Source organism: Gymnogyps californianus, chromosome 7 (assembly GCF_018139145.2).
Source record: "Gymnogyps californianus isolate 813 chromosome 7, ASM1813914v2, whole genome shotgun sequence".
In the NCBI taxonomy this organism is placed as follows: domain Eukaryota; kingdom Metazoa; phylum Chordata; class Aves; order Accipitriformes; family Cathartidae; genus Gymnogyps; species Gymnogyps californianus.
In genome coordinates, this window is record NC_059477.1 from 12322021 (window position 1) to 12610378 (window position 288358).

A 288358-nucleotide genomic window follows, 5' to 3' on the forward strand; every position below is an offset into this window, starting at 1 on the left:
TTATAAATGTAGTAGCATCTGAGTAAAATTGTAAAGCTTATCAGTACTTTAATAAATGTCCTAGCAAATGGAAGAATTATGTTACAATCCGTTGTTAAATCTGATAATGTGGTTATTAATAGGAAATACTAAATAGGTCTCCTGAGAAATCTGATTCCTTTATGTATTATAAAAGCATAGTCCTCCAACAAAACACCATAGATGTGTGTCATATGGAAATATTAATAGATCTCCAGTTAGGTGAGTGAAGAGAAAATTATCAGACTCCTCATTTACTTTAACTTAGTGTGACAACCTTGATTGGCTTTTCCTCTCATTTTTTCCCTACTGTGTTTCCTTTAGTCAAACAAAAATTCAACGCTTATCCTGAGTGTGATAAATTTTAGGTTTTTAATATTCTTTTGCAGTTGTCATAATATTATATTTTACATGTTTCACTGAACTGAATATAAAATTCTGCAGACAGAAATAAATGAGTAGAAAAGACTATCAACAATTGACATGTATTATGAAACACAGATGGGAAAAAATACTTGCAAGAAAGATAAAGCAACAGGCTTTGCTTGCTCTGGAAGTGTAAAGCTACATGGATACAAGTGCAATTTAATAACACCTATACACTGCCATGATGTTAAAGGGCTCTTACAAGGTAAACAGGTTCTTCCTTTCCCAATTCATTTGACTGCCATCCAAGAAAATGGCTCTGGGTTCTAATCCTACCTTTTACAACTTGATTCTTCAAATGTCATTATATGTTTAGGTATCGATTCCAAATTTAAAAAAAAAAAAAAGTGAAGAATCATCTCACTGTAGATAGGATGTTGCTAATCTATTCCACATACTTGGGGAAATTTAAAAGTCATGTTGTAATTTTCTTTATTGTCTTTTAGATCCAGTTGTCCAAAAGGGCAGGAACTTTTCTCTCTGTTGACTTCAGTGATTTGAAGTAGAATGGCACACATAAATACAGTAAAAGAGCCAAGCCATGTTATTGTTGCCGATTACAATTTTTTTTTGTTTCTTTTGTGTGCATGTGGTAATTTATGCCGTACATGCAGTTTTTCAGATTCAGCTAAGGCAGCTGCTTCTGTTTTAGCAGGTGCCTCCTTTATGGGGGAATACTTGCATATATCCGTATACAATTCTGTTGCTTTTGTTCTACTATCTGCTACTCAAAACTTCTACATGTAAAAGTGAAAGAAAAGTATAACATAACGTAATTGCTATTGCTTAGAAACACTATTCTGAGTGGTTGAACATAGCAGTAAAATAATCAACCTTTACTTCATTTTGTCTTGTTCTTTCCCACACTATACTGTATAGAACTGTATGGAATGGAATATATACCAACCTACCATCTACTTTTCTCCTGTGAATGAAGAGCTTCTGTAGTTGCAGCCCCAACCGGCATCAATTCAGGATGGTTATGAAGATATCAAACATATCAAGAAGTGTTGTCTTTCCCAGTGTTTTCCTTCCTCCTTCACATGAGTTAAGTACCTAATAGGAGTCAAAAGAGAACTGAAATGGGATGAAGGCAGCTGAGTACAGGAAGAAAAGCTTATGCTTGGTCTCATTCTATGCATTATGGTTTGATTTACTTTCCATATCAGTTGATTGAAATTAATATGGAATTTAATGGTGAAAAGGAGAATTGTGACTGTAAAATACGAGTTGCAGAGATGAAAGTACTTACAACCTCAGACTTTGATATCCTTTTTTAAATACTTGGTTTCTGATACTTATTAATCAATTTTAGAGAAATAAGCCTGGCAAACTTTAATGGGCAACACTTAATCATAATCTACTTGTATAATGAAATAGAGTATTTTATGTGGTGATCTCAAATAACTATACAAAGAAGGGCCCTTTGAAAATTTCTATTATTTTTAAAATATTGTTAGACATGTAGGAAGAACAAGAACTCAAAGCACTGGTTGTCAAAAACAATTGCTAATCTTTCCCTACTTAACACTAAATTTGAGTTGTTTTTATGTAACATGAAGAGATTTTTCCATATTAATATTTCAGTTCGAATCAAGCTTTATAAGATCACTTATCTTGCCTGTGTGAGTGATAAGGGGAGTTTTTTTCTTTGTTTCTTTTTTATTTTGCTAAATTTGCAATTCAGTTTTTCTGCGTTTTGTAGAATTCAATATCAGAGCATTTGTGAGCTCTGAAATGGTTTTTACTTTTGCCTTCCATTCAAATCAAGGGTTTCTAAGTATTTGGACCAATAGGTAATTTATTTTATTTTTTGTTTTATTTATAGTGGCTCCTAGGAAATAATTCAGTGTAAATTTTGGCCCACACTATGGACCCGGGGATTTACAAAACAAGAGACATCATTCTTCCTTTTGTTTTTCCTATCCTCCCCAAAATCACAAACCTTTGAGAAGTGCTGTGTTCAAGTATGGTTCACTGAGCCTCATTGTATATAATATCTGGTCGTAAAAACACTTCTTGGCATCTTTGGACATCACACTTGCAGAGTATATACAGGAAAAGTCCTGCTGTCTTTTGCCAGCAGCATAGCCTGAAGAGTTAATACATTTCAGTTTTTTATATCCCCAAATCTTGCTACTGAGTCTGACTGTACATCTGAGATTAGATGAAGAGAGGGTAACTGGTTAGAATTAGAGGATTCTTCCAAACCACAATGTAAACAGGTGTCTTAAGTCTGCCCAACACAGATATAATTTTCCACTTTTATTGTGGATTTGTCTGTAAATCTCTGCATTTGGGAGTAAAACTCTCCTGGCCTTTTATTTGCAGAATGCTTCACTTTTGCTAATCCTGCTGTAAACTACAGTGGGAGTTAGTATAGGCTATGGATTTTAACTACCAGCTTATTTGACCCCACTCAGAAAAGATATAGATAAACAGTGGTTAACAATGCTTTCAATTTATGCACATTAGTACTCTTGCAGTGGCAAATCTCAGGAAAATAAGCTTACATAGATTAGTCATTAGCCTTTCATTTCCATGTCCTTAGAATATCTTCTAACCTGACATTAAGGAACAAGAGGTTTTGCAATAAAAGATTAAATATACTTCATCCCTGATGGAAAGTATTTTCAATCTTCTTAAAATCCTGTTCAATTAATACCAGAGGAATTTAAGTTATTTTGAGGATTACATTTTGATCATAATTATATAGCATGGGTTTTTTTTTCTTTGAGATTACTTTTTCTAATGAATTAAGAGAGATGGGCCAAATTTGCATGCATGAGAAACAACCAGACATAAATGTTTTTAGATCGATTTGAAAACTTGCTATCTAGCTACATGGAAGCTTGCATTTGGAAGTGGTATCAAGGACTAGGCCAAAGTCTGCCTATAAATTTAGTTCCAGTATAAAAAGGATAGACTTTACAGGCTACCTGTTCTCTGCTCGCATCTACTACCACTTTAAGCCAGTGCAGAAGCTGTCAAAAATACTGCTGGGAAATACTGCCTTGACTTTTTTCATAGGAAACCAGCTTTCTTTGAAATGAGGCAGATGTGGGTATAGCTCTTTACAGTCTTTCCTTGGGTAGCCAGTCAGGCACAGGCGATCTAAAGATAGCAATGTGCTTCTAACACTGATACACTTTGGGTGCATCTGGTTTAGCATTTTTGTTTGGATCAAGGGTGCAATTTTGAAGCAAATCTCCTGATCATCCTAACTTACCTACTTGGTTCACATCACAGAGCAGTTTCTGAGTGTGCAAACTGACTTCTCAGTTGAAACTAAAAGAGACATTGTGCCACAGGAGTGCTGCTACTGTCCTCTATGTTCTATCCATGGGACTGGACGAGGGCTTTTCCCAAGTAACCCCCACCCAAAATGCCTATGGTATGGATGTCAGGCTCTCAGCACCAATGCTCTCCCTGTACAGATCCACTCCTGTTAGATTGGTTGATACTTTTCCTCACATCATTGTCAGGAGCCCCCCGAAAGAATTCAAATGAGTAGTCTTTTCTCCTGATGGTCGGGCTAGTGCATATCCCCTCAGTAGTCCAGGCTGCACATGATTAACTTGTTTATGACCAAACCTAGTTGAGCAATGCAGAATCTTTCAGAGCGCGCGTGTTAAGAGGAAGGTTGTGTGTCTGATTAACAGGCAGAAGAATAGCCTAAATTCCAGGCTTGGTATACTAACCAAATTTCCTCCGAAGTCTTTAACTGCAAAGTAGATACGAATATGACTACTGCTGACGTTGCTAGCAATTTTCTTCTGAGGTGGCAAGATTAGAGACCATAACAGTACCTTTTTAATTGGGATATTACCAGAATGCTTTCTATCCTCAGTAAGAAGAATTCCTGGCTAATAGGTATCATTTAACACTAATGCTGCTTCCCCAGCAGCTGCACAGTTCATGGTAATCCAAATGTTCCCAAAAAATTGCATGTAAGCGCATGGGAACCATGGTGCCACGTATATTTCTAACACTGAATATAGCCATTGAGCTAGCAAGGATGTGAAAGGCTGTGACATAGTACGCTGGCATGAAATTGTACCTGTTGATAGGTAATTAGCAAAGAAAGGGGGAAATGGCATACACCTATTGGATCATACTGTTCATAGCAGTTAACAAGTAAGTTCACGTAGCCTGAAAGGTAGCAACAACTACAATTAGATTTCTATGCATGTGTCACAGCCAAAGAAATACTAAAAGCAATGATCAGAGGAGTTAAAAAGAGCTCTGTGAAAAAGACAGTCATTGGTAAATGTTCTCATTAAGTGGAATTACCACCTACCTTAAACAAGAGCCATTATTATTAAGTATCATTAGACTTGAATAAGAATTCATCTTTAAGACTCCTGCAAATCCTCAAGACAATTTCTGTTATAATGTATACAACATGCCTTCTCTTCCCTCCCCCAAACTTAAGCAACTAGCAACTAAACATGGGGAACTTGAGAAAGCTTCACTAGTTGCACAAATGAATAAACTCTATGTTTTGCCTAGGTTGTAGCACCACTTCTGGGATTATCTGATGCTATCCATTAAAAACCTTATTTTCAATTACTTGTTAACTTCCTGAACTTCAATCACTTTGGCCAAAAATTTGAAGATGGGTGTATGACTCATGTTGTGATTCTTTGTTTATATAAGGAAATGGATTCTTGTCAAACATCTACCCTTGAAAATCAGAATAGGAAAAAAATGGGTTTTAATTATTTACAAAAGCAAAACAACACATCACATTTTACCATCCTCCCTTAGAAAAATTCTCATGTCACCTTCTTTTACAACTGATGCTAAATTCAGTAGGAGAATCACTTCGTTATCAGGGACGTGCTCTTTCCTGTCTACAAAATTTGGTTCAAATGTTGCTACCTGCTATACCTCTAAAAAATTTGTTTACAGAATCTCTGTATCTCAGATTTTACTCCCCTGTTCATGCCAGGCATTACCTAACCCGGGCTCCATTCAGTCTTCTCTGCAGCTATGGAGCAGTTGTGCTGTATCACGATCAAAGTCAACCAGCAGAGCCATGAGCAACGACCTCCCTCCTGCTTGCAATGACCCATCACTACGCCCAGGTTGGGGGTGAAGGACACTATGTTGGTCGAATGCACAGTGGTAATTACGAGCTGAGCCTGCAGGAGAGGGAGGAAATGGGTAAAGCAAGTCCATAGCAGGAGCAATGAAAGCAGTACTTCCAACAGTGGCAAAAAATGCCACAACCATTCTGGCAAGGGTGTCCAGTAGTCCTCTCAGGTCTCCTGTGTTGAGCAGCCCACGGCAGCTGGTGAGCAAAAGGTCGTAGCAGTAACTAGGAGGATCCAGGTAGGGGAAGGAGGGAGAAGAAGAGATGCTGAGTGCCAGAACACCTTGCTACAGCTCGGAGGACAAGGAGGTGGGTGACAGTAAAATGTCGTGTCTGGAGGAAGGTGAGAAGAACTGGGATAGGGCTCAAGGTGAGGAAAGCAGTCTCATTCACAGGGATTATCCCATGCAGTGAGAGGAGCCACAGTCCTATAGCATTTTACATGATTGCAACGTTCGCACCGAAGGATATTAGACTGCACTGGGACCACTAACCTTAATTCTGGTGTTTGCTAACTTTTGGGTGGCTCGTTGCAGTGCTATTGATCTTTTCATATGCACTGATCTCCATATAGAAATCAATACATTCCACTCCAAGGGCTTGGGCCTGCCTCTATATAGTAAGCAGTGGCTGTAAAATAGGATTGAACATGACCTAACTGAGGTCCTGATTTTACCCTTTCTCATACTTAATTGGCATATCTGTTTGGGCAAACAATACTGCTAAAATAAAGGATTATTCCGCGGAGCTAAGAACTGGCAGGAATCTTCCATAACCACAGTATTCTAATTATTAAAAACACTGGATTTGCCTGAAAGTACTATCAGACAGTGAAAAGAATTCATCAGTGACTTCTGCTGGAACAAGAACATCATTAAGATAGAGGCATATCACAGAAGTACTTCTTGCTAAGTTAGAGAAGACACAACATTTATACTACCTAGAAAATAAAATAAGATGTATAAGTATAGTGAGGCTTTTTCAGCAAAGTAGGAGGCAAGACAAAACAAGATTTAACCACAAAATTAGGAGGCATTGAATCAAGTAGTGTAAATATTTTTAAAAATTTAACAACAATTGAAAACATACACAGTATATTTTAAATTAAAGATTATGACTTTTTGACCATATTTCCTTTATACTGACTTGAATTTGCTCCCCCCCCCCCCCCCAGCCTAAACACTTAATAATAGTTTTATAAGCAAAATATGACTTGGGGTTGTCTGGCCAAAACCTGAGTGAAGCTTAGCAACAAGTACATCTTTGTATAAATAAATTATATCATTAATATGTTTTTTTGTTTTATGATACATGTTCAGGATATAACAGCACAAACAGACACAATAACCACTGAGACTTAAAAAAATCACTACTTTAAGAATTACCTAGCAATACATTTTCTCATCAATAGCTTTGCATAAGTCTCATCAATTCTACAATGAATTATGATTTGCTATCATTGTGAATGCATACTTGAAGAAATGACAACTTGTTCCCTATTGCTCTTTCCCGGTCTTGCAAATTAGATGTTCCTGACACAGGAGAAGATGTCAGTTTTCACACTTCATTAGCCATGGTCAATTGGTACAGGAGCACCACTTTCAGCTCCCAGCAGAACACTTGATTTTAAGAGCTTCCCAAAATGTACTATCTAGGTGGAAACTACTGGCTTATGTAAGCTATATTGCAGCACAGCTCCAAGATGACTGTATTTTCAGCTGTTTTATGATACAAAATACGCCCACTAAGGAACAATTGTGTGCCTTGAGGATGGAGTAAGTTGAGTGTACAAAAAACCACATTAAAATAGACACTGCAGGCACGTGCTGACTCGTGTTCAGGCAAACACAAATAGATTTTTTTCATCTATCATCTTGCCTTTCTTAGCTTGAGTGAATTCCTTGACTGTTCTTGAAAATCTGTTCCTATCTCAAGTAATTGTAGACAACACTGCAGGGTCTTTGTACAGTGGGTTGCACCAGATCATCTTAAAACTGAATATGGAAACCTGTTAAATACACTTATCACCAAGCAATCTTGATTTTTTTTACTTTCTATGCAAGCACTTTTAGTGTTAATCTTCCTTTTGTTAACTTTTTTTTATTAGATATTAAAAAGTATCAAAACCAATTGCTCTTTTCCTTCATAATTCATGGTTCTTCACATTTACAATCAGAAGCAGATAGATACAGATGCCTCAGAAGCATCCAGAGATACATAGTCAGAAATATAGTACTAAAAAATAGTCAACCTTTTATTCTCTTCTGGAGAGTTTAACTAAACTCTCTCTTAGCTGTACCATACATAATTCTAAAACCTCTGCATCTTGTGAACAAAACAAATATGATTTGTTTTGTGTTCCCTGTAGGCTTGATGTTTATGAAACTTAAAATCTGTAGGTTTCCTGTAGACCCTTTTCAGTTAAAGACTTCAGATGTCAAAGTTTGTATTTTAAGGTGAGAATTAAGTGACTTTAAACTTTTGATCTCAGAATACAAATGCATTTGACAACAAATATCTCTCTAATTCAAAATGTGTAAGACATATCGTAGAAAGGATGAAGTTCTTTAATATGTTATATGCATCGGTCTGTTTGTGCAACATGCTACAGTTAGTTTCTGGTAGATGCAGGAGATTCCAGCTATGAGAGTACTTTGCTGTTCCCAAATAATTAAACTGGTGATTAAACTTTATATGATTTCACAGAATATATGAAAAAGTTGCAACATATTTCTACAAGAAGTAATAATTCCCTTTAATAACAATGCATGGTAATTACCTTTTCCATTGTCTTTAAATTAGTCTTCTTAGGTCAGTCTCTGTGACAGTATGTGGATATGTAACCATAAGATTTTATTAGTAGTTTTTTTTTTTTTTTTCCCTCTTTGCTGCAGTGACTTGGTATCATGTTCTCTCTCTTGTACAATGCAGGCTGGGGTTGAGTCCTCCACTCCCTTACCAGTCTTTTCTCTCCAGTATTTTTTAAGATAAATGTTTCTTCAATGTGAATATTTTGTATCCTCTTTTAGTGTTACTTATTTTGTGGCCTTTCTCACTGAAAAAAACCCAAAACAACTCTTGTGTACATGTATTATGACATATTTCTTACATCAAATTTAGATGGAAGCTCATGAAAAACAGTTCAGTGGTATTTAGATCTGTCCCTCAATTCCCATTTCTTTGTGTTCAACGTGATAAATGCCTCAGTAACCTTGACAGTTCTGTTTTTTTACATGGAATTATAAATATTATATATTGTGTGTATATATATATATATAAAAATTTCCCATCCTTTAAGTGGCAATTATGTCCTGTAGCTAGGCATTTGTTAGTAGCTAATGACTGGCTGGGGTAAGGAGATTACCTCTTACTCTTTGCTGCTTAATCTTTGACTGCCAGCAGGTGCCCAACACATTCATTAGGAAATTACTTTAGAAACCAGAGAGAAATGAAACTTTCCACTGAGTCTTACTGCCTTTAAAGCTGATAGCTGTAATTTTGAATAGTCTTACATCTCCAGTGACTATCAGCTTGCCCAGCCCTACCCCTCCTATTTTTCATCTTTCTATATAATCTCTTTCTCAACTGTCTTTCCTGCTTTCACCCTTGCTGCAATCCCCTTTACCCCATCTTTCCTGAGGTCTTCATGTAGGTAATCTCATTATAACTAAATACCACCTGAAGAATTGCGAAGGACAGCACCACGCTCGCACTAACTCTTCGTGGCTGACCACGGCTCTTGGCTTGGCTGCCAAGGGATAACCTTTCCCGGATGGCTCCTCTCCTCCGCCTCACGTTCAGACACCGCACCCGGGACCGCGCGGTACTTGGGGCCGGGGCCGCGGGAGCGGGGCGCAGGAGCCGGCCGCCGCTGTCCGCCGGCAGCGGCTGTTCCGCCGGCAGCGGCGGCCCCGGCCCGGCCGCGCCGCTCCGCGCCGCCAGGGGGCGGTGTTGGCCCTGCAACGGCGGGCGCCGCGTGCTGGCGGCCCTTAGGGGCCCGAGGCTGCGAGAGGCACGGCGGGTGCGGGCCCCCGCCCCCGGGCCGGCGGCCGTGAGGGGAAGCGAGCTGAGGGGAGAAGGCGGCGAAGTCGCAGCCCCGCATGACTTGCCTTGTTTTGGGCTCATTTTCAAGCGACGGAGGGTCCCAACGTGAGTCTTTGCCGTCTTTTGCGAGACCCCCCTCACGCCCCGCACCCGCTCTGCTGGCCCGCCCTCAGCAACCGGGGCCTGAGCGCGGCGCTCCCCTGCACAACACCAGCCCTGCGGCTGGCGGTGCCAGCGCTCCCTCGCTAACCGCGCGCCGCCGACCTGGCAGCGTCCCTGCCTCTCCCCGGCCGCGCTCCTCACGCCAGTGCCTCCGCACGAACGCCGCAGCGACGCGGGCTGCGGGCTTGAAGGGGAGCTAGCCTAAATTCCCCTTCCTCACGCCCTGTTTTTACTCTGCCACGGGCACAGCCCAAACCTTCCTAAAATACGCGCGGGGAAGCATTCACGCGGCTGTCCCAGCACAGACGCACGCTCCCTGGGAACGGAACAGCCCTTATGCTCGGAGCTGCGGTGGGTGCGATCGGGTTTTATAGCTCCCCACGCACTCACTCACAGCCCTACCTGCCGCTCGCCGCCGCGCACCGCCCAGAACGCCCATCCAGGCGTCCCGCGGACACGCCCTTCACCAAGTCTATTGGCCGCCGCGGCGCCCCCGGGGGGCCGCCGCAGCGCTGAGTGGCCCGTCGCCCCGTCCGTCAACGCCGCCTGTCAAAACACGCCCGGCTCCTGTCACAACAGAGCGGTGCCGCGGCGGCACTTCCTGCGCGCGCGCCGCCCGCACGGCGCTTCCCCGCGGCCGCCCCGCCGGGTGCACGGCCCCGCCGCCCCGCTTCCCCCGCCCCGCCACTTTGCGCCGTCCCCGCGGCGCGGAGCGCTGCCACCTTCCCCGTTCCTCCGGCACCGCGGGGGCTGCGGAGTCCCGCGCGGGCGCCCTCAGCTGCGGAGGACGGGGATGGTCCCTCCGGGGAAAGTTGGCGCCGCCGCCGCCGCGCCGTGAGGGGAGCGCCGCGGGACGCCGTCCGTGAGCGTGTGTCCCCGCCCTCTCAGCGCCCCGGAGAAGTTGACACCGCTCGGCGGGGCGATGGCAGAGGCTGCCGGCAGCAGACAGCAGCAGGCGGCGGGCCGTGCCCCTCCCGACGCCTCTCACCGTGCCGAGGAGGAGCCCGAGCCGGCTTCGCTGGACGCCCCGGCGGCGGCCGCGGGCAGGAGGCGGGAGCGCCGCAGCGGCGTCTCAGCCGTCGGTACCGCCGAGCGCTTCCCCGGCGGCAGCCTGGGGCCGGCGGCAGCACCCGACCCCGACGCCTGCCTGCTGGAGGCGGCCAAGGCCACCCCGCGGAGGAGCAGCATCATCAAGGTAAGGGCGGGCCGCTCCGGCCGGGAAGTTTCCGCGGGTCCCGCCGCCTCTGGGTTGCCCGGGCTGAAGCCGCCCTCTGGTGCGCCCCTGCCCGCGGGGCGGCTGGGGCTGGCAGGGGAGGGAGCCGGGCCGGGCGGAGGTGTGGGGCGAGCCCGCGGGGAGGGGCTGCCCGCACCCTCCGCGCAGGTGGAGCAGCCGCCCCGGGGGCGGCGCGGCGCGCAGCTGCCCTGCCTGCACCGAACAAGGGCGATGGGGCTGCGGCGCTGCCTCCCCGGAGGAGCCCTCCGTAGGAAGGTGCGTCCCCGGACCGAGCGGCTGCTGGAGGGGGTGTCCTTGCGGGGCCCGGCCGGCCGGTCCCGGAGGAGCGGGCTCCGGAGCTGGTCTGTGGTGGGGTGCCGCTCCTGCCGCCGCTGAGAGGTGTTGGGGTCCCGCCCGCACTCGTGCGTGCCCCGTGAATTTCGCAGCGGGGCAGCTTCGCACGGAGTCGTAAAGTTTTTGTGTAGCAGCTCGTATCTGTTCTTATTTAATATTTATGAAGTACCTGGAGGCAGAATAAATAGCTTCTGCAGCGATGGTTTTCTTTGCTCTTGACTAGCAAAATATGCAGTGCCACAAATTAACAGAAGGCGTGTTTGGAGACTGAATGTAGTACAGATTGCTACGGAGCAGCACCGTGTGTTTAACACCCTTGATGTGAAATTAACAGGTCGGGCGTCATCTTAAAAGCCTCCGCCTTTGTTATAATCTGGTAAGGGAAATGGCCTTATGATTATGTTTATCTCGGGTTTTTTCCCAGTTTAATTTTTAAGAATAAACTATGTGGTTTCGAATTAAGTGGTATCTCCTTGCAAGTACGTAGGCTAATCGCTAGTTTCTGGGGAGACGATGAATGAAGTCTCCTGGGCAAACTTAATCTAGCATATGGTCACACGTGATCCTCTTGTAGTGATTTGCACTTGGAAGGCATCGGGAGAACAGTGGAAAATGAGACTTCACTTTTGTAAATGTGTGAAGGCACTGGGCAGAGCTCTAGCAAGGCAAGAAGCAAAGAACACGTGCGTAGCTCTTAGAGCTTGGTATATTCATTCAGAGGAGGAATGGATAAACAAAATATTTGCTTTTTGCATTTTAAAGCTTTAACATTCAGAGGAGACCGAGGTAGTTAAGTGCAAAAGAGCCTCGAGGATCCTTTGGAAGTTCCACCTTGAAATATTAACCCATTAAGTCCAACAAAGCATTGAAGTGTGGTTTTAGCCTTCTAAAGGCACCAAGTGAATGTGATGGGAATGCTTCCAATCTGAAGTTACGTAAATGCATAAATGCTTTACTAAATCAGGACTAAAGTTCTGTAAGTGTTCTGGTATGGAAATGGTATTTTCTCCTGGAATTGTATGAAGGTTTCAAAAATGGAACATACACATTCTTGGATTTAAATTAAAGAACATACTGTTGTTTTTACAGACTATACCAGTTCTATGTGGTAGATATGTTTTAATGTCACAAATGGTAGATAAGTTTTAATGACTGGGTAGTATTTTCACTACAGGTTGATATTTAGCAATACTACTAAGAGTGATCATGATCTGTCTTCCAACTGGAGGAAATTCCTTGAGATACATCCTGGGATGGTGTTTATCAGCAGAGAGATTTCTGACAGAGATAAGAAAGTATTAATGTTGTTATATAAGGAACTGGTAAGGCCTCATCTGAAATACTGGGTAAACTCAGTTTCCTGTGCGTAGGAATGGTGCATTCACACTGCAGCAGGTGCAAAGAAAAGATAACTAGGATGGGCTGATAAGCTCAGTGGATTGAATACTGTATGAGGGAAAATTTGATTTCTAGGACAGCGTTGCCTTTAAAACAAAGGATGCCTATGCATAGATCCAGTCTGGAAACTAGAAAATTATTCCAATCGCTGTAAGAGTCTGGAATGGTCTTATGATAGAAATGAAATGAAAAATACCATAATTCATCTTAAATTTAGTTGTTAAGCTGATGAATTAAATTAGATAACATGGTTGTGTCTGATAGCAGGTATCTGAACTTGAGAATTTGCAAGCTATGCATCTCTAAGGCATACTGTTGGGACCCCATCCAGAGCATTATGTTTATTTTCCCACAAGGTTGTCTCAGTGGTGTATAAAAGTGTTTTGAATCACATTTTTCCTTTGGCATTATACTAGTGAATGGGAAATACTTTTAACTTGGGATAGGAATTAAATTATTTATTTGTCTGCATCGTTCAGGGATTTCTAATGTCCTAGGAAATATTCATCAGGTGTTGAATGCAAATCTTAGATGGAATTAAGATAAAAACCCCCAACTTATTCTACCTTTTCTGTTTTTTCAGGACTCTAACGTGCAGGAGTTCTGTTTAAGCATTGTACGTTTTGCAGGGGAATTAATTTTACAATGTTTTATTATGTTTATTTTACTCTAAAAAGTCTGTATGTTCATATAAATCTATAGTCAGAATAGTATTCCATCGCTTTCTTTAAGCTGATCTTACCAGCTGAAAAAGGGGGTTTAAGAAAGCAAAGGAAGTTGTACAGTAAGGGCAAGCTCTTATTCTGCAGGAGTCAAACACTCTTGCCCTGTTTTCCCATTTGTCTCCCTATTATTTAAAGTTGTACTTTAAGCATGAGTGGTCTTGCTGAATTAAGCAAAAAGTTAAAATTCTGTAGATTTAGATAATCAAAGTATACTTTTAACAGCATTTTTTTTCCCAGCTATTTTTTAGAACTCTGCAAGTTTCAAGGTTAGCATCTGAGAGCGCAATTCCAGTGGAAGCAAGACTTGCTTACATTGGAGTGTTTTGGCATCCACAGTCTAACTGTGAAGTATAAAGGACTGAACAGGGACTTGCTTTAAAAACCTTTCCTGCAGCAAATTACATTTGGCACATACTGCAAGTAAAATATGAACCCTTCTAGATAATCTTCAGTGCATTCATGTGCTCTATATTTGGCTTCAGAAACAAGAGAACTCTTTATATAAAAAGAACAAAATGTAGCTGGAATATTTTTATTCCCATTTTGCTTTGCTAATGTTCACAGCTTTGTAGATTGAGGTAAATCTGAAATAGCATTAATGAGAAATAGTTGTAGCCGCTTTTGTGCTTTAGAAAATTTCCCTAATACATGTGCATTTGTTGTTGGTTTTTTGGGTTTGTTTTTTTTTTTTAATACAAGGAAGAGGGAGATGGTCCTACTATAGAACGGGAGCAAGAAAGAGTTTTTGCCATGAGGAGCCTGAAGTCAGCAGAGTATAATGGTTGGGAGACAAAATTAGAGAAAGGGCAAGAGAACGTAGAACTTGACCCATTTTGGAAGAAGCCTAAAGATGGACCATGCATTGGCTAAATTATTTGCCAAGTGTTTCCTTTTTTTTTTCTTGTGAATAATCCAGGGCCAATTGTTTGCAAATAAAAAGTTAATTGCAACCACTTTTGGGTCAGAATGGAAGACAGTGCTCGAAGAACTGGATTTCTTCTTTCTTTACATGTAATGCTTTGCAAGCCTTCCTGTGTGGGGTTCTAAACAGAGTTGACTGACGTTGTTTTCCTTCTGGCATGTTCCTTCTGACGCTGCCACGTACAAGCATTTTAATAAACGGGTAGGAAGGCTGTGTAATTTGTTACGTAATGCGTACTGAAATATTTTGTAGCTTTTTACCAAAATATTTCTCTGTCGCTTCTTATCAGGCTTCTCTCTCTGCTTTGTTTGCATGCAATACAAGCTTTCGGGACCATGTGGGTTTTTTTCTTCCTGGATCTTTGTGTCAAGATACTGTAGCAGATAACGCAGCTTGTATTATGTTAGTAACAGCAGACTATGCCCATGAAGTGAACTTGAAGTAGGAACTGCAGAGTCAGACTTTAGCTTCAGTCACAGTAGACCTATGAGGCCTCTCACTGAAGTTCTCCCAAAGACTCCGTGCTTCTGTTTCATGCACAGCTTTTTTTCTTTAAAGCCAGTGGAGTTGCCCTTGCTCGTCATAGACTAGTAGTCTAAGAACTGCAAGGATTAGGGTTTTGCAATTGAATTCATCAGTGGAAGTGTATCAAGATAGCCAGCTGTCTTGTTTCAAGAAGTTGTATTTATCCTAGTGACATTTTTAGCTTTAAAAAAACAAACGTACAATAAAAAAGAATGAGGCTTAGTTTCTTTCAGCTTGTGTTCTCAAGTGTGGTGACAGAATTTAAGTGTTTTAAATACATGATACATCTGTGTATGCAACATGACTATTTAAGAATTTTTTTCAGAAATCAGTAGAGTTTTTCAGGACTGTAATGGTTCTCCAGTAACTCTTACTTAGCTTTTTGCTGTGTAAGCTTACATTTAGATACTTGTTACTTAATAATCTAAAACTATGACTATGTAAGATTCATTAAAGCTGATTAATTAGCTGATAGCCCAATGGTGATTTTACCACAACTGCATTCTTTGACATATTCATAAGTACCCTAGAAAAAGAGGAAAATATTTAGGTAGTGAATACATTAAAGAATACAGTAGAGCCTAAAAAGGTATAGAGAAGGGCAAGAATGACATGCCTAGCCATGGAAAGACTGCCACAAAATGAGAAATTAATCAGATTGGTCTGGAAAAAGGTAACTGACGGGTGATATTTTAATGTATATAAATTCCCAAACGTTATGGAGAGAGAAACAGGGAACTGATATTCACTCTCTTTCACAGAACGTGGAGTAGGGGAAACCCAGTGATAGTTATATAGCAGCAGGTTTAAAATAAATGAAAGTATTTTCTGACGCAGCATGTGATTAAATCATGCACTTAACAGCCACAGAAAGCTGTGGCAGTCAAAATGTAAATGGGTTCAAGCAGGTTCAAAATGACAGATTGATGGAGGAGAGCGTCACAATGCACCAAAAGCATCTGGCTTAGGAAGTCCCTAAACTACAAGCAGTTGAACACTGGGAAGCTACAGCGGAGGATTGATCACTTTGTACTTCCCTGCTTCTTATGTGTCTCCCCATGCATGTACTCCTGTAGCTGGGATACCAGCCTAGATTGACCTTTATCTAACCCGGTATCTATTTGTTAAGAAAAAGTTCAATACACTGTTAAGAGACACAGAAAACTGTTTTCCATTATTGCTAGTGTAAAAATTTATTAGAAATGAAAAGAATCTTCTCTGTTAATTAGTTGTTTAGAATTTTTTTTTTTTGCCAGCTTTACAGAAGAGAAGCATTTTGGAGATATGTTTTGGATTGCTGCAGCATAGCTGTAGTCTTTAAATTTTCATAATGCTGCACCTGTATTCCATACACTACTTTTTTCATAAGCATCTACTTAAGACAGGTTTGAACAGAACCTCTACTGGTTGTAGACCTGCTTTTGTCAAATGAATTATATCCAGTAGTTAGTATTACTGAAGATGGACAGGTTTTCTATGGAACTGTTGCATTTATCACTTAGACACTTTCTCATGGAGGGCAGTAGGCATATCAGACTGGGGTTTAACTCCCACCTCTTCCCTGAAAACAAAGCAACATTGGTAGGTCCAGTATGGCTGTGCCTAAGGTGATAACATTGTAGTGAGAAGGATTTAGGTCTTGTGGAATTTTTTGTGTCAAGCTATCAATAATAATTATCTGTAGCAATGCAGACCACAATCCACGAAAGACTTAAGTGTATAAAATGGGATTCAGGTGCAGGATTTAGGCGTATGGGTCCCATGAAGCTGTCCCGAAGGCTCACCTAGCTTCTTATGCCTTTCAGGGATCTAAGTTTTGTCAGAAAAGTTTCTTACAGAGATTTTTCTCTTGTGCAGGTCCGGAGTCACACTTGCTGCTGAGCATTTTAGTATGGACCTCGTGCCCAAGTCAACCTATGAATAATAGGTGAAGGTTTCTTGCCATTCAATTTCTTGGAATTTTTCATGTTTAATTTAGACTTTGTTTCTGATGGTTGGATTTGCCACAAAATACAATAATTCCGATTTCCAGCCATCTCTGCACTCAAGTAAAAAGTTATTTAAATTAAATTCTGCTCAAGGAGAACTTGGGGCCTGGCTAAAAGTCTCTTAAAAATCAATGGGAGCCTTTACACTGACTTGTGTAAACTTTAGTTAGTACTTTCAAAAAAACCAAACCCCAACAACCTACATCCAGGGCAAACTGCTGCTATTAAAGTTTATAGCAAATTTGTCTGTTATGCTGACTGCTAACTCTGGAGCAGTTGTCTTGTCAATCGGTTCCATATAGCACATAATGTAACACTGACTAGTGATCTCATTAAACATGTGGGTAGAGATGGATAATAGCGTTGTGTTTGTGGTATCTTTCCATACAGGATCATAATAGTCAAGATTATTTGAATGTCTTCCACTGAAATTACCTAAAGGTGACCTTTTTCAAACTGGTGGGACAATATCCTTTCTGTAGGATACCAGCAAGTCCAGCGATGTGCAAACACAACAAGTTCTGGCAGGTCTTTTCAGGAAGTCATTTGATGATAGGTTTTCTAGGTAAGGGGTAGGAGCTGTTATGGTCACGAATAAGAGATGAAGTTGGTGATACTGGTTGATTTGTTTTTAAATTGTTATGTGCACAAAGACTGTTGTGCAGAAGTACATAAATAATGATTAAAAATAATGTTCTGTTGGAGTAATGGTGCTGGTGGGTAGAGCAGTGGCAGAGGAATGCTTTCTACTGCTTTCCAAATATGTTAAGCAGCTGTTAATAAAACTTAAGTTTTCATATCTGTGCAGAGATAGATGCAAATCCTGTTTGTTATGATAATATTTTATTCGTTTTGTAGTTCCACTGAGATCAACTCCATCTGTAACAAAAATGTTTTATTTGAGTTAATGGTATTTTTTTTTCTGTCCTTCCCCACAGTAGATGTGAAAATGCAGGCAGTTACTGTAGAACCGATAATGCATCCTCTGTGGTGAAGCATTTAGCTGATCATGCTCATAAACCTAATCAGCATATTTTTTTCTTTCCAGGATGCACCTGGTAGGTGTAATTTTTGGTAATACCTTGGTGATTTTTCTAAGAAATGGGGAGTGAAGATTAATATAACTTTTTATTACGCATGTACTCTAGCTTACTTTTTTCTTTTAGCCAATATGACTTGGAGGTTTTGACATGCATGACAATTTAGGAACTACTCAGACTTGATTAAAAAGTTAAGTTCTGCAAAAGGCTAAATGCCTATACCAAATACTAACAAGTTCTGAAGACTGATATCTTTGTATGTATTGGTGTAGAAGTGTATTTACAGTCAAATCCTTGTTCTTAAATCTTTCTGTATCATAAACATTTTTGGTTTTGAAGCCTACTTATGTAGAATACTGTCTTCTGGGGGAATCTTTTTATGTCAGAAATTTGCAGTTTTAGTGATTATTGAGCCCCTTCCTGAAACTTGTTTAAATTACTGAGATTATTGTAATGACTTCATTTAGTCTTGGTTCATTGTTAGCACGTGTATTAAGTTGAAAGTCTCCAACCATTAAGACTCTGTACGGGCCCTAATTTAAATAATTAACTGGAATCACACTGAGATAAAATATTCCTGTTCTAGAGCCACTTACATCAACAAAATTAGTCTTGGGATTATTTTGGGCAGCATGCATCAGGTGATGTTATTGTGACATGCCTATTTAAAGGTGCATCAAAGTCTAAAAGGTAACTGACACCCAAGTATTACTACTTTGCTACTGTACTGAGAGGATTTTAAAAAATATTCTAGCTGTAAATGTATACCGTGAAGGTTTGATTCTCCTCCTGAGTTGCATGCTCAGGAGAGTACTAACACTCACACCATGTCTTGGATAATCCTAGCAAAAACAGCTACAGAAAACATTCATTATATTCATACTGATAATCCCCCAGAGGTTCTCCATCCTGCTAGATCTGATTCCTCCTGGTTGATTTATGTCATACTGCTTTGGTACTTCTTTGAGGGGCAAAAGGAGCTCGTCTTTGCTCCCCAGTACCTTGTTCAGAGATTCATACAAAGTGGAAATAGTTTGAGTACTGCAAAGTTGTCATGTATTGATTTGCATGGATGTAAATGACTACAGAAGCAGCAGGCTGGTGGATAATTAGGACTCCAGAATCATCATTCTTCACTGGAGGTTTGTTCTGGTAACTTGGATACAGCTTCTGAATGAGCAATAAGAATCTCTGTTTGATATCTATCTGGTATGAAGTTGGCTACTTAATTACATACCTTTCAAATAAGTCTAGAATCAGAAAAAGTATAGTGCTCATGGTTTATTATTTTATGGACCCAAAGTCTGTCAAGCTATGTTGAGCAGTGATCCTCCCAGCGTAATTTGGATCTAATTACCTGTATTGTATTGTGTTGTGTTATAGGTAGGCATAGCATGTTTTTCATTCATTAGACAGTTTTGATGGATTGCTAATTCATTTTGATTGTAAGCTACAGAAGTTTTTTATCTTATTTAGCCCTTTCAGATAGTATGGGGGAAAATACAACAAAAAAGGAGTTGCTTAAATAAAATGCAGGGTGCGTTTGTGGTTTGAGAGAGGCCTGCTGCTTATGCAAACATGGCTATATCCATCTTGCCTTTGTGCATGCTGGTGTACCTTTCTTTGTGTTTTGTGTTGATGCATCTCCTAGAAAGTGTATCTGCTTAAAAAAACCAAACAAACCAAAGCCAAAAGAACAACCAACCAACCAAAAACTTCTGCCAGGAGTATTGATGAAAAAGACCCCATGAATTTAAGAAATTTTGTAACATTGGATCCTACTGCAAAGTCAATACATTTTGAGGAGTATGTGTGCTGTAGTGACCGAATGAGAATGTTAGCTATACCATGTTTGCAAGAAAAAGGTAGGAAGTAAATGCAATAGAAAATAAAACTCCTCAATCAGGAATCAGATGCTAGTGCTCAAGTAACTGGGAAAGCCATGGGGCAGAGCAGGGTGAGAGCATGTCTAGAAGCTCAAGTGAAATTCAGAAAATTGGGTTATATGTAATCCATATGCTGCTGGGAGGGGCAACTGTCATAGGGAGCAGGCAAGGCTGGGAGCTTGGGTACTGGAGTCAGGAGTCAGCCAAGAGTGCACAAGCAGGGTAGGGACAAGGCAAAGTGCAGTGACCAGGACTTGAGCAAGAGCTTGGAGCACAGCCACGGGGATCCCATTTGCAAACCCAGTGCTGAGCTCCCCCGCAGGGAAGGTCGTGCAGGGCAGAAAAATAAGTTTGTTGCCTGAGCTGAATTGCTCTGGTATAGTGGTCTCTTGGGCATGTACGGAGCTAGAGGTGTGGAGGTATTTAAGGGGAGTGGTGGCTGAATGACGTAAAGTTTTGGGGTAGAGTGGAGGTCCTGCAAGAGGACGCAAGGTAGCTGCCAGGAGGCCAGAGGGTCCTTTTTTGCCACAAGCACTTATGGCAGCTCTGGTGGAGGAAACAAGAGGAGGATGAGCGAGGGCTGCCTTGCTACTGCTCTTGCCACCTTGGTGCTTGAATCTAATTCCTTGCATCCCTCTCTTCCTGAGTGAAACTCACCACCCATTCTGGGCCAACTCCAAAGCCATTTGGGCATCTCCTATTAAGCTTTCCATACACCCATAGCATCTAGGCAAGTTTTACCATTGTAAGTTAATATCACGGTGGTGTTTTAATTTTGTTTTTGTTGTCAGGATAATTTTTTGAGAGAAGAGATATTCTTGGTGGATTCTGTCGGTTTGAGCCTACTGTTGCTATTTGCATAGAAGAATAAAAAGCATCACGTTTTACTTAACATTAGATTTTCTCTTAAGACACTTACAAAATAGAGTATAGGCAACTCTTGTAAATGTAGATGAGTTCTGAGTTCTTGCATTAAATTTTTTTATAAGCTGTACTTTTGTTTGGAAGAGCCATGTGATTTGATTTTTTTTGTTGTTGTTCTTTTAATTTAATTTGATAACAATTTTCATAAATATCTGATTAGAAGTTGCATTTTGCTCAGCTAAAGTGACTGCTGATGTCTTCAAGCCAGAGCTATCAGGGGAGAGCATTATGAATGAATTACAGTAAGATCTCTTCTTTTTCCAAATGAGATTGTGTAGAAGCTTATTAAATTAATTTAACAAATATAATAGTTTAATAAAAGAATTATATTCCATTGGAATATGACACACCTCCAGGCTACCTCATATAAATACTGTAATAAAAAAATTCTGTGAGCACTGGCTAAAAAATAGACATTGGAATTCATTAAACATATGAAAAAAGATTTTCTGTAAACATTTTGTGTTCTGCGGTAGATGGAGCCCAGTCCGGGAGACTGCATGGAAGCTGTGCAGCCTTCAGCGGGAATGCTGTGCGTGAGATCTGCTGGGGCGGCCTCGCGCTGCGGGCAACACCCGAGTCTTGGTGCTGGGGTGAAGACAGATTTGTTCTGGGAAATATGTATGGATGTATCCTGAAGGAAGTCTTGTCTTCTGGTGTTACATAAAATTGGTTGTACTTGCGTATGATTTGGAAATGCAAGTCATAGTACATATAGCTTGTGAATTTCTTTCTCAGAGTGTTATGATTCACAGTGGCAGTTGCTCCCTAAAGCAATGCAGATTTTGAGTATAAACAGAGTTTCTGCGGTGTCTGAAATAAGTGGTAATTTTTTCATTGCCATCAATGGAGGAAGGATTGGGTTGAACACAAATACCCAATCACTAAACCCTGTTATTTTACTTTGAAATTTTCTTTTTCAGGCTCTTAAAGACTTAAAATGTTGTTAATTTTATTATGCTGATCCTACTTTGAGCTAGGTTAGGTTTGTTTGGCGAAACTGTATTACTTTAAACCTGAACAATATTACTGCTGAAGAATGAATTTTAGGAGATTGTTTCCAGATAACAGTTGCTCTTGTTAGAAACACAAAAAAAGTGTAAGTTGCTATTAGAGCTGAGAAAAAAAGGTAGAGATGACTTAATAAACAGATGCACTTGCTGTGAGTTATTTGCTTGGCAGTGTTGCTGCGGGGTCTGTGTGCTGAATGCATATTAACAATTCTGTTCATATTCAATACTTTTTTTTGCTACATCTTTATGGATGAGAGGGTGGCACCTTCATACATAGTGGTGAGATACATGCGTCTGATGGACAGAAATAGTGCTTAGAAGTAATTCATTTCAGTGGACTGATCCAAATCTCATTGAAATCAAATCAGAGCCTGTTTGTAGACTTCAGAACGTTCTCCTGGTACCCTTGGTCGCCATGGAGGAGTGTTCCCTGCAGCAGTAGCTCCCGACTTTGAGGACTTGCTTTTTTTTAACCATTATAATTACTTAAATTATGTTATATTCTCATCCTGAGCATAAATTGCATAGACCAGTCCAAGGACTGTAGTGTCTTTCTGCAGAAGAAGCTGGGTTGCAGCTGTAGAGGGGGAGGATAAGTAAATTTTTTGGCTTGGGAGAGTGAAATGTGACTGTGTTCAGCAGCATGCTTTGCCTGGGCTCAGTAGCCTTGCTGGGAGGGTGTGGGGAGCAGGTAAAGCTTAAGTGATAGGAAAAAAGGTTAATTTAATGAAATGGGGTTAATATCCTCATTTGCTTTGATCAATATAAAGACTGTAAGTATCTTTTACTGTAACAATGTCCCATGTGCTGTGAAATGCTGACATACAAGCACTTGTGATGAAATCTTGCGACTGTTGGAGAGTCATTAAGAGGACTGTCCCTTTGGCTGAATAGCTCACCCTTCCGAGGGCTAATGCCCAGACTCACGTTTAGGTGTGAGCTGATGCTGGATGGATGATCCCATTTACCAAGAAGAGATGAGGCTGAAAGAGAAACAAAGAGCACGTTAAGCAGGGTGACTGCAGAGCAGTGCAGAGAAGCGAGGTGTTGGGAAGCTGCACCTTGTTGGTGCCTACTTATGGCAGTGCCTATGATGTCTGGAGAAGAGAGCAATTTTGTTGCTTTTCAAAGAATCAGGACTTACATTCTGTGAAGTAAAAACCCCGAAGCTTAAGAGTACACTTGGATCCTATAGCAGTACCTTGCCTTCCAAATAGGAGAGGACCATACATTTTTCTTAGCTTTCTTAAGAAAATTGGCATGTAGCTGGTGTCTGGCTTCCACGTATCCCTTCTCTGCAAAGAGGGAACTGCGTATTTCCTTCAGACCAGCTTTTAACTTCTCCAAAGATACTCAGCTCTCAGCTTGAACAAACTCAGCTATATCCTACTGCAAGTGCATTTGGCATTGTTTTTAGAAATTTGAGGATTTGAAAGGAACAGTGTAGGCACAGTGTTCCATCCACTGGGTGAGGAGAGGAAAGATCGGCTTTCTAACATAAAAAGGTTGCAGCATTTTCTGTCTTCTTTGAACAGTTGGGGCAAAAGACACAACCCTGCTGAGATGCACCATTTATGTGGTGTAGATGTGGTATAATCCAGAACTTTTTATTTCGTTTGAAATGCCATTTACTTTGTTTACCTATCTGTACACCTACTCAGGGATGGCAGAATGTCTCTAACTTGTGTTGTGGCATATTGCAGCCAGGAGCACATATTGCACAGTTCTCCAAATATCGTTCAAGGAAAACACTGAAGTGTTTACATGTCTGGATATCTGTATGTTCTAAAGAACATAGTTCCACTTGCTCAGTTTATTATCTTCCCATTCATCTACCTATGTATGTATCACATATACTTTGCATGCTAATAGAAATCCACAGAACATGTTAAATTGACTTTTTAGGCTAAATTTTGCTTTATTACACAATTTTAGCAGTGGGAAATGGTAATGTTGTTTCCTTTAGTGAACTCAGGAGCTAAACTTGGTAATTATTGCAAAATACAACTTCTTTTCAAAAGGAAAAAAAAGACTATTTTAATTCAGCATTGCAGCAGAGATATATGTATAAGAAGGCAAAGTATGGTTTACACTGCCAAATAACTTGTCTATATTGCAAGTACTTTTTTTTAGTTATCTCCTACTCTTTTTGGCCTACTGTAAATACAAGTTACAATGGTTTATTCAAAAGGATTTTTTAAAAAGAAATTGTGTATAGACAAGTGTTGATTTTAAACTAACAGTCATCAGGATTTAGCTAAAACTAAAGCTGGTACTAGGTTGTCTATATAGCGATTTGCATTAGTTCTTAATTAAAATAAGTTCCTGTGTGAACAAAGACCAAGGGCCCTTTTCTTGGAAGATGGAAATGGAAAAAAGTGTCAGAATGACCAGAGAATGCAAAAGAGTAAACGTCGCATCCCTAGGGCAGTGGGTTTGCTGGAAAACTGGTGCGCTTACCTTTAGCCTGAGCTGGTGGTTTCTGCAAAAAGCTGCTGTTTGTGTTGCGCTGTGAGGAAGAAGAGAGGTGCAGACTATCTTGTGCTGCTGTGGCAAACTGCAATTCAGAGCACTCCCTCGTGCCAACAGAATTGCTTGCACAGAGGTGTTGCAGGCCTGAGACTTCGTTTATTCTTATTTAGGCCTGTTGCATCGAAGTAGGATTTGATCCATACTGTATTTAGGTAGAAAAGACTATTCAGGAGCCTTTGGCAAAACTCTTGGTACCAGAAGTGAACATTATCTTCGTGAGTGCTGAATATTGGCAGTTGTAAATGAATGGCATCTTTCAGGATAGGACCCATGAATGCCCCTATGGAAAAATACCTGTTACTTGCAGTTTGGACAGTGGAAATTGTTCTTTAATCTTCTTGACTGTGTATATAAAATGTCAACTATACTGTTGAATTAATAAAACAGTACATGAATCTGGGGGGTTTTGGGGTGGTTTTTTTTAGTGGTTGGTTGTCATGCCTATCTGTATTTTTAGTGGCTGTTCATAGTGCATTTTCTCTTCACGAACTTTGTACATTTCCAGTTACAGGTTGATATCTGAATCTATGGGCAGTGTTTGGGTATAACATTGCATTACTCCTTTGGGTTTATTATGCTCCAATAAAGTAATTAATGGATGAATGCAAATATCGAGGTAAATGATATGAAAGAGAATAATATTGTAGAAAAATTATAAACACACTGCATGTTTGTATAACTTGATATCACCAGTTACTTCTCAGTTAGGTGACTTGGTTACTCATTAAGCTGTACATCAGATTTTGCTCTTTTGCAAAACTTGAAGATTTCCTCCCTTGTCCATGTTTTTGAAAATACTGCGGTTTTTGTTTGTTTCTTTTGGTTTGGGTTTTTTTGTAGTGTTTTGCCACTGCATGTATAATGCATGTTTTGGTTGCTGTATAAAAGATTTTGCTATGTCAAGGAAGTATTTGGCTACCTGTCACACTCAGCTGTACTGGTAGTGGCAGTTCCACTGCAATTAGAATTTTAAATCCCTTCTAGAAAAGGCTGGAGAAACTAACTTCACGAGCATTTAAGACTCCAGACATCAGGGAGGTATTAAGCATCCTTCTGGAAGGACCTGAGATGGCTGGACACATTACAGAGCTGTTAAATGAGCTTCTAATGATGTCAGATGAGCCACTAACAACCAAAGAATGCCAAGCTTTTTCTCTCTTTCTGTGATGATTTAGTGATCAATAGCAGTAAAATAATCCAGGCAATGCACTAGGGAGAATTGCTGCTCTTCTCAAGTGGTTGTTTAAGTTTTAAGATAAGCTTCATGGTGTTTCCAGTGATGATAATGATTAATGCTTCCTTTGCTGTTGACTGCTCTACGTTTTTTTTTCCCTTCGTAGTTTGTATACTACATGAGAAGTTTACCACTGTCTTTCCCAGCAGGTCACTCCCAGCCATGCCTCACTGCTTAATTAATTGACTCGTTACGATGATGGATTCGTATTTGGTTTTACAGATCTGTCTGAGTGGCTTCTTCCCTGAGGATACCACTGTACTTTGTTCTGGGAGGTGTAAAAAGCAAGAAGAAAAGTTTAACTGCCAAATAACTGCACCTAGAAGCATCCAAAGAGTTGGAAGAGAAGAGCCTAGGAAATAATTCCCTTCTCCTGCTCACTTTAAAGTATGTTGTGCATTGTGCAATAGTGTGCTTGTAGGGGAAGGACTATTTGGCCAGAAGAGAAAGCAGAGCTTATAGAGAGTTAACTGCAGGGACCTTTCCCACATAGTCCTATATAAATGTTCTGCTGAAGAAGATGCTGCTTGTATTAATTACTGTAGTGTATGCCTGGAGCCAAAACACAGGGAGATTCAGGATGGTATTGGAGTATCTATTAATATAAACTACAAAGGTTGTGATGGACCTACAAAATCCTTCCCTTGGACCGGAGCACAGGAAAGGGGGAAATGTGTCATGAAGCCAGTTCAAATTTTTTAATAACATTTCTTCTGTAATTTTTTTTCTGTAAGCAAGGGTAATTTGTGTGTGAAAGCTTCATCCTGTTTAGCCATACTTTGTCCATTCTGTGAAGCTAATGTCTGGTGTTAGAAGTCAGGAACAGAGGAGGCTGGCATCATTGAATGTGTCTGTCAGCTTGGGGGAATACACTGGATGTACAGAGCAGGGAAGCAGTGGAGCAAACTTGCAGTGTGACTTAATGAGGCCTTGACTAAGTATTTCTAACCTTTGTGAGAGTCTGCCAGCCATTTTTAAATAGCTGCTTTACCTCATTTTACGGCCAAATACTTCTGCTCTTTCCTATTTTTTTCAATCTTATCTTGCCACTTAAAAATAGAACATTTTATTTTATTGCAAAGCAAATGGTCATCAGTTAATGGTGAAGATCATTAATTACATTGTCAAGTTAAAAAACATACATCTGCATCCTTTTATCCACATCGTAATGTTTTTTGCCCTGTATGTTGGAATTAAATCTATGCTGCTTTGAAACCATTGGGAGTGTGCTCACTGTTTTCCAAATGGCTGGTCAAGCCACAGTGGTGTTGATCAACCTGTGAATTTTGACTCAGATTCCGCCCCCCCCCCCCCCCCCCCCCCCCCCCCCCCCCCCCCCCCCCCCCCTTCACTATCCACCATAACCTTGTTACTGTCAACTCAGGATCTGCTCCTTGATCTGTGGCCTTGCCTACACTGGGAAATTCTTGGGAAATGGAAGACAAATTGACTCAAGATGTAAAAACAACGCATAAAAGTCCAGATTAAATCCCATTTGATGGCTGTCAGAAAAAATAGTGCTTTTAGTTTACTGTCATTGCGATTCCCTGCTAGTGCAGGTTCAACTCTCAGTAACATCTGTTTTGATTTCATGCATTTAGCTGGTAAGTCTTACTTCTGTGTTGTCCTTCAGTAGTTCAAAGCTAGGTATTGAACCAGTTCTTTCAGTGCTTTTGGGGTTCTGCCTGAGATCACCTTGCACCACCATTACAATATCAGGGTTTGCCAAAACTTGTGGTAGTGATTCACTGTGGTACTAACACTGGGCTAGTAAGAGCGACAGTATCATGTTGTCAACAGACTTGTTGAGTATTAGTGTGTTTTGGTTTTTTAATCATGCTTTTTAAAACTTGTGTTATATTTGACAAAAGTATGGAGCTGCGATTACTCTCTCTGTAGTAGGCTCCACCAGTGTCCCAAGACTTCAGAATATGGAATGATAGTTTCTGCATGAAAACTAACTTTGGGTCATGTAGGAGTTACTGTGTTTATTTCTTTTACCCCCATAGTACTGTTTAAAGCTATATTATTTTTGTTGCCATAATAACGTAGTGGCAAGTCTTTAGTTCACATGTGTAACAATAATTTCAGAGATGAAAACCCCATGCTTTGCCTTTTTGGGAAGGAATACAAGGTGTTGGACAAAGAAGATAAAATGCTTTGTGTACAAGATTGATGGTAAGAGAAAGACAGGCAGACACTCTCTAATTTTAACATTTACAAGGACACTATGCAGCAAAACAGAAGTTCAGGGTTTTTTTTTAATAATCTTCTTCCCAAAAAGCAGTATGGTTACAACACTGATTAAGAATAGAAGGCTGGAGAAAGAAATGAGAAGGCACAGAAAAGACAGCAAAGAGATTCTTTTATTGAATGAGAAAGGAGTCTTTGTGATGAAGGAGCATCGCTCTCCAGAAGGATGAGACTTTTAAACCACTGTATTAGAACAGAAATTAAATTCTTTTTTGCTTCTCCATCCAGCTTTGAGGATGTCAGATTTTTCTCTCTTGTGTTTGCTGAGTGAGGTTAAAGAGGATGCAGCGTCTCTTGTGCTGGGCTGCTTGGCTGCAGCCCCAGCCTGGATAGCCAGTCTCCCTGCTGGCCACGGCTGTCCAATCTGCATGACGGGGGGGGGAAAAGCATTGCTCCCTTCAGAAAAGCTTTTATTGAAATTGATGTTAACACCTTTGTTATAAATACAACAAGTATTGCATGTACGACAAGTTGTTGGTTACTCTAATAGCAACAGTTGGTTTTAAATCTTAGTATATTTTTCTTGTTACCTTTCTGCAAATCATTCTTCCTTTTTGCATATAAGGATGGAGCTTATATATACATTACTCTCCTAACTAGCATGAAAAGCTGAAGAGTCTTGGATGCTGATCCTAGTTGGTATTCAGTATTCGTGTTTTGCTGGACTGTGTCCTGAAGCTATTTAGGTTTCTTATTTTTCCAGACTGATGGAATCCCTTTAGCCCCAGAATTTTCCTTTTTCAGTGGAATAATGACACTTTCTCAGCTTCATTGTCCTCTACCTTTTTACTGAAGCCAGTTACTGGAAATTTGGGGGGGGGGGGGAGGGGGGCAAGGCTGAAGCAATTTCACCTTGGGATTTGGTCAGCTCTGCTGGAATATGTATGTTCTTGCCGGGTTGGACACCTTTCCTTTGGACTTCCCCTCCCCTCCTGGAGCTGCTGTATACAGTGTGGCAGTGTGACAATCCAGGCAGGTCATAAATAACTCTTGACAGAGGCCTTGCTAGAAACTTAATTTCTTGGCTTTTTGGGAATCCTTCACTCGGAGAACCAATCCTCTTCCTGTCCCATGGTTTTAATTCTATTTCTCAAGTCTTAACTACTCAGTTTGTTGCTTTTAAAGGAAGCTTCCCCCCCCTTTTACTTTTTTTTTTTTTTCACCCCCTGAAGGATTATGATGCCAATATAAAATCCCTCTCTCTGTGAGGAAGAGGGCTTCTGCAGATGTGCTGAAAACCACCCAAGGAAAGGATGGAACCGAGGAAGACATTTCACAGACATTTCATTGCCAGTTCCTGAAATCGAGACCTCCTGCTGCAGTGTAGGGAATCAGAACTGCCCGTTGTTTCATTCTTTCCTGCTCTGCCCTGTAGAGTTGTATCAAACATGAGTTTAGTTGTCTTCCTATATTCGCTTTGGAATTTGCCAGCACTGTTAATACTCTGTTATTTTGGAAAGAAGCCTCCAAATTGTGTTATATTTTATGGGTCCTATAAATTATAATTTCTGACTATAAAGAAAAATACTAGGCCAAAAATATTTTCAGATTTAAATTGCCCATACTTAAATGGATGAGGAAAATAACTGAAGGATACAGGTAGTATTATGCTAATAAGTTTTACAGAAAACAATGGCAAGAGCTGCAGTGATTGAACAATGTAATGAGTTATTTGAATAATGTGTTTGAAAAGTGATAAAAAAATCTCAACCTGCAGTTTTTAGGAGGGGAAATAAACTTTCCTAAGAGGTTTACTTTGGATACAAATTGAAAGGGATTTCAGAATGATCACTTCTGCAGCCAAGCAAAAATACCATTCCTTAGAGGCTACTGTTACCAAAAGTCAGCAAGTTATTATTCTACTTAAAATCTGTGTAGTTCTGTTTTATTTTTCAAATATATCTGGTTTTATAAGGTTACAACCATGGGAACGGAAATCTGCTGTCTATGAAATAGCTATTCCTGCTGCTTTTGCAAAATACTTTGACATATGTGTTTCTGTAGAAAAGATGGATTGCTTTCTCAAAACCCTTGAGACTTTCAGGGTGGTGAAACCTCCTTCTCCCACAAGAGAGACCACCAAGAGAAATATGCTTGGTGTTGGGCACCAAACAGCCGTTATTCTGGATACTGCATGTTATGTATTGGATATAAATTTATATATTGCCAGAATATACAGATTCTGAATTGGTAACCTGTTTTATTCTTCAAAGATTCTTTTATCTATGAGAGGGTCTGGTCTACTGAAAAACCTTTATTTTAGTGCGTTGTCACATCTAAATAAGATCTCATTGAAAAATAATCTCATTAAAAGGTGTAATTACAAGGTATGTGAAAAGCACTGGGAGGACTCCGAATTAATGTAGTCCAGGTTTCAATGGGGTTTGAGTGTTGAAGTGACACTTTCATAGCATGAACTGCTTGATGAAAGAAATAATTATAAATTATATTCTTTCTCAGTTGTAAGTTTTCTTCAGACCCATTAATGCTGTGATCCTACAAGCCCATCGTTTTCCTGCCATGTATCAGCAAGACCCTTAATAATGGCAAGTTAAGCGTACATGTAACTAGTTGCAGGATTGTGGTTGAACATTGCTGTGAGCCAGATTCTGCTTGGGCCTCCTGGAGAGAGGAAGGATTCAGTACTGTGTTTTCCATTGTATCACTCCTTCCCACAGCATATACAGGAGAAGTACGCAGTCTGGCTACTCTGCCTGAAGCCACTGAGATGTACAAAAGGGGGAGTGAAGTGTCACACACAATGTATTGTCTTATTTTATATTCTCATCTCTGGACTTGTTTGGAGCAGAGCTTCACAGAAGCGTCGACCAGGGCCTGTAGAACCAAGTGCTGAAATACTTTCACTGTAACAACCTAATTCTCTGTATTCATCACCTTGCTTTGCAGGTTTATTTCAGGTGTAGATGGCCTTCAGTAGCAAGTCATCCTCTGTACGTACGCAGTAGGCCAGCACGGAGAGATGTTTAAGCCTACATGTATTTGCACCATGTTCTTTTTTTTTCTACATAAATAGAAATCCAGGTCTGGAGGTTATGGTTTAGTGTGAGTACTAGTGAGAATTGAAAATTCTGCAATTGAGTCTGGTTTAATTTCTTCCTGATGCTCATTCTCCTGAGTGTTTTTTGCATGTAAAAAGCTCATTTCTTTTTTTAAAAGGCGAAGAAATATCAGCTAAAACAACTCACTCCCCAAAACACCCCCCCAAGTCTGTTCCAGTAATGACATATAACTAGTACAAATAAAAGTAGATTTCTCAGTTCTTTTTTTCTCTGAAGAAGCAAATGGTGTAGGTATGAGCTTAGAGCATATAAAAAAGTTTTAACTGCTACTTTAATGTGAGTGACAGAGCCATAACTGTGGCACTTCTTATGAAGATGAGTTATTCATAACTAACTTCCTATTATAAATTTTTACCACCAGCACATTATTTAAGGCCGAGAAATTCTCAAGTCCTATCTGCAATTTCTAGTTACCAATTGATTTTTTTTTTTTTTAAATGGCCATTAGAACAATTCAGGTAATCAAGGGGACATTTTCTGGAGGCTTTCATTTTAGGAACTTTGTTTTCTCATTTCTAATTACCATACTTCGATCATGTAAGGAAAAGCTGTGCAAGACGCGTATTGCATAATATTCTAAGCAGGATTTTCTTGCCAAGGTCCAGTTGCTAATGCTGTTCGTGACTGTCCTTTTGAACTCACTGCCGATGCTGACAGAGGGGTGGATGCTGCAGAGTTTGTAACTTCTGGCAGAGTCCCTGTGGCTCTGCGCTTGGGTGGAGAGGCTGTCTAGGGAGCTGTGTGTTGGTGCTCTCCCTCCTGCAGTGGGATGGTCAGCCCTGCTGAGCGTGAGGGGATGTGGCGGGGAGTTGAGGGTATTTGAGGAGCAACTTCAGGCTCTCGGGGGTAGGGACTTGCAGTTGTAAGCAAAGACAGACGCAGAGGCTGAGGATGGTGCTGTGGAGCTGTGGAGATATGGGGCAAGGCATACAGGACACTCAGTTGTGTTCATTCCTCAAAGCTTTTTGTTCTGCACAATGACTTAAGTGACTTCCATCTCTAATTTTCAGAGGATGTTTATTCAAAAGTGTAATTTCTTATCTTTCTCACGCTAATTTATTTTGCAGTGGCTTATAATGACCATCCCAATTGCCTTGATTTTCTTCTCACTACAGAGTTGCTGTTTGGCCTCACCACAGAGTTTATGTACTGAATTGTCCTTTTGTTCACTGTCCCTCCAGATGCTTTGTTTTATGATAGCTATTTTCTGATGATCCAAGCCTTGTAACAGTTGAATCTGTAAATATTTTTATTGCGTCTTTGTTAAGCAACATATTACTGCAGAACATTTTATGACAGTCTTCCAATTCCAAATAAAGGAAGCTAACATGCTTTCCCTTTTTCCCTGGGAGCTACAAAATTTCGAATGTCAAATATACTTCCTACTGTAAAGCAGTATTGTAAAGCAATGCACTGCTTTCCTAACTAACATGACCATTAATTTAACAGAGTATGATGGTTTAGAACAAACACCCTCCCTTGGGTTAGTTTACTGGTAATTGCTTTCCTGCCCAATAGAAACCATTGGGTCAAATTCAGTTTAGATGCAATTAATAGTTCTCTTACACAGTTACAATTTGGGTAAGATGTATTTTAGCTTATTATTTCATATTAAGATATTTAAAAAATCCAATAAACTGAAAAACAAAGAAAATGTTTTATTTCTCAGTTTATCTTGTAAATATCAATGGAAACAGATTGCTTCCTGTTCTTTAGCTGTGTTTTTAGTGGGGCTGAAGAGGCCAGCTTTTCTTGTGCTGGGTGGGACCTTCCTCTAAATACTGTCTCAGTGATTCTTCCAAGATCTAGAGAGGTCTCAAAGCTGATGGATGAATTATTATTTCCTCTTCCTGTCTTCATTTTGTCAATTTTGTTGTGAAAGTAGGAAGTAGAAATAACTGCAGGCTTGGTTATAAATGAAATCCTTCAGGCTTTTCATGGATGTTGTTTGTATTAAAATAAATTTAAATTTAGAGTCCCTAAATTTAGCAAAACTTTGGTTTGGGGCTGTTAATCCAAGAACGATGTTTAAATGATTAGTTGGGCCTTACGAGAGTGCTTTAACAAAATATTTATGTACTTTGATCAAGATGAATTAGAGATTGGGTTTAAAGGATGAGTTTTTCTGGCATCAGTGAAGGATAACTGCTACTGTGCTGAAGCAACCTCAGGATAACTAGCTGCGGAAGAAACTGCTGGATCCACTCATTGTAATATGTTTCTGATTGACTTTTAGTCTCCTCATCACCCTCTCAATAATAACGCCACCTGTTTTAAAAATGTGTGAAACAAAGTAGTGTAAGGTAGCAAAGACCTCACTGCATTGGCAGATGATCATAGGCCCCACTGTAGCAGCAGTGTCTAGTCTTGGAAAGAAGGCTAAGCCTGGGGTATGAAATTGTATTGCTATTACGTAAGTTTCTATAAAAGTCAATTTAAAGGATAAATTTGGACTAGATAAACCTTTTTGGGGAGGCAACTATGTTATAAACAGAAGGTCATACAGTTCTCCCGAATGATACTTCCCTGCTGAAAAATGTCAGTACCACATAGATCCAGAATTTGTCACAGCTGTGCATCAGGGATATGTGAAGAAGAAAACATTGTCATTGAGACACAGAGATGTTAGTCTGTAAATACAAAAATAGCTCATAAATATTTTTATTCCTACCCAAGCAATTCATGTAGTGTAAACAGAAGCTCAGTATGTTCTGCTACAGAGTGATACAATATGGACTAGAGTACTTTGAGAAATGAGAGGCTTATCTCTTGGATTATTCATCTAATCAAGGCAATGGACTTTTAAAGCACCGCTTTTGTATGTGTGGGTCCGTTCTTTGCCCTCAGTGCCAACCAGACAACCTCCCACTGAATTTGTGATGTACATCACTACAAAAGTAGACTGAGCCAGATACTGCCTTCCTTTATCCACTTTATCCACAAACTTGTGGATGGGGCTTCATAGATATTAATGGAGGCAGTTTTTAAAATAGGAGTGAGAGAGGGCATTGAAACATTTTGCCCACGTGGACACTTAATGTCATCTTTAGATTGCTTACATCTCAACTGTCTTTGGGCAGTTTTACTGATTGATTCTAATGTTGGATTAGAAACATTTGGTAAGCCTGTGGCTCTAGTGTCATGATGGTTCATGTTAAAAGGAGAGTCTTCTCTGTGCCCTGGTGAATGTTTGAAAAAGAAGGTATGTCTTTGATGCAGAGTCTGCACACTCAACGTTGTTTGAATACAGAGCGTATCCTTGTGTGCTGCATCTTCTGTTAACGTGCAAAGATCCTGTTTTACATATGTCACCTTTGTAAAACCTTGTGTCACCTACTATTGCTAGAAGCTCGTAAAGTCAGCTCTGATGTATGCCATCAGCAACAAACACTCTATGGATTCAGTAAAGCTGGTTTGTTGCTAACCCACAGGAGTGTTCCCTGTGATTTAAAGCCTGTGTATATATAAACAAGAAGTAAAAGGACCCCCCTGCTGTGTGCAGTTCCTTTCAGAAAGGGGAAGTAGCAGAGATGGGATAACTTCTTTTCTATTTGTCATAGTGGGAATGATAATTTTATAAAACAAGCATAAATTCTTATATTGTAATCCCAATATATTATTATGGCTGGACTCGATGATCTTAAAGGTCTTTTCCAACCTCAATGATTCTATGATTCTATTTAGACCTATCTTTGTGAAACTCTTTCTGAGTTGGCAATTTTCTTGACTGGTCAAAATGTGACTGTATGTGGACAAATATATACAGAAAATGCCATGTAAAGGATAAAAATATACATGCTTTCATGCAACTGTATAATCTTGATCTTGCACATATTTGGCAAGAAGCCGGTTTTTCTAGAGGTAGAAAATACATTATATGTTCCAGTCAAAACTGATTTGATTTGAGTGATTTAATATTCTCCGGATAAAAAACACACCACTTTGTGTGAATTTAACTACATATAGCACACATTCAGCAGTGAAGCTGTTCTGTATGTGTGATGACTATTTGAGATGTGCAAGAAGTAAAGAAAGTGTGCGAGATTGCTCTGCCTTACACAAACATTCATTTAAAAACCAATGTATTTAGATCTAAAAACAAGCAGCTGCATTTGTTTAGCCCTTTTCTGATATCAACACAAACAAGTGATTTAACAGAAAATAGAAATGTGAAATGTTGTATGATCTAAAAGTGTCTTTGACATCACTTGGGTCAGGACTTTGCTTGGAGCCTCTGCATTGTGAGCCCATGTGTAGCAGATCATCTGTTTATGATTCTTCACATCCGAAGTCAAATGGCTCAGTATAAGACTAAATGAATGAGCATCAAGAGTTCAGAGTTGATCAGCACTACAGAAATTATTGGCACTCTGGATACATGGACTGCGTAAGTACCTTTGGCCCAGCTTCCAAGGTATACTTGGGCCTCTCATTCTTCCACTGAACGAAAGGACAAGCAAAAAATGTTCAGTGTCATTTAGGGTGGGACCTGTGTAGGAGGGTGTGTTATCCTTAAACTTTTAATGAGGCTTTGAAACAGGCAAGAGACGTAAGAGAAGTAACTTTTTCTTTACAAATAAAAATAAATTGAATGATTGCTTCAGTCTTAGCTGTTTTCCACTGAGTGTTAGTGGTCTTAAGTGTGGAATAGGCTTGGTAAGGAAGTTCAGGCTTATGAAAAGTTACTTTGCTCTTTTTTTAAAAAACAAAAAAGTTTCTTAATCTGTTTCACTGCACACTCTGGAGCTTGCAAACAGCTTTTAAGCTCACAACTTAGTATTGCATTTGAAAAATTCAGGGTCAGTCATGGTAAAGGAGTGTAATTTTTGTGGCTCTGTGAGCAATAACTTGATTCTATGAAGAAGTGGCATAGCTTTTAGGAATAAGCACCAGGTTAGAATTTGAATTAAAGCAAAATCTATTTGAGGATTGAGCTATTTGGCTTATCTCCATGCCAACTGCCATTACATGTCTTTGTCCAATTTTCATACAAACAGGATAAAAACGGTGAAGTACTGCAAGAGGAGCAGTTTTGCAGCTCATCAGAAAATGGAGTACTAGGCAGAAGGCAATGTTTTCACGAAGTTGAATTTTTTTCAGTCTCAAATCAGGGGGTTCACAGACAGAAGTTGTACCTGGGTGCATGCTTCAGCTGATAACGTGACCTGCAACATTGCTGAGGTCACCAACTAGCATAGATGTTGAAACCTGAACAGTAAACCACCGTAGCAGATGCACGGCTGATAAGGATGTAGCAAATACTTAGAGAAAGTAATTTTCATCAACATTAATCATTAAAGTATAGTAATGGGGTAACTGTTGACTAGAGTTTAGCAGCAGCTGCTGGCAAACAGGATTTGTAGATTTCTCCCTGTTTGTGGGCATTGTAAAGATAAACTGGTTTGTATGCAAGACTCATGGTTCAGTAGAAAACGTACTGTAGTGCTAGCAGGGAAGACCTGCTAGAAACTGCCAGTAGTTCTCAGGAGAGCTCGAGGTTTTATGTATGTTGCAAAGCTAAGGAGTGGTGCCCATAAAACTCTTTAATTGTGGAACACCCAGTTAATCCTACTAGTTCTGTTCCTCAGGCTGTACTCCAGCCTTATCAGCAGGGAAGCAAATCATCCTTGTCTCTTGATGGACAGGGAGAACTCGCTGTGTCGTACCCCATTGAGAAAAATGGTGGCTTTACTTTCTGTTACCCTCCAGCTCAGTCCGTAATGCTCCAAAAGAGAAAAGTCAGTGGAGCTGAAGGCTGCTCTGAAAGAGCCGTGTCTGAATTTGAGAAAAACCTGAGGCTTTGCTCATGCAGTTTCTGTGTCGTGTCCCCACGCCCTGCTGTTTTTACTGGACTTTCCAGCTCAGGAGGTGAGCCTGCAGCTCTCCTACTGCAGGGGTGCGTTCTGCGTGCACAGTTTCTGCCACAGTACATACTTGATCTGGAGTAAGACCTGAAGGAGTGACCATAGTGTTGATAATAAGTAATAATTCCAGGCTTTGCCTGCCTGCTCCATGCACATTTTCAAATAATTCACTTCTGCAGCAGTATTTGAATGGGCACAAAGAGCGACTATATGTTTTTAACAACATAAATACAAGGAGTTTAACAGTTTTTGCAATTATAACAACTTTAAGTCTGCAATCCATTATTTAATATTTATTTGACATTTTTATCACGTTTCCAGAACACAGTGACAATTAAAATTAGAGCTGACACAGTAAATCCTGCTCTATGACAGGCTTGCAAAATTCCACTCTCCCACACAGCTAGAGTGAGTAATGGGTTTTGATGGGTGTGTAATATATCATTAGGGATTTTTTTCCCCCTTTACTATCACTGTAGGGGTGTGTTCTGAGCTTGGATCAGTAAGTTTTCCTACCTTTCACTAAATGTTGCTTTACCATTAGTTACCATTCTTACTTATGAGAACCTGCTTTTTTATGGCATTAATTACAGGAGTCATGGCCCCTTTGTTTACTGTTATTAATTTTCTATTGGAAAGGCTTTATTTCCCTTGTCTGATTTTAGAGATGATTTTCGCTATCATGGGCATAGCAACTAGTTCCAAGTTACAGCCTCTGAGGGTGGTTTGCTCTCCCTCTGGGTGAGTCAGTACAGGTGGTGCACAGCCATGGGCAATCTGCTCAGTGCTTCATCCTGAAGTATTAGGAAACTGTATCTTTATCTACTATTAGATGAAAGGAAGAGTTCAGTGACTGCCATGCCAGTCTGAACCTCTTGAAGCTTTGATTGAAGAAAATGCCTAACATATTGGGTTTTTACATAGATCCTACTGCAGTGGGTGTGCATCTATTCCTGTAGGCAGATATTTATGGTTTGCAGCTGTAGAACCAGATTGCAGCAAGTACCCTTGACTGCAGAGGGGACTGACTGCGGTGCTGTCTGGCCTTGTGGGAAATGTGCTGAGGTAGGCACGATGTGTGCAGGGACGCTGTTTGGCAAAGTCCCTTGCTGTGTTCTTTTACTGGGTACAGTATGCCATGTTCTGCCCTCCTCTTTGCTTTTCTCCTGCTTACCCGGGTGCAGACACTTTCCCACACTTCATCCCTTTTTCTTTGATTACTTTTTTCCTAGCTTTGCTCTTGGAACTGCTGAATTATTCTGATACTTTTACATTTTTTTTCCTTCTTTAAAGGCAGGCACCTGATATGGAAAATTTCAGCTCAAAGAGTTGAAAGCTGGCAAGTGTGTAAGCAACTGAAAAAAGGCAAGCTCTTGCTAATGAGTAAAATTAGCAATAGATGGTTGCATCGGCTTGGCGTTCAACATGCATGACTTCTGACCATACAGTTCAAAGAAAGTTAAAAACATTTCCTCAACACTCTATATTTAGTCAGCATTTACCTGACAGCAGTCTAATCTGCTGCAAAAATCTTGATGACAGTCTCAAGAAAGTCAGCATCCGTTTGTTTTCTCTTTCAGTTTGCTCACAGCCTGTGTAGGTCAGGCTGATACCCTTGGATTCTCACTTTCATGAGTAATGTATTTGCATTAACATTATAAAGCTTTTACATGATGAAGAGAATATGAAATAAAAAGCATCTAAACCCAACTGCAAAAAGCCCCTCCATCATCTCAGCATTAGGAGAGTATTTGTGGCTCCGTTCGATCCTATTGTCTCTGAAAAATTCTGTTTTCTACTAAAGTTTTAGGGGTAAACAGGGTAGTAACTTTGCTCACATGCACATGTGACTTTGCTATTTGATTCCTATTCTATAGGCAGCAAACTGGAGAAAACTTCTCAGTGTGAAAAATGCAAAGAAAACATGCTGTCGAGCTTGTAAAGTCATCTCTGTCTTCCAGACCTTTTCTGGGAACCATGGCTCTGTCACCAAGCAGCTTTGGTTTACTGGGTCAAATGAATGTAGGCCCTCAAAGGTAGCATCACCCTGAGTGGCTCTGGTGGCAGTGTATTGAGAATCAGGATGATACGTAGGCACAGCTCAGTTCTTTGCTCACAACAGAGAATGTCACCCTGTAAATGGAGCCGTCTTCTCCTTAAGGATACAGCTGTTTCTTTTTAATGGTTTGGGAGCAAAAGTAAGACTTTTATACAGTACCTTGTCACTACCCACTCAGCATACCCCAAGGGTAGTGTATTTTCACAAGCATATATTGTTTAGGTGAAATAGAGGTATTGTAATGTTCTTACAGAATTTTCAGAATCTACAGCAAAGATAACTAACATGCAGACAATACATCTTCTTAGCACTAACACCTTTTTACAAATTTAAGCAATCGGATTAAAAAAATAAGGGAGAATGCATTCACTTTTTCCCCTTCTCAAAGCCCTAATGGTTTGGTTAAAAAAACCCCACAACTGGTCAATATTTCTTCACATAGATAAATGTTGTTCAGTTTGTTGCACTTTCAGGAAACAACAGCTTCCTCTGGGTGCATCTATCTTAGTGTTTCAGCTCAGAGCAAGATTGCTCAAGAACTCTTGAATTGAGCCCCCTGATTGTTCGCTGTTACTGAGCCTTGGATCTCACTGCAGAGTGGTTTGGGGGAGCATGGCTGGGCTCTGGGGAGGACAGGAGGGTGCGAGGATGCTCCGCTCCCTATTAAGTGTCCAGCCTGGGGCCAGGTTAGAGCTAGTCCCAGCAAAGCCCTTGATGTGTGTATGGGGGGGGGGGGGGCGGGGGCAAGGCCTCAACGCCAACTGTTTTGCTTTGCAAGCCTATTCCAGTTGGGCCATGCTGCTTTGCTGATGTACAGACAGCTTGTGTTTGCATGTTGAAAGGGTTTTAAAGATGGGCAGAACTAAGAGAGACTAGTGTAGTATAATACATAAAGCAAAATCTTCAAATGATGTTTGTGGTAGTGTTTTGATCTTGTGTGCATAATTATTTGCAAGAAGCTATTTTTATTTTTCAGCATAGATACTTTGTAATAATCACCGGTATTTTAAAAAATTAAATTGTGCTTTTCACTAGTAATAAAATTGAGATAATTTTGCCAGAGTGCTGCTGAAGAGCTCATTTTTCAAACTTAGTCATTTGGGTGTAATGTACCTATTTCTTCTTCAGTTATGTAGAATTTTTATTAAGAAGCCTGAGTTATGCAAAGTTCTGTTTTAAAATGGTGTTTATTAATAGATTTGCTTGCTCTCTGGCTTAATGCAACTAGTTAGACTGTTATTAGGCTGCTAATGTAGAAGACAAAATTATCCTGGAGTGCAGGATTGCTTGAGGAGATCTTAGACAAGCCATACATAGAAAGTTAAGGGTACCTTGGGGACTTCAGTGCTTTGCAGGATATGGCTGTTGTGCGGTAGCATCTTGAAAAGAAGCAATGCCAGCAAAGCCAAAATACTGAGAGCTTTACTCCATGCTTAAGGTCAGCAGGGAAAGGATAATCAGGTGTTGAACTTTCCTGGTTTGGGACTTGGTCCGCGGGTCCTGGGCAGTCACCAAGGTCTGAATTTGAGCAAGTGGGTGAGCTTAGTTTGACTATGAGGACTTACACATCAAAAGCGTAATCTTATTTACTGTCCTCACTGCAGGAGCTCTGGGGAAATACATGCTGCCATCTCCTCTGCTGAGACATAGTAGGATTTTGCACGTTCAGTTGTGTCAGTATCAGCCTGTCTTGCTGAAACTGAGGCTGGGCAGCTGGGTGTGTCACAGCAGCCACTGAGGCAGGGCTTCAGCACAGTTCATCCCCCTGTGCTCTGCCTTGCAGGGCAGCTGGGAGCACCGAGAGTCTCCCTTTTCGCAGGCTGTAGCTCTGCCCACCCCAGTGACCCTTGAAGACAGAAAGAGTAGTAGGGTATCACAGTGTTGCCTTGCCTGGTTATGTCCCTTCTTCGCTGGCCTTTTCTTTCCTCATGGGGGGGGGGGGGGGAAATTCCAGTCTTCTGCTGCTCTTTCTTTTAAAACCTAGTTGTACTCCCACCTCCACCCCCCTCATGTCGTCAGGCTGTTTCTTGGGTAGTGACTAGCTAACTGATGAAGAGATTCATGTGGTGGCTGCAATAGTCTATTTTGTGATGTACAAGGAATAACAGTTCCCCAACATTGAAAATTTAACTCCTGCATGTACCTTGAGTCCATCTGCCAGAGGAGGAGAATAGAGGTGGATGGTGAAGTGAGCAAAACTATCCCAAAAATCTAAATGAAGAGAACTTGATTTTCTTGTGTGTAAAGGGGGAGGTCGCTAACTGCTTTGGTGCAGATATCGGATGGTCTATTACGTACTTTGATTTGTTCTGCAATGCTTCACAATCACAGTAGAATTTAAATAAAAATTTGTCACAGTGGGCTAAGCACTAATGTGGCATAAAGCCTGTTTTTTGGTAACATTCATTCTACTGAGTTACTTGTATTGTACACACAGGCAAGAAAGCTATTTAGTCAAGTCCTTTCTGAGTGTCCTTGATGGAGAAAAAAGCCTTTAAGAGACCTATTTACTTTTATTATTCTTGGCCTGTCTTACTACTTTCTTATCCTTTAAAAGTGCTGGGATAGAAGCAAATTGGTATATAGCAATGTATTGTTAGGGGTTTCTTTCCTCATACTGGGGGGGGGGGGTAAAACATCAAAGTTATTCTCTCTGATTTTTGTGGGTTTTCTTGCAATCACTTTATCTCATTTGAAAATATTTTTTTCTGCCTGCAAGCTGTGTGAAAAATCCATATACAGCAAAGGAAATTGATTAATGCTCCTCAGGGGCGTAGTTCTGGCTATGAACAAACTGTTGCCAATTGCAGAATGTAAACAAACTGAAAAGTTAAGATTTCCACCTGCCTAATCGTTCTTTAGTGGTAATATTGGAAGAAAACCTGTGATAATAGCAATGAGACCTTTCCCAAAAGAGGCAGGAGTTTAAAGCCAATACAGCATTGTCTCCTATCAGTGCTGTGCTAGCATCCTGTCTCTTATTTTCTTACTCCTCCAGCCCCTACCTTGGATATTATAAGGTCGGTAGGATGCAGCATGGCCTGGGAGAATTTACTTGGGAAGTGGGGCTGCTTTCCCCTGTGAACCGCGGAGTTCAACTCTTCCTACCTTACTTACCATTTTCTTTCTCATAAGAAGAGTGTCCCCATGTCTCCATAAGGACTTGGTTGTGATAGTAGGCTGAGCGTAGACCAGGGATCTAAAATGTTGTGTAGTCAGATTTGAGAGAATTTTTTTTTTTCCTTCCTTTTGGTGTTTTCCCTTTCCAGGGCAGAAAGAGACTCTTCCTCCTGCTGAAGGGAGGGGAGGAATCTTTGCTCCATCCTCACAGCACTGTGGAGTTGTGGATGGGCCACCAGAGCTCTGTGCAAATGTGTTCCTCTGCCCAGTGCCAGCTCTGCCAGCTTTCTGGACCTGGTGGGAGCCTCCTGGCAGAGCAGCACACCTGCTGTGATTTGATTATTGGATTATTCTCAGCTGCAGAGGCTGAAGTATTAGTATTTTGTTTGTTTGCAGCCTGGCAGAGGGAGCATGTATATTAAAGCGTGGTGGTTTAGGACTGGCTCCAAATCTGAGTGCAATAACTATCCTTAATATTTTTTGTGGCTCTGTTCAGGCTATCTAAGGTAAGACCATGGTTAAACCCAGTCAAAGATCCATAGAAAGCATTTCCAGCTCTATATTTGTTAAATCAGTTCTGTTCCCTTTCAGTTCTAGTTTTTTTTCCTTCCTTGAGGGCAGCAAACATAGCAAAGGTGAGTGATGAACAGTCCTTCCCTGAGACTGCTGTCGTCTTCCTTGGGTCATTTGGCAGCGAAGATGCATTGACCAAATGGTTGATATTTGTGGAAGTACCTTGGAGCCACCGGGGCTTGGGAAGCTAGGCAGTTTTGAGATCCTGGCTTCTTCTGTGCTTCTGCCTACCTGACTGTGTACCCTAGGCTCTGTATTGGCTTTAGCACAAAGATTAACCTTAGCATGGAAATTGTCTATCTGGGCTGATGGCGGAAGCATCACGGCATTTGGATATGCAGAAGCACTGCCAAATCAAGATCCACAGCATGGTATTGATGTGCCCACTGTGCGAACCTGTATGGTCATGGTCAAGTTGTTTACTGAAAATATCTCTTAAAGAAACTCTTGAGATAAAATCTCTTCCAAAAAAGAAGCATCTGCAGCTGTCACACATATATTCCTAAGGAACAAAGTAATCACTGTATACCTTATCAGGTGCTGTTTGTTTCTCCAATTTAACTTGAACTGCTAAGGACAAAGAAAGCTTTTTGCTTGGTGGTGGGTGTGTGGGTGTGGGTGTGTGTTTTGGTTTTTTTGTTGTTGTTTTTTGAGTTTTTTGGTGGTTGTTTTGGTTTTTTGTTTTTCTTTTCACCTCTGATAAAGGAAATAGAGTTTGTAAACATTTTTTGTTTCATTAAAAGCTATGGATAAGAAAGAAATAGCATGGCACTGTCACCTCTGCAGTCCTTGTGACTTCATCCCATACATACAAAGGACAATATTCAAACCTGTATTGCTCTATAAATTACTGTGGAGGCAGTCAGCAGGAACTGACCTGGACTGTTCTTGGTGGTGAGGGAGATGAATGAGAAACTGAGAATCCTTTTGTGGTTGCTTTGTTTTCTTCTCGGAATTGGAGGGACTGTTTGAATACTGCATGCTTCCTAATGACTTCTGCCTTTTTTTTTCACTCCTAGGATTTAAAATATTTAACTTGCTGAAAGACTTTGGTTTGAAATCCTCTAAGTGGGAAAGCACTGATTGTTGGCGAGTTCAAGTGTAAAATTGGTTGTAAGTACTCGTGGGGGAACAGTGCAATGGAGCTGAACAGTACACTGAAAATGAGTACTCTACATCAAACCACATTTGTTATTTGATGTTCACTGCTGGTTTCTAAGAGCACAGCTAGTAAATACTGGATCCAAAGTGCATTTAAGTCAATCAGAAGAATCTTACTTAACTAATTTGCGCTGGATTTTGAATGAATTCCTTCTTCCAAGGTACTTTACCTTAAATTTCTATTCTAAGGTGTGGATCAGTTTTCCTTGGATGTTTCATGAACATGATTGTATAGTGGTGAAGGCGAATCAGACTCAGATATGTATCTTAACCACTAATTAATATATGCTATGGGAATCTATAATTAAGTAATTTTAATTCTCAGGAAGGAACAGGTAAACGTGGATTCTTTTCTTTGCATTTACACGTATTTAAAATAACTTTCTCTGAAGCTTTTAAAAAGAGGAATTAAAAGCAATGTTTTGGGAAAGCTCAAAGTAAAGTTAATATTGCTGCTTAGGGCTTGCTTTTGCCTGGTGAGGATTACCAGATGCTCTAATTTCATTTATTGCCTAAGCTTTGACCCCTCTTTAGAGGTGAGGGTTAATCCACTGAAAAAATTACTCTGTTCTGTATTGTATGCCATTAAATCTTGCAGAATGGGTTTGGGTTGTTGATTATATTCCATCATTCCTGTTACACTAATTAAAGAAAAGCAGTATTTGAGGTATGTAGTGGAGCTGTCTGATGCTGTGCCCCAACATCATACCATATAGTATTGAGGCATTTTTCTGTTTACCTAGAGCTGTGCTGAGAGCGCTGTCTTGTAGCGCTGGAAGCTTGTGCCAGAACTGTTTTGCATCTTTCTTTACAGCTCTCCACACAGTGCACCCTCTCTGGCTCTTCTCCCTCCCTTGTGAGTTGGAAGAACATGCTGGATGTTTCTCCCCTTACTGTTTCCATTTAATTTCCGTTTGCTTCATGAGAGCCAGGAAAGAAGTGCTGCTGCTTCATCCACCCCGTGAGCAGGTCCACTCCTTGGCCTGGCTGGGGGATGCTATGCTGGGCAGGGTCCTCCAGGGCTGGTCTGTGGCTGCAGAGCAAGCGTGATTGTCGTTCCTGTTTGCTCAGGGAGGCAGTTCTCAGACTCATGGAGGGCTTGCACATGGGGCGTTTTGCCATGTGTGGGTTTTTTTTCTTTAAAACTCTCCTAAAGAATTGAGGACGGATATATTTTTCTTTCTCTCCCATAAACATACAGCTTTCCCTACATTAAAAGACCATCAGTGGGGTGGTGAGGTCAGCTCTCAGAAGGGAGAAAATGGCAGATTTAAGATTGCCCAGGTAGTCATACTATGCCTTACCATGTGCGTGCATTTTAATGCTCTCCTTTATGGTCACATTGGCCACATACAATGTTTTCTCTGAGACTCCTATTTATCCAGCACACAGGAGGGACTCTTTACCTACTGATCAGCTCTTCAGTATTTTATTTTTGTCATTGTTGCATGTGTACCCCAGGCTATATTTACTACATGCTGTTGAAGTGATGCTTTCAGGATAGGATTATTAACTAACTCATTAGCTTTCTCTTGGTTCTCATTAGTATAATAGCGTAGTGTTGCTCAGGCAATAATTACTTTGCCTTCCTCACCTGCAAACTGAGGGTGTATCTTTAATTTTATAGACCAAGTAACTGAGACATGGAAAAAAAAGTGTTACTTGGAATGTTTGATTTAAAAGGCTTTTATTTTGAAGAGTCCTTAGTATTACATATCTTCAGGAATGGATCAAAGAAAGGGTCATCACATTTTTCTGACACATGAAGACAAGGAAGAAGGGCTGGGGTTTTTTTCCCATCTAATGTTATTCTTGTAAATTGCAGACCTGTCTGATTTGAAATTCAGCTGGTGAAAGATGACATTTAATTTAAACAAGGTCACATAGCGGAGACTGTTAAGTAACCTTAAAAGTAATCAGTCTCACCAACAATTAAGTCTTTGTTTTATCAGAAAGATGTCTGCTCTTCCTCTGCTGTTTGTCCGCTCTGTGCTAGTGATGTTCTGCACTTTGGAAGGAGATGATTGCTACCTCCTCCGTACCAACCCAGGCCAGAATTACAATCCTTGCAGCAATGAAGTCTAAGAGGTGGCATCAGGATGCTTCCCACCTTTCCCTCCTCTGAACATTGTTTGCTGGAGCTCCTGGGGCTTTTTGGACGCACAGCACCAAGCAAGGCTTGCTAGTCCATGGTGTGGGAGTGGGTGCCCTGGGCACCTCTTGGGCAGCCTGGGAGTCCCAGAGTGTGACGCAGGATGGCACCATGGCCTGGTGTTCCTCTGAACTGCATGGCCCGGGGCGGGGGGTCGTATTACCATCTTGTTCCATGTGATCTCATACTAACTTTTCAGTTCAGTCAAGCAACCTTGGCATTTTTGCATTGTTTTCCTGGGACCTAAAGTAAAATGATGATAATTACATTTGACTGTGGGTTTTTGCCTTACAAAGTTCTTGGTTTTTTTAAAGGGCATAAGAACTTGGTGGGGGGTAGAGTGTCTTAGTCCAGCCTTGTGACTGTGACAGTGTGAAAACGGATGTTTGCATATGGATATAAAGCAGTTAAATGGGGACCAGCTGGATTTACAGTTGCTTTAATTTTTCTTTTTGCTGCCAGAAGAATGTAAAGGGCTTTAGTGTAAGGAGAACCGTGGCCAGAGTGGTGTAGCTCTCCTGGCTGTGAATGCTTTGTGACTACAATATAATACCCATCTGTCCTGGTTTCAGCTGGGACAGAGTTAACTTTCTTCTCAGTAGCTGGTACAGTGCTGTGTTTTGGATTTAGTGTGAGAATGATGTTGATAACACTCTGATGTTTTAGTTGTTGTTAAGTAGTGCTTATCCTAAGCCAAGGACTTTTCAGTCTCCCATGCTCTGCCAGCAAGCAGGTGTGCAAGAAGCTGGGAGGGAGCATAGTCGGGGCAGCTGACCTGAACTAGCCAAAGGGATATTCCATACCATGGAACGTCATGCCCAGTATACAAACAGGGGGGAGTTGGCCGGGAGGCATGGATCGCGGCTCAGGAACTAACTGGGCATTGGTCAGCAGGTGGTGAGCAATTGCACTGTGCATCACTGGTTCCCCCCCCCCTTTTTTTGTTATATTCCTTTTCATTACTATTATTATTATATTTCATTATTACTATTGTTAGTATTATATTTTACTTTAGTTATTAATCTGTTCTTATCTCAACCCACGAGTTTTACTTTGTTTTTTTCCTTTCCTCCTCCTCACCCCACTGGGAGGGGGAAACGGCTGCGTGGTGCTTAGTTGCTGACTGGGGTTAAGCCACGACACCATCTAATGCAGAAACATAAATCGTTCTCCTCAGTGAACCGTGGTGTGAAGGCCAGTGGATATGGTATGACTGTATTAGCATGTGTCCTTGTGAGTAAATTGAGATGTGTATTGCAGTGATAAAAAGAATTATTTTTGTATGTATTAATCTTTCATGTAGATTGGGCAGGTAAGGAAGGCTGTTTGCAGGGCAAAACAAACAAAGCATATGTGTTTTGTTCCATCAATTTCCTTGCTTATATCCTTGATTTGTATCTTGTCAAAATTTCACAGCAGCTGTACCTATGCAACTGTGTTGGATGTGTACTTAGCATCTGTTTATTCGGTGCCAGTTTTTGTAACTCACTGACATTTGTTCTTTCTATTCCTTTTTAAGCAATGAATACAGAAAAAGAAATAAATTGAAAAGACCACAAATGTCAAGAAAAAGTACAAGATTCAAAGAAAAGAGAATCTAAAGTAAAAATGTCCATCTGAGATGAAGCAATGGGAAAGGGAGTGGTGTTTTTTCAGTACAGTATACTCTGCTATGGTCCATCCACTGTTTGAGAAGAAATAGATTAAACCGAGTGTGAACTTGATATATCTTGTTTCATTGTCAGTGGCAAGGCTGGACCTGATGGACATCTGAAGTAGTATCTTGTTTTGGGCTCCAAAGCTATTTTGCTATGGATCCCAGGACAAAAAAGCAGCACTGTATGGGTAGTGGCAGAGATGCAGTTCCTGGTTGGAGGGGTGTATTTCTGTGGTGGTCAGTTTTGTCTGGGACAACAGCATGGGAAGCGTGTACAGCAGCAGGCACTGCTGCTGGTGAGAACTGGCTTTGCCCTTCTGGTAGTTGGTTAAATTGATAGCTTTGACTGCAGTCAGTCTCATCTAAGATTGGAAGATGGGTCTCCTGCTGGGAGCTTTTAAAATTTTTTTCCGAAAATGTTTTAAGCAGTCCTCCAGCAGGTGAATTAAAATAGATTTTCTGTCAGGTTAAATAGTAAGTTAAACATTGTATTTATTAGATAGTCTTTTAACACCATGAATTTAGATTTGTTGTTCTGTTATTCTGCCCCTTCCTGCATGGGTACCTCTGACAGCTTTGAGTAGAGGATACTGAAACTGGTGTATAGAGGAAAACTGTTACTGGGACACAGTCACAAGCCAACTATTTCACATGGCACAAAGCAAGACAGACATGAATTGCCTACCTACAGATTTCTAAGTCAGCAAAACATAGTAATTGCTGCAAATGCATGATTTTTTAACACAAAAATTTATTTCTGAAGTGCTGTGAGAGAGTGAGATATGGTGTCATAGTGTTAAACTATGACTTTGTCTTGTGTTTCCTCTACAGAGGCATTTGTGCTCTGTAAGTGGCATTTCTATTCAGTGTTGCAAAAGCCATGCTGACCTTGACAAGGAAACCCAAGGAAAGAAAAACAAAATGTGTGAATGCAAAATGCAGGCTCCCTGGCCTGATAGGTACATTGAATAACAGAATCCAGGGATTTTAAGAGATCATGAATGAGTCAACTGCATAGTGCTAGTGGCACTTAAAAGAAGGAAAATTTTGTTCTGGGTATTAGCAGGACTTGTGTACGTAAGATTCAGGTGTAGCTCTGTGTGTAGTATTGATGAAACCTCACCAGAGAGCCATATTCAAGTTTTGTGCAGCACGGTTTAAGAAAGAAGCAGATTGATTGAAAGTGGTTGAAAAAGAGGTTCTTGAGAGGACTGGAAGACTTAATTGTGAGGAAAATGGGGAAATCACTTGGTTTGAGTTGCCTCTGTCCTGAGTCTGCTTGCTTTTGGCATGCAGTAACCTGGGAGCTGGAAGGCTGCTGCTGTTTCGCCAAGGGTTGCGTTTCCCTGGCCTTTTTAAGGATGCTTGTGGGAGGTCAGACCACGTTCTCTGCCTGAGGAGCTGTCTGAGAAGCTGAGGCACTCCTCTGCCTTTATGCTTGGGAGACCTCTTGCTGAATCACTGAATTTTTAAGGTACTGAACCTTTGGTAAGAGTGGTGCTTCTGAAGTCACAGGCACCTTGCTGTGAAGTATTTGGGAGGCCCAGTTGGTGCCTTTCTTCATGGTGCTGCTTGCTGTCGCTCACTGCACCATGTTTCTTCTCTTAGCAGGCAGGATTAAAACTCTTTACTGAGCCAAGTCACTCATTTACATGAATACATCTCCTCTTGGTGATCACAAAAGACATAAATTGAAACTATAAGTACCAAAATGAAAAAAAAACAAACCACTAATACACTCCTGGGGCCACTGATCTTAATAGTAATTTACAATTGTTTTTTTCCTAAGTCCCCACTCCACCTGCCCAATCCTCAGGGTTGCAGTTCCCTCACGGCCTCAGTTCAAGAAAGCAGTTAAATATTGGTCTTAAGGATATTGTTATTCAAGACAAGCCTTTTAATATTTTCCTAGTGTTAAACCCCGTGAGAACTGGACTTAATCCCATTTGAACTTTAGCATGTCCTTTTCTATTCTGAATATGGATGCTTTTTAAACTGAAGCCTGATTGGGTAACGGTGTGGGGAAAAAACTACTTCTTTAGACCTCAACTGATATTTTGTTGTATAAAGAGGGGGAAAAAGTAACCTTTAACAAGAAGGCTGTTTTTCCCATTTCCCAATTTTACCTTTTTATTACTTATGATCTTGTTGATAAGAGTACCCCGAGATCTTTGCAGTACAGGCGGAGGTTACAACACTAAAACAAAACACATGCAGATGAGTGCTTTGTCCTTCTCCCAAGAAATCCCTTCTGAAACGGCCCGGCCTGGGCATGGGAGGGAGGCAGCAGGGCTGGCTGGGTGGGTGCATGAGGGAGCCAGGCGGCAGGAGCTGCTGCACCACGCCTGCCATACACCCCAGCCAGTCCTTGCTCCCCCCTGCCAAGCTCCCCAGGGCTGCCCTCCCTTCGGGGGGGACGGGACTGCTGTAGGCTAAGACCACCACGTCTCCCACTTCCTTTACATCCACTCTGCCCTGTTAGTATTCAAGTCACTAGCTGTTCTGACTGGTTTTCTGATTTAAATAGGAGCCCTCTGTGAATTAAGTGGAGACCCTTGGTTTCCAGGGCAGCTTAAGCTAGATTTTTTTTTTTTTTTTTAAATGTCCTCTATTGGTAAATGGGAAGGATATTCTGTTGTACCGACGGGCTCCCAAATAACTGTGTGTTAATTAGGTAGGTTAACAGTTGGTCCTGTTGCAAATGTTCTCTGGTCCTTCTAGCTGTTCTGTTTTTTTGAAATTAAGATAGAAGTATTTGCAATAATTTTTCTCTTCCAAAGTTGCTGTTTATGCAGTAGAGCTGCAGACTGTTCTGGGTTTTTTTTTTGATAAGTAATAACGCACCTCAAAGTTTCTTAATGTGTTGTGCACCCCATCAAGTGAACCAAAAGCATGTAGCTACACCATTTGTTACCATTCATTGCTGTTAGGATTTGAAGATGTTGCATACAGGTAAGTGATTGCTGTGCAGTTGCTTACATTTTGATTAACATACATATCTGGCTGGAATGATTTTGCTGCCTTGTTTTTGCACTGCTTCCCTTTTATTTTAGACTCAAATACCCAAATCACAAAGATACACACTGTGGTGCAGAAGCCTGGAGTTCCTGAGACTCCTGTGCCGTATTTCCAGTGTGGGAAAGCAATGAGGATAGACAGTGTGTTTAGCTCTGCTGCTGTCACCCACCCAGGCGTGCTGTGTGGGCAGAAGGAAACTGTCCTCACAGATTTTAAGCACCCTTATGTTTTGTTTTTATTTCTCAGAAGAAGGGACAAGAAAAAGAAGGGAAGAGGTGAGAGTGTGTTGGAAAAGCAGGGGAATGGGGGCAAACTGACCAAGTGTTTGTTTCATTAATGTACTGAGAAGCCCCATCAGAGTGGCACATGCAGCTTTTGGTGAGGGTAGAGAGCTCAGTGTCTTACCGTAGGCGTCCTGTCATCTGAAGTAAGGAGGTGCTCAGCTGGGTACTGGAAGGGGAAAACTGCTTGCAATATGGAGTCAATGTAAAAGGCAAATATTTGTATGTAAATATTTGTATGTAAAAGGCCTAAGGTAAAAAGGCAAATATCCTGGAAAATAACTTTAGCTGCTGCTGTCCAAAGAAAAGAAGAGACCCTAGCAAGGAAGGGGTATGCAGAAAGATATGTGGCAAGAAGGATAGTCTGGAGAGATGGAACTACATCTGGGAGTTGTAGTTCTCCAACTCACAGCTACTGGGAGGTAGAGCTACAGGAGTGAGGGCTCTTGGAGATGTGGTTTGTAGGTGGAGAAGGAAGGCACTACAAAACGAGTAAGTTGGATTTGCTGACTGACTAACTTTTACCTCATGTCCCTTTGAGTTCTACAAGTCTTGCAAGACGGAAATCCAGAGGCAAGTTGTCTTGTAAGGAAGAGCATGAATGAACGCACACCACACTCGCTAAACAATTTTCTTTTCAGAGGGAAAAATGCAAGATGCATTTGGTTTGTAATCTTCAGAGAAAACAGTTGTCAGTGAAGACCTCGATAATGCTCTCACTAGTGTAATAGGAAAACTATGTATTCATCATCCAGGGAATCAATGCCTAGAGTCTACAATAAATGAGGCTTTTGCTCACTTAAGAGACTACTAAGGCTATGACAAACTGGCAATTAATGTCATTAATGATTAATGTTTGATTGTGTTAGAAGCTGTATTTAATGATTAATAGCAATATCAATGTATATTTATAAAAGAAGTTTATGGCTGTAGAACAATTTACTGGCTGAGGAGAAAATTAGTTGCTTCCTGTTAAATATCAAGTTAATGCTGCTTTAGTCAGAGATGTATTTGTAAGTAGGCAGCATTGTTTATTTGTAAAATCAACATAACTTTGAGAAATTGCCATAAACACTTTTGACAAAATTAAAGCTAGATAAATAGAGCTGAAAGAGAACCTGAAATTTTTCTATTGTCTCTGTCAACATCTGTAAGTGAACTTAGTTTTGTATTAATGTTTTTCTCGTCCTTATCATGACTCAATGAAAACGAGCATTAAAAAGTTCAGCAAGAGGGAAAACTGCTTTTAAGTCAAGTCAAACACTCCCAAGTGTTTTGCTGATTTGTAGTGAAGAAAGACAAACACTCTGATCTGTGCTTTCTCGGCCCATGCAATTGCACGTTAGTTTCTTTCATGTAACTTAAACTGTAGATTTACTCCTCTTAGATTATTTTATTCACATAAAGATTATTCACCAAAGGATTATTCTTTGATTGTGCAACACAAAATGAATGACATCATACATGTTTTGAGCTGATTTTCCAAAGCTGTCATTTCCATAATCAAACCTGGATTGCTGTCCAAGGGAGCCTGAGTTTTGATTAAATGAAAATACCTAAGAAGCACAACTCTATGCCAGAGAAGGAGGTGCCATGGTGAAGAAAATACTGTGTTTGTGTATTTGTTTAGCTTTTCAATACACACTCTTATCCCAGACAAAAGTAGTGTCTCCAGTCATGTCTGCCTGGTTTAGCCTGGAAGGACTGGGTTTATATTACAGGCACTCTGAAAACTAGACAGATCACCTTTTTGTTATTTAGGTTTAAGAGTTTAAGCAAGATTTAACAATCTCTAAGACTTGAGTATTATGATGGGTTTGAGACTGTATAGGAAGCTGTTGTAGGTACAGAGACTGCCATTGATTGTAATTATTCTTCGGAGCTTTGTAAGGCAGCCAGGCGGTTCTTCTCTGCATTGTTCCCCCTCGTTAGAAGCTGGATGTTGCATTGTAGCAGTGCCAGTGGAAGGGGACAGTTGACTTCTTTTTCTCTACATTTCTTGGATGTAATCTTCGCATCTGGCATATTTCTTCAGGAACTGCTTCCCAGGGAAGGCTTTTAGGCTCAGCATGGGCTAGTGCATGGGAAGCACAACACATAGGCTTTATCTTGGGCTCTTCCAATAGGTTCGGATGACCTCGGGTAAGTTGCTTGATATCTTCATGCTTTTGTTTCCTCTCCCGCTCTTTGCCCTTGTTGTTTGTTTAGTTGGGATGGTATCTTTTACTGAGCACAATGGAAAGCTCATCTTAGATTGGTCATCAAAGTCAAATTATCTTAATGCAAATGAAAAAGAGGATTTTTTTTTTTCCTCTTTAGTTGTAGAACATCGACCATGAAAGGCGCTAGCATTCTTTTGTTTTCCTTGTTACTTTTTAAACTACTAGTCTTCCTCTTGTTGGGCTTTTCTCTTTATTTTGGATCAGAAAGCATCTACTTTATGCATACTTTATGATACTTCCAGTTGATCAAACTGGGGGGATGGGGCAAGAAAAAAGAAAAAGTGAGGTTGGGCTAGTCTGATTAATATTCAGAAATGTTTTCTTACTGAAATGAAGGGAAACTGAATTTTTCATTTTGGGACTAATGCAGTGTTTCTGATGTGTCAGAATAGTTTATTCTGATGTATCTGAAGCTAATTGTGTTGACATCTGCAAAAATGTGTTGGTTTCCCTTTCCAAGGGAAAGTGAAGTTCTCAAAAAAGGGCCAGGAGCTACGTTCCCCTTTATGCAAGGGCAGTTAGCTTGAACTGAGGGCACCGTGCAGGGTTTTCATTCCTGTTGGAGGGACTGTGAAGCCAGCTCCCAGTGCTCAAATGGCAGGCTATTGGGCAGCCACCATCTTTTGTCTGGTTCAGAGCAGGAATTTAAATCAGGATTTCCAAGATTTTTCACATGGGGGATGAGAGCAGTGCGAACAGGACAATACGGATCCTCCACAGCCAGGGAGGGGCCAAGGTCGTTGGGTAAAAGGGAACAGTGGTTTGTAAATCTAACATTAATTTGGGGGTGGGCAGGTGTTTATTACAAAAGCTTGAAAATTTAATGTTGTGGAAATGTCAGTATAGTTTATTCTGGAACTGCTGGAATAAACTGTTAAGAGGTTTGGGTTTTTTTCGGTAATGTTTTGCTGAACCTGAACCAAATAAGCCCAACAGTTTGAAAACACTTTTTCTTTTGTCACAGCCAAAGTGTTTGGCAAAATTCACCTGTATATACCTGTTGTTTTGGTTACCCTGAAGTACTAGTCCTGACAAAATGAATTGCCTAAAACGAGCTGAAAAATATTAAGTCTGGTTCTCACAGACAAATGCCAACTGTCTTTTCTACCGGCTATGCATTTTATAAATTAATTCAGTGGTTACATGAATTAAAAATAAGACTGTTAGCATAAAGCTTTGTGATAATATAAAAAAAAACTTTTAATCTCCATTGCATTTCCTTGATTGTAGTACACACAGCACAGTAGTCATTGAACAGTAACAGTAGTGAACTGATTATAATTCACAAAGTAGTTGAGACTGAAGAGTTAGAAATATGGAGTGGGAATGACATTTATAGTGTTGGCTGTGAAATACTCATGGAAATCCACTTCTTTCATAAATATTAATTTGACATTGGTTTAGCATTTAGTAAGTGGAATTGCTCAAGATGATAAAGATGCTTTATTACATCTGGATAGCCTTAGGAAATATTTCTGTCTGCCACTTAAAAAAAAAGTATGAAAAAGATATGAAAAGGTTTTAAGTTATGAAAAGTAAAAGAGGGTTGAACGTGAAGTTAATTGGGATTTAGAGTATATCAAGTAGGGCCAAATTCTCCTCTACGTTTACATAAATGGAGTCAAAGCCCATTCTGAATGAAAAGGGAATGCAGCTTGATTTCTTTCTAAATTTGTCAAATGTCTTCAAGGCATCGTGCCCTGAGTTTAAAAATGCCTACGTGCAAAATATAGGCTTTGTTTTACTGTAGCACACATAAAAATGTCTTAACTGAGGGACCAGAATGACTCAGAGGTGACCTTTTGATTCCTTGACTACTTTAAAGGCAAGTTATTTTCTAGCCTGTTGCTTTTGGACTATGTTGGATGCTGCAGTACGCAGTCAAAACTGCTGGTTATTTGTGTTGCTGTTAACAGTTCTCATTATAAGGTAGGCTACATAGTAAGTGATACTATTTTTTTGCATGCCTAAGAGTGAATCAGGTGGTCGCTACCACTAGCGGGCTGCCGCAAGAGGACCTAAGAGTATGTAACAAATGTTAAGCTGAGGGACTTGTGTGTCTTTAATCATTCTTGTGTGCAAAATAATACCAGTACATGAGTTGTGCAAGCATAAATGTCTTAGGCCATGAGAAAAGATAAAAACAAGAGAGAACAGGAAGGGCAGAATAATAGTATTTAACCTTCTTACTGTATTTTCAATACCCACAGCGTTCTAGAAATGTTGATCTTTGTAAGTTCCAGGGAGAGAGCTTGAAGTAATGCTTTCCCCATTTTAGAGGAAGGGGACATTTTGACTACCATTCTGTCCTACCTGATGGGTCCCTTGTTCTGAGGAGCAAAGCAAAGTAGCTTCAGTGTGAGCTTCCTTTGGTGGCTTGTCTGCGTATGTGGTTTCCCACTCTGTTCCAGCAGAATCAGAGGTGCCCTTTCAGAGGTTTTGTTTGCACTATTGAGAAGTGCAAGTCTGGTCTGGGGTGAAATCTTGGTCTGTACTTGGAGTCCCTCTCTGAACTTAAATGAAGTCCCTTCATCTTTGTTTCCTTGTTAAGTGGACCTACAGATTTTCTGAACTGAGTTTCCTGAAAAAGGAATATTTCCAGAGAGAGGAATGCTTCCAGAATTGTTCTTCATTCTTTGTTTCCTTTTGTTGCTTTTTCTTGCCGCATTATTTTATGGTATTCTCCAGGTCATAGGTTTGTTGTCATAGTGATGATACTAATCTTTGTAAAATAATAAAATGATTTAATTTTTTGACAGCAGGAAGAGAAAGTAGATCAAGTTGTTGATATGCAATATCATAAGCATTCTTCTTGGCAGGAAACTTGTACAGATGAGAGGTCTCCTAACAAAAACCAGACTCTTCATAGGGAGATTTTAATCAACTTTTAGATGAATAAAGGTTAAGACTGTTTAAAGCTATTGTTTACTTGTCTATTCTAAAGCCATGCCTCCTTTTTTTAAGGCACATGGTACTACATTTCCTTTTAAAAAAAAAAGGCAACAAAAAAAACCTCCTAAAAATTGGAAGTTAAAAAAATGTTCCTGCAGTGTCCCTTGGTAATTATTTTGCTTTGACATTTTAATTATAGCCCAAAGGCCTCAACATCACTTCAAACCTGGTACCTATATGTAGTAGAGAATTGTCTTTACTCCCAAGAGCTTGCAGTCAAAGAGAACAGACAAAGCAGGTGTTTGAAGCAAGCATGTGGGCTGGGGTCACTTCAGCTGAACCTGCACACTCAAAGCTGCCAGTACTGGCTTGTATCATAACTTCCTACTAGTGCCAAGGTGCAGTTGGTTCTGTTGTTACAGATACAGTGGTTTAAACTTGTTTTCATATGAGCAGTCTGTTCACTGCACAAGGCAGGCAAAGCTGGCTCAACCAGGAGGTAAGTTTGCCTGAAAATTCACTGCTTTCTTGTTGTGCTTTAGTCGTATAGAATTTTTTTTTTCCCCTGGACTTTAACCTCTTGGGTTCAGTTTCTTCTTGCTGGGCTTATACTTCAGGCCAAAGATGTTTAAGAAAAGATTTTATTGAAAGTCCCAACTAAAATAGCTCAATCTTGTGAGAATGCACAAGAGAGGTAACAGCTGCAGATCGCTCCATGAGAAAGATCCTTCCAGCTATCCCAGGACACTTCTAGTATGATGGGAATGCCTGGAGGGGTATTCTACAAAGAGAGTCCTTTTTAGCTTGTGAATTTGTAACCCCTTTTGGCTTCTGACGTATAACAGCTGGGAAAAGTTGATTTTCTTTAAAACCCTGGGGGAGGTTCCTCTAACAAGGTAAGAAATGTGATGATAGGAACCTCACTGTGACATTGCAATTAAAGGCAAACCATTTATATCACCATTGAAGACAGCTACTAAGTTAGTCCTGAACACTCTCCTTACTTAGTTTACTTTGAAATAAAACTAATGATGTGACTCGTCTCCACAAACATCACCTTGCAGGAAAACATACCTTTGCTGTCAGTGAAGAGCAGCAGTCAGTTCCTCTTCCACCGCAGAGCCCAGGGCACGCTGTACTGCAACACCCAGGTCATTGCAGTGACTTCTCCGTGAAAGCATTTATCCAGTGAGTTTCAGTTGCTGTGTTGTCCCTCTACCCCTGAGGACAGTATTTATTGTTACTAATGTGGGAGAAGGGATTAGATGGTTTCCATTTTATTATGAAGTCTAATAATCTTTTTTTTCATTTAGTGGGGAAAAAAAGTTTTAGAATTAGCTGAGTTGTATTTTGAGAAAAAAAATGAGCGTCTCACATGTTCCTATCAGCTGTGAAACAGTTGGCTGTTACCCTGTGCATATCCCAGCTGTTAGTGCTAATGGTCTCTGAAAACACTGAAGAGCAACAGTTACTGCAGGATCAGAAATCCCAGCAATGCATAGTTTGGTCCTTGACTGATTGTTATAAAAAGCATCTTTGTAGGAACATGAGCAGGCTATACTCCAGAATGCCTGTTTGTTGTATTTGTTTACCACATGCTTTGACTGAATGCTGAACTTGATAAATTTTTGGTTAGCATATTGGGGTTTTTTTTCTGGTTTTGCTCCCCCTTCTACCTCCACTGAAATCTGGATTCAGATATATTTGAATTTAGCTATTTAGATAACTTATTTCTCTCAGAACATCTTCTTAGCATGAAAATGAAAGTAGAAGCTATTTAGAGGCAAATGTGGATAAACTATAGTGCTAAGTTTGATCATATGCCCTTGAAAATATAAGACTTGTCAACTACTCATTCTTTTCATAAAATCACTATTCAAATGTTAATGTGCTACCATGAATTTGAATGTGAGAGAAAATATTTATATCCCTCAGATTTTCTGAAAGTGCTAAATGTAACTGATAGTTTTCTTTTGTTTTGTTGGGTCATGGACAGGAGGTGGCGACAGGTGGGTAATTTCTTGTTTGGGCAAGGTATAAAAATAACCACAACTGCTTGTTCTTCTGGTTTAAATACACTGTTAAATGACATTTATATTTATTGTCCTTTTCATGATCCACTTAAGATACGCATGACTGAATTATTTACAAGAGGAAAACCCTAGGGACAGTGTGGCTCAGAAGTGGGCCTTTTATCTCTAGGTTGAAAGTTCAAATTCAACCCAGTTTGGAAGGCTGTTTTAGCATATGGCAAACTGGATAGTTAATGCTCTCATATGGCTAAAGCTTAGACTTCCAGCAGGGTTCCCAGGCATCCAAGAGAGAGCTGAGGATGGCCGGGGCACTGAACACTTTGCTTCTCTTTTTACTTGGGGTATATTGCCTTGGAAATGAGACTGGGGCAGTATTTTGAACAATTCCCACTGCTGTAGCAGTGTGTCTTGGTTATCAGTCCAGTCAGAGCCCAGCAGCTGGAGGAGAAAGAGAGGCTCTAACTGTGATCGCATTCACCCAATCCTTGTTTTGATAAAGTAGCAAAATGGTATTTTGTCTATAACTGAAGGTGGGTTTTTCCTTCCCAGTTGTACTGCTCTACTTTCCAGCCTGCAGATTAATTCCAAGTTTTAAAAGTATTTCTCAAGTGAAGTCTGAATATGAAACCTCCTTTTAAGGGCCTCCCTCTTCAGGTAAATTGGCTGAGTACTGTCTCCATGCATGATGCCTTTAGTTTTTTCCCAGATAAGGCTTTTTGTGTGTGTGTGTGTGTGTGTGTGTGTGTGGTAGTCACACTCATACTTTTTTTTTTGACCGGTTTTCTATAAATCTTTGTGGAGGCAAAGAGTATATTGAGTGGTGGCAGAAAGTGACTGTTTAGTATTAATCTTCTGATTAATAATTAAAATAACAGGGAGAGCCAGTTGAAATAAACATTTGTTTTTTCTTCCAATTATGACTAGATGAAACTTTCAGCAGTATCAAGCAGTAGAGAAGAGTACAGCATTCAGACCTTAACCACTCATCAGGAAAAGCCCTTGTTATTACTCAGACTGATTCACTATCTGCTAGATTTTAATCTCTAGGTGTTCATGTAAGAGCGCCATCAAAAATTGGCAATACACTTGTGATTACAGGGTTAGGTCTTTTTTTCTCCCTTTTCGTTGCAAATTAGGTCCTTCAAAATAGAACCTAATTAAAGTAATGCTGGGTGCTAGTCCAATAATATCTTGTGCCACTTCACTATCAGTTTGAAATGTAGTCATGGATTAATTCAATTCTTTGGATTTTATAGTCACTACAACACATACTGGTTTGCATTCATGCATACTTTATGAATGTGATGCTATGTGTGTTAATGGGTTCACATCATTGTACATCTTGTTAAAATCAGGTATGCTAGGATTTGCTATGTTAGAAGGACAGCTGCCTTAAAATTAAGACCGAAAAATCAATAATTTAATTTAAAAAAAGGTAAATGCGTTATAATTGCATTTAAATTAAACTTCAAAATTGTGAAGTGCCAGATTCTGATAGAAGGTTTTCTTCATTCTTCTTGTTCTGCTTTTATAGGAAGTAGGCAAGAAAGTGGCCTAAACATTCACTCAGCTCTTAAAACAAACAAAACCCAAGCAAACAAACCCCCCCAAACGAACAAAAAACCCAAAACCTTTTGAAGACTTTCTGGAAACTACTGCTGTTTGTGGATGGAGACCAGAGAAGAGGGAAGCAGTTGGTAACACATCTAAGATGACCCATATCGTGAACATGGAATGAAAATGTTAGTCTTGACATCTTGTGCATTTTGAAAATCAGATTAGTGGGAAAAAGAAGTGGCTTCAAACATGCACGCAGTTTGTAGGCTTGTCTGATTTAAAGTTGCATGTACCTGTTAAAATAACTAAGAACCAAGAAGGCAGGGATTTACACAGATCAAAAGGCCTGCTAAGTAGAAAAGCTCTATGGCTTTCCTTATTGTAGAGCTGAAAAATGGTAGTGTTGAGATAAAAGTTTACCTCCCACTGATTTTGCAGTAGAATGTTTATTGACTTTTCACAGACATCAAATAAGTGTTCACTTGCTTTTTAATTTATCACCACGCTCATGAGCTGAAGGGGCCTCTGTCTCTCAGTGCGGAACTCATGCAAGCTGTCCGAGTGCCTAGCAGTGCTAGGCTCAGTCAGCAGCCCCACCCAGCCTGATTCAAAGCCTGATTATTCAAAATACAGCAATGGGCCTGGGCTGCAGCAACATGTGGACTGTGCCAGGAAGGGCAGTTAACTCTGGAACAGGGCTCAGGTTGTCAGTGAAACTCCAGACTCAGTAAAGGGATTGGCATTTGTCCTCTCCGTGTGTATGAACTTTGAGAGCAAGCTTGGGATAGCAGATTTGCCGAGCTGCATGCATATTCTAGAGAAAACCAAGGGACTGCATTGGCCTTGGTGGAAATTTGAGCACTGATGGTAGAAGCAAACTCTGCTGTGGAGAAAGAAAAATTTTTGAACATCAGGAAGCCCTTGGATGCTTTTGCTGTTTAAATATTTTTGCATTTAAACTGGTAGATTACTAATACATTTGTTTGGTTTAGGAAGGTAACTCATCAGCATCCCTTAGGTAAGTCTGTCTTAGCAAAAAATCGTATTAGGAAGGTATTGTTTCTAAGAATTCCTTTACCCATTTGAAAGGAAGTAAGTGGAGACCAAGGCAGTCAAGTCTACTTTGCAGGATGACAGCCTTGCTTTTGCAGCTACAGCTGTCTGGTCCCACAAGCTACCTCTTTTGGTGAAGGTACGCGCCCTACTGACGCTGGCACAGCACTTTGAAACTACTATAAACCACATCTAGAAGAGGGCTTTAGGCAGAACAGAAATGTTGCAAGTAATCCTACTGCTGCACTTTATCTGCAAACTTCTCTTGTGTGGGACTGGCCCTGCTGGTTCTGGGAGAAGATAAAACTGAGAAATTTCTCAGAAATATGTGTGCACTCACTTGCGTATACGGAGACCTGCATCAAATGGTTTTTCCATGTTTGGTGATGGAGTTTCTGCCAGACCATTTGGCACACATTTAATCAGGGATTAGAAGAGAAAGGAAATGTCCTTGAAAAAAATTAAGCAGTTAGAAAACACTTTGAAGTTACATTGCTGTTGCTTTCTTCTTTGATCTCCAGATGTACCAGTCATTTTTGTCCCCATGCATGCAATTATTAATTGCTTTTATATTTAATGTTTTAAGGGGAAACACTGTTTTACCTTTAATCAGCAATGAAAGCGCTGTGATCCCATCGGTTCACTCTGGAGCAACAGAACTTACTCAAGTAATAAGATAATGAGCTTTAGGTTTTTCCTAGAGAATTGTGGCCCTGTAGCTGTCACTTGTAACAGTGAATCCTCAGCTTACATCCTGTTCCTTCTCCAAGGTTTTAACCTTAAGAGTGTACATTACAGTACCTCATTGTAAAATATTACAATTTGTATTTATTTTGTCTATGGCAGGCAGTTTCCCACAGTAAGAGAGGAGAACTATGGAAATATCCAGATTCCCCATGTACTGTTAAAAAGAAGTGGGGGAGGGGAAGTTGTTACTCATGCCCTCTGCTACAGTGATTTGTTTCCTGGATCTGCCATAAGCCACACTTTCAGTGTAATTCTGAAATATTTGCAATGTAAAAGGATTTATACAAACAGTTTACGCAAAGACCCAATTTTATAAACAGTTCTAGAAACCAGACCACCAAAGTGAAATCTAATTATTGTTTCAATCCGAACACTAAGTATGTTCTGTAGAAATCAGCCCATCTGGAGAAGGAAACAGAGCTACCATCCAACCCAGTAAAATTCTCGAGATGCTAATGTTTTGTGAGACTCCCCTCTGTCACCCAGACTACTGACTCGAAGAAATACTGACAAATACACAGTGCCCTTCACTCTGCTTGGAATGACTCTGGACTGGCTGTGGACTCAGGCGAATATTGCTGTAGGAATTACACATAGGTCCTACTTTCAGATTTGCCAGTTTGAGGGCTACAACATCATTTTTATAACTAAAAACTGAGGGTTGATTTTTTTTTTTTTTTAAGTCATCACATCACTTAATGAGCTGTGCTTAGATTTGGTCCTTCTACTCTCAATTTATAGTTCTTTGAAGTGATTTCTCTCCTATTTGGAATAAAAGTGAAATGGTCTAAGAATATTTTTGGTAACATTTTTTGTACAAGCAATGCAGGTCACTTTGTATGTGGTGCTTAAAAGCCAGTAAATAGTACTGGGTTTTCTTTGCGACAGCAGAATGCAGCAGTCAGGGCTGTTTGCCCTGAATTATAACACAGACTGCAGGACTTGATAAGAAGGCACTGTGTGGGAGCAAGATAAAATTATATCCTTGGGATTATACTAAAAATACGTTTGTGAAAACAGTGTTTTCATGGCACGGTTTGATTTAACCTGTCCTTGAAGACATCACACCTCTTTTTGCCTGGTACTGTTCTATCTTGCTTCACAGATGGCATATGGGGAAAATAAAGCACAGTGATAATGGTCAGTGTCCTGTGTAGCTAAGGCTTTGCAAGCAGCAGTTGCACAGTGTGTTTATAACCTCAGGCACTGCATGATTTTTATACTTATCCCTGCTTGTCAGACCAGGATTCCCACTGGGTATAAGGGCTTGTTTGGGCTTCTCTCTTAGGAGCAATAGAGGAAATGATGTCTGTTTTTGAGAGCACCTTGCTGGAGCATTGCCCCTATACTTGTATTCTAGAAATGACAGTTGGCTCAAAGTTAAGATAATGTTGTGAAAACAAATAGGCAGAGGAGCACTCCAAAATAAACATAGCTTTTGTTTTGCATTTAAAAAAACGTTAATTAGAATATTTGCTGCTTGGAGCTTGATGTATAAAAATCAGTATGAAGTAAGAAAGATCTGACTCGTTTTTGTCATAAATCAAGGTGCAAAGATTGTTTACTCTCTTGTAGTCACCATTACGCTCAGGCTGTGGAGTCCTATGTATCTTAAGTCTTTCCCAAGGTCTTGGGGCGTGTGTGAATTTGCTTATAAACCTTGAGCCATAACCTAGTATCCATCTTGTCTGGGAGAGGGAGGAGAAATCTACACATCTCAGTCTGGCATTATGTCCCTGGAACATCTTGTATATCCAGATTACATTGTTTTTCTTGGTTAGAAATGAATAATTTAATTTTTTAAAAAGTGCATGCCCTAACTCAGCTCAGTGCCTGGAACTGAATTACTCTTAGTAGAGAGAAGGATTCAGTCCCCTAAATGTGGTTTGTTGTTGCAGTCAGAACCTGGACTACCTGAAAGCAGGAGAAAAGCACCAAAAGTTTGTGTTTCCAAGGGTGTTCTGGAGTGAGTTTGTGGTAGAGCTTCTGGCTGTGCTGTTGTTGCATCTTTGTCTCTTCAGGGCTTCACGTAACCAACACCGTGAGCTGAAGAATTAGAGGCACTTAATGTTTTACTGCAAAACTCTCTTTTCTTAGGATAAAATCGGGTAGATAGGGTTATATGATGCTGCACAGACTTCAGATGATCGTGTCAGATGAACCTTGTGCATTTTAACCAGTAACACTGAATGCATCATGGCCTATGCTTGGATGATGTGATCTTCTAAATGGAGCTAATAAAAAGTATTTTATGGACAGCAAAACTACCTTAAGATCATTCAAAAAATTATACTTAGCCTGCACCATGAAATAGGTGTTAATACTAAGCCACATCTTGTACTTAGACATCTGCGATAGAAATGGACCGAGGGTCTAGCAAGCGTTCAGAGGAGGTGCTCTATGGTGCTTGTGATAGCGACCAGCCCGTTTGACTTTTAAGAAATACTGCTCGTGGTAAGACAGATCGACAAGGAGTCTTAAGTATACATCGTACTTCTGTGGGGCTCCTCAGTCACCCACCCTGTGCATGATAAAGACTAGGTCTAGCACTAAATGAGTACGTAGTCTGAGTCTCTCAATCTGCAAGAAGGGTACAGTGTTTGGTCTGATCTGCATTCAAGGAAAGCTTCCCATGCCTTCACCTGGCTTTAGCTCAAAGCAATGAGGTCGGAGGGAGACACAACTGTTCCCTTCCTTAAAGGGTTTCTTAAGTTAACGTTCTTAGTATATTCTTTCACTTTATTTTCTTGTCAGCTAATAACATTGCTTGCTCATTCTGTAAGGGAAGCTCTGTTGCTGTTTAAATACTTCTGCAATGCTAATAGGCAAGAGTAGGATTTGGTGGTGCATCCCTTTTCCAGTTTGATTTTGAGTTACTCCCTGTTCCTATTCATTCTCCTTCCACCTCTGCCAGTAATCATGAAACAGCCAGTCTTCTATGAAACAAAAATTGAAGATTAGAGAGATTAGTAGGCAAGAATTATCCAAAGCCTTTCTATGAGAGCAATAATAAAACCGAAAGTCTTTTGTGTAATACTCTGCATCCACTGAAGTTATTCCTTTAAATAAGGAAATGGGGTATTACTGTCAGCATTTGTTGTGCATGGTGAGATGCTGTGAATTTGGAGGAGTCCAAATGGGTCAAGTCTGTGATGCGGTACTCCCAGGGCCATGTAACTCATGAGAACTATATAGAACAGGTTTCTAAATGTTGTTCCAGAGCGAGTAGAGCACATATTCATTAGATGGAGATGGAAACGGACCTTTCAAACTTCTCTTTTTATCACTGAGCTGTGTTATTTTATTTTGCCCTAAGCAATGGTTGTCTTGCCTGCTGTTGCAAGAAAGGCTAGAGCAGTGGCTGGTGGAACTCAGGAGTGAATGGCCTGAAACTGCTGTGGGGAGTGAGTCCTTGTTGGGCTTAACTGTTTAAAAACATTGTAAACGTATTTCAGTAAAGAAACGGTGAAAGCAGCATCCATTTAGGATAAACTATTTAAGAAGCAAGTCTTCCTGGCTTCACCACCTCCAGAGGGATGAAGGGGGCTGAGGGGCTGGCAGTGATCAGAGCTGAGCAGGGCAGGGAGTTGGAGAGAGAGTGGCAGGCCAGGAGCTACCTTCAGCTTTCCCAGAAGGACAGAACAAATATGGGGTGAAGGATGGACCACCTTCTTATTGCCTCCTTCTTCTCCCTGCTTCTTCTCTTTGCTGCTCTAGGTGAATGAGTTGCTTAGACTGAAGACCCAATTTCAGCCAGGGTAGCATGTGGACCACAGACACCCGGTCCATGGGCTACTTCTAAGGGATCTGTTGAAAGGAGAAGCAATTTTCCTAGTCAGACTTAAATACACTTCAGAGCACTTCACACTGGCACTAGAAAAAGTATAGAGTCTAGACATTAAAAAAAATTTGAAAACAACTATTTAGACACAGCTGTTTTCCCTGGTGCTTTCCTATCAGCATCCAAAAAGTTCCCTTTTCTGCCTCAGTGAGACACGCGTCTGTGGGAGAGGAGTGGATATGCCATTTCTGCGCGCTCCTTGCTACTTGTCTTCTGAAAAAATGTGTTCCTCTTGCCGAGGGGCTGAGCGGGGCACATGCCAAGATGCAATTAGGTTTTGCTTCATGGGAATAAAAGATCAATCTGACTCAGCATTTTTGTGTCTAATGATGTGCTTGCTCTCTCCATCCCCCCAGACATCTGGTTTATGCTCTAAGCAATGTGATAGCTCGTATTTAGACTTTATTTCTGTGCTACTTAATTTAGCATTTAAGATGTTTTTGAACACCTATGTCAAACAGTAACTTGTTCCACAGGCTAAGAATGACTGGATTGTGGATGTGGTTGTAGCTGCTGGCACTGCCTTTGCTTCCCTGCAGAACACAAGAGATCATTCAAATGCTACAGTAAATGTTGAGACGAGGCCTAAACTTTAATTCCTGATAGATTTCCCCCTCCCACGTTTTGAAAGAATTTGAGCCTTTTGAGATTCCAGTTTTGCTAGAAGTCATAATTATTTACAAACTACCTTTATTCACACCAGGAAGCAGCAGGTGAAGTCAGAACGTGGCTGTGTTCAGAGCTCTGCCCTGATCCCGAGACAGGTCCTGGCACAGCTCCTCACGTCAGAGGTAGTGCCTGGCTCCTCACACTGGCAGGTGGAAATTACCCAGGAGCTCTTAAGTGTGTAGTGTTCCTGAGAAACAGGTTGTTTGTCTGGGATCCTACCGTAAGTTTTTGAAATATCCTCTCTTCATCCTAAGTAATCTTATTGAATCCTGGGGTGAAGTGGAATTTCCCTCAGTACCTTCTCTGCACTGTAACCAAAGAACCAAAGGCATCTATAGGTGACCCGCAGTTTTGTCTTTTGTGGTTTGGTTTTCTTTTGGGGGGGGGAGGCAGAGGAGAAGCAGAGCCTTTTCAGAGAAGGATCAAAATTAATTTAGGTGGTTAGTTTATAGTACAGCTTGCAGCTTTTACTTTCTACTTATTTGTCTGACTTCCTCATCATCTTGCCGGTTTGGTTGTCTTTGATTTTGCAGTTTCAAAATACAGTAAACTAGAATGATCCCATTCAATGTTTACTTGGTTATATCAACAGTTTATCTTTCATTCTAAAATCCCCATTGTGCCATAATATGCAACAGAGTTCTGCAGAAGAGTTAATCATGACAAAAAGGAGGCAAAACCAAAAGCCCTGGAGTACACAATAGACCTAATCAATCCATGGTGTGGTTTTTCTTTGCTAATTTTTTCTAGGTTTATTTCCTCTTTCCTTTTATTTTCTCCTTGTGGTTTGACAGAAGATGCTAGGATGGGAAGGATCCAATTTTGACAGAGGTCTATTTAATATCCTCCTCTGAGTTGTTGCCAAGGCAGTTGTAAATATAGTGTGGCCAGCACTTGTGGTATACTGTGTTATACTTTACACAAACTCAGTACCAACCATCTCTTCGGTTTTTGAAGGTCTGCCTCCTTTCCTGGCACTGCTGATTTCATTTCACAGGCTGTATTAAAACCCTTTTTTGTTTAGAAATATCTTAAAGCCTTAAAATATTCCTGTATTATACTTCTGCTATATGTCTTCTGAATAATGCATGTGACGCAGGTTTGTCCAGATTTGTCTATGGAAGCAATCAAAAAAACACATTTCTTAAGAGCTGTTGTAGTCTAGTTTAAACACAGTACATAGCAATTTGGCATTTCACTGAATTATATGCAATCACGTAGGTGAAGCTGTTTCTCCTGTGTGTATTTTCCACAGCCCTCTGGATTTTTTTTTCTTAGAAAATCTGCCTCATTGTTAATTTGCAATTGCAAATAGCTCCGCTGCAATAGCACCCAGAGGTGCTTTAATAAAATCAATAGCAACTTCTTAAAAGATGACCATAAATGAGTAGGTCTCCAGAGCAGATTTAGTGGTTTGGATATATTCCAACTGAAATTAAAATCCCAGTATTGCCATTAAGTTTATTAAGAAAGTATGTTGTGGAGATGAGAAGCAAAAAAATGAATATATAAAATGTAGCCAAGATAGGAGAAACTGCTATTATTAAAACATAAATGCTTTGCTTCCTACACTGGTAAGTAATTATTCCCCAAAAAAGAAGTGCCAGAGGCTTCCACTAATGCATCAGGGACTTCCCTGGCATTGATTTTTACAAGATGATACTCAGCTACTGCAGTAAGGAGCGACTGTAAAAAAGAGGGAGAAAAGGTAATACAAGTTGTATTGTGTGACACATGGATTGCTAAGCATTTATGGCTATAATACAAGAGGCATGGCTGCTGACAGCACTCTGCTTCAGCCGAAGTCTCAGGCGCATATGCGGCTGGGCTGGGCTAATAAATTTCCTTACCAAACTATTACCATTTTGAGGGGCAGATCCTCAGCTGCTCGGTTCAGTGGTGATGTAATTATTTAGAGCACGCAAGAGTCTGGTTGGGATTTCTGTCCATGCTAAAAGAAGTGAGCAATAGTGTGGTGGCAGACACAAGATAATGTTCAGCAGGAGGTGTTGAACACAGGCTGTGGAGACCTCTGTGTGCTGTGCCATTGCAGGGAGCAGATGTGAGCGCTCTCCTTGAAGGTCTGAGCGAACACAGCTGTGTGCTGAGCAGCAATGAAACGCAGGCATCATATTTTCCCTGGTGCTCACTTGCGCTGGCAGAGCTACACAGAGTGATGGGTGCTGCTGATGTGGGCTGAGATTCACAACACTGGGAAATGAGGAAGTCTGGAAAAGCACAGCAAAATGACTGTGGGGGATTTAATGTTTTCTGGGTAATAGTGTTGTGGAGAATTTATCTGCTTGCACTTGGGCAGAGGTCACTGTAGTAATTCAAGTGCCTCATGGGGAGGGCAGGGGAATCCAAATTGTTGGAATACTACTGTCCCTTGGGTTATATCATACAGACATCATCAAGGAGGTGTTATTGCTGTACAGGACTTAGCAAAAGTCAGTCAGTCTGGAGCGGAGGTGACCTGCTGGTGGGGACAGCGAGAGAAATGTTTTAAGTTGAGAATGACTGCCAGCCTCTGCATCTGATGCTTGATCTGTGTTGGAAGGAAATTCAGACATCTAGAGTGCAAGGAAGCTGTTGTGTACCTTCTCCAGCTCCTCAGTCTGGCTGAGGTTTGCCACAAAGTCTCAAGCAAGCATGGAGAGCTGTCTTCCACACTGGTGCATCAGAAACGAGACAACTTGCAGACCATAGCGTACTGACAGGAATTGCACATGCATTTAAAGATGGAGAAAATAGCAAAATATGGCAGCTTGAGACATGAGGAACATGAATAAGAAACAATGAAATTCAGCCTCGTTTGTAAGCAAGTGTATTCAGTAGAAGTAAACCAAAGCAGACATTTAGTTGGGGCAAGACCCTTGGCAAGCAATAATGGCAAAGGAGACTTACGTGAAAGTTAAACAAGAGTCTGCCTGTAGGTTATAGACCTGCTTTGTAAAGCTGTGGTGCCTGCATTTAAAATGCCATTTTATTTCTGTGCTTTTTCAGTGTCAGAATGACATAGACTAACTGGAAGGAGTTTAGATAAGAGCAATAAATTGAAATGCTGGAGGGGAGTCTGAAGAAAGAAGCAAGTACAGATTAAGTTTGGCAAAGTGTAGACTAGGGAAAGCTATAAATCTACACCGCTTTGAGAGTAATAGCAAGGCAGGGAGTACAGCATTGCTGTTGGGTACACGTGAGCTGATTCTTCTGGCCATTGGGTATGATGAAGCTCTGTAGGCCTGGGTCTGCGGGGGTCTGCAGGGCTCTGCCTAAACAGGTCAGACTGCAGGAGCAGGGCCTACATGAAGCAAGAGCACAGACAATCATGAAGACTAACAAGATGCAAAGCTCAGGGGATACCAGCTGGTAGAGAGTGAAATGAGAGTAATTCCACTATTTAAAAATGGTTTAGCTTAGAATTAGGCTAGAGGAAGCATGATAAAATACCAGATATTGAGAAGAATCGCGGAGAGGATGAGGATAAAAAAAAACAACGTAGAAACTGGGAAATGCAGGAGATGGACCATAGCCTTTCTTCATACTCATCTGCATGGAGACATTTGCAGATATGGCCCATCGTACTATAGGAAATGTGTGTGTGTGTGGGGGGGTTAAATTATTTTTTGTTTGTTTGTTTTTTGGGTTTCTTTTGTTTTTGTTTTTTTACAAGCTGGAAAATGGACAGAGCTAGATTGAATGCACAGAGCTGCAGTTTCATTACTGAAATGAGCTGTGCTCCCACAGATTGAATGGGATTTTCCTTAGGAAAGTAATTAAGGAAAGAAGCAGACTTGATAAAATAGCACAGTCATTTAAATCTGCTTTTTACAACTATTACGTTGCAGTAAATCTTGATTGAAATTAGCAATGTAACTAATCTTGATGTTAAAATTCTTTCTGCTGTGGAGACTACGAGTCTTGAGGCAGTCCAAGAGGTTTTCTCTGTTTTGCATAAAGTTTGCCACTAGTAAGGCTTTTACTTGTTTCCTAACAAAACAAAGAAATTAAAAATCCAGCTCCAGAGCAAACAAGCTTTTCTGCCAGCTCAAAAGATGTGTTGGCTGCACTGATGCCTACCTAGGGTAGAGCCAAAGGCTCCCTGTGCTGCGCCTGGAGAATCCCGCAGGGTTCTACCTGCACCCACCCAGCCGGCAGCCAGCTGTCTCCAGAGACTGCCTGCAGACGCCTGCCTTTCATCGAGCTGGGTTACAGCCACATTGTACCTTCTTGCTGCAAGGCACAGGGCTGGCATAGTCCCTAACATTGTACCCACATGGCAAAGGCAGCTTCAGTAGGAGAAAGAAGAAGCAAGATCTCCTCCATTATCTTCAGATAACCTGTGGTGTTTTGTTGTATGCACAGTTGGTGCCACCCTGCTCTTATTTATTACCTGACTGTAAACAGAAAGGAAACCAGCACAATCATCTTTGGTCTGGTGATACTGTACAGGGCTTGAATAATGCTGCCTCACCTGTAGACTCCTGCGATCCCTGCTCTGCTCCCCAGAAGTATATGCGAACCTCAGAGAACTCGCCTCTCGCCTGCAGTCGAGGTCAAGACAATGAGCTGCTTGTGTGATTGAAAAACGTCTTTTAGGACAGCTGCGGTCCTAGGCTGGAATGGAGCTGGTGAAAGCAGGGCTTGAAGCATGTTTTCCTACCAAAGGCACTGACCCTGGGCTGAGCTACCATACAAGATAAGATTGAGTCAAAGCCTGTCTGTTTTTGGAGCAAACTGCAACACCAGTCTGTCTGTCTGCCACAGCCCCTGCACTGTTGGCATCAATAAAGAATAAAGGGAAACAGAAGATGAACAAGAAGCATTTTAGAAAAACAGAGGGAAGCACTGTATGAATCTGAACACCCACATCGAGTACTTAGCCGCACAGCTTGAGATTCTGTACATACCTGCTGTCCGATATATGTGGAAATTAGACTTAATACTGTATATTTACCAGTTCAACTCAAAGTAATGCAATCCACCACTACCTGGCCTTCCCTGGGTACTTGATCGGGCAGAAGAAGGAGCAGAGTTACTGACTTTGATCAATCTTCTGTCCCTTTGCTGAGGCTGTGAAGGAGATGCTGGTTATTCTAGTCTTGTGGGAACCTCACCTATACACACTGAAGTAGAATTCCCACTGAAAATATGTGCTAGGGTAACAGCGCTTTTGGGATTAATCTGAGGACAGTGTGAATGGGATCTTCAAAACTGATGGTGCCTCAACACCCACCCTCCTGGAAAGGCTTTTCAGTCAATGTCATGACCTAAAATGCCCTGTCTTCAGATCATAAAAATGGGGCTGCCCTGAGAACACTGTGTTGTTTTAAATGCCATTAGCCACTGGGGACAGTTGTGTGTGTTGGATCTGGAGGGTGTTTGGTGGGAAACCACCTCTAGGTAACCCATGGATGTCTTCTGTGTCTATGATGAGTACAGTGAGTGACAGGGTAAGACTGAGGGGAGGGGCACGTTGAGGACACTGGGACACAGCTGCTGTAAATCTCAAGCACCTCAGCGTATTTGTGGAAAGATTGGCAAAATCTTAAGAATGTGGTATCTGCTGCCACCATCTAGTGATTCACAAGAGAGCCAGCAGTTCTGAGTTAGGTTGGATCAGGTCCTCATGGCTTATAAACCAACACGACTCTTGGCTGTAACACAACATGCAGATCCAGTAGTCCACAAAGTTCACTGGAGTATTACTAGTTCTTTATGCATAGAGGATAACTCAGTTGGCCTTTTCTGAAAGTTGCTTGTTTTTCTGACCTCCAGAGCTAACACTTCTTCAGTTTTCTTTGCTTATTTTGAAATAACAGTTGCAGTAATGATTATGTACATAGAGATTCAACAACAGGGAGCTTGCAGAACTGCGTATCATTTATGCTGATAAATGATACATCATTAATGGCTTGGGTTAAAAGAGTTTATGTTGCTAGTTACCATTGTTTTGCATTGTTTTTTTTTCCCCTTTGCTTTTTTATTTTTAAGACAGGTAGCATATGTGTGCTGTACAGGAGGTACTCCTGCTGTTTGTTCATACATTTTCTTCATATTCCTGAAAAATGGAGCAGTTACATGACCTCAGGATGTTGTTTCACCCTGAAAGACTCTGCCGAGACTTCCAAATGTGTGTTGCTATTTGGCAAGCTCTAACTTGTTTAGTGGGTGTAAAAAGTTCAAACTGATGAAACTGCCAAGAATAAACTCAAGATCTTGAACATTTTTGTTTACTGTAACTTCCCATGTTAGGATCAGCTTTGTTCAATTTGGTTTGCTGCATATTGCCAAGGAGAAATCTAGGGATGTTGGAGTGTGTGAAATGTGTATTTGGAGGGTGCGTGTTCCAGAAAGGTTAGGTATTTATAACAGATGTGTGTATTTCAGAGCATAAAAAGATTAGTGTGCTTTTCATTTAAATACTTTCTTCAGTGGAAGCAAAATAGCGAAGAAAGATAATGTTGGCAGAGACCAGAAGTGAACAGGATTGTATCACATCAAAATCATACCAAATCTGGATTGGCTGCCTAAACAAATATTTGCAGTGAAAAAAAACTTGTGCCTGTTGGAACAGACTGCGTTCTGGTCTTTTTTGGATTTGCAGGGTGATTGAGGGGAAGGAGGAAAAAATGGTTTATGTACTCTATTTTACAGTTGCTTTTAGTGTTATTGGACAGCGCAGGAAAAAAACTTCAATGCAAAGTCTTAGAAATTTTGCCCAAAGCAAGTCCCACAGAAAATATTCCATCTGTGTAGAGGCATAGGCATAGATACTTATGCTTTGATCCAATAAACTAAGCATGTACATAGTTTAAAAACTGTTCTAGAGTGTTTTAAAATTATGTGTATGCTGAAGGAATCTGCTGGACTGGGGATTTCTGCAGAGTACTGAAGGAGGCCACATGGAGTGTAGCCCACCCACTGCTCTGCATTTGTATAGGGGGAACCACAATCCAAATCCTTTCATATCAGGGTACAGACCCCCCAAAAGTCTGAAGAAAAGACTCTAATAAGAACAAGTTTGCCATGGCATTTGCAGGATCCAAGTACATTGCACACTGTCAGGGCTGTTCACTGTGGCTAAATGCCACTAAATGCTCTGGAGCTGTTGGAGGCAGCCAGAACAACTCCAAGGCTTGCTCAAGGATTAGCCCTTACCATTCTTCAGCCAAGGCTGTTAGCATTAAAAATAACAGCAAATCTCTTGCTTGCAGTGCCAGGTTGAAAGGATAATTTATTAGCACTTATTATTCTTTAATAAAGGGAATTTGTTAGTTCACATTTTGAACTTGAAATTCAAATTATGCTTGTTGCTGAGATGTTTTCTTATGATGTAGGTTTGTTTTAATTAGTGGTATCAAGTCAGAGCTCAGTGGCCTGAAGGCAGGAGCAGTTACCTCATTTATTTGTTGTTTTGAAAATGTCAAGCAGAAATGATGGCTGGTTTTGTTCTCTTCCTGAAGCAATAAAATTTTCTAGTTGTTGTAGGAATTCATAGGTGTGCATGTGATTTCCTTTGAGTCCCTTTAAAACAGAGAAGTCACCAGAATTTTTTATACAGGCACTTCTTCCCTTACGATGCGTATCACTTTAAAAAAAGTACAATATTCAAGTTGTCGTTATCAGGCTACTGGGAAATGAATAGTGATGCATTATTAAAAGAAACTTAAGAGTTGCTTTCTAGGTGAATATATAATTAGTTAACTGCAAGCCATTGCTTCAGTTACTGCTGGAAAATATAATAAAGATGCTCATTACCATTGATGAGCCTTTAAAAAGATGTGAGCAACTGAAATGTATGTCTCTGGGATGGTGTACAGAGATGCTCTTTTTTGGTTGAGCCTTGAGAAATGGTATGCAGGGATAGTAAAGCTGTTCCAAGCGTTAGAGCTTAGAACGTGGTCAGATAGCTCCTTCCACAAGACGGCTATGAAATACAAAATTACTGTTCCAAAAGGAAACATGAATGACTTCAATCACAAAAAGGATTGGTGCTAAGTAAATAGTTACTCTGGTTGAAAACCGCACAGGAGTCTTTACTCCCTCAGCTAACTATAACTCAGCAAACAAAAGTCCCTTTTCATCCAAAGCAATGCTATGGGTAGATGTTACTTTGTTAATGCCATCATTAAAATTAAATCCTCTGTCTTGGAGAAATCTCAGCTTTTTAGCAAGAGGCTTAATAATTTTTCTAGCCTGGCTTACAGCTCCAAGCTAGCCAGGCCATGGCTGTCGCACAGTGACGGAGTAGATGCTTCAAAGTGGAAAAAGGTGCAGCTGAGCCTATGTGAGAGCTGTGGTTTTGTTGCTGCAGTTGTGCAGGGGAACTGCAGTGCTGCACCCCAGGAGTGCTGGGTGGCTGACACCGCTGCTTGGCCTCTGGGTGCTTCCTCCTCTCTTAGGCAGAGAAAATCCAGTTAAGGCAAAGCTGACAGAGGGTCTGAATTGGTTTCAGCCTAGAACATATGTTAGCCAGTTTTTCACCCCCAAAATTAGCATGTAAGAGAGTAATGCATGGCAATGAAACAATTTTTTCGTAACTGTATAGGTTTGAGAAAGCATTTGTCAGTTTCTGTTGCAATTTGCTCTGGCACATTTCAAAGTGTTAGGGGATGCCAATAAAAAAATAATTAAGAACACTGAGGCCTTAAATCAGGTTGCAACTTCCACATTTAAATAAGTCACTCAAATCTGTGTTTATTTTAACATAAACAAGTGTCAAAAAAAGAAGCTTCCTTTCACCCTCCTATTTAATACTGCTCTTGCCTCTATTGTAGAAAATCCTAGACAGACACAGCACATTTGTCACATAGCTTAAAAATGGTGCTAGAAGATTTCTGTTTTGCTGATGGCACAATTCTCTTATGTGGCAACTCAACCAGTGTGAAAACAAAGACGCGCGCTACCCAGAAAGTAGTGGGAATGAGGAAGAGTAACAACTCTTAGAGGTTAAAAAAGTATAAGATAGGCCCTGTTTCTGTCTTCTTGCAGCATTGTGATTCTCTAAACTAAACATTGTGTCTTCCCCATCATGTTTAATATCTTTTGATAGACACTTCTTCCATGAACTTGTCTGATCACTTTTGAACCCTTTTATGTTTAGGGATCTAAAGCACCCAGGCAGTATTACTGAAAAGCAATGAGAGAGAGGAGCTAACTCTCATGCTTTCCAAGTGACTTGTGAACAATAGGAGGTAGTCATAAGAAATAATGCCACTGACTGGCAACAATGAATCTGTGATGCCGTTTTCATTCTAAGATATGACTGAGTGCAAAATGGAAGACTACCAAAAGGAAGAAGGTAATGCTCAGATCCATCAGAGATGAGACCTCAGAAGTACAGGGTAATAGGTGAATTGGCTTATGTTTTTCCTTTGGAAAGGAGAAAGTTTCTAGGATGCTTGGGCAAAAGGTGGAATGTTACCTTATTAATGATAGTCTTTCACGCTTCCAAGGGTATGCCTGTTCTTAAAAATAGAGGGTACTGGATCAGATTTTAGGAAAAAAACTTTCTCCCCCCCCCCCCCCCCCCCGGCAGTCCAGCAGAGGTGGGGTATGGTAAGTACACAAAGGTTTCTGCTAGAAAGTGATGATGCTTACTTTTAGCTTTCTTGAACGCCTTTTAAAAAGACATGTTATAAATGTGGTTTTCAGAAAATTAAAGAATATTTAAAACCACTGTATACTGAATGAATTTCGTGCTGAAGCACAGAGGTACTGTGATGCTGCCTGTAGTGCAAACAGCTCATTCAATTTAAGAAGCTTTAGGTATGTTTACAACTGTCTTGTTCATAGGATTTTCCCCATAAACTCCCAGCTATGCAGACCTGATTATTGAAAAGTCTTTTTCTGCATGTTTTCAGATAATTTTAAACAGCTAAGCAACTATGTCCAAGTAGTTCTGTTTGTGGAAGTTTATATGAGCTAAGCTGTTGCTGTTATGATATGGTGAATCCTGTACAGGGCTTAAATTACAAATGCATTCAAGTCGTCCTGTGGTCACTGTCCCTGCAGCCCCCAACATTGCCTCACGGTGACTGCAGAGAAGTTGCAGAGTGTTGAGTGGAGGTGTCTCCTCCTCACTGTGCCAGGTCTGAGATGTATGCATGCTCTGAAAACCCGAGTGCGCTGCTACCCTGGCCCAGAGATCAAGCCCGGGTCTCCCACAGCACCGTGTGTCTGTTCCCTGGATTTGGTAGGGTTAGCAAGCCTTCCTCTCTCTAATGCCCCGTTCTTTTCAGTGGGCCCTCTGGGGGATGAGGAGTGACAAGAACAATTAGACTTCATTAATGACTAAGAGACCTGCTGTCAGTGCTATTGCTTCCTGGATTAAAAAGCAAATTAATAAATACAATAGCAAGGTTGATGTGATCACCAAATGTGTTCTACCCAGTTTATCTGACAAATATAGTTTGAAGTGTTTGTCTAGTTATTCTTCCTAAGCAGTTATTTATGGCATACCGCATAGTGCCATAATAAAGGCAAGCTCAGTCTTTGTTTCTCTGCTTTATTAAAGCTACCAGACTGTGAGAGCTTATCAAAGCTGTGGGTGCGAAGAAGTGTCTGCTGGCTCCATTTAGATGAATGCTAGAACAGAAAGCCCTGAGGAACAAGGTCTCTGAGAAGTATTTTGGAGTCTTCTCCTGTTTCTGCCTTAACCCATATCATCCCCTTGCTCCCATTTCTGACAGTTGCCTCCTCTTCTTGCAAGGAGAGGGCTCTGCCAGCATTCCAGCTGGCTGTGGCCTTTCTGGGAGGCCCATCATAGAGACCTGGATACCATGATAACCAGCTCAAAGTGGTAGCATGAATTTAGCACTGGACCATGTGGACTATCTGGCTTGAGTCTCTCTTAGTTTGGGCATCCCCTGTAGACTTACTCTGTGAGTGCCTCTAAACTAGCGAAGCGCGGGTTAATGCAGTAGAGATCACTGAAATTCATCCGATCAGCACAAAGTCATGGTTCTTGCTGAGGTTCTCCAAGCACATAAAAGTACTTGGCTATTCCTGCTCAAGAGCTTACTTTGCTCTCCTTTGAGCATTTATTATATAAAACACAGGGCAAGATGCTTACCTGAGTAGTGGTTTTCTGAACAGTGTTTGAATTGAAATGCCCTGAAGGCAAAATGATAAAGTTTGAAGAAGAAAATCCAGGTCAGCATATGTGCACTGAATGCATCGCTATAGCAGATTTGGCAGTGACTTGTATGGTACAATACACACTGTAAGCATAGACTATTCATCCAGTGCTGTTTCTGTATTTAAAAAAAGGAAAAAAGAAAAAAGAATGCTGTTGTAGTGCCATAAATAACTTCTACATCTTCTCTTGGCTTTTCATACAGTCTGCTTTTTTTAAATTTTGTATTCATATTGACAGTATTTAAAGATGCATTTGAAACTGAGCTTAACTGTTTACATTTTTGTTACTTTCTGATTTGTGGTCCTTGCAGATGCTTGTTGATTTCTTCTCTGTGCTCCCAGTGATTTTGATTTATGCATGAAACTGCAATTAAATACTTACACTAGTGCTCGCAGAGCTTGGCTTAGATGAAAAGTACAAATATTAGCTCAATTTTATTTTTAAAGGCTTTCAGGATCATTTCTTCTTCAAGTCTAACGTGTTAAAAATGGAATGCAGCCATTGAAAAAAGAATGATATTTTCTTCTAGCTACAAAAATGAGGCATTGATTTTGGTTGCTTTGCCTTTACCCTACAAATTTTACTTGTAGACTCCCTGAATAATTATTTATCCACTTGATGTATGGTATTTCATTTCAGTGACATTGTTTAAAAATGTGAATTCTTGTTTATGGCATATTTCATTCTGACAGGAGTTTACAGAGACTTCTGTAGATATTTGTCAGAAAATATTGACGTATATAGGTGAAATAGCTTTTGTCAGCAATTCTTTGCTCCACTGGGTATTATGCATTGTTCTAATTGCTCCTTATAAAATTGCATGCTCTGCTGTATCAGAAAGCTTGATGCATTCTGGGGTCTATCGGTTTGTGGCTGTTGCCCTGACAATAGGATTTTTCCTCATCCTCTTTTTGCCACATTCTGGCAGGCTGTGTTGAAAAGGCTGAACTGGGGGCGAGAGGTTCTCCCCCACCCACATGGCCCTTTCTTTTTTCCTTATCTCCTGTGAAGATTACCCTATCCCCTCCGGTGTGCTAACAGCTAATGACAAGCCCTGACGCTGACAGAAGCAACGTGATCCCCAGACTGCAATGCCAGCTGTTTTGGAGTTGGGAAAAGATCCAGTTGCTCAGAGCAGCCTGTTTTGCAACAACAGCAGTAGTATTGGATTGTTTTGGGGCCTGTAGGCAATGGAGGCTCTATTCTGTTACTGGTTTAATCTTAGATGTCTAGAGATAAGAGGGCCAACACGTCCATTCCTATCTCTCTTGCTTGTCAGCAGTTGCTTGAATGTGGCAGGTGGTCTTAAGATAACTGGACGTGGATAAAATTAAGTTTTCCACACTTCATTTATAATTCAGAGCACCCCAGAACTGTAGGTTGCTTATTCAAAATGCAGCCTTCTGCAGAGTCAGACTGGCTCTCCAGTTCCTCCCAGATACGCATGGAGCTGGCGTCCGGAGGCATGAAACAGCAGCATCCAAAGTAAGAGGACATCAAGCTAGCATGCTGACATGCTGTGCTCATATGTCGATGACAACTGTAGTGACGGGTTAATAAGTTAATGGATAGCTACCCAAGAATTAGCTGAGAATCAGGGGACCATGTTCCCTGAGATTGTTTGCATGATCAGAAATTTTCCCAGAGTGGCACACAGGTTGGACTCCTAGATTGTGTAGTATCTATCACAGGGTAACAGGTAAGTGACCCTCTTAGTGGAGAAGCTGGAAAAGGGAAGGTTACACACAACCATCTTCCACTATTAGCGCTTATTGGTAGAATTTAGTTTGATTTTCATATTGTGTATAGTGACTGGTTAGCTATCATTTGGCTGTGTGGTCCAATCTATATCCTGCTACCGTTATTAAGAAATACTATCTTTGTGACTTTCTTTAAAGCATTTTACAGTTGTGGACATTGCTCTGTTTTGCAGAGAGGGGAAGTTGAGCAGAATGAAGATAATGGACTTTTTTGAGGCCATATTGAAACTAGAGGCAGAGTTTCCTCACAAGCCGCAGTTCAGCGCACAGGCTGTTTTGGCTACGTGATCTCTCAGAAAGGAGGCTTGTCAAGGCGATAGAGGCAGTCTGGGAAATTAGAACTGCAAACATCAAAATTAAAAAGGTTTGCCACTTTTCCCCAGCCCCTGAAGAGAGGATCCCACCTGGCATACAGTGTGGTGGGAGATGGGGGAGAAGGAGATGCCCTGCTCAAGAAACAGCTCTTCCTGTCAGCAAAATTTCCATGCTAGTTTTTGTTTGCTCTGGAAACATTTGGCTTTTCAGGAGCCACTGGGTGACTTAAGGCAAGAACATGATGCGTGTCCTCTGTGAAAGACTACCTGTATTCAGGCATCTGGAAGATCTAATTAGGTCTTTATTTGTGAAGTAAAAACCACTCAGTAGGATTGTCAGGTGGCAAGGTGATGACAAAGTATGCTTTGTTACCTTGTGGTGACTCATGTCATCCATATCATGTCATACTGCAATAGTGAAGAGCACGGAGGGGCATGGTGTATGTCATTGCTTTGCCTTGTGTGCTGAACTGGATGTGAGTTCACCTTTGGTAGTCCAAAAGATTCTCTAAAAATGGGTCCAAACTGTTTCCTTTTTTGGGAGGGTGATGGAGTGGTGGTGGGAGCAGCTCTGTAGCTCTGTACGTGTTTGATAACTGCGATATGATGATGTGGCTTATTCGTGAAAAACAGAGGTAACAGGTATACAAATGGGGATTTCTGAATTCCAAGTGGCTGTGATTTTAGGGTTTGTGTACCCCTGAAACTGTCACCTCCTCTGACTTCCATATTTTTCCAAGAGATGACATCATTTTATAATGCATCTTACTGCCAAGTGAAACAGTTGAGACTAATGAAATGATTGCATAATGCCATTGAGAATGTGCTGCAAAATATTTGGAAGACATGCCAAAAAATGAGCAGTCCATTGTGAGTAACTCTTGGAGCCAAGAGCATTGGTTATTTAAAAAAAGAACCCACAAAACAAAAAACCAACCCCATAGAACTTTGCTTTGAATTATTAAAAAATAAACACAAAAGAATATGGAGTACAAACCACTAAAAGATTAAGGGAGTTTTTGATAGCTGTGAGACTCAAGCAGCCTGCAGGAGTATAGAGTAATTGGAAAAGTGATGGTTGTAGCTCCACTGAGAACAGAATATACAAGATCAGGGTTAAATCTATTTAAAAACAAACATGATTGCTGTGGGATTGGTTTTGAGGTGGAGCAGAGATTGTATCTTCCTCATCTTCAACCAGCTCAACTGCAAACGACACACTTAACCTGTTCAAGAGCTTCTGTTTCCTGCCAGAACCCGGATGCTTCTATGAAGATGAATTTAGATCATATGTCAGCTTGTGTATGGAAGAGCAGCAGCACTGAGAGCTTCTGGAGCAAGACAGAAGGGCAGAACCTGTAAGCAAACAATTCGCTGAAGAAGAGTGGGTTTTGCTCTGCTGCCTTGCAGTGCTGTGTGTTTCAGCTTGCTTTGTGAACAGACAGAAATATTGCCTCAGGCTTGCAGTTGTCAAAGTGGGTTGTATCCTCTAGCAGAGCTGTGGGAGAGTTTAAAGGAGTTCACAAAGTGTTTAAATGGATCAGGAAAGAGCAGATTGTTGTTAATTGGCTTCATCTGCTCCGTCTGGTAGGAGCTGGGGAGTAGCTGCACTTGCAGCTTGTAATTGCAGGTGGCTTCTGGTTCCCTGCTCTGGAGGAACTGAGCTGCTGCCAGCTCTTCTGAGCCAAGGAAAAGCAAAAAGAGGTTGCACAGGGCAAGGAGTGGCTCAGAGGCGGAAGAGTGGGGAAAGAGTCAAGTCTGCAAAAAAAAAAAGGAAAAAAACCCACTGACTTAAGCTACTTTGCATGTGGCCACACACTTATTTGGAGCGATGTTTGATGTTGGTACAGGCATTTACAACCACTATTGGATTCAAAGATTTATTTGGGCTTGCCTCAATAGTTGTAGTTATCCCTCGGGGCAAAGGCGTTATGTGCTTGGTTTGGTTCCTTCCTTTTAAAAGCCATTCTTACTCCCTGTCAGTAAGCTTGCCTGACAAGATAAACAGATAGTAGGTGGAATGAATTTATGGATGGTTTACTGAGCATCTGAAGAGAGGAACTAGTCATAAGATCGTTAGTAATTATACTGGCTTTGCTGAAATAATTCCTTTCCAAGTAACTGCTATCAGCAGGCATAAATTGTTATCTGAATCACAAGATTCAATCTAAGTGTGGATTAGAAGAAGTTAATATTCCAGGGAAAAGATGGAACAACTGTATTTATATGGAAATCACAACATTTCATGTGATCCACTTCACTGTATAGCATAAGCCAACAAATGTAGTTTTCATATGTTTTTAGAAGAAAATTACCGTAACAGATGCTGTGAGTTAACTCTGAGAAAGCTATATGATCAATAGAGCTATGCAAGAGGATTGAGGAGATGTTCAGGACACGTGATTCTTTTCAATAGTGATAACACATTTCTTCATCCTGTTTTGGTGTGATTAATCCAAAGCAATACATGCTAACCAATAAAATATATAGCACAGCTAATGTGGGAATTTTAGCTGGAGTAAAGCTGTATAGCTCCATTGGTTTTTACTGGGGATATGCCAGCTTTCTGCACTTGAGTGTGTGGCCAGTAATCGTCTCAGAAACAAAATAGATCTCCCTAAAGGTGACTGTTTTGTGAAGAAAATACATATTCTGTACTAATTTTGGTCTCTAAAGGTGCTACAAGATAACCATGGAAAATAGTCCAGCTATTTGTTGAAATATTCCAGCTACTAGTTCGAAAAACTTTTGTTTGAAATTGCATTATCGTTTACTTAAACTGATAAATGAGTCTTGGCAAGAGGAGACAGTCAGGGCTGAGCTCAGACACATGCAAATGGTTCTTGTTTTCAGCAGAGCCACAACCAGCAAGGAAAGAATAGAGTGGTGCTCCCTGTGGTTAACGCAAAGCATTACTGGCATTGAGCAGTCTTTCACGACCTTGTTAATCAGGAAAAATAAAAAAGTGACTTAGATATCATACTAACCTGACATTCAGAATGAGACACGCTTAATTAGTACTAAAGTTGTGTGAGTGTTTTGTGACATTACTCCTGGAATTGTCCTTTGCAGTGTTTGTAATTTCTCTATTGGCTTCGTGTACTTTTTTTTTTAAGAGCACTTTTAACCCTCTAAACAAGGTCACTTTTCCTTTGAATTATGTGAACAATATCACTCATTGTCATCAGGAGGATTTATGTGCACAGTGAGAACAGACTTTGTAGAGTGTAAAAGTTTACATTTTAGAGTCTTTCCCACACACAAAGTAAGTTTTAACCGACTTAAAAAAAATAATTAAGAAATCCCCAGTGCAGTGGAAAGCAGTAGAAGTTATCACTGTCTCCAAAGGTAGTTACACCGTGAACTGATCTCAGAGAAAAACTCTGGGAAAAACTCTATCTGTACCAGAAAATCCCCTTTTGCCAACAGTGTATGAGCCAGTTTTTAAACAATGTGTACTACTTGGGAAGAAGGTTCTGGGCTATTTCACCAGCGACTCTACAGGAATTTGGCCTACCTATAGAAAAGTACGTAGAAAAATCATTAGCTCCCACGTGAGCCAGCAGTAGCTCCCAGTGGGGCCCTGCCTGGAGGGACAGGGCCAGGGGCATTGCTTTCTCCTGGGGGGCCTGGTGGGGGTGCCCCCCATCCTGCACCCTGCAGGGAGTGGGGGGAGTGCAGGCACCTTTCATGAGCCCCCATTTCCTACTGCTGGGCTGGGATTGAAGGGCAGTCCTGGGAGCAGGGCATGGCCTGGCAATGGCTGAGCAGAGTTAGCTCGAATGAGCTAGGGGTAACCTGTATTTCCTTGCTTCTTCACACAGGCCAAGGGGCAGTTTTGTCTCTTAAATGCAGGAGCTTCAAAGCAGCTGTTAACAGGCCCTTGAATGATCTATAACCCAATAACATTAACAGACTGGAGAACCCCTCCTTTCAAAAACATGGAAAAAAAATTGCCTTATGCAGCCACATCTCAGAAATGAGTGTTAAACCACACTTTATACAGAGCCAGATGAGAACTCGGTGAAAAGGAGGAAGAGGTGCTCAGAAAGGAGGATCTCAGGGGGATAGGGAGGGGTGGGAATAAAATCAGCAGGCCTCAGTCATGAAATAATGCGTAGCTCTGTAGCAGTGAGACAGTTTCTTGGCTCTGAGCTGGGAGGGGAAGTCTGGAGAAGATCAAGGAGCAATAAACAGCATCAGTTTATAAAGGACAAATTCTGCCAGGCAGATTTGATCAAAACTTCAGATCAAATTACACAAGAAGGCGATGAAGTGCTTGCTCTATCTAGGCAAGGATGAAACTGCATTGTAATGAAGGGATAGTCTTGCAGAAGCTTCTTGCCATAGCCTTCAGGTTGGCTCATGTGTGGGTATGTACTACCCCAAGCCTGTGGGATGAATGGGGCTGAGTGGCAGCTCCGGGGAAGGAGTGGGGAAGAGCAATATGCAGGACTGGGAGGAGTATCCAGCGTTCAGGTTTTGTATAAGGGCTCAGCTGTGGAAAATAAAGCTGATTCTTTACTGAGGCTGTCAGACATGTAGACTCAGGATCCTCCTTCCCAGACTGACTAGCCTGTGTTGTGCGCAAAGTCCTGACCTGGACTGATGGCTATTTCGTAAAATGCCATGTGCTGTTTAACACTGTTACTCTATGAAGGCAGAGGTGAGCTGCAGAGGTGGTTAAACTCAGCAGTGGAATTAATTTGCTCACGCTGCTTGGCAAGTCAGAGAAATAATGTAAATGGGAGAAGGTTTCTAGAGAGCTTAAAAACACACTCAAGAAATAAAAGGAGATTCAAAGTGGAAAAATACAAGTTGGCACATTTACGGGGAAATAATTCAAAACACAGATACTCCATGAAAGGAGAAGAGCCTTGGAAATCAGTAGTGCTGGAAAGGACCTGGAGTTGATAATGGGAGGGAGATCAATAGGAGTTTGGTGTGCAACAGGAAAGACAAGCCAGCATCTGTCAGATTGCCTGCAGGACTCTGGATGACCCTGCTGTAAGCCAGACACTTTTCCCAAGATTAGCAAGGAAGTATGATTTTAAAATTAGGATTTTGCATATTTCAAAATATTTTTTAACGAGTGGGCTGCTGGTAGAAAAATGTCTACTGGCTCTGTTAAAAACACTTCTTTTTTTAAATAAAAGTGTTTTTTTGGTTTGTTTTTTAGTGACAGCTTCTAGATTGTAGAATCAGAATGTCAGGAATGGAAGAGTCAGCTTTTGCCCTAAAACTAGGCTAACTGAGGCAACTGAAAATACAGAGGTCTTAAGGCAACTCTTTGGTACTGTGGTCGGTGCATGCCAGTCAAACCTTAGCATGCTTAAGTAAGTTGGTATGTCTGAGGAGCTTTGTGGATAAGGTCATTAAAATTCAGATACTGATCCATTTGCAAACTAAGTAAAGAACACCTTCTAAGTTTTTATTTTTATAATAGATCTTATTTCTTTTGGAGAAATGTCTGGTCTACATTATGTGACTTTTTTGACAAAAGGGCCTCAGCTACGTTAAGTATAGCAAAAAAAAAAAGTGGATACTAGTGTTTTTTCATCCAAATTGCGTAGTACGTGGTTAGTGTGAAAAAGGCATTAAAATAAAAGCATGAAGTAGTTAAAAAGATCAGAAGCTTCTGCTTGAAAGACTTTTGTTATTTTAGAGCTGTAGCAATTCTAATTAGCAGACTTGTCCTTCACAGAGAAGAATATATCCAAAGGGCATGGCTGCAATCCAGCTGTAATTGCGGATGTTTCTTATATTCAGCAATCACAACTGTTGCCATTGGGAAGCAGAGAATGCATTCACTGTTCAGGGAAGGATTATTTTAGTGAACCCAGCCCTCTAATGAACAGCTCACTATGTAAGTAATTTTACTACCCAGTGTTAAGCAACCCATGCACATGCATTTCCAAGGATCAGGCACTTTGCAGAAGGAGGCAGGGGTCGTGCTGACCTTCTCCCAGTATTTCTGTGCGGAAAACAGTGTTCTGCCTCAGTGGTCCCCCAAATTCTAGTTAAGTTTATGAAGCAGGTCACATCGTCGTAGAACGGCAAATATTTGTACTTCATTCATAATTTTCATAGTATTTGGGAGGATTCCCAGTGTAGTGGATTTCCTTCTCAACATACTGGTAGGATTGTTTCAAGTTTGAAGTTGGTAGTGATGAGGGCTTCTGTTCAGGAGCCCAAAGCCAAATATTTGCACCAGTAGCTTCCTGCTGTTCTTTCTGCTGGGAGAGTGGAAGGTCTTCCACATGCAAATTGGGGAATGCCACTGCTGGGTATAACCTCACAGAGACAGCTCTTGCTAAGCACACTCATTTGGGAATAGAGAGGGGTAGATAATCTGCACTCCCCCCCCCCCCCCCCCCCCCCCCCCCCCCCCCCCCTTCCTGTTGCTTTCTCACAGGAAAGAATCTGTCTCCTGCCCATGATCTGCTTTTGGAAATAAAGTGGTTCAGCCCAAGCAGGATAATCTCTCTGCATTTTTTCGGATTTTCACTTAGAACAGTTTCACGATGTTCCGACAGCTTTTATGAGTGTGCATGCAGTTTGAGAGCATTCTTAGAGGGACGTTATGCAAACATTAAAGTCAAGATATAAAACATCTTCAAGCTAGACTGAAGACAAAAGTCTTTTTTCTTTTTTGGGGGGTAAACGTGACTTGAGGAGACAGGACAGGAAAGTATTATCAGTATGAGCAGTCATCTAAGTTTAAAAAAACAAACTGACAGCTCTGCAGTACAGCAAAATGAGGATTGCTGTGTTCTGAGGAAGGTGTTTCAACTGCTTTTACTTTGTACTTGTTGCTGAGAAGAAGGAAGTTGCCTTAAACTATTGATGAAGGATAGTTTTGCCAGCCAATGTGCTGATGCTGGAAATACGTTGCACTTTACGCCTGGTAGTGAAGTTGCGGACAGACATAACTGTTTGTGGAACTGGACCATACCCACAGTGCAGGTACTGCTGCAGTGTGTTTGCTAACTATCTTGAACTGTTATTAGAGAAAAGAGTTTGTGAAAATCACAGTGTGGGGCATCCAGAGCTCTCCTTTGGTATTTGTGTATTTGGCACGCGCAGGTTTTGTAGTGACACTTCTGTTGTTAGAGCCCTCGAACTGCTCCTGGTTTATGCCCGCAGAGTTTAGATCCCTGGTGTCTGCCTGGGTGTTAAAAGGGCTTCGCCTTGGCATAGTCAGTGGACCCTAGTGCCACTAGATTATGTGATTAGCAGAAGGGAGTAAATACAGTCAAAGCATTTGAGATTGGTACTTGTGGTCAAGCTTAGTTCTGCAAGGCTCTTGCACAAAGAAATTAATGATGATGGACTTGGTAAGTACTACATGGAAAATGTTTATAATATTGAGAAGGGAGATTAACAATTCCTGTAAGCATGGGAATAATCCTACCCAAGGTAGCTGAACAACTCAAACTCCTGCTAAGGCGAGGCCTGTAGGAGCTTCTCAAAATCTGGCAGAAATACTTCAGGTTATTCAGGTTTATACTTCTAATAAAATAAAAGAGAAAATCCCATATTTCTCTCTTATCCTAAAACCTCAGTCTGTGTTTTCCTACTAGGATGTAGTACAAGTGATTGTCTTTTGAGGCAAATGTTTTACATCTGTCGTCTAGGGCTGACGGTCTAAATGACATGAAATGGAAAAAGAATAATTCCATTTATTGACTCTGTACAGCATTTTATCAGACTCATTGGAACTGAATTCACCATCTGTGCCTTTTTGTCAGGGTCAGTAATAGCTTTTCCTAAGCATTTATTTGTTAGAGGGCTCTGTTTTCCCTGCAAGGTAAGTAACCTTAATACATGTGCCAATGTACATCTTGAACAAAATTATGGGGTAGTTGCTACATTTTTAAAAGGCAGGTTTACATTTTTTTCCTAGTTCTGTCTTTGCAAAGAAGTTAAAAAACTAATTTTTTGAATGAGTGACTCTAACCGTCTTTTCTTTGCTTCTGTGCTATCTGAGAGAGATTATTCCCAGAGCACCTTGTGCATTGTGAGGCTTTCTTAAATAGACTTTGTTAAAGCCGGTAAACCAGAAATGTCACTTAGGAGTTATATTATGAGCTAGAGACACCTTTAATTGGAGCACCATGTCCCATGTTTACATCGGAAATAGGATACAGCTCCTTTGTGGTGTACTAGAAAAGACAAGTTCAGATTGTGTTGTGTGTGAATTTACCCCTGCTTGAATTTGACAGTCTTAGAAAAGGCAGCGGTTGCTTTTGGTCCCTACCAAAATAGCTCCCTCCGGCTGAGCAGTGGGGGTTAGCATTTAGCCCTGGATGTACCTGTCGATGTTGCACTTTCTCCTTCACTGCCTCCTTTTAAAACGTCTTACTTTAATCTCTTTAATGTACTTCCCTGCCCACCCCCCCCCCCCCCCCCCCCCCCCCCCCCCCCCAATTTTGGGACAGTTCTAGATCTCCTTGAGGAGCAGGTGCTTCTGATGAACTTCAGGAAAAATAATCTCTGCAGTCATGTTCCTCTTCCCCAGCTCCAGCCAGATCTGGCTGCTGCTTTTGCTCATTAGAGCGAGGATGCAAACAGCAGCAGATGCCTGTTGGTGGTAATTAGATAAAAGAAATTAGTACTGTGAATGCTGCAGTGAGAGGGGAGGTGCTTCCCAGACAGGTTGGAGAGGGATCATTCCCATTATGAAGGGCTGTTGTTAGACTTTACATAGCCCTGCTTTTCTGACTGTTTTGCTAATTAAGCAAATGCACCTCCTATCCGCTGTCCTTCTAGTTTCTTTCTCTCTTTCTGACTTTTACATGTCCCTCATTCTCCTCTCTTCCTATTTTCATTTCACATGGCTCTACTAAGTGTTAGTTGGTTATTGTTACTCTGCACCCCTGTGTAGTGACAATCACTTGGAAACACCGATTTCTTCCTGGCTTTCATTTCCCAGAGTGTGGCCTCAGCTGCCTGGGGACACAGAGGAGTAAGTGACCTTTATTGCAGCCTGGGCTGTGATAGCTGTGTTTCAGGGTGGTTCAGCTGCAAGCTCGTGGGCTGGCTCTGGCTTTTGAGACATGTTGTCTCCTCCTGTGACTGGAGGAGGTGGGAGATTGCTGCACAGAGCAGCATGGGGCAGAGGGACAGGGAGGAAAAGCTGTTGGTTAAGAAGCAGCAAAGGATGAGCTGCCTTACACTAGTTGCTGTGCTGGGCTCAGGGAGGGCAATGGGCCTGGGTATCTACTCTTTACATCCTCAGCCACAGAAAAGTCATCCTTGGATGTGGAGGGGCTGTGGACAAGCAAGCCTGGGAAGGGGAAGGACATGGTGACATCTTGCTTTTTAGGCCAGTGCTTTGACTGACCTGGTAGCCTGCAAATAAGCAGAGGTAGTTATAAATGGCAGGAAGACTGTTACGGCAAGGCTGCAGGAAACGGGTGCCACAAAACACTGGAGGCCCTCAAAAGCATCGTCTTGTGCTTTGTCCAAATTGACACCTAACCTGTTGGCAGGCTTCAACCCTACTGTATTCCTATCTCAGGATGAGATGTAAGTAGTTTGCGTTTAAGATTCTTTTTTTTTTAACAACAAGCTACAAGTAGGTGCTCCCTTGTGTATTAACACTCACAGTTCTTTGAAAACTGTGAATATGGTGCAAACTCACTTTCTGTTTAGCAGGAGTGTGCAAAGTCCACTCCAGCCAGCTGGCTTTGTGTTTTGCTATGACTTTGCGAGGTTCTTAGCTGTCAAGTGGACTTTATCAGCAGCTATGTGTGATTGCAGTGTTTCATTCCAGGTGTGGCAAGCTCTCCTAATAAGCATTTTTGCGTGGTGTTCAATCTAGGCTTTTCCTCTTCTGCTCTTGCTGTACAGGTTGGAAATTCCTCATCTACATGACCAGTTTCCTATTCTGGTTTGCCTGTTACAAACTGCGGGGCTGCTCGGGGTGCAAGCACTCCCCTGGCTTCTGTGCTGTTACCCAGGAGCGTGCCCAGCCAACACAGCTCACCTGAGACCTTTTCAATATAGACCAGGAGCTGATGTGTCCCATGCTGGCAAGTGCAGCTTAGTTGAGGGTGTGTGCAGTGCTTCAGAGAAGATCATGGGAGCTCTGGGCACTGAGAGGCTATTTCAGCCCTGGTTTTAATGGCTGCCTTGCTCAGAAGGCTTTGGCAGTAAGCGGAAATCAACTGTACCTCAGAGTAGCTAGAAGGAAATATAGATACTTATTTATGAAGTTTAAAGGGGACATCACTTTTACAAAGGCAGGGATAAACAGAAATTAAAAAGTCTGCACAATAATCCTGTTATCTACCTTTCTGTCATTTTGGGTTAGCTCCACGGTCTCCTCTGTCCTCACAGCATGTTCAGGGCCTCCTGGTGGAGGCTTTTATGTTCTTTATTTTCATCCAGGTATTGTGCTTGCAGAAGATGATCTGGATCTGTGGAGTCTTGGCTCCCTTCTAGGCTTCCAACCCAGCTGTGGGTTTTTTTCAGATGCAAAACCTTCCTTCGGGAATTTCTTAATCCTCACTTTGATTGGGAAGATATTTCGGTGTCCCTCACAGTAGTTAATTGGCTGTCCTTTTTTGGTTTGGGAAATCATGAAGTCCCTTGGACGTGGCTGGATGAGATAAGAAACTGCCTAGACAGTTAAATTGAGTCCATTCAGGGTTTAGCCAAGCAGAAGAGCCCTTCTTAGCAAATGAAGCAGAATGACAATAACTCTTTCTTTCCAGGCTATACGGTGACCAGCTCTCAGAGCAGATCGTTTTTGTGTTATGAATCCTATGGCCCCTATAAACACTTAACTTGCTAATGACATTTTAGGCGGTTATGTAACTGGGATGAACACGGGCAGCTTGCTTTGGGCTCTTATCCGAGGAAAAAAAAGTACAAATCAGTATGTTGTGAGCCACAGCTCCCAGAAAGTCAAGGAGACTTATTTAGAAACACTGTTAGGTAATTGATTGGTCTGATGTATTTGATGTAAAGTTCAGTAAATAAAGATGCTAAGTAGGTTGGTGTGTCATTTTACAGTGATGGTAATAAACCGGTCCAGTGAATTCTTTCTGTGTTTCCAATGCCATCCTTGGTTTGCAATACTCTGCCCTCACATTATTTTCTTACTTTTCACAATATGCCATGAAGTGCTGGTTATCACAGAGGAGTTAGATCTTCCCACAGATTGGCTTAGGGGAATGTTTTAATGCATCCGTGGCTGTATCGTTGACTGTCTCTCCTGATGCTGTAATTCGAAAGCAGATGACAGCTGCAGATAAAATGTATGACATAGCGTATGATTCACATGGGAATGGAAGAGGAACCTCTGAGAAATATACTCCCTATTCAGAGAGAAACATCAACATGTACAATTGAGTATGTCACTTAATGAGCTTCCTTAGTCTGCAGGTCAGACCTGACATTAACCAAAGTGACTTGGAATAATTTTGATCGGATGGCTTAAAAGGTCATACGTAAATTGAGTTTTGTGGTCGCAGATGACTTTCTAATGGATTACAAGCTTTATCATGAAAGCATTGGGTACAATCAGTTTATATTTACAAGGGGCTCTGACTAAGACTGATTAGGTGAAATTAAAAAAGCAGAAAGTCAGGCTGAATTTCTCTTAGGGTTCACGGGGCTTAATTTCTTCTTAGACACTGAGACCCCTTCAGTTTGGGGATTATCTCCCAAGCAAAATAATCACAGTCCATCTAGGGGCATCTGAAACTAAACTGGATGAAGTACTGGAAAAAAACCTGTCAGGAGCAATCCAGCACTAGTAGTAAAATGGACTGAATAACCTCAGACTGTTTGAAAAGGCCATGTTTACCATGTCAGCAGAGAGTACACTGCAAAGTCTGGCATATCGTAATTATTTTGCTCGTAGTGTACAAAAATACTGCAATGCCTCAGATATCTCCTGATAAAAGCTGATACAGCTGTGCTATATTTCTGTCACTTGGACCTCATATTAATGTAGAGGGAGGCCATTTTCACCCTGTATTTTTACCTTCCAGCTACCTCAGGACTGAGATATTCTAGGCAGTCGTACAGCTGACGAGGACATGGGGGCTTGTTTTCTTTGATCAGAAAACAAGACCCTCTTTTTCATGTTTGAAACTCATCGTATCGGGATGTGAACCTCTTCCTTCTTGCTACTAATAGAATTAAGGGAAAAGAAGTGTTCAGGCAGACGAATGTGGTATTAGTGTAGTAAAGTACACGCAATAAAATTTCTGTGGAAGGGTTGCAGGACCTGGTTAATGGTCACAAACATTTTACATGCGTGTTAATCCCACAGATGCTGCTGGCTGGTTAGCTGCTCACATCTTTGAAATTGGGTGTTTGTGAAGGGAGTGACTGTGATGGATTTGCGGGAAGTTGTTTTATGAAAACTCATTCATGGGAGTGTGGCTGCTCTTGAGGATCCAGTTGATGTATTCTCACAGACCAGGGAATGAATGTAGCACCAAGTCAAGTGGAGAACTGCATTCTTGAAAGTCAAACCTGAGTCTGGTTCCCTTTGAATCTATTTTAAATCGTATTTTCAGATTCCAAGGTTGACAGTCCTTGTTTGGTAGCCTTATTTGAGCCTGTAGGTCCTCCTGGGTTGGCAGGCTATATAAAAGCACAGATGTTCACTCAGTGTTTAGTCTGCAATTGCTGAAATAATTGCACAATCTATGTATTTCGTGTATTTATTCAGATACAGTATTTTTATTTACTATTTACTGTTCCTGCAGCATTTAGATCTGAATTAAAATGACTTCATAATTGGTTTGCATTACTAGGTAATGATGAGATGTGGGAATAGCTATATTTCAACCTAGAGGATATTTGGGTAATGTCATTTTAAGAGCAAACAATTTCTTGTCTCTCACTTTTTGGAACAAAAGAGCTAATTCACGTTCATTTGAAAGGGATTTTCATTTGTAATGGTAGGTCATGCTGAGTAGTGTGTGACAGTATGACTCAAGTTTTTATAAGTTACGTTGGCTTGTTTTGAAAAGCAGTTTGAAAAATAATATGGGCCAAAGCATAAGTCTCTACTGCTCCTTTTCCATCTTACTATACAGAGGAGAGTGCTTGGTTTTGGAATGCCCTAAATTAATTGTGATTTAGAATCAAAAGTGCAAAAGGTTGCATGTTATTTATACATTGTAATTTTTGTTTGTTTGTTTCTTACGAGTGGTACTGAGAAGTGTGAACGAGACATTGAAAGCAGGCTGTTTCTGTAGAGGCTGATCATGGCTGGTGAGCCTGCATTAAGAAACCTATTCAACTTTAGAGAATAATTATAGGGTAGTCAGTAAATGTGCCAGTCTTCCCACGTGGAGTACTCAGAATTCTGGCTGGTGGATATTTACTGAAAGAGTTTGGGATAATAGAGCATAGTAAATGAGAAGATTAATTAGGCAGAGGATACAATGAAACTGTAAAAAAATTATGATGAAAAAAGCAAACAAATCTTTCTCATAAACTTTTCAAAATCAATAGACATCTGGTTTTGACTCAGTAAACCACTGTCGTCATAAAACTGAGGAGCTGCAAAGCTGCCTGGGGCATGGGGTGGGGAAGATGGTTGGCAGTCTTTGGGTGAACATCTTTAGAAGAATAATAACTTTTTGCCTGAGTAGATGTTCTTGAGAGAAAGTTCCCATCTGTGAAAAAATATGGGGAATGTTTTTTGTTGTTCTTTTTTTTCCCCCACCAAGTTTGTTTAAAAGAGATGAAAATTTGAACACTTTAGATTTTCTGTAACCCAAGAACCAGACTGTTCAGCATTTGGTCATCAAGGACTGAAAAACTTTATCCATGAAAATCTGAGTGATTCTGCCAAGCAAGCGTTCAGCATAAAAGCTTCATTTTCAGATTCTTTGAAATTTGCTACTCAGTAGTGGATGCATAGTAGATATAGTAGATGTCCAGCCATATCTAGGCATGAGCATGGAATAACATGTATGAACCTGAGGAGTGCTTTAACTGCTGGGGAGAGTTCCTGGGGGAGGACCCTTCAGTGGCGGCTGTAAGCAGCAGGCTGGGAAGAAACTGCCAGCCTCCCAGGCCTGGGGAGCGCCAGCCCTGCCTTCCCAGGGCAGGGCGAAGGTCTGGACCCTTGGCACACTGTTATGTAGAGTAAGGGTCTTAACAAACTAACTGCTTTGCTTTGGGCTTTAATTTAGGGTTGAAATGTGGAACCGTCTGGAACGTTTCTGTTGCATGTAAGTCTTAAAAGCAGGTTTTAAAATTTGTTTTCAATTTTCTTTTAAAAATAAAGGAGATTGCAGCAGATAGAATACAGCAGTGCTAGAGCTTCCTATAGGCAAAAATGTTGCCACTCTGACCTTCATTTACAGGATTAATTTATCACATTAGTGGGAGGGCTGGATTCAGATCACCTTGTGGGATCCTTCAGACATTCATCTTACTGTAGGTAGTGCAAGCCATATCAAATGCTTCTGGATTACAGATCCTATAATAATTGCTCGTAATCTGCATATGGTGTGAAACTCAAGATGCCTTTCTGAGCTGACAAGCAGTGAGGGAGAAAACAAAGCACAGTAGCAAACAAAGGTTGAAGAGAGTCAGCGAGCACAGCCTGCAGATGTGTGCAGGTGACTCCCCTGTTGGACTGCATGTCAATTTGGAGACCTTGTGGCTGTTTTTAGGCTGTGGTGCTGCCCATCTCCTACTGTAGGAGTCTCCTGTGGAAAAAAGAGACAACACAGAAATAGCAGTGATCTTATTATAATGAAATGGTTATAAAGATTGACAAGCAGGCTTTCCATCACCTTAGGTCCCCTCTCTTACATGCTTTAGTTTGTCCATTCATTACCTTGTATTAGTAGGGCAAGATCCACAGTCTGTTAGACTGGGCTGCGTGGAAATTAGAAATCTATGTTTATTACACCCAAACTAGCTGAAGTAGGCCAATAAAGTAGAGGCTAACTCCAACAAAATCTGCAACTTAATATGATGACAGCAGTGGAAAACAATTCCACTTTAATTACAGACTAAAGGAACATCCTTATTTCTGCTTTTTGAATAATGTAAAACAATTTCCAAATTTTCTGTGGCTTTAGGTACTGAAATGAAGATCTGTTCAGTGGAAGCTTTCACAAATGTGACACAATGTGGAAACTTGGAATATTTTATGCATATAATAAGGCTGGTTTCTTTTATATGGAAAAAAATATTCACTGCTTCTGCAGTGGCAATGTATATTCCTGCAAGACTGCTGTCTAGATGAAGAGTCACCGTTTTGCTTGCAAGTGGAAGCAGGGGCTTAAACTGCTGCAGCATCTTCTTTGTATTACTCTTACATTTAATTTATTTGTAATACCACATGTAGTGATTTAGGCACAATATAGATCTAACAAGCACTTCATTAAGGATTTGGAGTCTAATCCATTAAGAGTTTCATATAAGGCTTCCACTATATTTATGGTGTTTCCATATGTAACAAGCAGAGAGGAACGAGCAAGTACTGATCTGGTCGTTTGGCAGTTCGGTTGTATCCCCCTCCTGCGATGAGGCATTGCATCTTTTCAGGAGTGCTTTTGTCAGCTGAGGCTGGAGGCATTGGGGGGAATGGGTCTTGCTCTTCCTCTGCCCCATCTCTCCCTGGAAAACAGACAGGGCTTGGGAGTTTGGGCTCCTTGTATGCCTCTCCCTCTCCCACGGCCGGGCTGGGGAGCTGAAGGGAGAGGGTGCTGGAGGGCTGGCTAACTTTACTACTAGTAAGGGTGAGGGACAGATTAATGCCAGTTTTAAACCTTGAAAGGAAGGGTGTACATCTAGGAGCAAAAGTCTGCCTTGCGCTGGTCTGAGGTGGTGCAACCAGGCTATCTCCTGCAGTGCATTTGCTAAGATTTTAAAGGATGTTATTTTCCTTCTGAAATAGAATTATCCAGAAAAACTTATTTGAGGAAAAAGGACCCAAACTGCCTTTGCAGAAATGACTCACTAACCATTTTAAAGCCTAGTGCTCTGTGCTGTCTCTCGACAACTGGATTTAGTATTAACAGAGAGAGAAAAGATGGTCTCTAATTTACTGTGTTTTCAGCTGAGACTGAGGAGTAATGGGGAGCTGATTTACAGTGGTGAGTTGGGTGGAGAAATCTTGTGCTCTGTAGAAGACAACCCTCTGCGTGCAGAGAAGGGTCTGTGTGACTAGCATTCCTTTGAGGGAGCAGCTGTAAATGGGGATGGCTTGCTGGGGTTGTCCCTACTGTGATGCAGTCCTTGAGACAATTTATATGAAAAATGAACTGTTGTTCCAAATGCAAATGGGGGGAAAAAGGGAGTAAACGGCTGATTAAAATGATAGTTTTTTAAAAGCTGGTTTCAGGGAAAACAAAACCCCTTGAACTGGACTAAACATTGTTTTAGTAAATACTTGTGTTATAGTGGGGGAAAAAAATATGACTTAAACATTTGTAAATGTCCAATTAAGCTTCCTCAATTTATAATTCTCTAAGATTGGTTGGCCTACTAGGAAAACTCTTCTTAACCATGCTGTCTTTTGGGTAGGTCGATACATCTTTCAAATAAGAGAAATGGGAAATTTAAGGTAGAAGAAAGAGTAATAAATTAGTGGTGCGAATATATTCATCGGTCTCAGGAGAGAGGGCACAAAAGGTATCATTAAATTGACTCTGGTGAGTAAAACCCTACTGTTTTAGGTTTTGACTAGTCCCAATGCATCTTTCAAAATCTTGGCAATCTTACGAGCACTGAGACTGGATTTCTCTCTAGTTGCTGGTGTTTATGCGTAGATGTTGCTGCTGTTGGGTACATGAGGACTGTTGGGATACCTGCTGTCGCTGCAGGACCTGGCTGTCGCTCAAGAAGGCGCTCAGTATATGGCTAAATTTCAGATGCCAAAACTGCCATTTGGAGTAGGGATTATTATTTTTCTTTTTCTCCTGCATTTTAAGGTGAGCAGTAAGTGCTCAGGTTTTGCTATTAAGACCATGAAACAAAATTAAAGGGCTTAAAAACAGCCTCTTTTTTTCCTCTGATAATATAGTTATGAGCAGGAAAAACAAAGATGAGACTGGTTCAAAGAATTTACTGACTTCTGTCCTTATGAACATGCAAGGCCATGGTGTAACCTCTCTATACAAGGTAATGGTCTAAACATCTGTTAGTGTCGTTAAGAGCCGAATGTGGTGGAAACATTTTGGAGCTATGATTGTGTGCTGGAGGTTTCCATCAGGATGTGGATAAAGGCAAATCTCCCTTGAAATAAGTGTTACTTTCTCCTTCGATTCAAAAGTGTTGTCTGCTGAAGATGCTACCACCGGCAAAATGCTCTTCTCTCAAATAACTGTTTTCCTTTAACATTAGAGCATCTCCTTTCTGTTTTTTTTCTCTAGCTGTGCAGTGGGTTGCACAGATGGCCTAGCATAAGGAAGAAGGAAAATAAGGATGATGCTTTCTGATGGATTTATTTGTATACAAGTCCCAATGGACCTAAGTATTAAATACGTTCAGTTTTTTTAAGTTGTCATGAGTATACAGAAGACTGGGCACACGTCACTAAAGCTGGATTTTTTTTTTAGTAGATAAAGTGGATTTTAGTCTTAAAGTGGATTTTTAGTAGAAGCTTGTAAATGACAACTTGAGTTTCTGAAAAGTGTAACATACTGGGTGAGAAAAGCAAATGTTGGTTGAGTAGGAAATAATATTTAAAAAGAAATCTTGAGGCTACTGTTGAGAGTAGCAGATACAAATATGCCTCTACCTATTACTTTTTACACGCAGAAGTGTTTGAACAGATGATAGGAAGTACTGTTGGCTATAAAACCTGCCTGTCTGTCTTGTGAGCAAGTGATGAAAGTCAGTGTACCAGAACCCTGGTGGTTAATACCCGCTGAAAAGCGGTTCTCCAGTAATCCTCCATTATAAGCTTTGGCTGTCTGCTAAATGTCAGGAGGAACGGACTGGTCAGAAAGAGGTTAAAGAGCTCACCTCACATCAACATAGGTTATTACACTTTGATTTTTCATTTCTTTTTTGTTTCCATTGCTGGCAACCGCTCAGCTATTGCAGGGAGAGAGGGAGGTATCTTCATCTCCGGTTGCTTACAGCTCCATTTAAAATGCAATCACTGTTCATATGCATTCTAATGCAAAGATGTCCTGGCTGAAAACTTAGCTGAAAGCGGTATGTTTGCATGCAAAACACTGGGCTCTGAACCTTTAAATATAAAGGCTAGTCAATATTTTTGGCATTCTTATGGTTAATGAATTACCTCTGTCAGTGAGTGACAGCGGTTAGGACGCTGAGGAGTTGCAGCTACAGGCAGGAATGGCATGTGTTAGGGAAGTGTGGATGCCCTGGGGTTGCAACTTAGGCATTAACTTCCTCCTTCAGCTACTGGACAGGAGGAAATGATCCCTCTTTTCTCTGCTCTTACTCATTGACCTTGGAGACTCCATCCGTAGTAATTTGTTGTGTATTTGGGTTGTTTGTAGCTCATTGTACAGTTATGTAAATGCTTGTGCTGGAAGAGTGCAGGAGGTGGGACTATGTTGCTAGAGGGCTGGGGGCAAAACAGAGGTCCTTTCATTCTCCCCCTCCTGACAGCAGTGCCAGCTTCAGTGGGAGTTGGTTTAGAGTCCTAGAATTTGGGAAAAGGTGCTACTCTTCCTGCTCTTCCTGCTTCTTCTTTTGCAGTGTTTCCTGTGTCTGCCCTCACCTACCGCTCAGTGTTCTCACAAGCCATGGGTTGATGTGGTTTTTGTTTATTTCTGTGTGTTGTGTCCCCTCCCAGCAGTGTTGCTGGATCCTGCCAGATCTGAATTGTAGACATCCCAATTTTACTCTATTTACAAGGTGACAGGCAGCACTGGAGGTAGCAGAGGTACCAGCAGTCTCTGGAAGAATCCCAGCATTCATTAACATTTGGAAATTGCCTGTCTTTTACCCACCAAGATCATTAACTCATGTTTTGCAGAGAGAGTTTAAATTCTGCAGAAATAAACAAAAAAATGCGGGCTTGCTAAAGGAAGCTTCCCAGACGTAGGTAATTGAGAAAGTGGGTTTTTTCATGCTTAAGGAATGCTTCTATTCAAGGGGAACTTTCTTGAACACATGCCCTTTCTTTGTAGTCCACTTAGTGTATTTTTCAGTGTGAGATATATTTGCAGTTTAATCGCAACCTGATGCTTGACAGTGAAAGTACTGTTGCAATCACCTGTCAGTAACTTACAGAAGACATTGCAGTCTTGTCTTTCTGGGCATCTTCATGAACTGAAGCATGAAAGCATGATCTAGTGGTGTCTAAATATAGAAAATAATTTCTTTAGAACTGCAAATACTGATATCCTCTAGAGACGTGTTTGGTTATTGTTAAGTTGTTCTACACATGTATGAGCATGTAGGCAACTTGGTTTCTGTATAGCGTTTACAGTATTCTCTCATATTCTTCTAGTTCAAGACAGAGGTATACACAGAGGAAACAGGAAGCAACGGTAGAGAGATTTTTGCCTTCTGGTTGCAGAAAAGCAGTCTAGTTTGGAGCAGGGAGAATGAAAAGACTTCCTGAAAAATCAACAGAGCAGGTAGTGTAGTATGCTATGTGTGGGAAGTTAATTAAGTGCTTTGAACACAGAAGGGGAAGTTTTAAATGCCAGGTGACTCCTAGATGGGATGGACTTGGTCCCACAGGTTTGCAAGTGGATCGACATCTTTTGGGTATCAAGTCAAAGAAGTTGGTCAGCCCTTTAAGAAATGGGGAATGAGTGGTATGCTTGGTGGGACTGAAGGTGGAGCGTGCGAGAGATGAGTGAACAGCCCCAGCTCTGGAAAAGAATTGTGTGCGTTCAGTGCCTGTGAGAATGAAGGTGGCTTTTGTGGTCGCCTTAATAATGAACTATAAACCAAACCCTGCAGGCCACTGAAGGATGGAAAACAGTTGTAAAGGGTGTGCTAGCCTTTACTTACAAATATATGCAAGAAATTACATTCTATTCAAGCTTTAATTTTAAGAGATGCTAATAAAAATGAATTATATATGGAAAATATTTCTATCTGTAACTGAATCTTCTTTTTATTATGTGTGTGTTTCCACATGTGCATCTCACTTACTGATAAGTATGGTCTGTTTGCACGTACACCTTATGCTGTTTAAAATCACAGCAACATAGGATTTAAAAAAAAAATGTTGAAGATGTGATTCGCTACATAAATAACCCTTTTGTCCCAGTAACTACTTTTTTCAAATTTAAAAGGCTTGTTTGTTTTAATAGAGCATCTCGATTCAGAATGATCGTTTTGCACAGCTAAGGTGTAAGTATGCTCAAACCTTGGCTAGTAATTAGCTTTTCTTATTGTCAGATAGGAGACTTGCCTGGGGACGTGAGACACTAAATTGACATAATTGCCTTGTGATATGGAGATGGATATTTGTTTTTCCACAGACTTGCCTTTCATGTTGTTGAAAATATATTATTGATCCATTTCCAAAGAGAGAACAGTAGAAAGAGCAGAGAAATCAGACAGTATGGGGCTCTACAACCAGATAATAAAAGGCTCAGGTCAAAGAGTTTGAACTCTAAATACTGTTTGTTTTCATTGAGTGACTACCAGGGTCTTGATGCAGCATGGTGGCAGGGAAAGAGGAAGAGAGAATAAGATACTATGTAGAATTGCACTGATGTATTTTTCTATTTAGTGTGAGCAGTTGAAGTGAATAGGGCTGTAAAGCTACAGTATACGTGGCTGTTATGTTTTACTGAGAGACGCCAAGCAGAGCTCTGGTGCAGAAGACTGTGAAATGATTAAAATTCTCACGTGGTGGTTAATATGCTTATCATCGGTATCCTTATTTGAGCTTCATGACTGTTAATCACAGGAGGCTGCAGCATGATTAAGCCCACGGCATTGGTTGTGAATAGCTCTCCTGCTTGAAATGGGAGGAGACAAAAAGGCATGAAAGGATAGGTGGCCGGAAAACATAGCTGGCAGAAGGATGAGGTGACAATTGAAGAGTCAAACTCTTGGTTAATCCAAGCAGGCACAGAATTAGATTGTAGTCCTGGAAAAAGTCAAGTAGATTATTAGCATGGCTGAGTGCCAGGCTGTTTCTTTTCTCCCTGCTTTGAAAACCATGGTGAAGTTGGAAACATGAGTGAAATGTTAAGACCTGTGAATAAAATCTCATTCTGTCAGCCCCTATATAGCTGGTATTTCCCATCTGGAATCAGAATGAATGGGTGAATGGTTATTAATATGTAATGAGATCTTACAGAAACAATAGCATTGCAAGCAAAGGAAAAGAGGGATTTAGAGAAGGGAATCATTCATGCGAAAGTTAGGCTTGCCATGCTGGCACGTTAGTCATAATAGGGCAGGCATGGTCCTGAAGGCTTGTGCCAGTGTTTTAAAAGATGGAAATAGCAGGATGCTTGGACCGTGAAAGCAGGCGCCCTCCTGACATTATGCTGTATCAATTCTCTTGTTCCACTTCCCTGCCTTTTACCATGTTTTCTCATTCCACTGTAAACTGCTTGGGGCAGGGGTCATGCCTTTTATTTGTCTATAAAGTGTTGCTACTTGTGAGGAACATATTTTGTTGATTGCTGGAGGAACAAGAGCATCAATAACAGGGCCCTGCATGCAAAATTCTTAAGTCTCTGCAAAGATGCATTTTTCGCAGTCTGTGTGGGAGCCTGTAACCCCTGGATTTCTGAAAACCAAAGGTGTACGCTAGAGAAAGGTTCAGTCTGTACTCAGACAGAGCCGTGTGCTGCTGACCGTTCAGAGTCTGGCCTGGATGGGTGTTGAGTCTGAGCCATTCATTGCCCTTGTGCTGTGTCACATCATCAGAGCAACCCCATTAGAGCTCGTGTCCCTCCTGGGCGAGAGAAATGCTGGAAAACCTCCTCCCTCCATGGGACATCACTCTTTCAGTGATTACACAGTGTTCAGTGCACGCTTTGTGTTGTACTGTACTATTTATTGAACAGCTCCACAACTCCTTGATCACCAAGGAATTTAGAGGCTGGTCATTTCTGATGGAGCTCACCCTTAGTGTAGCAACATGCACCTTGCACTCCAGTGCACAAATAAAAATCCATTGTGGCTTTGCTTATTGGAAGATGGAGAATGAATATTTTTTTTAATACAGTTTAACACAATTTTTTCCAAGCTTTTATCACCCAGGGACTGTACCGTGATGGAACCTGAACCTGCTGTGGCCAGTCTTAAAATGATACTGTTTCCTGTTAGCGGCTGAAGCATATCAAAATGGTCAAGCATCCATCAAAACAAATAATAAACCAAACAAGAAAATTTAAAATGTACCTCATGTAAAAACAAATAATAGGCTATCAGTGCAGGTAGTTCCAGGTGTCAGTATTTACCCATAGCAGCAAAAAATGTGGGTTTGGAGAGGTCCAAAGATGGTGTTTTGTCACAAAACTGAAAAGTTTGAGGCCCTCTGACCACCCCCCGTGGAGGCATTCATGAGTCATGAGTAGTACCTTGAGGAAAACACCTGAGATTTTTTTGCAGCCTCTTTGCACGTGTGTTTCTCAGTCACCAGACGAATGTGGCATTCCTTCGCATGCCATGGCACTGGCTCGGCATACAGACGTGCCCAAGTAAAAATCTGCCGTGTGAGGAAGATACAAAGAGTAAGCAAATGAAGAAAAGACAGATTAAATTGTTAGGTATTAAGCTTACCATATAAAAGGGATAGGGTTACTTCTTACTTTGCCAGTCTTGCTCAGATGATTTTGCCATACAAGCTTTTCTGGTGCTGTTGCATCAGCAGCATCGCACAGCATCTGGGCTCTTTGCAGATTGTGTTAAATTTGTTTCCCAAACAACTTTTGCTGATCCATTATGGACACAAATAGCCAACTAATATATACCTACGAGAATACATTAAAGGTACTTTTAATTGCCTCTCACAATACGTTGCTGCATTGCTTGTGTGATATCTTTAATTCTTCCAGCACCTTCGCGGGTGTCCGCCCCATTCCCCATCTGCAAGGTGGCATTTCCCTTGCGTGCCTGAACCGTGTGTGTGAGAGGGCACTGGAGGCTGAGCAGAGCTGCAGGTAGACAGGCGCTCTAAATCCATGCCCAAATAGAAAGGGTAGAAAACGGGTACAAATGCTCATTAAAAAAAATAATTCTTTTGATACAGCTCTCAGATTTCAGGTTCCCTGCCCTCCATCCCTCAACATGTTACCTTTCAAGTTTGCATGAGGTTCCAGGGTCATTTCTACTTGTAAGATCAAAAGGCTTTCCACAGTTGCACAGGTGCAGCTATGGTGGATTTCAGGTATTTCAAAAAAGCTTTATGGGAAGGAATTTCAAGAGCTGGATTATAAATAAAACTGAGCAAAACAGATATGAAGGTGGTAGGCTGGTTCTTCAAAGTGTTGATGTGTGTGTCTCGCACCCGAACCAGCAAGTGAAACAGATTCAAGAATTAAAATGCACAATGTGTACTCAGAAGCGGAGGAAATAAAGATGCATAACTGTGGAATGAGGACTGCTGCTTGTAAACAGTGCGGCATGAGGGCAGAGATGCTAATTAAGCATGCAAATTGAATTTGCAAGGATTTCAGAGTAGGGAAGACATCTGAAAGCAGGCCTTGATTTTCTAGAGGATAGCATGAATGACTTGCCTTTATTAGTTATCAGGATGCCTCTAGGAATTTAGATTTAGTAGAGTTCAGAGTTTTTTAGGATTGGGAGGGGATGTGCCAGGGACAAAGTGACAGGCTCTTAGTCATTTCTGAAAGAGCAGATCTGCCCTACACACTCCGAGTTCCAAAAAACAAAAGAATTTTAAAAAAATAGTTTAGTTTTTTTTAATTTAAATGAAACATTTATGACTTAGTTGGTGATTGACCTTCTAGCTCTCTCAGCCCGATCAGTGCTTTGCCAGACTGTTAAAGGATCTTTGCTCAGTTGAGAGTTACTTGCATGAAGCTGTAATTGTGGGTTCTAACTAGAGCAAGGGATGCTGACACGCCTTACCTGCGGGTTAAAGAAATCACAGCATTTATAACTTTCTGAAGGCCGGCGGCAACTAGGAGAGTCTCAGCCACAGTGATCTGTCACTGTCGTTATCTTCCCATTTGTACAGAGCTGTGGGAGAGGGCTATTAATCATCCTGCCTAAGGCCTGGGAGCATGTGGAAATGCATGGAGAATTACCATAGCTTCTAAACAGTCAACACGGCAGGCTCTGACAGTTGCTCCCTGCTTTAGGTCTGAAGTAACGACAAATTCATCAAAGTCTCTGTGTTTTCTTTCTCTGCCCCCCTTTTTCCTTCCAGGCTGGTGTCAGAGCTGCCATCTTTTCTCCCCTTGAGAAGATGACAATCGATTTCTTGCTGAGTCCCCTCCAGGAGCAGTTAGTGTGGCACGAGAGCTAGTTTTGGCAGGAGGGACTACGGGGTGTTTAGGTTTGTTGTAGGTGTGGGCATTGAGGCAGTGGTAGTGAGGAAAGGGTGAAGAAAGAGCAGAGGCCCCTTTCTTCCTATACCTTTAAGGAACCACCAGGGTGGGATGAGAGGTGGTGCTGGGAGTGAATGTGCCAGCGTATCTTCAACATAGCTGCTGGTGATCTGAGTAACTTAAGGCTGGAGTTAGGGTTTGTTAAGGTTAGGTTTTGAAGACACAAGAGTGAGACTTTGTGTTTCTTGCTAAATCTTCTGTGGTCCTCAGCTTTAGGATACAGGTTGAATTGTGAAGAAGAGTTGTTTTAAACTTCGTTAGTGAAGTCAGCCACGATTAGTGATTTGGGCATTTATTACACTGGCATTATTGTTAGTGTTAGGGCTTGTTAGAAGAGGATGAGCAATTGTAAAAGTAACAAGTTCCAGAGCCATGGTGTGGGCTGGCTTTGGCATGTTTGAATAAGCTTTTTTTTTTCCTCATTTTTTTGCAGGTAATAATCACTTGATTGTGTTTAATGTTAGAAATTTTTTTGTACAATTTTGGGTGAGAGAATTGTTCGGTTTCTGTCCAAGTCTTACATTGTATGCTAGGGTGGGTGAGGAGATGGCTGGCAGCCATGAATGTCACATTTATACATGAATGACATTTGTTTTCTTATTCCAGACAGAATTCAGAGTTGTGGTTGAGAAGATGAGGGCTTGTGGAGTATAAAAGGGATAAGTAGTTCAATATAATTTTGAATCCTGCATGCATCACATTGGTAACGTAAATGCTGGTGACATCAAACATGAATGCCTTATGTATCATTTTGCAAAGGTATTGGTGATTTAGGTATAGTTAGGAGTAGGATTCATATTCAAGTAAGAGAAACAGTGTGATAAAAGAAGCGAGGTGAAGTTTGTGTTTTTGGGGAAACATTCATGGTTTGCAGGGCCAGGTTTGGGGGTTCTGTTGGCAGTAGTGAATTTGCTCATGCTCAGACCTGATACACTGCACAGCTCACACCCAGTACGAAGACAGCTGGGGTGAGGCTTAGGCTCAGGATTAGGAGAAGATTGTATGAAAAGACAGGTTGATCGCAAGGTCCTGAGGAGGCGATGGGGTTGGGATTAAGCCTGGTGCAAGTCTCACTAGGATGGGTAGTAAAGTTTAGGAAAAGAGAGATGGTAGAGCTCATGTTCTTGTTGAATCCTGGTGGGCTGCAGGATTAGGAAAAACGTTTTTTGTTGTCAAAGGCATGTAGATTATGATTAATTTTGTTGCAGGTTTTGTTTCACCTATTTAATGGAAAGGCAACAGAGTCCGTAATGAAGTCCCAATTTTTAAAACATACCAACTGCGTAGTGTTCATTGCACATTATGAGCAGGATTTCACCAATCTTGGAAAAACTGAAAAGATATAAACTACTGTGAAACAGTAGATACTGTAATATAAACTGTAATATAAATATAAGCTTTACAAACTGTAGATTAAAGGTCCCAGAAATATGAGGAATTAATATTAAACTGCAGCATATTTGTATTTCTGTCTGTTCTGAATTGTTGTTCATATGGCTTGATATCCATGAAGCTCTATAGTTCATATAAACTTTTGCTGTAAATTACTTTTTCATAAACAGTTTTCATTCCTGGCAACCAAAGATACATCAGAAGCTTTCTCATAAAAACAAATTTATTACTTATCATACTGATGTATTGGTTTAAAGAGATTAAAAAGTTAGTACATGACATGATTAGCAATTTAATTGAGTGTAATAGGAAGCCTGATGCTTTCTAGTTCCTAGCCTCATTGCTGCTTACTCTTGTGCTTTACAAGGCTTTTTAGTTATTATTGTAAAGATCAAATCATACTATTGTTTCAGCAATATCCATTAATTTTCCTTTTATGAAAGCTTAAAAAAATCTTGGAGCCTTAATGAATGTGTTGAAGTGAAATACTGTGAACTGCTTTTAGGCCAGTACTGAAAGTATTACTCATCTTGTTTTTTTAATATAGCGGATTTTTGCAGCATTATTGAACAATTATTTGTGCTCTGTTTATGTAGATGTGGTATTTGTGTGTATGTCGTATCTTATTTCCAGCAGGTAGCATATGACCCACGTCTGCTTTGAAGGGCCTGACTTTCTTTAACATCTACAGATCAGAGGACAATATCCCTCTTGTGTTGGAGGGGTTTGGAAGAGGAAAAAGCAGACTTTCCCCTGTCCTTTTATGTCCTTCAGAAAGTCTACTTCAGTGCCAACTAGTCTCCTTTTCCAGTTTTTCTGAAAAATTCATGTTGATTTGCTGGTAACGAATTAACCTTAAAGTACTAGAAACATGTAAAGTTTTGGCAAGTGTTTAAAAAATCCCTTACCAACCTGATGAGCTGGGAGCTCCTGTCTTCTTCCCCCATTTTGGGGAAGTCTCTGCTCCAGCATTAAACTCTGCTGCAATACCCATGCTTCCTCAGGGTACTCAATAAGCTGTTCCTAAAGCCATAGATGATGAGAAACCGTATTTGAGCTAAGCCGTAGTGAAACCTGCCCATGCACATGCCTATGCATTCTCATGTCGTTTTTCTACAGGGAGGGACAACATACGTCTCCCCTTGAGGTTGCTAGAATGACAGTTTTCTTTCTCTCATGCAAGGTAATTTCGTAAGATTCAAGACCTTGGTCTGCTCTCTAATATAAACATGTAAAATGGCCTGTCGGCATTCCTGTCTTACAGCATGATATACAGCACAGCGCAGAATAAAAGGGGCTTTGTCTCTATAGAGCCTTTGGCTCTTTTTTTTGTAATGTAACAAAATCTATGTGCTGAATCTGAAAACTGCTAAGAATGATGGCAGTTTTTCCTCTGGCTCTGAGCCATGCCTTTTGGCACCTTCATTGTTAAGGGATATGCAAGTGCTGGCTGAAAATGCAGAAAAATCATCACAACTTATCATCTTCACAAAATGTGTGAAACCTTAGACTTTCTGGTTGATTCCAGCTGCAGAGTTGAAAGTTCATGTGTCCATGCATAGTGCACAGGTAGTGCCGAAGGTTTATGTTCAGGTGTATGGGCTCTTTTGTATATTAAGGTTGGTCTGTACAGCAACAGCAGAGGAGGGAAGGTGGGTGTGTACGTGTGTTAGTACAGCAAATTGGATCTTGACTGCAGAGGGGTAAGTTGGATTACTTTGCATCTTCCATTGAAGAAGCAATTGATTTTATTCTCTTCAATGCAAATCTTCTTTCATGGTATTTTTGGTTGACATGTCTCAATTTTTGTCTTATGGGAGATGGAAGAAACAAAAGAGTGTCTGCTCTGGTTACAGGCAAGGCAGAAAAACTTTTCTAACAGAATGCTGGATTTCACCATTGGAGACTGCTGGGCAGAGTGAGCTCTGGCAGGACCCTTCACACTCCTCTGCCACCTACTAAAGCACTGATGGCAAATAAACATCTGCTGTTCGTTCAGCAGCTCTTGCAGGTTAGCATGAGGTAATGGAGGACAGATAGTTATGGGTAGGTGCTTTCTCAAAGAGGCTTCAGCTTTCTCTGGTGGAAGGTGTTAGGTATTCATCTCTGTGCACGCAGTACCCAGGGCTTCTGCAACACCTTCTGCAAAGCCTACCTGTTAATTCCAGAGAAACACTCGCTGATTTTTGCTCACTGTTAGTCTCCAAAACAGTAATTGGCAGACGGAGCTTTTGAAAAGGAAGCTTTGGAAGGTCCTTTCGTTCTATAAAGTGTGCAATAGCATTTCTTCTCCTATTAAACCAGCCTAGGATTTTGGGATCATGTTGAAATGCACTGTGGTGTGAGTTGACGCTTCTTTCTATGCTGTAGCTTTCTATTGCGAGTCCTCCTACGCAGAGTGGCTTAAATGTTACATTTGTGAGTTTGTCTTGTAAAGCTGGTAGAGTATGATATATTCCTGGAGATATTCTGCTTTCATACTGTGTGCATATTTTGGTTTTGTTTCTAATGAGGGCTGTGGATTTTGAAATTTATGGTATCAGAGTAATTTCTGCTTACCAGAGGTAAGGCAGGGTATTGGCATATCTGACTGTCACATCTAGCTGTGAAAAAGACAAGCATGTTGGAGGCTGTAGAAAGAGAGTTGCATCTGTTTAAAAATGGGAGTGGCTATAAAACGCCAGAGGTATCAGAATGACTTATGTCATGCTCAGCTTGGAAAGGTCTTTGTTGTAATAATTAAAGTTTCCATCCTTCTGTACAAATGATAAGTTTGAGCTGTCTACTGGAGCTGGTGTAGAAGATCTGACTTTAATTGTCTGTTTGAATTTGACAACCAACGGTGATTAACATTTTCCTCATAAATTTAGCAGGCAAACTGTGAGCAAGTAAACCATTTGAAGGACTGAAGTTCCCTTACAGCATTGCAAATACTAGGCTGCGATTGCTTTGTAAAATTTCTTCAGCTGGTGTCAGTACTGATGGAAATGCTTATTGTAGGTGGTCCTGAATTATATTTTACCTAAATTACAGTCTCTTTTTAAACTAAATCAAAAGATGGCTTAAATGAGGAAAGTAGCTGTGTGTGTGACTAGAAGTTGGAAGGGGCATGAGCAATTTGGAAGGTGAAAATATTTGAGTTCTGGATTCTGCTTTGTTGCAGGCAAGTCACGTAATTTAACTGGTACTTCCGAGCTTATAAAAGACAAAAAGAAGTAGAGGAGATAATCAATATTTTGCTGACTACCCAGGTACAAGAATGTTTATTGAGTGAACGTGTGTGAAGTCACTGAGATGGAAACCGTATGGAAGTGACTGTGTTATTAGGTTTGTTGTTATTAAGAAGACTGTTGACTAGAACTACCCTTTTTGATGATCTGCTCCTTTATCCAAAGAGAGGATTTTAACTGGGAAGAGTGAAGAGAAGTGGAATTTATATCCACAGATGTGTAATACTAGCAACTTTAAAGAAATCCTGTCAAATTCTGGGCAGGCAGCACTGCCTGTATACACAGTCTGTTTGGGGAACGTAAGGCCATTAATTTCTGCAATTATTCCAGAGATTGTTTTGCAGAGGTAATGTTCAGCTTCCACAGAGCATCTGTCATGGCTAGAATTAATAGGGGGAAAAAAAAAAGTCTTGCTGTCTCTGAGTTGTTATGGAAATTAGGTAAGGGGAGGAGTTGTGCTGGTGACAAGAGAGCGCTAGCTCTTCCTGGAGCAAGTCCTGCAGCGCTCACTCAGGCAAAGATCCCTCCCAAAACAGAATGAAGTAATGATCCTATCGGAGTCAATGGCAGCTTTCCCATCAACATCGGTGAAGGCAAGATTTCACCCTGCAGCTGTTAGAGAAGTACTTGGAAATTTCTACAGGGAAATGTAGGAAGGAAGAAAGGAAGGAACAGTGCTTGTAAATAGGAAGTTGTACTGCATGGAAGATAGTATTACCTACCTTTTCTCTGTGCAGAAAGTCTGTATTACCAGTAGATGTAACTGTAATGGAGGTTTTTTTCTTGCTGTTTCCTCTTTTATGCTGCAGGACCTACCTTTTTCCAGATAATGCAAGTGACACTGTACTTGGCAATATTATGCTGCTTCAGCTCTGGGTGACTTCATGCAGATATGGTAAAACATGAAACAAGTTTTCAGTACTTTTCAGTTTGCAGACCTGTAACAGCTCTCCAGCAGAGAGGCAGGTGTGGATAGTGACGGTGAGCTTCCTGCATCAGGTTTACTTTTCTTAGTAGCCTCTTGTGGACTCAGAAGAACTAGTCCATGAGGTCTGCGGAGCATGCATGGAGAGGGACACTGAGCTTCCACAGCTACTCCCTCATGTGCCAAGCATGCCCCTGAAATGGATTGTCAGACACGTTATGGCCCAAAGCCTACAAACACCAAAGCTGAATAAAGGAGGGGCAAATTATGTTAGCGTTGCCCCTTCTGAGACAGAATTATAAATTACTTCTATGCAATTCCTAAATTCAGATTTTCCATCATTTGTGCAAGCAGGAAACTGTTTAAATAATCCCCTAAATTGGACATGTATGTTACTCAATGTATACATGATTTAGCAGTGTTAGCATGCCATCAAGTAACTGAAGTGTAAAAGAATGATTTTTATGCCACTGAATATTTGTAATTTGAACAGGAAAACATTATTTTGAAAGATGAGTAACAGCCTTGCGAAACCTGGCTATAAAAGAGGAAATAGACTGGTGACAAAGTTACGTTCACAGTGCATGAACATACCAAGCAGTGGCTTGTCTTCCTAGTGTGTATTTTTATTTAAAAGCAACAACTAACACAAAAACCCTAGAGAAATTTACATTTTAAATGGTTCCTCTTTGCTATAGAGGGCATGATTTAATTTTGTTTTTTAAATGGCAGTTTTTATTTGTCAGTGTCAGTGCTTGGTGGAAGATGACTAGACTGAGATTTTGATTGTGGATACTGTTGTAGAAGTATTGGTGGTAGCTCCATGTCTTGCACATTGCCATGTGAATGTTTTCTTCTGGGATAAGCAGGAGTAATACAAATGTAGTTCGGGTGGATTGGGGGAATCAAAGGAGCTTATTCAAGGACCCTTGGTGTCTCATGCTTGAATGTACAACCTCTTGTTCTGAACACAGTCAACTGCTATCCACAGGCCCTATAATGGAGAACTGCACACTGAGTAGTTTCTGAATAGTTTCCTTGGCCAGCTGCAGTTTTTCTGGCATGACACCTCATCACAGCCTTGAATTTATCCCATTATAATTGTTAGATCTGTTTTATCCAGTGGAAATTCCAAAGGCAAACTAAGAACTGCAGTTCCACCCCACAAACATCTGTTGTGAAGCCCGAGATGATGGATTCGGTGGAGTTTTCTTTGCGCTTGCTGGGCCAGCTCCTCAGCTGTTGTTTAAATTTTAAAGAAGGTTGTCTAAAACCAGAGCCTTTCCTTCTGTATGGGTGCTGCCAGCTTTAATTCACTCCAGTTGTTCTTTAATATACTCCAAGGTTCATTCGTATTAATTGCAGCACATTTATTACCCTGCAAGAGCTATTATAAAGCTACTGCATTGTGCAGGCCAATGGGCTAGATAACTTCCCAGCACTCTCACTTTTCCTTTGGTTTAGTTTATTTCAAGTGCAACTCCTCTCTGGAAACCTTCTCTGTACAAATGACGCAGTAGCATACCAGGGCTGTGTCCTCACTGCCAGCTGGATTCAAATACACTGTACAGATAGGTCACCTGCAACCTCTGCAGAAATCTAAGTCAGACCAGTTTCATGTCATCATCTCTCTCCTCCCCTTTTTCTTTCTTCTCGTTTTCAGCTGACTTGGCCATTTGCAGCAGTAACGGAGATTTGGCCGGCCCTTGCTGACGTGTGCCCTCAGTATGGCAGGAGGCACAGACTGGCTCCGGTGAGCAGTTGCCTGTGTTGCAGCCAGCCTCGTTAGCCCGGGACAAGGTGCTCCAAGGGGTGGCACTCGGCTTGTGCTGCCAGGGCCAAAGCAGCCAGGAGCAGCTGCGGAGCTGGTCTCGTGGAGAGAGCTGAAATGCGTCTTAAGTTCTTCTAGCTATATTCAGCGTGATTTTTGCAGTTGGCTTGCTTTCTTTGCTGTAAGTCATTGTTCGTACAGTTTCTTTCTGTCACATGGAGGGGTAAAAAAAACGTGTGAAGACATATGTGAGTATCCTTCCAGTAACAGCAGCCTGTATTGCTGTGTCCCCTTTTAGCACTGACAACATAGGGAGTTAATTTACAGGAGATACTTGGCACCTTGCACTATTAGCTTCTTTGGCTTGTGTCCCATAACAGACAGGAGGTAAGAAAACATCAGGGGCTGGATGGGGCCTATGTTTCTTTACCTCTTACACAGCGCAAACTGTATATTTTGGCTGTTTACCTTTAGGGATAGAGCTACCACTTGTGCAGATCCCTTTAGGTCATCAGGCAGCTTGTTTATACAGCTGGGACCACAAAGGCCAATGGATTGCATTAAAAAGGATGGCAGAGTGAAAATAGAGAGATATTCCTAAAGGCTAAGGTCTAGTTTTCTTTGAAAGAAAGGGGCAGTTTTCTGTGTTTTGTGACACTAGGTTATTACTTGGAGTCGTGTTCCTAATGCTTGTTCTCACTTGCCCCATAGGGCTCAACAATGACCACATGCATTTCATTGTAGTGAGTTCTCACCTAGAAGCTGATAAAGACCCAGGTCCGTGCCTTTCTCCATAGGTGTCGTCCCCCCAGCAGTGTCATCACGCACATCATGCAGCTCCCGGTAAAACTGACAAACTCCTATTGATTTTCATGGGAATATGATTAGGCCCAGGTGGTTGAAGTCCTTGTTCAAGACTTGTACAGCAGAACTCCACGTATTTGGACCACTCTCCTCATCCTGAATATGATTTCTGAAATGAGGAGGGCTGTTGTCATGCATACGTTTTTGTAAATTGGCCTCTCAGTATCTTTTTTTTTTTTTTTTTTTTTTTTTTAATCCAGCAAAAAATCCCAGTGAATTCAAGTGAATGGGAATTAGTGGGTGGTGCTGAAGGAGGCTGGGGCACCGCCCTGAGGAGGCGACAGGGATGAAGGTGGTCAGCTCCAGAGGGTCAGGCTGCAGCGGGGCTGTGAGCAGAACCCATTGCTTGTGTCAGTAGGAGTTTCTGTTTTAAATCTAGTGGAAGGGTTTCACTTATGGGAATGAAATAGTGTTCTAAAAAACTGCTTTAAAAACTTCCAGTATTTGATGGAGAGCATTGCTCTTTCAGCCGTCGAGTACAGTGTTGTAGAGCTCTGCTGGCTGGCTTAGATTTTCTTTAAACTTTTTTTAGAAGGGTTATCGTGCACTGTTAAATTCTGCAGGATTTTTCTGTTGCAGGAGGACTGCAGATTTTGATCCAGTCTTCATTAAAAGGAAGTGTGTTAGTTCATGACTTGGAACTGGTCTTGCATTTCCGTAGAAATAAAAGGTTCCAAATAGCATGCAACTGAAATTAAAAGCCATGGAAGGACAAATTCAACCAACTTATTTTCCTGAACATATTTGGAAAACAGAGGGAAGGGATCTGTGAATTTTTAAATTTGAAGCAATAGAAAAAGAACCTTGAACTTTCAATCAAACAGGCATGTAATTAAATTTCTCCCCGCTCCATAATTTTCTATTGTACCCTTGTTACCTTTTTTGTCGTATCTATTTGCATCTTCACAAATCCAAAATATCTTAATTTGAATAAAACAAAAGCCTATTCATGCTTGTACTATTCATGTGGTTTAATTGGTTTACAAAATACAAATGTTCTTTGAAAGAAACTGATTTGGTTTCAAGAGGCTGGTAGCTGTCCGTCATATGTGGTCCTTCAGTTCACAAAAGACGAAGGAACAGAACTAGACATAAATGGGCTTGCTTCAACTTGCTTTGTTTTTGCTCCTGTTTTGGCTGAGCTCTCACTGTTGCTCAGTGAATACAGTAGGAAAATATTCTTACAGTTGTAGCTAATTGCACAAACAAAAATAGTTTTCCACATGTTAAGTTTAAATGGAGAACTGAAAATACTTTTGAAATGCTCCACTTTCCCATTCTAGGTAATATCAGCATGATCTTAAAGACTGCAAAATTCATTATGCTCTTGGAACACCTGGGCGGACTGTATAGCGGTGGTAGAGATAATAGTGATGTATACCAATGTCAGTTGGGGTTAGAATGAGGTTCCAGGTTATTTTGATATTTATGTGATATGTAAGAGAGAGTGAGTAGCTTGGAAAAGGTAGTATGTTCTTGCATTCCAAATTAGTTACATCTAATTAAATTTGAATTGAATTACAAGTAAGAATTAGTTGAAGTTAATTTCTGATATTTCATATGGAATAATCTGTTAAGTAATGATTTGTTAACGTGGACCAAGATTTTTCACCCCACGGGTCTCAGTAAAGGCCAGGTGGAGCAGGTGGCACAGGCGAGCGGTGGGCAGGCACCCCTGTCACTCTGTTGTGATCGAGGAGGTACTGTAGTGTTTGAGCACAGAGGTAGGATCTGTGCTGGGTGACCGCCGGAGTAGCAAAGATTTTTCAGGATTAAGCTTCAAGTCAATAGGGCTAATGGAAACTGCGTTTGAAAATCTGTCCAGATAAATAACTCCTTGTCTAGGTGTCAGTTTCTGTTTTGGAAAATCACAGTCTTTTGGTGCATCTGAATATCATCGCTGCAGACATTTTCAATGATCCCGTTGCAGGTATGTTCTTGGTGGAGGGGAACTCTTACCCCTCAGAACACACTTCTTGGCAAGCCCCAGGGCGTCCTGCCATGCGGCGGCCCTGCAAGCAGGGGCTGAGCTTCTGCATCCGTCCCCAGGCATCGTGTCCAGACACCGGACCTCCTCTGGAAGCTGGGAAGATACTCCCCTCGCTGCGTCTGCCCTGGTTATCTGGCATGGATCTCTGCAATATCTTTTTTACAGCTGCAGGTGTGGGAGGAACAGCCCTCGGTGTCTTTCCATAACAGCTCTTCCTCGGCCAGAAAAGGAAAGCGTTCTTTGTCTCAGTCTCTGCTCCCGGCTGAACAGTCACTTCTTGGGGTACCTGGGAAAAGGAGGACAGGCAGGCAGCCCTGCAGGCGTTTCCATCGAGGGAGGGACCTTCTAGCGGTACCTGTATAATAGCAATAGGGCAATACAGCACAGGCTGAACACCTCGGTGTGCAGGATGTCTGGTACAATTCGAATACAAAACAAGGAGTCAATGTAGAAAAATGTTAGTCAACTCATTAAACTGATCCAGGGGTTAAACTGGAGAATTATATATTCTTCTGCAGGAAGAGCAGCATTTTATGGTATGGCTAGTTACTAGTCTATTTAAATTCGTTACGTGTTCTCCAATGCGACCATGCAGGGACCATTGGCTGAATAATATTCATGTTGTCCTTGGGGCGCATCTGAGAGTGTGGGAATATATGCAGAGTATTTCAGGGAGGCTGCCTGCCACTGAGGCATCTTTAGTGATGTCAGCTCCTCATCGGTGTGCCTTCATGAGACTATACCCAACATTTACAGGCTTAACGCAAAGGGAAACACAGGGAGCTGTCAGTCAAGTCTCTCTAGCTGTCAGTATAGTTCATGTTTAGGCACAGACTGAAGGGCACAAGAAGGGGCATTACTGGCAAAGTAAGTCAAATCATGGTTGGCAACAGGTTGCAAATGCAGGAGAGAACTGAGAATGGATGCGCAATGGAATTATAAAGCAGAGGGAAGCCTCTGAAGGATACAGAGATCATAAAAATGGAAAATATTGGTTATTGGCAGCAATAATCTGAACCCATACTGTGCTGCCTCAATGGGAAAGTACTTAGATGTCAAAAGAAAGTTTTATGCACAGCCTAATGTGATGGTAACAGGAAAAAAGAAAAATATATTTGCACTGTCAGTTGTTGCTCTGTATCTCCATGAGTTCTGAGGCTACTTTAAAGAAAATATTACCTCTACTGAACTGCAGATTAATTAGTCAAGCTAATGAATAATTAAAGTCTTGAATTTACCCAAAGCATCCCTTCTCAGTTTATATACTTTGCTAATAGGAAAAGAGAAGACCAGCTTCTTGTTGCAATTTGAAGTTTTTCAAAGCAAAAGCCTCAGTTTATGCTTTGCTAAGATGACTAGATAAGGAATTCATGGTAATAGATTTAGCAGCCTGCTGAACAGGCAACCATTTACCATCTAGTGCTTTTGTTGTATGAGAGATTCATTAGCTGAACCTCATTTAAGGTGTTTATTTCAACTTTCACGGAAGAAAAAAGATGTAACAACAATTATTTTTTACTTTTTCTTTTGTTTTTATTTGCCATGTAAAGCAGCTTACTGCACCTTTTCTCTTTTTATACAAAGCAGAAATCAGCCTGGAATACTTGATCAGTATAGATTATAGAAGTATTTTACAGTGATGGAAGTAGAGTTGCTTACTTGATGTTTACTGATGGTAGGAAGAGCTGGTTGCACCTGGTCATCTGCATGGGTGTAATAAATACTGGGTATGCCTATGGGAGAACTGGAAGGGAGCAGGTCTGCACCCAACCCAGCGATACTAAGAAGGCTCTGCATTACGCAGCTGCTCTCAGCTGCTGATAATCTCTGAGCACCTTTCTGTCCGTTTTCCCTTTATATGCTGCGAACTCACATAAGCATAAGAGGCAGTGAGTCAGGGGGTGAGTGCTTTGGGAGTGAGTCAGCCTGCCCGTCTGCCCCTGAGGGCTGACCTTGGGACATGTCCCTCTCCTTGACACCAGCACACTTCAGTAGGTAGTGAAGAAAGGGCTCTAGCAGGGGTGTTTTCTTGTGGTTGTGAGTGAGGCTACTGTGCCTTTTGGGGAGAAAAAGAAATGGGCCAGCTAGGTGGAAAAAAAGATCAGATTTGGCTCAAATACTGTGATTGCTGAAGAGGAGCCAATACCATGTCTAGGACTTCGTTGAGCCATGGAGGCTTTGATGATCCGAACCTCTGGTACTTTGGGTAAAAATTACCTTCTGAGAGAGGTAGTGAGTGTAATTAGTAATTCATGCAATCAGATAATTCTGTCTCTGGAGTGCTTCCGTGCCATCTCTTCTGCGGAATGAGAAACTTCAGAGCCCACTGTGTGGCTGGAGCCAGCTGCTGCACAAGTTCATCCTGCAAAGGATAGAGATGGCTGGCACTGACGGGATGACTTAGGTTTTAAGTATTGATCTGGAAGGGTAAATCTTGCTTCTGAAAACCTGGTAACCACCCTGAGTTCATTGGTGATTTGGTGAGCACTGCTTTTTTTGGGGGGAAGGGGGACTTTGGTGGTTGGAGTGGGCTGGTGAAAAGCTGTGTCTTTCTGCCACTTCTCTGAATGCGGCACGTACAGAGTAGTGCTCTGCAGAGCGGAGAGGAGTAGGCTTTGCACATCTGAATTTGATTTGACCACTGCCAATGAAAAATTGTTAATAATACTGTCACTGCTCAGTCTTTTATGAGACCATTCAGAGCCAGCTTTCAGACATCTTCTGAAAGCTCTCTTCTGGTGCAGGCAGATTTGCAGGAACATAAGATATTCTTGTTCCCTAAAGGTTTTCCTCCACCTGCTTAGGTATAGTCCTCTGATGTTATACAGTTGCTATGGAAATAAATGACATCACCGTCTGGGGAACATGGCTTCATATGAGAAATCAATAAACTAGAGCAAATGAATTGTCAGCTATGTTTCCTCCCTGTGTTACTAACATGGAAAAAAAGAGGTGGATGGATAATGAGGAAGTGATAATTTTTTTTTTTCCCAAGGAAGTATGTGTTTTCTAAGCCAAATGTCTGTCAGTTCTTTCAGACTTCAGAAGAGCTGTTAGCAGTCCCCTTAAAGATGGTACAGGAAATTGAAGTCAGGGAGTTGGTAATTTCCCGCTAGTTGCATCGTATCTTGTGTTCCAGTTATTTCCATTTCATTTTCTGTTTTTGGTACCAGTTGGACAGTAGAATACCATAAAAGGAGCTGGGAGAGATGTAGTCAACTGACTCCGCGAGATAATTGGGACTCCTGCAAATACACCATCGCCTCAGTCTCTCGGCCTGCCTCCCGTTCCCTTACTTGCTGTCCTCCCCTCATCTGGTGCGGGCAGGGCATGCACAGAGGCTGCCTGCTTGCAGAAAGCCAGGTGCCACCGCTGCCCCCCCTTATCCGGGAAATTCAGTACAGCCCCTGCTGAGCTCAGGGTGCAAGAGGTATGTGATGCTTGGCAGCCCTGCTAGAGCTCAGCCCAGTTATCATGGTGATTTTACACATAAGATATCTCTTCCTAGGAATGAAAGGGCCTTCCCTGTTCCACGGGTAATTATGGGTGGATTGCTGGAAATGTATAAGAATGGGTAAAATCTGTGCTGTGGTGTCATCTAGGCAGCATCAGTGCAATAATCCTCAGGGAGAACACAACCAAATGAAGGTCCTAATGTAAAGCGTGTGTCCTAAATAGCTATTTCTGACACAGTTCATAAATTAAGAAAATTAAATTGCAAGTGCTTTAACTACCAGAAAAAAGCCTCTAGAGTAAATGTTAACTTCTGTAGTTAAAATAAAACTCCAAAATGTTTAAAAGCCTAGATAAATTGAAGTCTGTTTTGTGTGTCGTGTATGAAAACAGCTATTATCATCAGAAGTAAAGCAACTGATATTTTGCAGATGACAACATTTTTCATTGTAATGGCACTGGTCCTTACTAGCCAACGTGTGGTGGACAGTCTTAAAAGGATTAGCAGCAAATTCACTCCTTCACAGGAAGGCTGAGCAGGGAGACTGTGCTGTTTAGTGGATTTGCTGTCACTTTCTGAGGAATTAGCCAGCTCTTGTTGTGACTGGAGCGCATTTGAATCCTTGGATAATTTCTGAATGAATCAGCCATGCAAGGACAGCACTTTAAGAGGTGGAGTATACCCATGTTGTATGTACCCATCTGTGCAGCAGTGGGCTGTTTTCCAATGTTTGCTTAAACAGAAAAATCAAGCCTGGACTAAAATATACGTAGAGAGGGAGTCCAGCTCCGACAGGATGTGGCATTGCAGCTGAGTTGTCAATGTAGGACTGCTGTGGTTTATGGCTGAATGGAGGAGTTCAGCACTGCCTACTGTGTGGTTAATCTCTTTGTTCGTAAGCATTAGATTTATCACCTACCAGTTGTACAGATGCAAAGGAAGCAGTAAGAATATTACCCAAGTGTGACCATTGCGGCAGCCTGAGCTGGCAGTAGAAAGGAGATGTTGTCTATATGTAGTTTTGAACTAAGACACTTGAAAAACTGCTGGGAGTTACTTTTATGTATGAAGTCATGCATCTGTGCAAGACACAATGGCATGAGGCTTTGGTGTAAAACCTGGTTTTTGTAACACCCCTTAAGAGACTGCAGATCTGCCAGCTGGTGTGATTGGGCTCACCTTACAGTTTCCCTTTTGTGATAACTTCCCACCCCATGTTCCAGCACAGCACAGTGATGACTGCTGTTCAGTAGCCCCAAACTGGTATTGGGAACCCCACACGAGAGGGTTGAGTTTGTAGCGTTCTCCTATTTTAAGCATTGGGAAGAAAAACAATATTGGGAGAAATTTATCTATGCAAAACAGGCACTAAAATGTGATAGAAACATTTTGGTAAGAAAAAGGTCTTACACTTTATTGTCTGCTATTCTCTTCTGACTCTCTTCTTTAGAGTTGCATATGATAGCAGGAACTTGTTTTCTTTAGTGTCTTTCTGTTTAAACTACTAGTACTTTAAAACTTTGGTGTGTGAGATCACCAAAGCATCAAGAGCTACCTGCAGGGGCATGGCACGTAGTTATTGGCAGAGGTCAAGTCCTGTCTGCTTCGCACAAATAGTTCTATTGAAGTCAATAAAACTATTTGTGTGACCAAGGCAAGCAAGATTTGGCTCGCTTGGGAGATAGCTTTTAATAGCAGACATTCACTTAAGAAGCAATGATCCTGTTGTCTACAAATGTCCTTAGTAATAAAGAAGAAGAGAACAGAAGCAGAGGAAAGGTCTCGAGGAGCAGAATAGCTCCCAAAGTGTATGTTTTTCATGAAATATCAATTATTTATGAGGGTTTTTTTCTGTAGCATCCAGCTAGTCCAGATGAGGAGCGCTCATACAAATATGATCAGTGAGCTCAGAGAAACTGCCTAAATAAATAAAACAGGCACAGTTTTGCTTATTAAATACTGACTGGTTTTCAGCTTTACTCCAGCACATCAAGGAGTTTGAGTGCGCTCCTCCAAGTGAGAGGAAGGAAAATAATAGATGAGGGTGGAAAGTGAGAAGTATCAGAAGGCACAGATTTAGCTAATGATAGCAGTAGGTGCAGGCTGCTTGCCGTCTTGGAAATGACAGATACAAATATCCCTAAGTTTGTAGGCGAGAGCAAAGATTTAGAAAGTTTGTGCTGCAACTCTTCAAATTTAATTGTATACTTCCTGCTATTTTGGAGTGTGGAAGAGACTGGAAGTTTTCTGGAACAAGAAAGGAGTCTTGTTGCTGACATAATGCAAAAGATGGGTCTGAAATATGATACATTATTTACTATATTTATTCCTGTGTCTCTGTAAAGAGACCTCTGTCTAACAGAAGGGCATCTGTCACCCCTTCTAGCTGCCTTCAAAATTTTTTTAGACCACAAATGACCATTAAAGGCATCAGGCAACAACATCTGTGAGCATATATAGCAGTAGCTAGTGCAGCCGTACCCAGGGGAGGAGGCACAATCAACTCAAAATAGTTGAGCAGGCAGCTCCCACTTAGCTGGGCAAGGTCGCCCGTCACCTGAGGGAGATCAGTCCCCAGCCCCGCGCTGGGTCAGCTCTGCTTGGTCATACCCCGGCCAAGTGCCTGGTGAGCCAGCACAAATAGACCTGGCAAAGGTGCAGCTATTGTAGTGATTGCAGTGCAGTGGCTTAATGTCCTTTATCAAGTTACCTGATAATGCATGCAAATTCTTCGATAGGATGCGTGTGTATACACACATACGCACGCTTAGAGATTAAAGGTATTTGTGCAGAGAGCAGCTTTCTGATGTGATGGCAAGAGGAAGTGATGCATGGAAACGATGTTAATTAAATGTCACACTTTGGAAAAATTAGATGCCAGGTCGTTGAGTTAAAATACTGGTGCTGTGTAAAACAGAAAACATGAGTCTCGCAATTACTTCTAGAAACATTATCTTGATAATATGTTTATATTCTGGTAGTTTCTGGAAGGCCCAGTCAGGATGCAAACTGCATTATGCTAAGTATGTTTATGAAGTACTTCAAAGCAGTCCCTTATTTAATGAGCGTTGGGTTAATCTCTCTTCCATATCCATATGTGAGAAGCCACAATTGACTGTTCATATATGCACAGGACTATATATACACTCACAGATTTGTGGGCCTACACAAGTAGATAATGTACCAGTACACAAATAGCTGTATCTGTGAGGTAGTATTTATAAAAATTATGTATTGAAAACTATTTTGTCTGCTGTATATTTAAGTAAACACAAGGTGGAGATGGGGATTTGTTATAGGCCACTCAATCTCAGGAGAGAACAGGCTAAATGGCACTTTCTAGTGAGCTAATTAACATGTAAGGGGAGATGCTTGGTATAATTATAAACAATGATACAGAAGCAGCAGAGATTATTAGGGTTAGATTATTATTAGATTATTATTATATCAGGGGTTATTTCTCTCGGGCACTCAAGCTGAAGGGCAGGATGTCTCCCCTTGTGTGGTGGGGTGTGTGGAAAGGGAAGGTGGTCTTGCATGGGAGCAGAGGTGGCGAGGCAGTGTCCGCTCAGGTGTTTTGAAGTCCTCCAGTGCTGAGAAGTAACACCCAGGAGAGCTCAGGAAGCTGGCTGCAGCACTCTCTGAAACAATAATGGTGATTTTTAACAGATCTTGGAAAAGTGGGGAAATTCCAAAGGCCTGAGGGACTCTCAGGCCCTTCTGGTGTTTAAAAAGGGCCCAAAAGTATAACCTTAGTAGGTCAGGTTGATTTGGTGTTAGCTACAGGCTGATGGGACAGTTTGTTTGGGACTATGTATTAATTTAATACTCTGAAGTATTAAAGGCTAAAAATATATAATTCCTACTTAATATGGTTTAACCAATGGTAGATTTGTCAACTTGTTTTTTCTTTTGATAGGGTTATATGCTTTCATGATAAAAACAGCAATTATATAATATGTTTGGATTGCTCTAAATCATTTGAACTAGTAATGTGTGTCTTTTTGATTAAAAGCAAAATCCAGAAAACTCATGTTGTATTGAATTAACCTGCTAAGTAGGTTTAAAACCTGAGATTTTGAAATGAATTTGTTAACGTGTACATATGAACAATGAGACCCATTCCTGTCTTCCTGTACCTATTGTTGATAGTGCAGGGTTTTGTTGGCAGAGTTTGCATATGGAAGCGCAAGCAAGTAGTGAGGATGTCAGCTTACAGAATGATGTAAACCACTTTTGTTTTCATTCAGCCAAAAGTAAGGTAATATAACAAGGAACTAAGAGCCCCACTTACATAAATAAGGTAAGAAATTCTGTAATTGTTATACAGTAATATTCACCAAGCAGGTTTTAGGTCTAGCTTGAGCTATTATAAAAAATCTGCTCCAAGCAATCCAGCAAGTGAAGCCAGAACTGCAAATCGAAATGCAGGGAGAGAGGTGCTGAGGTAGAAAAGGAATCACATTTGTACCGTATGGAAATGCAATAGTATAGAGAACTGTGCAAGTGGTTTAATTTTACCCCCTCCTCAGAGCAGCAACTGAATTGCAAACCACAGCAGCACAGGCAGCATGGTCTCACAGTGTGCAGAAGCTAATGGTTGGCAGTGCAGTAGTGGTTGACGAGGTCAAGGTTGCTTCATCTCCCCACCATGGCTCCAAAGGCATGCTGACCAACTGGTGCGTGTTTTGTGAATAAAATAGCTGTGAGGGAGTGCGAAATACATTGTTCTTTAGCTCAACAGACTCTGCTTCCATGGGTTGAAATGCTTCTCTTTGTGCACAAACTCTGGGGAAGGTGTTTAGAAAACAGTTTATTGTTTAAATGGCCGTTTCTGAGGCCCTGCTAGCAGTATTCACCTTCTTGGAAGGGCAGCATCCTTTTGTGCCAGCTTTAATTAAATGCTTCCTCTCTTCCCCCGTTTCCTCTCTCAGTTCTTATGCAAGGGAATTTCAGCTTGCTGCCTTGGAGCAAAATGGTCACAACTTTCTTGAGGTTTTTTTGTTTGTTTTTTTTATTTTTTTGTAAATCTGCTGGCCTCGTTGGCTGGGGACATCTGTGAAGAGTGTATGTCAGTGTCTGCTCCAAAGCAGCTATGTGTGCCAGTTAGCAGGGCAGCGGGGAGATGTTGGGCAGGCTCTTCCCATCCCATCCGCCTGGTTTGGCAGCTGTATGACACCATGGACAGCAATGGGGTTTCAGTTGTGGGAAGCTAGTTTAACAGAGCGCAGAGCCCAGCATGCTGGTGGGCTGCCATGGATGCAGTTGCAGCTCAGTGGGTGCCTGGCTGGCAAATTAAATCTTCCATTCCTGGGCTCAGCGCTGACATCAAAATAAAAAAAAAAAGAGAGAGAGAGAGAAGAAAAAAGTGGTAATTCTACCCTGTCATGACAGCCGCATTGGGCACCAAAGTACTAAGATGTGCAAATGCTCTGACTGCACACTCTTTGCAGGAATGAAGGTTTAGTCGATACCCTTCTAAGAAATCATTAAACAGAACAAGCCAGACTATCATGGGTGTCATTTTATTAATTGAGCTGGAACTTTAGATTGGGAGGGAATGTGGCCCTCAGGTGCTGGTGGATGCTGATTGCCTCCAGCTATTAGTAATGGCCACAAGGCATTTGCTAAATATTGCTTTGAAGGGTGTGAAGTGAGTTGTCAGCTCTCACTGTGCTTTAAAATCTTCCTAAGCAGTGACTCAGTCTGTGACCATAGCTGGCCATCTCATCTCAGCCATGTTGGACTAGTCTTAGTGGTACTGGAAGGGTACAGTGCAGAGTGACAGGAACAGTCCCAGGTACGGGATGATTTCTAAACAGCTACAGGCTTCCATGGTGAAGGTTCTTCATCCCAGAAAAGAGACTACAGAAAGGAGAGGCAGAGCTCTACAAACCGTGAGCATGATGACTGAAATAGATTGGAAACAACCGCTTATTTTTGCCCATAATAAAGCTAAGGTACCTCAAATGAAACCGTCAGGTGGCAGTTTCAGGACCAAAGAGTACACATTTTTTCATGCAAGAAGTAATTAAGCTTAAATACATTGCCAAATATATTTTGATAGGAATGTCAAAAGCAGAGCTGGTTCCAAAAAAGCAAAATCATTATATAAAAATTGATTGGGAGCTATTAAACACAAAAATGCCATAAGACATTATATGCCATCTCTCAGTCATAGAAGTCTAGAAGTTGTCCAGAGAGCCTGTACTGGGAGAGTGTCACTGGCCACAGCCTAATGCTCTCCTGTAATTTCCGATGTTAGCAGCTGTCAAAGAAAGCATAGCAGGTAGATGGAACTTTTGTTTAACCGACTTTGGCCATTGTGTTGTCATCATGCAGAGATTTCTGAGCACTTGAGAAGCTTGGGTAGAACTTCTTTTTCTTTGGTATTGACTTTTCCCTCCTGGATGTGCACTGTCATTAGAGAAGAACGTACTCTCTTTGCTTGTGTGGGCCTACATGGACATGAAAAATGAAATTTATCACAAGGCATAAGCATCCGGCCCTCAGGAGAAAGGAAGCATCCTTCTCTGCTGTAAGGCCTCCCACTGACTTCAGTGAGGTGATCATCGTGACTAATGACTTAAAAGCAAACTAGGTGATGCACAGATATTAGAGGTTAAAGGGGATGCATCTGAACAAAACACATTCTAATTTTTGCCTTACCAGCTGGATTAGTACAAATCTTTTTATCACTACAGGTGGCCTGAAAAAAGACCCTAATTCTAGGAGGTGAACATTTAGATCATTGAAGGAAGAAAACAGAAAGTGTGACACCAGAGAAACTTGGTATGGCGGTTCTTTTTTTAATACCGACTCTCTTTTTTTTTCCTGGCTGCATACTTTTAGAGAGGAATATTTTCTCCCCTGTTGTGCAGCTGTATTACTTTTTCAACAAAAGGCACAGGGGGCCTGACAATGCACAGATAAAATCATACTGAGCTGTGCTTCCTGGAATGTGGCACATCAAACAGGGCTTTGTTGGGTGGTTAAAGATCCTGTTTCGTTCGGATGCTATTTTGACAGAACGCATTGTTTTTAAAGACCCTGGGAATTATGCCCATAAAATGCATTCAGCGGTTACATTTATGAGGCTCAATTCAGCACTGGTACGGGTGTTGTCTGGGGACCTTTAAAGGCCAGACATGAAAGCAGTACCATAATCCTCCCGTTGAATCTCATCTGTTGTACCAGGCTGTCTGCAAGAGCAGCACGTCCACTGCTGTGCAAAGAGGGCTGGGGGGTGGGTGGGGGTCCAAGAAGCCCCCTTCACCTCGTGCTGCCAGAGGGAGGGAGCTTGTGCTCTGTTTTGGCAGGTTGGCTGGGGGCTTAGTGGTGGTGGGTTGTTCTGGACACCCATCCAGAGGAGAGGCTGCGGTGGTGGGGAAGGGTAGAGGCTGCGTCTCCCTGAACAGGGCAAGGTGATGTGCAAGGCACCAACCAGGATTGCAGCCCCGTATTTTGGCTGGTGCTCCAGGCATGGTGCCCGGGACCTGCAGCTAAAGACAGTGGGTCTTTCCAGATGCCTCCAGGCTGGCAGGGCTCAGCACTGCAGCCTCCAGGGCTTCTCTTGAGCTGGCTGTGTGTCTTGCCAGGCAGATGGTGGTAGACCTGACCAGCAGGGCCAGTTCCTGGGCAGGAAAGAGGAGGAAAGAGAGCGGTCTTACATTTAATTCAGAGTAGGCTCTCTCTTTATGGATGGTATTTTCCATAGAAATCCTCTCTGTTGTCCTCACTGCCTTCTTCCCTAGCCTGTGGTGGGGTGTGGTTGAGGGTACCAATTTAATATTTCTATATAACACTTTATAACACTATTTATAATTTTCTAAGCCATGTATAGTTGTGCAGCATGACATAAATATTGTATAGTGTTATACATGTTCTCTGTAACACTGTAGGTCCTTCCTCCTGTACTTTGCCTACCAGCTCTGCTGAAATGAGGGCCACAGCTCAGAGTGCTATGCAGAATTACTTTTATATTCCTTAGTACTAATTCCTAAAAGATGACAAGTAGCAATATTTGACAGCTTTAGGGAAGGACTGTCATCTAATCTGTTGATAAATACTGGTGACGTGTTTTGTGATTATTAATAAGTAGGAAGATAAGTTAAATACAGATGAACAATTTCTGAAACTCCTAGAGAAGTTCTGTTGGTTCTGTGGGGTAAAGTGTCCCCTGATACTTTTTCAGGGATGTTGCTGACTCTTACTTACAAGTTTGCACCATCAATAATTACGTGTATTTTAGCACACACTAAACTGCCAAAGATGACCTTTCACCTGGACCAGTTTCCTGCTTTACTATGTTGCTGTGGGATTGTGCTGCTGACATAAGAGAGTGTGTGGAAATGTTTGGATTGGGGCAGGGGAGACACGAGCATGAGAACGCCCTGCATGGGAGGAGTTTGGGCTTGAATCCAGTTTAAGCCACCCATGGAATTGCACCCTCTGCCTCTACGGTGTGACCACTTCTGTTGGGCACCACCAGCTGTTCAGAGCCTGGGGAGAATAAAGCTTTTCCCCCCTTCTCTCCAACATTTCAGAGCCTCTGAAGTCTAGGGAAGCTCTGAACTGAAGAGTATCACAGGCCTCTGAAATTAATTGAGTCTCCTGGGTTATGAGTGAAATAGAAAACTAGCAGTATGTGCTGATGTATTTCCTACAAGATTTTGACTATATGAGTTTAGTTGTACCAGATGAAGATGTACAAACCGTTGCTGTATTGAATTTGCTGTATTGCAGCTGCTGGTTGCATATGTGATTATTTTCTTTTTACTTTTAACATTTTTTTGACTGGCAAAACTGTCCAAAAAAAAATAAAGTTTAGCTAGAATGGAGCTACACTTTCAAAGAAAAAATAAAGTTGTCTTGTTCCTGGCATAGCTTTCTTCATTACCTGAACTGATAGAAGCTACACTACTTGTTTGCAGCTGTACACTGTATCTGCAGCCAGCACTGCTTTAATGGTGCCCCTACCCAGAGGTATTTCCCTAGTGTACACAAAATATAAGTTTTCCTTATCTCTCTGTATCTGTGCAGTCTGCTCACGTGATTTGACTAAAATTCATGTCGTCCTGCTTACATTTCTTTTTCTTTCTTAGGACGGTTTTTTGGGGGGTGGGTTGGTTGGTTTTTTGTAGGCAGGTGATGTAGTATAAAACCTCAGGGTTTCAAATCTATACAGCCAATTCCTTTAGCAGTGGTGAGAAATGCAGCTTACACTTGGCAAGGTGAATGCTCTTTGGGCTCTGATGCCTGGAGATGCTGTGTGTCGGGGCATAGTTTACCTACCAGGTGTACACTATGAAGGGCTGCAGCCTGGAAACTGACTGTCCTATTGTGAACACTGAGGATTTAGTATCTGTGCTCCAGCAAAAAGAGGAGGAGAGCTCTCTGGATGCCGCACTCTGGAGCACAAGGTAGGCTTGTCGTATGGTACAGCAAGCCAGCTTCTGTGCTCAGAAACACACAGTTGAGAAGGAAACGAGTTGCTTGGGATTTGAAGATGAGCAATGGATACACACGGTGGTTGGCATAGTGCACCCCATGCTCTCCAGTGTGACCCACAGTTCTGGCTGGCTGTTTTGAGTCACAGCAGGAAGGGATCTCCTAGAGAGAAGGCTGAGTGGTACTTCATGAAAATTGAGCCCCTCCAGGGTGTGGCAGGGAGGGTATCTTAAAATAAAAAGCCCAAACTTGCCCATCACTTTTGAAGTTAAGGAACTTATCAGTTTATATAAATTTGGCCTCACTTCTTAAAATGTGTAAGCATGTGCGTCAATATATTGTTATGAGAAGCCTTAAAGCTAAAACTAGGCACAACGTTTTGTAGTGCTAATTGGTGAATGCTAGCATGGAAGGGCGGTGTCTTGTCACTAGGGCACATCTTAATTCTGGTTTTACAGTAGAGTCTCCTTCCTTTTCTGCTGGTCGCCTTACTTTCTTCACATGGTGGGGGAATAACACTTCCTTCTCCCATCTGATGCCACAGTCTGATGGATTTGAGATCAAGCTCGAGGTATGCCTCCTTTGTGCGTGAATTAGGTCTTGGAGCTGCCTGGAGCTGGCAGAGTGGCCTGGAGGTGCTAAGCACTGTTACAGCATTTGGCCTATGGTGATGTGAACATGCGCAGAAATACTGAAGTTCTTCTAACTGGTTCCTCGTGGCACTGTTGTTAGCACCACCACACTAAATGACCTCTCTTACATAGAAATCCTGTAAAATGACCAGCTCCAAAATACTTTGAAACTTCACAGCCTCTTCACTAACAGTGGCCCAACACAGTGCTTCTGTGTATCTGTCTGTTTGTTTTGAGCTGGGAAGTAAAAGGCCGTATAGTAAGATGGAATCTTTTAAACTATAGCAAATGGGTATTAGGGAAAATGAGTGATGAAGTCTATAGAAATCCTGAATGAAAACCATGAGAGAGTATATTTACCGTTGAAGCTGTACTGTGCCAAACAGATTAAAAGTCGGGTTAACACCTTGCTTTCCGGAGGACCTTACTTGCAAAATTCTTGCTTGTCCAGGGTTTTTGTTTCACTGCCGAACTTGGATTTAGTGTTGCTTTACGTTAAGTGTGTCATTTTAGATCTTCTCAGCTGTTTGTTGTGTTGTTTCGGCTAATAGAAATAAAATGAATCATCTTTATCTATTTTAGCAATGCTTTCTCTATCTTAGCTAATGAGATTTCCGGGTAGATAATTCTTGAATTAGTTAGCAGTGTTTACAAACCACAGACCTGGGTTGGATACCTGAGAAGATAATGAGAAGAAAACGAAAAAAACAATGTACTGAAAGATAGATTAAACAGCTCAGTGTCTTTTGCAACACATGCATAAAATGGTCTGGAAAAATGTTGGTGCTGCACAGCAAAGCATCCTATGGGTAAGGAGGGCCTGTGTAACTAGAATTCACCACCTCTGCAGTTACACGTTATGGTACCATCGTTTATTACACAGTTACGCTCTTTTAGCAGTAGGAATCTCGCTTCTTCCTACCTTACAGTTTTATGTTGATTCCTGTTGCTTTAATACTTTACTGTCTGCTATGGTGCTAATGATGGTACAAGCAGTAATCTGATGACTTTGGATAAACAAATTCCTTTATCTCTGGCTCAGTAGATTTATCTATAAGAGAAGTTAATCATGTTTCTCAGCGATGTGATGTACTTTACTTGAAAGAGCGCTCTCAGAGGGATCGCCATGACCTTACTGTCACCTGTGAGTGGAATGTGGACATCTGGAGCGGCATGAGACACCAACCTGTGCACAAAACCTCCCAGGTTTGTTGGGGAGAAGTCTGCTTTGTTTTGCCAGAGGAACTTAAATTGCATATGGAGATGATGATGCCTTGTGCCTGCATACAAGAGACTTTTTTAATTAAAAGTAGAATCTATTAGCGTAGGGATGCCAGGAGAAAACAAAGTTATTTTTAAAACTTCCTTTCATTCAGAAACTATTTTTGAAATGCTAATGGTGGTATATTTGCCTTGTGCTGCTGTATCATAAGCAAAATTTGCAAATGTTTAAATGCTATCCTATTTTGACACTTGGCAACTTCAGCTCAAATTCTGCTGACATGTTTTTACAGCTTGTTACTACAGGCATTGAAGCGCCAGCCTGGATAAATACTTAGCATCGTGAATGCACAGGCATTTAGTATATGAAGTGTCTCTTTAGAGCCCAACAGAATGGTTCAGTTGTCGCTGATGCAAGATGCCCGTGGTCTGCAGTTGGAGTTTTAGCAGAGGACCATTGGACTGTGCCCTGCAGTGTTTATTCTGAGAGCAATTAAAAGGCCTTATGTTGACTTTTAGCCTAGAAGAAGACTTATAAAGACATAGTGATTATTTTAAGAGGTTTTTGTGCTTTCCTGATTCTGGGCTGAGTACAGAAACCACTCTGAACTAGAACAACCTAAGTCCCTGTGGACTTGCGCATGCTTTGCAGTGGGCTGTTCTGCCAGGGTGGTGACTTCTGCACCAGGGGATGAGAAGTCCTCAAAAGCGAAGTTTTGTTGCCTGTTTTAGTGTCTTTAGTGGAGACTCTTTCCCTGGCAAAACCAGGAAGTTTTCGGTCTCTATGGAGCTGAGCAAACAGCAGATTTGCTCCCCCTTCGCTCTGGAAGTTAGAGGCTGTTTCTGGGGAAGCAGTAACTTTTAGGAGAGCAAGCAGCCCACTGAATTGCAAGATGCTGAGTGCACAAGTACTTTACTGAGTTAGGGCTTAAATAGCCCTGACTTGGAAACCAAGGTACATTGACTCTCTCATCTACAGTTGCTGCAGTCTGCTGATTTTGAATTTGCACAGCTGAGGCTTCCATTTGAATGGCCAGAAAATTGCGAGAGCTTTCAGCATCCCATCAGCCTCTGAACACTGGCACAAAAATGTGTCTTTTCTTTTGAACTGCCCTATGCTAAGTCCCTGGTAATTTTTATGACATTACCGCCAGCATTTAAGCCTTTCTCACCAGCAAAATGTACAGACAGATGTGTCACAAGGCACTTCACGTTCTCCCAGCTCTCATGGCCTTCTCCTCCACCAGGGAGCTGAAGTCCTGGGAAGAGGATAAGGAGACGTGTAGCTAAAAATGACGATAATTTGATGATAATAGTAAATCAATCTCTAGTTCAATTCCATTTTGCAGATTAGAGTTACCCTAAGGAAGAATCTGGCCTAATCTAGCTAATATCAACAGGAAGCTTTTCCTGTCAGGGACCATTTTTGCCATGCATATCTGTCATGACTGGTGCAGGCACTTCCAGTGAACAGAGATACATCTGGGCTGCAGTTTCACCTTTACGTGGCAACTCAGATATCTACCATCTTTGGCTATTGTTGGGCTCTGCCAGTTAATTCAATAACAGTAATAGAGAAAAACTTGCATGTGGAGCTGAGGGATGGCATGGTGATGGGGAGCGCAAGTGGCTTTTGAAGAACCATCTCGCATGGCTCAGCTGATAGAGCAGTGCTGTAGTTACAGAGGCTTTTATTGTATAAACCAGTTGGGTTGTCTTCATACCCTTTAAGGAGCAGCTGCTGAACGCATCCTGTATCTGCCCCAGGGATCTGGGCTGCAAGGTGTTTGTATCTCATCCATGGGTCTTTCCAGCTCCCCTGTCACAGGGGTGGCAGCTTAAAACTCTGTGAAATGTTCTCCTGTGCAGTGCTTTTGCACATAAGCAATTGCTGAGCATTTTGCAGACATGAAAAACTTGAGTAGGTGAGGGGAATGGTCCGAGCATTCATGAGTTTGAGGTTGAAAAGGACCCACAGGAGATTTTATATGTTAAGCTGCCATCACTTCCGTGGAAACCTGGGAGAGACAGGCTGTGTAACTGTGGGCCAGTGGACGTGGGAAAGGCAGAGGAGTATCGAGTGGGGTGGATAGAGGAACAAAGAGAATTAAGTGCTTGCTGGTGAGTATTTCCTAATGTCTGTAAGATCTAAGGAAAAGGGTGGTACAAACGATGTGATGGAGAGGCAAGGGAAGATACAAAAACCTCTCAAGCCTGTGTTGAGATGATGGTGCCCTGTGGAAAACCAAAGGTTTCTTATCTTCTTACTTAGTTAAAATATGTAATTGTTCAAAATTCACACCACCACTGGAAGGTGAGTCATAAGATAATTGCAGTTGATCGGCAGGATAGCTAACATTTTAATATAAGCAAAGGATCCTGCTATCCTTTAAAAATACTGCTTTCCAGTACACTGAAATGTACAACTTGTACAGTCTGGCCAGCTTTCCAGCTGTAATAAGAAATATGTACTTCTTGTATAAACACATGGGGACTGTCAAAAGGCAGCTGTCCTTTGGCATTGCTTCTCCCCAGGTGGGCTCCCTGCCACGAACGGAGGCAGCGCTGTCGCCCCAAGGAGCAAGGGGCAGGGAGCAGCAAAAACAAAGGAGCAAAAATTTCTCTAATGTCTGCTTGTTCTGAAAAGCTTTGCCCGCCCACATGCTAAAACAAAAATAGGTCCCTCTTCTACTGAGCGCGGTAGCATCTGCCTGCTGCAGACAGACAGTGCCAGCGTCCGAATTATTGTGAGCGCTTGTTTGTTGGGCTGGAAGAATAATTTAAAATGTTCTTAACGTACATAATGTAAATATGGAGGAATGTTTGTGGATGATCAGGAGAGTGCAGGACTGCTAGGGATGACAGTTTGAAAAATGTGGCCTTGTATGCGGGTTTACTGAGGTTCTGGAGCCAAGCTCTGTTTATAATAAACTGCAAAGTGAAAAGCTCAGGAAAGGATGAATGTGAAGCATTTAGCATCAGGATGCTTTGTCAGTGATGAATGGAACTTGGCTACTTTTGCAGCTTGGCAGTTTTACCTCTGCGCGGTGCCTGTTACTCTGTGGACCATCTATAATCGCACTGTCTGTAGCCGTTTGGACCCACAGCACAAACCAGGACAGAGCAAGCAATTCTGGTGTCCCGCTGGTTGGTCAACTTTTTAATGAAGTACATATTCACTGTGACAAAGAAGCAGACATTTTGAGGGTTTTTTTATTACTTAAAAAGGTGTCTTTTTGGAGGTACAACATCCTTTCAGACTGTTATTAATCACTGTCATGATCTTGGATGAAATGAGTTTTGGAGTTCAACTTCATCCCCCTGAAGGACACGGTTTATTTATTGTTATCCTGAAGCTTGCCTCCATTTTTAGCCTGGTGTCAGTCCTGGTGTAAATAAGGGGAACTGCAATGGCTTCATTCAAGTTGGACAAACCTCCAGGGAAGCGTTTTGAAGAAGCCTGCAGCGGGACCTGTGAGCCACTGGGATGCTTGTAGTGGCTGTGGCTGGAGGAGCATGCTGGCTGCGCAGGGAGGACGCACCTGGGTGCAGGCAGAAAGTGCCAAGAAAACTTGCGGGGGCCCAAAAGCTTGGCTGGGCTTTTGGAAGGACGCAGGCTCACCATGCTGTGGGACCTGCCTACCCTCGCTTCTGTAAGGGGAGGAGTGGCGCTGGCTACTAGCTGGCTGGGGAGACTTGGGATGGAGCAGCAGGGAGCCTGATGGGAAGCAGCCATCAGCAGGAGCCGCGGCGACATCATCTGCCAGAAATTTATTTTCCTGGGGAAGAGGGATTCCCCAATAAAGATGATGGGGTGGTCCCACGCTTCCACGTCCCCACCCGGTCGTGGGGGCTTTCCTGAGTTTTGTTGTTTTCATTTAGTCCTTGCCAGTCGTGACTGCTAAGTACAGATGAAGCCTGGTTTTGCCATCATTGCTTGACAAACTTTTCCAGTCATAAAAGAATCGCTCTTTTCTCAGGATTTCTGGCCTTGGTTACCAAAAGCAGTGGCAGCATGTGGAGGACCAGTCGGATTTCGCACTCCCGCCTGAAACAAAAGCAGCATTTTTGCAGGCGTGCATCTGTGGAAACAGCTGTATTTGTGCTAGGAGAGAACATTTTTCCTCCTTGCCTGCTCCCCCCAGCAAAGCTTTCTGCAGCTCTGCCAGCCTTTTGCGGAAGAGGAGAGGCGGCCGCTGGCAGGCTGCCAGCCAGGCTCCTTGTGCCACCTCCGGAGGTTGTGGGTATGCTCTTGCTGCTCCAGGGGAGCAGGAAGGCAGCTGGGAACCAGATCGGTCACTGCTGGTTGTTCCTGGTATGTGTCAGAGTAAGTCCCTCTGCAAGTTTGGGGCCGCATGGTTTCTGTGGCTTTCAAAACTTTGCAGTTCCTCCGGACTATAGAAAATGTGCATAATGAGGAAAACCAGAGGAGAAAAAATAACTGCCCGCCGTGCTACCTTGCAAGTTGGTTCATCAGTCATGCTCATGTTAAGAGAGCACCTGGACTTGGAGAGGACAGGCACCCACATCTGCCAACACATCTCAACCCCAGCCGGGAGACCAAAATGATGAGCATTGCATCGTCCTTGCCATACACCAGAGTTTTGTCCAGATGCTGCAGGTGGACAGCTGGTGTCTCGGGCATTGCAGTCCTTTAGGGGAAGTCTGTGTCTTTCATGCTCGCCCTGTGTCTGTCTTATTGCCTGGGAGCTACATTTTGCATTCTCCTTATTCAACATGTATAATGGCAGGGTTTAAACAGCATATCAGATAATTAGCTCTGAATGCATAATATAACTCCACTGCTATGAGTATGGGAAAGTGCCTTGCCCTTGCTTAATTTAATAGGTGAAAGGCAATGTATTAAACTCAGCGTGGTGAAATAAATGTCTTTGTCTTAGTTCAGGTTCATACAAATGTTCCTCAGAGCTCACTCTGCTGTCACCTGCCACTTTATACCATACTGGTTATAATAGATTTTGCTACAAAAGTTCCTGTACAGAAGCAGTAGCAGATCAAAGTCCTGGTTAGGCCTCAGTGGTTCCAGTTACTGCATGTAGTGGTCTGAATGGCAATAATGGCAATAGATATATCAGCATGCATAAATTACAAAGAACCATCATGCAATATTGAATGATTTGTCTAAGAGTGGGCACTGGCATAGTGTCAAGTGTAAGTGGTGTGTCTGTGCCTGGGGCACTGGTGTGGTGGAGCCCAAACGTGAAGCTACAGGCTCTACTGACAGACTAAGGAGCAGCTTGGTGATAATTTCCTCCCATTGCCCTGGTGACTGAATAGTTTCCTGTAGCATCATTTGTTTCCAGATGAAAGTGTTACTGTTTGTTCGGTGATGCGAGACGGTGAGAAAATAGTCCTGTGTTTTGTTTCTAAGCTGATTAAAAATGTCGGGGAGAGGCTATTCCCTTCCGGTTTTGGCAGTTTCCAGAAATAACCGTGGTTGAAATCTGCATGACTTTCATGTTGCCTCTTTGAGGTTTGGTTGGCTCAAACAGTAGAGAGCAATAAAAGTGGTGCCAGGGTGTAAGCCTGACTGAATATGAATAGCTGTGCTTTCCAGCCACCGTGGCACACATCTCCTTTCTGAAGAGACATGTAGCTATTATACAACGTAGTGGTTCACTCGTGTTTTTTCAAGCCAGGTTGCTTTATTTTTGTTCCTAAAGCTCTGGACACAGTAGGTCCTCTCGACTGGTCTACCAGCTTAGAGGTGGCAGAGTTTAATTTGCTTCCATTTGAGTCAAAAGCTGTCCTGACCTCAGTGGAAGAGGTTCCTGTTCTGCACAGCTTTGCACTTCAGTGGGATAAATACAACGTTTAGGCACTGGCAGACCGTACAAATCCGATCACTTTTCTTCGTGAATGAACAACATGCTGGTTCTTTGATTCAGGGCCAGAGTAGCTGAAATAGCATTTATTGTATTTACAGAGGAGTTCTGCTGTCTTCATCAGCAATAACAAGTTACCATTTACTGCTCTAGGTGGCAATTTTCTCATTAGGTGTTTTAATGAACACAGAAAGGTTTACATTTGTTCTTATTTACAGCATTCTTGTGGTAAACACAGCTCCTAGATATACAGGAACCATGGCTTCTAGAGCAGCTTTTGGTTTTGAATGTAGGCCGCATTAATGAGTGTAGGAATTACAATACCAGACTCATCAGTTGAACTAAAATACCATGTAGACCAAATGGAAAAGGTCTTTATTTCTAAACCTTCCTTAAAAAATTACGTAGCTAAGAGATGTCGCAGAGATTTATGGTTAACAGAGTGATTACAATATCAGAACAGATGTGGCAGCTGCTCTGCTGCCATGCTGAAAAAATGCTGTTGCTTCATGGTGCCTGTGGGAGAGATCTTTTGGGGATGTGCTTTGGGCCATAGAGAAGACCCCCTCCTATTGTTGTTTTCACAAATTAAGCTCCTTTCCATTTAAGTTAAATTTAATGGAGGTTTTCCCTGTCTCTCATATTTCTTTTTTTAAAATCTTCCTTCCTTTCCTTATTCAGTCTTCCCCTATCTTCCATATTGGAGTTGGAACCAAAGGAGACATTTTTGTGGGGCAAATTAATGGAAATCCCATAAATTTTGAGATTTTCTGAAGAATAAATTGCTGTCTTCCAGCCCCTTGGTGTTTTCCATGCCTCTGAGCCAGAGGGAGGTGTCAGGCTTCCCCAGGTGACAGCCCCAGAAAGAGCTATGGGAGGGACCTCCACAGCACTGTCCCTTCACCTGTGGTTTATTTTTTGGTAACAGGGAGATTCTTGTGTATTTTAACCCAATTAGTGGTTGGTTGTCCTTTCCCCTTGCTCACTCTCCTTTCACTGCAGCCCTTCGGTAGCCAGCTTTGTCCTCTAGCATCGTTGCGATTCTCCTTCCACTCTTCCAGTTCTGCCTTCTCTTCTCTCACTGCTGCTCCTTCGCCTCCCTCCCACCACTCTAGGACCTGGGTGCTGCTGGGGTGGATGTGGGAGGGTGGAGGTGTAGGGTTGAATACCTGATGTGCTTACGTGCTGTAGCAGGGAATGGGATTTCATGACCCAAGGGAACCTGTCAAGGCCCTGTGTTCTTAACTTCACCCAACATGTGGGGAGAAACGCTCAAGAAAGTGCCCTGAAGATGCATTTCTTAAACCTGTATGCAGTATCTGTTAATCTGTTTTTTCAGAAAACCTAAGCTACATTGTGTTGACCGGAAAGTAACTCTGTGATGTTTTGTACAGATTAGTCCTAGTACAGTCTCCATTTGTGGTCTGATGTTCCAGTACTGTTGTCTGTGCTGCACCACACGATGGGACTAGTGATGTTTAATTATTTTGCTTCTCCCAACTGAAACACGTGCTCTTTCTTAATCTTCATTTAAACACCTCAGTGCCTAATGCAACTCACTCTTAATCAGCCAGCTTCATTCAGTTACTCTTAATCCAACTCAAATGCTTTTGAACACCGCAATTTCACTTAATTTCTGCAGGAGATGAACAGATTGCCCTTACTGCTTGTCAGCTGGGTAAACTGAAAAGATAGATCACATCGACCCTCTGCGCTTCACTGAGAGCTTCCATTGCCTTTTGGTACAGCATCAAACTTGTCCTGGTTTGTGAAGGTATGTGCAAGTTCGTTCTGTCCTACCTCTGCAGTGCCTCTTCTGCTCATCTGTCTCCTTGGTGCTGCTGTCTCTCTGCAGTGTTTTCATCCACCGGAGCAAGAGCCATCCCTGTGCTGCTTCTGCCATCAGGAAGGGGATTTCTGTATCACAGAGAACTTGGTTGCAAACTGTGTTGTCTATGCAGCAGTGCTTAACCATAACGTGCCAACTTTGCTGCTGCACCAGAAACAGCAGGGAGAGCAGAGGGGTGCAGTCCCCCACTGTTTGCATCCCTCTGGCTGCTCTGTCCCTGGGTGATGCCTGCCTGGCTGCATGGGCTGCAGGCGGCCTTTGTCCTTGTGTGATCTTCACTGCTGAGACCAACATCAGCAGCAGTTTGGCCAAAATGAGGTTTGAAACTTGATTGTTGAACCAGCGCCATTCCTCTGCCTGGGCAAGGCTTGCTTTCAGTGCAGAGCCACTGATGTCAGGGCATTGCAGGTTGATTGGGGAAGAGATTTGGTCCTTTCTGTCTTTGGCATCTTTGATTTTTCATGTGTATCAGATGAAAATTAAGGTTGCTGACAGTGAAGGGAGGTGGACCAGCAAAGAAGAGAACAGTGACTTTATTGCCATTTTACACCCTTTCTTTTTCTGCGTTCAGGATGGCGGAGGGAAGGGGAGATTGCATGGCTTTAATTCTTCTGAAGAGTAATAGGAACATTGCAGGTGATAGCTGCTAAATGCAGAGGTTACACCTCAGAGATAACCTTGGTACTTTCATATCACTGAGCATTTTCCTGTAGCAATTTCAATGTACAACATATGCAGAATTAGTAATGTATAGTCATTTCATGTTGGTTTTAACAGAATACATTTTAGAAGGTCTGCCATTGTACTTTTGAAACACTGAATACAGCACCATAAGAAAGTGTGGCTGTCCCTTCCATTGTCACTTGCTCACCGTGGCTAGGGGATCGTTTAATCAGCATTGCTCGGGTGCCTGATGGTGTAATGGGCCTTCAAGGGTAATACTGCCATTATTTATTCTCGGGTTTTGTGGTGGTTTTTAGGGGGGGAGGCAATGGACAGTGAGCAGGAGCCTCATTATGCTCCTGCTGTAAAGACTCAGTGATACTTAATAAGTGAAAACAGAGGTTTTTAGAAGAGATGCAGATAATGAGATTTCACCTGTTCAGGAGACCACATCAAAAATAAAGTTAATGCCACCACTGCTGCCTCACAGGTCCTGTTGAAGAGATACCGCCTGGATGTCCTGAAATCGACTGTGAATCTTCCACTGGTTTCAGTGAGGTGAGAGCCGCACCTCAGTACTAATGGAAATTTCTGCCATAATCAGGCATGTGATTTGTGAGTCATCTTGAAACACTTAAGGTCTGATCTTAGTTTTCTGTCAGCCTTTCTGCCTTTGCTGTGGTTGCAGAGGGTGGATGGAGCAGAACTGAGCTATACAGATTCAGATAATTGCTATGTTTCCAGCTTATTCCCCTTGTTGACATAGTAAAGAAGTCTTTTTTCTTTAGGCCAGAAGAAAGAATCGGGTACCTGTCAACTGCAGAATTGCTTACTGGTAGCTATTTAATGGCACATTTTTGTTTACCAAGTGGTGCTATAGAGTGCATCGCTATAAAAAACGAACACGTTTTAAATCATTCCTCTCTGTTGACATGGGCTTTTGTTTCCTTCCAGCAGCAGCCTGAGCAGAGGCTGGATGCTCAGCCTCGGTGGCTGGTTAGGACTGCAAATTTCAATTATCTTCGTGCCATTCAAGTAAGAACAGGCTTTGCAGCTTGCTGTTGGGAGACTGATACCCAAAGAAGCCTCCTTAACATGAATAGGCAAGGTGCTGTGTTGGTTTGTAGGCAGATGCATGGCTTTAATGGGTTACTAAAAGTGGTTTAAAAGGCTTCCACTGAGGGAGGGAGAGGGGAAATATGAAAGCAACATCCAGAGGGTGGAGAGGTTACTGAGGCATGATACCTTTCTGGTGGTGTGCAGGGGGCAAAGGAAATTGGCAACATTAACCTCCTTTTTTTTGCCTTATGTAGCACTCCTTTAGCCAAAGCTATTAAAACTCCTATAGGTAAAGCCTCTGTGAGGCCCTGATAGGTGAGGATTTGTGCGGGTAGCTGCGTGGAAGAACAGAGATGTTTGTTATATGGTGAGCTTAAACCATGCAATAAGCTGGGAGAACAGTGAATATGGAGCAAGAGGTATTAGCCTGGCGTGTCTCCACGCACCAAACTGTGTCTGTCTCTGCAGCCAGGTTTATTTCAGGGGTGTCTTGCTGCTGCTGACTGTGAATACAAAGCACAGTAGCCATTCATTTTCAGAGGATTTCTAGATTAAGTTCAGTTTTCAGAGTCACTTATATGCTCAGTGTATCTGAACTAGGGTGTTTCTTGGCTGTTCTCAAAGGTTTGGTTCAGGTGTTTTTCTAGAGCCGCAAAACACTTTTAAATCTCTCTACATTTTTGCCCTATTTTAAGATATCTGTGCTCTGCTTTCAACCTGACAGAGGGAAAACAGTTTTCATGGCTTCTGCTATGTAGCAATTGGTTTTGGTATCAGAGAGGCTTGGGGGTTGCTATGCTGTGAGGGATGATTCCCACTATTTCAAAACGATGACAGGGAAAATCCAGGAATGCTGAAAGAAGCAAAGAAATATTGGCAGTCTTTCCTCTGGCAAAAATTAGAAACCAGTCCGCTGGCATTTCAGAAATGTCAGCTTCATGTTACAACTAGAATACTTTCTTTTTTTCTTTTGCGTGTGTTGAAAATCAGATACTTAACCTAAAATGAAATTTGGAAGAAATTCTTTACTTGAGCATCAATCACCATGCTACCTCAGATAAGGCTTATAAATTAGAAGAAATATTTTATGCCAGAGTGTAATAATTTCATGCTCCTGGATGGATTGGCCATAGGATGAACAAATTTTGAATCGTTCTGTAGTCTTAGGTGTGTAAGCAGAGTCTGAAGTAAAATCTAATCTTAGCTGAAACAGTTTTTTAAAACAAATTCTGAAGTGTTGTGCAACTTTGGCAAACCACTTAAAAAGGGGTTTTAGAACATGAAAATGTGAAAATTTGGCTCTGTGAATAAGTGACCTGATTTCTTAAGGCTCTGAGTATTTGCAGCTGCAGCTGTAGACTGTGGTTTTAATATGGACATATAACATAGACTAAGGTGCATGGCTTTGGCTTTCCAAATGTGAAAATGTCCCTCTTAACTCTTTTTCTGCATTTGTGTAAAAACAAAACAAACCTCAACTAATACCAATTTTTGTGTGTTTTTTTTTTTTTTTTTCCTCCCCAGAGCTGCAGTATTCTATGTAATGAACTACCTAGTTTATCTACATGTAAGTTCTCCAGAAACAGAGTTAGGCAAGTACTTGTGGTCGACACTGTGGTGTTCCTTGTTAACTGAAACATGGTTTTTGTTCCTTCCTATTTCTAAATGGATAGGGTCAAGAGATTAATTTCCTGTCAGAAGGTCACATGAATGAGCATGGGAGAACAGGCTTTTTCTAGTCTTCCTTTTTGCCTGCGTGTGGATTAATCTGTTTTAGAAGCAGCCCAATAACAGACCATTTTCCTCTTCATCTGCTCAAGATACAAGTTGCAGCTGTCCAGGAGGTCCATCCATTCCAGCCCTGGCGGGGAGCCTGGTGCCACCAGCAGCCTATCTGAGAGCGTGGCTGGCTGGATACTGGTGAGCCTGAAGACACCCGTTACACGTGCTGAGAGCTGCACTTACCTTGTGTTTATTCTGTGCAGTGCCGTGTCCGCATTTGTGTCTAAGCCCTCCGTGGCGGCTGGTGCTTATGACCATTTGCCTATCTTTCGAAGCAAACACTTGGCTCATTTTGCACAAACTTCTCTTATGCATCTGTTAACCTCCCAGGAGGTTCCTACAGATCTAAACTAGAAAAAAAAGACCATGCAAAATGAGTGGCATTTAGCCAATCAACACCTCTGTGCAAGATTTTACACCAAGCACATTTCCCCAAAAATAATCTATTTGCAAGCAATGAAATTCTTGGAAAGACATACTAATGATGCACTAACCAGGGGAAGCTCTGTGTGTGCGTGTGCTTTGGAAAAGTGAGAACAGTCTTTCTAAACCTTCCTTTCCTTGGAAATTAAAAACATTTTAATGCCTCACAACTTGAGCTCAAGCAGAATTTAAGTAGGTGAATGTGTCTCAGAGTCAGCAGTGGTGAGAAGGAATAAAAGAGCAAGAGAGATGAATCTGTGAAGTGTAGTTCTGAGCAAGTGGTGACATGAGGAGTGGATGCCAACCCCGTTAGCATAAAGAAAAGCTTTTCTCTCTCTCTTCTACAGACGCGTCCTGGAGGGCGCTTGCAGTGAACAAGAGGAACCTGCAGCATTAATAGCACACAGGGAGACTGTTCTGGCACAGAGAAAACACTAGGTGGTTGTTGTTTCCTGTAAAAATAAAAATGGAGGGAGAACATGCCACGGGAGTAGGGAGGAAAAAGGCCAAACTACATTTAACTGAAGTGTTTCTACAAAAAAACCATAATTAGTTTTCAGTTTCTTAAGTTTTGGGTTCAGTAATACTTTAACACTTCATATTGTCCTGTCTTTGAGAAGGAGGCTAGCGGAGCAAGTTCATTTTAATCACTGAACATCTGGAAAATGATCCTATGAATAGATAGTTTAAGGGTAGTATGATGACATCTTGCAGTGTAGATCTTGGCAAGAATTAGGTAAAATAATTCTAAAAGCTTACGCTACTTGGAAGGAGAAAGCTCTGATTCATTTGGTATCTTTGTTGTCCTCCATACGGGTGTGGAGTAGCAGGGCATGAATGTGGTAGAAGATTCAGACATCTGAGTGACATTTGCCTTCATCCTGTCACGGCAGCATCACAAGAGGAAGGGGAGCAGCAGCCGCCTGCCCGGGTAGAAGCCCCTGAGGCCAGGATGCGGCACTTTCCAGGTGAGAGGGTGGGAGAAGGGGCCTCCTTCCAGGCAGCTGGAGGAGCAACGTGAGCGAGCTGAGCTCTGGAGGGAACCACGGTTTCTTCTCTTTCTGGCTCCTAAGAAGGTTTCTTTGACATGAGGGCTGAAGATATGCATAGGAGAGGAAAACGTGATCCTAAGCAGAAATCCCTCGAATCTTTATTTTCTGTGAGATGTTGAATAAAGGTCAGAGGTTCTGGGAAGAAATGTCCAGTGTTTTGACCAGTGATTGAAATACAATTTATTTGTGGACTTTTGTTTTATTTCCTGTTTTTGAGATTACTAAGGGATTTGCAGTTAGAAGATGCATATTGCAGCTCACTTCGTGACTTTAGACCCTTGGTGCTGGAGGTAGGCTCTGTTTACAGAACTGCAGTTGACCTTCTTTGAATAAACTAAAAGCACTGGAAATGTATTTCTGGCTTGCAGAGTTCAGGATGACCCATCTCTAACATGCAGTCACTTGAGTAGCCTAACAGTCATAGTAATAGCTGTTGTTTTTCAGCTTGCAGTAGATATGTTCTTTTGAGAAGGGTTTTTGAGGGAAGCTGGACCTACAGAACCTGCTATCGCAACAAAAAACCCAACCAAAAAACCAGCAAACCACTACTTGCGAAGTTGATGCCTCAAACCCGAGTGTCCCAGTGTTGAAGTGGTTGGGGCCAGATGTCAGTTTTGCATCCTCCTGTTAGCTCGTGTGCAGGTGTCTGGGGGCTACAGCTCTCACACCCTTCTTCTCACAAGGCTGTAGCGGCCCTTTCCAAGGAAAGGCAGGGGGGTGGAGGCAGTCAGCCTGCGCGTTGCATGCCTCGCCCCTTTGCAAAATGCGGAACTAGAGTAAGGTCCTTGACAAGATGTGCTGCCTCTGGGGTGCCGGCCCTGCCTTGCATAGTAAAAACCGCATGTATAGATAGTGGCAACTGTGTCTCAGCGGAGTTTGCAGATGTGCCCTGTGAGTGCTTAAGGTGCCTGCTGTGTTTTGAGCTAAGGGGACCACGGTGGCGAGGGAGACACGTCCCAGAGCATCTGTGTGGGGAAGAAGCTTACGGTCATGCTAACCAAAGTAGACCCTTTGGCAGGGTGGGGAATGGCCCACGGGAAGCTGCAGGGTCACCTGTGGGGTACCGGTGGCTCCCATCTGCCAGCAAGTGCTGCACTGGCTGTAGGAGAAACGCACTGGGGAGTGCTCCTGCCGTGGGCCCTGGTTCACAGAGTGCCCTCAGGCCTCCCTTTCCCCAGCCCTGGGTGGAGCTTGAGGTAGTAGGCTCTTGTTTGTTGTTGGCTCCTTGGTTTTCCTCCTCTTTCAGTGAAATCCTTCTAATGAAATCTGTCAGTGAAGTCCTCCTACTTTGTAGCTTTTTCTTTTTTGAACAGCCTGTGTCAGAAAGTAGTTTGTGGTCAAGAAAACTTCCTGTTTTGCTTGATGTCATCTTCCCGGGTCTCCTGTTCCCTTTGCACTGGTCAGCGGTGCAGAAAACGGCTGATTTGAAGAGCGTTCAGAGAGTGGACTTTAGGTTTCTGTAACTGGTAGGAATTATCTCTTTAGTAGATTACCAAGAAACGGATGTGTAGTTCATTGAGATATTTATTGAGTGCCACTTCCCTTAAATGTTTAGAGATGAAAAAATAAATTTGTACGAAGTTGTGAAAATATTAGTAAGTCACCTGACAGGAATCACTTGTTAGAAGAATATGAGTGGTGGATTTTATTTTGCTAGAAGCAAAACAAATAATTCTGCTGCATTTTGACTGTCATGGGCTTTCTGAGGCTGCTGCTGCCCTCACATCTTGGGGTTTTTTTTTTTTAGCAAAACTCCTGAGAGTTAAGTGCAAGAAGAGTAATTGTCCCCCAAACTTTGAAATAAAAGACTTGAAGACATATTTTTAACTGACTTTTTTCCCACTTGGAAGTATTTTTGTTGTATGCTGTCTTTTGAAATCAGCAGAACTATGAAGGTTTGCACCAGCTTAGAGAGGCAGCATTTTCTCAATGCATTTTTTAATTGCAAACTCTTAAAATTATATGTACTTTTTTAATGGAAAGGAACCTTTCTTTTCAAGGTGTATGCAAAGACTTTGTGTGGACAGTTAAATAATCTGGAATTTCTTTCCCAGTGACATTTTACTTAACGACTTTCCACATTTTAGAGAAAAATGATGTGTTGCCTGCAGATGAGCAATCTTTTTCCACTCCCATTAAATTCTATGTGGAGGTGTGAATATATATAATTAGAGACTTGGGGACAGGCTGTGAAACAGAATATGAGAGAGGAAGACTTCTCAATTTCCGAAACCATCGCGGTGTCATCCGCTAATTAAAGCGACCTTCTTGTACACGGGATGTTTTGCGACTGTGGGAGCACTGCAGCAGCTCCAGAGAAGCACGGGGCAGAGACAGCTTAGAGGAAGGTCTCTGCTTTTGGCTCTCACAGGAATGGAATGCTGAAAGATGCACGATTCAGGAGTTGCTATGGCTGGTTTCAGTGAATCTGAAGTATATTAAGTATAGTGAGTATATTAATAAAACTATAGCTCCTCCCAGAAGGTGCAGCTGAAGGTGAGGTACATGCCAGAAGACAATGGTGTTAGGCAGAGGTTAGGGTAAAACAGCCTGTTATTATTGTGGAGTGAGGCCAAATCTATTGTGTCACACCTGTGCAGTTCAACAGGAGTTACTTTCTATAAAAGTATGTTTGTCTGCAAACTGTGTTGATCTTTTCAAAGATTTCAAACCAGCAGCAATATGCTTAACAGACTAAATAAAACATGAATGGCCGCTTAACAGCCGAGAAAGGCTCCTCTGTTGTGTTTTTAATTGTTCACATAGGCTCCTGCTGGAAAGCTGATGCTTTCTGTTATGCACGATCTTGAAATAAATTTTAATAATCTGACCTCAGGGCTCAGGTGTTGTACTTAACTGTCATGTGGTAGAAACTTGAATCGGATTGAGAGATTAAAGTTTCTACACAGGGAACAAAGTTCAGAATTATGGTCTGTAAAGAACTTACAGTAAATGCAAACCCAGCTGTAAATATGTTGAGGCACTGCGCAGGGTATAGTAAGCAGCGTTTACAATAGAGATGCTGTAGATAGAAGAATGTAGATTCTTTATCTTGCTGTTCTCTTGAGACTCTTGGTGCAGTAACAGAAACCTCAGACTATGCTAAAGGGAGTAGGGGTTCTTGGGGACTATACAGCAAATATTTTCAGTGCATTAGAGGTATTAACCTATCAGTTATTCAGCTTGGAAAGACAAACTGAATGCTTTTTGAAGAGAATCCTGTAACACACTATTTTTCATGATTACACTGCATTTCCCTGGAAATGTCAACTAACACCCACAAAATCTTGATTCGTTAAGTAGTTGGTTAACTGGAGCTTGGTCAGTGGGTTCTCTTTGCCAGGTGGCCAAGTGCTTTTTGTTGATGTAGACTTCAGTTGGGTGATGCTCTCCAAATTTTAGGGAAAAGCATAGCCAATGTGGACTTCATGTACAATCAGTAATTGCATGGCTGATATATGATGTTGCTCTGTCACTTCTTTTTCCTCTTGTATCCTTTCTGATGGAGAGGTTTAAGGGATATTGAGCCTTGGGGAGCTAGCTTTGCCCTTCTTGGGGAAGATGGGAATGCTGACATGATAGATGACCATCCCTGGAGCTTGGATAGCTCATGGCTGTCCTTGGAGGAAAGCAGCATTATCTTGGCAGAATCTCCATCTGTTGTTCTCACATCTCAGCTGCATCTTCTGGCTTCCTTGTTGCATTATTGGCAAAGTTTAACAAGGCACGTGTCTAATGCTTGTCCCGTGCTCCCTCGTCAGTTAAAGCCATGTTTGCAAGGAGCAGAGAAAATCTCCCAGTCTGATGGACTTCCACAGTCAGTCTGGATGGACTCTATAAATGCCATGGAAATGATTGTTTAGTTATGTCACAACTAACTGCTTTTAAAATTATTTTTATAATTACTAACTCACATTGGCGTTGCAGCCTATGGGTCTGTGTCCCTGCTGCAGCAGGAAGCACACTCATCCCATAGGAATGGTCCGTTGCCAGGAGGGTGAGTGCGGAGGGGGAACGCGGGGCCTCCCTGGCTGTGCCCCTCTCCGTTCTGGCTGTGGCTTTCCCATGCCTCCCACCTGGGCACCCTGGTGCCTCCTGATGAGGAGCAATTTACAGCCTGCTCCACTGAGTGGAGGAAGGCAGAAATTAATCTGGAGGGGAAATTGTTCTGCCTGAGTGGGCAAATAGAAGGAAACTGTCTCATTGACTGTGTTGCTTTAATCTCTTTTTATGAGCTACCTGGAGTGCAGAGCTCTTTATCTGACCCACCATCAGAGCTGGCAGGGGCCCAGCAGGATCTCTGCTAGCTTGAGCTGAAGGATTTACTGGCTTTTGCCAGCTGCCTTCCCCTTGGCAAACCTCCCCACGAGCAGAACGAAGAGCAGGGTGTCTTGGTGCGTGCAGCTGGATGCAGCCCCCAGGAAGCCCGGCAGCAGCTGTTACCCGAGTGCTGCACAGCGGCGGGGCCGGGCTCCTGCTTCTCCTTCTGGTCTTTGAAGGCCCTGTGCACTCCACAGCAGATGGGTGGGAGCAATGCCCATGTTTCCCGAAGGTGCAATCCTGCAGGCCCTTCTGCGCTGCCTTCCCCTTGCTGTGCACTGGCAATGTGCCTGGTGAAACTCTGCTTTGCGCGTGGGCTGCTTTTAATCCCATATGAAGGGAAATGGTGCATCCTTGTCTACCTATCACCTCCCTCGGTCCTCCTGCAATTGCTCCCTCATCGCTGTTGAGCTGCAGCCCTTGGGCTGGGACTTGCCATCAGTCTGGCAGGGGTGTTCGTGTTGCAGCACAACCAGCTAGCGAGGTCCTTCCCTTCCTTAGCCTCACTGGATTGATAGGCTTCCTGCTCCTTCCCTTGTCTCTTCAAGGCATGGGAAGAGGCTTGGATGTCCTTTCTTAAAATATTCACCTTATCATCCTTGACTATAACCACTTATTTATAGTGTGTGCCTAAGCTGTGCCATTTGACCTCCATGTGTGGCTGGGTGAAGACTTTTTGTTCACCTGAGAGACTGACTGTGGGCACACTCGGCTTGCTGAAGAAACTGAGTTTTAGTCTATAATATAACGGGTGCATGAAAAGATTAAAATGATGTAATGGAAAATCAATTATGGGTTAATGATCATAGCCAAATTCATGGCTTAAACCCTTATTTTTTGTATTTTGCAAATGAATATAAAAATTTGCATGTAGCAATCAGTTTAAAAGGAGATGTTGAACTATCTAGTACAAATGTTAAATTTAGGACAAACAGTGTGTAGGGAGACTGCTGTGAATGGTCGCATTAAACACAGTCCTACTCAGATGAGCTGCCTGCAGTGAGAGGGTCTCAGCTGCACAGCACCAGCCAGCCGCAGCCGTGGGTGAGGCGGGCCACCTTGCTCCCACAGCCACAGCACTGAGAGCGGAGAAGGGTTCATGGGAAAACTGAAGACGTGCACCCTTCCTGAAGTCCTGGTGGGTTTGTTACTTTTCCTGCAGAAACCTTGAACCTTTTGTTTAGAGTACATCAGTGGGAAGCTTAAAGGCACTTGAAACAGCTTCCCACCCGCTTTCCATTTTTGTTGCTGGGGAGAATTACAGATGAATGGAGCCTGATAAGATTAGTTGATTTAATGCATGTCTTGAGACCATTTTGCACTTAAATATACTTTCATTTTTCACAAACTATTTTCCAGTTCAATTTAAAAATTAGTCTTGGATAACATGGGAAATGTCTTAAACCTTTGTCGTGGTTTAACCCCAGCCAGCAACTCAGCACCACGCAGCCGCTTCCCCCTTCCCCCTCCCAGTGGGGTGAGGAGGAGGAAAGAGGGGAAAAAAAAAAAAAAAAAGTAAAACTCGTGGGTTGAGATAAGAACAGTTTAATAACTAAAGTAAAATATAATACTAACAATAGTAATAATGAAATACAATAATAGTAATAGTAATGAAAAGGAATATAACAAAAAGGAGGGGGAGGAAGGGAAAAAAACCAAACAAACAACAACAAAAGAAAAGAAAACCACCAGTGATGCACAATGCACAATGCAATTGCTCACCACCCGCTGACCGATGCCCAGTTAGCTCCCGAGCCACGATCCACCCTCCCAGTTAACTCTCCCCAGTATATATACTGGGCATGATGTCATATGGTATGGAATAGCTCTTTGGCCAGTTTGGGTCAGCTGTCCTGGCGGTGTCCCCTCCCAGCTTCTTGTGCCCCTCCAGCCTTCTTGCTGGCTGGGCACGAGAAGCTGAGAAATCCTTGACTTAGTATAAACACTACTTAGCAACAACTGAAAACATCAGTGTGTTATCAACATTCTTTTCCTACTAAATCCAAAACACAGCACTATACCAGCTACTAGGAAGAAAATTAACTCTGTCCTAGCCGAAACCAGGACAACCTTCCAACCCATTCAACAAACTGTGCATGTAGTAATACGGACAAGAAAACCACTGCTGCTATTAGGCTTTTTCTGAAACTATATAATTTACTGTTACTGCTCTGAGTAATTTGTATTTATTATTAACACAGTATTTATTTTTAATTATTATTAACACAGTTATTCTGTGTTAATAGCCTAACTGATATGCCACTGTATATTCTGAGTGCCCTTTAAAATTTCCTTCTGAGTAAGACTTTTTTTTTTCCAGAAATGGGAATAATGCAAGCAATATTAACAGTTAACCCTTTAGGCCAACTGTTGCCTCTTATTCATATGGTACCTACCCAGTGCTGTCCAAGATCCCGTTGCAACATCTGGATGCTACCATCACACAAGTATTTACTAACCACTAATTATAGCAGTAAGCAATAGAAAAGAAAATTTTAAGCATACTGTGTTGGTATTTTTAAGGGTAACTAGCTGTTTTTGTTTCCTGCTACTCCTGTAGTTGCATGTTAGCTAACTTGCACCCCAGCGTGTTCTGCCAAAGGTTGTTTATTTCTCCCATGGTGATGTCTTGTCACTCTGTGGTTAATGTTATGTTTCTGAAGACAAGGCTATAAATTTGTTTTGAATTGGACAGCTCCAGGAGACAAAAACCTCACATGTAAATAGTAGTCCATAAACGAATGAAGATTTGGGTTTGAACACCAACCATTATTTGTTTGTGGTTTTGTTTTTAATTTAATAAAAACAAAACGGAACAGGATTGAGCCTCACGCTTCTCGAAGGGAGCCAAGTTTCAGCGCCGGTGAGTTACTTGGGGCACTGGGGGTTCATGACCTGAGTAAGCAAAATCTCTCAGATTAGTCCTAAAGCCTGCTGGGCTGCGACTGGGGTGGTCTGGTAGTGCGCAGCTGGGGGGACATGCAGTCTTGGTGTCTTAAGAGCACATCTGTGCTAACCAAGTCATTGCATTTTGTCATATCAAGGGTTTGCCAGTGGATCCTCATGACAGTGTGCTGAGTTGTGTGCTCACACGAGGGACCTCTGTGGTTTTGTCAGCTTTTGCACCAAGACACTGGCTGGCAGGTTAGCATGCAGCGGCTGGGGCTCGCCCTGGCCTGGAATCTGGCGTATGCAATTTCTGCCATGCTTCCCCTCCCCTTTCTGCATAGACTGATGAATTCACACATTGAAATTAATGAAGGTTTAGTAGTTAACTTCTGTTACTGTCAATCTTTGTGGGAGCCAAGGGTTCATTAAAAACAGAATACTCCCTCCCCATACAGCACCCTCCCAAAATCCCTTGAGGCCTCGGTAACATAAAGATGGGATTTGCACGTGACCTGTTCAACATCAGCTTGACTTATACAATACAAAGAGAATGTTCATGTGCTGGCGCAGCTGATTTTGCAGTTGCTTTGGTAGCTGGGTTTTCCTTATTGCCATATGTAAACAGCCAAGATAACTTGTATCATGAAGGTTGCAGAGGAGTTCTGCAGCTGCCTGTGCAAGCTCAGGTATGAGCGCAGACCTTTCTGGTGGCAATCTGTTGATTGCCATCACACCATTTACCACATGAGCACTTGCTGAGGTTAAAAGTGCCTTTGAGACAACAGCAGTCCAGCTATAGTCCCTAGAGGGATAACAGATCAACCATGGTTTCTAGCAGTGGCAGCTACAAGAACGTTATGTTACAGTGGTTCGCCCAACCCTGCACCTGTAGACCTGGAGTGAATCTTCCTGTGGAAGTTGAATGGCACAGGCCTGTGCCCAAGTCCTGGGCTGCCATATCTCTCTCTTCCATCTTTGTTCTCAATATTTTTATAGAAGAGAAGGACTTGCCGGAAACATTATGTGAGGACTCGTGAGAAACATTATGTGCTTTCAAATAAGGCATAAAATGTACTCGCTGATCAATTCTCTGTCCTCATTAAGTCTCTCAGAGGTGAGTTCAAGGGAAAAAATAAAGATTGGGAGAGCTTGGAAATGAAGTCTCTTTATTTACAACAACGAAAGAAGATAAGAATACTGAAAAAGGCTGAAACTCAGTGGCTTGAGAGGTGGAGGACAGACTCAGTTATCATAATGTTGTGCAGCTGTACTACCAAATGTATTATTTTCACTTTACTATCAGATATTTAATGTACATGGGTAGCCAGTGTTCTCTTTTTGTTTGTTCTAAATATTTCATATGTGTAATGCAGTATAAGATTGTCCTGGTTTTGGCTGGGACAAAGTTAACTCTCTTCTTAGTAGCTGGTACAGTGCTGTGTTTTGGATTTAGTGTGAGAATAATGTTGATAACACTCTGATGTTTTAGTTGTTGCTAAGTAGCGCTTATCTTAAGCCAAGGACTTTTCAGTCTCCCATGCTCTGCCAGCAAGCAGGTATGCAAGAAGCTGGGAGGGAGCATGGCCAGGACAGCTGACCTGAACTAGCCAAAGGGGTATTCCATACCATGGAACGTCATGCCCAGTATATAAACTGGGCGGGGGGGGGGGGGGAGTTGGCTGGGAGGGGCGGATCGCTGCTGGGGCATTGGTCAGCAGGTGGTGAGCAATTGCATTGTGCATCACTTGTCTTATTTCTTTTTTTTTGTTGTATTCCTTTTCATTACAATTATTATTATTCTTAGTTAGTAGTGTATTTTATTTTTACTTTAGTTATTAAACTGTTCTTATCTCAACTGACGAGTTTTACTTTTTTTTCTTTCCTCCTCCCCACCCCACTGGGAGGGGGGAGGGGGAAGCAGCTGCGTGGTGCTGAGTTGCTGGCTGGGGTTAAACCATGACAAAGATGTAGTTCCCAGTTGTTACAACAGAACAGAGATCGATAGAACAAAAAACCACCCATCAGTGTTTGCACACACTACAAATTTAATGACAGATACAGATAATAATAATAGAAAGTTTATTCCTGTCATAAAGGAAAGGGAAGAAAAAGCAATCAAACTCATACCTTGAATCTGGAATTACAGTTTAAGGGGGGGGGGGGAAATCTTACAATAGTGATCCACTTCAAGTAATTAGTTGTCTGGACTTTTAGACCAAATTTGCACAAAATGTGCAAGGTGAATCATTCTCTCTTGTTCCTGGATAGACACATGAGATTATTTCTGTATTGTGTTCCTGGAAATTATGGGGGTGCACAGAAGAGCATCTTTCTAGCTTCTAGCATGCAGGAAGGTGTCTGTAGCCAGCAAGCTCCTGGCTTCTCATGTGTCTCGGAGGTTTAGAGCCAAAGCTCTGAAACTCAGTTTTTCACCACACAGAGCACTCTGATGTGGGGGCCCAGGGTGTTGCATGATTTTGGGGTCTGTTTGAGGTGAGGCTTGTTTTTTGGATTTGAGCTTATGGTGAGACAGGCAGAAATAGTGTTAATGTACAGCTGTATATTGTGAGTATGTGTTTCCCATTTACCTGACAGATGAAGCTGGTGAAGTTTAATGAACGAATGAATGAATCATGCATTATCCTGTGATGTAGTCCTTGCGAGAAAGAGAAGTACATAAATCTACCAACTGCATAAAAGAGGGAAGGTGAGGGAAAGCACTCAGATAATTCTGCTGGTTTTTCACAATGATGCACTATTTGCTATTTTATTCTTCCCTCGTAGTGTTAAATTTAAAGAGACAACCTTCGTTAAAACAATTCTTCATCCATCGTCAGTTTCTTATGTTTGCTGGTGTTTCAGAAAACATGTAAGATAATGATAATTGTTGAGTTTAGGGAAGAACAGTTTACTTTCTCCCAGTTCATTGTCTGTATTTTGACAGACATAGCATACATTCATTTCACTCTTCCTTCTTGCTTAGGATTTGCACAGAGCAAGAGGGGAAGGGCTAAACATGGGAGGGGAAAAAAAGAAAATGGGATAAAACGTCCTTTATAATGTTCACTGTTGGAGGAGGATAAAAGGAGGATTCAGTATAAAAGACCCCGATTAGGTACGCACTGTTGCATGAGCAATTTAGTTTTAGTTGATTGTTTCCACCAGGAAGTACCTTCAGTGTGAAGAGACTTCTCGGGTTTTGCAGGGAGAAGGTGGCAGTCACGCGCCAGTCCTCAGGGCCTGGGAAGCAGGATGCGAGGACCATGCTCTGCTTTCCACCTGGTCTGCTAAGTGTGCACAGACATTTGGAGACGAGTTTAGATTGCATGTGTCCCTGAGATTGTCTCAACCATGGCAGGGGCGAGAACAAGCCCTGTCCACCTCCAGGATCCAGGAGAACATTTAAGAAGGTGCAGTCATCTTTGCTCATTTCCTTGCTCTTTGTCAAGATTAGGGAGACCTGAGCTTGATAATGGCACCTCGAAATACAGGTTACAGGTTAGGCGCACTCAGTGATGATGTTTTTTCTTTGTCAGTCAACATCAGGGAGGTGAGGGAAATTGGATTGATCGTTAGGCTCTACGTGCAATGAAAGGTCTACACCTTCCGTTGTCTTCCTCCTCTCAGTATGCCTGTGGAGGGACATCAGTGTCTATATCAGGGAGGAGTGGGACTTTTTGTGAGAGAAGAGTGGTGGTGGTGGTGTTACGGCAGAGTGGGAAGGTGAATGCCACCTTACGACTAGCTCCTTGCTGCATGTTCTTTGTTTGGAGTTAGCAGTTTGGTCTGTGGGATGTTTGCATGCAACTTATACATTGGAAGGAGCACACTGGAAGCCATTTGCATTGGGAAGACAATTACAGGTTGAACACATTCATTTTTCCATATGCTTCATTGTGAATATGCACAGAATAACACTGCTTTTATATAGGCTGCTTTTTGATGACAATAACTGTCTCAATGTTTGTTGGAGCTCAAGAACTAAGTAATTTTAAATAGTGGTTAAAATCACAGATAGCTGAAGCTATTTAATGTGTGGATTGTGATTTGGCTCTCCAGTCTTTGTCTTCTTGCCCAGTTTTATCCATTGCAGCACGGCTGATAAAGGGCTGGTGTCGTGCACTGTGCACTCTTTGTCTCGGCCCTGAAGATGCTGACTTCCTCCCTTCTATTTCAGGAGGTCATTAGTGCTGATGAGATTAGAGGTTTATAACTTGAGGTCCAAGTCATTATTCCTAATTTAATCAATGCATTTGAAAATGTTTCCTCTAATAAAATTGTAATGACTACGTGATTTGTCATGCTTATCAAAAACATGGTTTTAACATTTTCATATTTAGAGGCACTGAGCTTCTGGAGAGGAGTATACATTAGTACATCATTGCTGGGCCAATTTCCTGCCTCTCCATCTCTCTCTCCAGTAAATCAGAATAACCTAGTCAGTGTAATCACAGTGATGTACAGCCAGCGTGCAACTGGAGTCAGGCCTTCGCAAACAGCTTAAAATCCTGGGAAAAGTCCCTTGCGCGAGCAGGATTGCTTCTCTGCCGCCACTTTCATCATTCAGCTGTGTGCTTTCCCTCCATATGAAATAGACTATTAGCAGGCTTGTGATAAAGGAGAAAATAATCATCTATAATGTAGAGGTTTGACTGGAGAAATGGCTTTTATGTTGCAAGGGGAATGAGATAAATAGCCCCCCACAGTGGGAACTGAATTACTAAGGCGAGGCGAGAGCAGCAGTGTTACAGCAGAGCTGGGTGTTTGTTCAGAGGCTTGCGGATAAAATTAATCCAAATGCTTGGTTTTCAGGAATGTTCCTGGAACGTGTTAGGACTACTATTTAATTCAAATTACCTCTGTTTTTAAACAGTCTGCTGTATGCATTTTGGTTCAGGCAGGTGAGGAAGGAGCAGGGGACATGAACTTACTGTGTGCCAGGTAGATTAGCCCCTGTTTGAACACACAGCTCCTGTTTGAACACATAGCCGCTGCTGTTTCATGTGCTGCTCCCCCAGCTCAGCTTCTGCAGGGCGAGGCAGGGACGGAAATCATGCAAGTCATTTTGATCTTGCAGGTGACGAACTGATGCAAGGAGGGAGAATTTGACTGTGTTTAAGGTCAGGTGAGGGATCTGTGGGAGGGCTGACATTTTTATTAGTTCTCAGGGGCCTTGCTTGGTGTCCAAAAAGCAGGGTGGAGGAGATGCAGGGGTGAATGCAGTCATGATGGAAGGGCTGATGCCAGGCAGTCTCTCTGCAGTGCCAGCAGAGGGGTGTCAGCTCACTGGGATTCCCCGCTTGGACTTTGGGGGTGTTGGTGCTCCTCGCTGCTCCTGGAGAGGAAGAGCCTAGTTGTATGGCAATGCTTGGGATATAAATGACCAAGTCCTCCTGCCCTCTGCCTCTAACCCTAAGCCACTCGCTGCTCCTCAGGCAACAGTCCAAAAGCAGCATGTGGGTGAAAACACCAAGAGAGGTTTTTGTCTGCGTTGTAGTAGCGCGGTGGCGGCAGCAGCACGGTGGCTGGTGATACGGCAGCGTAACTGGCAAATCGCAGTAGGCAGATGGCAGGTCTCACACTAAAAGAGAGGATGTGTAAACGACCAAAGATAGGTTTTAACAGTCTTTTTCAAAGCCAGAAGTTTGTCACTGTATGAGCTCTCAGTCTAAACATCCCTGTGAAATTTCAAGCCTGAAGTCTACTAGTGGTTTATTAAATAGTTTTGGCAACTGAAACGGATGCTGTGAATCACTGTGTGCATGCCTGAGTGCGGGGTGTCTTGGATGTCTCAGGCATTTGTCGTTCAGCGCAGGCCAGCCAGACTGTGCCCCCTGCCTCTGCACTGGCTGCCGGGCTCCCCCCGGCTGGCCAGCCCGCCTCGGGTCTGCCAAGGATGAGCAGCAGGAGAACTGACCCTGGGAAAGAGTCGTGCACAAAATGCTTGGGTTTGTTGACAGGTTAGGGCAGAGCCATTGCTGGTGAAGTGGTGGCATGTTGGGTGTCGCTGTGCTGCCTGGCCGCCCCTGGCCGGTCTCTGCCTTTGGGGGTCCGCTGGGGCCATGTGCCTCTGGTGCCGCTGGAGGGGTTGGTTCAGTATGGCCTTTGGTCTCAAGGATCAGAACTGTTGATCGCCTTCTGCATCCTCCATCTTTGCTGTGCACGGCTGCATGGTGCGTACTGCAGCGCACCGGCTGGAGGGGTTAGTGGGGACGTGCCTGCGCTCTGCAGACAGCTGAAAAGAGCAGGCTGGCTTTTCTTCCATTCCAACCTCTATTCTTTCTTTTTTTTTTTTTGGCTGATCCGTTTTAACAGTGAGACTCAGTTAAGGAGAAGAGTATTTCCTGTACAGCGCAAATTGCCATGTGCAAATGTGTAATGTAATTCAGGGCTGTGGAACTGCCATATCCTGTACGAACAGCAGCACTGGAGCTGCCCATTAGTGATATCCATTTTCTTTTTTCAGCCTTTTTACTACTGCAGAGAAATAATTTTCACTTCCTGGCACCTGACAGGTACAATGATGTTAGGTACCTCAGCAGTGAGGAAAGAGGGATAAATGCGGTCACTGAGAACACAGAAACAAATTACCAGAAAATTAGGCTCAAACCATTAGCAGCTTGAGCAGCAGATCCTCATCAGATCAGTAGCAACCCAAAACTAGCTCTAGTGATTAAACTACCCTCCTTTTATCAACGTCGATAGTGCAACTCTCGGTAACATTTGTTGAGAAGTAAATGTGCTCCCTGGAGAACGGAGGTTTCCTTTTTCAGGTGCTCTTTTAATGAGGATGGAAAGTTGAACTGAGCAAGGTGTCAAAAGCTCTTTAGCTTGTCCACTTCTGAAGTGTGCTGCCCATGCTTGAGGCCACTTCTACATGGGCCTCCGTTTATTACTTTTCTCTTGTGTTTATAATTTCTTCACCCCCTTCGTGTATCAGTATTCTTTTTCCTTTTTTTTTCTTTGACTTGCTCTCTATGACTAATGCCTTAATTTTTGTTTATGTTCCCACTCTGCTTAAGGGCTCCCCATTCACTGTAAGAGTACATTGCAATATGCAACATTTTATTGTCTCTCTTATTTAATCTGTAGCCAGAAAATGAAGTTAAGCCATGGAATGGGCTTTATTTGTGGAATCAGAGAAAGTGTTTCTGCAAATAGCCAGCAGCATCAGTAGGGCCTGGTTGCGTATGATGCTGGGCCCAGCCAAACCATGCGTGAACTTAGAAACTCAGGCTGAAGCTGGTGGCTGGTTTGAGGCTGACGAACAGAGTTTATAACTCTGACTCCTTTGAACCAAACAGAATAACCTCTGGAAACATCAGAAACAGCAGCTTTGGAGAAAAGAGCTGCAGGTCTCACTTCATGCCAGTGATCCTGTGGACCTTGGATGTAGATTGAACAGTCTGTTGATTAAATAGTTGTGAATTTGATGGTAATAGCAGGGCCAAAAGGGACCTTGGGGAAGGCCCCTTGGAAGCTGTTGGTAAATGAGTGCTGGTGTGTCAGACCACGTTAGCTTGTTTGAAGCAATTAGCAGTCGGAAGAAGTGGAGTTAGGCTTCATTAGAGCAGCAGCTCTGGAAAATGGGTATTGCACTGTGTGGTTCTTCCGTTATCACCTCTCCCAGTGAAACTCACTGATGAATATTTTTGGAGAGGTGGAAGGTGGTGTTCAGCCATTGCATTTGAGTCTCACCCAGATGCGGGTCTGCAGTGCCTTGCCTGGGGGGAAGCTGAGGCAGAGGAGCGCGCACCTGTGTGTGTCTGCATGGGGTGATGTACCAGCAGTGGAGTTCAAGGCTTTGGTTTTGCTAAGGGGCCATCTTTTGTCTGACCAGCGAAAAAGCTGTTTGGAGTTTCCTCAGTCATGCATTAGGCACACACCGTACTGATATGCTGCATTTAGGAGCTATTTGCTTTTACATTCCCCTGCTATTTGAATAATAGAGTTTAGCTGGGTAGTCCCTGATCCTGCAAGCATGTAATTGGCAGCAAGAGGTATGTTTAGTAAGAAAATACAACCCTGGGACTTAAGTCAGTGGTGTTCAGTCCCTGATGCTGGCTGAGCAGAGTATCGCTTTAAACTATTGCTCTTAGGTATTTCCTCTTTTTTTTATTTACGTTAGGGAGAAGGTAAATCTGTTCAGCAGCATCTGTGCATCACCACTGACATTTTAATTTTCAGTTAAAAGATTTTAATTAAAATCTGACATCATTTGGTGTGAAAAATGAGAATGAATTGAAATTATACATGCAGACTGAACTAATGTCAATTTATGTATTGGTTTCAAGAACAGCTCTATCTGATTAATCCAAGCAGTAGCAGTGTATGCTGGAGGGGGCTCTGGTTGCTCCTTTTGTATAATTCTGCCATTATTCTACCAAGGTAATTATAAGGAGAGAAGTCTTATGCTAGTTTTCCCACTTTCTCTCTGCTGGAGTTCTTCCTCTCTCGTTCTGCTTCTCTTTCTGGATGCTCTCTCCCCTTCTGGATGCTGCGTAATCATCACAGCAAGACATGATTGCTCTCTGGGCTTCAAGGCGATATTTGTGTGGGAGAAAATGTTTGCTCTTGAAATGGCTCAGAATGTACCAAGATTTTTATAATTTTACAGGTTGCACTTGGAAAGGAGGTGGTGAAATCCCTTCACGGCTCCGTCTTAGGTGTGTGTCAGTGCATGATGTGTGCTCGCACTGCTGTATGCCTGTGCTCGTACCCACATGTCCTGACTCAAGCCACAGGACTTAAAGCAGCTTTATTCTCAATTCCCTATGTTATTCACAAATGGAGTATAAACATGTCCAGGATGTGTATTTAAAATACTTTTATTTGCCAGACATTGTCTGTCTCTCTGCACAGGCTTAAATAGGAAAACAAGAAAAGATTTTCCAGGCCTTTTAGTCCCATTCTTCCCTGTAGCATAAACACCTGGATCTCGTAGACTTAAGAGACATTTTCTGTCTCTAAAAATTCTGGTTAAACTATGGGCAGCGTGTCATTTTCTTAGTGAGGCTGTGCACATGGACTGCTTGTGAACCTGGTTTTGCTTTTGCATTGGACCAGCTCTGCACAAAACTCTGCTGAAATAAACGTTTTTCGTGTCATCACTGTTGAAGCGTATAAAAAGGAAATGGCAGAGGTAATGGGGCACTTCCGTGTATCTTTTCTGGTATTGCATGAACAAGAACACTCAAATACAAAAAGGAAAAACGATTACACTGAAACTTTTAAGTAAGAAACCAACATTTGGTATTATCCAAACTGAACTGTTTATTACAACTTGCTTAATTATTGGAGAACTCATGGTCAAAGGGATATGGTTTAGGTTAAGAGGTTTCAAGTCCATTTCTCCTGCCTGCCCTCAGATCATGTTTATGGTCAGAAATGAAAAGGATTATCTTTCAGATATCTAGTCTGTTTTTTCTGAAGATATCCCAAGAAGTCTAGTTGAAAAAACATTCAGGAATGGTGTGCAGTGTCTTTTCTGCACTTGCAAAGAAACGCCTTATTTTACTAAGACAACTGTTTGACTTATTTTTACTGCATGCTGATATATTCCTACCATGAAGATGTGATTCACAAAACATATAGGTTTGATACAGAGTTAGAGCAATCTCTGAAAACAGACGGGTGGTTTTGTGGCTCAATATAACAGCGTGTCAGCAACGTTCACGGCTCCTCTGCCCTCTGCTTCCTGCACGACTGTGGGTGAGTCTCTGAGATCAGCAAAACACTAAAATATCTTTTAAGTTTCACTGAATACAGTAGATCCATGTTTAAACATTTCATTGACTCAGCAAGAGCTGGGGATGTATCATCAGCTCTATGTTTCATGCAAAGCAAAGTAGCTGAACTTCTGCTTAAGTGAATGTTACTCTGGAGTTAGATCTGTTGCTTCAGTGGTTGATATGTAAGTACCTCTAACTCTATATACAATGATATATGACATCAGTACTTGAGCTTTTCAGAAATGGGATGCAAGGAAAACCTGCTTCATACCCTGTCTTGTATGTTCTCCTACTCGGATTTCAGAATTTGATTTCAAGCCCTGTGTTTTCAGGCAGCAGAGAAAGAGAAAACTCCCCAAGTTTAGCATTAAGGTATCCAGAATGAGTGTGCCACCAAAAGTAAGCTATAAACCCTGGAAGGTTACAGCCCAGCACAGTTAATACTCTAAAAATATTCTGCCCTTCAGTTCTTCACAGGTTTAGTTACTTCCCTTCTACCACTTCCGATAGCCATGTTGACCCTGAAAGCAAAGGATGTATTTAGACCCCTTCCGAATTTACCCTTTGTAATTTAGTATTTTGGCTAATTTCTGGATGGTGTGGTTTTCCTAGTTTCATACACTTTTCTAATGCTGCATGTGAGTTTATTCTGGGACATGTTGTTACTGATAGGAGAAAATTATGTTTTCTGTCAGGGTTTAGGAAGGAACTGATGATTGAAGTTGGGTTGTGCCAGCCTTTTAACACAGAAGCAGCACAACTGAAATCTCTCTGTGTCGGTGTGGTGGTGCACAGCGCTCACTGAATGACCGTGCTTCACTTGGAGCACTTAGACCAGTGTTTGCATTTTCAGATACCAGCAAATGGTTGCAGGGTGAAGCATTCATTTTTCATGAGGGCAATAATGCCATTTCAGTTTGCTGTGCTACAACAGTGTGCTTTGATCAATAGAGAACATTCAGCAATTACAGAGTATCTGACATGCCTCAATTTACCTGGTAGCTGAAGAACTCATTGACAGATAATTTGATTGGCTTTGGAAAATGAGTTAGAAATGTATTATTTTCCAAAGTACACAGTTAAAAAATGTTTGCCACTTTACTGCCTACAAAGAGTTGATTATTTTTCTTCTCTCATTTAATGATGATCCCAGCTGAAAACATTGTCTGGAAAAAAAACTTTAATTCATTTTTTTCCTGTATAGGCAGAAAGAGGAAAATATTTTCCATAAGCTTCAATATTGATTCAAAATTGGAAAACAGCAGAGACAAAACCCACTGAAATTAATGAGCTATGGAGTTTACTGTCTATGGTAGTTCTAATAGATTTTTTTTTTTTAATCTACCTGTAAATTATCTGGTGCTACTACAGTGTTTTGTACTGTTCTCCTGACTCTCGGTATACCTTAAAAGAATGTAGCCAGAAAATATGGTATAATTAAGAATGGGATTTCCGTGAACCTCATACATTGCTCCTGTGGGCTAGATTCTGCTTTCGTTACATCGAGGTAAGTAAAAAACAATTGCTTTGTGTGAACTAAGAGAATTTAATCTGATTCAGATTAATAATAGCATTAGGGCATTCGTATTTTACTGCTGCCCCCCTTGCTGAACTACAAGACTGAAGTGTGTGCATACCATTCAGTGTATACAAAGACATTGTGCAGACTGTTTTCTATGTTTTCTATATTTTTGCTTTAAGATGCCTGATGATAGTGTTAGAAACTGCACTGAAAAAACAATGTATGCCGTATGCAATAAGTAGAGCTGTTGTGCAATTACATAAGGTAGTTCAGATGAAAGAGTCACTATGTTCTGCGTCTGAGAGAGGAGACTTAATTAAGACAGACAAATTCTCCTGGGTACAACAAAGCAGTTCTCTGGATACAGCCCTGATTATACTGTAGTTCTTTTAAATGCATTACCAAAGTCTTCATTATTATAATTAAACAGATATAAAATACGTCTACCCTTCATTGCATAAAGCTTTGCTTTAGGGTTAAGACTGGAAATTTCATTAAGAGCTTTGAAATTGAAAGCTGACAGACAAAGCAAATGAATTCTATAATTTTCTGAAAAAGACATCATTTTTTAATTATTGTTCTTTTTGGTCTTCCATGAAAAGACAGACACATTAAAAAAATAGCTAAATGGCATATTTACAGCAATATGATTTTCCTGTGGCCACCAGCTAGAAAGAAAATACAGTGTCATCTGTCAAAACGGAGCTCAAAAGTTGGCTTCTCCCAAGTGTGCTGGATTTGGAGCAGTCCAGCCTGAGAATGAGTGCCTATCCCCTGCTCGCCAGGGTGTGGGGCACTCACTGCTGCCGGCTGCCTGCCAGGGTGCTTTCTTGCCCGCCTCTGGTCTCTTTTTCCATGAGTTAGTAAGTGCTGCAGCTAAATGGAGGTGTTTTCTTTTACCCTTTATTTACCTTGGAGCAACGCGTTGGGGAGTGTTCATTGCTCATACGCCCACCTAAAGGAACTGATGAAAAATAAGAAAGAAGGAAAGAGGGAGATAATTCTTTTAGAGCAAGAAAAAGGCTTTTACTTAAATTTTATCTTTTCACCATATCTGCTTATGTAAAAACCACACTGACAAACTTAGAATCTATTTCCCTGGTGGGAGGGATTAGCTCTAAAAGTCTTGAAAAGCCAGAGCACTGATGTTTGAAAAGGACTTGAGGGGATGTTGGATGAACAAATGCACAGGCACACATCTTTTATGCTGAATAGGATATTAACAAATGAACAGTGTGACCATGGGGACTAAATGTGTGTGTAAGTGTTCATGAAATTAAAGCTTAAAATGAGCAACTGCTAAATTACACAGTTGTTGCAAATCATAATCTATTTTAAAGGGCCCATTGAATGGACTGTGAGTTCTGAGCTGATTTTTTGTCCGTGGAAAACTGGTTCCTAGTGGTTAGTGGCATTTTCCTGTGAATACCTTTTCTTCAGGTTTTTTATGCTTCTTGTAAATAGCTTCCATCCTTTCGTGACTCTAAAGTAATGTAGAAAGTGTCATGTTTGCTTGGCAGGCGTGGCTTTTGCTTAATTCTCTGCAGCATAATTATAAGTCACACATTTTGTCCTGGCTTTTGAGCCATAGCTCACTTACAGCTCTTGCCACCGTTTGTGCACATTTGCAAAATTAAACATTGCCAGTATTTAACAGATGTCTTTTAGGTCCTTCTCGAATTGCTTTGGGGAGCATGCCTGTTGGTGTTAATGACAACTGTGCATAGTCATATCACAATGACATAGTGATAGTAAGGGAAGCTTGTGGTTTAGCAATGGGGCCTGTGGCTTTCCGTCCTCAAGAAGGCAGATACAAAACTGAGACCTCCCAAAACAAAAAGCTTCCCAAAACCACTGGCCCGGCTGCTCCCGCCCCTGCTGCTAGACGCCCCCTTTTCTACCATGCATATCACCCCCAAGCGAGGGGAAGGATGAAGACCTTGGCAGAGACTGCCTTGTCTCTGAAGATACTGAGATTTGTGTTTCAGAAACATTTTTGAGTCTTATGGAAATCATGAGTCCAAATCCAGAGCAGATAGTGTTTCCTAAGGGGTCTTCCTGGGTCATGAGCAGAACTAGAAGCCAAGGGGTTTCCACTTTTCTGGTTGCAAACCCAACATTTTTCTTCTTGCTCTACATTTTCTAAATGTTGCAAGTGTACAAAACTATTGGAGAGTTGAGGTGTTATTTTCGTCTCATAAAGTACTAAGTTATGTTGCAGTTACAGTATAATTGTACTGTGGTTAGATTTTTTTTTTTTAATACCCCTATTGCCACTAAATCATAATGTTTAAATATTAGCTGGATGGTATCAATTACACCAGGTTGGTGATGTACTTAAACTGTAAAAATGCATGTGCTGTGTGAAAACTAAGGGACCATAATATTCAGGCATGCAGCTAATTTACTTGTGAGAAAAAGGAATTATAATTATTTAGCAAAATGTATGACCAGAATAAAATTACATTACAATTGCAGTCCTGTATTTATTTTTAAAAAAACCAAAAAACCCTACCAATTTTTCTCTCCCTAAAACTTGAGCTCTGGGAAGTAGGAGAGCTCTGCCCTTGAAGGTGGGTAGTTTTGAAGAAACGTGATAAAAATTGTAGCACATCACCATAGCAAATCAGTTATTATTTAAATAAATTGGATGTTTATGATGCTGCAGTTTGCTGTGAAGGCTTATCAAAGCACTTGTAACCTACATCATTTACTCCTGATTTTGATGAGTAATGCAAACATTCAGTGTCTGCATTGCTAAAAATTTGGAATACACCTACTTAGTAGATTCACATAATATGATTTAATGAGGCTACCACAGCTCTCTCTTGAGTGCTTATTTCCTTTGTATTAATGGGGAAATCTGTGTTTTGCTTTTAAGGGAGATGTTTAATTTGTTTTACTGTTGCTAAGTAGACCGTTGAAATCATTGTTTCGCTTGCACGTCGGTTTTAGCCCTGTCAACTCCTTTATCAGTGTAGCAGCATGTTTCATGGCTTGACACAGTCTGCTCTTATATCAGTAGGCATAATTTATAGCTACAACCTAGCTTTTCAGCCTAAGGACGTTGGAGGTGAATATATTGTATGCACTGTGCACATGGTTGCAAAGCTAAAAAACTGTAGATGGGAGTAAAATACTTCAGAAATTGTTGAGTATGTGTATACATACAGACATGCCTCGATACTCATATGTACACTTTGCAGAGGAGCAATCAGAAAGTTTTCCCTAATCCTGGTTTTGTGATGAAGTTTGTTGACGAGGGATAGTAAAGCACAAGTAGGACAACCCAAGTCCACAGGCATGCCATGTGTGCGCGGAGGTGGAACACACACCCACCCACGCCAGGCGAGCTGGGGAGTGCTGGGGCTGCCGCAGGGATCTGTCTTGTGGGTTCCCGTGGAGGTGGTGCCTGTACCCCCGTGGAGAGCCTGCACACCAGCTGTGCAAACTCCTACACCTCAAGGACACTTTCCTAAATGATAAACAATTTCCTTGGAGGAGCTAATGCATTTATTGGGTATGCTGAAAGCTGCTTTTCTCTCTCACAGAAGGCTGGGGCCTTTAGACAGCACACTCAAGGCAAAATTTCACCCCCAAGTGCATTATAGACCAGCTGAAACAATGCTGCTATCTTGCCCACAGAGTTCATATTTGGCTTTACGTATTCTATCTCAACCTATTTAATAATTCAATTATGAATCAGAATTTAAAAAAAAATTCCCATTAAACCAGTTTCATTACCTTATTTTATTTTTTTTTTTGTAATTTCATTGCTAAATTTAAGGATTGGGGTTGATCGGAATCAGCATGAATGTGATTAATGAAGAAATAATTTAAGTTGATTAAAAAGGGTTTAAAATAATGTGATTAGACTATGGAGATTTGGGTGGCTTATTGGATTATACATTTTATTCCTGGAGGATTGTTGTAAGATTCAGAATGAAATTAAATTGGTCATCCTATTTTGGGCCCCCAGTGCCTGATAATCTCCAGTGCTATGATACCAGACCAGAAGGCATAGTCATGTTCAACGGTTTTCTCTGGAAAAATATAGGATTGAATTTTTGAGCTAATACTTAAATAATCAGGCCAGAAGACACCACTGAAATCTGGTCCTTTCTCCATTATATAGAGCTTAAATGAAATCATGTTTGATCTCATGGGACATCCTTTTGGAAGGAATCAGGTGCTGATGAATACCTTTTTAGTGATGGAGACTCTCCTATCCTTGGGAGGTTGTGACCATTGTCAGCTGTCCTCACTGTGGGTCATTTTTGGTTTGGTTTTGGGTTTTTTTTGGTGGGTTTTTTGTTTTTGCTTTTTTTAAGTCTTAGCTTTACTTTGAATGTGTTGACTTCCAGGTATTGAAAGGATGTATCACCTGACAGTACTGACCTTTATATTATCATCTATAATCTGTGACAATGTCAGTCTACGTCTTGAGTTTCTACGGGGTCCATAAGGAAATGTAATTTGAAGGACTTCTTAAAATACATTGATTCACTATTTAATTAAACTACTCAATTGAAACCATTACATTCTGAATAAAAGTGCCCAGATACGCCTTTATTAGGGCATAAGAAGTGTCCTTTAAAGTTATTTCTTATATTAATTTGGGCTTCTGCAATTGCTAATGACCAGACAATGTGTGTATTGAACTAAAAGAATCTGGAATTTCTTACTCGAATGTGTTTTCCAAAATATTCCCGATTCTTGTGGCTCTTGTGAACTCTCTCCAGTTTTCAAGGTAGTTCCTAAACTGAGGGTATCACATGATGGACAAATACAAAGATATTAGAACTTTTCTATCCTGAGTAGATATTATGGTTATACAACCAAGTATACCATTGCAATCTTTTTGTTACATTCTGTGCTGATCATCTGTGATGACGAAGTTGGAGTTTTTTTCCAAAATTATTGTTTCCTGGATCAGAGTCCTGTAAATAAGGCCTGCCCCTTGTGTTTCTAGATTTATGACCTCATATTGGTCCTTATTGGAACATGGGGGTGTTTTATGCATTGCTTGTCAAGCAGTCTTTGGACTTTTGATCACTGACCCATATTCTTTGTTATTTATCGTTGTTCAAATCTTGGCTTTGTGTCATCGCCAGAGTCCATGTATATTGATACTATGCTTTCTTCCAGGTCACTCTAAAAATGCTAAATAGCATTGGGCTAAGAACAGGTCCCTGCAGGACCCCATTTGAAGCATATCTACATGATGAGTGTTTCACATCTACTGTTGCATTTGAGACATATCTTTTATCTTGTGTTTGATCCATTTAATGTCTTCTGAGTTTATTTTTATTGCTATGTCTTCTTAATCAAACGTCATTCAGTACAAGTCAAATGCATTGCAGAAACCATGATATATTACAGAGTCTAAGTATATTACAATGACTTTATTATGCGTATCAACCAAACTTTTAATCTCTCAAAAGAAGAGTTATCAGGTGAGTCTGACAAGCTCTGTTTTCCATAATGTTGGAAATAATAGTTAATGCTAATCATCTTTTTATTCTTTCTTAATAAAACCTTTTTTCAGCTTTTCCATTATTTTGACAATGAAAAATACCCACTCACAGATATGCTGCAAATCCAGCATTCAGAGGTGTAATGAAGGGGAGTACCAGTGGGGCAAGTTTTGTCTTAGACAGGTCTTTCTAAACTCATTTGGCTTTTTCTCCTGAGTTACTACAGGAATTCTCTTACTGTCATTTAGTGAATAAATGCTCTTTTGTACTATTAACACCACCGGTGTTCCTGCTTGGTGATGGACTGCTGGTGGGATTCAGCCTCTTCCTAATATATTCAAATGAACTGTCTGGACCTTCTCTTTTATAACTGCCACCTGCCACCAAACCCTTCTCCTGCTTGTATCAACTCTACTGATTGCTGTTTCCTCCTTTGTCTATTTTCTTCCTTTACTAATTTCCTTATTTTCCTTACTTTGCTTTATAACCCACACCAACAACTTCTCTTATTTTCAGTTCGTAATGTATTGCTTTCTTGTAGCTGGTTTTCTTTCGTGTTCAAGAGACGATGTTTTTAACCAGCATAACCTTCTTTCTGACTTGTCTGGCTCAGGTAGTGTTTTCCATGGATTCATTGAAGAAAGTTTAGATGGTTTACCTACAGATCATCCTTTTCTGTCAGGTTTTAAGGAGGACTTCCCACAGATGCAATGGAGTTCTCTTTAAAATAAAAAAAAAAGTCAAGTTCAGCTAGGTCAGATTTTTGCAATTCTCTCTCAGTGAAAGTCCTTAATTTTAGTTGTGCGGTTTTTTGTTTTTTTTTTTTCCTCTAAACAAGGGATGCAGAGAAGGTCTTGCTCAGATTTAATGTCTGTGTCTGAATTACTAATTTCTTCAAAATACTTAAGGTGTATGTTGTTTCAAAGAGATGCAGAAATAAATGAAATCATTGCAGCTAAAAGCCCACAGGAAGGTGTGTGCATAGTGTGTTTTGTTCATGTTTGAATTTTTGTGTCGTGGGATGTGGTGCATGATGCTGTTCTCCCAGGCACCCAGGTGACATGGAAATAAAAAGCCCATCTTCTATAGTTTCAAAGGCTTCAAGCCCAGTAGGTTCTTTCTGCTTTGAATGCTAGCACTCTGAGTTGTGTGGATCACTGGGGTTACTGCCACAGTTTATTCTGCACGGGGAGTGCAGCCTGTGCAATCACACCGAGACTTGGGCAGTATGAGGAGGGTGGCCATGGCAGCATGCACAGCAAGCTGTGGCTTCCCTGCTAGCAGGACCATGGGTGAGGACCCTGAAGCTGGGTCAGGTATCTTCACATTAGCTCACAGGTGTAGGTGTGACTGCACCCACCCCTGTGCTAATGTACGGAGCAGTGTCTAAATCTTCTACGGACAGTGGGAAGTTGCTCCAGTGTCTGTGTTTTGGAAGGACATTGTGGCAGTGTCCTCTGACTCACTGCGGAGCTGTCATATCTCTGACTAGCAGAAGAGATGAACATTAATGCTGTGCTGAGATGCACAGATATTGCAGTGCTCATTTTCCTATTCCCTGGGGCCATGGCAGCCCTTATGTCAGGGTAATGCTGTAACTCTCAGTGAGCCTGCACAGTGTTTGATAGCAATATTTTAGAGTCCTCCTGGTCACGGTGCTCAGAGCTGTCGGGAACATGCTGAGACTCCGCATCTTTGGTGTTTCCCAGCTCTTGATCTTGGATCTTCTTCATTTTTTTCTACTGCAGGTTCAGCCTGGTTACATACCCTGTAATGCCTTTGCTCCATGTCAGTATAATGAGTGGATGGAGCATAGCTTCCCATCTGTCCCTTCTGTGGGACATCTGACCATTGTCTCCAGATGTGGCTCTTTCTACTGTGATCCAGGTTTTGGTCAGTACGAGGCCTCATTGCTGCAGTCACCTCTGTAAATGTGAAATCAATGCAGAAGTTTTATGTAGGTGTAAATGAGGTAAGTTCATGTTGCCTGAACTCCACCAGTTACTTTTGGTGCTGGCTTGTCTCCAGATTGGATTTAAGGCATGCATTTGGTCTATTACATCTAAGTAACTTCCAACCTGAGAGACTCTTTTGCTGTGCCACCTAGTAAGAGTGGTGATCAGCTCAAATTCTCAAAATGGGTACTTAATAAGGACCCCTGATTTGGTTACTCACCTCTCCTCCCTGGTCTGAAACAGCACTATCTGTTGGACTCTGGTACAGACTGCTCAGTACAGCTTACTTATCTGCAGATGGGGGCTGATAGCTGTGGTCTGCTTTGCATGGAGGGAGGAGCTCTGTAAGGCAGGTCTGTGATTGCTGTAGGGTTAGTTGCTTTAAGTAGACACCCCTTTTAATTTTTGCCTCAGATGCATTCAAAGGAGAATCTGTAAAAGAATGAGGGTCTGTACGATGGAGCTCTCCTGGGAATGCTGCAGCTGAGATCTCATTTTCCCAGGGCTTGCTGCTACTGCTTCTGCTTGAAGACAGAAAGTGTCTTTCTGTCTTTCTCAGTTTTCTGTTCCCTTAGAGCATGGGGATAAGTTCAATCCATGTCCAAGGTGCCCTCGGAGACTCTTAAGCGTTACGGCCTGCGAGCAACCCAAATACGTGGAAATAACAGAGCATTTGGGAGTGGCAGTGGTTGGAGACATTACATCCAGTAGGCTGTGTCAGTCCCTTCCAAACTAAAAACTTCCTCCCAGCTGGAAGTAGGTCTGGCACTTGGGGTGTCATAAGTGAAGATATTGTTCCACAGGGAGAATGAAGAGGATCCATGAAAAAATCTTCTGCCTGAGGTGGGGTCTTCCATAGGGTTATACAGAGATGTCATGTGTATGTATTGAAGTGTCATACAGGAATTTATTTCTCACTGTAGATGTTGCTTAATACATAAAAGGATAGGTACTTGCACCTTTATTTAAGGACTGTCCTAGTGGAAACCAGTTGGATGATGAAGTGTAAAGAGAAAACTTCAGGAACAATGGTGGCAGAAGGAGCCGTGAAGTGGTAGCCTCATTACAGGCATTCATGTTCTTGTGCCCTTGGAAGCTTCTTGACTTTGGCTTCATGACCCTAATTATAAAAACAAGTAGAAGTAGTAACTTCAGTGTTGTACCATGCCAGAAAATAAACCCTTCTTGCATTTCGTGGTTTCCATTTCCAAAAAGTGTTTCCAGATGGAGTCTTTATGTGCTACTGCTTTTTTCTTTTGCTCTTATTTGTCATTTAAACAGCAAAGGTAAATTTTCTTCAAGGTAAAATTGAATAAATTTGGCAATGCTAGTGATGTAAAAAAGAAAAGCAAACACACAACAAAGCATTCCTTGAACAGCAAATCATTTTGATTTGGATGTTTTTCTCGAAGATCTCCTCCAGACATTCTTCTCTCTTTCTCTCTCTCCAGCCTTACACTCCAGTATTTGAAAGGGATTTTTGGTAGTGGAGGGAAAGAGGAAAGCACACGAGCCTTTATAATGTTGCATCCTGTTGAACTTCTCTAGTGGGGACCACTCAGCATCCCAGAATAGTTAAGATACTGTCTTCACTCTGTTTTCCTGCCCTCAGGGTGCCCATTTTGCAGGGTGACATTTCCTCCCCTTTTGATGAGAAGCTGACTGTAAAGTCATTATTGCAGGTCTTGGTGACAGTCCACTACCCATACCCGATGTCTGGGTAATCCTGGGGAGTTGAGAAAAGCCCACTGTAAATGCCGATATTACTGTTCCCCATGACACTTTTCTTTCCCCTGTGTCTGAGATCCCTTAGTCGTTGCTTTCTCATGAATGATGATAGTGCTTAGCCTTCTGTGTGGAGCTTGAGCTCGAGTTAAACTGCTAGTTAGTGACAACTAGCTGGATTTGCAGACATGCTGGCATGACTATTTTGGTATTTGGAAAATTGTTGGACACTCTGTTCTCGTATATCTGTCCATGTCGTATTTTTGGTCTGCCTTAAATTTTCTGTTTATTCCATTATGTGTGTATTCAGCTTTTAAGAGCGCATGTGTTAAACTTTGGATCCAGTCTTTATTCCACTTGTGCTCAAATCCCTGAATTAGCAGGAATTTTGCCTTGAAGAGGCTACCGATGTCAATCCCACAGCACTAACATCTGCTCTCGCAATCTGTTGAGCTGTGCCGTTAACCTAAGTGCGACTGGCAGTGTCCCTGCGGCTGCCTGCGCCAGTGATGAGGTTGTTTGGTTGTTCAGCCCCTGTGCAAAGGTAGTTGCTTTGTGCCACGAGTTGTCAGCATGGACGAATTTTGAGTAGGTAACCTTTTCTTTGTTGTCCTGTGAGTCATCACAGAGGGTATCTGATACTTACATCCTACAGGCCTTGCCAAGAAAGATTAGAGGGAGTTCAGCTCATTAATTTGTTGTGATATTGGTTCTCCTCACAGCCTCTGCTAAAATCTGCACAATGGGCAATCCTGGGATGCTTTCTGAGGGTGACCAGAACATGGCTGAGATTCACAGAAGAAATCTTTGTGACTTAGTAATGAATACCAGTTTCCAATGATCATTGCTACCTGTAGTAATCACGTACTGGTACTGTGGGTTCAAGCTTTGAGTCGCATCTCTGATCAGATGGACTAAGCCTCACACATGCATGAGATCCAGTTGCAGCCCTGGCCCCAACATTGACTTTCTGTGTTCTCTTGGATAGTTTATATAAACCTTCCCTGCACTGACTGACTTCATTACAGAAAAATTACACCATCATTTGTCAACCGGCTACATGGTGCTTTGAGCACCACTAGTGACTTACTGACTTCTTTATTTAACGTTTAAAAGTACATTTTCCCACCACGAGTACTGTAAAGCTTTAAGATTTTCAGGGACTGGGATTCTGTCTGTGTATAACTGAAATATCTAGAAGCATCTCAAAAAACTTCACCCTGTAGAGCTGGTTAGTTTCTCCTGGAAAAAAATGATCAGGTAATCAGTTGGCCAATTAAGTGGATCATCTGGAGTTTCCAGAGCAGATAGCTTTTAGGATGCACCGTTTATCACGATCTATTTGTGAGGACAGACTAAGCTGTCTGTTATTGATTTCTTAGTGCTAGGTTCATGGGAAATGGCAAAGATCAGAATAAAGCTTTTCTTTTAGCAACAGTGATACTCACTGGTGAAAATGTGAATTGGTTTTTGGGGAAATAGCTCTTAACTGCACTTAACAAGTTTAGCTCTCAGCATCATTACTGAATTTCGCAGAAGCCCTGCAGCTCTTTAAGGGCTTTTGGTGTCTTCAGGTAAGTGATGCTTTTTGCCCTTCTTATGCTCCTTAGCAGAATCCTGGAAGACTGCCAATGCTTTAGAGACCCTTCAGGTAACTTAATTTCAGACAAATAATAATTCATAAGCTTGACCTCCGTGTGCAGGGTTGCTATACAGCTCTTATTACTGCCCTGTTTCTTAACTTCAGATCAACAATTTATGTCCTATAGTTTTGACAAAGGGGGTGGAATGAGGTGGAGAGCATGTTTATTCATTTTTTTTTAATCCCACATATTTATTTCTGTTAGCTCTTTGATTTAAACAGCAGAAGATTGAATGGTCAAAGGTCAGGGTGGATGGGGTGGAGTTTTCCCACAACTGCTGATGGCTTACTGATCCTACTGTTTACACATACAGTCCCTCTGACGAGGATGATGTGTTCAACAGGAGAGCTTCTCCTATTTTGGGAGCATGCTTAGACTGGAGCTCTGAATCCCTCCTTTAGAAACATTTAGAACATGTTAGGATGCAGTCAGACCAGCACTCGCATAGGTCTCCTTGGTGTTAACTGATTTCAGAGCAGCTGTGTGTACGCTGAAAGCTAAGCACGTGTTGAAGTGGTCTTGTGGTTGAGGTCTTGAGGTATGTTTGCATAATGGATATTATGCAGGCTCAGGAGCAGGAGATGGAGTCAGCCAGTTAGGTCACCTTATAGAGGGTGTCCAAAGAACTGAAGGAAACCATAGTTTGAGTCACTTTGAAAGAAGTGTCTTGCCTTGGAAAGCACAAGGTTTCCCATATAAGTAGGGATTTTCTTTTTGTACGCGTACATTGCATGCAAACTGGTTGTGTTTGTTTCCAACAACAGTGTTTTGTATAGAGCTAGGTTATCTCTGGTAGAGAAGGTCTTAGGGTGGAAAATCTACAAGTTAGTCGCTTGTTTTCACACTGATGTGATTTCTTTTTTTTGGCAAACGTCGTCCTTTCCTTCTTTCATTGCCACAATAAATTCAGTGTCATCAGCACAAGTGACTGAGGATAAAGGGTAGTCCTAGGCCAGTTACTGCGTGGTAAGATCAATTTTGATGGACTTAACATCTTGGAGAACGATAGACTTTTCACCTCCAAGATTCAGGAGTACATCTTATTGTGCTTTGATTGCTTTGGTTAATAAAGAGGAACAAGTGCTCTTGTGTGGGTGAATACTGTAGAGAGTTTTTTTGATAATTTGCAGTGTGAATGTTTTTGGCAGGTAGCACAAGAGAGCAGGTTTGCTATTTATTCACAAAAGGTGTTGGCAGCTTTTAGTTTGCCAGGTGGCTGTATTTGTTCCTGTTCGTAGTATCCAGTGAAAGGTAAAACGGAGCTGGAACTTAGCCACTGGAGACACTGCAGCACAGAAGTATTCTTAGCTGGATGTCTTGTCTTAGAAGAGCAATGTGTCGAAATTGGATTAAGGTAGAGACTTAAAGAAAAGCAATAGCTAAACTAAAATTAGCAACCTAAGTCTGTAGGCTCAGTTGAACTAAGCTTAGCATAAGATCAATGGGGAGGCAAAGTGTATTTAAATCATCTTCTCCAGGCTCTGATGTGAGTGGAGCCCAGCGGAGGGAGGACACTTCTTGAAGAAAACACTCCTCTGCTCCCCAGGGTGATCCCTTGGACCTGGAGGTGTGTGGCCTGGCTAAACCATGGTGTCAGGATCTGGAGATGCTTGTTCAAGCAATGTGAACGTGGTAGAACAAAGGCGAGTGCCTGGCTTGTCAGGCTGAGAAGACAGCATTTGAGCTTACAGAAACACATTTTGATTTTCTGCAACACTAGAATAAATAACTTCTTGATAATTATGAATGAAAACTGTCACATTAAATCTAAATTAGCAACTCTCACTTTGAAAGACTGAGTGTGTTCCTATTCTGTAGAGACCAAGAGGGGAATAGCTGATACAGTAATAAGCTCAGTTAGCAATTGCCATTTTACAGGGTTTGTGTGTATTATACAGTAGATTGGGGAGATTGTTAGTATCAGTTAAAATAATCTTATCAATGTCAATAATACTCAAATTTTGTTAATTTTAGGCAATTAGTCCGTGGATTAGACTTGAATTCTATTCAGTTGATTAAAAGATATGGGGAAGTCCTACTCAGAGATGAAGAACTGCTGTTGTACAATTCTGGTGTTCCTTACATACCACCAAGTACAAAACTAGAAGTATCCATCAAAAATAAAAGCAGGGAAAGAGGACACAGGATAATCTAATTCCCTGCAAATCCCTGAGAGGTTAAGACTGAATGTTAAAAGGCAACTTTTGTTGATTCTCCATGAGGCCAATTAGGTTTTTTCCCACCTTAATACTCGGAAAAAACCTGATTAATTCCGTGGCTTATTTTCATCAAAAAGCACAGGTATCTTGGAACTAAAAATAAATGGCTTTTATTTTTCTGCAGAAAAAAATTAGTCACATAACAATTCCTGCCTCTCTAGCAAAGACAAAATGGCAGACCTGTAGCTAAATCAGTTATGCTGCTCTGATGAGTTTTCCAGGTCTGGCCCTGAGGAACCACTCTTCGTTAAGGAATGAATCACTGTGGATTCAAAGGCCTTTAATACATCTTCCTATATGAGAAAAATAATCTTAATTAATCATCAATCTTAAATCTAAATATTGCTCCTGTAAACCCAAAGAAATAAGAAAGAAAAGGCTCTTCTGGAACCCGCAGGGTAATCGGCTGCATTCGTTTGTGTTCATTAGCATCTATTGCTTGAAGATTTTCATGGCCATAACCGTGTATTAAAACGCAGTATGTTAATGCAGGAACAGAATATTTTAGCAGAAAACTGATTAAAAAAGTAGCTGACCCGAGGCACTCGCTTCATTGACTTTCTTCCTATTTTTTTAAGACCAATTCTCATAATAAGTACTACAATAAATGGCTAGAGTAATTATTCTTGTCAGTAGAAGTAGCTCTATCAGTTTAATGAGAAATCTTTAGCATAAGAAGTTTAAAGGTTTTTATTTTGTTCCCAGCAGATCCCATGCGTTTAAATCCAGTTGTTGGGGGGCTGGGGTTTTGGAAATATTTTGGACGTTATTGAATGAAGTGAGTGAATGACAATAGCAATTTTGTAGAAACATTTATACTGACTAATTTGCTGAAAGTATCTATACAAACATGCAAACAGTGAGTGGAGATGTTCTTACAAGCACCAAGACTGATGCTCTGTGGCTGGGAGAGCTACACAGCAGGGTCCTGCTTGGGCACGGACAGCGCAGAGCAGCAGGACAAAGACGGGTGGATGGAGGGCACTGCTAGAGCAGGGGTTGCATTTAGGATTTGCAGGGGAGTATGACTTGAGGAAAGGTGAATGACACAGCAGATAAATGGGAGCTGCAGGGAACCAGCTCCTGGGGTAGGGGAGGGTAGTCCAGGCTGCAAAGGGTTTGGGAGACAGGGGTTTTGGCATGTCAAAAGCAGGTCCCCAGGGGCTGTCAGGAAGCTGGTCCCTGGTGCACATCTCATGGCTGGGCCTGAGGGCAGCATGGTGGAGGGCTGTGTGCCTATACCCAGCATCAACATTTCCTCACCTTGGGATTCCTCTTCTCAAAATCCAGGCAGCAAAAGTCCCTTCAACGGCAGAACGCAGAGCACTGGGAAAGTATTGCTTGCTGGTGGCTAGGGAAACAGGAGGGAAAGCAATTTTAACAAGTGTTTCGCTATTAATTACAGACTTGAATGATGTTTTTAAAATATTTTTGGTAGCTGTTGCATAGTTTATATACTAATGGAGTAGATGGAAATCATGCAGAGAAAAAAGAATGATTTGCAATTTATAATCATTGTGAAATGTTTTGAATTGATAATATGTGGGAAAAGATTTAAATTTAGTTGCTGCACTAAAATTACAGAAAGCTTTGCAGGCAGCTGGGTTTACATCCAGCAGCAAGTAGGTAGTTGATACTGAAAAGAGTGTCACACGTCTCTGGCTAACTATTTTCTCAAGAGGAGTTAGAATATATGCCCTAAAGAAAAAGGCTTTGGGTTTCTTGCCTGGTTGTCTATTTTCCCACAGAGCTTTGTGGTCCTGGTACACAGAAATGACGAGAATAGCTGCTTTTCAAAGCAAATGGGGAGACAGGAGAGTGTGAAGTAGGTTAGGGCTGAGGAGAGGGGTATGTGGGGCTCCCACGAGAGCAGCGGTGAGAGCCATGCTGTTGTGCGTGCAGCAGAGATGGGCTTCTCAGCCTAGGGAGAAAGTCCTTTGCCAAAGGACACTGAAACATACCAATAAGAAAGCCCACGCTCTCCTGGGTATGTATCTCAGGGGTCTGACTCACCACTGTTGCTTGGTTTTGTTGCAGAAAAGAGGCAGAATTGAGGCAGGACGCTCATCTGCCAAGCACCAAGCTGTTATGTGTGCCCCACAGGCATGTTGACCCGTCCCAGGCTCTCCTCCCAGCACTGCTTTGGAGACTTCTTCCCCTTCTCCTCCCACATAGGCTGAGGCTCTTTTCTCATGCCTTTTTATCCTGAAGTTCCTCCTTTATTCATATCATCTCTTAAATCCTCGTAAGATCCACCTCACTTCTAGTTATGCAGACCTTAACCAGGTGCTGGAGCTTCCCATGAAACCCCTCTTCCCATATATATCTGTTTTGAAAATGTACATGACACAACCGGATACCACGACCTCACAGCTGTAGCGAGTTGCTGAGATCTGGAAGGCAGTTTAATAGCTGCAAATGTCACTCATGAAAACTTGGTATCTCTAATGGTGCAATCAATCAAGTCGCTGTATAGCTCAGTATATTTTATAGCTCAGTAGGGAACTGAATTGTGGGAAGGGATAATATGTTGTGTTTTGAGGTTCAGAAGAACATGAATTATCTTTACATAAACATATCTTCTCTATTATTTATGCACTTGTGGAATGGCCAAAGAAAACTTATTCATTCTTTTTTTTATGTAATTATTCCACAGGATCCTTCAAACCAAAAATGTGGAAGAAAGAAAACAGTGTCCTTCAGCAGCATGCCATCAGAGAAGAAAATAAGCAGCGCCAGCGACTGTATCAGCTTTATGCAGGCTGGGTGTGAATTGAAGAAAGTTCGTCCAAATTCCCGAATTTATAACCGTTTTTTTACTCTGGATCCTGACCTGCAGGCTCTTCGTTGGGAGCCTTCCAAGAAGGACCTTGAGAAAGCCAAGCTTGATATTTCTGCTATAAAAGAAATCAGACTAGGGAAGAACACAGAAACGTTCAGGAATAATGGACTTGCAGACCAGATTTCTGAGGACTGTGCACTGTCGGTAATTCATGGTGAGAACTACGAGTCCCTTGACTTGGTTGCCAATTCAGCTGATGTGGCCAATATTTGGGTATCAGGATTAAGGTACTTGGTTTCTCGTAGCAAACAACCCCTGGATTTGATGGAAAGCAGCCATAATACCCCACGGTTTGCCTGGCTAAAAACTGTATTTGAAGCAGCAGATGTTGATGGTAATGGCATAATGTTAGAAGATACATCTGTGGAGCTAATAAAGAAGCTTAACCCCACCTTAAAAGAATCAAAGATTAGATTAAAATTTAAGGAAATCCAGAAAAGCAAAGAGAAACTGACAACACGAGTAACGAAAGAGGAATTTTGTGAAGCATTCAGTGAACTTTGCACAAGACCTGAAGTTTATTTCTTACTCGTGCAGATATCTAAAAACAAAGAGTATCTAGATGCCAATGACCTCATGCTGTTTTTAGAGGCTGAGCAAGGAGTGACCCACATAACAGAAGAAATGTGTCTAGATATTATACGCAGGTATGAGCTTTCTCAAGAAGGGCGGTTGAAAGGTTTTCTTGCGATTGATGGATTTACTCAATACTTGTTGTCCCCAGAATGTGATATTTTTGACCCAGAGCACAAAAAAATTGTCCAAGACATGACACAGCCTTTGTCACATTACTACATCAATGCATCCCACAATACGTATCTAATAGAAGACCAGCTCAGAGGGCCAGCTGATATCAATGGTTATGTCAGAGCTTTAAAGATGAGTTGTCGGAGTATTGAACTAGACGTCTGTGACGGTCCAGATAATGAACCTATTATTTGTAACCGTAACAACATGACATCGCCACTTGCCTTTCGAAGTGTTATTGAGGTAATAAACAAACTGGCCTTCTTTGCTTCAGAATACCCCCTTATTCTCTGCTTGGGGAACCACTGCTCAGTGCAACAGCAGAAGGTAGTGGTACAATACATGAAAAGGATCTTTGGAAACAAACTGTACACAGAGGCACCTTTATCCTCAGAAGTCTACCTCCCATCACCCGAGAAACTGAAAATGAAGATCATTGTGAAGGGGAAGAAGCTGCCCTGTGACCAGGATATATTAGAAGGAGAAGTCACGGATGAAGATGAAGAGGCTGAAATATCCCGGAGACTGTCAGAGGACTTCTCAAGGGAACCAAAGCTGATCTGGCTCTGCAGGGAATTGTCAGACTTGGTGTCCCTATGCAAATCTGTCCAATACAAAGACTTTGAGACATCCATGAAAGCTCAGAATTATTGGGAAATGTGCTCCTTCAGTGAGGCAGAAGCCAGTCGGATTGCAAATGAATACCCTGAAGATTTTGTCAACTACAACAAGAAGTTTCTGTCCAGGGTGTACCCAAGTGCTATGAGGATAGACTCCAGTAACTTAAATCCTCAAGATTTTTGGAATTGTGGTTGCCAGATAGTAGCAATGAACTATCAGACCCCGGGGCCCATGATGGACCTACACACTGGCTGGTTTCTACAGAATGGGGGATGCGGGTATGTTCTCAGGCCTTCAGTGATGCGTGACGAAGTGTCTTATTTCAGCGCAAATACCAAGGGCATTGTTCCGGGGGTCTCTCCCCAAGTCCTACATGTCAAAATAATCAGTGGTCAGAACTTTCCAAAGCCCAAGGGTGCATGTGCAAAAGGGGATGTCATAGATCCCTATGTCTGCATAGAAATACATGGGATTCCTGCAGACTGCACCGAACAAAGAACTAAAACTGTTCAGCAAAACAGTGATAACCCCATTTTTGATGAAAGCTTTGAGTTCCAGATCAATCTACCGGAGCTGGCCATGATCCGTTTTGTTGTTTTGGATGATGACTACATTGGGGATGAGTTCATAGGGCAGTACACCATCCCACTGGAGTGCTTACAGCCTGGATACAGGCACATACCGCTGCGGTCTTTTGTTGGTGATATCATGGAGCACGTTACCCTCTTTGTTCACATTGCAATAACCAACCGAAGTGGAGACGGGAAGGCCCAAAAGCGCAGCCTCTCGGTGAGGATAGGAAAGAAAGCAAGGGAGTACACCATGCTGAGGAACACTGGTCTCAAGACTATCGATGACATCTTTAAGCTGGCAGTGCATCCGCTACGAGAGGCTACTGACATGAGAGAAAATATGCAGGTATGACACTTGCGTCATGTGTGTTGGTGTGTCCTGAATGTGGAAGTGAAGGTCCTGGTGTGAGCTGCTGGTAGGGCAAACTTGCTGAAGCTCGTGGAAGCTGGTGAAGCTTCAGACCCACAGCTGTTGTCAACCTTTAACTAGACATCTGAAGGCTGATACTTATAGCTGTTAACTAACAAGCAAATGTGGGATCAGGTAGAAATGTTTTAAAAATCAATATGCCCTCTCCAAACACGTGCTTTACTGGTTGGTTTTGTCTGAGAAAGCAGAACTGAGGGTACATCTGTGTCCCCAGGCCTCAGGTCTCAAAAACTTCATTTCCTCGCTGGTGCGGGAAAACATCAGCAAGCTTTTGTTTTGCTAACTGAATGAGGGTTATGCTCTTAATTTTCTTTGTCTCGGTGAGTATAAGAAATGGTCAGTGGATGTGTCATTGAGGTCTTGTCTACACCAGAGAAACCCACTGTGCAAAGAGCAGCATGTTTTCCTGAGCGTGTGTTGCCACCGTTTGCCCAAGGGCTGCAGATGTTCAACGCAGGCACTGAATGCCACTTGGATTGCAATTTCCTCCCTGCTAAATATCTGTGTTGTCTCTGCTGGCTGAGCGCCGGCGCAGACACCGATGCTGTGTCTTGGCTCAGAGGGTCTCCTGGCACTGCGTCCGCCCGCCCGTGCTGCTCCAAGAGCAGCCGGAGCCTGCTGTGGCTGGGGGCATCGGGGCCCAGGTGCACAGCACCGTCACAACTGCCCGGGTTAGACCTTCATGGTCAGCAGGAGGTGAAGTGGCAGCGAGGCCAAACAAGAACCAGCCTGCCCAGTGCTCTCCTCCACGACGGGGCGACTCTGCGGGTTGATTAAGGGGCAGCTCAATTCAGAGGTCCAGGCGCTGCCTAGAAACAAAACTGAGTAGCATTAAACAACGAGTTTTCTTTATTAAGTAGCTGAAATCAGCCGTAACTATCTCCTTGGTAAAGATACAGAAACAATTCATTTTTCTTTTTTGAAAACAGGAGAAAAACGCATAGCACTTCATTGACCCCACTCTTCTGGACGGAGTCTAAAGCAAATTAAATGTTGGCAGCTGGAAAAGTTTACAAAATGACATAAGTTTTAAATCACTCCCAAAGGAATAGTCTAAGCATATTTTTAAGAATGGGAAACTCTTCCCAGCCATTCCTTTCCTGCAGGCCTTGAAAGTAACTAGTCTGAACTGCTGACTCCACCTTCTGTCTAGGTCAGGCACTATATGTGAACTATATAAAAGAAAATATTCTGAATCTGACTCAGAAACAGCATTAATGTGCCTTCCAAGCGAAATTTCAGTACAAGATCTTGTTCTGGGGAATGCTTCGTAAAGACACAGTCATTAGATTTAACTGCATGCTAATGTATTTGATTAATGAGAAGAGCCTCTATTAATTAGCTGGGCATTTTCTGATGACTGTTTTTTCAGCAAGATGTGTGGGGAACATTTACAAGGTATGGGTTGTTATAATACTCTCTTACTTAGATTTTGTGCATCTTGGTCACTCATTGTACGACTCAAGCAGCTAAATGATGAGGGCATGTCAGCCATACATCCACTGACTTGATAAATAAATCCTGACATGTTAGTTTGGTTTGACCTGTATATCCAGTATTGATTTTCTTACATGTGACCTATGAAGGGGAAAGAGTGTTTGTCTTTCTTTATGATGTGGTAATGCAAGGCTGAAAACAAAGTGGTTTTTTCCTGCTTGCCTTTCCCATGGGAAATACAAGGTCTGTCGAACTTGTTCTTGCTGGAGGATGATAATGACAGGAGAACGAGGCGATTACAGCATCAAAAGCAATTGGAGTCTGAGCAGTTGGGAAGAGAAATAGCATTTTAGGCTGATGGTTTAATATGCTGGGGACCAGAGCTTGTCCCTGTTGGGGCTGGATTTGCAATGCAAAGTAGCTGCAGAGCTGGCAGCTGGGATACCTGGGCCTGGGGGAAAGCTGGAGCTGGCAGTAGGCTTGGGGAGCCGAGAACGGGGCTGGCCGGGAATTCCTGTGTGCGCCAGCAGGGTAGCACTGCCTCATATCAGGGGGGAGAAGCAGGCAGGCACTAATTGAGGTACTGGCAGGCGGGGGGCACCGAATGGCAAGTGGCAACATGTGCTCAAGTATTTCTTTTCCTTCCCCCAGAATGCCATGGTGTCTGTCAAGGAGCTCTGTGGGCTGCCGCCCATCGCGAGCCTGAAGCAGTGCATCCTGACCCTGTCCTCACGGCTCGTGAGCAGCGACAACGCACCTTCCGTTACCCTCTGCATGAAGGACGCGTTTCCTTACCTAGAGCCTCTGGGGACTATGCCCGACGTGCAGAAAAAGGTCCTGGCGGCGTATGACCTGGTAGGCGCTTACCACTGCTACCTCTGCCTTTCCCCACCGCTGTGAACGCGGCAGGTGATGCTCGCTGGCTTTCACATGCCCAGATGTTTCAGTTAAATGAACGAGGCTCTTCAAATTATTTAGGCTATGCAAAATTGTCCTTTAATCACCAAAATGCCACACTGGGCTTTTTGTTGTTGTTTCTTTTTTTAAACACGGTTGTGGCTAGCACAGGTTGGTGCTTGAAGAGGACTTTGTTTGCAAAAATAGCAGCAATTCAGCATGTACTGGCAGCTGTTAGTCATTGTCCTTGAGAAGCGGCAAGATTTGTGCGCTGCCCTTTGCTTCCCTCCCCACAGCAGAGGGCAAGGCAGGGAGCCTGCAGCGTGGGAGTTCCCGGGCAAAGCTGAGCTGTCCCCTTCCCGACGCCTTTGAGTAGCACTATTAAGTAGTGCCCGTGTCCCTGCCAGACCAAGTCAGTGTTGCTCTTGGGAAGGGCATGGCAAAGTTGGAAGGGAAGTTTTAAAATGTCCATTTTTTTGCATGGGAAAGGAGAGGTAAGTATGGTACAGGAATACTTATAAAAAGGTAGAGGGATGAACTGAAGTCATTCCAGGTGAATGCTGCTGCTCAGCCTTGTATGACATATGTCACTGCTGTGGGTGACTGAGCAACAGCTGTGGGTGACTTCCAGCAGCAGAAGTTGCTGTCACATTGCGCCTCTCGGGCTATGAGACTGCCCCATCGCTTCCCATCCTTAGTAGACTGTCTGTAGCAACTAATAGCAAGCCGCATAGTTTTGCAAACCCTGACTTAAATATTACACTGTGGCAACCAAAGTAAATCACGATGCATGTTCAGTGCACGCCAGTTATTCCTGCAGCTTACGTTCATAAGGAATAAAATGGTGAATAACTGGGGGGGTATCACATTGCTTCCAGAGACCCTGAGGTGTTGCAAAGAGTGATCGCAGCTTTGACCAGCTGTTCAATCTGCCAAATGCTCACCTCCTTTCCATCTCATTTTTTGATGTTATAACACACTTTTCAGGAGAAAATCAGCTCGGGGGGAAGAGGGAGACACTGATGTTGATTAAAAGAGAAATACTAAAAGTATTCTGAAATAACCCTTGGGTTCCTTCCAGAGTAGTTTATATTACTTGAAGGTGATTAAGTTGTGGTAATAAAATACCAGCTGTAACAATACCAGAATGAGGATTTGCAAATCCAGGTGATTGCCATATTTTAGATTGGACTTTTTCTGGATAGATTTGTTAAATGGTGTAATGTCTGTCTGAAAGAGAAAATACCACATAAATAAGAGATTCTTCTGTCTTTGGAGGCCTGCTCAATGGGGTTTTACCGGAATGAATTTGTCACTTCTTATCTTTGTGATTATATACTGACGAGTACACATGGGACGTTTCAAGGCCTCCTTGTGCTTTGGAAACAGTTTTTCAATTTAAATAGGTGAAAGGCCTCTTTCAGATGCAGACAAAATTAAATAACGTTTGCTCTCACATTTGTCTCTGATGGAGGAAGATGTACCTTGAACGTCAAGAGACAGTACAAGGAGTTTAAAATCAGAGGGCTGAAAAAGAGAAGGGAATTCTTCTGTGCGTATGTAAGGGTTGATTTGAGATGTGATTCTGGTTAATGGGAACATGATACTTTAAATTATGTTTACCTGCTTTGTCTGGCTGGGACTGTCTCTTACTTTGCTAAAACTATTTGCTTCTGAAAAAGCAAAAGATGGATTTAATAAATGTTTTTGCTACATTTTGGATATTTGCCTTTTAAGGCAATGCCAGCAGCAGAATATTGAAATCTATTTAGCCTTTTCTGTGTTTAAAAAAATGAACTGTCTCTATCAATCTTGATATTTGAAAATACAGTGTGGGGAGGAGTTTGCAGTTTTAATGTTGAGAAGGGGCTCTTCCTTGCTATGGTGTTTGTAATGACTTGGTATAATCCAGGGTGTATTTCTTTTTAATAATAATAATAATTTCCCCCCCCCTCCTTTTTTTTGTGCAAATGAGAGCATGAGGAAATGTTGGTGGAAAGCAATATAAAATATTTTAGCTTTTTATTTATTTATTTTTATTCAAGATATACTACAGTTCAGCCTTTTAAGTTGTTGATAAATACGGCTTCAAGGAACTGGATCCATAAGTGCTTGCTGCATGTTTTTAATTCCCCAGAAACGTCTCTTCACTTCAAAGCACTTTTTGGGTGAATAGGCCTGAGAGCAATTTTAAATGCATAAAATAAAAGTTGTTGATGTTGGCCTCTCTCTTGTATGAATGGGCTGTACTTCTTAATTCCTTTTACAGTAAAATGGAAAAAAGGTTGACCCTAAATCTCATAGTGGGAAGCTGTGATTGTAGGTCTGCCTCACTCGCTGGCTCCACAGCACAGGTAGCGTGAGTGCTGGGCAAACCCTTTCTCGCCACCTCCGAAAACACCGTATATTTCACATTCTTTAAAAAGTCTGCTTTGAAAATAACCTCTGATAAAAACAGCCCTAATGTGTTAGAATTTTTTCCCCTTACAGGAAATTGCCAACTGAACATACCTTTTTTTTTTTTTTTCGTGGAAACTATAAACTCTGCCTGTGTGTTTAATGGGGCATAGACAGGACTGACAGTCCAGGCAAATGGAGGTGCAAATGCTCGGAGACCTGCCACAATGATCTGGAAAACAATTAACTGTCTGTTCCCTCCTGCTCGGCCTTTGTCAGCAGGCGCAATAGACAAAGACTGGTTTGTGCAGTTTGTTTGTTTTTTCCTGGGCAATTAATTTCACCATTGTGTTCCACATTAAATATTTTCTTTTGAGAGAGACCTTATTAGAATAAAATTTAATGTGCTTTGTTTAAGGAACCGGAATGATTTTTCAGGACTCTATTTATTTTTTTTTATGGTCACATCGCAGTGGTTTAGTGGAACTTGACTGTTGCCGTGTCTCATGGAGGAAGAGGCTTCATTGATGATACTGGATTGTATGGGAGTTTCTGCAGAGGAGAGCAGGGAATGGGATTTGCCAAAAACAAGAAAATAAGGTGGACTGTTGACAATACACAGAAAACATTTTTGAAAAGTATGTCAGCTACCAGAAATACAGTTTAGAATTATTTATTTCAAATTACAGCTTTGCTTGATACCATACATAGAGTATGATGAATGGATTCCGGTAATGTTGTCATTGATTCCCACACATATATCCTAGGGTAGTGTAGCGTGTCACTTACAGCGCTGTTCTTCAGACCTTTCCTTTCCCACGACAAAGGACTCTCCCTCTCCGCCTCTGCCTGTGTGCTCCCCCTCGTTGGTGGCCGGCAATGGGAAGATGCTCACTCAGGTGGGCAGCACGTGCAGTGTTTATAACCTGTCAAACTGATGCTGGTGTTCATTGATCACACCTAAAAAAAGGAGATACTCAATGTGAAAAGAAGGGATGGGGCCCAGCTGGACCTGACAGATGGTTGAATTATTCATTGCAAACAGTTATCCTGTGAAGCTAGGATTTTTTTTGGTTGAGAATTGTTCGGAAACAGATTGTGGTTTCTCTGTCTGCATGATACATTCATGTGCTGATGCAAGCATGCATGAATTCAGGGACACTTGTGCATTTTGCTTTTCAGTTATTGGTTCAGCATTATTTTTCCTGCAAGATCAAATGATTGAATCATTTGCAAATCAAAAGCAATAAACAAGTGATAATAAATGTTCTTGGTTTTACCCAATCTCCTGGCTTATGTACATACAGAAATTTTTCTAGAAAAATAAAAGAAGCTCTTCAATTATATTTACATGTTTTCGAATCATAAACAATAAAAAGTGCAAAAAAGGTTGAATAGAGAAGCTATTTGTTATATAAAATCATGTTGACGCTAACATTTTTCTCTGTATTCAAGCCTCTTTACTGGAACTGATCTTGTTATTTTGGAGCACAGGTGAGGAAGGAAGCGTGTCTGTAGGTACTGTTGAGAGACGGCAAGTTAGTTAAGAATATCTCGGCCAACACGGAGATGGATTGGGGATTTTTGAGAAGAGAAGTAATATCTGTGACGCTGGTGGGGAATAAATCGATGTATTTAATGGCAGTGTTTTTGGTGACACAGGTATTGGTCCATGCACGCTAGCGGAAGTCTGCTGAGGTGTGTGTGGAGAGGAACTGCTCTTTGTCTGCTGTTCTTTCAGATTCAGTCTTTTTGGGGTTTTTTTGTCTTGATGCAGTCATGACAGCTCTTTATTCCCAAAGAGAAAGTCCATTTTCCCAGTTTATGTCAATGCAAAATGACTAAATAGATTTTTGTGTGCTTTTCCACTGAAATTCGTATTTCAGCTGGGACAGAGTCATCCCCAAAGGAATGTTTTTCACAGTTCTCTGAGCAGCTGAAGACAAGGGATATTGCAGAGCAGAGCATCCACTGCCAAGGAAGTGTCATAAAGCACTGACGTCAAACACAGTCCAGTACTTAGACATTGTCTTGAATTCGTATCTGTTTTTTCCATCCAAAATTGGACATAGACTAGGAAAGCAATTACCCGGTTTCTTTCTCCACTTCTTATAATTCTCTCTCTAATTTACCCACCACTCTCGCAGTTTCTCTCTCTGGTAGCCCATGTCCCTTAGTCCCTTCTAAAATAGGACCTGAAAACAGTCAGATCAGAATTTTTCTTACATAATGAGGTTCCAGTTGGGTACTTTAGTTACTCTGTTTTAGCATAAGCCTATTGAAATTTGACCCCTCCCCCTGTTCCTCCACTGCTTCTGTTGTTTTAGAGAGAACTGGTCTTCATGCACCAGATCACATCCTGCAACACTCTGACACCATATTTCCCCAGAAATATTTGTGAGCAAAAACCTGAAACTGGAATTTAAGGTGAACTTTATTCCACTTCCTTCTGTAGTTTGTGTCAATAAGGTTTTTTGGATGTTTCCAGCTGATGTAACCATCCCTGATAACTGTTCCTCTTACAAGGCTGTTGCAGGAAAAGGCTCAGATACAGAAACCTGGCTTGGAGCATATTGGGACAGAGACAAGGCGGACTGGTGGCCACCAGTCCTTCCCATGTCTTGGCACCACGTGCACATCCTTCCTTTTTTGCAAGACTTGCTGGCACACAATTGATTACCTGGCTGTTTCTTGTCCCAAATGTCTGCAAGAAATGCTCAATGCTAAAGAGGGAATCCTGTTCAAATTTTCATGAGCTCAATTTGCACTTCAGCTGTTTTCCCAAACTGGTTGTATTTTTGTAGCCTTTTTTATTTTTGGTTGGGGGGGTGGGGGGTGGGTTTTTTTTGTTTCTTTGGGTGTTTTTTTAGCAATAGCGGCACGATATGGTACTCCTTACCCAGGAAAAACTCTTTCATTGTCAATGTAAGGCATAGGAGATTGGGACAACGGCCGTGAGGAGACACCTGAGAGAAAGCTTCTTTTTAGTTTGATGTTCAGTCGGTTTCTGTTCTAAACTTTGGAATATTTATGAGAGGATTCTTTGAACTGTCCCTTTTGTATCATTTATCTTCCCAGCAGGAGCAGTGCTTTAATTTGCCACCAAGAGTTTTTCCTGTCTTTTTTTGTCTTTTTTGGTGAGACTCTGCTGTGTTAATTTCCTCTCCTCTTTTCAGTTTGTAGAATAGTTTGTAATGAAAAGAAGAAATTGGTTTCTAGCACAGGAGTTCATTAAAGTAAAAAGAAATAACATTTTTTGTTCAGTTTGTACTGATCCTATGATTAAACTGCCTTTAGTACAGACGATAAATAAGCCTGTTAATTTCTTGTGAGTACAAATATGATGCCCTCAGTGTTAAGATATTTTAAAATTCACTTAAAATTTATCTTTGTAATTAACACTTAACAGAAGTGACAAAGTAAAGCATCGTTCTTTCCATGAAGCACTGGGATTTTAAATTTGATATTGCATGCTATATTTAGGCACTTAAGTGAGACAGGTCAGCTATATTTTCAGCCCGTGGTCTGTTCCACTTTCTGGGTCCCATATACTGGACAAGAGAGAGCTCCCGGGTTTGTGCCAGCTCTTGCTTCCCATGCTTTTGTGAGAAACCGGAATGATTGTAACAGGGTGCTTCAGGTAGATGGAGATGAATCAGGTTTAGGTTTCTTGCTTTCAGCGTTGCATAAAAATATTTAAATTAAATGAGCTATTTTGCAGAAAAAACCTAACCTATGCAGATGAGGCTTTGTATTCCTCATTCCCATTAGTTTATTAAACGTGATATGTACTTCTGGGACTTGTGCCATGTGCATCTTTTGTCAATCTGAACAACCCCTTATTCACTTCTTGTTGTGAGAGCATTTCTGGTGCTGCAGCCTCTCCAGGAGGGTTAGCACCTCCAGGACTCGCGAAAATCTTTGTGTCCCTGCTCCCATGGAAACGTGGCAGGGGTCTCCGACGGGAGGATCAGGGCCGTCCTTTGTTCCCGCAGAGCTCTGCGCCGCTGCAGCTGCCGAGCGAGCGCAGAAGGGACCCCGCGCCCTCGCCACAGGTCTCGGCCCTCGGGACGCAAGACACAGTACTGAAATTAGCAGGATCCCAAATGATGTCAAAGTGTGTGGCAGTTTCTCCCATTCAGCCTTCTTCCCTTCTGCGTACTTGAATAGGTATACACTGTTGGTCAGCGAGGTAGCATTTTAAGTCCCTATACCAGAATCAGGTTTTCACTGTGTGTGAAAACAGGTGTGCTTTCACTCCTATTTTTGTCCATTTTTTTTTCCACGTGTAGTGATGTTAAACACATCACTCAGTAAAGTTTATCACCTTCTTTCTGACATGGGAAATGCAAGTTGTCCTGAGCAATCCTGCCAGCTTCAGCAGCTGCTAAACATTTCCTCACTGACTCCAAGTGGACCCAGATACCAGCATCCATCCTCTAAAGGCTGCTTTTCAGTATATGTTGCCTGGAGGTTAATCCCTTGAAGCTTAGCATTCAGGGGTTAACACTCTGGTGGAGCATGAGTTTCCTGAGGGAGCAGGACGTCTCTCGCTCTTTGAGAGTCACTCACCGAAGCAAGTTGCCGCTTGGGAGCTGACATTAAACAGCAGCCTGATGGGCTCCAGGCAGATGGTTGGGACTTACACAGTTGCCCAAGAGCACTGCTCAGTGCGGGTCTGAGCAGAGTAAAGGTGCATGGAAATTCATGCTGCAAACATCAGAAAGCTCACTCTTCACATTCGAGACATGTTGGTGGATTTTTGAAACATTACTGGCAAAACTGGGCTTGAAAATCTTGGGCTATCGTGTGATTTATGGGGTTACCTTCCCAGCAGAAAATCTCATGGTCCTCCATGTTGTGTTTAGGGCTTCTGGTTTTTGTCTTGGCACCGCGAGAAGTAGGTGACATCCCCAAGCAGGGTTTCAGATGTGATGCCAGCTGGGAAAGCAGGGGACCATTCAGACTGGGAGACCGTGGACTCATTTCAGAACCAGTGCCAAAAAAGAAAAAGTGTATCTAGATGCCATGACACAGGACTGTTGAGCGGGAGCTGTTGATCAGCAGAGCCACGGTAGCAAAGTCTCCCAGGGGCTGACAGACAGGACCAAGCGGAGGTGTCTGTGGCCAACATGCTGCATCCCTGTCCAGCATCCTCCGCTGCAGCCAGGAACCCTGCCAAAACTGCTACCTGCTGTCCTGTGTCCAGCACGAAAGGATGTGCGGGGCACTAGTTTCTAACTGAGGCTCTCACTTGCTTTTACCTACGTTAGATGGAATACTGACAAAACGTTAACATTAATTCCAGTAAATAGTTACTAGTAAATTAGCTTTTTAGATGACCTTTAAAATATTTCCTTATTAAATATCCCCCAAGGTGCTACCTTGTGTGTAAGTGAAAACGTATGAGAGGGGAAAATTTAAAAAAAAAAAAAAAAAAAAAGAAAAAGTGGATTTTCAAATTAGTTTGGCTATTTTTTGAGGGTTGTATCAGTTCTGTTGCCAGGATTTGCACAGAATCCTTGCAAGAATATCTATTGTGATGTGCTTTAAGAAGAAAAAAAAAGAAAACAAAAAAGCCAAACCAAACAAAAAAACCCCACACCCCATGCTGTAATTTTATTCCTGGCTAGCAGTTACTTGCCTGTTGTGCTCTTATGTGTATAAATTAGGCTGTGGTTCTTCAAAGTGAACACCCAGGCTTCATCCTTGCACTAGCCCATTGTTACGGTCTTTTACCACAGCATTAGGAAGCAGGATCTCGTGCCTGCTGAAACTGCACACGCAGTTCTTGCTGGGACCAGAGCCTGGCCTGTCATGTAGAGATACCAGGTCCTGCACACTGTTATCACAGGTGGCGAAGACACCATAGGCTGGCCAAAACTATATATCATAGTTGGCCCCAGGTTTGTTATTTCTACCTAGTGCATTATTTCCTAGAGGAACCTGTGAGGGGGTATGCCAGGTGGTGCACTAAGGGCATCCCCTAACCCCAGTCGCTGAGCTGAGGAACTCTGAATCCACTCTCAGGATTTGTCACGGGACAAAAGCTGCTTATTTTTGTCAAGATTACTGCCGAGCAGGAAGACAGGAACAGGTTAAATTCTACTATATGATCTGTTTTTAATTGTTTATTCTTGCTGAGCTGAGAGCAGTGAGACTTTGATGTCAGCATCAAAGGAGCAGAGGGCTGCTCTACCTACTCTGCAGCAAGGGAAAATTGACATCCTATTGCCACTTTTCTCTTAAAAAAATGAATATAATACTTTCATGTCTGAGAATCCTAAAGCAGGCATTTCAGAAACTCCTGGGAGTGGGTCCAGTAATTGGAGGAAGATATGGTCAAACTTAGATTACCAAATTGCATGATTCTCAAGCTTGCTTTTTTTGTGCGTGGTATGATAATTTCCTGTGGCCATATATATATGTGTATGTATGTATATTTACGTATATATAAAAAGCTCTCACAAGTCAAGTTCTACTTTAGAGATCTGAGCACAGGTGAGTCGGACGCTTTGGGTATACTGTCCCAGTTTAGATGCATTGACCTCGCTGGGCAAAACTTTGCTCCTGGGTAGGAAGTACAGGCACAGACCCACGGGAGGCCAAGCCCATGGTGATGGGTGCATGGGGCACAGCAGCCGTGGAGATGCTGGCAGTGCCTGGCTGGGCCGGGCAGTGCGGGCACTGCATGTGCAAGAGATGCACGTTTGGCCTCTGGCTGCCTCTGTAGTTACTTGCAGGTTTTTTCAGGATTCTCGCTCTCTTTACTGCTCGCACCAACTTCAGCGTTTGTAGTTGGCGGCTGAATGGCTCCTTCAGCACAAAATGACTATGTGCTGTGGTACAGAAAAGCTGGAGGGTGGGTAGAAATTGTCATTTCTTTCTAGATGACACGCGAAAATATCAAAGAGGAAAAAATCAACATGATGCATGAACAAGCAAGTAATAAGAATGAAAGGCAAAGGATACTATCAAAAGTAATTTCAATCTTGGGCATATCCACTGGGCATGTTCTGTTAAAAAACAATTTTGCACTCTGTAGATATATCAGGCTTTTTTCTCTCTGCCTGTGAAGTTGGTAATGGATTTTGGTTTTCTCATGTTCTTGTTTATATCAAAGCAAAGGCATAGGTATTTTTATTAAATGCAGCCTGTCCTAGTAGGTTTAATTAGAAATGAAGATGGCATGAGGAGCAAAATTTGAATCTGAATTTCTCCAGAATTTGGGAGTTCGGGAGTGACAAGTGGAAGCATCTCTCCTCCCTTGTATGTAATTAAAACAATAAGACATGCTAATTTGCAAGTGTTAATTTAATACTGTTACACTGTCTTCCACAAAAATCATCAAAACCTACTGGTTGTGTTTTCATATTTAGTGTGTTTGAAAGTAGGAAGGCTTTTAGCAGTTGTGGCATTTTGGCAAAGCTTTCAGATGGTGGCCTCTGTAATTTCAGGCTGTAACATTAGGCGGTATTCAGTTTGCTTCATTTCTAATTGGCACCGCTCTCATGCTGCTTGGATTTGATTGGGGTTTGTGGTGTACGTCCCAGGAGAGGGAGATTATTCTCAGGCATAGTTATACAGCATGTTCTTGCCTTCTGTAACAGATGTATGTGCCACCTTTTGCAATTTCGCAGAATATAGCATTGGAACAATTTGCTTGCTTGCCTGGGCTTCTGAAGGGTTTTGGAAGGTTTGTTACTCAAAGGAGAATAGCATTTGCAAGAACGGAGGCTCAGGAAACTTGTCACATAATGGACACTTCATCTGTTTGCTGTTAATGGGCTACTCTAGGAAGATGCATAAATATAGATATCTCTTGAAACTTGTAAGTAGGCTTGTTGAAACTGCCTGCCTCTTTGGGTGTTGGTTGTTTTTTTTTTTTTCTTTTAAACTTCAACAGAAATGTTGAGGATAGGATAGTATTTGGATCTGAAATTCTCCAAACAGAAACTCAAGAAACACTGTAGCTGTCTGAACCACTGTAGTGCATAAAGCTCAGCACAGGCTTAAGTACCTCTTGAAATCAGCGCTATTCATGACTTGGTAACATTTTTGATAACCACTTATGTCAAGGACAGTACTTATTTCTCCTTTTGTTTCAGGAAAAGTACTAATTAGAAAGGGCTCAGTTTCATGTAGAATGAATTCTATTTGTCTGCTAACTCTGCTTTCTTCTGAAATCACTTGTGTTTCCTTCACGTTATTTGCAGTGGTGTCTCACTGATGTACAACAGCTGTTCTTTAACTTTTGGAGCAAAACATTTTCTGAGCAGCTGTCATTTAGCTTGATACAGATCTGGGAGCTCTGATACAAAGAATGATCCAATCTTCATAGTGTTGCTTGCAGAGCAGAGCTCTTAAAGTTTGAACCTTTGTACTTTTCTGTGGACTAGATGTTGCAGGAAACCCTAGTAATGCTGCTTTTTTTCCATTTATTTTCTGACAGATGATTCAAGAGAGCAGGGTTCTTATTGAGACAGCAGACATCACTCACGACAAGATTGTTCAGTGCCAGAAAGCAGGTAATCGTTCTTTATTGTGCAGTTCTGGATGGGAGATGGGAAACGATGTGCCATGATTTACTTATAGTTTGTGACTAATGCAGCATCTTTCAAGTGGTATTTAAGTGAGCATCCCGGTCTTTCCCTGGCAGACTCCACCCCCCTGAAGGCTGATCCTCCAGTAGCAATGCAGGCGTGGGATCAGGAAAAAATCATCAGCTTTCACCTTAAAAGCTTTTTCTCCATCTGCTCTACAGCTCTGAAATGTCTGACAGCATTTAAATTAGTCAAATGAACTAGAAAGGCATTCAATTAAAAAGAGGGAGTGAGAAGGCGTGCTGCCTTTACTGAGCTCCATTCTCTACCACAATCGTTCCCTTAAACACAGAGGAGGCAAGAGGTTTTGAAACCCACAGGACCAAGCTGTGTTGCCTACCTTTACTTACTTTTGCTGTTTAGGTTTCGTTTAGACCTTGGAAACTTATGCCAGTATAATTCCATTGTATCACAGTGAATCTGTCTGGCTATGCATTATGTACATCAGGTATATGGGTGCAAGCCACTGTAAGTAGGCTTAAAGTAGATCATATGTTGCTGGTGTATTGTACTGGATGTCTTTATCTGAACTAGTGCTCTGTCTCATGTGCACCAGTAGAAAGGGAAGAGGTGGTTTCAGAAGTGGCCACCTGCATGCTGTCTGCTCTGCCGCAGGTTCACGCTCCTTTTTCAGGATGGTAGAAGTTGCCAAAGTGTCTGTGACTCACAGTTCAGCTTATTCATGCAAACCCCTCTTCATCACTTGTTCAGGATAGCAGGCTAGACTCGGAACTGGGACTACTTGTACTACATAAGAATAAGCCATGCTAGAGAGGTAAGAGTCCATATTTGGCGGTGGTAATCCTCTACAACTAAATCCATCAGCTTTCATGTATCAGAAACTATGCTGAATAAATACATGCAGTGTATTTCTGTTAGGGGTTTACACTGCAGAAATGAAATCTGTTTTCAGTTCATTTAGTTGTACAGCTGCACCTTTCTTAACCTGTAGCAAGCCTGGAAGGTCAGTAATGCAAACACTTGCTACTGCATTTAATTTGTGTTCTTGAGCATAGTCTTCTGGGACCACAACAGTCATAAATACTGTTGTTTCCAATAGACATTTTTGGATTTGGCAAGTGATGCAGGCTACAGTCATTTGCTTCTATTAAGTGTAAATAATGAATGAAGCTGATGTTTTGTAGTAAATCCTTTAATTCATCTTTTTAATTAGAGGAAATTTGAAAATTGTTTCAACAATAGCATTTGACTGATTTTTATGTGGTGCAAGAGCAGGGTGGAACCTAGTCCTTGCTCTTTGAAATTCGCAGCTCTGGAGCCATGCTGGCGCTGTGGTAGCAAAGGGAGGAGAGGCAAGCAGCTGTGTCTTGCTGGATTTCACAGGCCTCATCTTGTGTCATGCCTTGGCTTCTATGTATCTGCATAAGCAGCATAAACGTCCTCAGCCCAAAGCCTTCGTCAGGTGCAGAGGGTTTAGGAACGGGACAGTGACAGGAAAATGCAGCACCGGAGGGTCTTTCTAGATGGTATAATTTAAGAGCGGTACTTTGTACTAAATTATGCAGACCCTCAGCAGCATCAGCCAGCTTTCTGCCCACTGTGCTCTGTACACAGAGAGAAGAACCTGCAACACTTGCCTGGGCACTGGCGTCTTTGTGAGCAGGGGGCTGGAGACGTGTGCAGAGAACACGATGCAGGACCATGCCACCACGCTGATGTCCAGAGTTTCATGCAGTTCCCCTTTCCTTCCTTCCCCCAGCAAAAAGATTAATTTCTCAAGTTTGTTCTCTTTGCTGCTGTATCTACTTGTATTTTCATTTGTTTTGCTTTGTTAGCCTTAAGATACCATTTCTGATTGAGAAGAAGGCTGGAGAGATATGAAGTGCTCTTCTGAAGCCTCAGGATTTAGATAGAGGAAAGCAGCAGGAGAGAGGATCCCTCGCCACGCTCAGTTACCAATTAGTTTGTTGTAAACGTTACCCAGGCAAATTGTTAAATAACATTTTCAATGTGGCAAGATGAAGCACTTAAAATTAAGAGGTGTCAGAGGTACAATTGCCTGTGACATTGTCCTTCACCTCACCACAGTCCTGCTTGCTTTGAACATGCGTTCCCACCAGACCTCTGCTTCACACTATAGCCTGTTTTGGTCTGGGTTCCCTGTGCCCCAGGGTCCTGCCCGCTCCCCCAGATGGCTTCTCAGGAGGTTGGTTTTGTTGGTTTTTTTCATGTGCAGTCTCAGCCCAATGCACAGTGGTCAGCAGCAGCTTGGAGGACTGAACTGCTAAATGTTTTCGTTGGTGCTCCTACCTGCAGCCTAACAAATGTTTGCAGCTCCCTCTCCCCGAGGCAGCAGTGTCTCCACATTACAGGTGGGGAAGTGAGGTCCAGAGGGAAAAATAACTAAAAGGATGCTACATGAAGGCAGGGCTGTCCACATGAAGCTGAGCACCATTAGCCTTTGTATTTTTTTGCAGGACAAAGCCAGTCATTTGAAGGTTTTCCTTCCAGTGAAATAATTTGTAAGTCAGTTGGCATGAGGCACACCTGCAGGGCAATCTTGCTTGGGGTGCAATTATTTAGACTGTTTTCCAAAGGAAGTGCTGCAGGAGCTCTGTTACCCTTGACAGGTAAAACCTGTGAGTGGGTGAAGTTTTGGAAAATAAACAGTAGAGAAATCTTATATTGTGTGGAGCTGAACTGCCTCAGTGTTATCAAGCTCCTGGAGTTGGTGCAAGGCAAGAAGAAACCTATTGTTAGTCTTCCAAGAGTGCTTTGGGCAAGCTACGCCGAGTGCAAGCCTGCCTTGGGCTGTTGAAGGACTGACTCCTTCAGCAACCCACTAAACAGCTCTCTGCATCTGCTCTGTGCAGGTGTTCTCTCGATGGGCATTTCTTTGATGTAATTTCAACGAAGCTCGAATTTGCGAGTGACATTTGTCTTAAAATGTTAGGGGAGGGAGAGCTATGAAACAGCTGGAGATGGAACTTGGTTTGTGCAGCCAGGATGGGCTTCAGGCGTTTTGGAGTGATTTAGTGCCAATTTGGCCTTTGTAAGGAACAAATTAAGGGAACACAAGCAGCTCTCTCTCCATTTTGTCTCTTAACCCACACCAGACTCAGAGAAATGTTTGCATACACTGTGCAAATCTTGTGGAATTGGTGGGCTAATTGGACTTGTTAAGGTTTTTAATCTGCTCCCAGATTTCCTGAATTCAGATTCAACAGATTTTCAGACATTTGCCACAGAAACTAGCAATGAAATGTAACAATTCCCAAGGCTGTGGTTGGAAGTCTCAGTTCTCCAGACTGCAGGAATAGCAATCCTGTGATTAGCGCTATGCGTTTCTGACATAATTTATCATTGTGAAGTACAAGGGCTTTTCGGTATGACTGTGATTAAGATTAATGAGGAGCTGTGCATTTGAGTCTGTATTTGCTGTGCTGAACAAGTATCTTCCACGTCTGTCAGACTGCCTTCCAAGGTACAAAATCATCTATTCAAGGAGCGCGACAAGCGATTCCTTTTGTCGCAATATTGCCAGCAATGCAGACTGCAGGCAGAAGCGCTGGAGGAGTGTTTGTGCGGGAACCAGGCGCGTGCCTGTGTGGGACCCCAGCACTGGAAAGGAGAGTTACATACAAAGTGGAAGCACAACTGCAAGATTGCACATGACCCTTTTATTCTGGAAGATGCTCTCCAGGATGGAGTCATAACAGGGAGGGGAGGGAAACAAAGAAAGAGGTTGCAGGAAGTACCAGCTGCGAGACTGAAAATGCTCACTGAACATTTTATAGGGAAAATCAATCATGCACTGGGTGATGTAGCAATCTGTATTTTTAGGAATGGAATTCCACGAAGAGCTTCATAACCTTGGGACAAAGGAAGGTTTGAAAGGAAGAAAATTAAGCAAAGCCATTGAGAGTTTTGCGTGGAATATCACAGTGCTGAAGGTAAGCACAGAAAGCACCACCTTGTGTCTCCTATTAACTTTATAAGCAAACCTTTGCTCTTTTAGCTCATGTATTTATACTGTCATACTAATATTGAAGCAACTTTTTTTTTTTTAACAGGATGTATAAATTACCCCCAATTATTGAGATTTATCAAACATATCTAATTACACCTCTGATTTGGAAGCTCTGGAAGGGAATTTATCTAAGCCTGAACAAAAGAGGAAAGATAGCTTGTGGTTTGTATGCTCAGGGACCTGATTTTGGTTGTCTGTTCTGCCCCACGCACCCTGAACATGACCTGTCTGAGGTCACCGTGTCTCAGATACTTGTTTTGTAAAATGAGAACTAGAGCATCTCTTTGGGAAGGCATGGGGCGGGAGGGGCTGTCATGCGAAAACATGAGGAGTATTGTAGATCCTGCAGAAATGTTAGGGTTATGTTTCAAAAGTGGAGCACTATCCAAACAGCTAAAAAAGGGATTTTCATCACTCCATCCTGGCTGCGCAGTGACACACTGCGCGGTGATCACGTTACTCACCAGGCTTTAGCTACTGGTTCAGCACCAACCAGCTACACATTGTCACAGTAGCTGGATGTCTGAGCCTGGGTGAAGTTACCCCGGGACAGCCGAAGATGGAAAGAGGAGAGGATCTGGTGCAGCCACAGCAGACGGCAAGGAGAGGACCTGAGCCAAGCATTCAGGTTGTTAGCATTCAGCTCATGCCTTCTTTCACAGCCTCATTTCCCACCTTGCTCTGACAGATCACACTTTGATTCCCCTTGCTCTCTCCCTGCTGCTCCCTCCCTCCAGCTCCCATTAAGCAGGTTGCCCTGTCTGACAGCATCTCCCTGTGACCGCCCAGTGCCTTTCCCTTCGCTGGCATCCCAGGGTGAGCCAGCTGATGAGAGGGAGTTCCTCATCAAATGTATACCTAAATGTACCATGTAACAGTGGTAGCAAGAGTAGTAGGAGATGCATGCTTCAGCGTCATGGAGGTGGAAAGAGCGCTAACATGTCCTGAGCCGGAGAGGGAAAAAGGAGTTGGGAACAGAGAGGCTGAGGGGCAAAAATGGGTGGGAGAGGCCATTGGTAGTAGAGAAGGGTTAGAGAAGACGTGGGGGACACCTGTGGTTCCTTGCATACCTTGATTCACCATGAGAGAGAGGGAAAGTGAGTAATGGAGTCAGTGTAGGCTCAGTTAATAGGACCTCTGATGAAGAGAAAAGGCAACCAATTCAAACGTGATGGAAGGGACTGACCTTTTCCACACAATGTAATTGAGGCAAGTAGCTAAAGAGGACCAAAAAAAAAAAAAAAAAGGCACTAGGCAGTTCTGAACATTAATCTGAATACCTTTAGCTCTGTTAGGTAAAATAAATGCCTCATGCTCACAGTCACTCTAAACACAGTCAGGGTTACTCTAAACTTTTCCATTTTTAGATGTTTGTCAAATGAGAAGTTCAGACCTCTGAGGGTGACCTGTGATTAATGAAGGTACAAGTAGGGTATCAGAGAAGCATTTTCCATGAAAAATAATTGCTGCCTAGCACATATTGCCAACATATTGAAGAGCATTTCAAACATCTAGTCAAGGTCAAGGAATAATTGACATGTTTCATTTCTAAGCCACAACTTCTTTTTTACCTTTCTCACATAATAAAATATTAACAGTTTGTGGCAACTACCCACAGGTATGAATGCATGTGAAACACCTTTTGATTCTGACTGAAGTCCAACTCAGCAATGACATTAGACAACTGGGAATGTGGTTGTACCTCAGTAATACGAGACCATCAGTCATTGTTCTTATTTTTCAACTTTTTTTTTTTCTTAAAGAATACTGCATTTCAGTGACCCTGCCCATAACAAAACTGTTTGCTGGTTACAGCTGCATCTCATGTTTGGAACTGACTCTTCCCTCTATGCGGGTGAGAGCTTCCCAGGAGGATTTGGTGAGGAGAGACTGACAGCCCTGCCCCACTCAAGCCACCAGTGTCCTCCATATGTCTAGTGTCAGGGTGGTCACTACAAATATATTTCACCAGATGTTGGTATAGTGATCTAAGAAAAGAAAAAAATAGCCCATAACATCTCGCAAATATATCAGCTGCTTTACACTAGATGAGGTGAATGAATGGCACAGCACTGACGGGAGAAAGCCTCTTTGTGTGCTCGGGGTTGTTGGAGGCAATTACATCATGCGGCAGTAGTCAGTTTGTATGAGGTGCCCATGAGCAATAGCAGGTATTATGTTGAGCTTGTGCCTGCGAGATGATTAAATAGTCTTTTCCTAGGCTAGTGAAGCCAAGGCATATTTAATTAATGTATTTCTTTATAAAGACTCGTTGCAATAGGTAAGCTTTGAATACAAAGAGGGGATGCAATAAGAAATTGCTACTGGCAAAATCATTAAATAGAGTGCAAGATTAAAGTATATTTTATAAAAATCATAACTGTGGGCTTTCTTCATGTTTAAAAATGCCCTGAGGTACTTTTAAGAGGTACCTGATGAGAATGAATCAAAATAATATGTCATTTTCTTCCTTAGTTTATATAAACTTAATTACATATTAGTAATACCCACTAGTAGGACAAACTGTTTGCCAGAACAAATGTTAGTAAGAACAGGGATGTTATAACTTGGTGACAGTCAACTTTGACATATATGCATATTTTCAAAATGTCATATCTTATTTGGTCCCATGTCCTGTAAAATACTGTCAGGCTCACAGTCAGTGATATTGAGAGGCACAACGTCAGTACACTAGACAGAAGACTCGTGTTCTCACAGTGACATTACAGGAATGGTTATGATCCCAAATGTAGTCTCACTTTCATTTTTATTTCCATACACCACCGTCTCTGTGCCTCTGTTTTCTTTTCTGTATTTAATTAAGTGCCAGTAAAATGCAAAGGTAGCAAAAGAAATTTTGTTTTTATCACCTCAGGGGGACCATGGTGCTAGGAACTGTTTGTTTCATCCTAATGAGCCTGCAAAACTGCTTGGCTTGGCTGACCCTCTCTTTTGCATCAGAAGTTCACAATTCATTTTCATGAGATATTTGCCTGGTTTTAAAATAGGCGACTATCCATTTCATGGAGTGAAGGGGTTCACGTGGGTGCATGGGCTCGTGCTTGTTTCTCCCCAGATGCTGGTGTTCCTCCCGCCTTCCCCTGGCGAGGTCACCTCCTCCCTGGCACGTGTGGTCACTTTTGCAGGCAGGTGCGAGCTCCTCCTGCCTGCGCTTGGAGAGAGGGGGGCACCGGGCCGTGTAAGGCAGAAGCTGAGAAGCCTCCTTAGGGCAGTTTTGGCTTTGAGCTAACGCGTCCTCCTGAGAGCTGGGCTATAACCACTTGCACTCAGTGCTGCCATAAAGCACTAGCCGGCTTTCAGGTCGGGTACGCTCGCGTACGTACGGGCGGCGTGCGTGCAGGGCCAGCTCAGGTCTGCTCAGCTCGGGTCTGCTCCCAGCCCTCTCGGCTACTGCCTCTCCTGGGGCCCTTCTGCCCGCTCTGTCTGCCTCTCCTGCGGGATCTTGTCCCAAGCATTTTCCAGTAACTTAGGCACTCTCAGCATCTGTCACATGCGCAAACCACTGATTTAATGACTGCTCTATGAGTTTTTGAGAATGTTTGGGGAAAAAAAAGCTGTAGCCTGCAAAACTGCTCTCCTTGCTGAGGCAAAACTGCAGCAGACTACCAGGAGATGTTTACTTGGACAAAGAAGTTGGAATCCGCCTGAGTCCAAGAGCCTGGCAAGTAAGCCAAGCAAAGTTCAAGTGTGTTGATTGTGGTTCAGATTTATTGCTCTCACATGGACATGCTTTGTCTGTCTGCAGACATACTTTGCTGGGCTATCTGTGCTTTGGTGGATCAGCACATACAAAGTCTAGGAACAATACCACCAGATACTTGCCTGCATGTTGATGGTAAATATCTAGATAGTTAATATACCATCATACTGACTTATTTATAGACAAAACATGGGAAGACAAAGATAGAGTGGCATTTACTGGTTTTGTCTTCTACTGAAGGGGAAAACACCCAAATGTTTGAATCTAGTCTCTGCTCTCAAATGCATTCATGGTTTTTTAAATCTTTTTTGCTGCCATGATAAGATTTCACCTCTGTTGCCATAGACGTGTTCTGTCTTACTAGGACTCCGACTGCTAGTGCATGCTACAAGACATCAAGTGGTTAAATTTTCAGGTATCATTTCAGCACCCGTCCATGAGTGTATCTGCTAATTATCCTGCATTTAAATTAATGCTGATTAGATGTATAAAGAGAGAGGTTGCTGAATGCAGAAGGCGTACAACTATTAAATTGCTAATGCAGTTCACTCTTTGGGGGGAGATCCACAATTTTATGACGTAGTCATGATCAACGTTAGCTCTGGTGTAAGTGGTTTTATGCAGTGAAACTGTGCACAAATAGCACTTTTGGAGGATTATGTCCTGAGATGAATTTAGCATCACTACAAGGTATCGGTTTTCTTTAGGAAGAAAAGCAACATATCGGACAGTGATTGTTATTCTAAAGTACCTTATGCACAAGGGTACCACACAGAGTTGCTGCTGATATAGGTCCGTTCACAGCCTTAATTTAAGGATTATTATAGTGCACTATGAGAGTGTTTTTTAATGGATACTCTACAGTACTCTAAAACCATCTTGTAAGGAAGATTTATTTGGGTCTTTTCACATCAGTCCTTTTTCCTGCAGTTAGGCAAGAACCATGGCTTCGCTCCTTGGCATGCTACAGAGTGGACAGCAGAGCAGCATGGCAGAATCTTAGGGACATTTCATGTAATTAAGCACAATGGGAACAATATATTCTACCGCATGTCATATAATTGCTGCCAAAGAATTTGCACAACAATTTACACTATCTAGATCTTAAGCAAGAGCACGGTGAATTCACGAGCCCCTGTAAAGCTGCTGCATTCCATGTACCATATATTTATCTCCCTGCAAGTGTCAGTTAGGCTTCCTCCTGCCGCCCGAAAAATTCCTCATATCTAATGTCTCTCCTTTTCCCAGCATATCTCTGTGGACATAAGCACAACGGTGCTCAATTTGTGAAACTGCAAAAATAGATGAAATAAAAGCCATAGTGGCTTAGCAATAAATTCTTGTGGTTTGCTGTCATCTTGTGACAGTGATAGTCCAGCAAGAGCAGTAGACAGGAGTGGTTTGCATGGCATGAAGTCTTCACACTTGCCATTAAATGCAGGGCTCATTGTATTATTCCATGTCTACTTGTCCCCAGATCTCCCTAGATAAATATGTTTTGAATGTGGTTACCCCAAAGGCTCTTTTTCTGGAGAGGTTAAATGCCTCTCCTGCTGTCTAGTCCTCACGTTGTTTGCATTTCCTTTGTTGATATAGTTCAGAGTGGTGTTTCTAACTTCTAAGCCTCTCCAGACTGTGTGCCCTGGCTACTTTTGAGCGATCTGCTGCCTTACTCTAAGACCGGCTCAGCTGCAGCTGAGATTGGCTGAGCCAGTCAGTCTTTGATGGGACGACAGATTTTACAAACATACAAGGAAATGCAGGGCTGCTCCAATTATTCACGTAGTTACTGGATCAGGTTGGTCTCTTACACATGAACTGAAGGACAAAAAAGAAAAAAATAACACAAACAGCTGGCTGAAAGAGAGTGCTAAAGAGAAGGTGAAAAGGTCCAGCAAGGTCAACATCTGTTTTCTTTATTGTTGTAAATACCAACCTGCTTAGCTTGAAGCAGTTTGTTTAAAAGTAGAGGGAAAGGTGAGGAAGGAGATAGGTTTAGTTTGTTCCTTACTGGGCGTGTGAAGAGTCTGGAGGAGCGGCGTGGGAGTGCAACCTGTTCCCAGGCCCTTTGCATGCTCTGAATGCAGTGGTGAGTGCGGTGGAGGCTCCCAGCTTTGGAGCTCATTCAGAGGGCAAAGCCTGTGCTCCTGGCCCTCAGACCGTGCTGCAGGGCTCGTCTGTCTATGGGGAGGTGTTTCAAGATTTTTCTGGGATAGGGGGACTTAGAGTCCTTTAAAAGATACTGAGTTACAAGATAAGGAGGTGAAAGTGTGTGATTCACACACAAAGCTGCTTTGATCAGTGTATTTTGTAAACCAACAGAACCAAACCACGTAATTACTAGGTAAGCAGATCCTTCTTGTATGTAGCAGAGTGCTGTTCTCTGCTGATTCTGTTGGTAAATGCCTCCTCCAGCTCTCCCCCATACTGCTCACAGCACTGGCTTTTGCCTTTCTTGCCCATGCCCAATTGCAGGAACCAGAGCTCTTTAAAAGATACTTGGTCTCAGTGGATTTTGTCAGTTGTGTGGAAACTTCTCAAGTTACTTCAACAGTGTGTATCAGGGTAAAAGGAGTGTAATTCCAGTGTCTCAGTGGTACTAGTTAATCAACTGGAATATACTCTTGTTCTTGGCCATCAGCCATGCTGCTGAGCATTGCTCCGGGGAGGATGTAGTGAGCAGTCTCAAACAAGAACAGCATGGCCTCTCTGGGTACCTGGCTGCTCCCTGCGAGCTTTTGAAGCCCTAATGGTGTTTCTGACAAGGTCTCTGTTTTCTTGGCCAAGGAAAATTTCAAGTCATGAATTGGATTTAGAGCAAATTAAATATTCATATGTGTTTAAAATATACAGGAAGGCCACCCAGGCGATCTTAAATCTGCAAGTACCAAATGCTGGTAACAGCAGGGACTAATGGAGGAAGGGAGAGCAACAACCGCCAGGGTTCACAGCTCTTGCTCCTTCATGATACCGTGAGTTTCTGAGGAGAAGTGTTAGGGCATGGAGTCCCAGGATGGCTTGACAAAGAGTAGAGACCTCATCCCGTATTAGTTGGTTATTCCTGGGTTTTTGTCCAATACTGGCACAGCAGGAGTGTTTCATTGACTGGCAAGAAGCTATTGTCCAGACATTTGGATCAGGCAGCGTCGGTGCTTAACCATCCAGCCACAGGGATCTACATGCACCTGCACTCTCCTGCCTGCAGCACTGGTGCTTGTGATGAGCAGCACTCACCTCCCCACCTCATGTGGCCCCCGCAGGACCAAGCCCAATTAATAGTTTCTGTTCCTTCAGGGAGCACACACCATTTTCTGACTTTTCTCCAGCCTTTAACAGCTATTGGGGTGCACAGAAAACAGGACTGGAAGGGCCTGTGGGAGGCTGTGTAGTTCCTCCTGCTGCCCTAATGCAGGATCAAACTGAATATTTAGCTGCTGTGGATCTAAGCCCTGCTCAAATACTTGGCATGAGAAGGTGCTTGGTATGAGGCTGTGGTGTTCTCCATGGTGACACCCAGTGTCCGGGGGACCCAGGGACCCGACGTTGCTTGGTGCACGGGGAAACAGCTGATAGCCAGGGCCATCCGAGCAGAAATGTGGGGGTCTGCCGTTTCTCTCGCTTCCCTCTTCCTCCTTCAGCACCAGAGCTCTGCTCCCAGAGGTCTTTCACAATAGTGAGTTTAGGGACAAGACCCCCTTGCATTCAGGGTGGGACCCAAGTGTAGGACACACCAAAAATGAACCTCACCAAAGTTCATCCAGGAAACAAGTGCTGTGAGCTGCCTTCCTTTGGTGTAAACCTTTTTGGAGGGGGATGGGGATGGGACGGACAGATGACTGCAATCCAAAGGTATGCATTTCAGCTGTAAATATTACTCCTTCAGTTCCAGTGAGGTGGGTGTGTATGTGTGCATACGCACATGCATGTATGTATATAGGAGGTGAGACAGGCCATCAAATATATATGTGGAAAAACAGTAACTTTGGGACAAAAAGAACAGATTAGACAAGTGAAAGATGGTATGAAAAGCCTTGAGTGATACCTTGTCTTTGCCCATTTTCTTTGTATTTGACTAAAACAAGCCAGAGGTAGATGGCAAGCAATCTTGAGATGTGCCGTTTATTTTGAGTGATGTGACAAATTGCCAAAAGCCATGGATCTGATGCTGAGCCGCTGGCTGTGCACACGAGGCAAGGTGCATCATGTTGCAGCGATGGTGGTGGGAGACAGGGCCAGGAGCAGGCGAGGTTGCTGTGCCTGGTGCCCCTTGTGCCAAGGCCACCTCAGCGGCGCGGGCTTCAAGCCCAGCAGAGGGTTGGCACGCTGAGGAGCTGTGTGTAGAAAACCAATTTTAGCGTTGCTTCACAAGTGGAGGCTTGTCAAGATGTTTAAATAGCACTAGTCTGCCAAAATAGATGCCTATCTCTCTCCTTGTGTAGGCTGGCTGTTCAGTGAAGCCCCCTGCTTGGTCAGCTCTCCTGCCTCAGTTACCCGCCTGTGCCTCACTGTTGCCTCCATCTTTCCTGTCTCATCTCCCCAGCCTCAACTCCCCCTTCCCTCTGCGTCGCCCCAGTTGTGTGTATCATCTAAATCATGCTAAAGCAGTGGGAGAACCACCACGCTCTTTGTCTTACCTGTGTATCTGCTTCTCCCCCACCCTTCATCTGGACTAAACTTCTCGTGACTCTAAAGCTGTTTCTACCAAAGCTGTTTCTACTTGTGATCTGGTTTGCATGAGTTTATTGTTCCGTATTGGTGCTGACTTCACTCTGGGGTAGCTGCGTGGGATCTGGCATGGCTGTGCTCCCGCTGGTGGGGCAGACCCCATCACAGCCTGAGCCCCAGCTGCGCTGCTGTCGTCTGTCTTCTCTACCAGCCTGGCAGGGATTTTAGCACCTGGGTGTGAAGGCCACCTTCTCTCAAGGGTGTGGGTCATCTGGTCCAAAGACTATGCAATTGGAAAAGTAATTAATAACATTCAGGTAATGATGTATGAATACAAAGAAAGTTTGTCCTCCGAATGCTGCTCTGAGCAGTAACAAGATTATCACCTATGAGGAGGTTATTTGAAAAATCAACAGGTAGGATTACAAGTTCCTTGAAGGTGCTCATCTTTTGAGGAAAAGGAGCTATTGCTGCACGTATGTGTGCCTGAGCAGAACTGAGCTGGAAAATGGGTAGTACTAAGGGGGGGGAGGGGAAGATGACTGATTGGAATAATGTTTGTAGATGGTTCCCTACTAAAGGAGGATTGCTTGGGTGTAAAAACTGGGTCAGTGTCATCTCCCGTCCCTTGGAGGAGGAGACAGTGAAGCCAGGAACTGCAAGTGGTGTAGGAACTTCAGCAACTTCTGCCACCATCCGCTCCCCTGCAACAGTGACATTTTCATCTGAGACACGGATATCAAAGACTGCCGTACCCAGCAGTGGAGTTAATTAACACAACCTGGAAGACATGGAAGTTGGGAATCTTGTTTGTGCCAGTCTGACAACGTAACCTCATTCAGAGGAATTAAAAGGGCTGTAATGAAAGTATAAGTTTCAGCAGAAATTCACACATTTCTTGCTTTAATCTGTCAATGGCTGTACTAACAAAGAAAGAAAGAAAATGAGCAGCTGCCTCTGTGAGGTGTTAAAGATTGCATTATAACCCAAGCTGAGCCGCCAGCCCTGCCACACGCAGCTCGAGCAGGAAGGCAGTGTGCTGGAGGGGCAGGAGCCGTTCCTCTGGGTCCTTTCCCGGCCCGTGGGGTAGCACTGGGCTTGTGCCCCAGGCAGTGCTGCTGCCCCAACCCCTGGCACTAGTGAGGGGCTTGGAGAGACCTTTTCCTTCCCGGGTTGGCAGTGTCCTGTGGTGCCTCGCCTGGATGATTATTCATGACACTGAAGACATCAGTGGTCTTTTCCTTTGCTCCCTTACATTCACTGTTGATGTTGTTTCAGGGTGGTCAGTTAAGCAGCACAGTATTTCTCATGTGCCGAGACGCACAAAATGGATGCTTTTTCTTGGACTTGAGGACTGACTATTGCTTAGAAAACTCCAGTTATCTCTCTATGCAACTTGGAGGTTTCCTGATGTCCCTTAAATAATATATGAGAAGACCGATTCAGTTGCATGGTTATTTATTATTGAAAGGACACATTACATTTTTTAATAGTTTCAGTTGTATTTTAATCTCCATTATTTAGCAAATTAACTTTACAACCTAGAATCTGCTTTTGCTGTGCTCATCTTGTCCCTCCCCAGCTAGCACACATTGCCGCTTCTGGCCCATGTAGAGATGACACTGATGGTGCCTGCCAGGGTGTTTTGTCTTCCTCCTGTTTTAAACTGTTGAATGCCGTTGTGAATCAGTGTCATGTGTCCTGGTAAAGATCTGGCGGAGCTTGTGATTGCTTTGGGGCTAACAAAATACAGGTAGAGAAAACTCCCTTTGCTTTCCTCCAAACGTGGAGCTCGTGTGTGTCAGCTCAGCGCCCTGCCTGAGTCAGGGTAAGCCACAGGCTCTGGGAGGATTTTTGCCCAAAGCAGTCATGTTCCTACACTGTTAAATTCCCCGGTTCATTTAGACACAAGTCTTTGTGGCACTGGGGAGCTTCTCCTTTCGGCAGCCTGTGTGTGCATTGCTGTTGTGCTAGGGAGCATGTGTCTGAGTGAAGGGCTCTGTTTCTAGGTGGTCCGTGGTGGAACAGAGCAAGAGGGCGTTGCTGCCTGAAGCCTTTACCCACAGTCATTTTTCCTGAATTTGTGCAGGACTGTTGAGTATCAGGGAGAGACCGGGGTGCTGATTTGTACATGGCAGGAACATTAAGAGAGGATCGCTTGTACATTGTTTTTTCTCCAGCATTTGCTTATTGTTAAATCTGAATTGTGCCGTTCTCTGGGAGCTGTAAACTGGTGCTAGCCTGAAATGGTTATGTTTGAATGTAAGCTTTGGTGTGTGCCAAGAGGTTTAACGTCTTCTAAAAATTACCTCTGTGGTATATTTTGAGCTTGTTAGAGCTACTGTCAGCAGATCACATACAGTTTCCCAGTGGCTTATAAATGATGGGAAGTTGACTGCCCCTTTTGTTATGTGAATTACGTGCCAGCATGTACAAAACCCTGCTCCCTGTGGGGGAATGGATGTCTAATTTAAGCTAATTCCCTGGGGGAGCTTGGGAGGTGATGAAAGCTGCCAGTTGCTCCGTTGAAACTTCCTCCTCTGCCGTTGCTGAGATGGTGGTTGGGTTTTCCCTGGCACTGTCAGTGGCCTCAGTCTAATCCAGTAACATACTTTATAACTGAGTGATACCTGGCCCTTGTGCTTTGCTGAAGCTAGGGACTAGCATGTCTCTGTATGAAAGCCATGTCCTCCCCCTCTCCCTCCCAAGCATAGATAGGAATCCTCTCTCCACGTGGCAGGATGTGCATAATACCATTGCTAGCCAGGACCTCTGACAACTTCTGCACTTGTGTGAGTACAGGAGTCAGGGGAGCTGAGCTCTGAATCCAGCAGGCAGCGATTTGCTGGCGTGACCTTCACCGTTTCATTGTGCCAGTCCAGCTTCCATTGCTGCCTCCTGACATTGAAAAGAGAAAATGTTCATCCACACCGCTAACATATTCCGAGGGCTGCGGTTAAAGTAAAATGCTATTTAACTCAATGGCGGTATTGATTCATTTTTGCAGTCTGGAGCCACCAGCAGTAGAGGGCTGCGGACTGTGTTAACATATATGATTATTGGCAATATGGATCTGCAGGGAGGGCTTGGACAGTTAGTCAAAAGCCACAAACTGCACTAAGTGAAAGTTGTAGGTGTTCAGTGAGACCAGGCATTTGCTTTGCAGTTATTCTTCCCATAAGCCCTAAATGTGGCAGGCGTTCCCAAAAACTTGCACAGGAGCTAGGGAAATCAGAGGCCCAAGTGTTTGCAGGTGGAAGTAAGCTTTGCTGTATGACAATGGATTGGGAAACTGCGATCTTGTATGTTGTATCCTTGACAGCTAGAGTCTTCTTTTACTTGGGTCAGATGAAATCAAGTGCAAGGTGAAGAATCCTGCAGGAGCTACAGGACCCTTTCTTATGGGTCCTTATGGGAAATCCCAGGTACAGGTGGGATCCATTTGGGGAGAAAAGCTGAGATTTTCAACAAACCGGTGATTCTGTTGCTGTGGCAGCTGCTGTTTATTTTTAGATCACAAAAAGAAAAAGATGGCATTGCTTATGTCAGATAGGCTGTGTATGTGAGAGAGCAGACTAAAAAGACACAACAGTCAGACTTAGAAGAGCAAGTTAGGCCCATATAGTAGTTTTTTTTTCTCCAGCGTCCTCTGTGCTACGAATCAGACACAGGTCCCGTATTGGCAGGAGGAGCCTTACTGATATGCTGTGATCGCTCTGAGCTGACAGAGCAGGGAGTGACGATAATTGCAGTTCAGTGCTCTGCGTGTTCTCACTCGGTGTCACCTGGGCTCCTGCTCTGTCGCACCAGTGACCCGGTGATGTTGGCGTGCCTAGCAACGGGGAGGAGGTGAGCCACATGAAGGCACTGAAAAGCACCTGAAAAATTTTTCAGATTTTCAAGCAGTGACCAAGGTGGTGGGAGTTGCACGACTCAGCCTGAGGGGCCTAATTTAGCAGTCTGGGATGAACGGGCTGAGACTGGAGGCTGCTGGCAGCATCAGGAGAAGGACAGTTTCCTTCAGAGGGTGGCTCGGTGGTCTGAAGCTGGGTAGTCTAAATTCATCCTCTCCAACCCTCACCAGTAACCGTGGAGGTATTACTACAGCCCTCTGTATCAGGCTTAAAAATTGAGTTCAGTGTTGCTGAAAAGCCTCTTATTTTCTGTGGCATGGCATCGTAACAGGTCGGAAATTATGCTTGTTCGGTTTCCCTCATTGACATTTTGGGGCAGTCAATGTGTAAATGAATACTATAGTCCCTGTCCTGCACCACTTGTTATTTTTGTGCTTGGCTTACTCAGTTCGCTTTGTGTCTCCATTCCCATCCTTCACAGGGGGTTCTCACGTCCAGCCATGCCTGTTTCTGATCCCTCCTGATTTTCTCCTCCCCTGCCAGTTGCTTTGTTTCGGTAGCTCTCTGCCTGCTGGGTCAGTGTGCTGCTTACAAAAATAACCGTACACGCTCCTGTTTGTACTTGGTTTCACATCTACACTGGGAACGCGAGGCTGGAATTCTCCCCAGGGAAACAAGCCCTGTTAGCACATGGGGCCCACGGCCACTGTGCCCACGGGAGCTTCTTTGACCTCTGGCTGGGGGAATATGAGCAGAGAAGTGGCTCAGCTCTACTTTTACTGAGCTCACTGGCCAGTCTCACCAGCAAACCTGCCTTTGGCTGCAGGGAACCAGAATGACAGGGCTGGTCCTTGGACAGGGAGTGTACCAGTCAACAGGGACGAGGTAGATCAGAGCATTTGCTTAGGGATCTTCTAAAACTTGTTCCCTCTTAGCAGTTAGACAGCATTTTGTGTTATTTTTTTCTTTCTTCACTTAACCTTTCATGTGATTTGGAGTTTTTGGTCTCAGCTTAAAGCTTTCTGCTTCAGCATAAAGTTGTTTGTGGTCTGTGCTGCTTGTGAACAGGTTAGAAACTGACTGCCCACAGCACCTCGCATGAAGGGAGGAGAGCAGCCGAACCAGAGGGGTGTCATGTCCCCTCTGGGGGAGTAGGAATGGGGAGCTCGGTGGCTTCTGCAGATTCCTGCGCCCCAATCAGCTGGTGATGTTTGCCAGCCACTACTGCAGCAGGAGGATTTGCAAACCATATAGTTGCTCAGAAATTAGTGTTTGTGCCAGGCGGTTACTCAGAGACAAGGAGAGTGTAAGAAGCTGTGCACAGGAAAAAGCACTGCGTGAGTACGCTCTCTTACCTGTCCAGAAACGCTGCGCTCTGACTGGCGTAATTTCATTTCGTCTTAACGAGATTATTTCAGTTAGCTTTAAGCACAGCTGCAGGTATTTTTTTTTTAGCTGTTGTCCTAAGCAGTAGTCTAAGGAGAGCAGTGAGTGTTTGTACTACATCTCCTCTAACACGCTCCCCACCCCCCCACCCCCCAAAAAAACCCCCAAAACCAGCACAGGTGCCTGTTGTCTTCAGTCAAAACAGAATCAGCTCAGAGATGGTCAGTAAGCCCTTTCCAGGTTCTGAGGAACTTAAGGGACATTTTGCTGTCAACACTTGCGATGAAGGACATGATTTTGATGTTAACTGTGTGGCTTGCAGTCTGGGCGGCTGTGAGTCAGCGCAGAGGGCACCAGGGAGCAGGGAGGTGGGGGAGTGCCAGCTATTCCCAGCCAAGTGCTTTGCTCAGGGGTTGCTTTGCACAGGTTTTTTGTTAGCTGCAAAACAGATCTTTTCCTGCAGCTGGTCCTTTTACTCAGAAAAATGAAATGCAAGAAAATTCTGCGCTTTCTGCCTCATCTTTCTTCTCTTTGTTTTGTTTTTCTGGGACTCTCTGGACTGTACTGGAGTTACTAGCTGGTGCTGGTACACGAGGGGAATTGAGTTTTGTGACCAAAGGAGGACTAAGAAGTAAATGCCTGGACGTAGAGCTCTGATTTCCATCTCATGGCTGTGTATCAAGAATAAATAGTCCCCCAATTTCTTCAATGATGTGAGGTTTTCTTAGTATTGATTGTGCACTTCTGGGCTTCCAGCCAACCCTTTGATTTCAAACTTATCACCAGAAAACAGGCAGGCTCCTAGCGTGGAGGGGTTGACAGCAAGAGTCCATACATTTGTGGCTGTGCTTGCAAACTGTCTGCTAGATGTAAGTGCCTGAGAGAGACACAAGCAGCTGAACTGCTCAGCACATGGCTAACATGAAATTAATTGCATTATTTCTGAAAGCAAATTCCTGCTGCAACACAGTTACAGACAGTCGATGTCCACATTCATTGCTTTTGACAGCCTGATATAAGGTAATTTAATTTAAACGCCCAGATGAGAGGGAAGCAAGAGGCATTTTTTAAAAAAATGAAAATAAAAGCCCACTCTTTTTATACGTAAAATGCCTGCTTGAAGTAATAGATTAGTAGCCATACAGTGCAATTGATTTGCAAAAGCCCATGGATTTCAGTGGAGAGCTCTGTTTAAAGATCAATAGGGAACGCTATAGCATGAGTGCTTTTGCCACTTAGGTATTCAAGCAAGTGCTTGACGTTAATTCCTTCGCAGGCTTTGGTCTAGGGCCAGTAGGGTTTGGGAAGGCACTTGACTGTGTTTTAGAGAGCAAGCTGGCCATGTATGTCCTTCACCTTTATTTCATTAGGCAAATCCTGTAAGAGAATTACAAATGCAGACCCTCTTTCCTGAGTTGCCATGGCTGCACAAGGCAGCAATATACTCGCACTGGCAAGGCCAGCAGGCAGAATCAGTTCTAAGTATTTGCTTCTTTGCTAATTGCATGACTGTTTTTGAGGTTCTTCTTGTATGACGGAAGTGTTTTGTTCATTTCCACCTCCCAGGCTGCCCTCAAGGTCTGCGTTTGGCTGTGTCGCACGATTTGGGAATATACAAGTGGTGGGCTGGCAGTTTTTTGATAAACCGGGGAGCCTTGCCCAGTGTGGTGCCGAGGGGGCTGTCTCTCGGTATCCAGTGCGGCCATTTAGATTTTAACTGCACCTTTCCAACAGCTGGAAAAGAAGGTGAAAAATGCCACGGGTGTTTTTCAAGGGAGTGCCACACCGGCAGAGGCAGCCGGCATTCTCTCTTCCCAACGGCTCACATCACTGCCTTGTGCTCTGGGATTGACTGCTTGGCTGTGCAATGAACTGTCACTAGCCTCCTAGAAAACTAACCAGGCTAACACAGAACACCTCTGTAGATCCCTGTTTAATCATCCTCTCCAATGCAGACCTTTGGGGTGAGACCCAAATGGCAAATGAAATCAGTTTAAAAGTTTTGGGGTTTGCGTGGGACAGTCTAATAATGAACAACTGGCAGATTGGTCTAGTTTGGGAGTTTAAATATAAGTAGTTAAAATCATATGGAACTGGTTTTCAGGTAACCTGGATATTGTCCTTAACACACCAGATTTACAATTTTAGCATCAGGCTCCATCCCTGGGTCAGAGTACTCGTCTGCAGTCACAAAACCATTGGGTGTGTTAACAGAGTAGTCCAGCCCGTGGCCATGATGAGTAATCACACTAGAGCCACGAGTGAGGTTAGGATTTGGTACATATTACAAGTTAGGGCCACTCTGAATCCTACTTTATTTTGTTCGTTATTTATTTATTCTATTTATTGTCATTTATTTATTCATTTTTATTGACCTCTTCTATGTCCCTTTGCTATGGTATCTGAACATCTACTATAGTTGCAGAGATCCATGCCTCGAAGATGACTGGACTAACTGGAACCTGCTAGGTGCTTGGGGCAAGCCAGGGCCGAATGCGCTCTGTGGAGGGGCCGTAATCCAGATTCCTGCCCGCTCTCCGTTCAACTGCTGAGAGCCCCTTCTGCTTTTGGACAGGGAGCTCCTGGCCAGGTTGCTTTGTAGTTGCCATGTGAATTTTAGCAACCAGCTGGAGTAATGCTGGGGTTGTTCTCTCGCTCTTACAACTGACTGCACTGGAAAAGAGACCGTGCTTTGTAAATGGTATTTGCAGAGATGGTTACCCCTTAGCTCTTCACCTAGCAGTTGTCCTGAAGTTAGGTGCTTGCTGGCAGGAGGCTGCTGGCTGGGACGTATCACCTTAGGGCTGTGTGTCTTGGCAAGTTGGTGAGTGCCCTCGAGGCTGCCAGCATTGCTTGCAGGTGTGGTTTCATTTCTGAGACTCGTGCAAATATCGGGTGTGAACAGGAAATTTTTCCCTGCATACGTAGTAAAACAGTTGGGAAATACAGTGCAGCCCAGGCTGGTTCTGCGCTCCCGGTGTTTTTTCTGGGGAAACGAGCTTGAGTTTCTTTCTGCTCTCTGAACCCGCTCAGCCCCCTGCGTAACGAGAGACAGGCAGGAAAGCCTGGAGCCGGCATCCATACGGCTGGTTCATGAAGTAAACGGAGAAAGGATCAAGTGAGGGGTAATCTGGGTTAGATACAGAAATACTAGGAGATTGTTCCTGTTAACTATTCCTCCTCCTTCTTTCTGTCTTCTTCCTCATCCTTGCTGTCCTAGGTGTCCCAGCTGCTGGCTACGATGCGTTGAGCAGATCAGCCGTAGTGCTTCTGACCTCATTGCTTGGTACAAGCTCTGATTCAGTTTTAACACTCACCTAAAAACTCACGTTCACCTTGTTTTTATCATGTAACCTTGTGTCAAAGCTGCACACGACAATCTATTCCACAATAGTTTCTCTTTCCTGCTCTTGCTTACAGAGATTAACACTTCATATAATGGTGACCGGCTTTCCCTGGGTGGATATTTTCTTTTTCATACATCTCAGATCTGTTCTCTATGTGATAGAATTGATTCTCAGCTCTGTTTCCTTCTTGCAAATTTTTTGCTAGACCCTGCTCTGGGAAATGGGAGAGAAGGTCTCTGGCTGTCAGTAACATGCTGATACACCAAAATGAGATGCTCAGTTTGACGTCTGAAATTACTCGCAAATACTGAGAAACGCAGTGACTCAGGCCCCAGCGAGGACTCGGTGGGATCGCCTGATTTATTCAGTGGCAAAGCTGTTGCTGGTTTCAGCCAAGTAGAAACAAGCTCTTGCATTTGGTTCAGAACTGGGTATGTGGGAAGCTACCCCCAAAACCCAGACCTTGAATGATACACCAGTAACACAAGGAGTGCCATTTAAGTGCCATCTTTTATATTCGTGGCCTTTTCATTTTCCTGACAGGAAGTGAATTTCTGCTATGCAAGGGTTCAAAATAAATTGGCAAGTAACGTTTGGCCCCTGCTTTTCCTGTGAGGCAACTCATTTTTGCAATCCTTTATTTTTCAGTGTGCGAGAAGTGATTATACGCTTTGTGTATAATCTTTGTGTACCGTAGTTTTTCATGCCAACGTGTGCATTATGTTCTCTATCATAGGGAATAAAGCAAAGCTCTTGACAAACTATACGCAGTAATAATGAAAAGGGTGGGTTTTTAAAGTCTGCATTGATACAGAAATACACTGTATGTTTCTGGAGTACTTTGTTCTGAAATGTAGATGTATCATAATCAAATTCATATCAATTGTTCCCACATTTAACTTTGAAGGAGGCATGGAAAAAGATCTGCTTTTTGTAATAAGTTTGACATAGCAGTCTAATCATTTCATTAATGATTTCCTCCTCAGGATTACATTTTCAAAGCCATGTACGATTGTTTAATTGTGTGCTTCCTTGTTAATATTAAACACAATTTAAGTCCCACTGTGACACTTTGAAAATGCACCCCTTGTGGTACATGCTGCCTCCACACAGAGTATCCCAATATCACAGCAGCTCTCCGGCATTTCTGCTTTCCAAGTCCCTTGGCACAGACTATCGATGCCATTACCTTACACGTGTTACCCCTGACATGTGGAGCGACACAATGCTTGCGGTTGTTTTGTTTGGCCGTGTCTGGCTTTTTCAGCCGGCCACTGGTGGCCTCTGGAGATTTTACTTTGTGATTAAATAATAATGTAAGAACTTGTTTCTTTGAGAAAAAGTTAAAAAATAACAGTAATATCATGAGCGTGATGTGGCATGGGCGGTAAGACCTCTGTTATTTATTGTTTGTTTACTCAGCCCTTGAGGAGTGGAGAGGAAAGCTCCCATAATGTGCTGTCAGAGAATGTGCCTGCCAGGAGATAAGCAACCGTCTGCTTTAGCAAGCAGCAGATTACAAAATGGCCTTCGCAGCCACTGTTTCAGCCTCCCAGAAAACACGGCCAGTTTTGGACGCCGGGAAGGCCCTATTGCTCAACACGGGGTTTTCCACTTTGCCTGTAGTAAAGCAGGGTGCTCGTGTGGGGCAACCTGTCAGTGCAGTTCACTTCTGCACGGGCCGAGTGGTGGCCTTCAGCGTCGTCTGCAGCCGCATCATGCTGGTGCGGGCAGCTGCCGACACGGGGGCTTCAGGTCCTGCCTGTGTGATAGCCGGGGTCCCCAGTACTGGTGGGTGCCCAGAACTAGCAGTGGATCGTGACCTACATGTGGCAGGGTGTTTTCTAGAAAGCATAGGAATAGAAATAGTAATTATTAATGTACGTACCCCTGCCCGTATATTTATATTTATGTAGAAATATACATGCAACGTATAAAAAAAAAATTATATTGTGGAGTCAAACACAAAATGGTGCCACTTACCTAACCCACCCTGTTCTCTCATTTCCCCAACTTCAGAGTCTGTGTTGTTGTTGGATATAATGAGCTGTCGTCTTGACTCATAAAAACTTCGGAGTTTGATTTGGCAAAAAAATTAAATAATATAAAACAACGTACAGAATTCGTCCCATCTGTGGCCATTGCCAGTGTCTGTCTAGAACTATTTATGCTTCTTAAAGCCTTTCATGGGTTGCCACTGAAACTGAGCAATATTTAAAGCCATGTCAGATTATCCCTGTTTTCTAAGTATTATTAGCCTGTCAAGGTAAAGGCTTATAATCTTACAGTTGCTTGACAAGCTGCATTATTTGTACTGTAATGTTAATTTGTGCTGAGGCTCCGCGGTTAGTTGTAGTTAGGTGTATGAAACCTGACATTTAATGTTCCCTAACTCTAAATAAAAACAGGCCCCTTGATCAGTTTTTCAAGTAGAACACTCGATTAACCTCTTCTGGCTTAATTTAGTGTCCTGCCAAATGCTGACTTTAACGTTTCTCACAAGTATTTATTTTCAGGAAGGCTGATGATATCAATAGCAGAAGGGAGATAGATGGATAGATGCCGAAGTGGACCACCGTGATCTCTCTTTGTCTGGAAGAGAGACGATTTGTTTGTAAGGGCAAAGAGGATTGCTCTGTGCACAGAAATGATCACAATGACTGATTTATGAAGGTTGTTTCAATGCAATCATACTTTTAAAGTTTACTCCAGCTTCTGTCCAGTATTTAGTTAGTTAAGGTGTTGACACAATTTTGCTGACATTTTTCTTAAGTGGATTATGCTTACAGCCAGTTTTTCAAAGCAAACAGATGGCTTTTCAAACAGAGCATGCCCACAGATTATTTTTTTTATGATGTCTCTAGAATTATGACAGCTCTGTCAGAGGGGGCTGGTTTGTCGTTAATTTTCTTGTGACAGATGATTCAAAATCATTTCTGCTCCTTCAGCTTGCTCAAACGAACCAGCTGTTTAAAAATAAAAAATACAAGGAGACTAAGACATAAATCAATTGGTCTGTACATGAATGGAATTGCACTATTTTGATAAGTCCATTTCTGTTTTTAGATCACTGTAAAACAAGAATGTCTTCAAAATATTGGAAGTATGCTCAGGAGGAGTGTTTTTCTTCTTGGAACCTGAAGACGTTGTGCATTGCCTCAGACGAAATCTGTAACCTAAACTGCCTGGTTACTTAAATGTGAAATCAGAATATGCATAAGGGAGAGCGGGTGGCTCAGCACCTTCACACAGGGTGTGAAGTCCCTTGGCTTCTGGCAACTTCAGATACAAGTCTTGGCAGGGTGGACTCAGGCTGTCGTCCTCCAAGCAGGGGTGTATCAAATCCCGAATAGCTTCCCTTAAATGAGCGTCTCAGAGAGTCCTTAGGCAAAGACACAGTTTGTGGGCCACCCTGAGAAAGATTTCCATGCTTTGCCCTCACCCTGAGAAGGAAGAGGAGATATGAAGAAGGCAACATAGACTCAACTGAAGCTCTTTTTTTGTCAGCTTAGGGAGCTGTATCCATCTTGTGCTGCTGCATGACGGGAAATCCTCCTCCGTGCACGGTGTGGGTGAGTGCTCCCACTGCCTGGGGAGACGCTGGCCATGCCGCAGCAGAGGACAGGCTTCTAGAAGTCTTTCCCCAGATACCCCAACTAAGGGGACACTAGGTGCTTCAGGGTACTGGGCCTTCATTGTCATCATTTTACCCCTCTGTTGCACTGGCTCTCCCAGGTTTTGGGCTTAGTTGTTCTTGGTGCTGTAGGGATGTCTACTTTGAGTTGCTTCTTGTGCTAAGGGGATTTTTCTGTTCTTGTGCATCAATACATAGTGCCAGGTTTTGACTTAGAGAAGTTAAGGCTGCAAAGCATCGTCACCGATTTTGTCTGCTTGTCGGTGCAGCCTTTGGCGTCTTCAGTCCCGTATGCATAATAAGAAAAAGCAGCAGCCCCAGTGCAGCCAGGTCTATTTCATCCTAAAAACAAACTATGTAAAACTGCATTTGTGTATTGAAGGATCTACCACACTTTTTGATAACATTATCACGTCATTAATGATACTGCTGTTGGATATCTTTGCTTATGCTGCAGTGTGTTGTCCCTATCACTACAGCACCGGCACAATTCCTGTGCCATTTGCAGACGGGGAGGGAGACTGGGGCACGCCAGTTGCTTAAGGCAGCTACGGGGCTCCTGCATTCCTGCCCACTGCCTTTAACCATAAGCTCAACCTCTGTCCTAAAAGCAAGATCACAGCTATGTGAAATATGTGCTGCATAAATTATTCTTGTTTTGTTTTTTTCAAACCATGTCTGCTCGCTGGATCCCAAGCTATTTGTCTGTGTATTCCCATGACTGTCATGCTGCTGAGATACAAATCTCTTCAAGAGAGCTTCATATCAAATAGCACAGAGCCGCTCGCGCAGTCCCAGTACTTTTTGTTATTCTCGCATTGAGTTGGATTCCCAGCATCTGGGTAGCGATTTGCATTGTTCAGCAGGGACAAATTCATGTCACCAGGAGATGAGGCAATCACGTTCTCAGGCGCGGGCTGCCATCCCTGGATGACGTGGTTTCCCACGTGGTGTTTACCAGTGCAGCAGGACTTGCAAGCCACCATTGTTTCTTCGTTGTGAACATTGTTTACGGGGGCTCAGGCGGTGCAAGTCCGGTGCCAGGCGCTGGCAAAAAGGGATCTGTGCTCATCAGTGTGGGATAAATCCTTCTTCTTAGCTCTGGGGAAAGGGAGAGCAGAGAGATGCTCCCACTGCTGGAAGGTGTTGTGCTGTGACTTGTCCAGGACATCTGGTTTGTTTTGAAAACTGAAGGAGGGTCGGTGATCAGTCACCCCTCCAGTGTGCCCCAGGTCCTGCTGTAATATCTGTTGTCTCCTCTGAGACCCCGCGAAGCATCTGTGGTTTGCAGGAGGTCAGGTTAGGTTGCAGGGATGCGAATGTGACATTTCAGTCAGCAGAGGTATTCCTTCTGAATATGCGTATAACCAGCTGCAGCGGGTGGTGTAATTTAAGCTGTACTTTGGGTGACATTAGGAGAAGAGCAGCTCAAGTTCATAGCGATACTGAATTTTAATAACCAGATGCATCTCCTGGCTTTTATTTATTTGTATCCTCTAGCACTAGAATCTTGTCGCTTCTCAGCACTTGAGATATCAATATTGCATAAATATTCATTTTGGCATTTCTGAACACCAACTCCTTAATACAAATCTCATGTAACACGTTTTTCCTGATAGTTACAAATTAGATTGACATGCTGTTAGTCACCTCACCTTTACATGCTCTGAGAAGATACAGAAGCAGGCCTTTGCTCATGAAGTCTCTCGTTCCCATTTGCCTGCTCGAAGGTCCCAAACAAAATGGTTCAGATGGATTCACTGTAGCGCTACATGATGTGTTTCATACAGGCGCGCAGCTTGGCCTGCCTCTGCTAAAGGAGGCCCCAAGGCTGGGTAGCAAATGCGGGTGCAAGGAAGGGTGGGTAACCAGGGTCTCACAGCTCATAGGGGACCCCCGGCTGGGGACATGCAGCCATTGCCATGTGGGATCTGATGCCAGGGCGCAAGGACAGAGCAGTGGCACGGGGAGGGGGGTACCAGGTGCCCTTGCTGCCCCGTCCCTGGCAGGTCCTTGCTGTTGACTGCGGAAGAGGAAATGCCTTCCCCGCACGCTCCTTAAGGCCAGGCCCAAATTACCTCCCAGGGGGTGACCTGGAAGCGGGGGGAGTCTGGTGCCTGTCCTGCTCACCCTGCCCACTGTGCTGGCTGCTGCCTTCCTCACTGAGCTGGGTGCTGGGCTGCAGAAGGGGCTTCAGCCCCTTCCCTGGGGGCTGGCATTCACGAGTGGCAGAGGGGATTTGAGACAGGACCCGGGACCTGTTCCACGGCACCGAACAATGTGGCAGAGACACAAGAGCAGTATTGCCGCTTTCAGTCCAGAGCGATGTGTGCGATCCCTGACTCTCTCCTGCGTGTCTGTCTGCATCCTCAGGGCCAAGGAGATCTCCTGAAGAACGCCAAGAACGAAGCCCTGGAGAACATGAAGCAGATCCAGCTGGCGTGCCTGTCGTGCGGACTGAGCAAAACTGGAAGCGGGCACGCGGACGCCAAGTCAAAACGGTGCCTGGAGGCAATACAGGAGAAGGATACCGGAGATGAGAACGGGAGGCTGTGAGGGGAGGCAGAGCTGTCGCATTTGTCACAGATTTCAATAACTCTAAACTATTTTTTTAAAGCATTTAAAAATTCACACAGGAATGCCCTCTACAGGGTGTTGATAGTATTAAAATCCTCACAATGTCAGTATTTTAATGCAGTTAATTTATCTAAGTTAAACTCTGGTAGTGAGATTTCTAATGAAGCCAAGCTGTCTGTATGCAAGTGCGTGTGTGTGTGCGCACATGCAAATCCTGTAGACGCCCTTTCATACATTACATTAGCCATTTGCTAATTTATTCCTTTGTCATCTTTGAATAGGCCTGTTCATTCTGAAGATCAAAACAAATAGAGAGTACTTGTATCAGTTTTGTGCTTTATTTTACTCTCCAGCTTTTATCATTTAACTTACAGGTTACATTACTGTTACGCTGTTTAAACAAACGAACAAAATACAACAACAAATGTCACCGACAGCTGTTTTTGTGAGGGCAAAAACAGTGGTTTGCTGCAGATCCTGAACGTGATTTTTAATGAACGATTCAAACCAAGTAAACAAGATGTTAAATGGTCAGAGTTGCTGGATAGATTACGATTAGATTTGAGGTGTATATTTCACTGAATTTTAGCAAACTGCTCTTCGGGATACACCCAGATAGCACGTACTAATGTAAGAACTAGCTGATTTATTTCATTCCAGTAAATCATTGCTACCTTGTAGATCTGCAGGACAGCTACAGTCTTTGCTGATAGGCATTAACTCGTGTAGTAATGAACATAGCTAGTCAGCCCCGTAGTTACGAGGAGAGCTGTGAATATCCTTCGGTGATCATGAACTCTGAAGGTGAGCTTCAGGCCGTTCTGAAACACCCAGTGGTGCCAGTATTGGAAGGAAGGTTTTACAGATTTCACAAACTGTGAGCTTTACTGCAAGAGGTGTGAGAGGTCAGATCTTGCTTGCTGCCTTCTGCTTAGATGTTGAAGTCAGTTGGATGAAGCACGCAGGATCTGGCCTTACGTTGTTGTGGTTAAGAATCATGCTGGGCTAGAAATTTGAAGCAAGGCTGCAGAACTGCTACAGATGTAGTGTAGAGAAATTGCTTCGGAAAAAACAGGGTACCAGCATTTTTGTGCAGCAGTGACAAATATCCTGACACGACACATGTTTAGGGTAGTTCTGAGAACTGGATGCCTCTTTGTGCCGCTGTAGAAAGGAAACGGAGAATGTCACGAAGCAATGCATCCTCGTCCCTCCCAGTGTCCAGCTCATGTACGCTCACAACATTCATTTCAATCGTTTAAGTACTGTGCTTGAGTGTAGTATTTGTGTTACCTATAACAGGACTAAGTGTTTTATGGTTATAAAAAAGACTGTATTTATTTAAAGCATTGCTTTTATTTTGAAAAGCTACTTTTTAAATTAATTTGATTAACAAATATGCTAATTTTCTGAACTTAACAAAAAGTAATTGCTGAAAGTTTGACCATTGGAGAATCTTATATAGCTATTGTGTTAAGTTATTTTTGACTTCTTAATAACACTATTATGTTCATGTTGCACATTACTGAGAGAGTAAAGCTATGAAACAACTTTGACCCATGTTTTTAAAGTGATTTAACACAGAAGGTAACCAGTGAAACTTGGATAAAGGTGGGTTAGAGTGAGTAAGTTGCTTCAGAGAAGGTCCTGCTCTAATAGGAACTGTATTATTGCAGAGGTTGTAACTCAGATGCCTTAAATACCATTTCAGCAGAACTTGCCATACTTGTTCAGATCCAGCCCTAAATCCTCTGTTTATCTCTCCATTAGATCATGAGTGTGTATTCAGCCTTCACTGGGGTCTGGAGAGGGGTGTCTTTTGTGTTTCAGGCAAGGCATAAAGCCCAGATCGATGGTGTAAGTGTGCACGTTCACGTTTTGCCCTCCTGGGTTACCTTCCTGATTTCATCATGGGTTTTGTTGATATGAAAAACAGCACTTGGCCTTCAGTATTTACAGCTAGGGAGGATGGAAACTGTTAACCTAGCACCTCCAATTGTGAAGGATCAGCCTTCGGAAAGATCTCTCTCGGAAGGGAGAGCTTGCTTCAGGAAGGGTGAGTGGCTTGCCTCTTGGTGCTTCATTTAAACCTAGAAATAGCTTGATTTTCTCAATTTAAAAGGCTATCCTTATGTCTGTACAGGAACTGCTGGCAAAATACCTTCTAGTCCTCCTTCCTTCTCTGACGTTATAAACAAACGAACATAAAATTACATAGAGGAGGGCTTGCTTTCTGTGCTCACATGGAAAGGGGTGCCACGTAGCCCTCACTCGGTATGTATTTGCAGAACCAGAAGATGGTGGCTGGACAGAAATGCCGTAGGATGCATGCACACACCTTTCATGCCATGTTTAGCATTCATGTCATGTCCTGCGCCAAGGTCATGCTGCGTGGCTTTCTGTGCCAAAATACAGGGAGTAGAAAACCTCGGGCACCCTAGATTACCCCAAGCAGCTGGGGCTGCTCCTGGTGCTGGTGCCCACAGCCCCGCAGCTGGAGCAGCTCCACCCTCCCTCCTGCATGAAGAGAGGGCGGGCAGCAAAAGCTCGTCTCACCTTCCTGTGCGCCCCTTTGAAGTAACTGGGAGTGGAAGTGGATGCTAAAGCGGCAGTCAGCATAATAAAAATTCAGCCTTGAAGTAGAACACATGGAAAAATCATATCCAGCATCAACAGCAACAGCATACGGGGGACTGGCTGCCTGGCCTTTCAGGAAGTGTTTCATGACATGTCTGGCTTCTGGCAGTGGCACAACAACCTTCTCCGGGCCCTGTGCTGGTGCGATTTGCCTGATGTCCCACCTGACTGTGTGGATATTATCTATATCACTTCTGGGGAAGTGATGTCAGGAAAGGGTTACACGTATTTGCAGTTGTTTATGGTGTGTTTTAGCAACTAGAAATCAGAGAAGCTCTCAGGGACTGGCGTGGGGAGGTGTCTGCCAGAGGGAGTACAGGAGTGAATCTACCTGGATTGTTGTTCCAGCTCTGCCACCAAGTCCTACATCTTTGCAGTATTTATTTTCCATGTGTCATTTTCTCATCTGTAAGATAAGACTGATGATGTTTTCCTTTCCAGGCCAGATTAGGTTACACATTTCTGAAACCCTTTGAGTGTGCTGGTGCCCTCAGGAGAACATCCAGGCACTGTGTTTGGGCTGCCCTGTAACACCAGTGTCTGCCAAGTCCTTCCACCGCTGGTGAGCGCAGGTGAGCCAGTGCACGCGAGGAGGGCTGAGCCGCGACCTCCTCCCCTCTCCTGAGGGCATCGGTTCCTCCAGTGCTCAGGGGTACGTTGTCCACGTGCTTGTGCGTCTGTCCCATACCAAACTGCATCCTTGGTCAAGCGTGGCAGAGGGGCAGCCACCTCAAAGGTGTTAAGTTCCTGCAGATTTCCCAAGCAAAGACGAGGCGGGTGGCTCAGAGAGGCCCCAGCAGCACCTTCCCTGGGGCACGAGGCTGCAGCATGACCTCTAGTTATGTGTTAGGCACCTGGGCCCACAAGAGAAAGGTGAATGCAGAGGTTTCACTTGGATTTTGCTTCTTATGTACATGAAGGAATCCAGCCATGAGGCACGGGAAGAGGCTGAATTAGTCCAGCTGTTCACAGACCTGATTAGTCTTAAATCATCGGCAATAGTTTTTACCAAATTTCATGTGCTGGCATGACCAGCAGGACCTTCTCCCTCCCTCTCCTGAGCTCAGCACGAGTTAGAACACCATGCTCTTCTGCTGCTTTCTGTATCATTTTTCATGCATTTTATTCCCTGTTTTTAAAGGGATAATGCAGCTTCCCAGTGCAAACAAGGTGAGAGTTTTGCGTGTTCCTCCTTCCGAGATTCATCTCCCAAAATAGATTGTTATCAGATAATTGCATGCACAGAGAGAGCTTTCCTGTATAATAATCCATCTTTTCCATCTATCTGTTCAGACTAAAACATTAGGTCGTAGCCTCCTTGGCCTCCGTCCCACTCCTGTAGTGATAGACAGCAGCCTCACGCAGGGGACTAACTCAGGAAGCTTCAGAAAAGAAAAAGGTGAGGGGGTCGCAGGAGCAATCTCTTCTTGCCTCCACTGCTTGCTGTGGGACTGAGCGTGGTGGCCCTGGCTCATATCGCAGCAGCAGTAGATGATGTACATGTTCAATAAATCTGAGCTTTACTTCTTGTAAAGTGTAGTGCTTAGCAGGGGAAAGGTGATTGTGAAGGATGAAAACATCTGGGCACAGTGAATGTGCATTTGGGAACAGAGCAAACACCAGGCACTGAAACGCCATCCCTTGTCAGCCCCTCTCACCTCCCTGGGCAGGCATGACAATCCAAAGGTTTCCATAATATTGGACCTGTACAATTGTCTCCAAATTGCCACACCAAGCACCAGGCTATATGTTTCCCCAGGCAGCTGGTGAGTACTGCCGGGATGCATTTCCCAGGTCCAAAGCGTGAGTGCTGTTTTGAGACTATTCTGGCACGGTCCCTTCAAGTTGCCTTTGCACAGACTCGGGCTGAGCAGTCTTGCATTTGCTATCCACAGCAGGTCTCTGAAAAAATGTTTCCTTTTTAAAATAATGTTGAGGAATATGTGAGTTCAGTAGCCGAGATGTGAGTGACTAGGCCAGAAATGTGACGCAAGCGCTGTCCCACCAGCTGTTTCTCTGCAACAGAGAGTACTGCATGAACATGCCCCCAGTCATGTTTTAAATGGGTCATGTTTTAAATGAGGATTTTCTACTGTCTTTGCTGATTTGAAACAGTTTATGAATAAATTACTTTTGCAGAAAATATTCATGGAGTAATTTCAGGAAAATGTGCAGAAATTAAAATCTCGACAGACAACGCATGAGCAGGAGGCAGTGTTACATTTGACAGCTGTTTGCTGTGCACAGCGCACACCGCCCTACTCTGGAAACCGAAAGAAAAATGAATGATTGCAAAGGCAAGTTTGAGTTATTGGTGGTGTTAGAAGTATTTTCCCTGTTAAACTGCACAGCAGGAACTCATTCATTTATTAAGACATGACTGTAATAGGGTTGGGAAGCAAATGTGATACTTGAGGCCAAAAGTAAGCGAGCATGGAGAGGAGGTGACGAGTCGGCATGTCACGTGTGGGGAGGGATGCTGGGTTGTGCGGGTCTGTGTGGGTAAGTGCTGGCCGAGAGCCCCCAGGAGGAGCCATCACCCTCGCTGCAGTGGTGGTGAAGAGCTGTTTGGGCAGGGAGCAGATTGGTAACCGGTGGGATTGGTTTCCACCAGCAGAAGTTTGCACAGACCTCAGTGAGGGCTGGGGGCACGGTGGCCGTGGGGATTGGTCCCATCCCTGCCCCATGGATTAGTGTGGTTGCGGGGTGGCTGTGGGAGAAACCCTCAGGGGACGGGAGGGTCCGTGGCTGCGGCCCTGGGACCTAGCGGCATTCCCGCCATCGGAGCCCTCCTGGAGCTGGGTGGGTTTGTGGCGGCTGGGGCTGCGGCACTGATGGTGCTGGATGCGAGCAGCTTGTCGCTGTGGCCCAGTGGGTAGGAGTACTGTTCAGCACCGTTTCTGGCTGCGGGTGTCAATCAGTTTCAAGTGACATCTCATTAAATCACCTCATTTGACTCTGGCATGCAAAATCACAAAATTGCTGTGCTTCAGTGGTATAATGTGCCACCAAGAGCATCGTAGATATTTCTGCTTGCTGTAATGTATCAAGTGTTATTTTTTGTAATACAAAACTTTTGATCTTTTTTGACCCAAAAGTATTAGTCCTTGAAGTCAACCTGACTGAATGCCTATAGTTCACTCTCAGTCTCTGAAGTGTATTTAATCAAGAGTTTAGAATATGGGAAGAGGTTGAATATGCCAGGTGAAGCATTAATTTTGGATGGCAGCTGAAAATGCAACTAAATGTGATACTAGGTATACAGGATGGAGATGAGATTAGAAGTAGACAAAGACTGGTATTAATCTGGCTTGTCTGGAAGCACGTATGGGGAGAATGGAGGAATACAGATGAATTATTTGTATGCTTCCTCAGATAGGGTCTGGTGGACCAGCTACACATAATACAATTAGAAACGAGATACAAATTATGATTCAGACAGCAGGAGTTGCTATGATTATTTATGATGCTGATGGATGGAGAAGGGTACTGGCAGCAAAGCGCAGCGTGAGTTTTGCAGCTTTGCAGTTGCAGCATTAGCATGTCATGCGCAGGGGAGAGGGTGAGCGGCACTGCTGCTCCCTCCTGTGCAAAGCAAATAGGCCAAAGTATCGGTTGCTGCTGCCTTTCATAGCTGGGTTCTCCCAAAGTGAAAAATGCAGAAATAGAGCGTGCTGGAGAGGCAGAAACAAAGTATTGAAGAACATATTGATATTGGCAAGTCCATTGCTTGCTGGTGTTGATGTACTGTCCTTCCTGCCTTTGCCTTCAGGATTCATGGGCCCCAACTCAGCCGTGCTCTGCTGATTTGCAGCAGCCTTCCTGCACAAGGTGTTTCCAAAGCCAGGGCAGCACAGCTACAGCTGAGCCGCGCCACCAGCTCCCCCTCAGAACTGGAGGACATCTGGTTTGCTCCTTTCCTTTGTGCTCCTCAGTGGTCTCTAGGTTTTATGAGGTCCAAGCAGTGAGAAGGAAATTATTTGTGCAATGCTTTTGTGCGGGACTGGCGGGCATCCAGCCCAGGGCCACAGGGAGCCTTCTCTGGGATATGTGGGGCTGCCCTGGGCTGGCAGCAGCTTGCTGTGGGGCTGCTCACTCCGAGACCACCTGGTGAGGCCGGTTTTAGGAGGCTCAGACCAACTGCAGCGTGAGTGGGCTCAGCTCCCACCAAAGCCAAGCTGTAATTTCACCTGCTGATGCTATGACTACATTTCACCAGTATCTTGTCTGTAAGTAGCTGGGCGCACACACAGCCTGGTCTGTTGATTCCTGCTGAGGCCTGTCCCAGCCTCCCGGTGCTGGCTGCCTCACCAAGGCAAGCGGTACGTTGTCCCAACTCCTGAGCGGGAGGGTGGCAACACTGTTCCAGGACTGCCATTAGACTGTGGTTTGGAAACAGAGTTGTTTGGAGGTATTTGATGCATTGGCCAAGAAAACAGTCTAGAAGTGTACAGCAATGGGCAGCTGATGACGTGGTAGGGTACCCCCTTGTCAGATCAGCCAAAACATTTTGGAAGCGTTTGAGTGCAGAGTTGAAGAATTGTCATCAGGGTAAACCCAAAACACCAACTCCATGAGATTGGCTCAGGTTTGCAAACTGTGTTTGAGGTTGGCTAGGAATTGCTGTGAGGCACATGTCCCTTACAGCAAGCAAAAGCTGATCCTGTGTTTCTGGAAAGCCTGCTGCGGTATTTAGGGTCTGAGTGGAGGCAGGATGCGTGCGAGTGACCGCCTGCAATCCAGCAGGCTGGGGGGTCAGCAAACCCAGGTGTATCTGTGGGTCAGGAGCTGTGAAAACTTCCAGCACTGCCGTGCTCTGCTCCTCTCTGATGGTTCAGACCCATGCCTATCAACCGTTTTGCAAAGGAAGGCTTTTCCCTAGGCCGAGGCTGTCTGCAGAGCTCAGCCCCTGGGGCAGCGCGGCAGGGCTGAGCAGGGAGAGCCCTCCAGGAGCAGCCTTTGCATGTCGTCTGTGCCACTCCATCTGCCAGCCGGCGTGCTGGGACAGAGGTGTTACCTTGAGCTATTTGTCAGCAAGCTGGGCACCGTCTGTTGGCACAGTTGACCTCTTTGCTGAGATAAGGAAAACCACACATAGACTTGCATCTAAATTGTTTGCCATTTGATACTTGCATTTCGCATCATGGCCTGCTTCGCCCCTGCCACTGGGCGCTTTGAAAAAATTGTGACTTTTATTTCGGCAGTGTTCTCCCATCACGGGATGTGTTAGAAGAGCTACAATGAGTGCAGAAAATTCATGCCATTGAATGGTACTACCGAGTGCGACGCTACTGCTTGTGCCGGGGTGTATCAGTTCCATAAGAAGAGAATTTTGGTTTGTTTGTTTGTTATTGATTCTAACTTGATATTTCCTAGCAAAGTGATTGTGATAAACTTGTAGCTGTGATTCAGTTGGAGTTGTCTCTCCCAGGTCTTGAGGAGATGTGTTATGCAAAAACTGACACTGTGGTCTGTTACACTCTCTTTGTGCGTAGAGGCTGTTGCCAGGGGATTTTTTTTGTTAATGCTTAAAGGTCATAATTAACATCAAATGAACACAAATGTCCATAGGAAAAATGTTTCTACCAGGCATCAAATTAAGGACAGATGAAAGTCTCCGATGTGGAGTCAGACGACAGCATTAATGAAGACAGAATGGCACCAGTTTTGATTTCTCCCATTATTTATATGAATTGGATGTGAAAATTGACTAAATAGTACTTAGTAACGATGTGTATGGGAAAGAGCCTTAGGCCTGGTGAGGAATTTTTATTAGGTAGCCTTACATGCTGGGGCCTCTGGATCCCAGCTATCCAGTGAGAAAAAAGAGCTCGTGTGTCCCTAGTACCCAAGGGAGCAGGTAGCGGTAAGACCTACCTTTTCCTAGAAGGCAAGCGGGACACAGGTGGTGCTCTGAGCCGTATCCCAGAGAGGCTCGGTGCTGCAAGAGGCGCGGTGCATCCCTGCGCCGTACTCTCCAACCACTGGGAGCTCCACAAGAGGGGGCCAAGGGGCTCCTGCTCAGAGAAGCTGCACAATTAGCAGCATCTCAGCCCGATGGGGAGACCAGGGTGGGCTCCTGGGGACAGCGGTGCTGGTCACTGCCTGTAGCAGCAACTCCGTGCACAGGGCTGCCAGCCATCTTGTGCAAGGCAGGTTTTCGTGGGCAGCTAAACCCTCTCTATTGTCGGTGCTGAAATAGGTATTTTTAGGCAGTGGTTTGTCCCACCTGTTTTAGCTGTGCACTTAAGGAGGGGATTAGTTTTATCCTAACAGTGCCTGTTTCCTGCCATATCTTACAAGTATTTGTAGTAGAAACCCTTGAAGAGACACAAAACCTTTATCTTGCGTAAAAGACAGCTAGTTGTGACAACTCGTCACAAGGTGTACACTTGTATAAAGCCAAGTGATGTATCTCTTCAGTCATTTTTTATGTTCTTTGACCAAGAAAATCCAAGAAAGATGATGGCGGGGTTGTGGGGATTCAGGTTACCCTGTAAAGACGTAGGGGCAGATACTGCTGCTGTTTGCCAAGAACAGTTTTGTGTGATACTAAATGGTTTGAACCCTCACATCTGCAAAAACCAAAGGACGAGGAGAAAGGGTGGCTTTCAGCTCCACAGGCCTTCTGCTCACTGCCTCAGGCATTGGGGCCTGAGGTGGACCGTGGCCCTGCCACAGGGTGGCCAGCCAAGAGAATCCCCTGCAGCAAATGCCAGACACCCCCGTCCTGAGCAGAGCGGCATTTCTGGCAGGAGCAAAGCCACGGGGAGGAAACGGAGACCTGTCAGGAAGGTAAAGTGCCACATCTTGTTTCGTATGGTACTAACATTGCAACCTGGCCTGATGGGAACATGAAGATAATCTTCAAGAGACCGAAGCAGGCACAAGGACAGTGTCATGAAATTTGGAAGGTCAGCATCAGGGATCCTAGGGTGTCTGCTGCTCCCGCATAACAGGTTTCAGCCCCCTCAGTGAGGCAAATTAACCTTTTCCCTGGGACTGGCTGTGCTTTTATAGCACATCATGAATCCTCTGTTTCCTCCTGCACTGAAAACAGTTGCACCTTCTCCTGGGAAAGGCAAATTGATTGTAGGGAGATCAAAGAACGAAAGCTGAGCAGGCGGCTTTCTAGATTATACACTTTTCTTGGCAAGAGCTACTTCTCTGAGCAACGTGCCTGCCTGCAAGAGAGAAACACAGAGAGCACTGTAATTCCCTGGGATGGGAGCGGTGGTGACTGGAGAGTGAAGGCTCTCCAGAGTGAAGCTGAAAGGATGAATCTGTTTAACTGCACATCCCATTAAAACGGGTGGCTGGACAGAAAATTGCCTCTAACGGCATCCAGAATGGCTGAGATGTCAGACGGGGATTTAGTGCCATTGCCCGTGTGGTTACGTCTGCCAGAGAGACTCAGTGCAAAGCACAGCCGTGCCTCTGCCTCCCACTGTGGCGGAGGGTCAGCCCTTGTGCATGGACAGGGCAGGGCAGTGGGGCCTGGCACGTGCCCTGCTCAGCGCTGCAGGACGGTGCACAGGCACAGGAGGGCTGCAAGGACACAGGGTGGCGGGGAGGAAGGTGTGCAGCCTCTGGTCTCATGCTATATTTTAGCAAGTGAATGTCTTCCTCTTGGAGAAGGCACCTCAATCCTGCGAGGTCCCCACTGAGTGGCTGGTTTGTGCCAGATGGCAGGGAAATAGGCCATGAAATCACCATTTTTTGTAATGCCCATTCAAGGGGTGGAGAGGTTTGTCCTCTTTTCCTGGGAGGGCTCCTGTGGGACTTCTGACTCCTGGAGCTGAGACTGTCATTATTTTAACGCGATTGCACCCTGCAATATTTCTGCTTCCCGCATCCATCAGGCGAGGCGGCATGCCCTCACTGGACACATGAGGGACATGGAGACAGAAAGCACAGGGGGTCAGCTAACAGGGACCTGAGGTCTGTGGCAGAGCAGAGAACCAAACTTCTCCCTGGGCATGCAATGCAGCCCTCGCCTTCCCCATGCAGGCCACAATTCCCCATCCTCCGTGAACCACTAAGTCCAAGGAAAACTTTTAACTGTGGGGTTAAGCTTTTCTTTAAGACAGATGAGAGAGATATGATGAGGGATAAAGGTAATTAATGACATCAGTCTGTATTTTGAATGTAGGTTGTTTTGTAAGTGATTGAACAGAAATTTTTGAAAGCAGAGTTTAAGCAGGCATAAGATTAGCCAAGATTAGTAAGGATTTCTGCCTGGTAGCCTAAATCTAATGTCTTTCAGTTAGTAATCCTTCTTTCAGGTCAATGAATCTTCTTGTAAGAAGGAAAAAAATACGGGTTATACAAGAGAGTTCAGGGGTTTCACTTGTCACGTGAAAGGTGTTTAGAGCTGTTTCCAGCACCTGAACTCCTTCCAACATTTAAGGGAGCCTATACTGTCCTCTCAGAAGAAGCCACAAACAAATCTTCTCTTGTGCTATGCTGATGCTCATATGGAGAGTTGCCCAAAATGCTTCAGTAACAGAATTGTACCAGTCCCCTCATATAAAGGTGTCTGAGCCCATCATTTAGGACAAGAGATCACGGGTACTTTTTTTCCCCAGAGATTGTTCTACCTGGAAACCCTGGTCTGCATAGCGTGAGCACACGCTGCAATTTAGCAAAATCTATGGGGACCGAGCGACCCCCTTTGCTTCAGTGGAACTACCTGTGTATCACACTGATGGTGAGAGTTTTGTGCTGAAGGGGAGCACAGAAAACCCAAGGTTTCCTGCAACCGAAGCACTTTCCCTCTCCCACCACAGGTAGGACATCGTTATGAAGGGCTCTGCATTGGCAATGGTGTGCTGTGAGCTGGAATACATCAGCTGCATTCACACCTTGACACAGGCTGAGACGTCTCCGTGCTGTGCCCGGCTGTGGGATGTACAGCACAGTCCTTGCTATAAGGCTGCATCTCACCATCCCTGCTGGTTTTGTTTATCTTCCAGCTCATGGTTTGCAAAGGTTTTTGAGCAAACAAACCTTTTTTGGCCATGTTGGTGCAGGCTCGGCCTCAGCTGTTTCTTTTGGCCAGGACGAGCAGAGGCCTCCCCAAGGAGCCTCACGCTTGTTGCTGCTGCTGTGCCACAGTCCTCTACCTTGTCTCTGGCTCTGCTGGTGAAAGGTTCCCACTGAGCTGCGTGCTCCTGGCAGCACCCAGGACATCAGCAAATGCTGAGCAAAGTGATCATGGGAGGGTTTCCAATGAGCATGTCAGGCCTCTTCAGAGGGCTTCTCCATCTCTGTTTGTACTTGGCTTGGCTTGAAGAGCCAAAGGCACTTTAAGTCTCTTCTGTATTATCATTAACTTCAGGCACTGCAGTGCACCTGGTCACTGGGTTAAAAATCCTTTCAAATGCTCTATGAAGGGGAAAACAAAGCCTTTTCTGTAACAACTTCAGGTGCTGCAGCAGAAGGACAGCAGAATTGGGTAGAAAATAATAGCCTTGAAGCCCCTGCTTTGCTGGTCTGTCCTTTTTGTGCGAGTTTGTGCTAAAACTACTCCCTTGGGCTGTGCAGGATGAGCAGAGGATGGGGAGGCTGTGCCCATCCTTGCAGGCAGGGCCAGTGTGCCTGAGAAAACGATGAAGGCTTTTGCCCTAATGCTTGGAGCACCCCTGAGTGCGTGTGTGTGTGAGACCAGTTACAAGCTGCCACAGCTGCCTTTAACCATTGTCACGCTGAAGCTGAGAACGTCTCCATGTGATAAATGTGTGAGGTCCCACATGTGAGCCGGTTGGGGTGCTGCGGAGCAGCCTTCATGATCGTGTCCCCCTTCCTGGGGGGAGGAGGTGAGCCAAAGCCTGATGCCATGTGGACACTCGCTTCATGCAAAAGAGGCTTGTTTCAGTGTAAAGTGATCCCCAGCTGACTTTGTTTGACTGAGACAAGAGTGTCCTTTCCACAGAGCATACACGTCATTTCATCACGTAGGCATTTACTGGGGCCATTTCTCTATTCATCCTACAGGCTTGATCAAATTCTCCTATTTCCAAGAGCTGAGCTAATGCTGCAGGTGCTCCCACCTCGCAGCAGCCATGAGGCAAAGCCTTCATTTAAACCTCAAGGAGAGAGGTTTGCATTAACGTGTTGGATGTCATGTTTGTGAAGGGCTACAGTGTGAGCACAAGCAACTACTGTGACTCAGCTGGTATGTTGTAACTTGGTTGTCTGTTTGTACCCCAAGAAAAAACCTGAATTTAGTTTCCCAGTGGTTGAATGGTGTTAAACATACATGGACAGCTAAAATGGCCTAGATTTGAAAGTGAATTAAGATCAACCTAATTAAGGCTAAAGTAGTTATGAATGTGAGTATCCCCAAAAGCATTTGATGCAGTTTAACAAATTTGCCTTAAATTCAGACCTTTAGTTAATGGAGACTAAATTTCTTGTTTGACAAGCACTGAGCTGGAGAACTACCTGTGGATACGGGGCAGCTCCCAGTGAGTTAACGCATGGCTGCTGCTTAGCAATCAATAACTGGCAGCAAGGTGAGAGAACAGGGCAGTTAACCGAAGAGCTCTGAGGTAAAGAAACCCCAGTCTGTGAGGCCATGTTTTGTCATTATAGTCCCTCGTGCTTTGGCGGAGCCATATGGCAGTAGTTCCTTTCACAGCTCATCCCCGGGGCACAGGTGATGCCAATCTCCCGCTTGTAAATTAGCTGGTGCATTGATAAATTGGATGGCAATGTGAGCTGCAGCAGATTATTGCGCAGTTACTCCCCAGTGCTCAGTGTGGTACCGTGCTTTCATCGCTCTTGTCTTGCCAAAAGGAAGAGAGGAGCGCAGAGGTGCTGGCTGGCAGTCGGGGCTCTCTCAGCGTTCACCACCCACCATCCTCCCTGCTCCCGTTCTCTGGAGGAGCTGAGGAGACCCTGCCCAAGCCGGGTCTCATCAAAGGGCAGCATCTCTCCCTTGCAGAGAGGCAACCACTGAGGAGGTTGCAGCAGCAAGGACGCAGCCTGGGGACCTGAGCCAGCCCATGGTGATGTTGAGGGATGTGACTACCTCGGCCCCTCCATCTCCTCTGGCACCAAGGTGAGGGCAGTATCTGCCATGCCTATGTCAGGTGAACCTGGCTGCTTCCCATCACCTCTGGGGAAAAGCTTTTCTTGCCTTCATCTTGGAGGGAGGTTGGGGGTAGTATAGATGCACCTCAGCCTGGGAAGCCTCACTCTAGGTTTCGTGGGGAAGCACATCATTCAGCCTGGAGTTTCTAGGTTTCATGTGTTGTTCAGCCTGGAGTAAGTCTCTGACCCGCTGCTGAGCTGGCAGCCTGTCCTCTGTTTGCACGAGCAGCTGAGAGATTTTCTGTGCTAAGTGAATGCCCTCCCGGCTTAGAAGGGGCTGTGCTGTTAATTCCTCTGCTTGGCAAGGCTTCTGCACTCGTGTTTTCTTCTGAATCACAGAGTTCAGTGGTGCAAACCACTCTGTCACTGTAACTGAAACTCGGGCAAGCTAGAGAGCCCATACCACATACACAGGTAAGGTTTTAAAATGAGCTCTTTCTATTGTCTGTGTTAAGAGAAGTCCCTAGGAATCATCTTCCACTCTTTCTCTCAAGTCACTAGGGCGTATGAATGACTGCTGACTAACAGAGGGGAGTAGGGACAGGAGTCTCCTGGAGGCCTGGAACAAGCAGGAGATGCAAAGCAAGTATGTTTCCATTTTGGGGAGAGTAACTTCTTGTGCTGTGACTGTGTGGGAAGCAAGGAGTGGATTTTTCACCTTGACTTCCAGATTGTAGCGAATGAAGCCTTCCTGGATGAGGGAAAGCTGAACAAATATGGCTACTTCAAATCAAAGCTGCCTTTCTGTTGTCCTCTGATGCAAACATGAAACAGGTTGTACAGCTTTGGCATGATCCTCGCTCTGTTGTTTTTAAGTATTTATTTTACATTGTTTCAGATGGATTTCAATTAGTATAATTTATTCACCACCCATTTGGCATCCTTATCTGAGCTTAATGTTCATCTGCGGCTTGAGTAAAATGAATATTTCAGACCTTAAATTGTCTGCACTGCTGGCATCTCGGGCTTAAAGACCTTTGTGCAGTTATTTGAGTCTCACACATTTTTTAGTGTCTCCTAGAAAATGATGGGAACTTTTGCTGGCCTGCCGGAGAGCGGTGCCTGGCTGCAGCAGACTGTTTGCTGCAGGATGTGGATGGGGAGGCTGGCAGAGCTGCCCCTGTGCTGGGAGCTCAAGAGCCTCCTCCTTGGACGCCAGCCGTGAACCGTTTGCTTTTCCCCTTCAGCAGCAGAAGGCTGCGCTGCTCCTCTCCCACCTCTGTTTTTCCCTTTGTTGTGGATTTCTCCCTGCTAAGCGTTTTCTTGGCCATGCTTTCTGCGTTTTATTCTCCCCTCTCCCTTTCTTCCCTTCTCCCCCAGCGAGCATGGTGCAGCTCCCTAGCAGTTGCCATAGAGATAACAGAGCCTTATCTCCACCTCTGCTTTTCTCTCCCTCTGCGGAAGGCGCTCCTGCCCCTCTGTAGCTTGGCTGGCTGAGCCAGCTGTCATCCCAAATGTTCCTGCCTGCCCTGCTCGCCGCCACATGAGCAGGCTGTCCTGCAGACTGATGAGCTGCATACCCCTGTCCTGGGATGGATGGCTGAGCCATTATATCGTACTTCAGGCTCTCAGTACGTCGCACCGATCTGTGCACGGTAGTGGAGGACACTGAATCTCCAAGTAGCTCCATGGCACAACTGGACCTGATGATCCCGCTGGCCCTTCCCGGCGCTGTGCCCCTAAATCTCAATCCACCTTCTGCCTTCAAGCTGCTGGGGACCCTGGTCCTCCTTAGGTGCAATGGCCAGAGCAGCGAGGTGCAATGGCCAGAGCAGTGAGAGTGCCAGTGCCTATGAACACTGGGGTGCCGTGAACCCCTGCTCGCCTGGGTGGGATGTGCAGGAGAGAGGCAGATGGACAAAGAAGGTGTAAGGGACTTCACCGCGGTTGATCCTTTCATTTCCCTTCCTCTGTGCCATGGCCGTGACTTTAGGTTCCTGCAATCTGTAGCTGACTCACTAGCAGTACTGCAAGATTCAGTGCTGATGACTGGTTGGGAGATGAGAGGTAACTGGTTTTTCTCCAGATCTAATCTCATACCCCAGGGCAAAGAGATCATGTGGAAACTAAGCAAAGTGCTGAGAGTTAGTGTCCTCTGCTGACCTCATGAATATGATTATCTGAAAGGATGACTTTTACTTGGCAGCTTTGTACATGCTGTTCCAGAGCTATTATCTTGCACGTTGATTCAAAATGATCAATATGCCTTCAAGAAGCTTGTCCTAAATCCTTCTGACAAATTATTAATAGAAGTCATTTGAGCAGTCGGACTATTCAGAAAACTTAGACTTTTTACTGTTCAAAAGCTTGGCTGCTGGGAATGCAGTATGCAAAATACTAATTTTGCTTTATGGTTTTCTAAGAAGAATTTCTGACAGAAGAGAAGCTTCATTCTTTTGAAGTGCAGTAGAAATAGCAACATGACCACTCCAAACTCGGAGACTACATTTGATCAGATGCAGACAGAGGTACTTGAAGAGCCTGTATTTTCCTCCCATGTTTGCAGACATTTGGAGGAAATGTTGTGTCTTTATATGGCAAAAATGAAAAGAACAGCAGAGAACTTTGAAAAGTTCAGAAAAGGGAGTGTATTTGAACAGTTTCTCAAGCACTGCAGGATAAAACTTGTCCTGCTTCTACCTAAATTGGAATAAAGGAGGGAGATTATGAACTAAGTGATACTCCTGATGTGCAGTACCAGTTAATTATTGGATGTTACAGAAAATATTATCTTTGCCACCTTCAGTAGGGCACAGGGAATTTGACTATAGGTGGAATCACAGGGAGATGACTCTGTCTTCCCTGCAGAGACTCGGATGGAAGAGACACTTTGACAGGGTAAATTAGATGCAGGACAAAGACATTCTGATCGCAGCTGGCTTCAGTGGGCTTATTTTAATGGGAAAACTCTGAGCTGAGGGCTAACTCTGCTGATGACTCAAAGTTGTGTATTGCAATAAAGAACTTGTAGCTTTTTAATTTTCAATACTTCTGAGATTTCCTGTTCCTTACTGACACCACTACTAAAATGTTAAAAGATCTGAAGGGATGGAGAACAGCCCACTTGTAGTGTTTGCTTTCCTGCCAAGCGGCCACTAGCAGGGCAATTTTACCAATATCAGTCAGAACCCAAAGAAAATTTTGCTGCAACTTTGTAAAATCTGCCTCTGTCATTCAAGAGAGGAAGAATTGCCTGTAGAGAAGGCGCTGACTTGGCCTTCTGAAGCTTAAAGCTAAGTTTGAGACATCCTGAGTTGTTTTGGGAAAGTGCCTAATCCTTGTACACCTCTTTAAAGTGTGGCTGATACTTTCCTAGCAAGGCTGGGCTGTTCCTGTTGCAAGCTGTTCCTGGCAGTGACAATACTGTATGTTCAAGGTCCTGCCACCACAGGATCCTGATCTTGTCTGGAGACTTTTTGCTCCAACTGAAGGATAGCTATAAAAATCAAAATGCAGGATGTGGAAAGTACAAAACTAGTTTATATAAAAACAGCTTCTGTCATCAGATTACTCTCCAGTACATTGGATTGTGGGCCAAGGTTATTCAGCCATGTGCCAACTGACACTACCTCTGGATTTCAGGCTCTTACTGCTTTTGAAGATTGCTGCTTGTCCTGTGGCTGATGGATGAGCGTTTTAGGCATCAAAACTGTCCCAGCAGCACTTCTGAGCCACTGGGATTATAACAATGAAATAGTAAAAAAAAAAAAAAAGTCACTACTTTCTCCCCATGCTGACTCAAGAAAATAGATCAAACAGATAACAGCTTTGAGATAACCCGGATGTGGATATGTTTCCCGCAGAACGCGAGCCTTGCATGTGTTTATGATCGCAACAGCTGTATGTGTGCACGTCCCCTCCTGCACAGCCAACCTGTTATCCAGCGGAAGAGGCCATCGACGTGAGCAGCCTGTCTGGCACCCGGTGCACTGGCTGCTGTAGCAGCACCAGGGTAGGGAGTGACAGGTTTAATACTGTCATGGCTCTGCTGAACAATGTTGCTGGAGCTGAAATAAAACGGCAGTGGCTGAAGCCAGCGGCTCTGCTGGCTGGATGAAGGATGTTCCAGCTGTACTGATCACTGTGTAGTTTCCAGAAATATATCTGCGTTTCTTCTCCCAGAGTATTCTGAAAAAAGCTGCAGGGCAGCAGCAAGGGACACAGGTGGCCAGTGGCTCCAACACAGCCCCAGTCCTAAGGGGAAAACTAGTCTAAACACGTAAAAGTCTGTCTGTGTGCATCTGTGTCTGAAGCAGACACTCAATTTTTCTCTTCTTTCTCATGCCACTGAGCCAGAAGGGCTGCCTGCTCGCCTGGCTCACCGTGAGCACTAGGGGAGCCTCCGGGGCAGCCGGAGCGCCAGCTCGTTCGGGGCTCATTTTGGGAAACTCGTGGTGACCTTGCCTTTGCAGGTTGCCCGGTTATTCATGCCTGTGGTGTCTTCATTGCCCCCACCTTGTGGGGCTTACGGATATGGCCCAGCACAGGTGTCTGTGGTACCGTTGCCCTGGCTGGATGAGTATGCCCGCTTCTTCCAGAGACAGTTCAGAAAGCAAACAAGATGAATATGTCCCATATTAACACATCATCAGTAACCAAGTATACAAAGGAAGAAGATGGTGGCCTCGATAGAAATCATCTAAGTGAAGTCAAAGGTGCTTCTAAATTTCCACTACTTCTTGCCAAGATACTCTTTGCAAAAAACAGTTGCATTTTGAGCATAAACTCTGCCTTGCTTTAGGGTTGGAGAATCATGGGGGGTTGTTTGTTTGTTTCTTCTTGCACTGATTTCCTGGCTATTCCTTCCTGAAAGCTTTAGTGGACAATGACTGAATCCTCTTGTCTTGCCTGCCAAATAAAGCAGATCATCACAAGCAAAACATGTCATGTATCACGTTTTGCAGACAAATCGGAAAAGAACTTGGATGCTTCACTTCCTCTGAACTTGCTGCCAGATCTCATGGGTCATCATATTCAAGCTATATGGCAAAAGCCTGCCTTGCAGTAACTCCATAGGAGCCTCACTGAACTATCTTTAATAAAGATTGGGTCATACTCTGAGCAGTAACCTGAGTTGTGCTGCCTTTGTGCACAGAGGTTGTGGTAGTTCTGTTTCATGAAGGGTCCCACAAAGTTCAGAGGGATTATCTGGTGAGTAGAAGGGTTTGTGTGACCGGGTGTGCAAGGCTCAGCACTGATGTTAAATTGTACACCCTTTGTACACAATGTTTTATGCCCCAAGAAACAGTGTATTCAAATGCTGATTGTAACAATAATCTGTCTTCTGCAACAAAAATATTGGACAAGAACTTGGATCAAAGACATCTTTTGGACCTAATTACTTACAATTTTCCTTCTTTTGTAGACCATTGAGTCAGAAACAAGGTTTTCCTGGGCGCACTGTGCACCCAGCAGCTGGATGTCCATCACGTGAATACAGATTTTAGTGCTGTTTCAGGAACTCTGCTCAGTGCTTGTTTCCCAGGAAAAGGCTGAGGCAAGGTGTTGGTGACCTTGAGATGTGACCTAGTTCCAAAACCTGAGGTCTTTGTGTTATCACAGTTTCTGGTGGAATATTGCAATGAGGTACCTGGAAACGAACCTGCTTTGATTACAACGATCCATAAAATCTTCATGTTTGTCATTAGGCATTGCCATGCTGTCGGTTGGGTCACCACAATGTCTAAGCCTGCTCTCTCAGGCAGGCTTGCTCATTGTCTTCCTAGAGCAGAGGAGGTCTTGTCCTGAGGTCTAGACCTCTCTGGAGGCCTGAGTGTATTTGACCTCAGCCAGGTTTGCTTTTGCCTGTGGCTGGGCAGAGATGTGGCCTGGGCAGCCCCATCTGCTAGCAAGTATCCTCAGCTCAGCTCTTGCTAAATGGAATGTGCCCTTGTGGCCACGGTAGAGCTGGGCTACTAGCCATTGGTGTGGGCAGAAAGCAGGCAGGCTCTAAGGCTCGGTGAGCTCAAATATGCTCTTGAGACTGCTCTTCATCCCAGAGCGTATGCAAGGCATCACTCCACATTTGCAAAGGGCACATTGCACCTGCCTCCCCACTCAGTGCAGAGCTGAGGAGTTTGAGTTTTGAGGTCACTGAAATTTGAGTATGAGGCTGGTTCTTCAGAGGTGACATCTTTTCTTAGCTCTATCTCAAAGCTTTGTGCAAATTCTCTAGGTAAAATTTCCTGAGGAAAGTCTAACCACAAATCAGCAGAGGTGGTGAAAGAGAGTGGGTAGGAAAGAAATTTGCTCCCCTCCAAACAGTCTATTTTAATTATATGTTGTGAAATAAGGGGGCTCTAGGTATACCAGCCAAGTGTTCTCAGAAGAATAGAACTATCTGCATGTTTTGTCTTCAATAAGACTGGGGTTTTTTCACCTTTCTATAGGGAATTCAGCTGCTGCTTCATGTGGCGGATCTGCGGCGGTGTGTGCCTGTGTCCCAAATTCTTGTTAGAGGGGGAGGAGTTATGTAACTGGCAGGAGGAGATCAAAATTCCCACTATGCTGGGCTCACTCAGTAAAAACGGTATCAGGGGAACAGACATGCCAAAGTAGACTTAAATAAATAGAGCAGAGGCAATGGACCTGAATGACATATGGCAGGGTTACGGGGAAGAAGACAGTAGTTTTAGTTGTGACTTAAGAGTTTAAAGGGGCAATGGCAGATTAGGGGTAAAAACAGTTTTCATCTGTATGTTACAAACAGCTGATTATTTTAATTGAAAAGTTTTTTCTTTTTCTTTTGTTTTTCAATCCAGTCTTAGCTGTCTTGTGTGAAATCTGGCAGTCTGTGTAGGATCAGAGCCCATTCCCACTGAAACTAGTGTAAAGGCTTCCATGGGCTTGTCAGCTTTCCAGGGTCTAGTCAACTTTGCAAATTTTTTATCAAGCAGATACACTTTTACAGCAACCGATTCTATATCATTGAAGTTATTTCTTGGAAAAGATAAAATTTGTTAAGAAAAGAAACCCCCTTAAAATTTCCTAACAGGTAGCACTCCAGTGACCACTAACCTCTTAAATGCCAAGCATAAATGTGGCATTTGATTTCCTGAGTGCTAAGAAACTAGCTAAGAACAACAAATATTGTCCCTGTTTGGTTTGAAATGGAGCCATGCACATGCTGGCGCTCCTGCATAGTCTTTGCAGTTCTGCAGTGTTTTCCCACCATGCTTGCAGCCTTTGTACAGGCAATGTATGTGTGCGCGCATGCGTGTATATATGTATTTGGAGCCTCCCATAGGGGTTCACACTGCTCACCTTCCCCCCACTCCTGATGTAACTATAAATGGGCTGTAGCTCCTTTCTAAGAAAACATGTTTGGTTTTACCAGGCATTTAAAGAGTTCTTCTGTTATGACTGGAAAACAAAAGAGGAAAACTGTAGCCTCATCTTATATTATTGTTCACATATTATTGCTTATTCATGTGCACTCTACTTCCTTGCTTTTTCAGAACTTGGTGTAACAGAGCTACATCTTCATTGGTCAGATCCCCCTCTCTTCCTCTCTTCCTTAAGCCTAATAAAAGCTAGATATAAAGCAGCTATATAGTGCTTTCACAGTGCTAGGGCGCACCCAGAGAGGAGGTCTGACGGGCAAATGTAGTCGGTCAGACTAAAAAAAGCCAGACTAACTTGAAGGAATTCCAAGTTAAACAGAGACCCTTCAACAAATTTCCATTGGGCTCTGAAGAGGTTAGAGCAGGATGTGTGAAGGGCAAAATCATCTCTCAGCACTCAATAGGAGCAGAAGGTCTATAAACCCTGGAGGATCATCGACATTTCGTGCTCTTTGCCTCCCATTTCTGGTCTGAAAATCATTAAGGCCCCAGTCTCTTCAGAGCCTCATCACTGCAAAAGGCACTCTTCCCTGACAGTCTCAGCTGGCTTTGGAACGGAAAGATCCACTGGAAATGCCGCTGGTGCACCTCAGTGGTGATATGTTATTACATGCTGATCCCAATTTCTTAATGTCCCCTGCAAAAATGAGAAAATGCCCACCTTCATTAAAAGTAAATGTTTTCAGAGAGACAGAAAAAGATACCAAAGGATGGGAGGAGAAGGGAAAGAGAATGTTGCTCACTTTTCCGTTTGGGATTGGGATAGCTGAGTCTCACTGAGCTCTTCCGAGTCCTGCCTCTCTGCTTGGTAATGAAAAACAGGGCCGGAAATGATGGCTTAGCTATAGCAACACTGCAGCTGGGAACTGCTCATTACAAACAGCCTGTGCCAATACGGTGTTATAGAAAAACTCTTCAGTACCTCTACTACCTTTCAAGTGCTCCTTATTTTCCTTCCCTCCTCTCTGCATGCTCTTGCAGTCTGCTGCTAGGAGGCCTTGTGCATCCCGCTTTGTTGTTTGGCCTCCTACTCCTGGCCTTTGGCTCTTCCATCAGCTGTTTTCAAACAACCTTTCGTGCCAATCTAATAAACACTAGACATCTAGTTTTAGAGGAGGAATGATCCCAGATGCTTTTCTGACTTGTACTGTAATACGTTTTTCTTAAATAAAAGTTTTGTTCTTAATCTTCCAAAAGTGATATAGTATTTGGAAAAGCAGCCATGTCTGGGCCTCCCTTGCCTGCTGTTTCTCATTTCCGTGAAGAAATTTGTACGTAAAATTACATGACAAGTTCTTTAATCACACTCTGAAGGTTAATACCAAGGGTTTATGCTCTGCATTTCCCTCAAAGCTTAGCAGAAATACTTGATTCCTGTGCATGTTACAATTGCTGTGCTATGCCAGCTATTGCCTGGTTACTATCGGCTTCATAATAAAGAATCCCATGGTTGGAGATAAAGCTGAGCTGTGATATGGCAAATCATCACTATGGAGTTGTGTAGGGGAAGCCTTGATAGAAAGCCCTGTTCAATGATGTAAAAACTGTCAAAATTCGCTTTAGGAGACATTCTTGTTTTCTTTTTATCAGCCTGAGAGGAGACACCTTATGAAGAATTTGCACAGGAACTGGTTCTCAGCCCAATAAATATTTGCATGCTCCCAAGTAAAAAGAAACTGGCATTTGGCTGAGGGGTTGCATGTGGCAGGGGCAGAGCTGTGTGGTGTGCTGGGCTGCAGGTGTGAGAGCAGGATGACTCAGCTCTGCAAGGCTTTCAGTTCAGCTGGGCAAGTGAGCCCTGTTGGCAAGCAGGCGCTGGCATGGCAGAGCTACCTGTGCTGTGCAGCTTGGGGAGTCACCAGTTCGGCCAAGATGATGAAGCCCATTTTATTATGATACGGAAACTTGAGTCTGTGATCAGCTGAACACATTCAACTGCTGGTAGTGAATGTAAGTGTAAACACCCTGCACAACTGGCCAATGACTCCCTTCTGTCTTTCCTGGAGATTTCTTACCAGAAGAGAAAACTGGAGACTATTCACTTTGCCTTCCTCAAGGGAATTTAATCCTGTGCATCTCTGATCTGCTCATTTGGAAATGTGATGTTCAAGGAGATCAGTTGTCTCTAGGTAGATCTGTATATGCCACTTCTGTCAGTATTTTCTATGCATATTTTAAAATCAAGAAGCAGGAAGAACAGCTTTTTCTTCTTACACCCACTGCCCAAAACCAGATTGAAAAACAGACATACACACACTTACAGTCCAGTGCTTCATCTCTGTCTCTCTAATATCAATAGTGCAAGGTTTTCTGTGAAGCAGAACAATGGTTTAATTACTAAAACTGTATTACTTCTGTTCTTTAGCTCTGCCCACCCCATCGTAGATTACAAAAGAATTAAAGCCCCTGGCACAGGTCCCTCCTGGGCCTGGCCTGCCATTTCATTGTAAGTTTGGCTGCTAAATGTGGTGGAAGAGCAGGGAAGAGGGCTGTAGCTCAAATAAACCTGACAATGATTAGACAAGCAGTGTTGCTGACCAGTATTACTCATCATACTGTCTAATACTTCTTGGTTATGCCTGCAGGATGTGATGGAGGTATCGGGACTAGCTCTGAGGAAAGCAGCTCAAGCTTTAGAAGCTGTAGCAGGGGGCTGATCGCACCAAGTGACTGCCTGTGTTTGGACACCTTAGCTGGTTCGTTGGGAGCTAGTTGACCCTTTCTCCATAGCATTGCCCTGTCTCTGTAGGCACACATTTCTTTCTGCTTGCCCATTTGTCTCCATCCACCTGTTGTCTCTTTCTTACACTGAAATTGCAAGCGCTTTCAAGCAGGAATGGTCTTTAGTTCTGCTTATGCCTGACTAAACACAAAGGGATCCTAGACCTGGGGATGCTACTGCGATAGCCATAAATGTGCTTACTGGAAGCCACAGTTAAACCAAAGGTTTTAAATGTGTTTGTTGAGGTGTGATTGTCTGGCTTTGCTTCTAGAGTCTGTGTAAGCACAAGTCCTAACCTGCTACTATGCTGTTTGAAAACAGCCACCAGAGACTCTCTTGTGTGGACTCCAAGAAAGTGCATTGCTCGCTGTCTTGAAATGTGAAGCCATGATGGGAAGGTACGATGCAAGAGTTGTTTTGGTACTGCGCATGCTTCTGGTGATGAATGCTGGGAGGTTGCCTCACTTAACCACGGGCTAAAGTGGACTTCATCCCCATCAGAACTCAGTAAACCTTGCTGGTAGTTTTCTTTGTTGTTCCCTCTGAATAGCAACATGCAGTGGTGGCATAACACTATGAAGCTTTAACTCCTTTGTACAGTAGTTTTTACTCCCCATCAGTAAAAAGTCTTAGAGCCACCACCAAGCAGAACATACCACTTTCATGTTCTATGAAGGGAAAAGATTTCAGCAGCTGTGAAAAGCACACGCCGTTGGTATTTCATATGCAATATGAAATATTGATAACTGTTGTGATAGCCGATGCAATAGTGATAACGTGGAGGAATGGGTTACAATAATAGAAATGTATTCATAAATTGCTTTTTTGGTGGTTACGCATATGCAACATCCATTGGATGCCAGTAACTGCTGAATGTCTAACTTCTACCTGTGCCCAAGATAACAAGACTTTCTCTAACAACTAAATCCCAGCAGTGTGGAGAATGCAATCTGAAGCTGCCAGGTCATGGGCTATTTTGTGTTGTTCATTCTTGTCAGACAGAAGCATGAGGCTAAGATCTGACAAGAGTGATGATTTCATCCTTTGGATACCAAAGCTGAATATTCCAATTTTGGACATTTTATAGCTGTGTGGGATGTAATTGGTACTTTTTTTGTCTCCTACCTGAACTCACGCACCTAAGGATTACATTTTTGTTGTTGACTCCTTTTTCTCAGCTGAACTTACAGCATCTGTGCTGAACCCTTATGGCTTGATCCAAAATCAGCACAAAGGGATAAAATATTTTTAGAAAACTTTTTCTTTATTTTAATGCCAAACAGAGAATTTGCAATGATTTAGTAGCGTTCTTATAACTAGCATGATCTAGTTAGCTTTGTAGAGAGATGTAATAAAAAGAAAAGACAAAATTGCATAGTCTTGGGAAAAAGAAAACAGGCTCTCAAGTACACAAGAAGGCTGGGAAAATTGTGTTTCTTCCCCATTATATCAGCTGGTTTAATAAGAGGCATAACTTCTCTAAAAACTCTGCCTTGGATATAATCACTGCAACTTTACAGAACAAGACACATGTTCCAGTAGGATGTCTTGGAACATCCCTTCTTGTATTTCTTTCCAGAACTAGAATTTCCCATTGCTTTGTTTATATGCAGTATCCCTGGGAAGGAAGAAGCCTGACCTTCATTTACAAACTAATCATAGTCAAACAGCAAATCCAAGAGTCTCGCTTGGCAATGTGTCATTCTAACCTCACTCTGTTGTCACTCCAAAGGATCAGTTGGGTTTGTAAATGTACACAAATATCAGGGAGTGGCAGACTCTCTTACAATATATAGCAGCTCTAACCTCTGTGTTCTCAGTAACTGTCAGCCAGGATCAGCAGAGTATAACAAGCCCTTTCATTACCTTCATTTTTCTCTTCCATTTCAGGGTCCTCTTTTTAAGCTTTTTTTTTTTTCGTTTTGCTGTAATGTGAAGCTAATTCTATTATAAGTCAAAATGTTGACAGACTTCCTCTGTAGGTTTAGAGTTTGTGGGTGAATAGCATGTCTCTGTGCCACATTTAGTTTTGCTGGAACAGACTGTTCCAACGCATCAATTTTTTTTCTCCTAGACCTCACCTTTCTGCCCATATGAAACGCAAGCTGCTTGCTATTTTGTATCTTGCTCCTGTATAATGAACTAATCCTTTTCCTACACTGTCTTCCTTCTACTATCACGTCTTTTCTACATTGCAGTGATCCTTCAAGTAGGAAATGGCTCTCTTCAAGCCATGTGCTGTGCTTGATTGCTGCTGTGTATTTAGGGTAACTATGGTGCTCTAGTGGCCTGGGGTCTCTGGAGGAGACCATGGAAGGAGATGGTCATGGTTCCCAGGGAACTGAGAGGCACTGGATCTACATCCTATGTTTTGATGCCAAACTGTGGAAGGAGGTTCTAGACATTTCCTAATGTCTCTGTTTTCTTGTAAGCAGGAGCTGCAGTTGCCATGGATATGTGTTGTGATCTTAAATGGAAAGGGAAGTGGATGAGAAGGCACGTGCCATGGTGCAGACTGTGCATTTAGACAGCAGTCATTTCAGACTGTTGTAGCCAGTTAGACCCAAACTCAGCAATGCAAAGTCCAGACTTGTCTACTAAATGGACAGAAAGAATCTGGACAAACAGCAAAGGACGACTGGCTGAACATGATTTGTGAGTGCCAGCCGGCAGTGAACGCAGCTCAAGAATTGGGAGTCAGCGAACCTGCTGCTCGGCAACAACATGCAAAGCTACTTCCATAATAGTTCTGTGCTGGGAGCAGACCCCAGTCGAATACCTTAAATCACACCCAGTGTCTGCTGCTACTGAAACAGAGAGCACAGGCGTGTAAAATGAGACAGCATATCTGAATTTCCTCTCCCTGTTTATAATTCTGTCCAGAGGGACAGAACACTTTTCCTAGAAGAGGACCATCTTAAAACTATTGAGTGGAATAAGAAAAGTGCATGTGCACTTTCCAAACCATCTCCAGATTCAAGTGCTGATGTGGGAAGTAGATGTGGACTAAAAATACCCAGGAGTTTAATTTTTGGCTGGCAAAAGGCAGCCACCTGAGGGACAACGTGGGTAGTTAGGGCTCTTGAAGAAGTGCCTGCAGACTTGATTGAGAGGAGGTTTGTGCAGCTGGCTAGAGCATCAGAGGTATATACATTACTACAGTTTTCCCAGTAGCACTAGACTTTTCAGTGCTTAGTGCTCTTTTGTAACCATGTTTATAGTTGATATTCTTAGAATACATATATTCTTTGAAGAGTTAGACCTGCACACCTTTAGATATGTTTTTAGGCATTGAACAAGTGCTTGAGTAAATAGCCATGATTCTTTTCTTAACAGTTGTATTGATGTGCTAAGATTTTAAGAGTTTTCCTGTTTTCTCCACAGAATGCAGTCACATTTCTTTGTCTAATTTTTTATCCAAGTACCTGCCTTGCCTGTTCTCTTTGTGCTCTGAATTGGGAACACATTTCTTCAGGAAACACAGGTTTATACAGAGGAAATCATTGACATAGGTGTTTCATGAGAATTAGGTTCACATTCATGTTTTTAAAAATGAGAGATTAAAGCTTTGGGTTTTTTATCTTCCCAAGCATTAAATGAAGCATTTACTTCTCACATTTTTTTCTTCTGTGACGAGCAAAATCTCCATGGGATTTTCAGTAGTCTTTTTCTTTTCTTTCCATGGTGTTTGATGCCCTGTGAGAAATTCTGGCTTTGTTAAAATCAGCGATGGACTCCCAGTCTTCAGTGGCAGTGGGGTTTACCCCTGCTGCACTGGGATTTTTAGAAGTTAGCTTGATAAACAGGTTGTGTAATTCTGAATTGCCCAAGCTCTTGTTACCACTTGAGGCTTCAGGTTTATATGGCTATCTTCTCTGCAGGTTTTTTTCTAGAAAAATACAACTTCATATCATGACAGTTGTGCCTTTTCCATCTCTGGACTCCTGTGGATGAGCAGTGAGGCCTGGCAGGAACATCCCGTGGCAGCTGGTAAGCTCTTTTTAATAGACTGGCTCCAGCTTCCTAGTACAGCCTTTAAAGTAGGAGGCACTTGGTCTGGAAAACCCACCCTCAGTGCTTTGCTGAGATCTGTTTTTTCAGTGAGTGGGTACCGTTTCACCTCTGAGGTGCCCCAAGTACCAATGATGGCACCTCCCTTGCTTTGGAGGGTGTTGGCTGTGAGCCCTGGCCACTGGTTTCAGATGAGCCTGGCATTTTTCTCTGTTTTAATTTGGAACGGTGCCTCCTTTGGCACCAAGCATTACAAAAGACAATTTTCTGTTAGAGAAACAAGCTGTCCCTGGTACACTCTCCTGCAACTATGCTCATACTGATCTTTCTTCTCTTCCATTACCATGGATATTTGGCAGGCCCTTGAAACCTCTGGGCACTCACTCATCAACCTATCCTGGAACACTACTTCTTTTAGGGTTGTGGTGCTTTGGGAAGGACCAAAGCACCCAGGGATCCTATAGACACCATGTGTTCCTGTGTCCCTGTCCCTCCCCATCTCCCCAGTGTCGTCCCATGACCCCCTCTCTCCCCTCTGTCCCAGTCCTTCCTGCATCCCACCTACTACTCCTTCTTGACATGCTCTAGCCACTGCTGCAGCATCACCTGGGTGCCCCAACCCCACCATATCCCTGTGCCCCCTCAGCCATGCAAAGGTCTTGTTGAGGCTGGGCTCATCCCACAGCAGTGAGTGCAGCCACAGCTGGGTCAGCACCTCCAGCATCACCACTATGTCCTAGAGGCAAGGACCTAGTGTCCAGGAAGGCTGAGGACCCTCACAACTGGGGTACTGCTGACCCACGTAGACTCCCAGGACCGAGGCATTTGGGGATGCCAGGGACCCCACCATCTGGGGCACCCACCAACCCACAGGGACACAGGTGTCTAAGAGACCCACTGACCTGTTGGTACCTCAGGGACCCAGTCATCTGGGGCACCCAACCCACCCCTGGGGACTCAATTGTGCAGCTCATTTTTAACAGTGTGTCTTTTTATATAAAAACTTGATCTTGCAAAGAAAAACGGGATATTAGTAAATATTGAGTTGAATAATGTTTGTGTGCCACATACAGTATATATTTTGACTCACTGCATTCAGCAACAAGTTTTGCCAGCAAATGGACAAAATCTTCTGTGTGAAATCATTCAGTTCTAATAGTTACAGATCTGTCAGATTTCCATCAGATGAATAGTTATTAAATTAAGCGAGGATACTTGCCCTGCACTATTCAATATATAATGAAACTCTTTTGATGAATATGTGAGCTGAGATTAAGGCTGCTAATTTAATCACTGACAGCAGAGTCTCTGTGTATGGAAAATAATGCTTTTGCATTGAAACTTTTATTGCTGCTAATTTTTCCATGTGGTTATTATACATGCAGGGATCCAAAAAAGCCCATTTTCCTGGAGGCAGGAACAAAACTGCAAAAGCTTTAGAGGCAGCTGGGCAGAAAGCCGTGGGTCTGACTTTGCTGACAGAAAAAAGTGATTTTGGAGGGCAGCACAGTCTGTGACTTTTTATTGGAAAAATCAGTCAGGTGGAAAACTCTTGATCAGTCATACCCTAGCGTTGCCTCAACTGGTTCTGACCATCTTATTTCCCAGCTCCCAGAACCAGTTTCAGGTGTTTGGGGGAGAACTGTGGTTCTTTGCTGGGAAATGGATGACTGTCATGGTGCTGCTGGCTGGTCCTCCACCCCCAGCACACTGATGGCTTCTTAAAATTACTGCTGATTTCTCCGGAACAGATTGTATGGTTTTGTATGAGTGCTGCATCTGCTGAATGTTAAATAAATTTTGTGTGTACCGGTCTCAGGAGACAGAAAGAATAAATAGTCCCTAAGCAGACAGAAGGCTATATTTAGGTCTAGGCTGAGTATGCCCTCTGCCTGCCAAATGTAAAAAAAAAAAAACAAACCAAAATGCCTCTTCATTTCCTGCTGGAGAGTTATATATAATTTTTTCTTCATTGTGTTTTAAAACTTTCAAATATGGATACAGTCTAGTGTCAGGCAGCTGCATGGTCCTTCCTCTGTAACAGCCCCAAGAGCATACGGTGTTACTTCCATGCTGTCAGGGCCATGGGGCACTAACATGGGCCCTCACTGTCCCTGCCCAGCCTCCCCTGGGGCCTCCCCTCACCCCTACCCATGGCTCAGGACCCCACTTCAGTCCCTGCCCCAGCAACGCCATAGGAAGCTGATCTCCAGCACTGCCACCGCCCTGCCCTGCCCGGCCATGGCTCTGCCAAGCCCGGCCTGACCTGCATGCTGACATCCTGGCCTGGCCTCAGCCCGCTTCCATCCCCGAGGCCTTGCCGGGCCATCCTGGGGCTGTGTCTGATCCTGGTTCCCTGCACCAGGCCTGAACCTGACCCCCACCCATGGGAGTACATCCTAGCCTGGCCTTGTCCTGTCCCCATCCCCAGGGAGGTGCATGATGGCTGGGGCTGCCCACAGGCTTCCCTGGTCCCTGGCTGGGGTGGCAGGACAGGCCCTGGCTCTGAGGCCCTGCCCTGCCAGCCCCGGGGAGCCCCCGCTGCTCCTGGCCTTTGCAGTGCCCTGACGCATGTGGGGTCCAGTCTTCCAAACACCACCACTGTAAGACCCCTTTTACCATTTCAGTTACTATGAAAGATAATCCACAAAAGTCTTAGGCTAAAGGGAACACAAAGGACTTCTATGATTCCTGCTTTATGATTTTTTTGTCAAGAGCACAAGATTCCCTTTTAAAGAGGCGTCGTGTCTGGTACAAAGCCTAGGGAGTGTACCTGTGTTGCAGTGGAGTATAGAGGTTCCTGAGCTAGTTTTAAATTAAGTGTGCTGGATATCACAGAGGAATCCAGCCATGAGACTCAGCACGGGCTAAATTTACCCTGCTTCTCTGCACTGTGACCATACTCTGGTTTAGAGGTTTGACAAATGGTCTGCAGGTCTGAAAGCTTCAGGAACAGCCTGGCATTAATCCCAGGTGCAAAGAGGAAGCAAAGAGTGCCAAGAGACTTTGGAAAAAGAGAGCGAGCTGCTTGTCACCAGCACTTAGAGGACTTCAGCCCTTCAAGAGGAGATTCTGAGCTCCTGATGAGAGCAGACTTTCATAAACTTCTTTCCAGTTTTACAATTGTACAGCCAGGCTGGATCTTTTGTTCCCAGCAATTCTGAAGTTGCTAAAAAAAAATGCCAGTTACTGAAAGCCTCTTTTTTCCTCCCCTTTTGCCAAGACTGACTCTCGTATGTAATGCTGAGCCTATGCACACTGCTCTATCAGGAATGAAACCGCAGCTTATCATGAAATGGAGAACCACAGCGTACACCTTTGTGGGGAAGACAGTTGGAGAGATAGGAGAGCAACTCTTATTTTCTTCTAAAGCTTTTTTAGAGTAGTCTGTCATCCCTAGTTTTCCCTTCTATATATTGCTTCCTTCCATGTGCAGACTATGCGTAAATATGAGCGGAGAACCACCAACTCCATGAGCCCAAAGTGTTTTGGAACACATTATAGCATGAAAGTCAGGTTGCTCAGGTCCCACTTAATGCCTAACACAAAGTAATACTTCATGACCTGCTGTTTCAGGAAAGGATAGTTCTATTTTAAATCTTTTAGTACATGATTATTACTCACTGGGTCATCTGTGTTCTGAATGCAGCAGATTTTGCTGTGTGGGTACATATGTACGTGGTGTATGTATCAGTGAGTAAAAGCTAGGGTTGCCTATCTAACTACTTCCACTTCTGATTTCTATAAACTAGAGATCTTTATAGTTGCTTAACCTGAAGCTAAGAATGCAGTAAATACTGGATGGTGGGGATTAGGAGCTTTCTGCACAACCCAGTGGAGAAGTAACAAAGAGTTTTTGCACAACCAAATGCTTATTTCTGGTATCCAGCAGAATGCAAGTCTCCTAGCTGAACCGCAAATTCAAAACTGTGAATGACCAATGGAATGACAAAATTTCTTTAGCCAGCCAGGTAAAACACTCAAGTCTTTGATCTTGGTCTGCAGTAAAAATGCTGCTCTGATTCAATTGTCACTTAAAAGGGTATAAATCAGGAATAGTTCATGTAAATCTTACATCCGTACTTTGCCTTCTGGTAAGTCTCATGGACTTGACAGTGATGTGATCTAATTTAAAGCATCATTGAGTATTTATTCAGAATGAGTTTTACAAGAGTACTCTGGAGCACTTCTCGATTTGAAAGGAGAAAGTAGGTTAAAAGAAAGGTAATTTACAAGGAAAAGCCAAGGCAAGAACACTCAGCGTGAGGGCCTGGTTAGACACATGGCAATGTTTAATCCTTACTGTTCCTAATCCTTCAGGCCAGGCTTGCAACACTGGGAGCTTTTCTGTTCGTGCTCCTGGACGTACTGACTGCTTAGAGGACAGAGCAGTCCCAGTCTCCTCATTTTGTGTTGGCTTAATAGGAACAGTGTAAAGGACAAGATGCAGCATATGTTAAAAGTATATGCCTGTGGGCTACATATGTCATGCAGCTGGAAGGCTGCTGCCTTTTAAAAGTAATAAGTAATATGGCCAAGAGACAACCATTACAATCAGGCATATGGGCAGCCAAGTGAATAATGCTGCCAGGAGGAATGCCTACAGTGCAGCAGTTGGGAAATACTGATTGAAAAGTCCTAAAGTGGCTGCTTGCCCCTGACGAGTCATTTCTGCTGAAGCAGGCATCTTTCCAGGCTGATAGTTTCTAAATGCGCTTTCAGGCTTGTGCGTTTTGGATGTGTTTAGCTGAAGCTGGTTTGTTCTTCCTATCTATATCTACAATGCCTCCTATCATACCCATCATTTCATCTTATCGTCACCCTCCTGGGAATCTTCAGTTCATCAACAGAACTGGCTGGAAACCTCCCCTCATGCATCATTTCCTGAAGAATTCAATCAGCTTAGCAGGAAAGACTGAAAACCAAAAGCTACAAATAAGCTAAGCTTTGTTTTGGTAAAGGGAACACTAAATGTATCTGCTGCTTTTCTTCTTTTCTCTTCCTTTTATTTTTTTTTTTTCCTCCTCATCCTCATAGTATGTAAAAGGTGAGGATGAAATCTGCCTCTGTCAGACATTGGATGCTGTTAAAAATAGACGTCTCTAGTAAAACATTTTGGTGTGTGTGTGATAAGGGTTTTTTATATTATAGTTAAGAATATATTCACATCCAATTGCTGGCAATCTGATCAAAGCTATCACTGCAATCTTTTGCTCTCCTATTTTTCTTTTTTTTTTCATTACATGAATACGTTGTTGCTCAGAAGTTTTATTCCTTATTTTAAATAAACTCTTGGTACAGTAGTACCAGCAACCTAAAAATAAAGCAAGTTGTTATGCAAGGGACAGCAATGAATATATGATCTATTTATTTCATTTAGCCAGTATTAGAGCTTTATCACAGTAATATTTGATCATTGTGAGAAAAGTCACTGCTGCTCCAAAACAGCCTTGGGATCTTGGCTGCGTCTCATTCAGCACAGTCATGTTCTTGATGCATAATATTGCTGCGGGCTCCTGAGAGTTATTTTGTTGCACTCAAGAGTACTGGTGCTAGTTCTGCCAGCAGTCCACTCGGCCCCTCACTACCAGAAGTGTCTGTGAGACTCATTTTGTTATGTGTGTGGCCTTTTGAGGTCTCCAGTTAAGAAAAGTGTTAAATCTACATGATATTCTTAGCTGTTGACAGCTACAAGACATTTTCCTAATCAGAAGAGGCAAGTTCAGAATATGGTTGTTATTGCTGCTGTTGTTCTTTTCCAAACTTCCTTATGGTAATCGTGCCAAATGTCACTATTTGAAGAAGGTGAAGGAGCTGATGAAGTTAAATTCTGAGATTGCTTTGTCGTCTTAAAAGGGTAAAGAATGACTGCAAATGTTCTTCATGAAAAACAAATGTAAGGCCTGAGTTTCTTCTCCCATGTTTTGCTTGAGTGGAGTAAATCCTGATTCATGGTGGCAGGCATGAGAGAAGGGCAAGAACCCTAGGCAAGAACCCCAGGGAAAATGTATACCAGCACTTAAAAATGAAATAGTTGAGAGCTGGTTCCTCGTTGCAGACACTTAAGGCTGGAAGTTAGTGACAATTAGTGGTGAAAGCCACTCTTTCCCCAAGCAGCAACAATGCCCTGCTTTACATTATGTCTTTACTGACATTTACCTATTTGGGTTTGTCAAATGTCTCTTCTGGAGTCTGAATGACAATACAGCAGACAACTGCTGATATCTTCTACTCTGTGCAAAAAGCTTTTCCTCTTCCACTCTTGAAGTTTCAGAGCGGAGCTTTTCTAAGCTAAAAGCACAGAGTTTTAAAGAAATGTTTATATGTTAGTGTGTATATCAATACAAACACACACATAGATATATATATATACACATATAAACACAAACTCATCTTTTATTAATGTTCTTGTGGCTGTGAATGCTGATGATATAGCAAGATGTAATAGGACCTTATAAAAATCATTTATTAGTACATGGTAAAGTACAGGCTCCCATTGCAACTCAGTTGTTGTTTGCTAATTAACAAAATTAAGTTTCCCAGATGCAAATGGGAATTAGTGAGGTTTAACTGTATTTGGATTTTTGGTTGTTTAAAAGTTTCCCTGACTAATCTCTTCATTATATGTATCAGATGTTCTTCAAGGTTAGCTTGTGTAACACAGCACTGAGAGCAACTGAATCTGCTCACTGGTGCCAATGACTCTAGACCCCCTGCACATCTTCAGTGTGTATCTACTGCTTTGGAGCATAGGTACCTGCAGTTGTGTGGCTTTCATTGACAGGTATATAAGAAATGAGATGTGGTTTTTAATGTGATTGGCTCGGTTTCATTTGGGGGGGGTTTACAGTGTTGATCTCAGATCTCAGCAGAGTTTATACAATGTGATCATACTGAAATGCAATATTGGACAGAAGTGAGAAGTATGCTTACTCGGAGATCCAGCTGTCAAAAGCTCTGAAAGCTTCTCTGCTGGATGTGGATACCACTGCTGGGAGCACAATAAAGAAGAAATGTTTGCGTTAAGAATTATGCTGTCTTTAGTCAGCATCTCTTTGTAACTACATCATGAGCTAGAACTTGCTCAGTTGCTGCGTGAGCTCATGAGTGGATTGGCATTGCAGTAGTGAGTCTTTTTTTGAGGTCAAAACATTACAATGCACTTGGAGTTGCCCCTGGCTAAAACCATTTTAAACGAGAGAGTATGAATGAGACTTACAGCAAAGGTCCTTTCTTCTTCGTAGATCACTGAAGGATGGAGAGCCTCACCCTGTCTGCCTGTGTGAACTTGGCTATTGATCTACATAGCAGCAGGACCTGGGGCTTACCTTGCAAGGTAAGGGCTTTAAAGCTCTTTAAGCTGTTCAATGCACATGCGTGTCCATAGGCAAGGGGGTAATTGCATGCCTGACGGAATAATCTCAAAGTGTCAAGGAAGGATAAACTGGTTACAGAGATCTCAGAAAAATAGCTTGTCTTCCCTGTAAACCATTAGGCATGCCAGTATCATCTTTAAAACATAAAATCTGCATACATGTTTGTATATCTTATGCATTGCTTACACATCTTATGCTACAACTAATATGCCTTAGTCAGCTCTTTAATGTTATATGACCCCTTATTCTTGCATTCCAATGTCACCAGTGTCAGACTGTTAAAGATTAACTTGACAGTTATTTTGAAAAATACAACCTGACTTCATTAACCTCTTGTAAGGACACTTGATGTTAAAATATGTCATTACCTAGTTCTAAGCCTAACCCGGTGATGCACTTCATGCTTTCTTGCTCTTAATGCTCTATTAGCGGATACAATTCACCCTTTCTTATAGTAAATGAAATCATTATATATTTAACTCTTGGGTCTAAGGTCCAGGTACTCTGATGTTTATTACAGAAGCTAACAAAATGTTTTGGTGGGCCCTTAAAACCTTAATTGCTTTCTGTTTAGAGATGTCCATTACCCATTACTGCTGAAAATGCTAAAATACCAACAATACTTCCATATCCCCAGTGAGACCGAAGCTGGGCAGTTCTCCATGTTTCTTGCTAATATTCAGGAGAGGTCTCCTCTCCCATAGTATGTTTTCCTGAATAATTGGTCTCAGCTGTCCAGTTTGGCCTCTTAATGATTCAAAGGTTTTATGATTTAATAACAGAAATTAATAAAATAATCTTGATACCAATTGCAGCCTAGGGCTTTCTTTTCCTCACTGTGCACCAGTAGTGAAGATGATTGCTTTTCTAGCAGTAATATTCTTCCTAGGCATCTTTTCTAGGGAGTGCTGTAGAGTTCATTGCTGTGCTCTGAATTCCTCTTATTTGTCTAGGGACTTGGGGTTTTGTGGGGGTTTTTTGTTTTGTTTTGTTCTTCTTTTGGTTCATGCAAGACCTTATTTCTAGGCTAAAGCCATATAAATAAAAGGGAAATTACAGGGGTCTTATCTCTCCAAGTAATTTTACTTTATTTATTTTTGGTGCTGATGGAATCCCAAGCAAACTCATTATTTGGTCAATTGAGGGGAAGAAGGAAGAGGTAAAGAAGAGGCACAAGCTGTCAGATGGAGAGCCTTTCCAAAAAGCTTTAGACCAAACTTAAAGGAATAGCCACTGTAGACAAGAACAGTATTTCTCAGTAGGTGCAGTTCTTTGATCTTTCCTGAGATTGTCCCCTATGACAGGAGTTTGTGAGAAACTAGTCTGCCATCAGTTGTCAAAACTGGACCTGAACAATGAAGTGGAGAGGGAAAAGCTCTCATTATCTTGCTGCTCATCTACATCTCTTTCTTTTTCCTGTAACTCTTGTGGTGTGGCTGAGCTGGGGTCACCAGTGAAACTTCTGTCCTTGGTCTGGAGATGGGCAATGGGTTCTGTGTTGTGAATTGCATTGACTCTGAAAATGACATCAGGGACAATTATCCAAACTATGATCTCCCATAGTAAAGCCCTGGATGACAGGGATAACTTAAAGGTCACACAGCTATGTACAGACACCTGAGCTGGGTTTGCTTATGGTATCTGAGCCATATGGCACTGCAATGTGGTGCACAGGTGTTTCCTCATTCTAGATATATCAGAAATACAAAGCAGGCATAAAACTAGAGAGGCAAGTTATCTCTGAAGAGCACTGATGAAACTTCTGCAGAAATTCTGTATCTGCCTCTGGTAGACTTGTTTTTAGCCTACCAGGAGTACAGACCTTGAAAAATATAAAAACCCTTTTGTCTCTCAGTCCTGGGGAAATATGTTTGTCCGACTGCCTCCTGAGTTCTTTATGTACAGAATTCTCTTACTTTCTGTCTTCTTCAAAGTATCCAGTTGAAGCATGACAAGGGACTGTGTCAAGAAGGATCTTGCTCTGCAATCATTAGATAAATCAGATTCCAATCACACTGATAGCTCTGTAACATACCTAACTCTTTCTCTTCCCTTGGCCTCTTCCTCAAAGAGAAATGCCCTGAATTAGAATAAATAGCTTTTTGCTTCACCTGGAAGAATAATACGCAGACCTGTTTCTTTTCAGTGTAGTTGTGAGCCATATCTCAGAACTGGAAGGCCAGTTCCATTGCCTGTATACGCTAGGAAGTAAGTGACAGCAGCACCAAACAATAGAATTTTTATGCATCTAATTCTGTGATTGTTCCTTTTATCTCCTAGTATTTAATGATGGGAAAGCTTTTTTTCTCTCATGCGTGTGCTATAATGTTTGCAGGTGACTCTGTTGTGAAACAGAGGGAAACTTCCAGTGGAGTAGTACATTTGTGTGTGTTTGGATTCTGCTGGGTATGTGCACGTTTTCTGGATGTCATTCTCCAGGTAAGAAATCAGGGCGTTACACATGCTTTCTTTGTTCCCCCATTTCCCAACGTATTCCTGTATGACACAGCACTGGGCAGTGTAACCCAGGCTGATGAGGAACCAGTTGCCAACCTCTGCTATGGGTATGGACCTTCAGAGGAGCTCACCAGTCTTTGTTAACAGTAGTGATGTGTGTGGAAGCAGAGCTTGCTGTCAGTTCTGAGAAGGTTGACAGCTACATTGGTGACAAACAACTCAGAGTGTCATTTCAGATACTAACCTTGCTTAGAAAACCATTCTCAGCACACTGAGCTCACAAAACACTCAAGATTGAGACAGTAGAAATAATTTGTACACCTTCCACTCCCATTGCCAAGAAGAATTCAGGCCTTCTGGGGAACTCTCCAAATTGATCCAGACACAGAGCTGGGCAGGCAGAGAAGGTGAATGGTGTTGGAAGCTGGGCAGAGAGCCAGCTAGCTGTTCTCTTCCAGACTTTCACGGCTGCACAGAGCATAGCGTCTCCCTCTACCACTTAGTAAATTTGTGACATCACCAGCTGTTACCAGGGAAACACAGAAACTACAGATTTGGATCTTAGCAGCTAGGTGTAAAGAGCAACTATCTTGCTCTTTTGGGGGTCAAAAAGGAAAGTTGAAATGAATTCCAGAACAGCTTTGAACTGGAACAAAGTTGGGGTAGGTTAATAATTCCAAAACAAACAATTATAGCTGCTAAAGTGCCCGTGTGGTCCCTATTATGTCACTTACAGAAAACAAACATGGGAGATCAAGTGCAGGACCTCTAACTTCATGCAGCTTAAACATATCCTTCAGACATAAGACCATTACTGTTGACTTACAACTTTAGTTCTGACCAGTGGATTTAACAAGTTGCTTTTAGAGATGTGATATCCTCCGACCAAAGATTTTTCAGAAAGTGCTTATAATTACTGCTTCTTGAGAAAGAGTTTGCTTGTGTTTCACATGAAAGAAAGTATGTAGTGTTGAGTTTTGATAAAATTGTGTGCAAATACCATTACTGTTGTGATGAAATATGTGCTTTTTATAGCTTTTAAAAACGTGGTTTTTGTGAGAACTGATGTCTTTAGACATGCATTTTATGGCTTTTATGTGCTTGAGATTTTTTTAATTGATGGAAATCACATTTTTGTCTTTTAGTAACATTAGCTGACATTTTATTTATATTGCATGTTTAAATCAAAGTACTGCTTTTTAAATGGATTATTATTAAAGTATTGAGTAGTTGAGACCCAGCTAATATTAGCTCTTGCACAGGCCTGTTTGATTTAATTCACATTGCACAAGATGTATAGGTTTGGTATGTACTTGAGTTACCCACAAATGCATGCATCTTTGCTGCAAAGGCAGATGGAGCACACGTGAGTGAAGGCTCAAGCTGAACTCAGGTCTGGAATTGTAACAGCTACTTTGTCTCCATTCATACCTGCAAGGCTGTGGGCTGCATGTGGCTGTACTTCCACCTGGAGATCCCATGTCAGAAAGGTAGAGGTTGTTATGCTCACCAGATGTGGGGGAGATCTGAGACAACCTGTATGGAGTGTTAAAGACCTGTGGACCCACCCTATTTGGCTGTGTCTCCACTAAGGAGCAAAATTACATAGAAAAAATCCCCATGTTGCTAATCTGGTGTCAAATATATCCATGATGGAGGTTCTTATGTGGACGTTGAGCAGCATTTCTTGCACTGTTCCATAACTGTCTTAAACAGCACAGGAACACGTTTAGTCTGATTTGTGTCCTCCATATCAAGAATTAGACAAGATCTGCTTGCCAATCAATCAGTCTGTCTTTCCCCTGTTTTGTTGGTGACCTTGGAATCCTGGGATTTCTATGCCACAAGAGCAGTTTGTGTACAGTCTGGATCTTGTTATCTGGAACATGGTTCAATGTTCCCTGTTGTGCCTTGTTTTGGTGGGATAATGACCAAGGAAACTGCTGAGCCATGGATGGATTGCAGGGGTATGTCATGAGAAAGCTGTCCAGAGTCATCTGCCCACATGCTGTGATGCTGGCTCACATTTCCAAAGCAGAGTTGCAGACAGAGGAAATCATGAGTGCTCCGAAGAACTTAGCTATCTGTGCAAGTTCCTTTTTTTATCCTTTATAGTGAGTCACTTTGAAAGGCTCCTTTTTTGGTCCTCTTTAGTTAGACTGCTGGTTCCCTTTGCACAGTCCTGAGACTTGTGACTGGGGCTGCAACAGCCATTGGGGCTGTTGTCATGGTTTTTCTCTCTGGAATGGTGGAAATGTCATCCTTCCCCACTTTTCTTTTTTAAGGATATGAAAGATGCTTCTGAAGAGGAAGGAATTTACTTCTTGGGAAAATTCACGTACAACCAGGATGGGTACCCCATGCAGACTTTCAGGTTGGAGGCATGCTCTGGAATTCCCGTGGGGAGGAGAATGTTTTGTTTTGTGTGGTAAATTCATGGTGTTTGCAATCTCTGCCATGGTTTTAGAACTAGGTACACTCCTGTGGCCTGCGCATCCATGCCAAGTACACTCTCCAAATGCTGGTTCCTCTGGAGCTACTCTTAAGTACCTGCAAGGGATCAGGAGGAAGTACTGTGGCCCTGTGTGAGCCCCACACAGGCCTTTAGGAAAATAAATGAATACGACAAGCATGCATTAATCAGACCAATATATGGTATTTATTATTTAATATACACTGGCACTTACAATTGTAAATTACTACAGGGCACCTTCACATTTGTGCTGATGTTCTTCCTATATGTGGTGAAGCGGAACAGGAGGGGCAGTTTAATAGGGCATACAGGGGCAGAAGGACAAGGAGCTCCTATATGATGCTCTCTTCAGCATAAACACATTGACTCCTGGACTCAGAGAAAGGGGAGTGAAGGGAACTAAGTGAAGAATAGCCTTAGACAATAAACTAATTGTCTTTCTCATGTTTTCATCCTCCTTTTTCTCAGGAGGCAAATGGAAAGAAATTTCCACACCTAAAACTGAGAGTCATTCATACTACACATGTTTGTTGAATTCAACTGGATGGGAACCCTGTCCCCTGAAGAACACAGTTGTGAAGAGCCAGCAAATAGATCATTACATCTGGTAACTGCATTGATGTGAGCTGGTAACAGAAACCGATGCAGAGCGATTCTCTCCATTCCTTCTGGATTGCATTGTGATGGGAGAGATGATAAAGGAAATTTCTGCTATGTTGCTATGCAGATTATGATTATGATAGATGAAAGCCCTTCTAAAGATGACACTTTGTTGTTCTCTTTCTTGACCTTCTGGTGTACGTTGAGTCTTGGTTGCTGACTAAAGTGGCAACACAGATTATCAAGTTTTTAAAGGCCCTAATTCATAAATCTAATAACAAAAATAGCTAATTCTGCAATAGGGCTGAAAAAAGTATCTGAGTTGACTTTCATGCTCCAGTGGGCTGACCATTAGGAAGGAAGCCTTTCTGCTACCTTCATTAGGAAGAAAGGGACACAGTGTGAGAGACACTTTTCAAAGCAGCACCTCATCTTCAGCCCTGTGTTGAGGGATTTGGTGGCCTGCAGCTAGGGATACTTAGTAGTGTCATTCAGAAAGGGGATGCACTGGCTGTGAGCTGACACGGGCCAGTTTTGAGTTGCTGTGCTCCCCAAAAGAGACTTTGCCAAAAAAGGAGAAGAATTCATCACCTATTAGAAGGTATTTTGGCTGTACTATGCAAGAAATTTAGTAGAATCTCTGTATATGAGTACTGGCAGTCTTTGAAATGAAAGAAGTAGGGTTGCTTTGTGTGCACGGAAGAATTTTTGCTATTGACTTCACTGGAGCCATGATTCTTCACCAGATCCATATCCTGAAGGCCTAAAGAGCCCTTAAAAGGGCGACTGCAAATTTCTAAATCATAATCACAGTCCTCAGTTGACATGACAACCAGCACCACTCCTGCTTAGGATCCAGCCCTGCAAACCTGTAACCCTCTGTCTCTACCACATTCAGTACTCACTCATGAGATTACTTTGTCCCTACCTTTTTTTACTGGAACTTTTGTTGACAATAAAGAACATCTTTTTTTAAGAAAGTGTTTGAAGGCAAATTATAGTCCTGGGTACTTAGTGTTTCCGTGTTTGGGCTTCAAACACTCTAGGACGTGCTGATTTGTTTAATAGCTACAGTCCTTGCTGGAATGTTTTTAAATTGTGTAAACATTGCTACTAGTTTTATGGGTTTCTAAACTGTTTTTTTATGTGGGTACAAATTTAAGTTGACAGTGTACTTTCCAACCTTCCATTAAATAGGGCCAACTTGCTATTGATAGAGGAATATCTCTGGAATAGCTTTGTGATGTCTTGCAATGGAAGACTTTTCACTAACTCTGATTAGAAAAAAAAAAACAACCTACCATGTATTTGTAAGTCTTTTATCAGTTCTTACTGTGCCCTAATGTCTGTGGGACTCCTGCTGGTGGAAAGGGGAAGAGAAGAGTGAAAAAGTCCAAGGATAATTTAATGGAGAAGAATGTATTTTCACTGTACATTGTGTTTGCCAGTTACTGTTATCATGCAGCCATCAAAGATCTCAATGCTTTGAAAATTCTCACTTACAGGTTGCAGCGTGTTGGTACTTCCCTTACATAACTACGTTTTACCTCTCTTCAAGTGTGTCAGTGCTGCTTTAGAAGATCAGTATAGAAAACTTCTACAACTACACCATCTGGTTTCAGTTTTCCTTAATTTGGTGTCAGCCAAGCTCCTACAGTCCAGATGATTAAAAGAGCTAAACCTGCTGCATTTTGGGGATTTAGGCCTACCTCTTCCCCCTGTAAATTTTGACCTTTTTAAATGAGCTCCCCCCACCGCCGAAAGTGGAACATAAAGCAAATGTTTGCTACTTTTATCAGTGGAGCCAAATTCCGTGCATTCTGGCTGCTTTTCACTGGCAGAAAAATTATTCCAAAATAATTAGAGCTTGTAAATGACACTGTGTGTCACTGTAACAATAACAGCTAACTTGGCCTTTTGCAAAGTGTATATTTTCTCAAGAAATTTCGACCTAATAGGCAAAACACCGATTATGATGACCTTAGAAAAATATAGCCTAAGGAAAGTGGTGGATGTTTGTGACTGTTTTGAAATCTCCCGACTGGAGCAGTTCCCCATTGAGGAGCATTGTGCTTGTGTTACACCCCATGGTGGGGTTCTCTCACTTGCCCTGTCTTCAGCCTGGGTCCTGAAGGCTCTGAAGAGGGAGCAGGGGCAGCTTCAGCCACCCCTGCTGAGGAGCTCCCTGGGGAAGGAAAATGTACTGTGCATAAAAAATCGGTGTAACCATTGTCCGATTGTCTGCCTGATTATGGGGCTAAACAGAGTTGGGGTGGGTACCGGTATATGCCATGTATACTTGTTTCCTCTGTTCCCAGTAGCATGACTGAGCCTTGGGAACAGTTACTTAGTGCGATCGTTGGGAGGCTTGATGAGCTGCTGAATTCTTCCTTGTCTGGTTTCCCTTGTCTAGGTTGCCTCAAATTGTCTCCGAACTTTATTATTTTTACACACACACAACTTTTAAATCCATACAGATGACACTTTTCATGCTGAAAATGCAGTTACATACTTCTCAGGCTTTGCAGCTGGTTGAGCACCAATGAAAGAAATTAATTTGGTTACTGAGCTGGGAAAGGGAAGTGCTTGGAAATGCAGTTTCTAATGCTTTCTTGTAGATATTCCCATTGGACCATGCAAAGAACTCTTCCCATCTATTTTATAAAAGAAACAGGAGAATATAAAATTTAAGAAAAGTCTTTTAAAATTAAAACCTTTGAGAGCTTAATTGAATGTACTGTGAGAAAAATGTGCAGTTCACTTACAGCTGTTGACTTGAGGTTTATACATTATTGCCAAGTCCTGGAATGAATAAAGCTTTAATGTTGAAATCAGGAACAATTGTTTTGTGCATTTTTTGTATTGAAGCAATAGGAAAATATATACTTAGATTCCACGTATATACTAAAAAGGAGGGTTTTGGACTGCAAGTAATGAAGCTGACTTCTTTAAAACTTGCAGTCCTCTTAAGATAAATTTTCCAATCAATCCCTTGAAAATTCAGGAATTTCCAAGGGTTGTCTGGGATGAACATGAAGAATGGCGTCTTATTAAATCTACATTTTCGTTGAAATCCCGAAACACATAGTTGAGGCGTGGTCATTTCAACTCCACTCAAGCTGGATACTGCCTTTCTGTTCCGCAGAATACATGCCTAGCCTTGCTACTGGATTCTGCAAGAGGCATACTATAGATGCCTTAGCAGAGCTTTGGTTCATCATAACGTGCATCTTTCCTCTTATTTATAACTGTAGCACACCTGCTTGTCCACTCATTGTTACCTGTTCATTTTTTTCCTGCATATCCCAAAGTGCTCATTGTGAGGAGGAAGCCCCCCTGTACTTCCACTGATCACCTGCACGTTCTTAGTAGCATGTTTTCCCGGTGTGACTTCAGATGTTAATCCCACGCTGAAAGGGGAAACGGCCCTTTCAAAGGTAGCTCACAGTCCTGCGCGGGGGTACTTGGATGCAGCCGGCCGCCGGTGCGGCGGCGGGCGCGGCCGCTTGCCTCGCCCGCCCTCTGGCGGCGGCGGCGGCGCGCAGCGGAGAGCGCAGCGGCAGAGCCCCGGCCGCGGGGCGGGGGGTCCCTCCCCGTGCCCGGCGGTGTGGGGGATCGGGCGGCAGGTGCTCGGTCAGGGAAGCCTTGTCCGCACAGCTGCGCCGGGAGCAAGCAGCTGCCGCTCGAGTGGCAGCTTTGAGCTATATCCCACGCCGCTTTCCTGTCTCAGCACGGGAAAATGCTTTCAGCCTGGTGACGTGGAGCCGGGGCACGTCTAGTGCGGCTGACACACCGAGGCAGGGGCGGAGGCAGACATTGACTTCCCACCTTTAGGCAACTAGCTCAAGTAGGTCGTGTTTGTGCTGTAGGTACCTGCCCTCCTGCCACAGGTGATGGGAGAGACCTACGCACACCTAGAGCTTCGTGTCTGTGGGTGTGCACGCGTGTGCGCACCGAGGCTGAGATGAATTGGATTTGCCCCTCTGGCAGCTAGGAAACAAATGTTGATGGCTGATTTGGATAGACTTTGTGCCGCAGATATACCTGAAGTTAGATGAGATGGAAACCAGCAACGGTTTGCAAGTTGCACCTTGCAGGAATCTCGATGGAGCCACTCATGTTTCAGGGTGGAAGAGAGTAGGGAAGTCCGACGACTCATTTCTCATGTGCAAGAATACGTTTGCCATGATCAGCGTAGGTACTTTTATTGACACATTTATTTTTACAAGGACACACAGCGTTACCCGCAAGAGCACCACGTCTCCAGCAGCTGGTACGTGGTACTTCACAGAAGTTTGGGAGGAGCAGAGGTAAGAATTGAGAACAGACAAAAAGGGGCTGCAGAGGGGCAGCACTCAGAAATGCAGGCATGCTGCTATCATGTAGACAGAGAAGATGTGAAATAGATGGAAACCAGAAATATTTCAGGAAAGAACAGAACTATTGGTAAACATGTCTGCAACTCCAGACAGGGGGAGATATTTTCAAAACAAGGCAGGGGAAAAAAAAAAAAGGCATAAGAAGAAAGCTGAGCACTCTAGTTCCGAGATGTGACTTGGGGAACATTACACAATAGCCCCAAACTGAAACAGAAGATGTATTATTGCATGTAATGAGAGGGGCTGGGAAGAAAAACTGACCAAAGACAGAAAAACATATCCAGAGAGCTAGGGCAGACAAAAATCTCCAGAGAGAACATCATAAAGACTGACCTCATGATGGCCTTTGGTAGAACTCAGAGCTGGGAAGATCTGGCAAAAATATTTCGTTCTTTTTCTTTTTTTTAACTCTGAGGGTCTGTATGGAACTATTGTATTGGAAATGTCAGAACTTTTTAAAACAAAATTAATTTTAAACATTGCTTAGATTAACATTTAAAATTATTGCTACTGTGTTTCAGTTTCCCAGGTAATCACTTCTTTATTTCAGAACACACAGTTTTTGGTGACTATATTTTATGTAGACTGTAGACAGATATGCACATTCCGGGCATGCACATTGTAGGCCCTTAACCCTGCCCTGTGTTAACATCGTTATAAAGACCACACACAGAGATACTACATTCATGACCTAAGCTTGTTCTTTAGGAATGTGCCTGTTTGTTTGTCACTAATAAAACACGATATCTTTCTCTAAGCACTGAGCTCTATGCATACACGTCACCTATATAGATGCCTTGGATTTTCAACATTATTTTTCCTATTTTAGAGCTATAGCACCAACAGGAGAAAATACACATCAGTGCTCAGCATCTCTAGTGCTAGTTATATTTGTCATTATTTGAGAGTAAAGAATGTGTAGGTATGTATTTCTGGTATATTCCCAGCAGCACTTTCTGTGCGTAGCCAAACTGGAAGCAATATATTTTTCTTTCTGAAGAAAATGTAGTTTCTGTCAGCAGGTATGCCAATAGTTTGCCCTTCCCAGTTCCTTTTTCTGTGACTGTTTGTCTTGAATGTCTTAAAAATTTCCAGTGATTTTAAATCTCCAGCAAAGAGATTTGGGCAAAGCTGGAGGGGAAGAGCTGACCTCAGAGCGGATGTGAGAGCAAGCTGAGCAGACAAGGGTGAAGCAAGGAAGAGCTGATGTCTGGGCCATGGGGCCTTGCTTTGGTAAGTCTCTTCCCGAAAGCTGTCTGCCACAGAGGACTTAAATGCTTTGGGCTAATACTCCTTGGCATGTGACAGCAGAAATCTCTCAAGAGCTGGAGGGTGGTGGGTGGGATTAAGGTCTGGCTAGGTTAGGACCATCTAAATCAGTACTGATCTTAATTTTACAAGGGATAGAGAAGCATCAAACAGTTCCTGGTGCCTTTAGGAATCAGGAAGGATCAGCGCCTGGGAAAATCTATTTTGCTAGTCTCTGTTGTTTGCTACTGTGTACTACATCTTCAGATACTTATGTTGAATTTAACCTATTTTAGCTAACTTTTAATTACATTTTCTGTTTGTTTTTAAGCATTCCAATTCTTTGAATTCATGGTTTACCTAAGAGGACAGATTATCAGACAGAGAATCTAAACTGCCTGGCTTTCTCTCAGGGGACAAAAGAGATGGAGAGCAGAAGGACTGCGCTTGAGCAAGTACATGCTGGGATCATTCAGGCTGTGATATGCTAATGTGGCTTTCAGACAAGATCTGACGATGCAGGCAGGTTTGGGCAGCCTCTTGGAGTTTGTAAGGCTCCAGACTGTGGCTTCACTCCACAGGGCACCTTAAAGTGGGAACGTCATGCAAAAGTCCAAGGTCCTGAAATAGTTCACCAAGACTTTTCCACCCCTAACCTTGCAAACCACTGACACTATTCTCCAGATCTTCCTTTGTAGGCACAAAGGCATTTGTGTTTCCTTTATTTCGCTCATTCTCTGCTCTGTGCAAGAGGCTCTGATGTCAAGCAGCAAACAGTTGTCTCCTGACCTGGTGCTGTGGGGTTCTGTGCACCTCTAATAATATGCTGAGCACCTTCAGTTTCTGTTGGCATCTCTGAGAGTTTCAGGTTGTCAGAAATGTTGGGGCTCAGACCCCACCCAACTCCTCATTTGAAGACAGCATATAATGCCTCCGTTTCTCTCCCAGAAAAGCAGCATGTGTTTTTCAAGGGCACATGCCAACAAGAGCTACTGCATTTGTTCCATGGACATGACCAGGGAGACAATCTTCCTTTATCATTTACTCACCATTAACTCAAATTTCCATTACAATGGGAGAAAGCCCCTTCCTGGGAAAAGTTCTCAGCGAGCCTGCAGTCTGTCTGGTAGACCACAGTAGATTTTTCTGCTTCTCCCCATGTTGTGACTTTCTATGGCCAGTTTTGCCCAGTGTTGGCTAAAATTATATTATGCAAGATAAAGGAGAACTGTGTGATTCCTAGCCTCCAGCTCACACCCTTTCAACATCTGTTTTTCCGGGTGTTTATGGTAAGGCTTTGCTACCTGCTGCACGGTGTCATGATTCCTAGCAATGAGCAACACTTGTGTTTTCCTGTTCACAGAGTTTTCTTCCTGGACTGAATTTTAATTACATGTGCGTGCGTGTGTGTGCGCACGCGTGCACATATGCATGCGTGCACGTGCGCATGTGTTTTAAATTAGCCTCACTACCTTCAAAGCCATATGAAATGCTTTTCCACGGATAAGGTGTTTTTGGTCACCATGAACAGGAGAAGAGAAAATAGTAAGAATCAGGTAACTGAGCTGGGCACAAAACTGGAGTGAAGAGAAAAGGTAACTATAGAGACAGAATTTCCCCTGGTAAAGAGGAAATAAATTAGCATAATTTATCAATCAATATAATAATCAAAAAATCTGGGCAAAGGTTCCAGTCTGGGATCAATTTCTAAGGTCCCTGTCTATATGACTTTTAATTGATGGGCTAACGTAATGGTGCTGGTGGTTTTCAGCATGAGTTCACCTCCAAACACAAGAGAAATAGCAGGAACCGGAGTGGCATAAAATACAAATTGATTCATCCAACTGGGGCAACTGGACTTTGAAGAAGACTTCATCCCTGTAGGAAAAGGTGTCTCCCGTACTGTAGCTCCATTAGATGGAGGAATTTTGGCAAGGAGGAGTTCGCCCATTCATTTCTGTAATTATGATGACAGACTGACCTTGCATCAGAGAATCAAATCTGCTCCATTTCTGCCTTCTGAATGCCTAAGGAGAGGTACCCAGCTCTCATAGGCCCCATCAAAGCTCTGAATACAGCTTCTGGCCCCTGTGGAAAGTCCCTGCTTTCAGGTACTGCAGGGATTATAGCTGACAGGAGCACCGACTGCTATGGAAGGTGTGAGAGGCAGACAGAAGGCATCCTGAGAGCTCACCACAGGGGCATAAAGCTATCTGAGCAGAGACTCTCACAGGCAAAGGCAGCTTGAGCCAATGTGTCTGAAAGAGAGGACTGGCATGTAAAAGGAGGACATGAAGTAGTCTTATTTTTGCTACCTGGCGGTGAGGCCTAGGGAAAGACCCAACAGGGTTGTAAAGGCAGGCTCTCCAAAAGTGGTCAGAATCCGAGTCCCCTACCAGCTACTACAGTGTGAGCCTTTGTGTTGTTACACCTCATCGCAGCCAGTGTGAACCAAGTGCTCAGCATTTTGGAGGTGAAGGTTGGGCATGCTTGTGGAGATGTCACTTTCTCCTTTAGAGCCTTGGGAAAGAGATGAGATCTGCCAGATCTGTTTTGATCTGTTGGGTCCACTGGAGAACACTTCTAGCAGCCCTCTGACAGGAAATCCAGATATGTAATGGCACAGGTTGTACCCCATGCTAGACTCTTCTCTTGGCAGACTGGAGCCAAGATGTCTGGCAAGGCTAGTCGCAAGTGAATGAATGAAAGAGAGCCTGCCTCCAAACTGCAATCCATGGGGAGGCCATAACAGCTCACAGCCCTCCAGTGATGGCAAATTGTGCAGAGGAGACACCGGCAGTACCTCACAGATGTGGTGGGGATCACAGCTCAGAGAGTTTGTGTTGGGGTGTTTGAAAATCTCTGATTTTCAGGGCCTTGACTAGGTTGTAGTAGTGAAGCTGTCTTGCATCTGATCTGTTGATGTGGTATATGATAAACTCACAGAGCGTTAAAGTGACTCAGGCTCCCTGTGGAAGGGATTTTGTTCAATGCATAAATAATAAGTTCATTTGTCATGCTCTTCCAGGAGAGGAAGGCTTTGTGTCCAGACTGGTCAGTGTTGGGACCATTTTACCAGCCTGCAATTAGTTCACATTTATAATTCCTCTGGTGCACAAATGTCCATAACATCAAACACTTGCTTGATGGGTTTTTGCTAGGTACCCGGAGCAGAAAAGCCAGGGTTGCAGAAGCATGCATATCAGTGGATACCCAGGAGAAGTACTATCAAGACCCTTCATCATGGCAGTTTCTTGCGACAGAGAACACCAGATTCCTGAGCTTGCTGTGACTCATTTTGATTACAGAAATAATAGAAGAACTATGTGCATCAGTATATGCCATGTTCAAGTGAGCTGCTCCTGTGGAGGGGCTGTGTGTGCCTAGGTGGAGCCCCAGACCATCATAGCTACCTCACTCTTAGTACCTGGGCCGTGCTGATACACTGGTGAGTATCGAAATCAACCCCATCATGATGCAGAAATAAATAGAATGCCCTCAAGCTCTACTCTAACCAAATGAGTGAAATACAGGCAGGATAAAAAAAATTGTAACAAACCAGCACCAATTCTTACCGTGCAATGTTTTTTGCTGTAGACCTGGCTTGGTGGCACATCTCTTGAACTGTGCAGAAGTGGATGAGATTTAGATGCTAAGAAATAAGGTATCCTTCTTGGTTCTTAGAGCAATAAAATCATACAGCTGTGCTTTGTCACTTGGAGGTGGTGGCTCACAAGGTAGGAGAAGGCATTAGACCAGTCAGGAGCAATAGCAAGTTTTACCATACTAAAAAAAAACCCCAACAAAACCAAAGACTCGATGTTTCTAGTGCTGGGCTACAGCTGGAGACAGTCATAGGACGTAATGCCACAGCTTTACTAAGCCACATGTTGACAATTTCACTTCTACTGCCTGTGTCAGTGATCCAAGCCCATTGTGTATCCATATGGGAAACCTGCAGTAGACTGGCAGCACTGTGCAATTCCCTTCTGGTGGGTTTAAGTGAGGAAAGGACAGGTCCTGTGCAGTCATTGACATTATATATTCAAATACTGACATTTCAAAAAAAGGATTTCTAGGCTTTTCCACCAGTTTGAGAGAAAATCATCAAAAGCTTAGTCCTTTTTTTTGGCAACTCTGCCCATTGTCCAGGTGTAATTGGCACAGGTGATGCTGAATTTTTAACTATACTGCACAGTTATTAGGTAACGTCTTTTACTACTTCGAGGAATGATAATGAAACTGTCAGTATCTGCTGCAGTGGCAACGGTGCAATGTTGTCTTGTAAAAATATGTTTGCCAATGTGAGTACCCCAGTAGTATTATGTGGACAGCGAAACCTTGAAAACGTCGCTTACTGTCCTGACTTTTCTTACCCAAACTGAGGTAAATCTGGTGAGACTGAACAGCTTGTATGTGAGGGCCGCTCTGCCGAGTTTCTCTGTGTTGTGTCAGTGGCTCAGCAGGTGGCTGCAGGCATCCGGGTAGTTCATGTTTTCTCTGGAAAACCATGCTGGCCAGCACGGGCTGCCCCACACCGAGGCAGCGGTGGGAAGCAGGCCCCTCCTCGCCCTGCTCGCTGGGGAGGGAGCACAGCCTCCACAGAGCGGCTAACGGCCGCCGCGCCAGCGGCTAACGGCCGCCCGGCGGGCCGCAGTGCGCGCGGCCGGCCGGCAGGGGGCACCAAACCCCTTCGGGAGCGCGGCGGGCCGGCTGCCGCCGGGCGCTCCGGCGGGCTGCGGCGGGGGGTGCGAGGGAGGTGGGTGGCGGCGAGGGGGTGCGAGGCGCTCCTGTATCCCTCCGAGCCCTCGGGCCCCGAAGTTTCTGGCTCCTGCCGTGTGCTCCCCCCTGCCTCCCTGGCTCTCAAATAACTCCGGTCCGCAGCCTCGGCTGCTCACACCGTGCGTGTGTAGGGGAGCAACCCCCTCGAGTCAGAAGCCCAGCGCCAGGGATGTCCCTCACCCTCCGGGCACGCCAGGCAGCAGCCGCGGCCCTCCTTCCCCTGCGGAGAAAAGCCTTGCTGTTTTGCTAGCGAGACCCTTATTTCTGAAAGTGTTTGTGCCTGGGCTTTGCTGGCGGGGACGTGGCAGCGCTGAGGCCGTGGGCTGGGGAAGGTGAAAGGAGGGATATGCGTATGGCTGCTCCTCCATTTCCTGGTGCTACAGCAGGCCGGGGTGGGGTGGGGGCGAGGCTGCACCGCTCTGACCCCGACCCACACCGTCCCACCCCACACCTGAAATCTGCTTCTGAATCACTGTCCCCAGGAATGATATTTTTCCTAGTGCGAGGCCTTCCTCCCTGCTGGTCAGAGCCGGTTTTAAGAGGGAAGCCAGAAGATGGCAGCCTTGTCAGGCGGCAGGCAGCGGCATCCCAGCGGGAAGGGCTGTGCGGCCGCGGGCTCCGGCGGCTCTCCCCGGCGGCTCTCCCGTGTCGGGACCGGTAACCCCCCTGGCCTCAGCAAGCCCATCACCTTCGGGGTCCTGCGTGTGTCAGCGTCGTTATCAGGCTGCCAACATGCAAGGTTCCGACTGGCTCCAAAACACATTAGATATCGCCATTGTAAAGACTTTGTGAAGACTAAAACTCTGACGTTAACAGTATCTTATTGAAAATTGTTCTCACTGCTGGGCAGTTTAGCACTACTGCCCCCAGTTTATTAAATGCACAACAATTAGCTGATATTGTGCCCAGTAATTTGACATTTTTGTTTCTTGACAACTTCCTACATATTTTTAGTAGGTTTTGTTTTGGACAGAGGTTTTCTGTGTATTTATTGTCTCTTCTAAACCAAGTGCTACATGTAAAATTCAGACATATTATGAATAAGCAGAATTTGTTAGCTTGTTAAAATAAAATGATTCCTAGTTAGTACAGGATATAATCCTATACTTAGGCTTCTGACTCTCATTTATTTGGCAGCACAACTTTTTAGCTTGGACGCACACTTTCAGTGCTACAAATTAATCTTTGAGGTGAGACACCGCGTTGCTGCTGGCAAAGAAACCTTGCTTTTGTAGTAGTAGTGACTAATTTACATGCCTGCCCCCGCTCTCTTTCTAGCCTTCTATTCATAAGCAACATATCAAGGGTGGACGAATGCCAGCAGAACAGCCTGTCTTCGGGAAAGATACTAGCTTTTTTTCCACCCTTGCTTGACTCTCTACTTGTGCTGGCACAGAAAGCCTGTCAGTACAACCTCCATCGTTACCTTATTTTTCCTTGTTTCCTTTCCTCCTACTCCAGGTCCCTCCAACCCTTCAATTTCTTCCTGATAAATATCTTGACACTGAGGAAGGTGCTAACAGGAGTTTGTGTGTGTTTTAATTTAGAAGTCATTCTTTCTGAGATTGATTTTGAGGAAACAAAAGTCTCTTTGTAACTGTCACCTGAATATTTCACATCTGATACAACTGCCTTGTCTTTTTTGCTTAGGTTTATTACAAGCTGCCCTGTAGCCACCGAAACACTCGAGCTTCTCGCTGAAATCGCACCCAGCCATCCCTTTCCACAAGGCGAGGGAGAAAGGAGGTCTGCAAGAGTTCACGTTAATAATGACTCTAAATGCCCATTTCCCACACAACTTCGCTAGCACAAACAACGAAAATAGTCCACTTGCAGAGAATCTGATTCAGCTTTCTTGCATTCCGCAATAACAGATGGATTGCTAGACTGTTTACTGTTGCTTCCCACAAACTTCCTGTTAGTAAACTCCTGTATTATTTATGAAACAGAAAAATTACAAAGAACTATCTTAGCTGATTACTGCCTGCTGGTGAACCACTGCCAGAGAAACTTTTTATACAAATATGTGTATGGGAGCAAAGATCACTCCCGCTGCAGTTTTTTCTGTATTATTTTTACAATTGTTTGTTTCACAATACACCGTGACCCTGTTGTGCTGTGCTCCAGAGCAGGTATTTCCTGCACCCAGACATTTACAGTTGAATCGAGGTATCTGTGAATGTGTGAAGGAGGGGGGGGGGGGAAAAGCATGCATGCATGTTACAGAGATCAGCTACGAATAAGAAATGTTTAAAGTCTTTTTGTTTTACAATGACAATGATAAATGAGATGTTACCAACATGACATTAATCTCTGCTGACCTAGCTTAGGAAGCTGGCTATCTTGGAGCTGTTGGCAGAAAACAGAAAGAACAGTGCTGTACCGATCACCTTCATGCTACTTCTGACATAAGCAGACAGTAAACGTGAAGAAACTTTATTTTCCTCTCAGTTTGGCTGTTAAACTCTGCAAAACACACGAGCTGAGAAGAGCACTTCGTTTGCACTGTATACTGTAGGTTAGACTGATTTCTGACTCTCAGTGGTGTGAGAGAGGAGGCCAGCCTAAAATCGCTTTGTACAATTATATCAACAGAGCTAGCAAATTTAAAAAATAGTCTGTAATAAAAAAGAGCAAAATGTAATGCAGAAATATGAATCTTGTATATTACCAAAAGTACTTTTAGTGATTTTAGAAATAACACTTGACCTAACCTAGTCATTCTGTTTTTTAAATAGTTGCTATTGTATTTCTCTGAGTTTCTATTCTATTTATGTATTCTGTATGAACGAATTGGCTGCTCCACCTGATATTTATGATTGTAGACGTGCATTATATACACATACAGAAACAGAATGAAAATTTTCCTGATCTGAGACACAGATAAGTCTTCCTCGAGATTTTTTATTTGATTCCCTAAACTGAAATCAAAACTCAAAACAGCACTGCAGATTGAGCACTTTCTAATGTTAGCCCTGCTACCACGGATCATTCATTGCATGAAGTTTAACAAAAAAGGCTGCTGTGCATTGTAGGCAACTGCAGGATGCTGATTAAATCATTGTATACCTTTATAAGATCTGTATTTGCAAAGAACTGATATCAGATGGAACAGGGCATTTGCTGATCCTGGGGCAGAGCTCATTTCTGAGTGTTTGTGTGAGACAGTATCACATAACCGATCACTCATTTCAAGTAATAGTAAGAATATGTTTTCTCTGATCAAATTCTCTCTTTTCTCTGCCTCCTTAAACACCCTCGCTCAGAGTTCCTATTGACGGAAAAAGAATTCAATATTATTAAGGGCAGATGATCAACGGCGGTATCTCCTGATGCTTCAATCCACCAACAAGAATCTTGTGACAGATGTTTCTGCGCTTTATGCAAATAGGAACTTCATGGATCAGTTTTCCTTTCCTCCGTGGAATATATGCAGCTGGAAAATAGAAATCCAGCTCCACGGCACAAAGTGAAAAAAAAAAAAAAAAATCATGCCACTGACCAAACAGGCAGCTGAGAGAAAGCAAGCCGTAGATGTGAAATCGAAATAGTTATACTGCTGGTTCTTAGGATCGCTTCTGGGCGTCTTAATCAAGCAGTGTACGCAATGATATAGGTTTTGTGGGCTTTCTCTGCGACGACACTGTCGCTCACAAGTCGTTTCTGAAAGGGGAAAAAAAATCTTTACTGTGTGGTCTATAATATTTCTTCAAAAATCTTTTTTTTTTACCATTTCTGATATGCTGTTTTCATTCTTACAGTAGTTGTGGATAGCTGTATTAGATATAATACATAAGTGTATTAAAAATAGTGAAGTTGAGTTGGCACATGAAGAAAGGATTTCAGCTTCTTATATGTAATAAAAAGGGTATAGACATTTATATAAATGTATGGGTTTAGTTATATTCTTTATAACAACACAGAAAGCTGGGTATGTGAAAATGATTGATGAAAAGAAGATGGAAAATTTCCTTCCTATTTATTAAAAGAAAAAAACTTCCTTCAAACTTAGTGAATTAGTGGAGGTTTAAAGGAAATGGAGTTTTACAAATTATTGTATAGTATATAAAAGAACATCTGTATTTAGTAATTTCTGTAATATCATGCAATAAGGACGGGTTGTGGAATCTCACCTATTGTTACCCTAGAAAATCATGACAGGTGGTCATCCTAAATGCAATTATTTTAAAAATGTTATTTTTATTACTATTATTAAATAAATTTAATATTGTTATTTTAGACTGATTTGGCCTTCTTCTAATTTTATAGTTTTTTTAAGATTTCTGTGCAAGTATTTTTTATCATCAGACATCATAATAAGTCTCATGAACTGTTAGTCAGCATGTCTGTACCTTATTTTCTCAGTGAGGCTTTTGTTAATCTTGTATATTTTAGGTGTTTTAAAATCTATTGTGGGTCACAAAATTTTTTTTCAATATTTTAATTTAGAATTTAATTCAAAGCCTGTATCTGGTACTGTGTAAACATTCCGTCGGGAACTATGATAAATTTTCTGTATATATACATGAAGCCTGGTTTTACATCATGGTATTATATAGAATCTTGTCTCCATTTCATGACTAGTCAAATGCTTGGAAGAGATCTTTATTCAATTCAGATGTACTACATAATTTTGTTCAAAAGTCCCTTTCTGTACTTCTTTTTTCTAGTTAAATTTATAATAAACATTACTGATTTTACGCAGATTTATTTTAATTGAGTTCCTTAAAAAAAAACAACACCCAAAGATGTAGTGCCAATACTAGGAAAAGAGGAAAGAAAGGGACTACATGGGTAAATGACTATCATGCTATACTGAATCTAATTCAGATGAACAGCAAATAATTGGCAATATGTTTGTACATATTATATCATGTCTGCTTTTGCAGGTAGCTGTGCAGCTAGTGATGTTCTGCAGGTAAGGTACAGTTTCAGCTAAGACCTGTGTCTGAAAAGTCAAATACAATTCTAGAATCAAGTATTAATAGAATAAACTTAATTTTAGTTTTTTATAAGTGCAGCTGCATTTTCTATTTAATTATAGGTTCCCAAAGTAGTAATTTTTCCATGACCTGCTCAATCTCAAAAGTCAGAAAATTGCTTCTTTTTTAAAGCTGACAATAGCACGGTATGTTTCCAAAGGAAAAAGACAAATTACAGAAAATCATTACTTTAAGCATATTTAAATAGCCAGGAAGAAATCCTAATTGAAAAGTTTGCTAAAATGTGAAAAAGTTAGCAGTGCCTTTTTTTTTTTTTTTTTTAAAAAAGATTATTCTCATGTTGTTTGTAGCTTTACAAGCTGCTTATGATACGATGCCTTTCCTTTCTCTGCTCACCCACTACCCTCCTCTTTCCTCTCTGGTAAGGTTAAGAAGAAGTCCTAGGAAGCAAAGATTTTAACTGGAGAGTAATTAATTTGTACATGTGTTTAATAATCTAAATTGATTATTCCTTGTAAAGCTGATACAAAGGTAATGGGAATCTTTGTATTTCTTTGCATGGACTTCAGAGCAGTCTGTGAGCCTTTATTTTCCAGTAGTAGCTATTTTCCCCAGTATTTTAAAAGAATTTTGTAACCATATAATTATCGTAATATATGTGCAGGTGATATAGTAACATATTTATGTTAAACTTTAACATGATTCAAGTCAATAATTGACCTAGAAATGAGCAACATTAGAGTAATCCTTAAATGAGTATGTATTTAATGAAGTCGCTTTGCTCGTGGGATGGAGTGTGAGTACCGCAGGGCTGGGGCTGCCGGGCAGACCCGGCGGAGGCGTGCAGTGGAGCTCTCCTCCTGCGTCCCGACCTGCCGCGTTTGGGGGACACAGGGGGGATTTGTGAATGCTGTTTGCAGAGGAGTTAGGCAGTGTTGTGAGGAACTCAGAGCCACTGTTTGCAGGTGGGATGCCCCGGGATGGGACCGTGGGGCGACTGCAGCTGTTGGCGGCCAGTCCCCGTTTCGGCCCTGCTGTGCTGCCCAGCGAAGGGGGAGTTTGGGCAAAGCCACCCGCAGCACGGCATGGGGTGCACCCTGCGGCGGGCAGGGCGAGGAGCACCGCCATGGCTCCTCGGGTCTCTGTGCCCCTCACCGTCCTGGCCAGCCGCCCGCATAGTTGCCAGTTACTAGTCATTAACTGCATTACTGCCAATTAGCGTGTTTCTAACCACAATTGTTCAGAAGGAAAAAAAAAGAGGTATCATAAAACAGACTCGACAATCATGAAGTGCACCCCGTTCCCTCCGGACGCCTCCTCCCCAATAAACCTGTGCTCTTCCCCTGTTCCCCTCGGTCCTTCTCGTGCTGTTTCCTACCTCTGAGCTTCCCCCCAGCACAGCAGGGCCCAGGCCCTTTCCCTGAGAGCCCCGCAAGGCTGTGGCGGGGTTTTTGGCAGCTCATCTCCAGGGTTTCACCAGTGCAGTGGAGAGCAGCTCCCAGGGATTAGAGGCAGGGCAACCCCAGGTCCACAGAGGATTTTGGAGGGGCTGGTGAGTGCAGGCACCATGGGAGGAGGTGGGCTGGCCAGCAGGAACCACCTCTGGCATCCCCTCATGGAAGACAGAAGAAGAAGAAAGCCTTCACTGGGGTCCCTTCTGCTGCCACAAAATATCTGAAAAAAGAGTTGTCTGCTGAGGTAGGTAGCCATGGTAATGTGTCTTCAGCAGTTTCCCCAAGGGAGCATACAGAAGAAGGAGTTGCTCTCCTTTATCTGCTGAAACACTCAAGCTCTTCCCCAGCCCCATGTTCTCCGTTTCCCATCTCTAAATGACTGCAGCTCTTACAATTAGGCCCAGACCATGTTCCTGTGAAAGAAAGCAGCGATTAGCGTGATCCTTATTACAAAGACGACAACCATTAGAGGAGGAATTTGCTGTATTTTTGTCTTATTTTCCATGAACCAGCAGGTCAGGTTTACCCAGGTGGCTCTCTCTATAAGATATAGAATGAGTTCAGGAGAGTATTGTTGTCTCCACACAAATGCTGGGGCAGCTCCATGGTGATACGAACAGTTGTAAGTCTGTCAAAGCCCATTTGAGCTTATACTCCATGATGTAATGATCTGACCCAAGCTGTTTCTGCATGAGGCGCTCCAGACATATTTGTTTGTTTAAAAAAAAAATTTAAAATTAAAAGTTTAAATTTAAATTTAAGCTAATGCTTCAGGTTTTGGCTCTGGTTAATCGTCCAGTACATTAGACACAAAATACTGTTTTCAGTCCCTTGGTTGATCTAGACCTTAGACCTAAAGCAGTACCAAAAGACAAAGAACGGGCTGGTTCCTGGTGTAAGGGGCAACCGGAAGCGAGCACGGGGGGCAGGACTGCATCCTCCATTTGTAGTCATGCTGGCCTGGGAGTCCCGCAGCTGTTCAGAGCAGGGATCCCTTGGTCGGTCTGTTCTCCGTCCCAGCACTGCTCCTCTTCTGGTTTGTACATCAGAGGAGCTGTGTGCAAAAACAGTCGGCATCCAAGGATTGTTTTGGACAGCGGTGTTTTTCATTTAAAGTCAAATGAAAAATGAGGTAAAGTTTGTCAAACTTGCCTGATACTTTTGCTTTCTGCCACGTTGTTTCTTTCTTCACTGGTGTGAAAAAATGGGAGTTTACATATGGGGGGTGTGGATCTTTCTTGCTGGTTTTTTTTTTTGTTGTTGTTGGTCTAATTTTTCAATGCTATGCTCTTGTGTTTTCTGACTCACCTGGTCCCAGACCACGCTGATCTACAGAGTCTCGTTTTCATGACAGCTGGCTGATCACCAGCACAGCCGAGTTGGGGGACTCAATGGAAGGACCTTGACTCCCCAGCCTGCATCTCTCAGGGAATTCTCTTTGTTGCGCGCTTTCAGGCTGAGGCCTCCCCCAAAGACGAAGGTGATTTCTATTTGCCAAAGTGGGGAGACAACAGGAGGAAGAATAAAGATGAAAATCTAAGCAGTCAGCTGAACTTGTTCAGACTGATACCAGACTGTGGTATTCAGACAGCAGCTAACCCAAGGTTTCCCTAACCTTGGCAGAAGTGTGGGAAATAGTTGCAGGAGGATGAAGTGTTCTTGAACAGTTTCTCCAGTGTATCAAGCACAAGCAGGCTTTTCTTCGTTATTAAGCATGTGCCTCTCTTTTCTTCCCCTTTAAAGAAACTTTTTATTGTAGACTATAAAAGGGAAAAAAAAAAAATCAATCTCTCTCTGTTTGTGGACCCCTGTGCTGCCTCTACACTATCCAAGGACAAAGATGCAAATCAGGACCTCCCTGGTATAATATAAGGCAAATTTCTTGCTAAAGTCTTACAGTAAAAGCAAAAGGTTAAAAGAAATAGCTGTGCTCAAGTGTCATTTTAAACAAAAAGGAAAAAAAAAATTAACCACATTCTTAAAAACATCAGCCAGAGCTTCCCTGGAAGCATCAAAAACAGCATTCCAGATAAAAGCAGCATGATGTGAAAAGACCTGATCAGCAACAGATTGATGTCTGGGCTTGGGGACTAATGTAAGAACTTAAAGACTTGGCTAGAGAATATATCTTGAGAAGCATAAACATATAAGAGGATGCCAAACCATGAAAGGCTTCCTTTGCACTGAGAATTCAGAAATCGGCGTGTTGACAAGCAGGGAAGCCAATGCTGCAAGCAAAGCACATAGGGTGACAAATAAACTCAGCCTTTGGGAGCCTAGGATGAGATCTAGAAAGGGGCCAACCTATTTAGCCACAATTTTAAGTCTCTACACCCAGCATTTAGGTGCTGTCAAGCCTCAGACTTCCCCACCCAGCTGCCAATGCTGACGTTCCATGGACTGGGGCAGCCGGGTTTGATTCAGGAAGTGTGTGCTGGTGTTCGGTTTTAAGAGGGTATGGAGAGACTTCCAAGAGACCGACTTTATAGCAGGCTGGTTGAGCCATTTGTTGAGGCGATGGGAGAGTCAGGATTAATTTCCTGCTCAAATACGCTACATCTTCTGGCCGTTGGCTTAGCATTAGGCTCCTGGAGTGCTTCCCTGGAGGCCATATATACCTCCTCCTGTGTACTGGTGAGAGCTTGGAGGCTGTGTGGGGTCTGAGCTGTTCTTCGGCTGGCACAGCACGTCGGAGGCAGATGTACGCCTCTGTAACTGCGATCTCCACAGCGGCCCCCATGGAGCTGCTGCAGCAGGAACGCTAGCTTTAAACACTGGAGCAACGGGCAAAGCAAGGGAACAGAGATGGCTCATGCAGTTCTTAAACATGAGACCTGGTCACCCTTTATTAACTGGGGGAGTCTCTCTGGGATGCTAGCAGTGAAGCAGTATTCTTCCCTTGTGCCAAAAATTACAGTTTTCCTCTAGCTGTACTTAAAATTGGTTAGTTCAATAACTAGCCTAGAAATAACAGATTTACATATGAAGGAAGATAGCTATGAAAAAGCAGTTATTAGGGAGTTAAACAGGTCCTAGCTAATGTGCAGTCTGATTTTTGATGGATAAGCTCAGTTTAAAAGCTATATTCTAAGGAAAATAGACATATCTGCAAAAATATGGGATGTGCATGTTGTAGTCAAATGGAGAGGAAAAAAATAAACTCTTTACCTAAAAGAGCGACTTGAGAGGGCAATCCATAGAAGAAAATGCCAATGGCTTAATCTTTTGCATTTAGCAAAAGCCTACCATGCAACTGCCCAAGCTAAACCCTGCCTTTCTCTGGTTTGGAAGAGATCTTGAAAGTCCTTTAAACTTGTTGACTTGCTCCAGTTTTGCCAGGCCTTCCTGCGTAAGCACGCTGATCCAAACGCAATCGTCCCTTGAGACGCACTCATGTTACTGTCAGATACCTCCTGGAGACTGAACACCTACCCTGGGAGGATGGCGGTAAGTACTGCAGGCACCTCTTCTTTCAGCAAAGCGATTGACGACTATGCATCTGATGGCTCTAACTCTTGTTCGGTTGGCAGGGATGGTGTCACTAAACTTGAGCTCACTTGTCACAATGGCAATAGAGTTGGAATTTAATTATCTGTTGGAGAGAAGCCCTGACAGCTGTGGCGTAGGTTTTTCAATGTGGATGTTGCCTGGATCGCAAGAAAAATATCAAGGGCTGGTGAGAACAGCCATGTTCTAAAAGCATCTCTGCCTGGGTTAGACCACTGCCTACCGAAAAGGTACGTGCGTTTATCTTGAAGCTATTTATTGAGTGTTGTGTCAGATTGCAGTTGAAGTTTATCTTTACTGAAAGTTGTCCTCAGGAATCCTTTTACTTCATCAAAAGTAACTTTTCTTTTCCAGGGCTTGGGTTGGAAGCGCAGTTTTGCTTACCGCATTACCCCTGGGTTTGCCTCTGGCTTGTGCTTCCTGGAGGAAAGGCGATGGGTCTGCTGCTGGTTCCTAAAACAGTGCCAGTCTGTGATGGCCTTCTGGTAGTGAAACCATTTTACTAGCAGCAGCACCAGTTAAGACCTCATCATTTTCTTACAGTAATGGTTATCATTGATAAACTAAAGAAATGTTAGCTGGAAAAAAGGGCAACTGTTTTTTTGTTTGTTTGTTTGTTTGTTTGTTTGTTTGTTTTAATGTAACATTCCATTAGCTTGTTATGATGTCCACTGCTGGGCATCAGAACCAGGGCACTGGTTTTTTTTATTTTTACAAACTTTTTTTCTTGTTGGCAGACAAGTACTCATACCGGTAGCCCTCTGAAGTCACTGACATACTCTGAGATGCTGAAGGCACTTTTATAATGATTTCTATTATACACTTGCACAAGTAAATGACCCATACTGTGAACAGGAAGTTGCCCCATTTGGCATTTGGTTGCCCCACTGCTAACCTTGGAGGAGCACCCCACTGCCCAGATGCACACAAACCTTTGGGAGCCCTAAAGGCAGCCTAAGATTCGCCTCCTGACTTGCCCTGAATCTGCCTACCTCCCAGCATCCAGAAATGTCGCCCCTCAAAATCGGAAAAGGAGCTCCTTTTCCGTGGGGAATTTGTGGGTGCCAAGCTACGTCCATGGACCTACTTTCCTTCTCACACCCCAGAGGCTACCACGCATGCCTTCTGGGACCTCATGCATGCCTTCTGGGACCTCCTGGCCATGTCCCCCTGGCTGCAGGTGACCTAACCCTAAATCCTGGGGTAAGTGGCTGCAGTCCTTTCCTTCCCCTCCTGAGACCTAAGCAGAAAGCGCACTTTCAGTGGTGGAGGGGAGGCACTCTGTAACCTCCGTTTAAAGAAGGGTGAGGCCTTCTTTGGCTCTGAAGATGTTTTTCTGCTACAGACCTTTCTGTTTGGAGCCTTTCTCTATATTTAAGAACAGGTGAACTGGAGAGTTGCTTGTGCACTCTTTAGGCCACCGTCAGATTAAACCATGTTTGACGCAAGCCGGTGTTTCTTGTGCCTGTCACCCTGGAGCTTCCTGGCCTGAATTCGGAGGTTAGACCACACAGCTGTACCGCCCGGGCGCCAGGCAGGGCAGGGATATTGCCTGCCCATGCCCTGCCCAGGCGAGAGGTAGGCTGCTAAGGCGCCTTCGTAAGGCTCTGTGCTGCTAGCACGAGCTAACAGGGAGGACCTGCCCGGGAGAGAGCTTTAGGAAGGACTTTCTTCCCCAAAAAGCATGTGTGCTGTAATCTGTTTATATTACGCACTGGCAGCTCTTGCTGACTGCTATTAAGATTAGAAAAAATCTGGAAATTCTGGAGTTAAAACTCTATAAGTTGCATGAAGATAATACTTAATAAACACAAATACATTGTAGGACTTTTTTTTTCCATCTTATTTATATGACTTTTAGACTTAGAAGCTTTTATCTTATTTTATGAGGCCATGTGAAATAAATTAAATGTAACACAAGATGCTGTTAAAAAAGATTTTATGACATCAAGAACTGGTTCTATATTAGGACCAGATCCTACATAGACTTATGGATGTGAGTAATTTTGCTCCCATAGATAAGCTATTGAATCAACCATGGCTAACCATTTAAATGTTCAGAATCAGGCCCCTATTTGGAAGCACTTCTCATTGTTAAATCAATGTGAAAGTGGAATCTGTCTCCTCTCAAAAGGAAATTGCCAAGACTTTCTACGCTGAGATTTGGGATCTGTAGAAAATGAAGCCTTTTTATTTTTTCTTCTCTCCAATAATCTGTTCAGTGAACAAGCTGTGAAAAATAGTTCTATATTTTTTCCATGTGATGCAGCAGACGGTAAATTTCCATTTAAAAGAATGATCAGAGTAGCTGCTGGCACTGAACTCTGTTGTCTTAGTCAAATCTACTTACAAAGAGTTTACAGCAATACAATAGTTTATTATTTCACTCAACCAGAAATCAGATGAAAAAGGCAAAGGGGAAGCCTGAAGTAGGTTCATGGTCAGAATTCTTTTCTTTCTTAATATCTTGGGTTTTTAAATGCAGGAGTTGATATCAGTAGTTTTATGTGTAAGGAGGAGAATATTTCTTTTTACCTCTACTTTTGTATGCTGTGAAATAATCAGACTTCACACTTCTATAGTGCCTTTCTTCTAGGGATCTGAAAGCACTTTACAAACATTAATTAAAGTCTCACAACACCCATGTGGAGGTATAGAAGCATTGTTTGTGTATCTAATGCAGAATGCTTAACCTGATTCTTTAAGTACTATACAAGGACTACAGTAAAATAATGGAATAGCCAAAGCAAATTAATCTAACTGAATTGCTAGGAGCGTGTATGTGTGTGTGTGTATATATATATGTGCATATGTATGTGTGTGTGTGTGCACGTGTGTATGCGTGTGTCTGCAGATATATATGTTGCTATAATTCTTAGACTACACTTCATCTGCCCTGTATGTCCTGCCCATTGTTGTCTCAGGTGATACGATGAGTGCTGCTGCTTCTCTCTGCGTGATGGCTCAGGTCCATCTACAAATGTATTTCTTCTAGGAAACCTGGGGAAAGCTCTCATTGTCATTGATTAAGCTAGGCTTACTTTTGAAAATTTAAAAAGCAGAAATATTCTTTTTCTTGATCACCAAGTTTGTGAAGGAAAATAATAGGTGGGTGGTGGGGGCCCAGAAGGGGTCTTTGCCCCCTGAGCTGGGTCACCCAGACCCCCGCCGGTGGAGGCGCCGGCACCTCCCCTCTTCATCTCCCTCTTGCCGTCCCCAAGCCCGGTGGCCTTGCCCTTGCTGCTGCTACCTCCACAGTCCCCCCAGCCCCAGGGCTTTTGGGAACGGGTCCTGTGGCACTGCAGGGGGGAGAGCTGCAGAGTGGGCTTGGCTCCCACTGGGCTCACCGGCTCCCCTCCATGCCTGGGGGAAAAGGCAGCAGAGGGGCGTTCTCCTACAGCAGCTTAACGTTGGGCTTGGCTTGGCTACCCAAGATGTTAACAATGTCTACATTAAAATACATTAAATTATTTTACAGACTTTATAGAAAGAGTGTTATCCTCCAGGAGAGGGGCTTTTAGCATCATTTCTGCAGAGGTGTATTCCCTGTACTTTGCCAGACAGGAGTCCGCCCCACGCCCCAGGCAGGTAGAGTTGCGCTGAGTATTCCTATTTCTCCACTTTCGCTGCTTTGTTTTCCTGCTGCTGCGGTGCTTCACCCCACAGCTGAAGGCCAGAGCCACCCCAGCTGTGTGTGTCTGACAGGGAAAGATGAATTCATTGGGGCTCTCTAGTTGCACTGTCAGAAATTAAAATGGAGTGAGGGAATTAAGCAAAATGGAGGAAACCCAAGCTGAAGGGCTGAGCAACTCTTATTTCTATTTTCGGCTCAGTGGTGCAGTGTACCAGCCTTTCTCCCACTTGTGCAGCCTGGGAAAATGCACTGCTGAACTGTTGCAGCCCAACCTCTCTTTTCCTTAGATAAGTCAGATAAAAAAAGTATTTTTCTAGGGGTTACAGGATGCCATTATTTTCTTTGTTTGGGTCAACGCTGTGGGGAAATAGGTCCACATGGCCACTGTGAGTTTGAAAGGTGGTGGGCTGGCTACTAAAAGCAAAATGGGCCCTGATGCTGCTAGCTTTCCTCAGCCCTAGTCCCATGCTCTGTTACAATTTAAAAATGCTTTTGGGTCACCAGCATCAGATCCATTTCTTAACCTACATCATGTCTTCTCTCTGCTAACTTTGCTTTCTTTGTTTGTCTGACGTAGGCTGTAAGATCTTCAGTGCAAAGAGAGCATCTTTTTTCTCTGTAAAGTGTCATGCAAACTTAGGGTGGTACGTAAATATTTAATAATAATATTAGTGATGGAGATTAGAATCCTGGAGGAACGTTGCCTCCTTCCTTGCAGATGCAGAACGTATAATAGGGATTTTTGTACTGTTTAATTTCCCTGGTGAGATTTTCTCTGCTCACCCATTTTCCAGTTGTCCCTGTCATCATCTTGGTAAGGCTATTGGGACACACTAATCTTGACTGGGAATGGCTTAATTAGAACTGGGCAAATAACTGCTTTTTCACCTGCGACTTTGAAAGAAACTCCCCTAAAATACAGGTTTTCTTTTTTTCTTGTTAGCAAAATAGAAACCTGGGGAAAAGGGCATACCTTCTGATATCTGTCTTATGGCTTTAACCATCTTTATTCTGAAAAGGAAATGAAATGCAACGACCAGTGATCTCCAAATCACATTTCAGAACAGGAAATAGAAACTTAATTTACAGAACGTCAGAAAAAAACACGTTAGCTTTTCTGAAATGCTCATTTTTGGACAAGACCCATTGCCTCATTCAGTTCCTACCCTTGGCTAGCTGTAGCATCTTCAAAGCACCCCAAGACGACGGCGCAGTGCCTGACAACAGGCAGCAACGTTGTCCCGCCAGCGCCCTGCTGCAGCGCCCGCCGGCCCTTTGGTGCCAGGAGCTGTGCCGTGATGTCCCGCACGCAGCCGGGGAGGGCTCCTCCAGCGGGATGAGGGGCACCTCTGCGGGGCATTGCTCCCTGCCACCCGCAGAGACTGGGCATGCAGTGCGCCTTAGCTGCCTCTGGGTAAACTGCTACACTGGTATGGTACTTATATATAATTCACAAAAATGTTTTCCTTTAGCTTGGGATAAGCTTCATCTCTCAAGGGTCCTTCAGGAGTGAAGGACTGGGAGAAATCCACTTCTTTTTTTTTTTTTTTTCCATTTCAACAATAATCTCGTGACCATGCAGAGGAGAAATGTCAACAGTCTTCTGCTGGTGGTGCCGGGGCTGATGGTGTGCTGCCCCGCTGCAGGGGCTGTGAGCAGCCAGGTGGCCAGGCCAGGTCTGGGGGGGAAACTGTCCAGAGGTGCCCGAAAAGGGGACATCTCTGAGCTCTCATGCTGCTGGAGCTGGTGAGAGAGAGGCCTGCTTGGGGGATCTGTGCTCCTTACTAGCAGCAGAGCGGCTTCAGGGTGGGCGCTCAAGCCTGGGGCAGCATTGCAGGAGACAGGCTGCAAGGAGCTCAGAGCCGTCTCCAGCACTCTGCTCATCCACCCTTCTTACTTCTTCCTTTTCAGTAGCCTAAATAATTAAAAAAACCGTTTGGCTATATAACTAGATTCATTTTATAGGAGGGGATTTATGCCGTACCTTACTTAAATCTTAAATTTTCTAATGATTGTAGCCAATAGCAATTAATTTAAAATAATTAAGACAAACATACACATCCAATTGCCAAGCACAACATTTTTCTCATTCATTTATGACTTAATAGACTTCAGTGTATATGTTCAGTCTTTACTAATTGCACAGTTGATAATTCTTTATGACTTCGAGGAGTTCAACATTTTCTATCTTTACTTTACTGGCTGCATCCTCTTAACATAATCATAGTCTTAATTTTGTTCAACTTATGCTAAAGCAAAATATGAATCTAAACCACAGGAGGCAAATAAAACACGTCATTGTACAGTTCGCTACATTTTATAAAACCATTTTACAACATGAACCATCCACCCATTCTGTTCAATGGAGTAAATGGGATCTAACCATGCTTTAAGGACTGCGCTCATCTTTAAACTGATTAGTTTCTATCCTTATTACAAAATGCAGGCATCTATACCAGGTCTAACATCTAATTTTATATACAATTAAATGGGCAAGCCCTGCTGCCTCCAGCATAATCATTTCATCGTCATTATTTACCTTGAGGCTCCCTGGGCAGGATCAGAGCCCCTGCTTTGCCCATAGCCGTGCAGCGTGGGACAAGCCTCGGCGCGGAGGGGGCCCTTATGGTCCTGGCTGCCACAGGCAGGATGGGATGGAGATGCAGAGAAAGGCCAAGCTCGTGGCCCGGGGTCAGCGGGAGATCGAGGAAGACCAAGCCTTGTGCCTGGTGCCGGTTGGGCAGCAGGGATGGGGGGGGAAGGCAGAGGCAGGGGCTGGCATGGTGCGGGGTCAGTGGGTGGGCAGGGGCAGAGCAGTGCTGATTTGGGATGCTGGAGCAGGCTGTGTCCGTGTCCCTGTTGTGCTGGCTTTGGGGTATGGCGCTCATGCTTGAGGCAGGACCCGACTAAAAGCTGTGTGGATGGGGCAGCAAAGCGGAGCTGGGGTGCTCGTGGGGCAGCTCTGGAGATGGGTCTGGTGGGGCCGAGCACTTCGGGGGATGCCATGAGGATGCAGCACTGTGACCACAGGCAGGAGCATTCTCCTGCCCGGGGCACCCACATGGCGATGCATCTTCCCTGCTCTGCACCAGGTGCCAGGGAAAGCAAACAGTGCCTTAACCAAAGGTTAATGCTTAAAAAAATCCCCCAAAATCTCACAGCTTTTTATTCCCCTCTCCCCAGAGAGAAGTGCCCAGCATTACTGCCGGAGCCAGCATCATGCCGGGCATCCCCCTGCCCCAAACCTTCCAGGGCAGGGAGAAGATGGCCGGGGCTGGCACGCAGCTCAGCAGCCCGGAGCCGAAGGACGGCTGGGAGCCCATTTGCTAATAGCAGCGCCTGGTTAAAACTCCCAGCCGGCACATGGCTTTAACCAAGCGCCGTGCTGGCAAGGTGAGCGAGAGGGGCTGCCTTCGGCGCGAGGGCTCTGCTCAGCCCCCGTGATTAGGAGAGGAAAGCTGTGATTTCCACCGGTGGCCAGGTTTCTTTCTCTCGCTCGCTTTCTCTTCTTCTTCTTCTTTTTTTTTTTTTTGGAAATCGTGTTTAACACTTGTACAATTTGGTGAAATTACAAGCCCAAGAGGACAGAGGGAGAAGCCAGTCTGTTTAAAAAATAAAAAGAGGACATGATTACTTTGCCGAAGCTGTACTTTCTATTTTCTCTTCCAAAAGAGACAAAGGGAATAAATACTTAAAACCCAGTGGTGACGACAGTGAAGCAATCATGCAGTCGCTGGATACCTTTGTCTCTGGGAGGCATGTAGTCATTTTTACATGTCTGCCACTGGGTGTCAAACCTTTCTTTTCTTCCCCTTTCCATTTTGGATGGCCAAACTGATTATCTAAAATAGAAAATTAGCACACAATGGCTTTACTCTGTGATACCCCTTATGCAACTAATGGGCAAAGCTTGTTAATTGGTTGTAAATGCCAGCAGGTTGCCAAGATAATACTTCAGAAATAAGCGGGTATTCTGATAATTACAGCAATCTTCATCTATAAAAGCTTAAGTAGATGAAGTACTGGCTGGCTTAAAACCAAGATTTATCCCGCTGCACTCGCATTAAAAGAAAAAATAAGATGAAAACAATAATGTAGCAAAACAATTATATAGCAGGAAGCATTGTAGGTTTTAGAGATTGTGAAAACTCAGAAAGTAAAACAGTGCTGTAATAACCAGTTATGGAAAAATAGGCCATTTACATTTGTGTATAATTAAATAGTAGGCTATGCAATTTCACTTTTTAAAGTAAACTGCCTTTTTCTTTTTTTATAGGGCAACGTAGCCATAATTGCTGCATTAAAGCTTTAATGAAAGAAAAAAGCAGCAGATCAAGATGACATGTAACATCCACATTTGTACTGTGGCGTTCTGCTTGTTTAGTAATGGGAAGCTACTGAGGAGATTAAAATTGCAGAATTCTTCATAGGTTTTTTTCCCGAAAATTGCTATAGGAAGATCATTCAAAGTCTAAAATACATACAATTTATTTTTCTACCTTCAATCCACAAGGATTTAATGGCTTTCCTAACTCTCGGAGTGTCTGAAGAAATACTTTCTTGCAAAAGGGGGATATTATTTCAGCTCATCAAAATTATCAAAAGTAAGCGGCTCAAACTTGAAGCGTAGAGGTCTCACCTCATATTTTAGACTATTACTGCAAATGCCGAACAGTATTTTTTAACTCAGTGCTGCTTTTCAGCTTTCCTGTCAGAATTATCAACAGGTTGATATATAATCTTGTTATTTGGCATTTTGATATGTTTCTTTTTACATATTACAAACAAATTGCGAAGTACACTAAAGCCAGGCTCAGCTGTGTTAAAGCTTTGAAACAAGGGTGCAAGCTTTCAAACCAAATTTTCATCTATGATAGTAAAATACAAGAGTTTACACTGGTGGAGGAGAAAGCCTTTTTTTTTTTTTTAATGACCTCGGGTGCATCTCATAGACTGCGTTTAATCATTGATGCCTCCTGTGAGGAAACGAGGGCACATTTTGGCATGTTTTGGCAGGATCAGCTCAGAGACAAGGAGAGTATGGGGCAGTGCTGAGGGGCTGCTCCGCTCGGGCTTCGGGGGCAAAGGCAACGCCAAACCGAGACACCCTTCGTGCTGGGTGGCTGGACAGTCCGTGTTGCCGCACCTGGTTTAGTGCTGCTCTGCCCGGAGCGTTTGCCCATCCTCGCTGCCTCTGTCGCAGCGGGGTCAGACCATGCAGAGATGCAGGGGCTGCAGCGAAGCCCCCTCCCGGTGGCTGAATGCACGTGGCCGCCATGGCCCCGTGTGCAAGGCGCTGGCACGAGGGCTCACGCTCGGTTCTTCCACTCGTGGAAAATAGGCTGCGGTGTGCCCTGTGGTAGGGTCACCCCGGTGGGCCGCTGGCGGATATGTTGGAAACAAGGCTCAATCACACCATGCCGTGGAAGGCTAGATTTGGATGTGTGCATTGTCTCATGGTAG

At 42.9% G+C, this 288358-nt stretch overlaps 1 protein-coding gene across 1 annotated transcript; it reads left to right on the forward strand.

Annotated features, from left to right (window-relative positions):
• Positions 1–10472: 10472 nt before the first annotated feature.
• Positions 10473–219788, forward strand: PLCL1 (phospholipase C like 1 (inactive)). Its single transcript, XM_050900429.1, has 6 exons — positions 10473–10943; positions 175168–177639; positions 179812–180015; positions 190907–190982; positions 194862–194971; positions 218029–219788. The coding sequence occupies exons 1-6, from the start codon at positions 10671–10673 to the stop codon at positions 218209–218211; spliced, it is 3318 nt and encodes a 1105-aa protein (XP_050756386.1). The 5' UTR covers positions 10473–10670; the 3' UTR covers positions 218212–219788.
• Positions 219789–288358: the final 68570 nt, after the last annotated feature.

Coding starts and splice junctions, on each gene's coding strand:
- PLCL1 (XM_050900429.1), top strand. CDS start 10,671: ATGGCAGAGGCTGCCGGCAGCAGACAGCAGCAGGCGGCGGGCCGTGCC. Junction 180,016..190,906: donor TCCTGGCGGCGTATGACCTG/GTAGGCGCTTAC, acceptor ATTTTCTGACAG/ATGATTCAAGAGAGCAGGGT. Junction 194,972..218,028: donor GGAATATCACAGTGCTGAAG/GTAAGCACAGAA, acceptor CTGCATCCTCAG/GGCCAAGGAGATCTCCTGAA.